At 37.5% G+C, this 266,763-nt stretch overlaps 4 long non-coding RNA genes across 5 annotated transcripts in view; 2 read left to right on the forward strand and 2 right to left on the reverse strand.

Annotated features, from left to right (window-relative positions):
• The first annotated feature begins 44,597 nt into the window (after positions 1 to 44,597).
• On the forward strand, positions 44,598 to 78,614 carry LOC144290614 (uncharacterized). The gene is made up of 3 exons (XR_013358179.1): positions 44,598 to 44,734; positions 56,866 to 56,938; positions 78,275 to 78,614. It is a non-coding gene; the product is annotated as an uncharacterized LOC144290614 (long non-coding RNA).
• Positions 78,615 to 119,723: 41,109 nt separating this feature from the next.
• LOC144297139 (uncharacterized) lies at positions 119,724 to 243,319 on the reverse strand. Of its 2 annotated transcripts, XR_013364226.1 has the most exons (6): positions 242,581 to 243,319; positions 211,651 to 211,770; positions 163,577 to 163,782; positions 153,433 to 153,626; positions 131,533 to 131,580; positions 119,724 to 120,089 (listed from the first exon to the last, which is right to left on the reverse strand). It is a non-coding gene; the product is annotated as an uncharacterized LOC144297139 (long non-coding RNA). The 2 variants fall into 2 exon arrangements; XR_013364227.1 differs by lacking the exons at positions 153,433 to 153,626; positions 163,577 to 163,782.
• A 17,860-nt stretch (positions 243,320 to 261,179) lies between these two features.
• Positions 261,180 to 266,763, forward strand: part of LOC144297133 (uncharacterized) — a 9,109-nt gene continuing 3,525 nt past the window's right edge. The window contains exon 1 of the long non-coding RNA XR_013364223.1: positions 261,180 to 261,646. This is a non-coding gene — a long non-coding RNA (uncharacterized LOC144297133). The remainder of the gene's footprint in view (positions 261,647 to 266,763) is intronic.
• Positions 265,857 to 266,763, reverse strand: part of LOC144297142 (uncharacterized) — a 17,010-nt gene continuing 16,103 nt past the window's right edge. The window contains exon 3 of the long non-coding RNA XR_013364228.1: positions 265,857 to 266,282. This is a non-coding gene — a long non-coding RNA (uncharacterized LOC144297142). The remainder of the gene's footprint in view (positions 266,283 to 266,763) is intronic.

The raw sequence follows: 266,763 nt of genomic DNA on the forward strand, positions 1-266,763 counted from the left end.
GTTGAGTGTCTGTCTTTGGCTCAGGTCGTGATCCCGGGTCCTGGGATCGAGTTCCGCATTGGGTTCTCTGCAGGGAGCCTGCTTCTCCTTCTGCTTTTGTTCTCTGCCTCTCTCTGTGTGTTTCTCATGAATGAATAAATAAAATCTTTTAAAAAATTATGAAAGTATTGACCCACTAACCTTCTTCTGGGAACATGTGCATTTTTTAAACTGAAGCTTAGACTAAGTGCATCAAGAATCCTAGATATAGTCATTTGAATATTTGTGGATGAGGACCTTCTTCTCAGTTTACACAGGAAAAGGCTTTTATACATGAAAGTTTATGTAAAAGTAGTTTAAGAGTGACTGTTTGCCACAGAATCAAATCTTTAGTGTAAAATTGGCCCTTTTGTTATCTACTTGGGGCAAGAGTTAAGGAAATATGGGCCGTTTGGGTGGTGAACTTGACTGTTAAACTTGAAAACAATCCATTGGCCAGTTCCACTTCTTATTAATAAGGCAAATGAAAAATTCTAAAGCAATACAGGCTTCAACTTAAGGTTTTTGTTTTTGCTTTTGTTTTTGTTTCAATGTCCTCTGGTTCTAAAGAGAAAAAAAATGGAAGGAGGTCAAGTTGAACATTTGAGTATCAACCAACAAATCACTGATCTCACTGTTCTTTCCACAAAGAGATATATAATGAGTGTGTATTATACACACACAAGCTCTTCCATCATTTGTCACATTTTAAAATTGCATCCTCTGTGCAGAGTATCTGGGTGAGAGTATAATTACATCATTCATTATAATATATTCTTAAAATATAACAGCTGTGGGACACCAGGGTGGCTCAGCGGTTGAGCATCTGCTTTTGGCTCAGGGCACGATCTCAGGATCTGGGATCGAGTCTCACATCAGGCTTTCTATGAGGAGCCTGCTTCTCCCTCTGCCTATGTCTGTCTGTCTCTGTGTGTCTCTCATGAATAAATAAATCTTTGAAAAAATATTTATATAACAGCAGCAATATTAACAAATAAAACCTAGCTCCTAAACCAATGTGTTTTATAGGATTACTTCACCTGGTAGGCTTTATCTTCTACAACTTTCCTACAACTCAAGTTTACCCTTGTGAGCTAAGAGGATATAATAGTGGGACTCTTCCTGAACCTATTTGAAGACTAAAACAGGAAAAGAGGCAGAAGAGGTCATTTTCAAGAAAATGCATCTGGTCCTTTTCAGTACATATTGAGGGAAGGTATGACTTTGGTTAAAAAGGAATGGAAATATATGTAGATTTAAAAAAACTTATCAAAACTGGCCTGTTTTTTTAAGCTACATTAAAGTACATATTGTATTATTAAAATATATTTTATGGATGCTTTATGTATATTAATATATATTTTAATAATCTTAAATAAATAAGATCTTTATAAAAAAACAATCTTGATCATGATGATGATTTCACATCAAATCGTATACATTAAATAAGCATTGTTATTTGTATAACAACAACAATGAAAGGAACTTACATAAAAATAAATAAGTCACACAGATTTTTAATCTCACTGTTTCTGTGGATCAGGTGCTTGGACACTGCTGAACTGGGGGCCCCTCTCTTTCAGGGTATCTTACTAGGCTGCAATCAAACTGTCAGCTGCGGCTGGCATCTTGTCTGAGAGCCCACCTGAGGGGAATGAATGGTCCCTTTTTTTTTTTTTTTTTTTAGCTCATTCAGGTTACTGACAGAATTCAGTATCTGGAGAGCTTTTGACTTAGGTTTTGGTTTCTTGACTAAGTCTACAGTCCCTACAACATGGCTACTTACTTTCCTAAAGCACACAAATTGAGAAGGCAATAGACTCTGATCTTTTGTAATCTAATTACGGACATGAAAGCCCATCTTATTTGACATATTCAACTGAAGCAATCACTAGTCCAGGCACACTTGAGGGGAGAGAGTTACATAAAGGGGTGAATATCAGGAGGTGGAAATAGTTGGGAACCATCTTAGTGGTAGCCCACCAGGAAAGGATAGGCAAGAAAATGGTAGAAAAAAGTTATGTCTCCTCTCTAATCATGTCTGTAAATCTTATTTTAACTTAATTAAATACCAACAGTTCATCAAAAAATTACTTGGACATATTACCTTGAGATTTGCTTAGCCATCGTTTTACTTTAGAAATAACACAGCCCTTACATCAAAGATTACATCCTCAATCCCATTTCCTGATCCAGCACAAAATGATGATCTTTTTCGGTTTCCCTTGTCACGTGACTGCCAACCAATGGAATGTGGGCAGAGTGATGTCTGACTTTTCCAGCCTGACCATATAAGCCCCTCTGCTCTTTTCCTCCCATGACAGATAACACAAGATGGAAAGAACCAGGTTCCCTGGATGGAACCAGCTCTCCTTTGAGCAAGAGGCCTATCCAGTGTGCATCAACATATGACTAGAGCTAGCAATTAATTTTTATTGTTGTAAGCCACTGATATTTACTCTGATTCAAAAAGGCCCCAGAAACACCAGTAGTGATTATCATCCACAAATACCAGACTGAATAAGGCACCCAGATCTCTATAATAATGATAACCGATACTGAAAATTTATTGAGTACTTATATATAATGGTTTCTGTCCTAAGCATTCATATACCATTGTAGTTCAGCAATATTATCCCAAATTAAAGTGAGGAGAAAGCTTTACATGAGAATTACTACTGGATGAGCAAACCCATACTTTTGGAAAATCTACTTTTATATGCTGTTTGAAGTTAAGGGTAAAACCTCGAGAAAATTATGGTTGCTAGTTTGCTCTGTTTTAAAGAGGACAGAGAATTTGAAACACAGAGAGAAAAGTTCAGAACAGAATAAATAAGAAAGCAGAGACATGAGTGTCCAGTGGGTCAAAAGAGGCAGGAGGTAAGGTGATGTAGGGTCAGTCTATCCTTCACTTTCCTAAGATATCTTTAATAATTTCTGCATTGCTCATCAATGTCATGGATGTATGTGTGTGTGAGTGTTTGTGTGTAAGTAGGTTTTATTAGAAGACCTTTAAGAACATGAAAAAGGTAAATGCTAAAGTCAGGCTCCAAATATATATATATATATTTAAACCAAAACCCAGAAATCCAAACCGATTGATTAGTCCATAGGCACAAAGACATTACACTGCCAAGCCAGATTTCCAATTGCAACCCTTCATCTGTCAGGCTCCAGTACCTTCTTAACAAATATATTACACTACATGTCTCTCTTTCTTTCCAGAAAAAGTGTCCTTTACAATCAGAAGGAAAATGTTAAGAGAGAGAGGCATGAATAAAAATAGAGAGGGAGCCAGGAAATATGATTTGTTTCTGGAACCAGGCTGGACTTTAGGATAATCAGAGATTAAAGTGAGAAAGGTAGGTCACCGTTGAGAGTTGAAGAGCCAAACTAGCAGTCAGGATAAGAGTATAGATTTTGGAAAGAGAGTAAAGATGCCATGAAAGGTTTCAATGGCAATTTGGCTCTTAGTGTTAAGGAATAGGGGAAAATCAAAGATGACCTTGAGGTTTTTAATTCTAGTGCTTAGAAAGATAAAAATGCAAATTAATCAAGGTGAAAAAAAAACAGAAATTAAATTTCCATTCAATTAAAGTCAAACATTTATTGAGTTCTAATACAAATAAATGTGTTTGACATTGTGGACGATGTGATGATGGATAGGACATGGCCTCTAGAAGGAGAGAGTGATGTTGTGTTTCTGTACTTGAGTTTAAGATATTTTGAGAAACTTAAGAAAAAAAAATTACTCAGAGGTACCAGTTTTGTTGTCCTCTATATAGAAGTGCAGATTAAAGTAATGGAAAGATAACATTACCTAAGGACAGATATACCACCTACTGTCATTTCCTCTGAAAATACAGGCTATGTTCTATATAAAGAATTTGGGGCCAGGAATCAAATGTCTGAATTATCACTTTTTTTTTTTTTTTAATTCTCTATCCCTTGAAAATGTTTGTGACCTTGAAAAACTGGTAACATGTATAAAAGGATGATGAACCAAGTAAATTTTAAAGCCAATTTTGGTAGTTAAATTAACCATGAAAGAAGAGACTGAGCTTTTCATATGTGTAAAAGATATGATATCTTGGGATGTGTCTCCATCAGGAAAAGGCTACATCACACTGTGGTAATGTGATTTATATGTCAACTTGATTTGGCTAAGGGATGCCCAGATAGTTTATAAAATATTATTTCTGGGTGTGTCTATGAGGGTGTTTCTAGATGAACATTTGAATCCATAGACTGAGTAAAGCAGATCATTCTCACTAATATGAGTATGTCATCCAATCCATTAAGAGACAGAGTGGAACACAACAGTGGAGGAAGGGACCTCCATCTTCTCCTGCCTTTGACCCCTGACCCTCCTGTGCTTGAGTCTTCAATCTCAGACAGGGATTTGTACTTCTGGACTTGGACTCAATTATACCACTGGCTTTTCTGGTTCTCTAGTTTGTAAATGGGAGATCATGGGAATTCTCAGCCTTCATAATGGCATGAGCCAATTCATATCACAAATATTTTCTTATGGGTTCCATTTCTCTGGAAAATTCTAACTAATACAGATAACAACCTTAACATTTCAGTGCTTCAATATGACAAAAATTTTTCCTTAGGTATGTAACATTATTCCAATAAAATTTGCATTTGAGCACATCTTTGAGGCAATGGATTTTCAAACAATAACTCTGATTCAGACACTGATCTGTATATTGAATGCACTATCTTTCCCAGTTGCCATGATAGAAAAGAGGGAGCTGGTGGTTCAAGTAGTATCAAGTAAATGCTGCAGTTTTCAAGTGACACACATTTCTACTCACTTCTACTCACACTTTATTGGACAGAAGTAGTCACATGGCCACTTAACGTCAAGAGAGCTGTGAAACATTCACTTTCATATACCTGGCCTTAGGGAAAAACCGAATAAGTTTGTGAATATAAATAACACCAGCTGTCATGCTTACTTGACAGTTTAAAAAGTAGAATGAATCCCTTCTCTCTTGTTTAAAAGTTTTTCTGGCTCTAAATGAAGTTTTATTGATATCTCTGAAACAATCCACTTCCCCGTCCCCCAAATCTCACCCTTTCCCCATCTGCTCCATTAGAACATATCGTGGAAAGCAAAGCCTCCATCAGAATATGGTATTACATGACATTGTAACCTTTTTCCCCTCCAGAAAACCACCCTTTATGAATAAAACATGGGTGACCTTTAAAAACTTAGCAGTTGTACTAGGTGATTGCATATTAACAAGCTTTTTGAAGAAATAGGACAGGCACTGTGTGTTTCAGTTAAGGATAGATAATAGAACTATTCAAATAATTTATTATTTTATTCAATACAACAAAATGCAACAACTATTTCACAAAGTCTGCTTACACTTCCTTGAATGTAATTGTATGTGACTTTCCACTTACCTTAATTGTGCGTTTACTATTAAATTGAAGATTCCCATGGAAATACCAGTTCTTCTTATCCATTTGAATTTTTCTATTTTTGGTTAAATATCTCTGACAGTTCTGAGGTTTGTTAAGTAGGAAGTAGAGTAAAGCAGAGTTACATATTATATACAGTGGAATAGAATCTCCTGACTTCTAAACGCAAGCATGCAGATTTCCCAGTAGCTGGTCTATAGAGGAGACTCAATAAATACTCATTGAATGGGAAGAGTTTTTTTGAAGGTTGAACTACAATAAAGGTAAAAGAAGCATGCCAGGGAATTCTGTCAATGTTATGAGGGAATGTTTAATCAAATCACAAGAAAAAGAGCTTTAAGCTGGGCTCAAGGGGAGAAACTATCTAAGGGAAGTAAGTTGAGGAAGATTGAATCCGCTCCTAATCACTAGGAACAGGCCTCTGCTCAAGGCAGGGATTTTATTCAATTGTTTGGGAGAATTGTTTTTGAAACAAGGCTCTCTAGATGTCTAGTTTTTTTTTTTTTTTTTTTCTAATATTTTATTTGTTTATTTGAGAGAGCGAAAGAAAATGAGCTGGGGTGGAGGTAGGGGAAGAAGAGGGAGAGAGAGAAGCAGACTTCCCACTGAGCAGGGAGCCCAGTGTGGGGCTTGACCCTAGGACCATGAAATCATGACCTGAGCCAAAGACAGATACCTAGCCAACTGAGCCACCCAGGCACCCCAGAGTTCTTGGGTTTTCAAAGATATCTCATGGCTAAATAGGAGGCAAAAAGTCTTCATTAAGGGAAGTTCAGCATTTGTCTGTTTATAAGAAAAAAAAGCTCAACATAAAATTTTTATGAAAAGTTTCTATTGCTAAAAAAAAAGTCTGATAGCTATTGCTTCAGAACATGATGGGTCTCTTAGGCAAAACAGGAGGCTCTGGACCCAGTCAACAAAATGAGGTTGTTTTCCCTCAAGAATCTTCAGATGTGTATTTTGTTAGCAGAAATGACATCCTGGGAGCCAGAGGCTTGGGGCCTTATTCTGGTTCTAGGAAGACTCCAAGGGGCTTGAAGGGTCCATGTGACACTCAACCGAACATAGGGAGCAAAGCGTAGAACTTTAGAAAGTTCCCAAGAATCATCAGTGTTACTTGTAGACAGCTCTGTGTAAAATGTTTTCCATAGGTCACAGGTGTATTTGTTCTGCCACAGTGGGAAAATGTGTAGGGTTGTAAAGCTCCTTTGGAGACACTGGTTCCACCACAGCCAAATGTCCTTCCTCCCCATTCCTTATACTGTAATCTGGCTGTACCTGGCCAAGCTCATTTACCAGTCAGTTTGGGCCCATTCTTCCAGTCCTTGGCATTTTCACTATCTCCACGGGCCAAATGTACTAGTATATTTGCCTTGAGACCAACTGAGATCATATCTGAGGAACTATTTGAAAAGCAAAAGAGATAATACTAACCATGTTATTGGTGGTTTTATTATGCTAATCATGTCTTTTTGGTATATAAACTCAGACAAAACTATCCTTTAACATTTTGGGAGACTTTTGGGGGATGTTCAAGGAGGGCTTTTAAACCTGCAAACCCTGTATTTGAAGCCATTAACAATGTAGTTTTAAGAAGTTACAAACTTGCGCAGGGATTCCTTTAATTAATGAGACTACAGGTAGGAAAGATTTCAAAGGTACTTTACCTAAAAGACACTACCTCTACTTTGCAAGCAATCTGTGTTTTTGTCAACATATGCTTTAAGACTTTCTTTGGGAAATGTATACATTTCTAGTTATCTTGCATGTGTGGGCATCTTTAGGCTAAATACTATATCACGTTTGTAGTCACAAGACTAAGGCATGCCTGCAGTCTAGCTGTGCTAGAAGAATGTGTCATCAGGATACTGACCTTTATTTTACTTAGTCTCACACTCAAGAATGTTCTGAGGAGTGTGTCTTGTAGCAGGTAAGCAGGAAGGGACATATCTAGGCTCAGAATATTTGGAGAAGGGGCCAGGAGAGGAAAGGGCCTTTCAGAGAGTGAGAGCATTGAGTGTCTCCAGGAAAATGATAGAATCCTGTTGGATTGTAGGTGCTGTCTTGGCAGGAAAGCACTTTGATAGAGGCTATTGTATTCCTTTAGGAATGTCTTATTCCTTAGGTAGTAAGTTACCTAAGCTAAAGCATAGTAAGTTATATGCTTTATCTGTATCTGTATAAAGAGAAACTTGTACCATTGCTTTTATCTATTGGCCACTAAAGTGTCCCATATTGACTTTTGTCTTTCAAATCACTATTACTCTTGTGACAATTGTTCAATGTCCAAGAACACCAAATGGGAATTCTAAGCGTTTAAGGTTTAGATTCTATGGAATAGTAAGAAGTAGTTAATACAGATTCATAGTAATTAAGGATATAGAATTATGAAGCACATAGATATAGACGGTTAAGCCTATGGATAATATTGTATAAACATCTTACAGATTATTTGACCAATCTTTGTAGGGCTAAATAGTTTGTTACACATTTACATAAACATTGAAAACTGTGTCTTCCTTCAAAGCTATAAGATCCTCAAGTGGCAAAACATTATTTAAAAATTTTCTCTGGAAAAAAAAATTTTTTTTCTCTGGGTGTGCCTGGGTGGCTCAGTTGGTTAATTAAGTGTCTGACTCCTGATTTTGGCTCAGGTCATGATCTCAGGGTCGTGAAATCTATCCTTGTGCCTGGCTCTGCACTCAGCTCGGAGTCTGCTGGAGATTTTCTCTCTCCCTCTCCCTCTGCCCTTCCCCCTGCTCATGCTCTCTAAACTAATTAATTAATCTTATACTTACAAAATTTGTTGTACTAATTGAGAATTTAATATTAATGAGAAGTCTGAAATCTGTACATATTTAGATTTCTGAATATCTTTGACATTTCTCAGATCATCACCTATTGCCACAATTGCAAAGGACTGGGATTGATTACATTTTAGCCAGTTATCAATCTCACTAGGGAGATTTTTTAAATTGTTTAAAACCAGGGGCCTGACAGAGATGGGGCCATCTTGTGTAGTACTCCTTTAATTCAAGTATACTGGGAATTTGCTGCTTTTAATCTCTGCAAGTAAACTAGGCAGTTTCATTTAGTCCACAATTATGGCAATAAGCCATAATTTTGCTTTGCTTTGCTTTGTCAGGCAGGCTTGGATAAGATTGCCTCTAGGTGGCTCGATGCTGCTTTATCTTTTTGCTATATATGCCACCTCTCCAGAGAGCCAGGGATAGATATATCCAAGCATTCAAAAGACAAAATCACTTACATTTGTCATTTTAGCATTTAGGCTCCTAAGATTGTCTACAGGATTTCTGATATAAAATGAAGACATCTCTGTACAGGAGGGAGTAGAGGGATGTTTGCATGGCGCTTCTCCTAATGTATGCAGCATACACAGCAGTTCCCTCTTGGAGCCAATGGGGGGAGGAAGCGAGAGAACCCTGCACGAGACCCACTTGAGAAGTTTTCTCCAATGTGTCATTAAGGTGTTTCAGAGCATCTGTGTGGCTGCCATATGAACTGGATGGGAACACAAAGTAATCAATTTCAGTTGAGAGCACTAATTTATCACCTTGCCATCTTTTATTGCAGGGTAGAGAATCTCAATCTCTCATTCTCTTGCTCTCTCTCTCTCTCATGAACATGTGCGCGCACACACACACACCTCACACACACACCTACTTCCCATACACAATCACAAACTTTACATTCACTCAACACCACCCCCACCTTTTATATCTTATTTTTATTTTTTTTTAGTATTAAACTGCAGAGATTTATTATCTTTGTTGGCTTTTTGTAGGTTTGGATTAGGGTTGGAGATATAGCTGCTCACTCAACACTTCCCTTTCAAATTTTGAACATGTTTCACATTATCTTCCTTTGACTCCTAAAATAAGCTTGAGTATGATTACAATATTAATATAAAACTGCTTCCCAAATGTGCTGTCAGTAAGCAAAGTATTTGGCTTGTAGAGCTGAAAATCCCAAACTGAGGGAACAATTCGATACAGTGGTTGGAATCTTAATTCTTTGGGTCAATATGGCAACAAAAGTCAAACTTTCAAAATGGAAACTCAAACCTTATGAGTACATATAAGGAAGCACAGCCTGAGAGCCTGCAGGACGATAGCCTTGTTGGGCCTTCATTAAAGCCAGAGAGCATCACCATGCCCCACACCTGCAAATCCTGAGGAGTGCCTGGCAAGGCAAGTTGAAGGCAAGCTCCCTATCAGACACAGAACAGGGGAAAGAAAGGAACAGCACCGGAATGAGCATGACGAGATGGCACTCACCTTCCAAAAATAAATTTTGCATGTCTTAATGAGTCCTCAAGGCTCAAAGCAAATGTTGAATACTTTTTCTCAGCATTGGAAGTTCAGATTTCTAAAAAGCCTAAGAAAGCAGCTGGGGTATTTTATTGAGCCCCTACTTTTAACCCTTTTTTTTTTTTTTTTTATTTAGATTTTCTAGATTCAGCTTTGCATCTTGGCCCACTGAACTTATTCATTACACCGTAATGGAAGAGCTCTCATTATTCACCATAAATATCTTCAGAGTGTGCTTTTTCTGGAAGTCTGGCAATTGTGTGTGTTATTTATATTATGATATGTGGCACATTCCCCCCACCACCAAAAATAAATAAATAAATAAATAAATCTCTTCTGGCCAGTAGGGCCAAAGTTCACCTGTCCACCCCAGATGTGTTTTCTTTCACAATCCCTACAAGATCTTGGTGTTTTTTTTTTTTTTTCCCCATAAAATCTAAAATCCCACCACAAACATTTTTTTTTTCCCTTTTAACTCCTAATATATTTTTTTTTTCTGCAAGGCCTGATGTTCTCTGTTACTCCCAATATTTCTCCCTAGACCCCAATTTCCTAACCAAAGCACATTACTGATCTGATGCTTTCAACAGCCTGGTAGCACATCAATAAACTAAAGATTATTGTGCTTTGTCAGGTTTTATTTTGTAACATTATGGGAAATTCTCCGCTGTCTTGGATGAGTGCATAAACTCTGATTGCTTGACAATTAACAGAGCTAGTAATAGAAAAGGCAATGTAATTTACCTTCGTACAAGGGATCTCAGTTAACAAAAATTAAACTATTGAACTCTCTCTCCAAGAAAAGGGATGTCGCCTCATTATATTAAAAAGAAAAACAGATTCCAGTTGCAAGTGGGCCCTCAGTCTGGCTGGCTGAATTTATTGTTCAGATTATGTGTTTTTCTGACATGCATACAAAATTATGGCTTTTAAACTGGACCAAACTCTCTCTTCATTAAATGAGTATTTCCCCCTCTTTGGTACTATAACTCAAAGAGAGCATTCTAGATAAATAATGTTGAAGGGAGTATCTAAGTGTGTTTCGTGGTTTGGATGTTGAGGGTTCCCTTATCTACAGGGCTGAAGTGAACCTCTTGCTCTATCTCTTCCACTCTCTGTCTCTGTCTTTCTGTATTACAGCACTAAAGAAGAAAATATACAGTGTAATTAAATACAGAGCCATCACGCTAAAAGTGAAGAACTCCCACAGAGCAGAGCGCTGGGTTTTACAGACTCCCACGGAGACCATATGAAGCTTGCATTCAAAATGGCATCTGCAGCTTTGAGCCTGCCTTCTGCCCTTTCTGAGATTCTGCTTAGTTCAAAGAAATACTGTGTTTGCACATAGATATCCACATAACTTAGCAAAGTTACAAGGGAAGTTGAGATTTTGCTTCCCTCTTCCTTGGGAACTTCCACCTCTAAAATCTCCATCTCTCTGTCTCTCTCTGACTCTTTAAAAGTTCCTACATGCCCTCCTAATGTTCTCAATTTGGACAGCTAAAATTGTTATGTGAATTATGAGTAACTGAAGCTTTAAACTATGTGAATGATGAACAACTGTTGGACTCTAAAAGAAGATTGTTACAGTTCTGGTTACCATGGAAGACACAAAAAATAATAAGACAAGTTTCTGCCTTCGAGAAGTTTATAATCTTGGGGTCATTGAACTATGGCCCAGGGGTCAGATCCAGCCTGCCATCTGTTTTTCTATCGTCTGCGAACTAACAATGGTCTTTACATTTTTTGATGGTTGAAAATCAAAAGAATAATGTTTCATGTCATGTGAAAATGACATAAAATTCAAATTTCATTGCCAATGAATAAAGTTTTATTGGAACACACCCATTTCCACTCATGTGCATGTATGTGGTCTATGGCTGCTTTCACCCTTTAGTAGAGGAGTTCAGTAACAGCTGTGACAGACTGAATGACCTGCAACATCTAAAGTATTTACTATCTGGCCCTTTCCAGAAAGGATTTGCAACCTCTGTTATGAGCTCATTGGACAGCCACTTATAATAATCATAAAATAATGAATGAGTGAAGAAATATAACACATTACCAACTGGTAAATGGGAATCTTGTGGAAAATCACTGTATTAACCCAGGAAGATATGTATCATTGATAATTGTTCTGTTTGAAGAAGCCCTCAAGGTAAAAAAAAAGGACAGAAGCAGAGTTTTAAGTTCTGACTGGAGACAGAGTAGAAGGAAGGACATTTCAAGTTGGCCATTCAAAGAGCAATCTGACATGGCAAGAGTGAGGCTCCAAGAAGAGATGTTTGTGATCTACAATGTGAGTAAAAAGTCTAGGTTATGTAAAATATCAAGGGTAAATGAATTCTCATCTATCCTGATTTTGATATTTAGGAATAGAAAAAGAGTCGCTGAGAAGAGAAAATGTGAACTTTAAAAGTAAAATCAAGTTCCAGTAAGCTGGGCTGGGGAATGAAGGATCTGTGCTCAATGTCACCGAAACAGTTAATCTTGCTTCAAAAAGTGAAAAAATGACTGCTGAAAAAGAAGTATCATGAGCAATAAGGATCTTACTTATTGACAATACACACTAAGAAGATGATGGTGTCCTAAGGTTAAAAAAAAAAAAAAACACAGAAGCATATCTAGCATTTTTCATATTGCATTTGGATCCTTTTTTTCTGTGACCATTTTGTAAAGGGTTGAGATGACTACTGTAATTTTAATTACACAGTTAATTCTAAGCAATTATCTAATGAAATCATGGTGTATGAGAAAAATTCAATGTGTAGTATTTCATATGGTCACTTCAACTTTAGAATAAAACACAGGATGCAGAGGGTTAAGAACATGATGAGCTGTTTGCTGGTGGAGGCCTTCATATTATGGAACATTGATGGAGGATCATTTAAAATGTGATAGGCTTTGGGATTTAATTAGAAAGTAATGTAAAATAAAATGCTTAATTATGAAATTATAATACAGTTGCATTAAAGTTGACTTGTCATGTCATTTAAACATATTTGTCTTGTTTCCCTTGTCTTGGGGTTTGGACAACTTCAAGGGCTATCTTGCTTTTTATTTACTCTCTGTTCACAGGATGCCACTTGACCTTATTTATGATATTATTGCATTATTTGGAAATAGTTTCCTCCTTCATTTATGGCTCTGGTATGAAGGGTGCAAAAAGCATATAAAGCTTTTATTGCCAGGTGTTTAAGATGCCTTGAATAATTCAGGAGCCGTAACAGAGAAGTTGTGAAAGCAGGCCTGGGCGGTGCTCAACCGTGACATAGTTGAAGGACAGAAAAGTTGTTCCTGAAAGACAACACAACTAGTTAAATATGTGGGCTTGAGCAGTATAGACACTGAATGTTATATATACAAGGGTGTGTGTAGTGAGGTGAGGTCACCTCTCTTTACATCAAATAGGCATGACTTGGGTATTCTCTGACTCACTTGTGAAACATTTATTGAGCACATACTCTGTTCTCAGAATTGTGTCAAGCTCTAGGGTCATAGAGGTAAATGAGGCAGAAGTAGACCATTAAATTAATAGTCTAGATTAAATGTAGAGTGATAGATGAGTGAACTGTTTGAAATATGCAAAGGACATTCAGAAAAAAAGTCCCTTAACCAAGACCCAAAGGCAGGAGTAGAGGTTAATGCAAAGGTTTGGAGGTGAGGGTAAGGGAGCATCGTCCTGCCCTCCTCCCCATTTCTCAATGTTCTTGGAGTGTAGCAAGTGGTTTTGCTTGGCCTTCATTCACGGTGTGAACTTTGGGGTGTGAGGCAGGGGTCAGCCATCCTGTATTTTACTTTTCTTATTTTATTTTCAAGATTTATTTATTTATTTGAGAGAAAGAGAGAGCCTGGGAGTGGGGCAGGAAGAGGGGGCAGAGGGAAAGAATCTCAAGTAGGCTCCCCTAACAACATGGGATTTGATCTCAAGAAACCTGAGACCTGAGTCGAAATCAAGAGCCAGAGCCTCAACCAAAGGAGCCACCCCAGGCGACCCTACTTTTCTTACTTTTTATTCTCCCTGTCTTTCTAGGTCTCTGCCTGCATCTCTCTCTGTGTTAAAATATAATTTTGAAAAACAGTGATGTCATTGAGGTAAGGGGAATCTTTAGTACCATTCTTAGAGATTTGTAATAAAAGTGCTTGAGAATGGAATCTACCCCCCATAGACAAACAGTAATATGCTTAAAGCATGAATAGGCATCTGTCAAGAAAAAAAAAGATCGCCATAGACATTTTTCTTAAAAAGTAGAGAGTAAGTGTCCCATTTCAATATGTAAGAATACTCTCTTATTTTGCTGTCGCAAATATTTAGCTGTGACAATTTCTGCTAAACTAAAAAGATCTTCAATTGGTTCTTAATTCACTAATGCAATCCAGTGTGACCTGGTCAAGCTAATGCAGCAGCCATATTTGAACAGCAAGCTTTGAGGCTGTATAATGGTTCTCAAAGATAATGATGAATGTTATGGATTTGTGTATTGGGGTTTAAGATCGCCCTGTGCTGCCCTGAGCCTCCTTACACATACACATAGTACAAAGAGTTTAAGATGGTGGGGGAGGGGCACTGGGCTGACTGGTGAAAAGCTTTCCTCTTCTCACGAAGAACAAACCTCTATCAGATGTGTTGAAATCTCCTACTTGACCCTTGTTTGACCTTCAGCCCAAAACGCACAAAGTAAGATAGAGCTAATCCCAGAAAGCAGGTTTAAACAAACAGGCCAATAGTCTACAATGTCTTTGAGGAGTCTGATTTTCCCACTTTCCTCACACACGAGCTGTTTGGGAGACAGGAAGCCTGCAACTCTGAGGTAGGTAATGATGCCCTTGTTGGGAGGTTGTAAAACTCACCACAGCTACTTGACCACTGGTTTCTAGAATACCTGGTTTCCTGCTGCCTGGCTTTTCCTCAGGGAGGCTGTATGGTTCTGCCATCTCTTTGTGGATTTTCATAATATATAAGAGTTTTAGAATTCCTGGCAACAGTATCTTAATTAACTTAAAGCATCCTCATTTATTTACTGGGGAACTTCTTTTAATAGATTGGTATTTTTAAAAATTAGCATGGTTGTTTTTCTGTAGAGCTAACTGATAGCTCTTCCTTTTTTAAGCTCCTTTTGGGTTAAAGCTGGTGATTTCTAGTGTTGGTAAGGAAAAAGATTGTGAGCCATTTCCTACTCAGGATGAGCTCTTCATTAATACTAAAATTTAGTTGTTGTTTTTGCTGTAACAAATTATGTAGGAAACTGAATATTCTGATTATGTATGGAAGATATTAAGTAGGAATTATAAAAATTAATTTCAGGGCACCTGGGTGGCTTGGTGGTTGAGCATCTGCCTTTGGCTCAGGGTGTGACCCCAGGGTCCTGGGATCAATTCCTCCGCATTAGGCTCCCTACAGGGAGCCTGTTTCTCCCTCTGCCCATGTCTCTGCCTCTCTCGCTCTGTGTCTCTCATGAACAAATAATTAAAATCTTAAAAAAAATAATTACAAAATTACTCATTAGTTGTAAAAATAGAGAAACTTTGGATATTATACATGTTTGAATATAACCAATATACTGACTTGACTGGCTAATGAAATCTATAGATGCTTTCACCAAAAAAATCCATAGACTAACATTCCTCCTTACACAGTTATGCCAAGTATTGCACACATCAAATCCTTTTGACTTTATAGTGAATTTTAACTACATGGATTTATCCACATACGAATGTGTATTTATTTTTAGTCCTTTTCATAATAGGTACCTGAAACCTCAAATTCTGAAGTCTGCATTTGCTGTGTAAGTCCAATCTGTGAAAGAATTCTTGTTTATGAAAGGCTAACTGCTCTTATTTTGTCAATGATGATAGGGCAGGGATACAAACACTTCGGAATTGATTTAAAGACCAATACTTATTCTGGGATATGAAAGCTTCATTTACTTCTCCTATGGCCCAGACACAGAAAAGGCACAGAAAAGAGCCTGGAGTTCTTTGAGGATATGAACAGAAGACACAAGACTAGCAAGATGCCATTGAGTAGGATCTAGGAGATTGAGAGTGTGAACTGAGAAGGATACATATCATGAGAAAATCCAGGAAACCACCACATTTTGGTATTCTTAACTTCCAACCTCTCATTTTTATCTGTAGAAAACAAACACAAAAACAGTACTGGAAAGTACTGATCTCAAATAGAGACAGAACTAAGTAGACCACAGGATTTCTAATTTCCAATATAGTCCTTCTAGAGCATGAAGCTGCAATTCCATTTTTTTTTTTTTTTTAATCTGATACCTGATGATGTTAGGACACCATAACAAGCAGGGATGTGTCTGAAGTCTGCTGTTGAGCCCATGGGCTTTTATAAGTAATCTCCCTTTCTCTTCATTCTTGAAGTCAGTACAAAATATCTGTGTGTAGACTTAATTAAGTGTAGCCTAATTAGTATTTAGTAGAATTTTTAATAACTTCAGTACTTTCTCCTTTCTAAAAATTTTTCATCTTGTATTTCTGTAAACACTGACTTTCCATTCTTTTCTCTGGTCTCCACTGCCACAACTCCTTTCAAATGCAGAATACACTTCCTCTTCCTATCCCCAAAGTTTCTTAGTTCATCATCCACAATTTTTATCACCTTATGACTCTGTGATATTTTTGTTTTCCAATCTTTAATTTTCTTTTCTACAGTATCTAATCTACTGTTCTATTTTCTGAGATTTCTTCTCTTTTAAGGGCTTGGTCAGAACATCAAATCTTGTTAAGAATGCTTGAGAGTGCATGTGTGTATTTAATCATATGCTCAGCATTTGGAACAGTTTTTGTGGTGTATTAGATTTCCTTGGTTTGTATTCTCTTCACCTTTGCACATTCATGTTGATTATTTCCTCTTTGTACTTATATCATATAGCACTTCAACATAATTTTAAGTAAAAATAACATATAAATTGACTCCAATTAAGATAACCAATATGCTTTTTATAATTTTTTTAAAAGATTTTATTTTTAAGTCATCTCTATACCCACCATGGGGCTCAAATTCACAACCCTGAGATCAAGAATTGCTTGTTTTACCAACTGAACCAGCCAGGTTCCCCATTAATTAGTACCTTTGTTGAAGTATTCTAATGAATTACATTTTTTTTTTTTTTTGATTCTGAAAGGAACAGGTGTCATCATCCTATCTGATTTTCAGGCAAAGATCTGTATATTGGTGAAGCAAATTCATACTCCTCTATGGTTATTTTCTCATCTGACTACTCCTCTTTGAAATTTACAGGTCAGCCATTCTAATTCTGTGTTTCTTCCCTTCTGCTTCCAGTACTGGGATTTTGGTAGTGCCTAGCTTATAGACATGCAGTAGAGTTGGTTTTCTCACGGCATCTAAAGATACCACGTTTCAAAATATTTTGTTGATGTCACTAAGTTCATGCTGGTAGTGGTTTGGCATGTGACTAAAACCTGGTTATCTGTCTTCCAGATAGTTGTCTTCCATCAACTGCTCTCAATCATGTGTGATAGCCACATGTTATGCTACATAGCATTTCAAGCCCTTGGGGGGAAATGTCAGAGAAAGTTCAAAGTTAACAATGATTTTTTTTTTTTTTCTGTGTAACTTACCAATGGATACAACACTGTACTTAGCTGTATAGTACTCCCTTATTATATTTAATTCAAACCATTAAGATTCTGAACTAGTAGAAAATACATGAGACGGTATGTCTTTAACATTAGGACCCTAAAAATTCTTATAAATTTAACTAATAACTACTAAACAACACTATGTAGTTGTTACTGTCTGCCTTACTCTGAGTTTCCTAGGAGGCAAAGTCTTAGACAGTAATTAATATGCTAGTGTCTCATTTGTGAGTACAATCCTAGAAAGAAAACGGTAAAGGGAAAAGCCTATATGAGGGTCTCTTACTAAGCTGGCTACTACACTCTTAACAGATTTCGCATAGCTGTTTCCCAAGAGATCATTTAAGTGGATTGTGCCTTGTGACAGTCCATTCTGGAGGAGGAATCAAGAAAACTTTATCCACTTGGTCTGGTTCCCTATTGGTCTAAGGTTTGCCACACACAATGTGAATTTCTCTGCATTTCTGTATTACACATGCCTCAGCCTCAACAGTGAAGCCTTGGAAAAGGATGGGTTAAGGAGTGAAGTGTGCTCTAGGATTGTGCCTCTAGACACTGGGTGGAGTCCTTGCAGAGCTGGTTTTTCTGGTGTTCGGGAAATCAGAAAAAAGAGCCAAAGGTCCTGGATAACAGTGAAGCTGATAGGATCTGATAGATAAGCTAAGAAAACCACAATAGAGGTTTTCTCCTTCCAAGGAGGGTAATGATTCCATATGAGTACCACATCACCACCACCACCACCAACAACAAAAATCACAATGTCTCCGGGCACCTGGGTAGCTCAGTGGTTGAGTCTCTCCCTTTGGCTCAAGTCATGATCCTGAGGTCCTGGGATAAAGTTCTGCATCAGGCTTCCCTCAGGAAGCCTGCTTCTCCCTCTGCCTGTATCTCTTTCTCTCTCTGTGTGTCTCTCATGAGTGAATAAATAAAATCTTAAAAAAAAAATCACAATTGCTATATAAGTTCCACCACAGTGATGCCATGAGGTGAAATATGAGGGCAAATTAATGCTGTTTATTGAAAGGAGAGAAAGTGTAGCTAAGGGAAGTTATGTAGTCAAAAAGAGATTAGATAGAAGATAGAGGGAAGGGTATTTTAGGGCAGAACAGAGGAAACAGAATGTACAAAATTACAGATAAGAGTGGTCCTAAGGGGGGAGAGATGTAGACTACAATAGCTCCATCCAAAGTGTATGGGCTGTATGTGTAGCAATAAAAAATCTTTCTACTTGTAAGCAAAAATTTTTATTGCAAAAGAGGTATACCAAAAGCACTTCGTAGATATAACCTGTATGTATGTTATCTATGGGATAAAGAAAAGAGCTGTATTTGAATGAGGGGGAGAGGGTAGCTCACTGTTTAACCATCCATCCTCCATCAAATATTCTTATTGTAATATAATAACAATAATTAATAAGGATGATAGACAACCATTTGTATTTGCAGCAAAAGAGTAATTGTTGCTCATTTTCCTCTGGTAGTGCCACTATTGAATTAATCACATCCTTGATGAATTACTGAAATAGTGTTATGCTATTGTAGGTATCCCTGGTCTTTGCAGCTGTTTCAGATTATTTTAATCATGAAGTTTTATAGCCTGGTAGCAACCAAATTAAAGAACTGATAGAGATGGGGAAAAGCTAACTCTTGTGGCTATTTCTTTAAAAATGTGTCTTTTCTTTTGCATGTGTGAGTTTAAAATATGTATACATGTATTATTGTTATTCTTGATTGAGGACCAATTGCTTTTGAAAGAAATCCCTATGCAAGAAGGGCAGAGAAAAAAAGAATAGAATTTCTTCTCCCTGATTTTGGTGGATTGAAGCCAGGAACATAATGACAATTTAATGTGCTTCATCGTGTCACGTAGAAATATAAAACCCATTAATGTGAAGAGAGAAGGAAGCTCCTGTGTAAGGGTAAGGAATTAGAAAATGCATGTTCCTGAGTCATTGAAATCTTACTGGTTGGTTTGGTAGTTTGCTGTTTAGCATAGAAATCCAATGTGACAACTTCAAATAGTTTAGGAATTTGGTATAAGTATCCTGTTCTAGAAGTGATTTGTTCAGTCCATTTATTCCTACAATGCTGTTAAACTAATTCTACAGAACAAACTCCCTTCAGTGATTTCTAATTCTCTAAATGACCCCCAAATTCCTTATTATGAAGATTACAACATAACTTTGTTAAATGGTCATCGTCTTTCCACATGGGTGAAATGCCATGTGGTTGAAAAAATATTAAGAACTAATGTCATGCTTTGCTGATCAACTTTGGTGACGATCTCAAAATAGTGGTAACTTTGTCATTGTTGATTATGAATTTGGCAACGTAATTTGATCTTTTGTTCATCCACTGGGTATTAATGCATAGCAAATAGCATAATTATATTAGTGAAAATTCCATAAGCCCCAGCATGTCTTTCCACAGTAGCAAACACACTGTGGCCATTATGGCCAAAATTGCTAGATTCCTTAGCTGACGCTAGCATAATGTCTGATGACATCAGGGGCTTTTAGCAGTCCTGTTGTTACAAATTGACAGCATTTTAATGGCACGCAAGAACAAGATAGCTCTGCCCAGTAGTATTTTCTGTATTCAGAAAAACTGTATGTTAGCACAGCTCATCATTACATGGATTTAGATGGGAAAGAATCCTATCTTGTCCCTTGAAATATAATTACATGACCGCACTGCAATATGTCTACCATATGACATATGTTATATGTTAGTCCCTCCTTAACCAGTATTATAAAGCTGTTCTACTCTACTGGCTAAATATTTTCGTTCTGTGTTGAGTACCTCAAAAACTGAAGCTGCTGATAACAGAGTTTGCTCCTAGAACTATCTTTGGGACTTGTTGGGCAGCTCATTCTGAGCTAGCTGAGAAAAACAGATCCGTGTACATGGAGATCAGAATATGATGTCTATTTAAGTTGGGTGGGAGAGCATTGATTTAGGTTTAGTGTCCAAGTGGTGTTGCTCATAGTGCACTCTTGAATTTAATTCTAATTTACTACCCTATGGCAGACAGCACTGGAAACCAGGGAGCAGGTTCAGGGAAAAGACCATCACTGCTAAGCCAACTCCAAGATCAAGAGATCTTGATCCCCCTACTGGTAGACAGGGAAGTAAGTAGCTGAGAGCCAGAGGGAGTCAGTCCCTTCTTCCAAATTCAGCCATCATATAAATCTGCTTCATCCTGTGGAAGGAGGGAGCTAGGGAGAGAAGTGATAAGTTTTCACTGGACCTTTCTCCAGGAGGACACGGGATCCTTTGCCCCTGTTGCCAACATCCAGGGGCTCAGAGAAAGCTGCCTTAAAGACTTTCCATACCTTTTATAAACTATGTCATGCTACACAAACATGATTGAGGTTACGATGCATAAGTTATTGGCCAATTAGGCAGGACAATTTTTAACACCCTGTCTTGTAATTCCAGGAATGCTTGAAAAGCATGTTCCTTTCCACTCTGTCCAGTCAATGGCTCCCCATTGCCCTCTGGATAAAAATAAAAACCTGTGGGCATTAAATCCAGAGTCCTGTGGTATCTGGCCTGCCTAACCTCACCTATTTGTCTCTTCTGTTCCCACCTGTACCCTAACTTCCTGTCTTACTGGATGATAGCCAGGTCCAGGGACAGGCCATGCTGTGTTTCCGGGGAAGCTTTGCACACACCACTTCACCGGCTTTTGTTTGACTCAAATGAAATTACTGCCATTAATATGCCCATTTTGTAGATAAGAAATCTGATGTTTGATTACAAGAATTGCTCAAGGTCACACAGTAGGTGCTAGAGTTGAGAATTAAACCCATTTGTATCAATCCAGAGACCAAGCTCTTTATCTCTGGGCTACAGCCTCTGAATTTAAAGCAGCTTTAACATGTTTTGAAACAGCAAACACTTAAAAGATATTTGTCGCCCCCATCACAGAAATATAAATTTTAGCGAATAGGTGATTAATCTATTCCCATTGTCCATATTTCAAATTTTATATAAAAATAAGTTGAATAATAGTTTGTTTTAAGTTTCTACTATTGGAATTTGGGAAACTTTGGTAATTTTCCAGATTCTCTGAAATTTGTGAACAATAATGATAGAAACGTCCTACAGTTTCTGAGAATCAGATGACAGGTCTGAGAAACTGATATTAGCTTGAATAATCACAAAGTTTTAAATAATATTTGATCTACTTTCTCCTACCATAGAGACTTTTTTCAGCAAATATGTTTTTAGTGAACCAAGAGCACCTGCATTGTCTCTAAGAATTCTATTCCATACATGATATCACTTTAATAATACAACTACTGGGAAATATAAACTGATAAAGCTAACTCAATAGAGCTAATCAGTGCTATTGTATTTTTTAAATAGAGCTTATTCAATTAATTTTATTATAAAAATGTTTTATTGTAAAAAAAAATTGGAAAATACTTAAAAATATCAAAGAAAAAAAACCCTCAACCATATTACCTACAGATGACTTTGACTGATATTTGGTATCAATCTTTAAAATTTTATTTATTTGGTTAGCTTTTGTTTTATCATAATGCTATTCTGTATATAGAGCTTTGAATCCTGCTCTATCGCTTAGCAATTTATCATTTCCCTATTACCACAAACAATACATAAACAGAAATTGAATTCATTGTTCCACTTTGAGGATGCTTCCCAATTTATTAACCATTTCCCTGTTGGATATTTTCTTATACCCTGATTTTTGCCACTATCAGTAACATGATGTTGATCACTATGGGGCATCAGGCATAAAACTTTATTTCTTTGCCTCGGATAATTTCTTTGGTCTGTATTCTAAAAACTGAAATTGTTAGATCAGTGAGCACCCTATTTTAAAGGCTCCTGACACAGATTGTCAATTTGCTTTAGGAAAAAAAAAAAAAAAAAAAACCATAAAAGCATGTGTCAATTTACAATCATACTAGTTATTGTCTCCTTCAGCCTCTAAGTTCTGTTTTCTAAGTCTAGAATTAACAACAACAACAAAACCACTTATTAAGGAAGTTGCAGTGTGCCATCTTGTAGAGAAGCTGCAATTAAACCAGTTTCTACACATGGTCCTCAGTCCATGCTTTGTGTTCTTTCATCTTCATGTTGTCTTTGCTTGAGATTTGAGGCTGAGGTATAGGAGTACTTAGCATGAACCTCTCTTATTGCTATGCTCTTCAGTAAGACCAGCCTTTGTTGGCTTACATGAAATTTTCAAGCACAGAGGGAGGAAGGAGAGTTAAATGGGCACCTCTTGTTAATCATTTTATTCTATTTTTCTCTTCTATTTTATTCTTTGTATTATTCTCTATTTCTCTCTCTCTCTCTCTCATGGTTTTCTGCTTCACACAGTCTCCCATTGGTGACAATCATTGCCAGAATCCTCTAGAAGCAGGGTAAAAAAATAAAAAAAATAGATCAAAAGTTGAGTGTACACATACTGAGGAGTGGTGTGTATATGTGTGTGGAATGGAGTGTGTGTGTGTGTGTGTCTATGTCTGTGTCTGTGTGTATGAGAGAAAGATAGGGTGTCACTAAGAGGTAGAATGGGTGATAAGGTAATAAAAAGATTGATATAACAAATATGGCACAGAAATTATTTAACCTGAGGCTAAGTATATGATCACTTGGAAACTAGTTAAAATATAGATTTAGACTGTGGGTCTAATGAAATAATATTAGTTACTACATTTGCCTTTCCATAAAGTCTTTTCCCAAAATAGATTTTGTTTTTGAGATGGGTCACTTACGTAAGTTTGAATAATTATCTGTGCAGTAAAAACAGAAAAGGCTGTTTGAAGATCTGGGTGAACAAGTTACAAAAGTACAGTTGGCACTGTGTACATGTTCCTTGGTAAAGAAAAATGATGAACTTACACGTTAGGAGATTTTTGGCTCATTGACCTTGAGCTATGAAATAAACTTAAGTTCCCCTTATATTTAACATCTAAATTTAGTACCTACAATCTGTCACTGCTGACTTTTTGTTGTATGATATTAAAATAATTATACTTATAGTACTCTGTAGTTTTATTTTTCTTCATCTCTCTCAGAATAATAATACTCTACCCAGTTAGCTGCATTCATAATGCATCTAAAAAACTTCTTGTCATTGAGGCATTTCTGTGACTTTTAGGCATGGGTGAAGTCTATTTGACATTTTCACACCTTGGCTGTTTTTCTTAGGTGTCTCCATCTCTTGTATTGTATTGTACATTGTTTTCTTCTGTCTTCAGGTGTGCTTAAATACCATCTAAAAGCTACATTTTATTTTTAATCCCTAAAATAAATATAATTTGAATGTGGGTCCACATATAGTTTCAGAGGAAAGTGACAGCTATATAAGAGAAAAACAAACAAAAACATATATTATAGATCACACACACATACACAGCAATTTATATGGCAATGTGTTTCTTTCTTTTTTTTTTTTTTCTTGTGTGAGAGAGAGGCAGGGGGAGGGGCAGAGAGAGAGGGATTCTTAAGACAGAATCTTAAGAAGTCAAGACTCCCAGTGTTGAGCCTGATGTGGGACTTAAGCTCATGATCCTGAGATAGTAACCTGAACCAAAATCAAGAGTCAGATGCTTAGCCGACTGAGCCACCCAGGCACCCCATGGCAATGTGTTTCTTGAACTTTACCACAGGCTAGACAACCTTAAACCTACCACACTTTTTGGAGGGTATGGGTTATATTTCTAGGAACAAGTAAGTATTGTCATATAGCTGTATAATTAGCTTTAGAGACTTCACATATAGATGCATTTCTGAGCCTACTTATGTCTATCCTGCCACTCCTAGATCTCATCTCTGCCAGTAACTCTGAAGTAGAAAATTAGACATTCGTGGTCTGTTGACTATGTCACATTTGTTTTTATTTTTGTTTTATTTTCTGATTTACATAGAATCAATTCGTGTTCCAAAACATGAATATTTTAAAACTTTGCCAGGACATCTTTGTCAGGGGAGTGAGGGTTACATGATTCCCTATACTACAGAAATGGGATACTGACTGTTTTATCCTCATAAGATGGCTGAATAACAATGGTTTAACAAAATAGTCACAGATAAAATGGCTGTCATGTTCCCTGTTACACTTTAAAAAAATATTTAAAAATTAATAAGGCTAATACTCCTTAGTCTAGGGCTAATAAAGCTAAAATACTATTCTTTGTATTGGGCAGGGGACAGAGGATAAGACAAACATCACCAAATCCCTTGTGTGGCCCAGGAGCCCTTCATAAGCAAATCATATTTTAACTATGAATGTCACCTTCTGTCACTACCTCCTATGTATCCCCAGGCCCTGGGAATTGTGCTTTCCCCAGAATGGCTTATTCTATTTTGTATCCCTTGCCTTGCCTAACATCTCTCTGGCTGCACTATATACTTTCCCCCAAATCCCTACTCTTGTCCATGACCTAACTCAGAAGTTGGCTGGGTCTTCTCTCCAGGCAATCATCAACTCTGTCCTTTGAGATACCAATAGCACTATCTACTGTATTGCAAATATCTATTTACATGTCAATTCAAAGGTCCTCAAGTAGAAGCTCATAATAAAAAACAGCCATGTTTACCTCTTCCTTCCCCTAACACCCAATGCTAGGTCTGGAAGGGAATAGCCAATAAATAAATGTTGGCTAAATGAATAAATGAATGAATGGCCTTGGGTCAACCATAGTCTCTCTAAAAGATTACTACCTTGGTACCAAGAAGCAGATAACTAATATTATTTCACTAGTTTTAGAAAGCCTGGGAGCTTAGGGTCCTACCTATGTTTCAATTCATACAGGATCAGCAGTTGTGTGTTACATCCCTCTGAAGACCAGGCTTTTATTCATAATTACATTTTTTTTTTTTCTATAAAGGGTAAATCAATCATGAAGGTTTAAGGGTAAATCAATCGTGAAAGGTTTTTTTTTTTTTTTTTTTTTTCAATCGTGAAGGTTTAAGGCTATAATGATGCTGAAGAAATGAGGGAAATCCTAAATAATTAGAATATCCAAATGATAGAAAATCATACAAGCAAAGTCTGAGAATGTGTTGATCAAGAGAGGGAGTTCCTCAAGTCTGAGTTGAAGTAAGGAAGGAATTGAGAAAAAAAAAAAAAAAGGTTAAGTGGAAATTCATTTGAAAGATTGACCCAAGTCTTCATGATACAATTTCAAACATCTTTCATCACTATTCATTTTTATCTCGAAAACCATGTTAGTAGTCCCAAATTTCCAAGCCTTGGGTTTCTCCTTCAGTGTGATGTTTTCAGCTGGAAGGGAAAGCTGGCCATGAAACTGTAATGTTCAGCACTTTTCCACAGAAACTTATTGCTTTAATAAGTTGGGAAAATGCTCTTAAGGAAAAAAAATACAGTCACTGAAGATTCATTAGAGGGAAAAAAAAGAAACAAAAACCCAAAACACAATACTTGATTCTCCATAAAATCCATACTTCCTTTTCCATGGAATGCTGCACGTAGCCTGAGATCTTAGCAGAGTAGAAGTTAAACACTTACTCTTTACTGGGGGGAGCATTTTATGTTCTCAGGCACAGCACAGGAAGATAAAAGTACATCTACCCATGGTATATACAGTCTGCACTTCTTCCAGTGCCCCAGCAGACTAGGGATTCCAAGATAAACAATGCCTCACACAGGTAAGCACTCAATAAATATTTTTTGAAAGCATGAATGAGTCAGAAAACATGCTAGTGCTCTTTGATGACTATATTCCCCCAGTGTAGATGAAATTCTCACCTTTACATGAGCGTATGGGAAATAAATAGCAACTACTTCATATCCAAGAGGATTTGCATGTCGGTATAATCTGCGCACCCCCCCCCCCAAATCTCTTCAGAAGTTAATGTTTATTCTAATAGTCTTAGAGTCATTAACCAATTTTGAAAGCAATGTGCAACAATACAGTAAGCATGCTTTATGGCCTCAACGGAAAGATAAAGATCTTTTCTCTGACAAGATTCTTTTTCTAGTTAACCTCATTGATGACACCTAGGCTTTTGGAAAAGACTTGTGACTTAGATCAGCTGAGGGTTAAAAAAACAACACTACAGTATTATAAAATAAGAATAATAATCTGAGTCATGTGGATACCTGATGAAAGCAAGAGGTGATGGTCCACTTTCCCAGCAGCGAGCCGCCCTCTGGGCTTCCTGCCTTCCCATCACTTCCCTCCACTGTCGCACAAAACCTCACCCTGAGAGAAGGCCTGGCAATTTTTCCTGCGAGGAGGCTACAAAACTTGGATACTTTTGCGTGAGGTTGTTTTAAAGTTTCTGTCCGGTGTGGTAAGCAAGGTCAGGAGCAGGAGATGGGGTGGGCTCTCTACATCCATATTCTGTCGGTGACTAAAATCCAAAAACGTTCTCAGGTTCAAAGCAATCACCCACTCACCCAATGGTCTCTCTGGATGATTGAAAACGGCTTAAGCCAGTACATATGGGTTTAAAGAGCCACTCAAAATGACTGAAAAGCAGGCCGTCCACAGAGAAGCCATGTCACTCCGTTGACAAATAAGCATGGGCAGAGCAGGCAATGGGCTTCCCGGGGGCTGGCAGGCAGAGAGAGAGAGAGAGAGAGAGAGAGAGGAACCCTCAGTGAGTGTGGGAATCATAAGAGTGCGTAGCATCCTCCCCATTCCTACTATTATATAAATGTTATATTTGTTAGGCTAGCTCCCTCCCTGAGCACCCCCCAAGCAGTTCATAGACAATAAAACACCAGGAATCCCTGAAGAGTGGTAAAATGCTGACATGATTTAAGAAGGAAGACTCTGATAAGAAGATAAAAATCTAATAAACAGAGTCTGGAGAACCTTGGTGCGTCTCAGGCTCTTGCCAGTGTAAGCAAAACCCTCCCAAGGAAAACAAAAGGAGCCTTAATCGTGAGGACATTCCACTCACAGACCATCTGAAGGAGAAAGTTAAGGCCGTGACCTCCACAGGCTGCAGTTATGAGTGCTCTGACAAGAAAATATTTGATTTGGTTCAAGAAGCAAAATCAGTCACCGGATTTTTTAATATCTTTTTTCCTTCGATAAAATAAAATAAATAAATAAAATAAAATAAATAAAATAAATAAAATAAAATAAAATAAAATAAAATAAAATAAAATAAAATAAAAACATATTTTGTTTGTGCCTGAGAGTGAGTTGTGCATATGCGGTAAATGCTTCTCCCACCCAGGTAGTTTTTCTATTTAACTTGTTCCTAATTTCTTCTTGGATTTTAATCAACCCCAGGAAAAAGTGGCTTCATAGGCCCATTGGTTTCCCTTTCTTAATTAACACGAGGCTCCTGAAGGCTAAGCTCAAATTTCTCACATGAATCCGCAAATATGTAAAGATGTACATTCCCTATAAGAACCAGACTGGGAGAGCCTATGAAGCTGTGAAGTTTATTGCTGAAGATTTCAGAAGTACTCAGGGAGTCTATCAGAGTCTCTGAAATCTAGAACAGAGAATTTGATGGCAAAATGTTTACCTGCTGCCAAGACTCTGCCTGCCACCCCCCCAGCTTGAAAGAAAACTTTAAAAAATGGTTGCAGTTCTGATCAATTTTGCTCCAACAGTGATAAACCATGACATAAGAAATCCTACTGGACTTATGTATGAGGAGAAAACTCATGGAGCTTTTGAAGGGCTCTCTGAGTACATTTATAGGCGCTTCAATGCTTGTTGACACTAGTTTATATTCTGATTAGTTTGATTTTAAGATTCAAGGCTTTCTTTTTTTTTTTTTTTCCTCTTATAAGCAAGGACTGCATTTATGCTCATCAGGCACAATTAGTTGATTTTTTAAATATTTATTTCTTTTTTCCCCCAAGAGGAAAAGCAAGGGGACAGAAGTGAAAGTGGGCATGATCTTGAGGAAATAGAGAAGAAATGAGCCTATTAGGGCAGAAGTGAGAGCAGAATGATCTGGAATGAAGGGAAGACTATAAGCAGTGGAAGAAAGACAAAAGAAGAGATTCAGTTCCTGGTACCTTGATCCACTGGGCAGGCAGCAGGAAGCACGACCAGGGGCATAAATGGAAGCAATCCTGGAGAATCATGTAGGGCTCAGAGGCTCTTCCAGGCTATATGATGATCAAAGGTCCACAGGAAGACAAATGAGGGGACAGGTGAGGGGAAGTACTGAGAAGGTGGGGAGCAGGTTCAGAGCACAGCCTTGGGCTAGGCAGCAGGTGAAAGGCTGGCCAGATATTACCCCTGGTTTTATTCCCTTAAAACCTTGGGAGGCAGAGTCAATTTCCTTACGGACATATTTACATTTCAAATTTTAGAGCTCTAAGGGAAATTGCCAAGAGAAAACTTGAGGCATAGGTATAGGCAGGTACTTTCCTATACCATGAGAACTTTTGTTCTTTTAAGGAGGCCCTTTTCCTAGGAACAAACATATTTAAAGATTTTTTTTTTTATGACCATACATATGTCAAATTGAAGTGGAGATTCAGCAACTCTGTAATCAACCTGAGAATATTAGTACAAAATTTTTTCCTTTAGGTTTTTGGAATAGTCTATCCTTACTGATCTCATTACCAGAAGAAAAATCTCTTTATTGGTAACATATAGACATGGCGGCAACATTCCAATCTCTGATGCCATCTGTGACCTTGCACCTGGAAGGTCAAAATTGCCTATGATAAACTTGTTAGCAAAAACTACAACTAGAATAAAGAGAAGTTAATTCTATAAAATTACACAATTCTGAACCCTGACATAAGAAAGATGTTAATGGCTTGTTATTCAGATATAGGCAGCTTTTACTTGGGTTTGCTTGAGCTTATGTTATCCTCCTGGGTAATAACATTTAGTTTTTAAAATTGTGTAATCATAAATATGCTGTTTGGATGACCTGTTTTATTTAGAAAGTATATTAAAAGCATGAACCTTGGAGTCAGGCAACCCGGGTTCAAATCTTGGCATGGTGATGTACCAGCTGTATGACCTTGAGCAAATTTACTTAACCTCTTGAGAATCAATGCCTTCATTTATAAAATGGGATAAAAATAATACTTATCTCATGAGAATTAAATGAGTTAGTTTATGTAAGTACTTAAAACATAGTAACAAATAGCTATTATTGTTTTTTTAATTATAAAACGAATATGTGCATGCCAAAATTTTAGGATACAGAAATGTATTTAAAAAGGAAAATAAAAATGATATCTTCATCCTAACAGCTAGGAATGATTACTGCTTGTCCTAGTTCTTATACTTTGTGGGTACTTGTTTTTTTACAAAATTGGAATTACAGCATATATATGGCTTAATTTATTTCATTTATCTTTTTCTCATTCAAGGTGATAGATACATGGATAAATTAATATTCTCTCATGTGGATGTAACAAAGTTTATTTAAACCCACTAGAGGTTCGGATGCTTTATAAATGTATGCCATGATAAATAATACTGAACTGGACATCTTTCAGTACAATCCTATTCCTGTTTTTCCTATATACTTTGGGTGATTAAAAATAAATATTGAATTACTATGTGGGCAATGCCAAAATACAAGAAAATCATCATTAAATAGTTTCAAATTTGGAAGCAGGGACACAGCAAAAGTTGAACTCCTTGAGGTCCCCATTAAAATTTAAGAGTACCAATATATTTATCCTTTCTTCTTCATCTCTTTCTCCATATTCAATTCTCTGGATTTCTTGAAATTCATCATTTAAAATTTTGAAAACCTAGGGTAGAAATATTCATACACATTAACATACTTAAGCTTAATTAAAAACTAATATGAATGGCTTGATTTGATAACATAGAAATGAAGGAAGTAGACATCTCAATTGAATGAGTTACATTTGGAATCTCTATTAATACTACCTAAAAATGTAAGCTAAAATTGATAGAATCTGCCCCTCAAACAACCTACTTTGATATGCAGTGCAAAATGACATATTCTACTGTGTTGTATAATAACTTCTGGGCTGAGATGTTTTCACACTGTTCAATGTCATAAAATATCATGGGTCATAAAAAATTCTACTACCTCTACTTGAGATTAGGGATATTTGTGATATATAATATCAGTTTGCAGATTTCAACCTCTTAATTGAAGACTTCTTTTTTAAAAAAAATTATTTATTTATTCATGAGAGACACACAGAGAAGAGGCAGAGACATAGGCAGAAGGAGAAGCAGGCTCCTCACAAGGAGCCTGATGCAGGACTTGATCCCCGAACTGGGATCAAGCCCTGAGCCAAAGGCAGATGCCCAACCCCTGAGCCACCCAGGTGTCCCTGAAGACTTCTTCCTAATTCCAAGGATGCAACTTGATTTCTCAAAAGGGATTATTCTCATTATGATTTCAAGGATGCTGAACACTAACATTTAAGGCCATATGAATGAGTTCTAATTTCAAAAATGTCTACAAATATTCATGAATGCATCCCTAGTAGTCATTTTGAGTACAAGAGTCACTTAATGTTAAGTGTATTGAGTATTCTAAGTGCAATTTGAGTTTTTCCAAATTCAGGCAGTATGGATTTTGTCTACAAAATAATAAATTTGAAAAAGAAAATTTTGCATGGAGAAAGATTAAGAATAAAAGTCTAAAATATATTTATAGAGACAAAGTAAAAAGATAAAATGCAACAATAGACGTTAAAACAGCACAATTGAATGTTGGATGGATTATTTAACTCCTTAAGTTTAGGTCAAGTATATTTTGTAAGGTAAATGTGCTCTTATTATCTTTTTAAAGAAACAACCATTAATATTTGATAATCTTTATTATCAAATAAAGATATCACGAAATATCCTAAAAAGAAAAATTTACCAAATGGCATCTGAAAAAGTATTTTTCAAACAACATTTCAAAGATCCTTTTTTATTTATAAACTTATCTAGAGCAATGAGAAGCAAGACATACATATTCTTTTTTACTTCAAAAGTAATAATTGATTTTGTGACATGTCAAAAATTACCAAAAATATCTTTAATGTTTTCCTTATTTCAACTTCTAACAATTCATCTCATTGAAGCAACCAAAGTTAAATACTTGTTCATTCACTTCTTTATAGTGTGACCAACATAACTATAATTATGTCATATATATTATTTTGCAGTTTGTTTTTAAGAATTATCAATATATTGAAAAAATGTGTTCCTTTTCCATACCTGTGGTCTTCTTTATTTTGTTAGTATTTTTATTTATAAGTGAAGACTTTGTTTTTACATCTTGCTGTGATACTGGTTGAAAAGTAAAAATGTCAATGAAATAACGTGGAGGGTTGTTTAGAGGAGGTTAGATATTAGAAGGATACTAAAGAATTATCTGCATGGGATTAATGATATCTTTGTCACGTTCTACATAGGTAGGCAACAGTTGCCAGACATTTGCAATCCAAGATGGTTGTAGGTTCTTCCTGAGTCTACAACTATCTATTTTGCTCTGGCAAAAACCACGTAGAAAAGATTGTACAGTGTCTAGGAGGACCTACTTAGGATTGTGCAAGACAAATTCCTGAGAAACCTACTTGTGCAGAATTTGGACAGAATCTGGGAGAAAGATGAGTTGCCTCAGTTATATACACCATTCCTATGTTGAGCAGCCCAAACACATTTCTCAGGCTGCTAGCCAAATGACTAGGTGGCCCAAAGTGTGGAAGAAATATCTCAAAGGTAATTTTCCTTATTCAAGTGGAAGTTGAAGGCTAGATTCCTTATTCTTCCCTCTCTTCAGATCCCAACGAAGCAGCCTTCTCCAACTACATTATGATTCCCAGGACCCGTCACTTGTAGCATAAGCAGCCCTCCCCAAAACAAAATATAACATCATAACTTGTTGCCCTTTTTCTCTTCCAAAAGGGTAATGCCTCAGTGCTGTTGCTAAACCACTAATCAAAACACCCCTCCTCTCATCTTCTTCCCAGAAACATTCAGAGTCCTACTCCGTGAAAAACTGAGACATGTATTTGCTTTTTTTCTCTCATAATCAGTGAGAGGATGTAGATCTTGATGTAGAGGTGTGGAAGAAAGCAAAACTCTTTTGCTCAAAGAGGAAAAAAAAATGGATGGGGGGGGAAGGAAGAAAGGACAGTATTTTAAATAAATCTAAAGACTGAATGGATTTGATTCTAGCTAAATCATCAGGCTGACCTTTATAACATCTGATGCAAATGAATTTCCACTCAAATTTCTCATGTTCTGTATGCAGTCTTTACATCAGAACCCAATCTAGAATAAATTCACACAAATGCCTTGCCTTCCCTCCACATGGCAGACTTAGAATTCTCTAACCTGCCCCATGCCTTTGCTTGCTTTTCCTCTTCCCCTGCCCTCTAAGGGTGTATTCTTAGGCCCGGGAAGAAGTCAGAGCCAGCAATTGTGCACAAATCATCTCCCGGCTGAAGTTTTTGGTGGCAGCCAAGAGAGGAGAAGGGAAAAAAAAAATTAGAAAAATTTCAATTTCAGGACCATTATTATTTTCATTAATCATAAGAGGCGCTGTCACCCCTGTCCTTATTCTTTAGAAGGAGATCTATTATACGGTCCATTTAGTCCAAGCCATATTACCTCATATGTTTTCCTGGCTGACCAAATAAGACTTAAGAGATAAAACAATTTACTGTTCATTATGATCCGTGTCACTGGAATCAATCTATTAACCTACATTAACTGGATATGTGACGATATCTCACATACACGCTTCCTCAGTTTAAAGAAAAGGCGAGAATCTGGGGAGGGGGCAGGAAGAGCGAGGGGAAAGGAAAGGAAAGGAAATCAGGGCCCATAAAATGCAGCAGACGTATAATTTGCCAAGCGAATACAACTTCATTTTCCAGTGCCCACTGCTGCGCCCTCCACATCTTCACGCAGCCCCTGACCTGTAAAGAAGTCTAACAAATTGGCTTCTATTGTGGAGGCAAAAGGTGCCATCAAAGAAGGGACGGTTCGCTGGTCCTAAAGTATGATGGGAAATCTCAGGCTGGAATAAAGAGCTGCCGTTTTATGAAGTTAACCCATTAAGGTTAAAAGCAGGCAGGAAGCTCCTCGCTGGTGGGGCAGCAGCATCAGGAGAGAATCCCTCCAATCTCCTCATTCAAACAGAGGGAAGGAAGCACCAGGTGAAGGAAGAGCCACACAAAGTTAAATAAAAATCAACATCATCTTGCCATTATAAGCCATGACTATCCCCCCGTGGGGTCTCTGAACAACCCCCTCTGTTTCATTGTCTCTTCTTCTCTCTCCATGGATGAAGGGTCATAAGCATCTTAAGAAAAGGAAAGAAATCGATGGGCTGTCTCGATGTACCTCTACGTGTCAATATAACTGTAGAGTAGACAGTAGAGAGGTTAAGGTGGCACGCTCATTAGAGTGTGAATCTAGCATCTCATTTATCCTACCTTTGCAACTACTTGTTAAGAGCTCATCTGGGTGTTGGCTGGCATGATGTAAATTTCCTTCTGAGACACCAGGGCCTAGGCCATGGCTGCCCAGCCCGCAAGCAGATTCTTGCATTTCCGGTGCATTAATTCAGACCATCCAAGATGTCAATGAACTGAGCATGGTTAACTCACAGCCAGACCATGTTGTGCTCAGCGTGGGTGCAGTGCCTGTTTTCATTGTGGAGTGGAGGGAAAAAATTTCTGATTGTATTCATTTCCATTTCCTAGGTGATTTGTCTCACAATTACCATAGGAACCTGGGCTAAAAGGATAGAAATGCAAAACTCTGTTCCTTATTCAGTCTTCTCAGTTCTAGGAAGAAGGAAAAAAACACCTGTTGCATCATTGACTCTTCCCTAACTCAAGGTACAGTTAGTGTGGGCAAACTTCCAGGCATTGTGGGCCTTTGGGTGAAGGGTGAGGAGTGAGGATGTATTTCTTGACAGCTATACCTGAGTTATTGCTTACTGATCTATCCTGCTCTGGAGAAGAGGAAGTGGAAGGCAGTTGGCATTATTGGGAAGCCATGTTTTTCCTAACTCGCAAAAGGCTAGACATTACTCACAAACATGAAAAATGCTGAAAAAATATAGAGTTACTTTGTGTGCTGGAGACATCACTACACATCCTCATGGGTGTTCATGGTTGCATCCCTGACCAATGAAGTCATATTTCTTTTGGCCCATATCAAGAGAGTCATATTTTAAAAGACCATGAGGTGTCTCTTCCACTTGAAAATATACACGTAGTCCCTTCCTGCTTTCTCCAGAAGTACTGAGAGAAAAAAAAAAGGTAAAGCTAATAGCAGAAATGTCTTTATATCCTTCATTTCTCCACAAAGCTATTGAAATGAGAAAAAATAGCTTGAATTGAACGGTATTTCCACACAAACTTCTAAATCACTTTAAACATGCTGTAGCAACATTTGGGGTGTCTTTCTTTGATCTCTTCATTTTCTCTCTTTATTCTTGCCACACTGAAAAGTAGGGAATATATTTTTTCGTCTCTGTACTTGCAACACCGGAGAGTGTAGGGGACAGAGAAAGAGGGCAGGGGTGGGGGAGGACAGGTATTCCACGAGTGTTATGGAATGAAGGGGAACTGTCAAATCCTTCCAGAAATGAGTCCAGGGAGAGGTTAGTATTCTGCAGTTCCCCTGACAAGAACTCTTCATCAGGATTTGACTTGATTCTGATAATCATCTCCATTTGGGTTTTGTTTGAGCTCTTCAGATTGAATTTCCCTAACTCATTTTCCTTCTAGGACTTTTCCCTTGGAGTCATGTATTAAGACCTTTAGAAAGTGTGCTTCAAGGGGAAGGTGAAGATATTTGGCATTTGGGGCCATTCCAGATGTTGTATCCATAAGAGTCTACAGTCATAAGAGTATGTTAAGTATTTTCAGTGTTTTTTTTTTTTTTTTTTTTAATGGGCTTGTTATACTTAGTAAAAGCAAACTTAGGAAAATAAACTAAATTAAATGAATGAATCCATTCAACACATATTTTTTGAATGTCTACCTTATGATATGTTCCAGGCATGAGAGATATTGTAGTGAATAAGACAAAGTTCCCGCCTTCCCAGAGCCTGGATTCCAGTGGGGTAAGGGGACAATAACAAACAGATGAGCCTACTGTAAGCCAGATGGTGATAAGAGAGCTATGGGAGAAAAATAAAGCAGGGGAAGGAGGATATGGAGCATCACCATGTATGTAAGGGCAAGGGAGGCATGCAATGTGTATTGATTTCTATCTAGATACTTATTGTTGCACAGTGAAGCACCATAAAATGTACTGGCTGAAAAAAAAAATGCTTTATTTCTCATGATTCTGTAACTTGACTGGACTCAGCTGGGAAGTTCTCAGTGGGGGTCCTCATGAAGTTGCAGTCATCTGCCAACCAGAACCAGAGTCATCTGAAAAACTGAATGGGCTGGATGTTTAAGACAGTGTCTTTACTCACCTTGCTGTCAGGTGGAGTCTGCTCAGACACAGTCTGCTTCTGCATAACATTTCCATGTAGCTATCCTGGGCTTCCTCACAGTGTAGGGGGCACAGATAGTCAGGTTTCCTATATGTTACCCACCTTCTTCTAGAGCCAAGGATGACATGCAATCCATGTGAAAGCTGCAAGGCTGCTTATGACCTCACCTTGAAAGTTATAAAGAATCACTTCTTCCACATCCTAGTGGTCAAAAGAAAGTTGTAGGGCCCCTCAGATAAAAAGGGTGCATGAATAACAGGAAGTGTGGTTCCTTTGGAGGGTCATCTTTGCACACTGAGCTGCCATGATTGATAAAGGGTTGGCCTCACTGATAAAGTGACAGGGGTGGAGCTCTAAGGAAGTGAAGGAGCCACCTGTAATATCCATAGAAGAAATTTCCAAGTAGGTTGAACAACATGCCTGAAGCAGGAGTACCTGTGCTGTGTTTGAGGAAGGCAAGGAGGCCAGGGTGGCTCCAGTCAGGTAAACTTAGTGGAGACTTAAGAATTACGTCAGGAAAGGAAGAGAGAGGCAGAAAGTGGATAGCCTTAGTAAGGATTTGGGATTTCATTTTGAGTTATACAAGAAGACAATTGATTTTAAGCAGAACAAGGATGAGATCAGTTAGTTTTCTATCTAAGGAATTACTCATTTGTGAGAGTTTCTAACTGAAGACTTGAACAACCACTTTATTGAAAGTGTCATGGGATAACCAAATGAAAATAGGGTGGATAATGGAAGGTCTGCTTTCAGGTTTAGACTCTCCAAAAACTTACCTCCTAGAAATTATTTAATTTTTCTTGACTTTAGATGCTCCATCTGTAAAATGAAGTGTTGGGTCAGATACAGAGCTTTAAAAGGAGCTCAATAACCAGCCCCAAGAGGGGGAGAATGAATCCTATCCACCTCCCTCCTTTCAATCTGAGCATTGTTTTATTCTGCTTCCTGTATTGGACTTCCATATAAGGTTTTGTTTGATGACAGGTTTTGCCATTAAAATACATGTGAGAACCCACTAGTCTAGACAAACCCTAAGTTTGAAACTTCTAGAGTCTTGCTAAGGTTGTTGGGCACATTGAAGGGAAGATAAAACCGGGAGGCCTGGGTGGCTCAGCGGTTTAGCATTTGCCTTTGGCCCAGGGTGTGATCACAGAGTCCCAGGATCGAGTCCCACATCGGGATCCCTGCATGGAGCCTGTTTCCCCTTCTGCCTATGTCTCTTCCTCTCTCTCTCTCTCTCTCTCTCTCTCTCTCTTTCTTTCTCTTTCTCTCTGACTCATGAATAAATAAATAAAATCTTAAAAAAAAAGGAAGATAAAATAAAACCAAAAATGTGTTTAGGCCTTGACTCATATTCAAGCAGAAGCAATACTTAAACGTTTCTTCTGGGAGCCCCCAGGTAGCCTCACCCTGGGATACTCCCTCTGTGTATTCCTGTTTACTTCTCATTGAGAAATGGAGAAATAAAACAGATGGGAAAGATTGGCAAGTAGGGAGGGCAAAGATAAAATGCTTATATAATGAAGACCCAACCTTAAGTTTTGGAAGCTGGGAGAACTGTACCCTTGAGGGCTTTCAAGCAGTTTCTGTTTTCTAGGTGGGGACTGGAATTTGCCTTGTAGGCAGACCCTCCATTTATAATGGGAGGGTCTGTTTGGTGAGACCTTTTAATTAACCTTTTGTTCTTTGGGGAAGCTTCAGTGCTTCAAAGCTGGTTAATACTGAAAATCAAAGGGTTGGTAAAGCTGTGTCCCAGCAGAAGCCCAGGTGGCTCACTATTTCTAGCAATAGTTGTGGGCTTCTACAGCGTGGTACATCCCATACCCCCAGGGTTTTAGTTGAGTGCTTAGTAAAGTTTGGTTAAGTCTCAAAAGGGGATGTGGGGAATTGGAGAAAGCAGTGTGCCTGCCTTCCCAGGGGCCAGCAAGGAGACCGCTTGTGCCCAGGGAACTCTGGTCTCAAAAGGGTCAATCAGTAAAGAGTATAAGCTCCATCAGAGAAAGGGCTGCCATGTTCATAGCTGCCCCATTAGCCCTCCTAGGTCTCAGAGAGCACCGAGGGACTGCCTGCCTTCCAGAAGCTGGAAGAGCCAAGTAGCAAGCAGAAGAGGGTAGAGTGGGCTTGTCACAGGACACTGTGAGGCAGTCATATGGAATCCCACAGAAGGAGTGGGGACAGAAATTACGCAGGAGGCTTTGTGCAATAAAATAGTAGGCACAAAAGGGAGGGCAGTTTCACTCTGTAGTTACAGGCTGATTGGGACCCGTGTTACATCTATTACGGGAGATTGACTGAGGAGAAGATTCATTCCTGGATGTAAAGCTATAAAAACATCCAGGCAACAGATTCCAAATGGACAACTGAATTGCTCTTAGATTCTGGCACTCCATAGTGTATTCTAATTTTGGAGAGAACGAAAGGCTCTAGAAGCTTTATCTTACTAGTTTCTCTCTCTCGTGCAGTGACATTTTCTTTGTATTCCAACAGTGGTTCTGTTGCTTCAAAGTCAACTCAGTTGCTCATGTAATGTATTTTACTGATGGAGCAAACACCTCTCTCTCTTGCTTCTCTTTACCGTGTCCTTCCTTATTCTCTCACCTCACTAAAGTCCTTGGTAGACTCAGAAACTATAAGTAAGTAATAATTTGGTCATTTGATGTCTCAGCTCAATACCTGAAACATAATAACCAATATATGGGAACTCTTATTTTGACATTATTGTTAATGTTGTCTCCCGTTAGTCCAAAGACTAGATCAGCACTCTCCAATAAAACTTTCTGCAGTGATGGAAATGTTTTGTATCTGTGCTGTCCCTTAGGTGGTCACCAGTTGCCTGTGGCTAATGAGTACTTAAAATGTGGCTAATTCAAATAAGAAACTAAATTTTTAATTTCATTTAATTTAAACTCAATTGCATTGAAATAACCATAGGACAGTATACGCCTAGACTTATTTTTTAGGGTGAGGGTTGGGACATCTCTGTCATTTAAACCTGGCTAGAGAATTTGAATCAGAATGACCTAGAGGAGGGACACCTGAGTGGCTCAACCATTGAGGGTCTGTCTTTGGCTCAGGACAAGATCCTGGGTCCCTGGATTGAGTCCTGCATTGGGGTCCCTAATGAGGAGCCTGCTTCTCCCTCTATTTCCCTGCCTCTCTCTGTGTGTGTCTCTCGTGAATTCATAAATAAAATCTTAAAAAAAAAAATGACCTAGAGGAAATGTTAAAACACAGACTGCCGGGCTCCCATCCCAGAGTTTCTGAGTTGGTGTGTCTAGGGGATGGCTTGTGAATTTGCATTTTAACGAATAATGTGGATGTTATCGCTCTAGGGATGAGACTTTGAGAACCACTCACTGCTTCAGAGCCATCCACGGTTCTCAATTTGAGATGTACGTGGGGACTGGTGCCCAGGCTATGTCCCAGAAAAACTAAACCAGCATTTTTAAAGTTTGAGGTCATTTCCTTGTACAGTCAAGAATTCAATAAAATTCTTAAATCAGAAGGCATGTGGAATTAGGTCAGTGGTTCTCAAATTGGAACGTGCTTATGAATCACCTGGTGATCTTGAGAAAAAGCAAATATGAATGTACTAGGTCTGGGACAAGACCTAGGATCAGCTCAATAACCAGCTTCCAGGCCCTGTTGATGCTGCTGGTTCAAGGCCCACACTTTGAGTAGCAAGAGATTCAATAATCCCTGTGGTTGATTCCAACCTTTACATTCTGCAATTCTGGAATAGAGCAGACCATGTGAATCCTGGCATGCCTGCCAAAGTCTAGCACTGCTGGAGAAGAATGAGAGAGCTGTCAACAGCAGTGACAGGACTGGCCAGTGTTGGGAAGGAGGAAAGAAAAGTGGCTCCCTCCAGATGGCTGGGCCTCGCTGCTGTGAAGCTGCCAAGGATGAATGACGCAGGCAAGCACCTTCCTCCCTCTGAGCAGGAGCGGGGCAGGCAGACTCAGACTATGGCTATGAATATCATGCAAGACCCTGTGTCGTTCAAAGCCTATAAAACAGGTTTTTCTCCATGGTTTCAGCCACGGGAGAAAGGAGCTGGAGGCCAGACTGCCTGATGGTTAAACAGGGCAGTTCCATGCTCATAGCTGTCAAGTTGTCCAGCATTAAGATCCTTTAAATTAAGGAAGAAAACCAAACACTGAGGGCTCCATTACATGATTGGATAATAACCAAGGGGCAGTACAGTACTTGTAATGTCAAATAAAAAGAACACTTATTGTTACTTTTCCTCATTTCAGGTCAGAGGTGAGTTACAATTGAGGCTTCAGAGTTTAAACAGTTGATAGTGAGGTAAAGCGAAAAAGAGGATGTGCCAGTCCACCAAAGGGGGTCCCAGGAAAGATGAGGGGGTGTGGAAAGCCTCTGCATTAGCCTTGGGGTTGTTTTTGGTTTTTATGTTGTTTTTTTTCCCCTCAGGGAGAGGATGAGCATTAAGTTAATTGGAAGTTAATCATCCTATTGAAACTATCCTTTGCAAAGCTGTATATCCCCTTCTGTACAGTCAAACAGAAAGAAAAAAGTTTTATTTCCATACAGTTGTAGCCTATTACCATGAATAGAAATGATATCTAATAATGATGATTGCCTGGTGGTCTGCGTAACTTTCTTTTTCCTTTTATGGAAGGAGGAAGGAGGAGGAGGAGAAGAGGTGGAGGACAGGCAGGAAGAGGAGAAGGAGGCGGAGATGGGGGGTTGGGGGAGGAGGAACAGTTAAACCATCCAAAGCAAAGCACTTGTTTTGAATTTCAAGTACACAACCAGTGAGACCATAGCAAGTTTGTTATAAAGGGCTATTTGACAGTGATTGAAATAAGCCAAGATGAATTTCTTCAACATGTTCATTTAGAAAAGCTTTTAATTCTCTTTTCTTTCTGTCTCTCTTTCTCTCTCTCTTAAACACACACACACACACACACACAGAATTACCTACAGGGTTGATATTATAATATCCCAGGACACCACAGAGAGAGAAAATAGTGCAGGAATGCAGTGTTTTAAACATAGAACTCAAAGAAGTTCCTCTGCAACCTTGTTTTCCGCTGAATTTGGAATTTCATGTGAGAACATTTCTCTCTTGTCTCTAGTAAAAATGACTCTATTTGTTCTTTTTCAGGGACCCCCTCAAGGGTCCTGTCCCAGAACAAAATGAATAATGATGCTTTATTTTTCATAGTACCTTTTCCCAAGAAGCTCACAATGCTTTAGAAAACTGATCTCATAAATTTTTAAAACACCCTTGAGAGGTAGAAAGCAGTCATCTCAAGCCCATTATACAGGTCAGGAAACTGAGAACTGCATGGAGTTTTAATGACAGAGCCTGAAAGAAGCTGATCTTAGCTTTTCTAAATCAGCCTCCTGAGTATATGCATGCCTTCTTCATTAATGTGTCATATATGCTACTATCCACTGGCATAAGGGACTTATTTAAAAAATTCCAGAAAATGTCTATTTTTTTGAAGTAAATTATACTAACTACAACTAAATTGTCTAAATAGTTGGCCAATGATTCAGATTGCACTAAATAAATGCATATGAGTGTCTATGTATGCATGCTGACTCCATATGTATAATTAATATCATTTTGGGTTATGGAACTTTCCTGAACATGTTTTTAATATGTTTTGAAAGACAATAACATACTCCAATCTGTTGGCTTCAAGATTAAGCTGAAATACCTCCTTGTGGAGGTCTCCCTTTTGATACCTTTGCCAGTTGGCATATTCAGAGAAACAGGTGACGGAATCAAGGCCTCAGTGAAAATCAGCGACTCTCTTGCATTTGTCGCTCTTCACATCCCGGAAGGAGGTACAAGGCTCAGCTAAGAGTTCTCAGCATGAATATCACGGGCACGTTACCTGACTTCAGTTGCCCTTTTCTTCTGGTGTCAGCCTTTTAGAAAGTAGAGAACTTAACACTTAGAACTTGGGCTTGTCATGGATATATGCTTAAAGCATGATGATTGTATTGTATTGTATATTAATATAAATAATCAACTTACGACACTCTATGAGTCGACCTGTTCAGGATTTTGAAGCAATGTAATTAAGGACACTCTTCTCACTGCTGGCAGAAGTGCCTCCTGATGGCTTCCTGGTCAGGAGAAAGATAGCTCAGGATTTCTTAGGTTAGGGACATCACAGATGATTAGGAAGAATTTGAAACTGGATAAAAGAGATGAATTCAGCTGGTACAGATTTCTCAGATGACTTGAGCTTTTGAAGATTCACCTTTTCTCCCCCACCCAAGTGCCCAAACAATGAGAAGACACCCACCCAATCAGACAGCAAAATATTTATTCCTTCATGCCTCTTTTTTTCCTCTTTTTGAGCAGTTGGAGACTATCTAATCAATATCAACTCTACTTTTACAGTTTATTAGGGGTAAATCTTTATCCTATTCAAAGAAAGAAACTTACCATTCAGCTCCCCTTTCAGTTTGGGGGTCCCTGACTTCAGAGTGAACACTTCCAGGTCTGGAGCTCACTGCTTCATAAGGAGACGCACTCCACTTCCACTGATAGAAAATTCTTTCTTATTTAAAGCCCAAATCTCCTTCCCTGTCATTTCTACTCATTTGTTCCAGTTTCGTCTCTGGATCAATATAAGTCCCTTCTCTCTTTCAACTATTTAAAAGCAACAATGAGTTCCGCCCCCCCCCCCCCCCCCCCCCCCCGCCCCCAGACCCCAATCTCTTTTCAGATGTTTCAACTGCCATTCTTTTATTACTTTTTCTTGAGTCAATTCTATGGTATGTTAAGCATTAATATAAGGAAAATAAAGGGCAGCGCTTTTTAATTAAATATAGAGTTAACTCACCAACTTAGACTCACGCACTATTCCTCAGGAAGATCACAGAGGAATAACATGGCCATTGGAAAAGGACATCTAAGCTCTTTATAGCTAAGGAAGATGAAAGGAATATTTCCAGCAGGGTGGGGACTCGAAATGGCTCAGGCTTAAAAAGACATTGGGTAACTGAGACTGAATTTAAACAACACTAGAGAATAAAACGATTGAAAAAAAAAAAAAGATAATTATGTCTTACAACAATTACCCTGGCTATGAAGCAAAATTAGCATAGTCCTTTCTAATTTAAATGTGTTGAAAGTGGCTGAGCATGACAGCAGGAAATTACAAGGTTTAAGACACAGGCTTTGGTTAAAGTGATAGCAATCGGATTATTGTAGCTCTTTTCTGCTGATAGTGATGATTACAAAGTTACCTATAAATATTAACTGTTTAATGCTAGGTGAGTTTTTATTTTGTTGGCCAGTACAGAGTCATTTCACACTTCAGGTGGATTTTGTCTAATTTGTTTTTACTTAGTTCAATTTTGGTTGATTTTAACTCATCATTAATAGATTTAATTGCTTTTTTAGTTCCATACAATTCTTTCCTCCTTTCTTCCTTTCCTCCCTTCCTTCTTTCCATTTTTGGCCCCAACAAGAAAATGAAGAAGTCTTAGAGATGGAGTTTCTTCCATGGACTTTTTTTTTTTTTTCAACTTTACCCACTTTCCCATAGTAGACATCTCATTCCAATGTCTCAATTTCCAATTCAACTATGGCTTTATTTCCAAACAAAAGCTTACCAACCTGCATAACCATCTTTAGTTGACACTGCAACATAATTTGTTTAGCTGCTGTGCATAATACATTGACCCATTTAATTACTTGGCACTTTCTCATGCTTCTTCATCCTGCTCTACTTTTATGAGGGAAAAGTCATTGGGCCAATACTTTGTATATTATACACCCTCCCATCTCATCACATACAAAGTAAAATATACTTTTATTTAATACATTTTGCTTCAAGATTTGAAGTGACATGACAATATTTGGTGTAGGCAAAGGCAACAAACAAGCTTACATTGAAAATCAAACATTAATCAATAGTTAAAGGTCAAGTGGGCTGTGTAGGCAACTTAAGTAATAAAAGATTTACCCCAGAGTTTCTTAACCTTGGCAGTATTCACGTTTTGGTCTAGATAACTTTTTCGTTGTAGGGTTCTGTCCTATGCACTGTGAGACAATGAGCAGCATTCATGGCCGCTTCCCATTGGATGCCAGTAGCCACATCCCCAACTCCCAGCTGGGGCAACCAAAATATCTCCTGTGTCTCCCCACATTTTCAGATACCTGAAGGAGGAGTAGAGGAGAAACCCTGACTGGAGAATCACTGATTTAACTCAATCCAAATAAAAGACTCAGTTGTGGTAGAAAGAAGTAACATACTGCTCTCGATGGGATTGGTTTGTAGATTCTATATGTCAAACTTTAGCAATAGGAACTTGTAATGATTTGAATCTATTAGAAAAATTTCTGTTGAGGGGCATCTGGGTGGCTCCATTGGTTAAGCAACTGATCTTGATTTTGGCTCAGCTCATGATCTCTGGATCCTGGGACTGAGACCCACATTGGGCTCTCCACTCAGTGAGGAGTCTGCTTGTCTCCCCTTCTCCACCCCTTGCCTGCTCATGCTCTTTCTCTGTCTCTCTCTCAAAAAATAAATAAATAAATAGACCTTTAAAAAATGCTGTTGAGCTACTACTAGTAGCAGAACAGGAAACAGGAGTTTAAATAGGGTGGAAACTTATTTTTCTATTATGCCAAAGACGTCTGGAAGTAGGCTCTTCATCGCTGGTCTGGGAGGCTTCAACATACTTTCAGGGCCCTGGGCTCCATACATGCTTTTGATGTCATTGGTGGTGATTTTGGTTTGTTTGTTTGTTTTTGCTTTATCATTCCTAAAGCTTGACTTTCATTTTCATAATACAGCTCCCGGATATTGGTGGGTCATCAAGCCAGCTGGGTTGCTCTATTTCTAAACTGGAAGCAAGAAGAGGAACTTTCCAAGAAACCCCCCAACCACTTGGAAGTGGGAAGGAAGGACATGTGCTTTTCAGGTGAACTATTGTCAGTATTTTGATAGTGAGAAAAAACAAAAAAGGGAGAATGTATTTTGTGTTCACAACCAGAAGAGTTTCCTATTTATTCATTCTTTGATATTTTGGCAAGTCCATCTTAAATGTTTATAAGGGCTAGACATTCTGCTCTGCATTGAAGATTACAAATAAGGAATTGACTTTGCTATCTGGGAGCATATAGCCTAGAGAGGTAGAAATGTATTATTACATGATTAATTAAGCAATTAATGCATAAATTGTGACTGTTAAAGTGCTAGAAAAACACAGAGGATTTCCTGAACCTCTTCAAGACAAAATGAGTTTTTATATTTCTTCAGTACCTATAAGTGGTTTTGTATATAGTATATACTCAATAAGCCTTTGGGGACAGTTGTACCATCTGATCTGAGAATCATCAGGCTGATATAAAATATTTATGGCAATTGTCCTTATATGAATTTCTGAAATCAAAATAATAGCATAGCTATACAAGTAAACATCAGTAAACTTACATTATATTTTAGTTTCACAAATTGTAATGCTAAACCCAAATTGCAAAATATACTATCTTCAGTAAAGTCCAACAGAAATTCTATCCCCATGTTAAGGGGGTTTACCTTCAGTGATATTTGTACCAGAAAGTTCAACTGCTGAAATATTTCATTTATTATTTCTGCAGTCAATTAATATGAATTTTGCTGAACAACTTTGCAACTTGGGTGGCTCAAAAAATAAAGCTGAACCCAATTTTCCCCCCAGAATCCTATTTTTATAATCCTTTTTTGCATTTATATCATACTTCCTATATAAATAACTCTCTGTGGTGGGCGAGCAATTTAAAGTTGTTTTATCGGAATCTAGAAATCAACACATTTGGAGAGTAAACAAATTCATTTCAACCATATTAACCTTATGTATTACTCTGATTTGTGCAACACTGAAGCTTACCCACACTCAGACACAAACCCATCCAGAGACACATAAATAAGAGACTGTCAAAAATATCCCCATTATTATCTAGTATCATCCAGTCAGTTCAGAAAACAATAACAATTGAAATATGTCTGTACTAGGAGACACCTTCCTTTTATTGCCTTAAGAGATATTTCTCTATGGTTTTATTTTGCTACAGGAGAGCAATGGGCAAACTCAGGAGTTTTCTGTTTCTCGTGTGAACCTAAACTAACTAGCTCTTTTATAAAAACTATATAGGTGAACTCCTACTCTGAGATTTTGTTTTTCTATTGCTACTTGAACATCATTAAAAAAAAAAAGTCTTAAAGACTCTAAGTTTCTTAACATCAGAGTCATTACATGGTTTAATCTCTAGATGTTAAATTGGCAACAAAGCTCATTTCTCTGAAAAAAACAAAAACAGCCAAATGCATTTTACTTCCAAAACACAATATAAGTTAAAGAACTAATAAAGCTGCTACTATTTAGTGAGAAATACATTTGTCTCTTGAACATTAAAATGTATTCTCCTTTGACCAGTCTTGAGAATCAACAATCTGAAGATACCTAGAAAATTATGTGTGCAGTTCATCAGACATACATACTTAGTAATTAAGCATGTGTAGCAACTGGAAGCACAATTACTATTAATAGAATGAGAAATAATTGGTTGAAGTTTTGCATGAAAGTTATGAATACCCCTGAATGGATAAAGCATTGAAATAACTATTCACAACCGCTGAATCTAATATGTTTCTACTTGCGTTAGTTAATGGTGGAAAAATCAGGTGGAACATTTTATTGGTGTGTTACATGCATGATCTAATTGGTGTCTTGGCATGGTGCTGTCTGTGCTATTAGTGCCAAGCTGGAAAAAGGCAATTAGCCAGTATTTAACAGATTATGTTTCTATTTATATTAACTCTTCCTCATAGAGAAACTCTATTTCTCAGGTTGGCCTTTTAGATTGAAGACCGATATTGGTCCAATATCAGGTCCAAATTCAGAGTGGAGGGGATGAGAAAGAACCAACACATGGGAGCATGGGTCAAGTGGATCAGAAGCAGTCAGAATGGTCATTTTTGAAGAAAAGCATTATTTGGAGTTTAAGAGAGTTTGCCTTAGAAGTTAAGAGTTTAAGTTGATTTTTTAAAAGCATAGTCATAGTTCCTTTGAGCTCTCAAGATCTCTCCTCAATACCCTATTTTTTTCTTTTAAGAACCCTAAGAATTTGTTCCTATCCAATGCAATTTGAGTATTTAAGTGATTTGAGAATACTGAATATATAAATATTTGAGATGATTTGAGTTTATTTTTAAAGATATTAACTTAAATTTCATTTAATACACTTTTTATTTTAGAAACTTCAGATTGTCAGAATTATTTTGAAGGTAGTACAGATTATCCCACATCCAAGTTTTCCTATTATTAACATCTTACATTAATACAATATATTTGTCATAGTTGATAAGCCAATATTGATACACTATTATTAACCAAAGAACTATATTTGATTAGGATATCCCCATTTTCCCCTCTACTGTCCTTGTCCTGGTCTAGGAACTCAATCAAGATACTATCTTACATTTAGTTGCTATGTCTTCACAGGCTTCGTTTGGTTGTGACAGCTTCTCAGACTTTGTTTGCTTTGGATGACCTTGAAAGTTTTGAGGAATACTGGCTGGGTATTTGTAGAATTTTCTGTAATTGAGATGTGTGTGATTTTTGTTGCTGTTGGTTCTCATCATTAGACTCAGGTTGTATGTTTTTGGCAGGAAGAACACCGAGGTAAAGTGCCATTCTCATCACATCATATCAATATACCTTACCACTGTTATTAACCTTGTTCACCCAGCTGAGGCTAAGGTAGTGTTTGTCAGGCTTCCCCACTGCAAAGTTACTCATTTTCCACCCTTTCCTTACCGGGCTGCTGGAAGGAAGTCATGATGCACAGCTCACTCTGAAGGACAAAGTGTTATGCTCCCTCATTTATTTATTTATTTGATAAATTATGCTCCCTCATTTATTTATTTATTTGATAAATTACTCATTTATTTATTTATTTGATAAATTACTTATATTGACATAGGCTCATGGATATTCATTTTATACTTCAGTTATAATTCAATTGTAATTTTTTTATTTTATTTGTCAAATTGTTCCAGTTTTGACCACTGAGCACCCTTTCCACTGACTTCTGTGTTCTTTTGATATATCCCTATCAATGTGAGTATAACCCTACAGATTCATCTTGGATTTTGCCTTAGCCTTCAAATCAGGCATTTCTCCAAGGAGCTCTGGCTCTGGCTCCTTTCATTGGAGAATAAAAACCAAATCTGGGGGCACCTGGGTGGCTCAGTTGGTTAAGCATCTGCCTTTAGTCAGGTCATGATATTGAGGTTCTGGGATCCAGCCCCACATTGGGCTCCCTGCTCAGCAGGGAATCTGTTTCTCTCTCTGCCCCTCCCTCCCTGCTCTTGTGTACTCTCTCTTTCAAATAAATAAATAAAATCTTAAAAAAAAAAAAAAAAAAAAAGCCAAGATCTGTGTGTTCTAGGTCCTGGGGTTTTTGAGATATTGCTTAGAATAGAATAAGAAACATGATGCAGCTTAACCACAGCAGATACTCTTATAAGGAACTAATCATTATTAATGATTGCTTTGTGCCTCTTATTCTAATATTTGTTTAAAGCAACTATATTATGTAAAATTATAGTAAATTTTCCAGATTAAAGAGTTCCTTTTACCTTTTTGTCTTCTTGTTTAAAGTATCTTTCCTTTCATAAGACCAGTTGGGGCAGGGCTGAATTAAAGGAACATAATGAAAACAGGTTTATATTAGTAACAAGGCAAAGGGTTTCCTTACAATGTTCCCATTCAGCTTTTATAACAAATTCTTCAGAAGATGAGTGTTCTAGTGTCTCACACTGATTGCATTATAAAACGGGAAAATAACTACATTTTAAGAGGCATATAGAAGCGCTACCACATATTTCTCCTAAGAACACACACACACTCATATATGAATACATTAAATAATACAGTCCGCAAGTATAGATCTGCCCCCACACACAGATAATTTACAGGATGTGTGTGTGGGTATTCACACACACAAATATGCACACACACACACAGTATCACAAATCCATGATCTTTGTTTTTCTTACTGTTCATTTTGTCACTGATTTTTATGCATGTGCTCATTTACGTTGCTTACGGGGAGAAAGAGCTGTACATAAAAACAGATTATCTTTTAGAGCACTCCAGGGTTAGTTTCATTTTCCCCTCTTCTTTTTATGAAGAAAATGATAGGAAACATAAACCGGTGCCCTTAAAGAAGAAAATGCATGAAATGAAACAAGTAAGCTTTCAAAAATACGCAAAACACGACAGGCAGACCTCCAGCTTAGCGGGAGGGCCGGGGGTAAAATATGCACTGCGTACACGCACCGGTATATCTTCAGCACTTAAAAAAAGATAAAAGTGGTCTTGAAAGTGAATGAAGTTGACTCTCAAAAAGTGGGTTTTAGATGTTGAATATTTAATTCACTGATAAAAGGGACCTGATTTCCTGCACACGGCTGCCATAAATAAAAAAAAGCACATCTTAAAAGAGAAGCAATGAGCAGAAACTGACCTTTCTGTGAGCAAGCAGATGAGAGAAGGTATTTGGCTAATCCCAGCTGTCTCTGATTGGCCAGACAGCACCGTGTTGAAAATGTCTCCATCTGGGCTAATCTGCTCTCAGTTGGATGAGCTGAGGCCTTCAGAGTTAACCTGACATTTAACAATAATTACCCTTTTGAATGACCCCGGCCCAATCGCCTGCTCTCTTAGAAATCTCTTTTTTTGTGCGTGCTCCTAAACCTCTTGACTTTTGTGTTAGAGATGGGGGAAAAAAAAAAAAAAGAGAGAGATGAGATGATATTGCTTGTGTGTGTAAACACGCAGAGGTGGGTGGTTGTGTGTATTTATATATCTATACATTATATACAAATACTTATATAATATCATGCATGATAGCTGAGGATCTCCAACTGGTAATGGGGCCTGATTTCATGACGCTATTTTACAGTCCTTCATTCTGCCTTTTATTAATTCTGCCAGTTTATCAATGCTTTCTGGTATTAAAAAAAAAAAAAGGTGGAGGGAATTATATCACCAATTAAAGTGGGACAGAATTTGTTTACTAGCTATTTTATAAAAGTCAAAGTTCCAATCTGGTCTTGCTGGAGTATTGAGTGTCCCTTATCAGACACCAGGAGAAATGGTGCATGAAAAGAGGTGCAGATAGAAAAACCAGGTTCAGGGGTCATGGAGGCTAACTGTAGATGAAATGTGGCCATTTCTTTTTACCTGAGGCTGGCTTCATCTTTTCTGAGAAAGGTCATTGTGATAAAACAAAAACACATCTTGGAAAGAAAATCCGTTCTGGGGTTTTATTTGCTTAAAAAAAATAAATAAAAAGCCTTTCCCAGTTTAGGCCTGCATTTTTTCCAGTTTCCCTATCAAAGGCCATCCTGAGAAAAGGGAGTTTCTAACACTAATATTTAGTAAGGATCTTCCATAAGGCAGAAGGTTGGAATTGGATAGCCACCCAGAAGTTCAAGTACTTTCTGTTAAGTCCAAAATAACAGGGTTGGTTAGCTTGGTGAAAGTGATGTGGAAATTGCATAAGCAAAATTTCCTTTAAGCTTTGTGTTATTTGCATTTTGTCTTTACTTTAAATACCAAGAGAAAAAAAAATTTTTTTTTTAAATATCTCTCACTACTTCCTCTGTAACAAAGACGGAGAAAGCTAATATGGAAATACGCCTAGGCAGGCGTAATACACCTATGTAAGAAGCTCTGTCGGTGGTCCTACTCCACTGTGGATTTTCTTTTGAGCTGATTCTTCAGGCCCGTGCAAGGAGGTTGGAGAGAATAAGCACTCAGCCTGGTCTACTACATGGTTGCCAGTTTCACACACCCTGCTTCTGAGGGTCTCAGGCACCACTTGTTTAGAATTTGGGAAATTCTTTCCTTGGAATAATCCCCAGACCCTTCTATCACTCCACCCACTTACTTTCTAAGGTTGGAATTGACTTGATGTGTTGTTCCCCTTCAATAGCCCAAATCCTAACTATCGTCACCACTGGCCAACCTCATGGCACTGTTGCCATGGCTTGAGCTCAATGACAGTCATCAGAAACTGGACGAACAGGATTATGTTAGGATTCTGAAGGATAGCAGAATATGTCATCCCAAAATGTGCCACTTGGATATATTGATTATCATGAGCTGTAGGCACTTGAAAACCGGCAAAGGCAGGGAGAGGCTTTCCCTGAACTTCCCTTATGGACCTAAAGATAAATCCTCTAAGAGGAACTTAATTGTAATAAGTCCTTTCCCTGAGAGTTTAATCAATCAGGGAAGACTGATTCTTATCACAGGAGAGGCAACTAGAAGTCAACACCACACCCAGATAAACTTTGTCACAAATTTCTTACCTCCCATCTATTCTTCTAATGCCCTTTCATCTTTCCTAAAAATTATCTTTCCCCAAAATCCTTACTCTCCCTAAGAGGCCAACCTCCCCCTTCCCCTTTCCCTACAAGATGGTATTTAATCCTGAATTCTAAAGTCACTTTTTGAGTTGCTCATTTTTCCTGGGTATCTCCATTATGTAATTGAGATATACATGCTACTCAACTTCTGCTCATTTTTCTCTTGTCAATCTGTTTTTTATTATAGGGGTCTCAGCTAAAAACTCAGAAGGATGGAGCGAAAATTATTCACTCCCACAAGGGAGGGTAAAAGGGAAAGGGAAAGAGAATCATAAGCAGGCTCCATGTCCAGCATAGAGTGTAACTTGGGCCCTAGTCTCACAACTCTGAGATCATACCCTGAGCTGAAATCAAGAGTCTGACACTTAACTGACTGAGCCACCCAGGTGCTTCCACAATTCCATTGTTAATAATAATTAGACTCTGTAGCATTAGATTCAAGAAGATAGAAAGACCTTTCGTCTATGTATATACACTGTCTTTCCTCAAAAATAATCAGTACAACTTCACCTTTTTTCCAGCATCAGCCCCCAAGAACACTGCAAATCCTCAATAAAGTGGCATTATTATTATTATTTTTGAACCATTACCCAATCACTGTTCTTATAAATGAGAATTCTTTTGCATAAGTGGTGCCTAAAAGTGTCTCTTTAGCATGCTCAGAATCTTCATTATCTCCAAGTTTAACTTGAAAATGAATCATCTTAGTTGAGTTCAAGATGCTGGCAAACTTCACTGGCTATATTGTAAGAGTTGGATGATTGTCAAATGAAAAAGATACCTGCTAAGTTGGTCTTACCATACAACTCCTCAAATTCCCCACTTCCTTAATAATAAGAAAAAAATATACCTGTGGTCATTAACTTAGCAACAAAGTCTTTCTTCTTTTAAAAAATGATATTTTTAAGGGACGCCTAGGTAGCTCAGTCGGTTAAGTGTCCAACTTTTGATTTCAGCTCAGGTCATGATCTCAGTCACAGTCATGAACTCAAGCTCTACCTTGGCCTCCTCCCTGTGCGTGGAGCCTGCTTAAGATTCTCTCTCTCCCTCTCCCTCGGCCCCTCCCAGCCTCTCGTGTATGTACACTTTCTCTCTTTCTCTAAAAAAAATAAAAATAAGAACGATATTTTAAATATCTGGTATATAACCAATTATGCTTATGGGAGAAAGTTTGGAAAAAAATTGGAAAATTTGAAGGAAGGAAAAAAGTTTTTTACTTCCTACCATTCCTTTCTGTTTCTAAAAAAAAAAATGATGGGACAGTGATAGATAAATCATATAATTTCACTGTGAATTGACTTAAGCCAGAATAAAGTTTCCTTCAGAGATTATTTCATTTAATTCCACCAAACAATCTAATTTGGTAGGTATTATTGTTTTGTTTTGTTTTTAAGATTTTATTTATTTTATTTTAGAGAGAGAGAGAGCATGAGTGGGGCAAGGGGCAGAGAGAGAGAGAATCTCAAGCAGACTCATCATAGACCACAGAGCCCAACTCAGGGCTCGATATCACAATCCATGGGATCATGACCTGAGCAGAAACCAAGAGTTGTCGCTCAACTGACTGAGCACCCAGGTGCCCTGGTATTATTGTTTTTATTTTTAGATTTTAGCAAACACATTTAGAGAAGTCATGGAATTCATTTGGTGCTGTTTCTCAACGTTAGCCATTCTCACATTTGAGCTAAAAGTCTTGGTTGTGGGGGCTGCTCTGTACATAATAGGATGTTTAGCAGCATCTTTAGCCCACTAAATGCCAGTATCTTTCTCTCCCAAGCTGTGACCATAAAGGTATCCCTATATATTGCCAAATAACCCCTGCACAGCAAAATCGTCACTAGTTGGGAACTAACTACTGTTTCAAGGTCATACTTACTGATGTGGACAAGAAAAAAAACAAAACAAAACGATTATATCCTTCTTCATAGCTGTGATGTTATTCCAAATATATTTTGCTTTTTTTTCCTTTTAACATGGGTTATAATTGGCTTTATCATTTCCCTTTTGTTCTGCTTTCCTTTTTTGTGTGTGTGGATAATACAAATAACTAACGCTTTAATGATTCTAGTTATACATAATCTTTGTTTTCTTCTATCATTACAATTTTCCTCATGGTATGTAATTCAAGCTGAAATTTCTGAGTGATAATGTGTGAAATTTGTAAGATTTTTGGTATACATTCCCCTATTAGTTGAGTCAACTTATATTCCAAACAATCTTACATATGAAAGTATCTTCTCTCTGCCCCTGCCCTACCATGTTTGTTTGAGGTTTGTAAATGGTTAGTTTTAAAATTGTGTGTCCCTTAAACATCCAAGGTGGGTTAAAATGACCCTTGAGAAATAAAAGTACGTGTGTCACTATTAATGTCATTAGTGTAATAACTTTTATATAAATCACAGCAATTAATTCCAACTATAGCTAGCCTATTAATACTTACTGAGGTTCCTTCCCTTTCTGAATCCCACTGGCTATCCACAATATCCCAGGGGAAGTGCTAGACCATGAAACAATTTTTACTAACACTTCTGAGATGAATCATTATCTTCTGTATTGCAACAGAATCCACTAGTATCCATTATCTCCGCTGGACCCCATTTCCTTCCCAAGAGCTAGACATCCGTACCTCAAAGAAAGAAGAGTAAAGGGAGTGTAACTTACATAGTTGCTCGATTCAGGGTTACACTGTTTTATGTATCTCACTTAATCTGTGTAGAAAGTATTATTCTTTTGCATTTTGAGATTTAATATTAATTATACAAATTCACAAGCTAGAAAGCTGTAACACTTAGTATTTTAAACTGAACCTTGGCTGTTTGGACTTCTGTCAGATGAGTAGATGTCAAACATCTTCCCTGACAAAAGCCTTAAAGCTTACAGATACCTTGAAGATAGTTCTAAAACCGGCAGTGCAGGTCACACATGAGAACTTGCTAAAAATGCAAATAGGGATCTCTGGGATCCAGCAATCCCTTATAACAAGTGCTCCAAGTGATTCTGAGGCATGCTCAAGTTCTCTGGCACTACTCTCCCAAAAGACCTCCCCCTCTACCCTGCTGCCCCACCGTGGCCACTAATGTCTGCCACCTGAATATGATTTGTGTAAAGACAAGGTGTCACACACAAAACATCAAATTTTAACAAAGGCTTTTACCCTGACTTTACAAAATAACTACGTTTTTAAATTTCTCCAGTTTTCCTTCTTGCTTACTATCCACCCTACTTGGAGCTTATCTTCTGCCTTTTTACACTTCTTTCTGTATTTTCCTATTAGTAAGCCTGATTTCTACTGGCCTCTTGCCTGGCCAAGGCTGAAGAGAATAATGTGCAATACATTAGGGCCAATGATTCTAATCCTGCTATATTCATTGATGCATTCCATCCTTGTATCAAAATTATGATCAAGAATCGTGGTGACTGGATGTTTCCTTTTTCTATATTGTTTTAGAATCACCATATGGCCTGATCAAACTATCGAGCTTTTTTCCCTTGACTACCTTTCCCAAACTGTACTGAAGTTTCCAAAAACTGTGATCTCTTCAGACCGCTGCATTTTCCACTTTCACAATTAGTGATGGCTACCAGAATTGGTCAGGGCAGAAGAATTGGAGCACTGCCCTTGAGAAAATGCCATGATGAGGTTTTTGCCATTGAAGACATGTCATCAAAGATAATAAGATAACTGAAGCGTTCTCATTTAGGCAAAAACATATGGTCAAACTTATGAAAATTGCTTAGACATTCATATCTTTACCATGGACTTTAGCAACTAGGCTAACACAAATGATATAAATAAAGAAACCTGGAAATATTTGAGATTAGGAAATTAATTCAGCATAGGCCATGAAGTCAGTACTCATATACAAATTCTACCCTCATCATACATTTCAAACAAGGTGTCCTAATCATTCAACGCAAGCCATGTATGGGTTTCATTGACAGGTTTTAAATGTGGCCTTTCTCTCAGAGTATTTTAGGGTCTTGCTTCTCTCCTGGGGGCTACTTGGAGAACCCCAATGGGCCAATAAATGATTCTTTCTGCACAATACCCAGCCACAATCTATATAGCAAAGACACGTGCATTAGTGACTCATCTCCACTGTGCTATTTTCTCTGTGGTATAATAAAAGTAGTTAATTAGATCACACTGGAATGCCTATCAGTAAACTGCAGAAGTAGAAATGGCTGCTTTTAAAGCTATGGAGCAGAGACAAAGCTCCTTGCGAAATTCTTCTGAAATGAACACATGTCTCTTCCCAAGAAACTTACCTCCCTTCCTTCCTTTCATCTACACCACCCTTCCCCCCGCTTTATTTTTTAAGTCACCCAGACCTTGTCTTCTGGTAATGTCATAATCAGCAGGCTGAAAGCAAGGTTGCTGATAATTGTTCTTTATGTTGCTCTTTGTTTAGTATCTGATTCAATACATCTGTGTGGACAGCATTTCATCACCTTCTTAGTAACAGAGGTGAAAAAAATCAATGGCAATCAGATTACCTTGTTAACAGAAAGGCTAAAGGGCCAGTGTGTTAAGTTCACAGTGCATCACCTTTCATTTAAAACATTTCACTTTTTTTATTATTTATCTTTATTATTATTTATAGCACCCAACCCAGAGCGTTGCCTAACGTAGACTATGGCCTTGCATTTGTCTTCTGCAGAACCAAGCTTTTCTGCCATATCCCAGAGCAGGTCAGGGACCCCTAGTGCAGACCCGATTAAAAGCTTGCAGGGAAGCCCACTGTTGCCATCTCTCACAAAGTGCTTTGGGCCAGTCCCGAAGGACTCGGCTTGCAGGGCTGATTCTGTGATCTGAGTGGTCATAGGACATTGTATCTGTTGTCGTGTTTGTTATTTGCTGTTGATCCTTATTAAGATCACTGCTATCATCCACAGCACCAATGTGCCCTGGGCTACATAAGGAATTTTATAATGGGCCCAAAGAACAAAAGGTCTCAACAGGGGTCTTCCAGATGAAAGACATGATGTGAGACTGCAGAGGCTAAAACAATTGGGACAGGTACAGACGCAGGGTAGTCAGACACAGAGGGTTAGGTGATTCCTGTGAGAGGAAGTGCTTTGCAGAACAGGTAGGTATGGAGAAGGTTTTAGAAAGTGGAGAAGGATGTTATGTTATTGCAAACATGTTATTGTTTGAGCTTAATGGATAGTTCAACAACATTTTTTAACAACTAAAGGCAGTTTGAACCTAAAACTGATAACTGGTGAAGTGAAAATACAAGAGGCATGCGGGCAGGCAGACAGTTTCATTCTAAATGATTAACGATCAAGGCAGCCCGGGTGGCTCAGCGGTTTAGCGCTGCCTTCAGCCCAGGGCGTGATCCCGGAGACCCAGGATCAAGTACCATATCAGGCTCCCTGCATAGAGCCTGCTTCTCCCTCTTCCTGTGACTCTGTGTCTCTCATAAGTAAATAAATAAAATCTTTTAAATAAATAAATAAATAAATGGTTAAAGATCAAATGTTATGGAGAGGGACCACCTCTTACCCTTCATCACAATACAATTGGTCAAATGTCAGCTGCCTGTGCTCGATTAGGAGACTCACTAGTGCTCATGTAGGTGGGTTCCATGAGCCTGAGCTCATATCTCTGCATTCTTGGCATTTCAGGGGCTCACAGGAACCTCCAGAGGACATGAACTTGGCCTGAGTATCAGGAGGCAAGGCACTCAAGTGAGCTGCGGTAAGATGGTCCTAGAGGTTGATATAGGTGGCGAGCTGATTCCACTTGTCAAGTTTTTGTTTTGTTTTGGAAAACCAAATCAAACTCTGATTATAGGCTGAGATTATGCTAAATATTCAGATTTTGGATCAAATCCAGCAGGTCATGCCCACTGTAGCTGCAGATCAGCAGCAAGATCAACAGGCAGGTGAAAGTATTATCTTCAGAGATACATGAAATTTAGAAACTTTGTTCCTCTAACTTCATAATGCTCTCAACAGCGTTTCCATCAGAATTCCCTTTGATGCGTGGAAATTGGAAGGTCATCTCATGTCAACTATAGGTGGTGGAGTCTGAGTTTGAAACTCAAGTTCCTTTGACTTAGAATCTATTTTTTTTTTTTTTTTTTTAGATTTTATTTATTTATTAATGAGAGACACACAGATTGAGAGAGAGAGGCAGAGACACAGGCAGAGGGAGAAGCAGGCTCCATGCAGGGATCCTGACGTGGGACTCGATCCCGGGTCTCCGGGATCACACCCCGGGCTTCAGGAGGCACTAAACCGCTGCGCCACCAGGGCTGCCCTTTTTTTTTTTTTTTTTTTTTAGATTTTATTGACTTAGAATCTATTTATACCACCCTATTGTTGGTTCTTAGAGTGTGGTCCCTGGACTGTTAGCATCAGCATCTCCCTAGGAGCTTGTTAGAAATGCACATTCTTATATGGAAACTTTGCACAAGTATGTACAGATGATTAGCCTCATCTTTTCAGAGAACTATGCTCTCCTCAATGGATTTTAGGTCACTGCAGACACCCTGAACCAGAATCTCTGGGCATGGAGTCCAACAGTCTGTGTTTTAATAAGATTCTGATGAGTATCCAAGTTTCTGAACCACACATTCCATCATGCCGGTCCTATTGGTCCTACCATCCTTAGAATCATTCTGATATGCTGGTGGATAAACTAGGACAACACATGGTAGAGGACTTGGCGAGGTCTCCCAACATGTCTTCAATGTCATTAGAAGAAGTCCAGAGCAATTTGGGTTCCTTAGTAGAAGATACTTTGATATTGAACGATTAAGCACAGGTTCTTATTACAAGATGCAACACTATAAAGTCATATGTAGATTAGATTGATTAGATTAACTAGGGGAGGCTAAGATAGGAAACCAATGGTGTTTACCTCAGAGCAATAAAAAGCTATTTTTTTCTCAAGACAGGTATTGCCTTGCCCTACATATCAAATTTGAAAGTGATTTTTAGGTACTAAATTCTCAAGAGACTTTTTAATGCTTTTTTTTTTTTTTAATTTTAAGCATAAGACATGCAATTACAGGTCAGGGCTCTTCAAAATTGTCAGAAGTTTAAAAAAAGATATGATAAAGAAACAGGGTGAGTTTCTTTGATTCCATTCATCCAGGACAAATGTTGCTGAAAAACAAGTGCTGCTCTTGGCTTCAGATTCTGTTCTGTTAGCTAACTAAACTACACATTAGAAAATGAATAATATGGATCAAGATTGTACTTTTCATTTATGCTTGTTAAATATGCACAGATAGAGATAAATATATGGATTGGATACTGGTCCAAGAAAGATCATCAAAACCCATTGCACTTTTCTTAATGCTCAAATTGCCCTACCTTTGGGTTCTTTTGATATAATCTCAACAGTCTTCAATAATTTCCTTGCTTCCTGCTAAACCAACATTTTTTGTTTTATTGGATATAGAATTATTTTCTTCTCTATCTTTGCTACTTACTGTATTTTAGCTTTTTTAAAAATATATTTTATTTATTTATTCATGATAGAGAGAGAGAGAGGCAGAGACATAGGCAGAGTGAAAAGCAGGCTCCATGCAGGGAGCCCGACACGGGACTCGATCCCGGTCCTCCAGGGTCACGCCCTTGGCCAAAGGCAGGCACTAAACTGCTGAGCCACCCAGGGATCCCCTGTATTTTAGCTTTGATAGTGATTTTTGTTTCAATTTTTTTTCGGGGTTTTACTGTAATACATCTGCACTATAAATAAGCAACACATACATATAAAAATACATTCTGAGCCAACAACTCTTTCCAGGTACCATTTTGGCTGGAGATATTAAAGATATTTATATAGTGTTCAGACCCTTTGGCAGAGAACATGTACTTCTGAGAGTCTATCCTGAGTAAATACCCATGATTTGTGTATATAACCTGTGTGTATAGCACAGTGGTGTTATTTTTTCAAAGCAAAAAAAAAAAAAAAAAGAAAGAAAAGGTAATAAATACAAAAACTGAAGCCTATAGTGCTAAACCCAATAAGATGGGATGAATAAGGTGAATATCATACAGTCTTTAAATATTAAATAGGAAAACATTTTGGCATCTTGAAAAGTACTTCCATAATTAAATGTGAAAAAGCACAACATGAAGTAGTATAGACATCATGATCACAACTATCAAAAGACATAAGCCTATGATAGAGATATCTCAGATGATAAAAACAAATGAATAATGATTGTGTATGGCAGATTAATGGTAAAATCAAAATAAATTTTTCTTGGTTTCTTAAAGTTTCCGTGATGCTGTCATATTACTTTTATAATTAAAAAAAATTATTTAAACCATTCAAAACAACCCTGGCATTAACACAGTTGAAATGTATTGATTAGCTCTCTCTTATTTTTGTTCATTGCTTTATATAATCTGTGAATATTGTCTGGAAAAAGAAAACAGAGCATGCTGATCTCTTTTAGAAGCACTTGGCTGTTTTGCCCAGCCAGTTCTCTCCTGGTTTCCTTCCGCTGAACAACTCATCCCCACTGCGTGTACTTAAACTGCCCACAACATGCACTTTTGATTCCATTCATCCAGGACAAATGTTACTGAAAAACAAGTGCTGCTATTGGCTTCAGATTCTGTTTTGCTAGCTAACTAAACTACACATTAGAAAATAAATAACATGGAACAAGATTGTACTTTTCATTTATGCTTGTTAAATATGCACAGATAGAGATAAATATATGGCTAGTTTTAAAATCCATCGAGACAATCAATCTTTATATTCAGGGCAACAGAATCTGTGTCTCAAATCAAGATCACACTATATAAATTCATATGTAAGTGTTATATACATTTCGATGCTAAGTCCCACATGCCTTTTATTTTGCATTTCAAATATGGATGGAACTTAATGCGAATGAAAATACAATCAAGAAATCTTGGAACTCTATACCTGACACTATTCCTTCGAATCTTTCTCCTCACTGCTGTGGATATGACAGAAAAAATAATACATTTTTTATAGGAAGACTGGAATATGAAGCCTATTTGGATACTCACATATAAAGTTGGGTGGCTTTGAACATGTTCCAATTTCTCAATTGCCTCATGTAAAAAAAAAAATGGGTCATGAGGCCTTGCCAATTTTGTGTACTCCTTTGAGATCATTGTGGAAAAAGAAAATCAAAAAGTGTGAGAAAAAGTTGTAAGGAATTGCGTTTCTAATTAAACTCATGAAGGTGGAATTTTGTTCTAATTTGTTTCACTGTCTCTTTTCTCCATTGTTTTTTTTTTTTTTTTTCTCTTTGGTTAATTTCACTACTAGTGTAGTGGTTAGCTACACTACTCTTTTAGAATTTCTAAGGGTGGGAAGGGGGATCCATGGGAATGTCATGACCCCAGCTTACCCTCTAGATTCAACAAAATACTGACCATGAGAAGCGAAAATAAAGAAGTTGTGATTCATGTTTACGAGATTGTAAGCTATGACATCTCCTCCAGACTTGAAGAGTCACATCTGCCTTCAGATCTCAGAGTCTTCACCCATTTTCATTTACTTATTATAACTGCTTTCATTGATCAAGGAAAATTATGAAATCTTATCAGATTTCATCTTACTTCCATGTCTTTTTCCTATAGTAATACAGTAGGCTACACATACACATTACCCACAGAACTTAATCACCCTGTGCTGAACACAATCCACTGTTTTACTTCCCTATCTCTTTCCTTTTAATTCCCTGTAGGCAGCGTGGGCTTCTTCTCTTTCCCCTCCCCTTCCACATCTTCCTCCTCCTCCTCCTTCTCTTATTCTTCTTCCTCCTTCTTTTTTTCAAGTATCTGGTCCCAGATCCCATCAAGGTGTCCAGCTGATTTCAAGCACCTGAGAAATATTTGTGCAAAACCTTTTGAGGAAGCAGTTGACCACATTGATGGGAACAAGAATGGCTGGGTATAAATTACAGATTGAGGGGGATGAGAGAAGGTCTTAAATAGATGGCTACATTCTTCAGACTTTATCTCAAAGCAATAAATATTTATTGAGGATGATGTGAGGAGTGTGAGAAAGACTAATCATGTGGAAAGCAGTATAAGTCCTAGATGAGGAAAGAAGACAGAAGATATTACATAAGTTAAAAGAACCCTCCACTGCAGGTGTGGATGTGGGAATAAATTTAAAAAAAAATCAGAGGAAGAGAAAAGAGACACTATCAAGGTAATGTCAAAATACCAGTTGTTCCATATTTCAATATCAGTCACTTGTTTTTCAGGTACTATCCTAAGATTTCAAAGGCTAAGACTATTTTGTTAATTTTTGGCACACTCAACTTGGTCTAAGTTCTAAAGGTCTTGATGAGCTACACATAAATATGTGGTAAATGGGTATATTCTTCAGTGGGAAAAGCTCTTTAAACAAGATTTTGATGTCAATGATACTGTTGCCTTTCTCAATAGCCATATTTATCAGACTAGTTTGGTGTTAATCCACATGAGAACATTTTGATGAAATGAATTAGACATGTACTTTGGCATTTTTAACTAAAAAAAATTGTAACAATCATCTCATCAACATTTAGTCTTTTCTATATGTCTACTAAGCAAGAGCATTTTGAACATTTATTTAGCAAGAAAAAAATAAATGTATTAAATATCAAAGGAAAAACAAGATATAGGAGAAGAAGAAAAAAGAGGCGAATGATTGATTAAATTTAACTGGGTCTTCATTTTTCATTCATTGATGTATGTTTAAGTATCCTTCAGTTTTAACTGAATTTCAGGTTGAATCACATATAACTACTAGGAATCTCTTTGCCACAGAATCCCACGGCTGGAGTCATTTCAATTAATTAAGTGTTGCAGAGGTTAGTAACGATTTTAGGCTACAGAATGAAATTATTTCATGAAGTGGCAAGTTTCTTGTGTGTTTTCTCTTCCTTCATCTGGATTATAGCAGGCAGAAATTGAATTTTGTCAATAGATTAGAAAAAGCCTTATCCCTGGAATGACTTCAAAAACCAATCCAATGCCTTGTGTGAAAAAAAAAAAGAAGAAAAATAAGTAAATAATCACATATAATCAAAAGTACTTCACTCCCAATTGAGGTTCGTACAACTTTCTATAATGTGGTTAAGTTAAAGAAGAGATATCATTATAAATTCTCCTATCATTCTAAAGTTTATAAAATATTAAAGAAAATCAGTTTCTTGTTCAATCCTTAATATCTAATGTAAAAAAACCCCACATAGACAAAATAAGAAAAAAATACCTCAAACAATCAATAAATATATATTGAATTCATTCTGAATCTCAGCAACTACAGTACTACACTAATTGAAGTTAAAAATAGTAGAAAGACTATGATCTTGTACCCAGGTGCTTTATAATCTTATTCTCTTTTCAAGATGTATACATAAACAACACTTAAAAATAAAGGCAACAGTAATAAAGCAACAATTCACACAGTGGAAGGGAGGAGGGTATGAAAGAGTTTTAAAAAATTAAGATCATTCAAAGCTTACATTGTAACACACCTTATGCTAACAATTTTAACAAAAAAAAGTCATTGTTTTTTCTAGCAAAAAGGTAATAACAAAAACAATTTGTTATATTTGCTAAAGTTGAGAAAGCACATGTGAGAATAAAAGAAATGAAAACCTTCTGTAAATTGACTATCTATTAACCAACATTAAAATTTTGACTTGACATTTCTTCCAGCATTTCCTATGATAATGGCATATCAATATATATTGATCATATCATGTAAGCAATTTAACTGAATTTTTCACTTAACATCATGAGCACTATTCCGTGTCATTAAATTTTTTTTCTGTAACATTATTGTAAATCTCTAAAACATTCCACTTTATGGATATACCATCATTCATTGAATTAATCTTTTAGTTACTCTTAAGTTATCTCACTTAATTTTAGCAATCTCTGATTTTAAAAGAAAGTTTCCCACCTCATTTATCTATGCTATAATACTATATTTACTTGCTATGCTAATTATATATAATAAATATCACATTACATTATATTATATATGTATATATAAGTACTACATTAGTGACTAAAAATTAGCATTGTGCCAGAAATAGGAAGAAACATGAAGTATTGTCATGTGACCCTAAATTCCTGGGAGATGCTATCTGTGCTAGACATTCTCTTTGCTAATGCAATGCCAATGGTAGAATCAATAAATATTTATGGATGATCACAAAACTTTATAATAAGCACATATACAGTCTTCTTTGTTTGTGCCTGTGCATAGGGAAAAAAAGGAAGAAAGGATTGCCTAAATCAATGTACTAACATGCAAGCTGCTTAAGTAATAAGAAAATTAGAGAAGTAGAACTAAGGCAAGGAAGTATTTTACTCTGGAAGCTAAAGAGACAAATGATAAAGAAAGAAGTAAATTGGTTCAAACACATGGAAATTAAGGACAGGACATTGTATTTGATGTAATTCCATAAAAAGAGAGTGGTGATATAATTAAAGCCAGAGAAAAAGAGAGCGGTAACAGGGTAATAGTGTTTAAATAGAAATATTTTTGCAAGTTATGCTAGAGAGAAGGTAACTTCTGTTTTTTAACCAAGAGGCAGTAACAGAAAACAGATTTGCTCTCTTGTCTAAAACAACCAAAAAATCCAGACAAAACAATGATTTCCATGATATTGGATGTCAGGCAGAAAGACAGTAATGCCTAAGAGATAGGAAACAAGTGGTGAATCTTATGACTTCTTCAACTCTCCACCTTGAGGGAGTTCCTGGGCTGTGAAAGAGAGGTGGGATGCCAAGCTGACCATGGCCATCTTCCCAAGCTGAGGGAACAGAGATGAAGGTCTGGAGAGGCTCATTTGGTGAGAAGTCACAGGGTAGAAGTCATGAAGTAGAGAGCTGAACAAAGTAAGAATTGCAAAGATCTGCAAAGGGCTCCTCTTGAGCATTCAGCAGAATACTGAGCAGCACATGTGTGTGATGAATATACCCCAAGCTAGGGGAAGAGCCACTTGAAAAGATTAGCAGGAACAGTATCCAGCATCATACAGGGTTGAAAATAGTATTTTCTCCCTATTGCCAACTGGAGAACTTCATAATTCAGAACTTACTGAGTACTGAGAAGAGTTTTACCTTAGCACTGGGGGAATAACTGGTCCTAGATATTGCCCTGACCTTGCCTGAAAAATACTAAAAGCAAGACAGAAAAACATCAAACTGTGTTCAGGTAACACAACCGCATCCTAGAACAGAATTCAATAATATTTATTGGAATACAAAATTATTCAACACTCAATAAGAAAAAGTTCACAATTGTCTGGTGTCTAATAGAAGATTACTAGGAGGAATGCAAGCAAGCAGGAAACAGGAACCATTATTATGAGAAAAAGCAATCACTTAAACTAATAGAGAGCTGATATAGATCTTAGAATTTTCATTAAATATTAAAACATTCAACATTAAGCATAATAAACATTAAAAGAATTATATTATATTTTATATGTTCTAATGATAAATATTAACATGAAGATATAAAAAAAATGGCCCAAATCTGAATTTTAAAGAAAAATTCCACAGTGTCTGGGATAAAATGCACAGTGGATGGGTGTCTTAGTTAGCTCGAGCTGCTATAACAAATTACCATAGATTGGATGGCATAAACAACACACATTTATTTCTCACTATTCTGGATGTTGGGAAGGCTGAGATCAAGGTGCCAGCAGATTCAGTGCCTGCTGAGCACCCTCTCCCTGGTATGCAGACATTGATCTTATGTTGGGAGAGCTACTGGCTGGTCTCTTCTTATGATGGCACTAGTCTCATAATGAGGAGACCACCCTCATCTAAACCTAATTACTTCCTCAAATTCTCACCTCCAAATATATCACATTGGGGATCAGAGTTTCAACAAATGAATGTGTGACACTCATAGCAGTAGAATTAATAGCAGAGGAAATGATAAGTGAATTTGAATACAAAATAATAAAAACATTCCAAAATTAAACACACATAGAAAAATAATTTTAATTAATTAATTAAGAGTTTAAAAATTTAAAAAAAGGCATCTATTTGACAGAGAGGGAACAATAATTGTATCCTGTTAAGGTTTTCACTACAGATACAAGAGAAAAGTTTCCTGGAGCTTTCTGTCTGAGTATGGCAGTCAAGATTGAATGAAGGAATATAGTAATTACAAAATACAGAGGTGGGGGAAATACTTTCTTGCAACTCAGAAACAAACTTGTAAATAGCAAAGAGCTTGGTTATACCACAAAAGGAATCTAAAATTTGAGATTTTTAAAAGATGGAAAATGGTATGTGAGCTAAATACAACTTCAGGTGGCCCAAAATACATATAATTGGAGTTCTTGAAGAAGATGGGAGATAGACTAAACCATATTTGAGAAATAAGGACCAGAAAATTTTCAAATTTGATGAAAACCATAAACTTCCAGATCTAAGATGTTCAATAAAATCCATAGACAGGAAATGTTAAGAAAAAGCACATGCTAATACTCAAATTTCTCAAAACCGGTAGTATAAAGATAAATTTAAAAGCAACCAGAGTATGTATGTATGTATGTATGTATGTATAAATAAATAATAAATAAATAAGTAAATAAACATAAATAGGGTAAAAATGTTACATACAAAGAAACAAAGACAAGAATGGCAGAGAATTCTTTTTTTTTCAGAGAATTCTTTTTTAACAATGCAAATGAGAAGTCAGTGAAACAATAAGTAAATTACTAAAAGAAAACAAACCTGTTAAACTTGAATTATACACATATAGAAAATATATTGTCAAAACAAAGGTGAAGTAACCATTCAAATAAAAGTAAAGACTCAATTGAAATGATTCATATTAAAGCTGAAAAAATTAAAAGAAGTCCCAAGTTATTTGTGCCAGAGATGAATTTATAAAGTGCTGAGTGATGATGATACAGAAAGATCAATGCCACGCAAAAAGAGGTTCAATGTTGGGCAGCCCAGGTGGTTTAGCAGTTTAGCGCCACCTTCAGTCCAGGGCATGATCCTGGAGACCCCGGATTGAGCCCCACTTTGGGCTGCCTGCATGGAGCCTGCTTCTCCCTCTGCCTGTGTCTCTGCCTCTCTCTCTCTCTCTGTCTCTCATGAATAAATAAAATCTTAAAAAAAAAAGAGGTTCAATGTCACAGTTCCCCTAGAAATGAGAGGCATGACTACAGGAGGTAGCATGTGTGTCAGCCCAGAAGCAGAAAGGAACAAGGAGAAAACCTAGAGTCACACAGCCTTTATTGTGTGTTTTGTGGGAAAGGCAAGGCAAGGAAGGGCAAATAGCTTAGAGTTCACTAGTTAGAATTATTCCAGCAGGCCTTGGGATCTAGGGACTGCTGCTAGTTATCTGGTTCCTGGTTCTGGATCAATTTAAGGTCAGAGACATTAAATTGGTGTGTGAATTAAATAAAGGAGGTGGTCAGAGATATGGACACAGAAATGGTTGGTTGTATAGGAAAAACAGGTAGGTTCTCCTATAAGTTATTTATAGTCTCTAGGAATTAGTATGCTCTGGGAGGGGCAGTCTCTTCCTGCCAGTAGGGCTTCCTTAAAGATGTCAAAACACCATAAAATATATTTTTAAAAAAGAGAAAAATATGATGAACACAATTGGCTTTGTAATATTTAACATAATATGTGAATAGCATATTAAGGAAATTTTGGGGTGTTGATAGCCGAGACTTTAAGAGCATAGCGCTTGTGTTACTCTAAACAGAATAAAAAGCATTTTATTATGAGAGTAGAAAGGCAGAACACAAATAGAAATATAGAGTCCATGCAGGCCCGCCCATAACTTAAGTTTTCCATTTATATGGCATTAGCCAGGAAAGTAGACTTGGAATTTTTGTCCTTAATAATATTTTGGTGGAGTTGTAAAGTATGTTAGAAATATGTTCAGGTCAAGGTGGCTGGTCTGGCAGGCATATTGTTAGAGGATACAAACTGATAAGATTGTGAAGATTAGTGATATTTGCATGTGGCCAAGGGGAAGGAGTGGTCATGGTGAGAGATGCAGGGCAGTAGGTCTCAGCAGAGGATAGCAGTAGGAAAGGAGCTGGGGAGTAAGTGGTCCTTTCCTAGAAGGTTGATGGGGTTGGCTGATATGAGGCAGGCACCTTCTGAGGAAAGCAATAATCTCTATTGGATTTTAGAAAGCACAGATCATAGCAAACACTACCAGATTTCCCTTTAGACATGACAGTGTAAGGACATAGCTGGGAACAGAGAACATACCAGGATCCTGGGATAAGCAGATGGCAAACTCAGAAACATACTAGAATTCTTGAATATTGCAAAGGGAGACAAGCAAAACTACCCGAGGTCCAAGTTGTGTCTTAGGAGAAACAGCCCATGGGTGTTGCTGGGACAGAGAGTGCCCAGGATAATGTTGTCTCTGGTTCAGGGGAAGGTCTTGGGTTGGGGTGATGTCATCTGAGTCAATGTCATTTCCAGGGATGATCTTCTAGGCCAGGAAGATTCCATCTGGAATGTGGAACTGGGAGTATTCTTTCTCAACACCCAGTTGAGATGACATGGATCTCAGCATTTGCCATATTTGGTTGAAATAAACATGAGAGATTGGGCCTTTACACCAAAATCAATGAAAGTACCTATGATGAGGTGTCATATGACCAATAGTCACCTTACCAGTGTGCCACTGCACTTGGAAGGGTTTTGTTTTTGTTTTTTTGGTGGAAGTGTAGGTTCAAATGGGACCCATATCAAATGACTCATGGGTAAACCTAAGATTAATAGGCCCTAGTAGAATATGTGCCCTCAATCTATCTGACCACCAGCCTTTATGGGATGGGGATAGGATTGAAAATCTGTAAAGACAGGGGCAAAATATAGGCTCATCTGTCAGACTAGAATTTGAAAAGGAGTTTTTGAATAGACCACATGTTTCCCAGTAAAACCAGCAGATGGGACCTATTGGGACATCAAAGTTCCATTAAATGCCTTTTCCAAGAGCCCAGAATTATGCATATTGTAAAGTGAAATGTAGGTCTTAGCTGTAACTGGTAATGTTGATAACTCCAAAAGAAATAAAGTGTTTTCACAAGGCCTTGTATTGAAACCTTAGGACATGTAGGGACTTGCAAGATTCTGATTTATATTTGGGGTATCTATAATACAAGAGGTGCCTAGGGTTTTATTTCCTTGAAGGGGCAACTTTTAGGTAATAGCTTAATAGTTTATAATAAATAAGATCATTTATTGGTAGGAGCATCCAGTGTTAAGATGACTGCTTGGCCAAGTGTGTTGCCCTTTGGGTCCTGTCCTTCATATCTTGGCTAAGCAATGGAAAGCAGCAACATTCCAATGAGCTCTATCACATGTAATGGTTAGTAGTGCTGTTCTCATAGTCTACAAACTCCCATTGCTGTTCACTCAGTTAATCCCAAGGGCTCAAGATTGTGGGGTGTTGTTCTCATGACCCAAAGCATAATGGACAGCTGAGTGTGCAGGGTCACTGGCTTAGGATCATTTCCAGGAGACCCTACTGTGAAGCCAATGATTTGATTATTCTTTCAATGATGTAGTCTATCAGACCAAAAGGGGCAGGTTTTCATATCAGAAGACATTGAGTAAGTAATGGCTATCAAGGGTGGTTCAGAAACTCCCAGAGGCATGAGAAAATAAGAGAAAGGAACCCTATGTTTCCTGAGTTTGACAATGATTTCTCAGGAGTGACACCAAAAGCATGATCCATAAAGGGCAAATAAAAATAACTTAATCAAATGTAAAACTGATATTCCTCCAAATTCACTAAGAAATGAAAAGACCAGAACAGACTAGCAAAAACAAACAAAGAAAAAAAAAAAAAAACTTAGCAAAGAACTTATATCTAGAATACATAAAGACCATTCAAGCTGCATAATAAGAAGTTGAACAACTCACTAAAAAATAAAAAAGGTGTGCCAACACTTCAAAGAAAGCCTACAGACCGCAAATAAGCATATACAATATTTGACATAATTAGTTAGAACAAAATTTTAAAAAAGTGAAATACTATTACATACCAATTCAAATGTCTACAATCAGGAGAGGAAAAAAATTGACCTTATGAAGTATTTGCTAGTATGTGAGGAACTAGAACTGGAACTCCCAACCACTTTGGAAAGTCATTTGGCATTTCTTAAAAAAGTTTAATATCATCTACCATAGATCTAGCCATGCCACTTCTAGGTGTTTACCCAAGAAGAATAAAAGTCTATAACCATAAAAAGACCTGCATACAAATATTCACAGGGCTTTATTTGTAATAGCCTAGACCTGGAACCAAACAAAATGCCAATCAAAATGGAGCTGTAGGCATAAATTTTGGTGTCTCTCTAAAATGGTTTAGTACATAGCAACAAGAAGGAATGGAGTATTGATACATGCAAACACCTGGGTAAATCAGACAAGATTGAGCCTGTTCAGGGAGGTATGGCAGTGGACACATCTGGATAAATCAAAGAGTGATTGCACGGAATTAAATAATCTTGAGAAAAGAGGATATATATTAAAGAATTTTGTTTACATAAATCCCTGGAAAATGAAAATTAACATAAAGTGACAGAAAGCAAATCAATGGTTGTTTGAGGATGGAGGATTTACAAGGAGGGGCGGAAGGAAATTTAAAGGGGTACCAGGAAATCTTTACCTTTGCCTTTGGGGGTGATATTTACTACGTTGATTGTGGTGATGGTTTCACAGTTTTGTATGTATGTCAAAGTGTGTCAAAATGTGCACTTTCATCATGTGCCCTATATTTCTGAATTAAGTGTCTTAAAAAAATGACAGCTTAGGAAATATACATGGAATGATACTTACATTGTTGGTGGGATGCAATCCTGATAATCTCTGAAATAAAAATGAACAAAGGTGTGGCAAAACTATCAACTGAGTATTTTAGAAGTCCCTAGCTTCACTGATGATAGATGATAGATAAATGATGGAGAGACGGAGAGACAGAGAGACAGAGAGAAATGGATAGAGAGAAAGACAGAGAGAGAGAGAGGGAAGACTGTCTAGTTAAAACAAATGAGCTGTCTTCTTTCTCAGCTGTTTAGATATCAGAGTAAATTCCATAATATAGGAAGGTCTTCGTTTTACAGAAGGGGCAAGTCAAGGTGGAGAGGGTCAATGGTCCTGCCTGAGGCTGTCAGGCTACAGAGAGGTCAGTACCTGAGCCCTTTTGCATTATCCCCTGTGTCTGATAACAATTGGAAAGGTCTGGAAAGGGCTGAGAGGCAATCCCTTGTGTCCCACCCCCTCGTGCCCAGAGCTTTGTCACTCTCAAAAGACATTGAATAGCAGACCCATATTTCTCACTTAACCCCTGTATAGACTTAACCATGGCTACCCAGGCTGGTAACATGAATTTGTTGAAAGTTCAGAATGTTCTCAGCATATGATGCAGCAACTCTGCAGGGAGATTTTAGTTCATTCTGGGTACTTCTGCTACTCTAACAAGATATACAATAGCACTGAACTACTCATCGGATGATTTCCAGGAACAAAGCACTTTGCAGATCTATTAGGAAGCCATGAGGTCAGTGCCTAATGCTTCTGTACATGGGAGTTTGGGCTTTGCAGTTTCCCATTCTGACCAGGCTCTAAGGGAATGAATAAGGCTTTTAGTTTGGAAAAGAAGTAGGAAGGAACAGTTATCAAATTGCATAGTGGGGAATAGGGTTCCTCTTATCTTATTAAACCCTGAAAACTTTTATCACTGAACATCACTCAGGACTTTGAAAAGCGAGACTAAAATAATTATGTGGTGCTTCTTTTTTTTTTTCAAGTCAAAGATTAAAGAGCCAATCCCCTCTCCCCCCCTCAAAAAAAGTTGTAGCATAGAGAAAAAGCCTTGGAAAATTTAAATGGGGCACTGGTAAAGCCTTCCCAGCAAATGAAAGGAGAACAAAAGTATGAGTTAATTGTGGCGAGTTATATTAGTTTGGTATCTGAACAGAATAGTTAACTGTAAGAAAGACAATTTGGAAGCTCAAGAAATGGCTGAAACTCTCTCTCTCTTTCTCTCTGCTTCCATCTCTCCCTTCCTCCCATCCGTTTTTGTATAAAGAGTAAAGTTCAGAGGCAATCTAATAAAAAAAAGTGATTCTAGAATTCTAGAGGAATGAGATGCACAATAATAAAAAATTTGGAGTATATTTGATTTTTAGCAAGCAGAATATCACTTACTTTATCAAGAAGTTGAAAATATCATAGATTTTACGCAAATACTTCTAATATTATTAAATTGTCAAGTTACAAATCAGACAGAAAGAAGCATTTCTGTAAAATAAGAGAGTTTTGGAGACATTTACCATTCTAAGAACAGAAGTGAGAACAAGGGGTGATGCCTGGGGGGCTCAGTTGGTTAAGTGTCTGACTCTTGATTTTGGCTCAGGTCATGATCTTAGGGTTGTGAAATTGAGCCTAGTGTGGGGCTCTATGATCAGTGTGGAGTCCACTTGTCCCTCCCCCACCACTTGCTCTCTCTCTATCTCTCTCAAATAAATAAATAAATAAATAAATAAATAAATAAAATCTTTTAAAAAAGGAAATGGGAGCAAAAGGGTGTTTTTCACATATACACAAATTATATACTTATTCAATCTGAATGTTAAGTATTTCTATAAGTATCTAAGGTCCTTCTAGATGGGATCAATGAGTATTCAGTTGTGGCACCATGAAGCATTTTCTCAGGGATTCTACTAACTTCCATGATTATATCATTAAAATCTACAAATATATCACATATATCCTTGACTCCATTCTAATAAAACAGTACTTACCATTATCAATGGTTTTACCTAAAATCACTTGAATATTTATATAGTCATCTTACTTCATTAGAATATGAAATAATACAGACAATCTCTAGGGTTCAAAAAGTGTATGTGCTTATAAATGATTAAAGTAATGTGGTAAGCTCTTGAATTTGGGATCTCATTTAATTCTGATAATGACTCTGTGCAGCGAGTACACTTATGGATCTCTTTTTGGCAGATAAACCTGAGGCATTGACCAGATAAGTTAAATTTCCCAGGGTTACAAAACTAGTTGACGTTAGAATTATGTCATGAATTTAGATATGATTTTAATAGCCAACATTTTGCATTTCAGAGATTATCTCTCAGTACCGGTGTTCTGAGATTTGAGGAAAAGTTCTATATTGATCTTATATATCATCCTGATTTTATGGAAAAAAAGATCCTCATGATAAATCATTAAAAATGATTCAAGAATTGGATTTACCACTTAAATATGAATCTGTTGTTTAAATCCAGTTATGTTTTCTATTTTAATCTCCACATAAACATTAATAAATCATCATCATGATTATAATCATTATCATTACCATGATAACTTTGTTTAGAACTTTTGAATTTATTTTTGGTGTATTGTAGAAGGGGCTTCATGGGTCTTTGTTCTGTATGGCACTTAAATTTTAAATAGAACTTTGAGTAGAACAAATTTACACATAACTCCCGTGATGAAATTAACAGAAGTGGACACAAAGACATAGTTGGAAGGTATTATTGGATGGAGTAATTTTGTTGATAAAGATGTTGCAATCATAGCAATAAAAAAAGACTTCTCTTTGTCTCTGGACTTACATAGTGTTTGTTACACAATGATAGCCTATCCTTGGTGGAATGCTGAAACTCAGCACTGCTATGTGTGTGGTTCAACAGCTCCTAAAACTATTTACTTAGAGTAACAATACTTTCCACTGTGCATTGTAAATGAAGAACTGAAATGAATGTAGTACCATTGCATTTAATTGGAAGATTTAGTGAGGCAGGCAAGAAAATCCCCTAACCAGAAATAGCGACATGTGGGCTAGTGTTCTAGCCACTAGTAATTGCTTAATGGTACAGAGAATCCCAGTGAAAAGCCCACGAGATAGTCTTACTATTAGTGTAAACCAAATTCAAAGCTTTGGTTTGCTTGCTTGGGTATTATGTGCACTTATGAGATTAGATTAATAATAGCCCAAACGGGTTCTGTTATGGCAAGTACAATCTTAATGTGTCATGGCTTTAACCATATTATTTCAGCAAGTCCCAGGTCTTAAATGAACCTCATTATTACAATCGAAGTGACTGTGAATGAATTCAATCCCATAATAAAAAAAATGTCTAAGTCTCTCCTTCAATTTCCCTCATTTTGTCTGCAGTCTTATGACACCATTCCCATCCTCAGAGCTTTGAGTTACCTTGTATTCTACTCCCCCATGGAAAGGCCTGGGCTAGTCCATTCTAGTACTTTCCACAGCAACTTCACATCAAATTTTTTCCTATTCATCTTGACAATTACAAACCTTCTTTAAGCCTAGCCATCTTACTCATGATGGAGACTAGAAGCCTGCCATCCAGCATCCATGACGTCAGACTCTGGGCTGCCTAGAGTTTTCAATCACAGTGGTCCTATTTGTTTTCCTTTGGGGTTTAAAAAAATCTTAGAGACTCAATTGCCTCTTCCATCAAATGGTAACATCAATTTTCTGAATAATTAGTTAACTTCATGTTTGTCATTATTTGCTTTCTTAACCCTTCTCCCCTTTCCCCTTATTCATATCTGTCTAGATCATCTTAGAAAGTTACCCAGACCTAAAGTGAGGAGTCCCCTTTGAACCCTTCCTTCATGTTCCATTCTTTATGGGTGATCCAATCGATTTCCACTCCCCATGTGGTGTTCCTTCACACCTATCCCTGCCTTTTCATGCCTCCTATGTTCACCTCACTCCAGGCTTGCACCTCTTGTGACTAGATAACCTTAGTCACTTCTTGAACGGCCTCTCAGATTCCCCTAAAGCATACTCTTGTCAATTCAAATATCCTCAAACAAACACTACTAGGTTAATTGTGAAGTATTCAAATTTTATAGCACTTTATCGTGTTACTTTATAATGCAGATTCTTCCCACCTGCAATGCATAAATAAGAGACTTGGAGTGCCCCAAATGGGACAGGCTTGTTTGGGAGATCAAGGCATATGGATCATAACTTGGGGCCTGCCAGTCCTATCTTCCATCTTACCATATGGCCACCTCCCGCTCCTGATTTCTCTTCTCCAAAGTGGTACAGCCTCATGAAGGAGGCACTATGTATGTAAGGTTTTCATTAAGTAAAGATGTGGGGTAAGCCACAGCTAAAAAAAAAAGTCACATATATGAAAAAATAGAGTTCAAAATGATTGTCTACCAACCATGAGCTGTTCAAATAGTTGTATATTATATCACTGAATCTGCGTTATTATGCTTTCAAAGAAGATTTATCACCATGAGGAAATGTTCATGATATGATTTTTAAAAAATGATATTAATTGTAGTAATCATGTTAGTTCTGAGCCTCACTGAATGCTCAGCCTTTTACCTGAATTCCTTTTGTAATGCTCACTGCGAAAGCAAGACATAAAGCTGTCCAAAATGAGATATTTTTTGACTTGTGTGAATTTTTCTGATTTTTGTATTCATCGGAAAACAATTTTTTTTTCAAAAAAAGTTAAATAATAATTCAAGTCCAAACATGATTAGGCATCTCATTTATATTTTGTCAAAGCAATCTTGCAAGTACCTTTAAAGGATCATTAATCACACCCTGTGATTATCACATGTACAATTTACCAGAACATATATGCCTTACTAAAATGTAAGCTTCTACAAGGAAAGGGGAAAAAAGGGGGGAGGGGCAGACCAAGAAACAGAATCTTCACCATGGAGAACACTCTGATGTCCCCAGAGGGGTGATGAGTGGGGGGATGGGTGAAATAGGTGATGGGGATGAAGGAGTGCACTTGTGACGAGCACTGGGTGGTATATGGAAGTGTTGTATCACTACATTGTGCATCTGACATTAATATTACATTGTATGTCAACTACCTGATTTTAAATAAAAACTTAAAAAAATATGTTACTCGAGGGAAGAGCCACATTCGTCTTTTTAAACACACTGTTGGGCACAGTAGACATTCAGAACACATCCATAGGGACAAAATATCTTGGGCTGTGATGGTAGGAAAAGAATTTTGTTTTCTAAATTTCTACAATGAGTGTATAACTACACAGGTAGCAAGAAAATAACCCTATTCTTAAAAAAGGAATTTTGATGAAGAAGAAAATAGTCAAATAAGCCAGACATCCCTAGAAGTTTATTACTCTCACTCACAAAATCGATATGAATTTATAACATAAAAGAATATAAATGTATGGTTTAAAAACTCAAAACAACCAAAGTAAAAAGTGAAACAAAGACTCCCTTTCAACAAACTCCATCAGATCCTTAAATGCAACTGATGTACCTAATTTCTTATGATTTTTTCCAGAAGACCTGAAGACTCATCAATGTATTAGTTTATGCAGTACGTGAGCACATACACATATGTGTTTATATTTATATGTAATAGAAATAAAAATATATAAAACACATGTGCATACATAAAGGTGTGTATATGCAATAGATAAAAAATATCATGTATTCCTAAGAAATCACATCACATACATCAATGTACATTTTATTTTTTTCACTTAATATATCTAGGATTATTGCTATCCAGTGGAGGATATCATAACTTCGCACTCTTGTATAGACAGATATTTTGTTGTCAAAATTATTTTTAAGAATAGTTTGCAAAAAACCTATATATTTATAACACACACATATGAATTATATATGGGAAATATGGGATCCCTGGGTGGCACAGTGGTTTAGCGCCTGCCTTTGGCTCAGGGCACGATCCTGGAGACCTGGGATCGAATCCCACGTCGGGCTCCTGGTGCATGGAGCCTGCTTCTCCCTCTGCCTATGTCTCTGCCTCTCTCTCTCTCTCTCTCTCTCTGTGTGACTATCATAAATAAATAAACATTAAAAAAAAGATTTATTATATGGGAAATATTTGTGTGTGTGTGTGTGTGTTTAGTATTTATTTTTAGGTTGGAAATGCATCAGTACGTAGCTTCTCAGAAAGTTTGGAGAAGGTGGTAGCCTGCCTGCACACTCACCAGCTCTGGGGAGAAACCAACCTTGGCATTTGTTCTGTCAGTAAGATAAAACACAATAACCTCTTATTATTTTGATGTGCAATTTTAAAAATTGTAAGTAAAACTGAGAAGCTGAGTATATTTATTGGCCACTTGTATTTCTCTGTAAACTGCCAGTTTTCTAATTTTCCTATTCATGTGTTTGAGTTTTTATCAATTAAAAAGTAGACCTTCATGAATCAGTGAACACATCCCCTCACATCCCGCCCCCAGTCTGGGTTTGATTTTTAGACTTTATAAAATTGTGGTATTTGTTCTTGTTGTTATCCAGAATATTTTTACTCAAGTATTTCTACCATTTTCTTATAGTATCCAAATTTTGTTAGGAAGACCTACCCATTCTAAGTCAAAAAAAAAAAAAAAAAAAAATCTACCTCTGGTTTTTCCTAACCTTGATGCATTTGGATTTACATTTTTAAAAAAGAAAATTATTTATATATATTCTTGGGTGTATAGAAAGGTAAGGTCAAGGATCCTGGTTTTGTTTGTTTATTTTTTTGTTTTTGTGTTATCTTACAAAATGTCTTGTTCCCCTATTCATTTCTCACCCCTCCCCCTCCCTGGATGGGCACCCCTGCCCTCAACACTCCATGTGTCCTCTCTCCTAAGAAACAGAGTTTGAGGGCTGGGTTATCTGAAGCCTGAGGATTCAAGATAGGGTCTATATGTAACCCTGGTAGCTAGACCTTTCTTCATGTTTAATGTCCAATGTCAAGGTTGGCCTGTCAGTGGTGTATTTCACTCTAGCAGGAGAGACACAATGTGGGAATGAAGACTTATTCACATCAGATATAGCATGGGCTGTTCCCTCTCCCCTTCATTTTTCACTCCCTATAAACCCAAGAGACAAAAGACTTTTAGCTTCTTCCTTTGCAGTGAAGACAGCTAGATGAAAGAGCCTTTGGGGCTGCCCAGATGCTTTTTTCTACCTCTATCCTCAGCAGACCACAAAACTCGAGCAGGGTCTCTGGGCTCCAGCTTGGGAGGAAGCTTTGGAGCCTCCTGCAATGTCTCCTGCCACCTTTACTTAATGATGTGGATTATTGGAAGCTTCTGGCCACCAGCCCTTTCCACATTTGAGGGCTGCTGATGGAATTTTGTCATTGCTTGTTTGTTTTCATTATGCTTATATAGAGATGCTGGAGGGTGGGAGTAGGAAGCATTGGAGATCTGGTTTTACTCTCTATCTCAAATAACAGGAAGTTCAAACTATTGTAATCATTTCTAAATCATCCACTGCCATGGGAAAATGACTAAAATAAATAGCCCACAGCAATCGCTTCTGGAAAGAAAGTCGTGTCTCTTGAGAAAAGGTTAAAAATCCAAGGAAGAGTTCAAAAGAGAATTTCGATCAATGTTATTAATCGATCCATACTAATATAGGAGAATTATTTCTTATTCAAATCTTCTCTTTGAAAGTAGCAATTCTTATCAAATTCTTCAAAAGGCACTTAAATTGGAAAGGATATAACATTAATCCTTTCTGTTCCTGCTTCTTATCACCATAGAATCGGGCAGAAACAACATTAAAAAATTATGAACCTAGAATACTAATCTAACTATTGAATCTGTGGATTTTTCTTCCCATGGCAATTCAACTGCTATTCTATGGGGACCAAGCACCTTGACTGTTAAAATAATATAGAAAATTAGTAATTCTGAGCACAGTTTAGATCATTGCTTTACTTACTGTTTTCAGGCTCAAGTCAGATTTTAAGTGTATGTGAACAGGCTTTAAACACATGTCAAAAAATTGAATTGCAGCAGGAATGATTTGACAACATTGATTATGCAAGCCTTAAATTTTTCATAACACAGATTCAAATAATCATCATCTATTCTTTCCTCATTTTTCAAAATCCTGATTTTTCTTCACATTTAGAACAGTTGCATTTTCACAAAGCTGGTGGGATTGGACTCTTTAAAAAATAAAACAAAACAAGACAAAACAGATATATGACTCCGAGTCCAATGTTTGGGCTATGACTTTATATAAGCTTCCTGTTTTTCATTCATACAGGGCCCATGGAAGATGCCCTCCAGGACAAATTTTCTCCTGTACCTCCAAAGATGAAAGACTCCTACCAAAAGGATGAAATTTGCCTCAAGCTTTCAAAATATCATATCCAAGTTCATTACTCGTGTGCCATTCCAGTCAACTGGAGTCAAATCCACCAAGCAGAATCATTGCCCGCGACCTTGTCTGCCATTTAGAAAATGACTTCCCAAACCACAGAGGGTTAATTTGGAGCACACCTCTCCACACAGAGGTCTGCTTTTATATCTGATGAAACCAAGGCAATATCTTGTCCCACACTGATATTTCCGTTTTCAAAAAGAAAAGTTTGTAATTGCTGTTATTTATTTATTTATTTATTTTTGAAACCTCCCATATAAGGGTCCCAAACTATAGCCCTGAGCCTGTGGGTTCCTCAGAAGCCACCAGATTGTGCAGTGTACTATCACAGAATGTCATATTAGAGCCCTGCCACAGTCTCATCCAATAAGTAATCTGGCATGAAGAAAAGTTAACTGAATTAGTGGCCGACTGGGACACTTGGTGACCTACTCTTTAGGAACTAAGTCCTCTGAACTTTTCCATTCTGCTTTGCCTTCATACTTTAATAGGGACTGAATCCCCATTAACAATTGAGCGGCGACAATAAGTGCCATCAGGAAAAGGAAATTCAATTTTCGTGGGGGATGACAGCCTTACCTTTTCGCGCTTAATTGGCCGTATTGTCTCCAAAAGTTAATTGGTTACTTAGTCCAGGTAGTTAGTAAAATGTTTAGCTGCGTCAAAAAGCTCAGGCTCCCGCTGTTAATGGGGCATGAAATGGAATGTTTGATACTGCAAATAAAATCAGTGATATTCAAGGATGTTATGGTAGGTAATGCGTTGAAACTGCCATTTAATGGGTCCTGGAAGATTAGGGTAGTGTCAGCCGGAACCGCCCGGTCTCTTTTCTGACATTGTTAGTTGCCTCTTCATTTACTTAACGGCTGTCTGCACTGATTACATAGGCATAAAACTCCCTACAAAAAAACAACAGAGACACGCTCTATTAGCAGTCCAATTAGAACTATTTGCATATTACAGTTCATTTCTGCTTAAGTGAATCCCTAATACAACTTTAGGAAAAAAAAATTCTATTGTGTCATTTGAAAGAAAGAGAAAAGAAAAGACTTAAAGGTGATCCTTCTCTTCCTTTCGCTCACTTCATTTTTTTTTTTTTCCCTCTTCTCTCTCTGTCTCTGTTTCTCTTTCTCCTTTCCTTTCTCTGCTCGACCTCAGATCCAGTATTACCTACTTTGGGGAGAAAAGGAGAAAAGACAAACTCTAAAACTTGAGATAATTTGGTGGATATTTCTGAAGACGAAGGCACCGTTATGATCATTCAGTCCTGCAAATATTCCGAGCTGTGCCGTGTCCTGTTCGGCTTCATTCAGAGAAAGTATATATATTTCTGAGCGGTGGTACTAGCTTGTGTCAGACCAGCTATTGCTTTGAATTTTCGAGCACAGCAGTTAACAACGTCCCCGGTGAGTCAGAGCCCTTTACGTGGCATCGGTGTCACACAATCACCGAGAGCAGAAATGGGGCTCTGGTGTCTGCCTCTGTGTCTCTAAGGACATCTACCATATACATCTGGTGGATGTGCCACCACACATAATATTAACACATATGAAATCAATTCGTTTTCACACAGATGTGGGTAGTGGTGAGTCTGGTTAGAGCAAGACTAGAGATCTTCCCTTGCCAGACGTTTCTCTGTTTTCCAAACCCTAGTGCTTAGAAATGACATCGCTTGATGGCTGTTTATAAAGGCACTAGATATATTTTATTTATATTGTTATTAATATTAATAATGATGATAATATGGAAATCAGAGAGCCTTTTAGTGAGGTTGGAAAGGAGACTTTTCACTAGCACGGGCTGTGATAAATACTAATGAATTAAGAGCAGCGTGCTGTCTTCAGCTGGTGCTTTAAGATGATATGAAGGGTTTTGAGATCGCAAACACAGTTTGCAGTGGATGTTTCCAAGATGAGCCATGGACATTCACACCCTTTCCAAGTCTCTTGGAGCCCTGGGAGTTAATGGGAGACTGCGAGATTGTAGAGGGGCTGCTGGCCAAGAGGGCTGTCTGGTGGGAAAGAGATGCAGGCCCACCGCACAGGTGTCTGTTAGGTCCTGCTGTGGAGGGGAGGGGAGTGTGACCCCCGTGTGGGAAGGTCTCACATAGACAGCGAGAGGCTGAAGATGCCGTGTTAGGAAAGTTCAAAGCACTGAGGTCCACGCAGCAGTCACTGTTGTTGATTCCCACCAGCAGCTTTTCAACCTTATGCTGACCATTTTATTTGGGATGAATAAACAGCTCTTTCAAATAAATAAATGCGTGGAGGGGGCAAGACTGGAAGCTACCCTCAAAGCATCTGGTCTGGACAAGGCAGGAGTGGAGCTTGGGGGGATGCGGACACTTTTATTTCAGGGATCATCATGATAGTGAATCTGGTGGGACTGGCATGCGTCCCTCTGCACAGAGCCCTGGGTCCCAGCCCTGGCTCAAAATCATGCCCTTGAACTTCTTCGGGCCCAAGACTAATGAGAGTCCCCACCTCTGACAATGGATCAGCCCTCTCCTCCTAGATGGATTCTGGGGTGAGGTCTGTGAATGGGGATAAATTGCAGCCTTTGGGTTGGTACTCTGCGCAGTTACCCAGAAAAGCTCGGGGTACCACTGCTGTTCACATGCCTCCGCAAATATCATCGGGGTGTTTCCACAGCTCCTGCCACCCGCTTTCCTTTTCACCTGCAGCCCTAATTTCACGGGTCAGCCCACCCACCTACACAATTACCTGGATTTGTCAATAGACGGAGGAGTTCAGGAGTTGACCACAACAAATAGGGGAACAGAGAAGGAGATATTGAAGGTGACAAAAAACCATTGGAGAAACACCAGTGATTCCTAAGTGGCCGTCTCCCCTTTTCGTGTCTCATCCATTATTTCAAGTGTAACATGTACACAGTTGTAAGAAAATGCACAGAGGGAGAACAAGCGACAGCAATACCAGCCGTGCCACCCCAGAGCAGTGTAAACAAACCAAACAAAAAAGCCAAACAGAGGCAAAGGTAAAATCCTCGATCTGTCATTTTCAATTCTTCTCGCCACATGAGCGGAGCCACAGTGTGAAATGTGTTGGCTCTGCCTGCCATAGGTATTGTTGTGATGCCCTGTTGGGTCCTTCGTGCGCTCTCTCCAGCTTTTATCCAGTGCTCATTAACACCACCACCAGATGAGCACCGTCAGAAGCAGAGGCTGACATGCCAGCCCATTGCCTCAGTGCAGTGGCCCTGCCAGTGGGGGCGAGACAGTGCCAGGGGTGGTGAGCAAGACAGCGCTGAGACACGCACTTCTGCCCCTGAAAGCACTGTTTGCACCCTGCCAGGAAAACAGCTCTCTGGAAAAGCACTGCCTGCTAGTAAAATGGACTAAATCAGTAAACAGTGATTAAGGCTCTTGCTCCGCTGACTGTTGTCACCACCTCAGACACATGGCTTCTCCGCCCTACACACACACACACACACACACATGCATACACATACATGCACACACATATATGCAAAAATAAATCAAAATAAAAACAAGCTAACTAGAGCCAAAGCTAAGATCCAGAGGGAGCAAGGTGAGAAGTTAGGAAGACTCATGTTCCTTGAAGATGAGATGTTCTATTTCCCTGAAAAATAAAATAAATATTTCAGCATATTCATTTCCCTTACTTTTTTATTTTTAGACTTGTGATGAGAATCGGCTTTCTAAATAGAACATACAGTGATGAATGTATGTGGTCATTGTCTAGATCTGTAATATGCATAATATAATCCCAATCCCTTGAATAACGGGGATAAATCCAAAGCATTATAACAAACCTTGATGTACACTGTTTAGTAGGAACATGTCACTTCATCGAATTGCTTTCTTAAGTCAGGAGAATAAACACCACATGCACCAGTCTACATTTATTCATATCCATCCATCTATCTATATACAGATAGATACTATATATACATATGTTTGCACACCCCGTGTTTTACTCTTCTTTATAACACTATAACCAAAATAATTGAAAATAGATTTGGTTTTCACCTCAAATATGTGTTTACATGAAGCATATGCCTTATACCTGTGCTTTGAACCAAACAGAGAAGGATGACTGGAACTCTAGAATACAGGAGTATAAATCAAAAAGACTCTGACAAGTTGGAGAAATGGTCAGAAACAAGCAGAATGAGGTCTTCTGAGTGCAGGGTCACACATCAGAGAAGACAAAAAAAACAATGAACTCCACAAATGTGGAATTCAGGGCTCATAGTCACTGACAGGCTGATCATGAATCAGAAATGAGAAGCTGTGTAGGCTCATGGACTCAGGAGAAGTTATAGCACCTGTCAGGCCCCCAGAGGGGATGTATCTAGCCCTAGAGAACCCAACTTGGGGTGTAACCTTGACCCTGGTTCAGAGTGGGATGGTGCACAGTTGCTTAGGAAGAGTCAAGGAAGTAGGACTTTCTAATCAAAAAGAATTTTTTAAAAATGAAATATTTAACATCCTCACATATGTAAATGATAGTCCTCGAGGGAAATCAGCAAATATTTGCATAGATTCTTTCCCTAATGTCTCTAAAAACAACAGTTTATGAAAAAAACTCAAGTTATTGGTGGAGGAACTATCAAACTCAGAAGTGCATGGCATCTTCATTTGTGATCCTTACTGTGATTCTGACACTATTCAGGGATGGTTCTGAGGGCTGGAAACTACACAGGGTGGGAGGAAGAGGACATAATGAGGTGGGAAAGAAAGCCCAGATTGAGAAGAAAAGAAAAGGAACATAAGTGCACTTACAGACATACAACCACATCATGCTCAGGAGGTGATGTGGCCAGTGGTGGTACAAATGGGTACAGGGAACATTCTTTTCTTTTCTTAAAATATTTATTTATTTATTTATTTATTTATTTATTTATTTATTTGAGAGAGAGGAGGAAGGAGCAGAGGGAGAGGGAGAGAGGGAATCTCGAGCAGATTCCCTGCTAAGCATGGAGCCCAACATGGGGCTCGATCTCACGACCTTGAAACCATGACCTGAACCAAAATCAAGAGTTGGGCACTCAACCAACTGAGCCACCCAGTTGCTCCAGGTTACAGGGATCTTAATTTCTTTATTTGATCCAGAATTGTCAGTGTCAGGCGATAATAATAGTAGTAGTGGCAAGCAGAAGAAGAAAGGAGAAGGAGGAAGAAGGGGAAGAAAAGGAGAAGAAATATTCACAGAAATGTTAAAATTTGTTGATCATTAACAATCATGCTTATCTCCACTTTGGTCACACGGAAACTGAGACCTAGAAGAGGCTCTGAGTAACTTACTAACCCACTATCCCTAGGGATTGTTGAGTAGCATTTAATGGCTTCCTTGTTAACAACAAGTGTACTAGGAAAATTCTGTAAACATAGGAAAACCATTAAACCATTATAAGGCTTTTATTATTTCTCAGTCTAACTTCTGTTTGTGTCTATGTTGGGGGTGGTGGTTGGAGCATCAATAATTATTGAAGTGCTTTGGAGAGGTGAGGCCACTTCATGTTTGAAGGCGACATTCCTTTTTTTTTTTTAATTTATTTTTTATTGGTGTTCAATTTACCAACATACAGAAAAACCCCCAGTGCCCATCACCCATTCACTCCCACCCCCCGCCCTCCTCCCCTTCTACCACCCTTAGTTCGTTTCCCAGAGTTAGCAGTCTTTACGTTCTGTCTCCCTTTCTGATATTTCCCACACATTTCTTCTCTCTTCCCTTCTATTCCCTTTCACTATTATTTATATTCCCCAAATGAATGAGAACATATAATGTTTGTCCTTCTCCGATTGACTTACTTCACTCAGCATAATACCCTCCAGTTCCATCCACGTTGAAGCAAACGGTGGGTATTTGTCATTTATAATGGCTGAGTAATATTCCATTGTATATATAAACCACATCTTCTTTATCCATTCATCTTTCGATGGACACCGAGGCTCCTTCCACAGCTTGGCTATTGTGGCCATTGCTGCTATAAACATCGGGGCATTCCTTTTGAGGCTTTGTGTGAGTGTTTACACATGCAGGATTGACTCTTTAATTTTCAGGGCTGAGTGAAAAATGAAAATATAGGTGAGGCCAAGGACCCAGAAGCTCCCTACCCAAAAGAGTAACCATCTAAGACATGGAGGATATCTTCCTACCTTCACTCACATTCTTCATTTTAAATATTTATTTATTTATTTTAGAGAGAGAGCATGAGTTGGGGGAGGGATAGAGGTAGGCAGAATCTCAACAGACTCCCCACTGAGCATGGAGCCCACCTAGGGCTCAAACTCAAGATCCTGAGATCACCGCCTGTGACAAAACTAAGAGTTAGACATTTAAGCAACTGAGATACCCAGGTACCCCAAATTCACTCCCATTCTCAATGGACTCTAACTTCTGCACTGGGATGTGTTCAGTATCTGGAGTGGCCTCTGCTGGTATGCTTACTGAATGTACCCTAACACTAACAACACAGGTCCTAAACACCGTACACAAAGCTGGTGATGTGTTTGTGTGTGCATGTGTATGTGTATGAGTGTGCAGGACAGAGAGAGAGAAATAATTTTTCTAAATAACTTAAAAATATATTTTTATTACAGTATTATCCAAAGTAAATACTATCCTGAAAATTAGCTCCCTTAAGGCTATGAGGCTATGAATTATTTTCAACACTCAAAATACTTCACTAGCTCTTATCAACATTTGGAGGCCAGTTTATAGTTTCATTACTAAAAGTCATTGCTCTCCTTACATAGAAACATACAATAGCATTATATGTACATATGTTAAAATATGCATATATATAAAGTTATACACAAATATACGTACATTTAATAAAAGATGCAGACCATATTAATTCTGAGGTTTAATTACCAAAACAATTGCCTTTCTAGGAAGTGACCTTTTCATTAATCTCTCTCTCTTTTTTTTGTCTCTATAGTAAGAGGCAAACCCTCTAAATCACTGTTAAGTACAATGTGTCTCATTAAGATTGTTATTTTTGAGAAACTGGCAAATAGGATTGATAATATCATAAGGGGATGAAACAGTGGAATAAAATAGCCTCAAATCCCTCTTATTCCCACTTGATTTCATCTTTACTCAGAGATAATCACTGATATGCAACTCATTGTTTATTAGCTTTTTAAGGCATTCTAGGAATCATTAGGCCTTTGAGAAGTTCACTTGAAGATCTAGAATGCTATTTCAAATTTAGTGAAGCTCCTTTTGCAAGCAGTTTACATCAATATTGATTACAAATGGGCAGGACAATGTCATCCTACAAGTGGTCAATGTAAGTGAATTGAAGCAACTCTTGCCTTCTTGTCAACCTTCCTCCTCTCTCGCAGTGTAGCTATGATCAGGAGTGGGGGTGGCAGGTAGTCTTTCAACCCTGCTAAATAATCACCAATCCAAGTAAATCACCAACATCCAAGGATGTTCACTTGTAAATAAAGCTTCAAAATAAGTTTCCTTCCAATGATGGCTACCCTAATTCCCTCCCATATAAACATTGCCAGTTGCCATTGTTCTTCAACTCTGTCAACAATTGCTGGTATTAAAAAAGTCAAACTTGCCAATACAGAATTGGAAAGGATACCAGGCCACTTACTAAGCTTTCTGAGTAGCACCCACACCCTCCCATTAATATCAAACATCAACCGGGAGAACCAATTGTGATGATCCCTTCTCTAAACCACCCTTTACCCTAAAGATCAATCTTACACATCAATCTATCTGTCCCTCAAATTAATCCAATATAAATTCCTCCTTTGTATTAAGGAGCCATCTTCAAAAAATACCGGATGGCTGTCAATGTTATTACGATACAGCATAGTTTCATGGAAAGAGTGTGGACATCGAAGAGACTCAAATGCTGACTCTACTCCCATTCACTGAGTAAACTAATAGAAGTAGCCTGATCTCTCTGATCCTCAGATTTTTTAACCAAAAAAAAAAAAAAAAAAAAAGTGATAGCAATAAAAGGGATAACCTATGTGTTTGTGCCACATAAATTACAAAGTGACATACATGCTTATTACCTACCTCAGTATGTATGTAACATAAAATGTAATAGTGTTATTTTTTTTTCTGTGATCAAGAACCTAAGGAAATGGAGAAGGCTAGGATATTTTTATAATATAAGATGTGACTTGGAGAGAGAAGAGTAGAGCCAATGGAAACATCCCAGTTTATATAGTTGAAAACCAAGGTGTAATCCAAGGAAGGGCAGCACCATGAGCTTTGAGAAAAGAGAAGGTAATTATAAATCAAAATGGAAAAGAAAAATCAGTTTATTTTCCAATTTTTTTAGCATCAACTTCACCCATATACTCCTCAATTATCCCACTGTGCAGATTGTCATATGGGTGCTCATTGCCCCTGCACCAGCAAAGTTGAGTGCAGTTTGCACACACACTGAATCAGCTCCATTTGGGAAAAGTGATCAGAAATTTTTATTTCCTATATGCACCTCTGTTAATAAGAAATGTAAATCCTGAGAAAAAGCTTGGGTGAAAAAGAATTCCATGGGTGTGGTTACAACCCTTCATCAGAATAACAACTTGAAATTGAAGCAGAGAGTCTTAGAGCAAAATGCAAATCAAATATGTGAATATACCCCCATACATTCACATACTATCTTCATCATTGATTAACCAGCCACATGACCTTTTCAGTAAGAGAAATAATTGGCAGTTTTAACAAACGAAAAATTGATCCCATTACTCAGGATAGAATTTTCCACCTTTTTCAAAAGAGATGCTTATTAAAGAGGTCAGTTCCTTTTTTTTTTTTTTTTCTTTTCCCAGGGTCATGCATATGTAAGTAAGCATGGCTATTATGTGCCATCTATGAGAATGGACGGGTGAGCCATAAACACAAACATTCAGACACAACCAGGTCTCCAGCATTTCTGTTCGCCAATTACAGTAATGCTGATGACATATCTAGTTTAATGCACATGGCATTAAAGTAGTCCCCCCTTTTCTAGGAAAATCTAATTACAACAAACCCAAGCACTCAATCAAACCTGTTATTCTGTGGCTAAACAGCCTGGCGTTAATGCAATTTGAGGAGATCCAGGCCGTGACTGGAAACGTCATGTATTAACAATAGCTAATGGGGGCTCCCGTAGGTAAATGAATATGCTAACAAGCAAGATCACTGCTAAATCTAATATCTTTAAGCTGTTTAATTCCAAACAGTCCCTTAATAAATCAATTGACCGGGAGAGCTGATGCCCCTATCAATTATTCAAGAGAGCAAATAAATATTTCAGATGATTTGATAGGAAGGCTAGTGCTGGTCTTATAGAAAGCTTTGCATTTCATTAGCCTCTTGCTAAAAGTTTTATAATGAGCGGAACACAGGTGGCATCCCCACTGCAGAAATGGGAATGAGAGAAATAAGAGATTGGAGACGAAGACTCCCTTCATCTCCACATTATTCCATTATCCATACTTTTCTTTTGTAATGTGAAAATTGGAGTCAAGTCCCCCAAAGAATTATCATTCTCTGCAATCACAAAGGAAATTAAAATGATCAAAAGTATGTCATATTGTAAGGGTCTTAATTGTAATTCCTATTGGAAATGCAATTATCAGATACCAATATTGTGGATATAATTTATGCAGTTCCACATCCAAATAGCCCTTCACCAAATATTTAATATTATCAATTCCATTTTCCAGAAGAAGAAACTGAGTTCCCCATGTCATTTATAAAGTGCTGACTAGGTCACCTGTGTTTGAAAGAAGCTGCTTTTTTTTTTTTCATTGTTAGAGACCATTATTCATATTGAAAGCATACATTTCTGTTTAACATGATATCTGTCTTATGAATAATCTTCATTCAGGCTCCTGATCTTTTGTACCAGGAGAAGAAAGAAAGAAGAAAGAAGAAAGAGAGAAAAGAAAGAAAGAAAGAAAGAAAGAAAGAAAGAAAGAAAGAAAGAAAGAAGAAAGAAAGAAAGGGAAGGATGGAAGGAAAAAGGTATTAAAGTGATTGACATCATTTTTTAAAAAGATTATTTATTTTAGAAAGAGAGAGAGAGAGGGAGAGAGCACATTTGAGCAGAGGTGGGGGGCAGAGGGAGAGTGAAAAAGAAAAGCAGACTTCCCACTTAGTGCATGGAGCTTGACATAGGGATCAATCTCATGACCCTGAGATCATGACCTGAGCTCAAATCAAGAGTTGAACCCTAACTGACTAGGCCACCCAGATGCCCTGATTGACATCATTTTCCTTAATGTGTATGTGAAAACTTAAATGTTTAAAATGAACCTGGTAGAGAAAGATGAGAGGAGGCAAATGGTTGAAAGCAAAGTCCTTACTCCTGACAGAATGGACAGGAAGAGAGACACCCTATTGCTTTTTTGTTTTACTCTGTGGGTGTAGTGATCCATGTTATTGGAAATGCTTGAAAATTGCTGGTGTCTTAAAGAAGTATTTCCATACTACATGTGAAAGGAGAGGATTCATCTATTTTTTCCTAAGCTTTGAAATTGATCAAACAATAACTTGATCAAATTTTGCATTTGCAGGCCTTGAAACTAAAATGGCATGCCATGTCCTCACAACATTTTATAGTTTACAAATGTAAAATCCTTGTTAAATTACTGTAAGTGTTATTGTTATGAGAAGTACTGTGAAAGAGAAAAAGAATTGAGATTATTTGAAAAATAAAACTTAATTGTCAGAAGGTTTGAATATAAAAACAGTTGACAACTATTTCTCTAAATGGTAAGATCCATATAAAAGTCACTGCATGAGGATTTTCTGTGCAAGCAGTTATACTCTACAAAATACTCAATGAGCTATGAAAGAGACATCTCAGCTACAGAAAATCATAATTTAAATGTTAGGTTTGTTCATTTTCAGCTTCATGAATCAATAGAGTAAATCCTTTCTATTATTCTGTAAGTAAAATCTGGTCATGTTTAAAATCAGATTTTGGTTCTTCCATCCCCCAGAAACATCCTTTCAGGGGAGCCATTTAATTAAGTGTTTTTTGTTTGTTTTGTTTTATTTAATAATCTAACCTCCACAGGAATCATGAAGGATTTGAACAAGTTGGTAGCCTCAACATATGAGGCAATGTCCCCATTCTGTCCTACCCCAAATACTTAGTAATTACTAAAAATAAATATTAAAAAAAATTAACTTCATCTAAAAAAAAAAGAAAGGAAAGTCATATTGCATCAGAAATTAAAAAGAGGGGGATCCCTGGGTGGCTCAGTGGTTTGGCGCCTGCCTTTGGCCCAGGGCGCGATCCTGGAGTCCCTGGATTGAATCCCACGTTGGGCTCCTGGCATGGAGCCTGCTTCTCCCTCCTCCTGTCTCTCTCTCTCTCTCTCTGTCTATCATAAATAAATAAATAAATAAATAAATAAATAAATAAATAAATCTTTTAAAAAAAGAAATTAAAAAGAAATCTCAAAGATGAAAGACATGGGAAATAGGACCTAAGAAAAAGATAAGATCCAGAAATCTATCAAGAAAGAACATATACTATAGCAGGTGCAATTCTTTCCTGAGGAACTCTAAAGAGGAATGGCATAATGCACATCTCATGGAGTTATACCACATCAGAGTGATTCAGGGAACCAAAGTCACTCCAACTCTCAACTTTGTGAAGGCATGGAGAAACCGAATAGTGGTATCTACCCGGAAAGGGACATCTGCATACTCAGAAGACTCAAGCAGGAACATTTCCTCCTCACCAGATGACTCATGCTGTGCATCTACATCATCACTGGAGGAAGGCCTCTGTAATTATATACATACATTTGTGCTCATGTCAAGAAATACACACAATTGAGCAAAAATAAGAACCCCTACCTCCACAAAATATACCTGGGGAAACAAGAAAGTTAATAGAAAAAAAACAGATCAACATGTTAAAATAAGCACCATTAAGCTTATTATTAATTCTACTAATAGCAGTAATATAATTTTGATCCAATGAGCAAATAATATATTAAGCATAACTAAGAGCATATTTAGTGCTCTGGAAAAGTATCTTATATTTATCTAGGTCCCTGTCAGACTATTCAACTGGAAATTGATCTTACACTAATGCTTGCCAAAGACTAGCTTGAGATGTAATATTTCAGAGTAGTGGTTGAAGTGAAGGTACAAATAAGCATCCTTCCCCTCTTCTGGAATCCCCACGTTTCATTCTCAGATTAAAGTAAATCATCAGGGCAGCCCCGGTGGCGCATTGGTTTGGCGCAGCCTGGGGTGTGACCCTGCAGACCCCGGATCGAGTCCCCCATCGGGCTCCCTGCATGGAGCCTGCTTCTCCCTCTGCCTGTGTCTTTGCCTCTCTCTCTGTGTCTATGAATAAATAAATAAAATCTTAAAAAAATAAAGTAAATCATCAGACTACAATTACCAGGGCAGAAACACTTAATTTTTCAGAGCAATGCCTTCTTTGCATTGAGATTTAACATTATGCTCTCAGCTTTCATTAAAAGATAGTGTAGGAAATGCGCTTTTGAAGAATGTTCTGTTCTTTTGGAAGATCAGAATTGAGGATATTGCTCACTACAATACCTAATGTCCCTTAGATGAAGATTTATATGATACTTTTGGTGTGACACGGTTAGCACCGGAAAAAAAAATTTTCCCTAGGTGATTTCCTTTACATGGTGATAAGAAATCTATATTTCAATATGTATCCCTTTTACTTTGTCTGCCAGGAAGCCCCTAGCTAAATTTATCAATGAACTAAATGATTATAGATATGGAAACATACAATTTTAGGTTCTTCATCTTTAACCCTATTTTATTTTTTAAAATTTAACTCTCAGTAATTAAAATGAAAAAAATAATGCTTGATATTTTAAGCTGCCTAAAATTTTGTCAAAGTATACGAAAATATATAATAAATAAATAAGAAGCCATAAATTAAGTAGAGTGCCATAATTCATCCAAAAGCGTGGCCTCTAAGTGATTCAGTAAGGGCCTAGCACACAATATATTGAGTTCTGTCTTATTAGAATCAAAATAACATACCCTAACCTCCAATTACTCTTAACACTGTTCAAAACTTACACCTCATAACTCTTGTAGACATTTTGTCTCTATGCTAGCATCTGTAGCACCCACCTTCTTTCTCATCTGCATCTATGATTTCCCCACCTCCTCAGAAAGAGAAGCTTTAGTGAGAGATTTATTTTTCCTTACTACCAGTTGTGTAAACTCACTGATATCTTCCACTCCTGTCTTTCTAAGAATTGGGTTTGAAGGAAAAGAATCTGAAGGAAGATGCAGCATTTAGAAGGAATTTTTTTTTAAAGATTTTATTTATTTATGCATAAGAGACACAGAGAGAGAGAGATAGAGACAGAGGCAGAGGGAGAAGCAGGCTCCATGCAGGGAGCCCGACATGGGACTCGATCCCGGGACTCCAGGATCACGCCCTGGGCCAAAGGCAGGTGCTAAACCACTGAGCCACCCAGGGATACCATAGAAGTAATTTTTATTTTATTATATTTCTAGTAGGGATCTATAAGGGAATTGAGGTCTTGAACAATATTATAAACCAACTAGACAATATAGATGATAGATGATGATAGATGATAGATGATAGATAGATAGATAGATAGATAGATAGATGATAGATAGAGAACACACCACCCAATGAGAGCAGAATACTTTTTTCTCAAGTGCACATGGAACATTTTATAGAATAGACCATATGTTAGACTGTAACATAGGTCTTAATACATTTTAAAGGATTAACATTACATAAAGTTCTTTTTCAGTCACAGTGCAATGAAACTAAAAAATTAATATCAGAAGGAAAACTAGATAATTTGGAAATACATGATAAGAGGAAAAGGCATTTCTCAATGATAACAAAGAGAAGAGGGCAAATAGGGATGGAAATAAGTGGGCATACACAATGGGCAGTTGGGAAAAGAGAATCATTATTTAAAGTAGGGCATAATATTCCCCAATTATCATTGTAGAACTATTTCTCTCTTCAATTCTGTCAATATTTGCTTCATAAATTTTGCTTCATTGATTAGTGTATATATACTTGAAATTGACATATCTTCATGATGACTTGATCCTTTTGTCAATATGTAATTTTTCTTGTCTGTTAGAATACTTTTTAGTTTAAAGTTTATTTTGTTTAATATTAATATAGCCACCCCTACTCTTATTTTGTTAGTATTTGTATGTAATGTCTTTTTCCATCCTTTCACTTTCAATCTCTTTGTGTCTCTAGATCTAAAGTGAATCTAGATCTAAAGTGACACTAATTTTAATGGATACCAAATTAACTTCAATTGCAAACAAAATTTCTACAATTGTACAGCTCCATGCTGTTACTGATGTCACAAGCATTATGTCTAGTCAAAAACATGGATTTATATTTTATGTATTATGTCCTATTGTAAATACAAAGAGGAGTTACAAACCAACGTTACAATAATACTGGCTTTTACATTTGCCTATGCATTTACCTTTATTAGAGATCTTTTTATCTTCATATGACTTTGAGTTACTGTCTAGCCTCATTTCATTTCAACCTGAAGGAGTCTCTTTAGAATTTCTTATAGGACAAATCTCAGCTTTTGTTTATCATAAAATATCTTAATTTCCGCATCATTTTTGTAAGACTGTTTGGATATACTAATGTGGTGAATCCTTTTTTTCTTGTTTTTCTCAGGATTGTCCTTGTCTCTTGAGTTTAACTATAATGTGTCTCTGCTTAGGTCTATTGAGTTTGTACAACTTAGTGTTCATTAGATTTCTTGAATTTGAGGATTTATGCATGTCATCAAGTTTGGTTAAGTTTTCAGCCATTATTTTTTCAAATCTTTCTGTCCCTACATTTCTCTCTTTTCTGTTTCTGGGACTTGAATAGTGCATATGTTGGTCTGCTTGATAGTATTTCAGAAGTCCCTTAGGTTTTATTAACTTTTTTCATTCTTTCTTTCTGATCTTCATAATCCATATTTTCAATTGTTCTGTCTTCAAGTTTAGTGGTTCTTTCTTCTAATTACTCAAATCAGCTGCCTAGCAAATAATTTTAGTCATTGTACTTTTCACCTTTAGAATTTCTGTTTCATTCTTTTATATTGTTTCTAACTTATGGTATTCTCATTTAGTTTATGTATTGTTTTCTTTATATCCTTTAGTTCTTTTCTGTTTTTCTTTAGCTACTTGAGCATATTTTAGATAGTTTTTTTAAAGTCTTTGTCTAGCAACTCATTGTCTGAATTTCTTTGGGGATTATGTCTGTTGATTAATTTTGTTGTCTTGTATGAATTATGTTTTCTTATTTCTTTGTATGTATTGTTATTTTTTTGTTAAAGATTGGGCATTCAGATTCTCTCTCTTTCTCAGAGTTTGATTCCTTTATCTCTCTGTTTCTGTGTGTGTGTATGTTGCAAACACATGGATACACACACACACGCTTTTGATTGTTGAAGGCTGTAGCAGTAGTCAACTTGTTTGAGACTTTTCCAAATTTCCTTTTAAAGATATTTCTTATCATATATGATCACTAAATTTTTTGTTTCTTTGTCTTATGATCAGCTAGTGTTTTGACAGAGATTTCTTTGAATGCCAGAAGCTCTTCTACTTTACAGATTGATTTTTTCTGGGGTGTGGATCAACACTCATTTAGGCCTGCTCTGGACCTAGGATTCAGCCCAAGGTGAAAGCTTAAGGCCTTCATAAGACTTTTCTGAGCATGCATCTAGCCTGAAAATGTGCTTGACCTTCTAAATTTCCCTTTAAATATAACTGCTTTTGAATGTCCTGGTTTCTCTATTTTCACTCCAGCTTCTTCTCCAGGCCTTAGATGGTTTATTGTATAATCCAATTATATTTCCATGCTCTATGTGTCTGTAAGGGTCTGTAGTCCCCTTGTAGCTTTTACAAAAAGTGCCTGCTGTATTTCTGCCTGAATTTAGAACCAGGAAAAATAGAGATAGCCACCTTTTTTAGTCCTTTGTGTATTCTCAAACAGGTTAGAACAGATGTCTATAATAACTTGCAGATAATGTCTGCTCTGCTTCTTCTGGTTTGGTGGAGGAAACTGGGAGCCAGATTGCTGCCACTTCAAAACCACAACGACTGTTTTGCTAGGGGAAAGTAGGGTTAAGGGTGATTCAGAATACCACAAAATTTTCCTACCTTGTAAAGATGACTTTTTCTTGATTGGTTGCTATGAACCTTGGACTCTTTTCTAGAGCACTAACAAGGTTAGTTCAAATAGTTTGTCTTTAAATAATTCTTTTGGGGGGCACCTGCGTGTCTTGGTGGTTGAGCATTTGCCTTCAGCTCAGGTCATGATCCTGGAGTCCTGGGATCAAGTCCCATATCAGGCTCCCTGTAAGGAGCCTGCTTCTCCCTTTGCCTATGTCTCTACCTCTCTCTCCGTGTTTCTCATGAATAAATAAATAAAATCTTTAAAATATAAATGAAATAAATATTTCTTTTGGGGGAACAAAAGCTTGGGTAGTCCTAGGTCACCAATTTGTCCTCTATATGCATTTTTAAGCTTCCATATTGCCAAAAGTCTTAAACAGTTGGGTGGAGATGCCCCAAGACTCAATTAAATAAACAACAATAACAACAGAACAAGTTTTAATAGTTGTAATAGTTTGAAAATGCTATCAGGTTTGAAAATAAAAGCAAATAAAAGTAAAACAGTGGATTTTACTCAGGATAAAAGTAAACAATGTAAGGACTGACAAGTATTCCACTATGTGGCCTGCAAGTTTTTGTAAAAGGAGATCTTTAAATTTCTGCAATAAAAAAAATAGTAAGAACAAGAAGAGACATGAACAGCTAAGAGTACATGAAATTTGTTGAAAGGTAAAGGTTTATTCAGTTTTGATTTTTTTCAGTGATTTCTAAGATTATACACAGCTAGTTTTGCTTAGAGACTATTTTCAGTAGATGCCAAAGCAGGTTATATGAAAGGTAAGTGAAAATAGTCCATTTTAAGAAGTCAGGTTTATCTTCAGAAAAGACAAGCAAGATTTAAAAGTAGCTGATTCCTCAGCAGAACTTAGAAATAATATCAGTGTCCAAAAACTGTGCTGGTCATGAATATGTTTTGCCATCAAGAGAACCATCCTAGTATGCCTAAACACACCACAATAAATAAATAACTCTTTCAGAAGCAACTGGGCATCCATTCTCTGTAGTCCAGGAGCCACATCAGCTGAGGATCAAAATGTTACATTCATCAACTTCAGCTGAATTAATTTTAATTAAAGAAGACCCTCCATCATTGCTTCTGAGGCACAATAGAATTTCTCACTTGTTATAAGCTCTCAGATCCAAATGTTATTTTTGGATTAACATTTCTTGAATATTTCACCATTTTTTGGGGAGCACTTTTGTGGGCATTATCTCAGACATATAGTATTTCACTCCCATTATAGAGAAGAAGAAATTGGGCTTAAAGATTTAAAATCTGACCCAAATCTCAAGACTAGTAAATGATAATGTTGGAATTTATTGTGGGTCTTTTGATGTTGCTAACACCGAAACTAATATATTTTCTTTAGTTTTGCTGCAGATATGATGCTGAATCTCCCTTATGGAAACTATTTTTCTCTCAGTCACCTATGATCAGCTATTTTATATTTAACAGAAATCCATCAGTGGCTCCATCTCATTGACCTTAACAGACTTTCACTTATTTCATGATGTTTGTTAGTTTTTTTTCCTGCATCTTTTCTATGACAAACCAAGCACCCCCTTGTTCTTTAGCTATCAGAAGAATAGGTGAATGCTATAACATACCATCACATACAACAGGCAGAACAGCTTGGAATCAGATAGCATCAGTTCAGGAGTGAGACATACTAGCTTCAGACCCTGCACCAGCACTTGCTAACTCTATGACTATGAGAATATTATTTACCAAAAAAAAAAAAAAACCTGAGGATATAAGTGATGCCATCCACAGTGGGCTGATATGAGGGACAAATGAAATCATCTATATAAAAGCTTAGCACAGATGTTCCTTTTTATTTGCAGGCTGGGATGATGCCTGATTCATGAATCATTGGATATAACCAATTAGATCTTTATAAACAAACAAACAAATTTAGCACAGATTTGATACATAACTAATGGTAGTTGTTACTAACATTCTTCTTACCCTTTTCTAATATTCCAGTTACCCCTTTTCCTCTAAAACTTGATATCTAGAACACTACAAACTACCCCCAAGTTTATCTGTTTAGTATTGAGTGCCATGAGCCTCGTCCAGATATAAATATTTTATTGTACCCTATCCCCAATCATAGCACTTTGCCACCACATCTTTCTGGTAACTTAAATGATGCTTACTATTAATTTAAGCCCTTAACTATTTTTTTCTTTTAGTCTATAGACAGACAGACAGACAGACAGATACAGATACTACTACTAAGCCACATTTTCTCTAATCTGTTTTTCAGAATTTGGAATTTGAATCCTAAGTGCAAGGCCTCACATTTTTGTAAGTGTCATCTTCTTAATTTGAGTTCATTTTGGGTATCAGTTTTGTTATCTAGTTGTCAATACCCTTATTCTTATACTATTAGTAGCTTCCATTAACATGTCTTTTATCCTCCTACAAGTTGTCAATAAAAACATGACAAAGATAGCTATGTAGAGAGAGTCTTGTGGCAGGCTACAAGTACCTCCTCAAGTGTGTCACTTGACATATATTTACACAATCTCATGGCATAGTAATAAAAGCTAATTTTTTTTTAGAGCTTATTCTTTTTGGAGGGCACTGTGTAGTTTGATTTAAAAAAATAAACTCTTTCAAGCATTAAAAACAGCTTGAAAATTAAATATCGTCGTCTACATTTTGCCAATAAGGAAATTAAATCATAGAGATGTTCACAAATTCTCTTAAGGTCACTTGGAAATCTTCCCCTTCTATAGCCCAACAGGATTTGTTGCCAACAAATGGCACTAATAATTAAAAAGGCTGCATCAGATAACTTACAAAACAAACAAATGATGTTTTGAGCCCTTTTAAGAATTACTTTGCTTTTCTTACATTGGACACTTTTGATTTGTCATCATATTTTGGAAATTGTTTAAAAAATTCAGAGCAGTTTGAACTGATAGTCTAAAATCAAAGTATAAGGATGCCTGGGTGGCTCAGCGGTTTAGTGCCTGCCTTCGGCCCAGGGCATGATCCTGGAGTATTGGGATCGAGTCCCACATCGGGCTCCCTGCATGGAGCCTGCTTCTCCTTCTGCCTATGTCTCTGCCTCTCTCATAAGTAAATAAATAAATAAAATCTTTTAAAAATATATTAAATAAAGTCAAAGTATAGAGAATATACTGATTTAATTAGAAGTATCTATTGTTGTGAGTTCAGATTGCCACCATTTACCAAGATGACATTCTGATACTGGGTGATATGTGCTATAGATTTTGAGAACACTGTACAAAATCATTAGTCTCCTCATCAATATATCAGTGTAGGTGCAGGAGAGACTCACTACATCTCATTGAATTTAAAACCTGATGATAATTTTACTCATAAGTGTTAACAGGTGCCAAACAGATACTATTTTTGTTAACATAGAGTATTTCAGAACTAATTTCCAACTGATATTTGAACAAGCATGGAAAGGAAATGTGTGAAATATTTTAACTGGTGTCTCATCCCAGATATGGATAGAGCCTCACTGGGGATGAGTTAGCTGTTTCTCTACACATGCTTTTCTTCTGTTTTCATTAATTTAATTTAATTCCATTTATATGTAACCTGAGAGTAGCATTCCCCTGCAGTATGCCCACTCCATTTGTAAACTGAATTGAAGTCATCATCCCTGCTTTAATGGCTGTGAAGGGCTGAGAAATTAATAGCTCTCTCTTGAATTAGTAAATTATATTTTTCCAAAGAGAGAAAAGTACCTCATAAAAATAAGTGACTAGAGTCACTTTTATTTTATTTTTATAACAAGTCTTTTTATGCTATAGTTTTAAACCTCCTTTTACAATAACATCTTATGTTTATATAGTGCTTTATACTTTTCGAGGCACTAGCTTGCACATTATCCTATTTTATCTTCCCAACAACCTTCAGACTTACGTAGAGTAGAACTAAGAGGAGGTCTCTGCCTCGGACTGAAGCATGAGAATATTAAAAGACTTTTCACGAAGTGAGCTGATGGGCCAGGGCTTGGCCTCCTGGCTGCCAGTCTGGAATGTTCTGTGATGTTCCTGACTGCCAGGAATTGGCATATAGAGAAAGCACTAGTGGAAAAAGAGTTTCTTGCTAGGATATGCATCCAATGATTAAAACAAGTCACAAAACCAAAAAAATCAAAAAAACTAACATACTGCCAAATGCCATGTGTTCATAATAATAAAGTAAGTAAAAGTCCTTAAGAACCTTCTTACCTAAACTTCAGAAAATAACATATATTCCAGTTTAAAACCTTAATACCCACATGCACACACAAATATGAAAATTTAATATTATGAAGGGTAAAGTCATCTTCTGATTTGAATACATAAGGGTAGTTCTAAAAGATATTTTTTTATGCTGTGTATTTTATTTTTTTTAAAAAAATTTCATTTATTTTTTGACCAAGATATAGAGCCAGAGAGCACAAGCAGGAGGAGTGGCAGAGGGAAAGGGAGAAGCAGACTCCCCACTGAGTAGGGAGCCTAACCTGGGTTCAATCCCAGGACCCTGAGATCATGACTTGAGATGATGGCAGACACTTAACTGAGTTACCCGGGTGCCTCTAAGCTGAGTATTTTAAAGTAATAATTTAGTTCTATAAGAAAAAATGAAGGAAAATATTAGTGTATCCTTTAAAAACTTCATTTTAATGTATTCCTTCATTATTACTAACCTGTATTTGTTACATAGCCTATATTAAGTCTATGTGTTGATTTATCCTAAATATCATATGCAGTTTAGAGTTTTCACACTATTTCAGAGTATAAAACTGTAGAGTTTTACACTACTTCACACTTTGTTTCCAGAGTTCACAAAATCTCACAAATACCTAATAAATTTCCAGGGATGTTTGCTTAGTTCAATCATACAGAAACACATTTAGTTTTTTTCTGAGCACCTACTATGCCCCAGACTCCATCCTAAGTGATGAAGTTAAAAAGGTAAATAAGGGGTATGTGGATGGCTCAGTCTGTTAAGCACCAGATTCCTGGTTTTGGCTCAGGTCATGATCTCATGAGTCATGAGAGAGGCTAGAAAATGTTAAGCTTACATCATATACAATGGGAAACCACTAAAAAGGGTAAATAGTGTTTCAATTAAAATGACAAAGTATGACCAATGTATTTGAAAACATTTTATGTGTATAAAGCATAGAAACTCACTCAACCTGGCTTAAATGTCATGAGCTTTTCCAAACACAGGCACCACACACTCACACACACACACACAAGCCCTGAGGTCACAGGTTTTTCCTACTAACCAAGGGCATGGCATGCAGCCAGGAAAACTCACAAACATCAAAGAAGAAAGTCAGGAAGGCACTCAGGAACCGTGGAAACTCATCCCATTCTCTCTTCAGGGCCTTGTGGGTCTCTATATTTGCTGATCTTTCTATGTGCTTTCCTATCTTTCTCCACAGATTGCCTCATTGACTATGACAGATGAGTGATCCACATTCTTGAGTTTGCAAGTTCCCTTAATTTGAGTTCTGCACCATCCAGTGTGTGATGAGACACTTTGACTGAGCTAGGTTGGACCAACTGAATAGAATCATATTAGGGTAGCAACACATGGAACAAGGTTGCCTTTGGAGGTTCCTTGACTGTAGTTGAAGGGATTTGAGGCCATGCTAGATCTTGGCTAGGAGCACAGATGCTGAATCTGAATGGTCTGTTTTCCAATCCCAGGATCAACCTCCTTGTGTGACTTTGGGCAATTTCCTTAACACAAGATATCATACACTACATTACCACCCTTCTACTAGCTAGGACCATGGAGGCCAGAGAAATTAAGTAAATAGTTTAGTGCACGCATGGGTCAGTGCAACGATTTGTAGTCTTGTCTTAGAGAACACTCTCTTAATCACTAAGTAATTCTAATTGTAAGGAAACTCATTGACGTGCCTTCTTTCTTTGCTAAGACATTTAAAAATATTTCTTTGCTTAATCAGGGCAGTAGCTATTAATAATCAAGCAGTCAAGGGAGATAAAGACTTGGAAAAGATGATACTTAGTATTTACCTGTAAAAATATCCTCTCTTTTAAAGGAAATATAATGAGATTTTTTTTCCATTGCTTACTGTTTAAAAGTGGAAGGTTTTTTTTCAATACATGTATTGTGGTTCCAGATGTATCTTTCTGTGAAAAATAGCCTTTAATATATTTCTAGCAAACAATGTGGATGGCAAATTCTTGCTAATTCTTTTACTCTTTTCCACTCTGGAAGATTAGCTTGCTGTCAAGTTCTGGATAATTGTGAAAATATCTAAGTTAGTTTTTGTAATATTATTTATCTTTATTGCTGAAAACCCAGCAGGTGAAGAAAAATGAAGACAATTTGGTAAATAATGAATGCAGAGATGACTTATTGTTTTTCGGCAATGAGAAATAAGCACAGTTTATTATGTGACCTTTCTTCAAATACCTGTCAAGAACCCAGAAGTAATAAAGCTTTACTTGCAAAGAGTGACTGATTAAAAAAAAAAAAAAGATATACACTTAAAATGTTGTATCTCTTTATTAAAACCTAATCTTCCATTTGTGTATCTACAGAAATAACAGTAGATATAATTCCTGCCCCCTCCAAAAAAAAAAAAAATACTCATGATTGTCCTCCACGTAATTCACATCAATGCGTCTACCCTAGAGGATCACATTTTTGGATGCACTTCGATTTACAATGAACTAGAAAAGAGGATCTTCTGCAACATATGTGTGTTTTTTCTTCTTTACGAAAGGTCATCTTGGATGCTGATCATTTTTCTCCTGGTGGGGCTTGAAGGTAGAAAGCTATTTTGACTTTCAGAGTTCTTTAGCATCCAGCTGCAGGTTTTATTTCTATTAATAGGCAAAGGCTTGCAGTTTCTTTTCAAGCATCAATTCTAGAACATCACCTAATTAGAACATTTTGGAACTACATGTGCATCACACGACATTTCAGAATGACCATGCCTATCATAAAATATTGTGGTAGAGCAGCTTCAGGAATGCTGCATTCAACAATCTGGTGTATTGGAAAGATTTTGTTTCATTTAACCCTGTTGGTATTCTAAAGTTTTAAGATTACTCACAAACTAGACAAGATGATTTTGTAAAGGCATAAACATTTAACACATGTTCCTTTTGTCAGGCCAAGTTTTTATGGAGATCTTAAATAAAAGCTCTTTTTACATGGAAAGTTCTTATAAAAATAAAATGGGAAATGCCCTCCGAAATAAATGCAAAATTAATAAAACAAATGAAACACAGCAATTGTAAATCAACTCACAGCAACAGAGTTTACTTATGATGGCATATGGGAATAACGATTTTCAATTTCTATTTGGTTTTCTGTAAAGAACACAAGAACCTATTTTTTTAGAATACACTATTTAAAAAATGTGTCTTTTCTGGTCTAGGCTCTGTAATTAGCAAGATGTTGAATTATCTTCCCACACAAGAAAGAATGCACTGGGATTCTGTGCATCAAAATGATTGCTTGACCAAACATACACACACACACACACACACACACACACACTGAACACAGAATAATAGTAGAATCTTTTTGTTGCTAAATGTTTGTAATTAGTTTTAAAATGTCAGAAAGGAGAGAAGGGTTTGCTGCAAATTTCACAAACAGTAATCTCGTAAGCTTTTAATTTTACCTATAAAAGCTCATAACCCAAAAAGGAAGAAAACTCAGAAAATATGAGTAATCCTTTAATAAAATATATTCTAGGCCAGGTGCAGTTTTGTTTTGTTCTCATATTTTGATGCAACTGTTTGGCCTTGGGCTTTGAAAGGTTTTTCAAGAAAATGTATTTTACTTCTATTTGCTTGTAGCTGATGGAGAAAAAAAAAAAAGAAAAAAATTTAACAAAGGAAAAAAATTCACAAATAATGAAAACTCCTTTTTTATTTATATTTTTTAAAGAAAATATATCCTATAGGGTTTTTTTTCTTCCTTGAAATTATCAGGCTTTGAAAATCCTAATCAGTTTCTTAAATATGAGATTAATTTGCCTTATTTTCACTCAGAAGAAAGGTTAGGTTGCACTTTATTTGTAAACTGACTCAAAACATTTGAAATAAATAATTCTTCTAAGACATCCTAGAGCAACTGAAAGACAAAACAACAACAAACATTTTGTGTGGTGTGCTCATTTGTATTACCAATTCTAAACACAGTGCTCAGATTTTTTTGTTTTTTATTGTTTCCAGAAGAGAACCAAAAACTGTGTGTGTGAATGTGTGAAAGGGAGAGAAAGAAAGGATGTATGGATGTTCTCTTTTTGTACTGGTATCTTAGCCTGATGACTGATATGGTAGAAAAATCATATCAAGCATAACAGGAGAATAAAGGAATTTGTCAAAGCAAGCTGGGAATCAGGCTTAAGAAGTCTTGCATTCTACCTTCATCTAATCAAAGTAGATGGCTTTGCGATACTTTTTTTAGATCAGATATTTTGGAATATTAGAGGCTCAAAGATTGATAAAAATTATGAGTTTGTTTTTGTAAGTCTTTTAAACCATGTCAATAATTAAGTCTATCACTTTTTTTTTTTTTGGAGCATTTTCCCCAGCATGGGTGGAGAATTATATGAAATTTTAAAAATGTATTTCCCAGTCATACTCTACCTGTCTGTATTTTCCTCTTTAGTGTATTTCTCCATACTGCTTTCTTAAGACATGCACACGCGCAAACTCACACACACAAACACATATGCTAATCCCATATAAATATGAGCAACTCATAGCCATAAAATTATCCCTGTCTACCTTATTTCATTCTTCATGAGAGTGAATGAGATGGAGGTGTAATTGTATCTGTGCTCTCCTTTGGACACTAAGAACCGATTTTTAAAATACAGAACTTAAAATTTAGAAACTTATAAGTTCAATGTCAGAACATAGGAAATGTGCCCTGTACCTTTAATATGTAAATCTATTGAAATCCAGCCCTCCACATGGTTAGGGTCTCCCTGCTTATTACTTTATGACATTTCCAGACTAAAGGTGCAGGAGGGGCTCACATTAATTTGCTTTATGTTTGACTAGAGATGCTTCCCATAACTATTAGAGCCCACTTCGGGCCCACTTCATTTCAGAGTTGTTGTCAGTCATTTGAGAGTGATATGGCCGGCGGCCTGGGAAGAATAAACACATCATATATTAGGTAAAGCTGTGATGTATGGGGGTTGCTGAAAGCCAACACCTCTTTCTGAGGATAGAGAAGATCACAAAGTGGGGATGAGATTAGGGTAGGAAAATGTATTACAGGCAGAGGTGCAGCTAGTTTTTCCAGAGCATTCCAGCTCAGGATAAACTGAGTGGGCAAAGCTGGATTCATTTTATTTATGCTTTAGTGTGTTTTGTGGTGATTGTTTTGAAAAAAAAAGGGGGGGGGGCGGATAGGCAAGGTAGGTAGTATGTTATTTGTTTCTCTTTCCTTTAGCCAACACTGAAATAAAACAACATTGAAGAACTGATACCACAGTTCAATCTGCAATACTTCGATCTCAACCATGGTTAACAAGTGCTCAGGAGTTGATGGATTTCTCTAAGTCATCATTGGAATCCACACATTTTGCTTTTATTATGCTCTTAAGTGCTTCATTTTGCATATTTTTGAAAGGAGATTTAAAAAAATTAAAAAGTTAGCTTTTAGGGAATAGGAAAATAATTTTTTCATTCTAGAGATGACAAATATTTTTTCCAGCCCTTGAGCTACAGAATGCATTAGTGACTATCATAATTTCAAGTTGGGGAAGTCAATGAATGACAGCATTATTGAGTGAGAAGTTTCAAAATTTTAGAAAAAGAAAGTTTCACCCAGAGGGATAGGTTTTATCTTTCCATATGTTCAACATCAATTTGTTCTAGCTTCTCTATACTTCATCTTGAAGTGATTGTCTGTTAGTCTGATTTGAGCACAGGCATTTGCACTTATGGTGTAGCTGGTTTTGTTGTGAGGCCATATAATTCCTATTGAAAACTAATTATGTCATCCAGCTTTGATACTGCCCGATCTTGATGATGGTGGGCATATATTATTATCTCACAGAGTGTATTAAGCAACCATATCTCACATCTCCATTGTATCACCACTCTGCATGCCTACCTTGCCTTGAGTTTCATTTTCTAGGACTGATCTCTTGGCCTATGCACTGTCATCTGAGTTAAGAGAATATCCCATTGCCTGCTTTTTTTCCTTGTGAATGAATCAAGGGAGCTCCATTTGTTGAAAGGAAGAACCTGTTTATGAAATTACAAGTTGGAAATTAAAATCTAATAATACTCTCCCTACGGCCACAAATCTGAGCCTTTGGGAGGGAGTCCAGTCATACTACAATGTTATCCCTCCTCTGTGTGGTTTACCTTAAACAGCCCAACAGCACATTTTTTACGTAGTTAAAAGAAGTGGGGAAAGCAGGGTGAACCAAACTTAATGTAAGTGGTTTTATGACATATATGTAGGTACCAAAAATTATATGTATGTGTATACCAGGCAAGTGTATACATGCATATACAGATCTGAAACCAGAATATATGCAAATGTTTCTATATACCTTTAAAAATACACAAATAATAGTGAGCCACAATGGTGAAAACTATTCAGCAGTTACAATAAGTAAAGAGTAAAACAAATACAGTTTTTTTCCTAGGAGAATGGGAAAAATAACATAGTAGAGAGCCCATATTTTTACCTAAGTTCTAATTTTCTTGAAGATGAACGAAGAGTAATGGTTTCTTTTCCAGAAGCCTAGAATCTTGATTCATCATGATGAATAAATAAACATGATTCTTAATTTCTTTTTATGGACCTTTTAATATTGGTTGGTTAGGAATACTTGAACTCTCTAAATGGGATGGGATGAAATTACTTAAAATAATGCACACTCACATGTTCGTAGCATTTATAGCAATGGTTAACATTTGCCTATTGTGCCTAAGGACTTTTCCTGAATATCGTGGTCCCAACCACCTAGACGTAGTCACTTTTAGCAATACCCATTGAGCCATTTAGTTTTGGAAAATTAGAAAAAAATAAAATAAAATAAAGATGTCCATGAGTGGCTCTCCATACTGACATAGTCTTATCAACATTGCCAATAAGGTTTTATCAGCTTCAGGCATGAGGCAAATCTATCTTATTAGTGTGAAAACTAATGAAAGATCATCCTGACAATGATAATTAATTGCAGTTGTTGACAAGGACTCCGTCCCTTTGCACTCCCTTTTCTGTTGCTCTTTCTCAGTCTTTCAGCTCTCCTCTCAATTAGACATATGAAAAGTGCGGCCCTCCCCTTTGAGAAAGAAGCTTTTAGATTAATCATATTATCTTAAGGTTCCAAATCTCCATGCCTGCGTGACCTTTCTTCCGTTAGAATCCATTATCTTAAACTATCACAATAATCCTGGCTTTAGGGAGGGAGAGAGGGAAGAGGAATCAAACCTAATAGATGGCAAATAAGATTAATCTATGATCTAAGTGCCGATTACACTTGGCCCTGCCCTTGAACACCCAGGTGTAACCTTGAAATTCACATCCACTAAGACACGGCAATTGGATTGAGTGTCCCTGAAGGCCTTAAGGGCAGCTGGCCAAGCTTTACCCATTACTCCCCAGCGAGATCCTGAGCTGTCTCAACCTCCAACTCTCTTTACTTGTGGAATTTGGCAGCTGTGCTTTTTCATGTTTGTTTTGGGATAGTTCACATTTTTTAGATAAAATACTTATTTTGGGTCCTTGGTTTTTGTTTGTCAGAAGCACCCGGCCATGGAGGGAATGAACTTTTACCTGGACCTCACAAGAGGAAAACAAATGATCCAGCTCCTCAAAATCTGATAGCTGCACCAAAATAAATTCAAGTCTTTGCTCCTTTCCAAACACTGACACACTGATCCCTAAAACTACATGTGTTTAAGAACAATCAAGAGGAGGGGGGAAAATCCCCTTTGCAACATTTGTCTTCTGAACTTTGAGCTGATTATTTTTCTTCTGCATGGCCTGAGGTCTTCGAAAGGACACTCTCTTGGTAAAATGGAACGTGACATAGGGAAGTTCAGGCTACTGGTGATATGGACAGGAAAAAGAATCGGGCTTAATGAAAATGGTTTCAGCCTAAGAGAAAGATCACTGGCTCAAAGAGAGGAGGGAAATGAAATCATAATGCATTCTCATTAAGAGTGAGCCCTGTCAATGAAAATTCAAAGTTGACCAGGTAGCATGTCCTCTTATCATGAATCTGGGCAGTCCAGATCTCAGGGTGTCCTGTGACTGGGGAAGCTAGCAAATAACTAACCCAAAATGAGAGTGAGAAGGAAAAGTGAGGTGTAAACGAGGAAAAACGAGTAGGTTTTAAAAATAAATAAATAAAGATAATATGTAAAACGTGGTGGGCAGAAGTGATGACCATTTCTTCTGAAAAAAAAAAAAAAGGCAAAATAAAAAGTGTATGGGATACCAGGTAGATAGCCCTTCCTGAGACATTCTTATGAGTATTGAGCTTTTCTCAGTATTCTCTCTTGGGCATGTTCTCAACCACAGCTTCTCTCTCAACCCAGAGCCACTCTGGCAGGCTTTGTTTTGTAAAGGCTTTCTTAAGTGTTTTAATAAAAAATTAACACTTGTTTCCTCTTCTTTTTTTGTGAAGGCTGTGGGACAAGGGCCTCCTCTTCTTAGCCAGTGAGTGGTTATTTTCAAATTTTCTTGTAATTCTATAACTTGATAAGATATTAAAAATAAATTCACACTTACACTTTCAATCTGTTTCCTTCTTTTTCTTTCAAAGGTAAATTACAACTTTTTTTTCCTTAATAGGTTTAATACATCAGGTCTACAAATGGAGATGAGTTACATGATCTTGGGCTTGTTGCATGACATCTCTGAGTCACAAATGTGAGGAAGGACATGGAACCAGCTCTGTTTCCATCCAGGGTGGAGGACTCAACCACTGTATGGATAAAAGTGTGTGAGAATGGCTGGCTGATTGAGTTGAATCCTGGCTCTGCAGCGTTTCAGCTGTGTGGCCCTGGGTAGACTGCTGAACCACTCTGTACTTTAATTTCCTCATCTTACAGTGGGCATATTCATGCTATTCACCTTAATGCATTTTCGTGAGGACTTAAGTGAGTTAAAAGAGTGTTAAACTGCTTGGAAGATATTTAATAAGTGCTGCATGCCTGTTAACCGTTGTTGTGCTTATTGGGCCATCATTAGTGTCTCAGTCAACACTATTTCTCTTTTTTTTCTTTTCGCTGTGAACTTAAGAACACTGGAAAACAACAACGCTGTTGGCTTCTTAGGTGTTTGAAAGGATCGCAGCTGAAAAAACATCAAAGAAACGAAGGATTCTGGGCACGATGGGAAAAACACAAAGGATTCTTCGGGGCCTCCTTTCTCTTGTGTGTTAGGACGGTGACATTTTGACTGAATATAGGAGCCCTCGTCAGCTGTCCGAGGAGGGTTAACTCACACCTCAGCGGGAGCCTCTTGCCATTAAGTCAGGGAGAGTAATGAAATTTCATTTAATTTGTCAGGAAGAAAGTGCTAATGTTAAAAGGCATTTAATAAAAAAGGGAGAGATTCTTTGAAAGGGAGGCCTTAAGTAATTACTTCAAGTGTCTTAGGCCTACTCACCAGAATATTTACATTAGTGTCTTACAGAGCCAGTGTGTAATTAAATTAGTGCAGCATTTACATGCCCTGTCTTTTTTTTTTTTTTAAAGAAAGTGTGATTTTATTAATAATCCTTCTTAAGAAAGAGAGAAAAGAACTTGATCTAATCAAATTAGATATTAGTGTTTTTTGAAACATTCTTAGTGAAAGAATTGCTGAGTGAAAGGGGTGTGTGTGTGTGTGTGTGTGTGTGCGTGTGTGTGACAGGAAGGACTGGTTCCAGGGTGCAGCGGCTGTGCTCCTTCCTCATTTCCACTTGGAAGGACAGCATCTTTTATCTTCTCAAACCTGACGTGGAAAGTCAGGTCAGCAACCACGGACTGTCAGCATATTGCCGTGGATATCCTTGTCTAGCTCGGGCTCTCTTTTCAACGTGCCTGGGAGGACAGGATGGATACAGATGTGTGAGTGAAAGGAAGTCCTGCAAATCTGGGGGAGGCAGGCTCACCCCTCTTGCTCATCCGCTCGTGTGTGGAGAAGCTCAGCGCTATCACCACCCTTGGCAAGGGGTGATAACTAACGTGCCAGCAGCGGCGGGGGGCTCTTGGGGCTACCACCAGCTGGGTTTGGGTCTCCAGAGGCAGGGCCACATTTAGGAGATTCTGGAACATCTCTCTGGAAGTAACCAGCTGCTGCTTTCCACATTGACTTATAAAACATCCTCGTGTGTGAATCTGCACAAATACGTGGGCATGTTTGAGTTGTATCAGGTTCGTCTTCTGAGAGAGTGTATGGTGTGGACATAGGTTGCTGAGGTGAAGACAAAGTAAGCAAAGACATGTAAAAGGCGATACCGGTATATCTCACATAGATGAATGCAAGATTAAATGAGGTCAGAAAAGTTTGTCAACAATAAATTGCCGATAATTCAGGCTGTTTTTCTAATTACCGCTAGAGTGATTTTACGAAAATACAAATCCTTCTCCTGGATTTCCATAGCCCTCCGTAGAAGTCTGAATTTTTCAGGAAGCCATGCATTGCTCTGCTAATTTCCAAAAGGATCATCCTTCATGAATCTGTTCCTCAAAATGTCAGGTCTTCGGTATTTAGAAACTCCCTCATCTCTGAAACTTCACACATGTTTTTCCCTCTGTCCAGAGCTGTGTTGCCTAGCAGAGTGGTCACTAGGTGCATGTGGCTATTTAAATTTAAATTAGAAATTAAATAACACTAAAAATCGTGTTCCTCACATGCACTAGCACACATGTCAAGCCTTCAGTCACTTATATGTAGTTAGTGGCCACAATGTCAGACAGTACAGCCATAGACCATCACTGCAGAGAGTTCTCTTGGACACTACATGTCTACAACATTCAGGAGATCACTACCTTCTGATTCCATTAACTTTCAAGCTTAGATGTCACTTTCACAAGGAACTGTTTCCTACCCCCACCCCATGCCTTAAAGAAGAGTTAGATTGTCTTAAATATCCCACCACAGAGAAGTTGTCTATATGCTCATCCAAATGTATTTTTTTTGTTTATCTATTTATTTTTTAATCAGAGTACGGTTGCCACATAATGTTCCATTAGTTTCAGCTGTATAACGTAGTGATTCAACAAGTCTATACGTTAGTTCTCTGATCAACAGTGAACTCAGTGACCTCAGGGACTCCTTGTCAGTATTGATTAGCCTTGTATTATCTTCTTAGAGAGTAAACCATAGCAAAAGCATTCACTGAGGGTTAACTAGGTGCCATTCTATGTACTCTATATGTATAATCTCAATACCTAAGCAAGTACTATCTACCTCACTTAGTACATAAATAGGTACTACTTATTATCTTAATACTCCAAATGGAGAGCCTGACACACAGAGAGGTGCATCACTAGCTCAGGTCTGATGGATATTAAAATGGAGGTTAAGTGCAAACCAGGGCAGCCTAACACCAGCGCTTCTACTCTGAATGTCCCTGTGGTTAGCACTCACTCAATTTTGTTGCAAGAATGAGGAGTACCCAGCAACAGGCATTAAAGTAGACCATTTCTCTTCCCTTCATCGCTGTGTTTTAAAATTGTACCAATTTTCCCACCAGCCCTACTGCAGAAAGTATTTCTCTTTCCATAAGTGTTTTCTGCTCACTCCTTTCAGCTCTCAACTGGAGTGTGAAGAAAAAAAGGCACAGCATACCTGCTCTACAGTTAAGAAATCTGAAGTCCAGAGGGGGAAGCAAGATGAAAGACCAGTGGGCAAACACCATGAGGTCACAGGAAGGCAATCCTGGCAAGGATTCAAGTGACATGGAGCATTTGAGCAAGGAATCAGTCGTGGAGTTTGAGTTTTCTTGGCTCTCATGTTTTTGTTTTCTGACCACCTAGTCATATTAATTAGCAGTATTGTTTCTTTTTTCATAGCAGCATGTGCTGCTGATGTTAATTGTTAGATAATGAAATAACTCGACATCATTTGCAACAAATTAAGACGATGTCTAGAAATAGGTCCCCATTCAGATATTAAGCATCATGACTACTGTATCACTACAGCTAATAATAACACAATACAGTGGTTGTCTTCATAGACTATTATTATTATTATTATTATTATTATTGTTATTATTATTATTATTATTGCTATTATTTCAGATGGGATGCTGGTACTAAAAAAAAAAGAATTTTTTTTTCTTAAAAAAGTAACTTTGTTAATTCACAATTTTGGTTAAGTGAGGTTCTTATTATGACTGAAACTTTAAGACTGCATGTCTTTCTACAGTGTCCATATAAATGAGTCAATATGACTAATTGAATCCCCAGTGAGATTAGACTCTATTTTGTAAAAAACAAAACAAAAAAGGGGGCACCAGGTGGCTCAGTGGTTGAGCATCTGCCTTTGGTTCAGGGCATGATCCTGGAGTCCCAAGATCAAGTCCCACATTGGGCTCCCCACAGGGAGCCTGCTCCTCCCTCTGCCTGTGTCTCTGCCCCTCTCTCTGTGTCTTTCATGAATAAATAAAATCTTTAAGAAAACAAACAAATCAAAACAAAAAATCCTAACGTGTCAAAATGGGGAACTTTATGACTTTATGTTCTGGATTTTGTACATTCAGAGGACTTAATATCAGCCAAGGAATTGTCTGTGAACTTTACCTATATTGACCCTTTTACTCCAGGTAAGAAATCTGTAAGATTATTATCCTCATTATACAGATGAGAAAATTAGAATGTAAGACTATAATAACTTGCCTAAATCATACAGATGGTGAATGGGAGTGGGGATTTGAATTTAGGCCACCTCGTTCCATAGCCCATTGCTTAACCACTACCCTTTATCATTTCCTCCTCAACAGGTGCACACACACATAAATACATACAGAAGTACATATTTTGTATAGGAGTTTAGAATGACTTTTCTAAAGAAATAGGGAAAATAGAAAGAGTCTCCCAAGTTTTTATCTGAGAATAGCATCTATGTGTCATATACAATTTGGAGTGTCCACACATTTAAAAAGCACCAGAAAAAAAAGGAAAACACAACTGGTGTCCATGCCTAAGCAGGAAAATAAAAGAAGTGGTTTATAGTCAAAGTGAGCTTTTCAATCTGACAAATGTATTTGGTTCAATAAAGAGGGGTATCAGGGAATAAATATTGTATAATCCATTTTATGCTTCTATTTTCTTACTCTGCAATGTAATGTCACTTTTGTTCGATGGAAACAAAAAGCTTTAGCTGATAGTTGCTTAGAATCTTTCTAAATTGATGCCACTTGGTGAATTTTAATCTTTAAATAAACCTGTGTATCTGGTTATTGTCTGATACTGGCGAAATTTACAATCTCTTATTCCAAACATTAAAAAAAAAAAAAAAAAAGCAGAAATAAGGTAGCTAAAAATACGTTCACAGTTTCCTATTAGCAACAGCTTTAATCAAAACCCAGACCTAATGTTTTCTTCTCCCATGTCCATAATGACATTTTACAAATATACGGAATGTATTTTTTCTTAAGAGCTATTTATAAGGAGTGTAAAATGAATGGTTCATCCCGGCGTTTGGCCATCTTAGTTACTTAGCAGACTGACTGAAGAACCAATGTGATCGGGTCTTGCTGTAATCAATCTGTCCTTTAAATAAGAGAGGGCCTCACAAAATCAGAAGCTAGGGAAAGAGTCGATCCAAGTGAAAGGAAAACACACCCACGCTGTTGAAAACCCTAAAGTAGTTGAAAAAACAAGAACCAGTAGATTTGACCCAGTAGATTTAAGGCTCATTCTAAGCCAGGGGAAGAAAAGAACAACAAGAGCAGACCACTTCGCTTTCCGAAAGAATGCTTTTTGGAAAAAGTAGCATTCCGCAGAAGGACATAAATGCAATTAAAACAATTGCTGACATTATTTAGAGTTAACTCCTGACAAAAGAAAACACTCAATGTCCAAAAACCATGTTTGTGGCACTAAATATATATGTATATATTTAATATATATATAAATATATATATTTAATATATATTTCAGAAGAAATGATTTGTAAGGATGTGGTTAAAACTATTTATATACCGGGTTCTATTTGTTTTACAGCTAGTGGTGCACGGACAGCATGAAAGGTTATCTTTGACAAGGTTTTAGCTATTATTTTCTTCCAGTGAAATGGTATTTCTTGAGAAAAAAAGGTCTTTGGAACAAAATAACAATAAATCCTGATTTAGATACATAAACCTGCCACTGATATCACATAATATCAGTGTTCTTTCTCACTCGATACAGGCGTTTTAAAGATAAATGGTAAAACTGAACTGGAAATCCATCTGGCCGGCTGCCTGCTCTAATGAATAACCCCACTTTGGCTCGTGCAATGTAAGCAGAAAGTTCTCTCCCGGCCTCTTTCGTCTGTCATGAATCTACGAGACAGCCGACATAATATCTGGGCGACAACGGTGCGCTAACAGTGCGGTGACTTCCATTTTCTTTGCTTTCTATTGATTTTCACTTAATAACTGGCGAAATACTAAACGTCCGCCCTGAGTACCTAATAAATCCTGCCTGAGCTTTTTATTGAGGAGAATTTAATAAAAACAACCATTGCGGCTGAGGGATTTTTCTTCTGGATAGAACATAGGGGTAGGGGACAGTGGGGTTGGGGCAAGAGGAAGCCATTTGATTTTTTTCTTTCTTTCTCTTCTTCTTTCTTCTTCTTCTTCTTCTTCTTCTTCTTCTTCCTTCTTCTTCTTCTTCTTCTTCTTCTTCTTCTTCTTCTTCTTCTTCTTCTTCTTCTTCTTCTTTTCTCCCTCTTCTTTTTTTCCAAAGGGACTTTCACCCCTTTGGAAAAGCAGCACCATGTCAAGGATGCCTGGTGTTTGAAGGGGGTTCCTTCGAGAAGCCACCATAAGTTCTGCATGCAGGTGGTCTGGCCAACGTCAGGAAAGAATGCAAAGGTTTGGCAGAGACTAACTTTTCAGTCCTCTGGTGTGTCCTCTGACATCTGATTTCCAGCTTTGGCCAAGGACTTCCTCAGCATTACCAGCGGCTGCCAAAAATCTGTAGGAATATGTATTTTACTATTCAAACAGTCCCCTACATATGATGGCAACTTGTGTGTGTTTTTTTTTTTGTTTTTTGTTTTTTGTTTTTTGTTTTGTTTTGTTTTGTTTTGTTTTGTTGATATACACTCAGTGGAAACTGTTCCTTGAATTTTGAATCTGGATCTTTTCTAGGATTAGTGACACACAGTATGATACTCTCTCTGAGATGCCAGGGGGTAGGTGGCAGCTCCCAGCAGCTCCCAGTCAACCACATGATCAGAAAGGTGAACAACGGATGTACTTACAACCTTTCTGTTTTTCACATTCAGTACAGTATCCAATCAATTCCATGAAATATGTAACATTTCATTATAAAATGGGCTTCATGTTAGATGATTTTGCCCAAATGTAGGCTAACATAAGTGCTCTGAGTACATTTAAGGTAAGCGAGGCTAAACCATACTTTAGGTTAGCTTTATTAAATGTATTTTTGACATACGATATTTTCAATTTACTGTGGGCTTATCAGAACATAGCCTCATCTTATGCTGAGAGAGATCCATATTATTTGATCCTTGTTTTGGATCTGCTATTAGAGATGAAAGCATGACATGGCTGTTGGAGTCCTTTTATACTTTACCAGAATTCTAGAAATTAAAGGAAGTGGTAAACATAATCTGAGGGGTGAGAGCACATACACATTATTCCATTTAAAGCTAATTTAGACTCACAAATTCACTTTTTGCTCAACAAGTTTTATTTGTGGCTATTTAAAACCCAAAGAAAAATGGAAAGCACAGGCTTTACACACCACGCCGTTTTCTTCTGCATAAACTTCTAGAACAATTTCCATTGTTGATACTTAAGAAAACCCTTTATTCTGCTACGTAGTCTTTTAGGAACATTTCACAGCTGATGGTTCTCACCCCCTTACATTTTAATTGCTCCTGAAGTTATTTTCAATTCACTGGGTTTAGTGACCAAGTATTTTAGAATTTCCTCCTGTATATACACCCATTCCACTCCATTCTTGGTAAAATGTTTAAAAAGGAATCCACATAGTTATAAAAATAAAAATAGAAATCTTTTGTTAAAATGAAGTGCTTTGTTTTGTTTCACAAAATCCATGGGTGTTAGGTTTGAGTATCAATGTTATAAAAACCAGTAACTCAAGCAAAGCTATGTATGACTCAGTTACTCATTTACAACTCCATGGCTGCCTTTCCTAAATGGGGACAGAGGCGGTATAATGTAGGGCAGGTTTCATGTCACGGGACCTTTATGGAAATCTTGGCTTACTCCCCCTTTGCTATTTGGTTACTTTGTCGATGCAATAGGGATATTGTTGCCAAACAAGCATGGTGACACCATCTTGGCAAAAATCAATACATGTGGTGAATGCTCAACAAATGATGTTGATTAATTTCACTGAGATACCTCAATAATGAGTAATGGTTAATTAACCAGCTTAGGGTTTGAAATTAGACAAATCCTAGAAATCACCCATTCTCCTCCTCTTAAATCTTTTAAGTGGTTAAAAGATTTACTGATGTGAACTACACATTCTGGGTGGTCGTGATGTGTTGATGTAGGTTCATCAATGATAATAAATGGGCCATTCTGACGAGACATGCTGGTAACTGGAGAGACTATCTTTGGCAGGGGTGTGGGTGGGGAGAGGGTAAGGAGGAATCTTTTTCTCAACTTTTCTAGGAGCCTAAAATTGCTCCAAATAATAATAACAATAATAATAATAATAATAATAATAATAAATAATAGTAACTCAATCAAAAAAAAAAAAAAAAGAAAGAATACAGGCAAAAAATAACCCAAAAAACAAACAAAGCAAAACAAAACAAAAAACAAAACTAACACAAGAGTTAGTTTCTTTCTGTGCCTAGAAACACTCAATAATGTTTGCTTTTATTATTTAAAAGTATTGTTTATGAGTAACTGAATTCAAGTCGTGAATCTTTACAAAGGAGAGCCTGAGCACTATTCTGATGATGAGACTTTCACTTACTTTAGGTATTGATGCTTTTTTGTTAATCCCAGTTCTTTTTTTGGGTATCCTATCCTTTCTCTGTCCAGTCTTATGAAAAATAAAGAGGATTTAGTAAAACCTTTAACACTTTCCTTTTTCTGATCATTTTGTTTCACCACCACCCTTTTCTGAGAAGGTCTTGTTTTGTTTTGTTTTAGGTTTCTGTGAAACTCAGTCCATTCTCTCTTCAGCAGAACATATTGGTTCCATATCATCAGAGAGGCTAACACCGCAAAATATACAGCAAGGTTCAGTGCGCATCCCTGAGCTGAGATTTGGGGGAGGACATGTCAGACTGGGAATTCTCAGGTTTTTGCTGGGCCGCTGGGTGTAAGCACCCTCTAATCAGCTCACATAAGGTGTATTGCTATTCAGATAATGTCTTCCACTGCTCAACAAAGGTTGTTGTACTGAGCTGTGATTGTGACAAATGATTTACTATTAGGAACATTCTGTAATTATTGTTCGGTGGGACCGCAGACCGATACATCATTAACATGATAGACGGCCTTTTATATCAGCAAAAATAACTAAATTAATAAAAATGGCTTCATTCCAAACCCTGTCAGAAAGCCAATACTCAGAACAATCAAGTAGCAGTGATACCTGAGAAAGCCATAGTTTATATCCCCCAACAAACCATATTTTATGCATAAGTAATAAAATATTTGTATATATAATCTCTATAATATGGATCTGTGTAACATAACAGATTTTTATAGATATCAGCTCTAAACAAAAATATAGGATATTTAAATGTTTTCTACCAAATGATTTAGATTTAAATTTACGCTTTAATGCAATTGGATTGCACATTTGGAATATTAGAATCTGCCTTATGACAACTTTTCTTTCCATTCTCAAGCCCTGGGGAAGGTTTTAATGACCATCCTGCAGACCAGAATCTTTCCTTCAACTTCCTCTCTTCCCTCCTTACTTTTTTCCTTTCCTTCTTCCTTCTCGTCAATAAACTCCTCATTTATGCTTTCAATTCTTAGCCTCACATTTCTTACTTTTTCACAGAGAATTCAATAATTGAACATTTTATGATGAAAGCAGTTTTTGGGTGCTTAGCAGTTGAGTGTCTGCCTTTGGTTCAGGGTGTGATCGTGGGGTCCCGGGATTGAGTCCCACATCAGGCTCCCTGCATGGAGTCTGCTTCTCCCTCTGCCTCTGAGAGTCTCTGCCTCTCTCTCTGTGTCTCTCATGCATTAAAAAAAAAAAAAAAAAAGGAAAAAAAAAAGCAGTTTTCTTGCCCTGAAAACACGGCAAAGCCTCCAATACTTTAGTCAAAACTGCCTCACTGGTATCTGATTTAGAACCTCTGAAAGGATTGATGACCAAGTAATGATATTTGTAAAGAAAATTAACATGACAGCATTAGTTGAAATTAGCAGATTGTCGAAATTTTTAGCCTCTGCTAACCTTGGAATTTCTGTTGTGCTGTGAGGCTAACATAGATGAAATTCTCTAGAAACTGACTAATTTAGGTAACTGTTGTTGCTGCCACCTTACAGAAAAGGAAACTGAGGTTTAGGATGGTTGGAAACTTGCCAAAGTTCTGTTTCTTTAAGATCTTCACCCATATACTTGGGGTCTATGTTGAAAATCAGGACACACAGGATTTATCATTGAAGAATAGGGCAAGCACTCAATTTTGCCATCTCAAACAAATATTACTCCACAGAAGTAAAATCTACCACTGTGTTTTTCATTTTGCTCATATTGCTGTGATCCTTACACTTAAAAAAAAAGAAACTATTAACCACAATAATTAGTATGATTAACCACAATAATTAGTATGATTAAGCAAGCAAAATATCTTTTAAAATCTAGATTATCTGCTAAAAATTCTAGTATCCTTAAAAATTATGTGCTTTTTTCCAGGGACACCTGGGTGGTCAGTCAGTTAAGCATCTGCCTTAGGCTCAGATCATGATTCCAGGGCCCTGGGATCAGGCCAGGTGTCAGGCTCCCCACTCAGCGGGAGAACCAGCTTCCTTGTCTCCCTTTGCCCCTTCGCCTGCTTGTGCGCTCATGCTCTCTCTCTCTCTCTCTCTCCAATAAATAAATAAAATCTTTAAAAAATATATGTATTTTTCCAGTATGCTTTTAAATGCAAAATACCCTTTGCCTTGCCCTTGCCCTGAATAATCATTGGAGGATGATTACGATGTCTGCCTCACCCTTCATGCATTAGTCAAGTTGCATAAAGTATATACAAGCATGTAGAATGCAGTAATTTGGCAGATAGAGTACAGGAACTATGTAAGTTAATGACTGGGATTAAGAAAGCAAGAGGAAAGAAAAAATATTTCTGAAAATGAAATGAATATAGTCACACTTTATGTTTCAGTGAATATGTATCTAGAATATCATTTTAGATTTAAAGGTGTAACTAAGTTACTTGGACCTACCAGCTGGCCCACGGTTTGAAACTTACAACAGCAGCAAGTGCCTTACTATTCATTTTAATGGAATTTTAACATGTTGAGTTAAAATTAATTAATTAAAAAAAAACTTTTTAAAATCAATCAATTACTTTTTAAAAACACACTAAGGTAAATGCCTAGGAACATAACTATAATGTTTAAAAAAATAAACCCAAAAAATGTGATTAGTTAGACTATTTTCTTGGACCTAAGTTTGCTGAAATTAAAAGTACACTGGCGTTCAAACACACGCATTGTCTCATTATCCTAAAGCAATGAGTCATCCAATCATAGTTCATTGATGGTTTAGAGGAAAGAAAGCCATGTTTCTGGGTACTCTTTTGGAATAGACTTATAGATACAGAATGTGCACTGTAAGTATTCATACAAAAATCTTTAAGATATATCTGAGCAGAAATCACAATTATTTTAGTAGGTTTTAACACTTTACTGCTGATAGTAAATTTCAGTAAAGAGCGACCATTATAATAATGAGGATCTAAAAAGACACCTAAGAAATCAGAAAAGCGATAAAATAGAACTCAGTGGTTTCCTATTCTATTCTGTTCTTTCTTTCCTGCTTTCTGTAGTTCAGTGTATTTGGTCCAAAATCTCTTGTCTAAGATTCTTGAGGTAAATGTATTTTATAATTTAGAACGGTTTGGGTTTGGGAAAGTTACATGGCACATATATCCATATATTATCCATATCACCAGTGATGTTTGGGGTGGCATCATTAACATGACTGCAACAACACACATGAGCACCCACACTCAGTGGGATAAAGACTATGAATACCCCATATCAGTTTGGGTCATATTTTGCTACATATGATTTAAAGTCAATTTATATTGGCTGATATAGTGATCCCTCTGCCAAAAAAAAATATAAACACATGTTGATATCTTAGATTAAGACTCAGATTTGCAAATGAGGGATTGTGGATCTATACACCCCAACTCTGAGCCTCGTGTTAATTTAAATACATTCTAAATTAACTTTTGCACATTTTTTAAAGATCTTATATTTTAGAGCTGTTTTTTTGGGGGGTTCACAGCAAGATTGAGTGGAAGGTACAGAGATTTTCCATCAGGACCCTAGACCCCCACATATGCCTGGCCTCCCTCATTACCTGAATGTTTACCAGAATGGTACAAGTTGTCACAAGTGATGAACATAAGTTGACAAGTCATTATTACCCCTACTCAAAGTGCATAGTTTACATTCGAGTTCAGATGAGTATTTGTTGTCATTATACATTTGTCCTTCTGCATCTTTTTGCAGGGCTTTTCCACTCTTGATTGTAGCTTAAGAAAATATGTATCACCATTTAGTAGATGCTCCATAAAATCCCCTTTATTCATTGAGTAATAAATATTCAAGAAAATAAACCTTTTAGAAGGACACTCTTGTTACTTCGTTCTTTTTTTCTTAAGATTATATTTATTTATTCATGAGAGACACAGAGAGAGAGGCAGAGACATAGGCAGAGGGAGAAGTAGGCTCCCCATAGGGAGCCTGATGTGGGACTGGATCCCAGGATCCTGGGATCACATCCTGAGCCAAAGGCAGACGCTCAACCACTGAGCTACCCAGATGCTACCCTGTTATGTCATTCTTGTATGGAAACTTTGAATGATCTAATGCTTCAAACTGTCACTCCCATAACTATTTTCAGAAGCATTCATGCCTTGTGGAAAAGGTGCAAACATAGTCCATAATTTCCTATAAACAAGACATTTTATTAAATAAACACACAGTTTTAAAGCAAGATCCAAATCTAAAAAGATTTGGAAAAATCTTGTTATGGTAGGCTCTGTTCTTCAAATTCTTACTGTGTAAGTGAAAGCAGAGTCCGAGGCTGGTTGTAATGGGAAACATGGTCCAGAACTGTAGCTCAAAGACACTTAGGTGATATTAGAAGTCATCTTAATTCTGAAAGCAAAGAAAAAAATAATAATCCAGTCAAGTATCGGGCAAGGTGAGGGGAGGCATGCGGGCAAAGGACCCAGAGCGACCTTCTCCAGGTCCACAGGGAGAGAATCCGTAATTGTTTTTATGGCTAAAGCTTGATTGAGACCTATTTTAAACCTCGTCTTTTCTGCTTTGGCCTTCTCTTCAAGGAAGACAAATGTCCTTGAAAAGGAGTCTTAAAAATATGATTCACAGACTTGGGAAGAATGACAGGATGCAGACAGCCTAGAGCAGTGTCTTTCCCCAGAGGAGTTCACATTTCCTTCCTCTTAATCTGAGTGAACCATTAAAAAGTTAGTTAGTTCCCTGGAGGCCCTTCCCAAGGAATCTCCTAAAAGGAAAATACCCTGCACTGGTAAGGTAATTTACCTAGGCAGGCTTTAAAAAGTGAAGTTCCAGTTCAGAGATAACCAATGACTTCACAGGGGCTGTTGTCTTGCATCTTTTCAGGATTCTCCCCGAAGTTAGGTAGCAGACCAGAGGTGGGCAGAACAAATACACAACTACTCTTGTGAACACTTTCTTTCTTTATTCTCATAAGCAGTGAAGTCCCAAATAGGACACTTTCGTTGCTGTTAAGATGTCAAAGTGGAAACACGCGATCAATTGATTATTCCTGAAAATAGGCTTCTGGTGAAGCCAACCACATAGGGTTTCTATTCTGAGAATGTTTTTAATTATTTTATCTAGTGGGAAAACTCTTTGCTCAGGGAGAGGGATGTGGGAGGGGAGCAGAATTCTGTGTTCAGGACCTTAGGGAGTTCTGTGGTAACTCAGTGTCTAAGGTCTTCGGGAAGCCGGATTTAAGAGTTGATTCCCTTTTATGGCAAAATCCCTTATGAATTTGCCTTTTTAAAGTCCACTGGAAAGGGAGCATGGCTATGGGGAGCTGTGAATATTTGCAAAGCAGCTTGGTTTCCCATCCCTGGCAATTCTGTCTCCTCTCCCCCACCCTGTCAAGGCTCTTACCCCCTTTTTGAGTAAATGATAGAGCAGGAAAGAATGAATGAGGACTTTGGAGCATATCAATTCCTAGCAACCAACTAATTTCTTTGCTAACGTTTTGTAGGTGACAGATACGGAGTTGACCACTGCGTGACATTTATTAGGCATTTCTGTAAGTCGTAGATCCAGACTCACATAAGAAGGAATTTTACTGATGGCCGTGAGAACTCAGTCCCTGTGGTATTGCTCAAATAGTATCAGGACACGCATTCAACGTTTACACACTCTTTCGGCTGATTACTTTAAAGTTCTCTCTGCAGAAAATGGAGAGGAACTATAAACAGTAATGTAAAGAAATTAAAACACTGATGCTGGCCCATGTAAGTCAGATTTTCTGACATACCAAAAACACAGACTAATCAGGGAGGAGGCTGGGCAAGAGAAGAAAGCATGTTCTCATACTTCCATTTTCTGAAACTAGGAAGGACTGGAGTCTGAAACGCTGTCGGATTAAAACAACAACCACAACAAACAGGATCTTGTTTTCCTCAAGGTGCTTAAAGTTTCTGAGCTATAGGCCTGGGTTCTGCTACTCTACTTTATTAAAAACCAAATCAGGCAAGTAAAATGTTTTGGGAATGCTGAGATTTGCATCTTTCTAATTGAAGCAAACCCTTTAGTAGGTGAAACAGAAGGAAAATGGTGGGAAAATGGAAGTTTCTATTTATCAAATAGTCACATCTAAATTATCTGATTATAACCCAAAATTAGGAGCGATATTTTAAAGCTACCCTTGTATTGCCTAATTTGACATTAAAAAAAATAGGAAAACCACCCCCTTTTGATAACTAATTTGTCCCATTATTTCTTGTTCTATGAACTATGAAAAAGAGCTAAGAAAAATCTCTCTCCTTTTGTTTTTTTCTTTTCATAAAACTCAATTTGCAGGCCTGCATATATTATTCACATTTTTCTTGTGTGCTTCCTTCTGTATTTTTTGGCTGCACTGGTGGAATTTCTGTGATAAGAGGACCACCAATCCAGTGTGCATGGTGTGGGGTTGGCCACAGTTGAGTGGGCCCCACTGGGGCTCTGAGGGAGAGGGCCAGGAATTCACAGGGCTTGATTACTGCGAGAGCTTATTCTGCTTTTAAGTTAACTATGCTCTTCCTGGTAAATCAGCCCCTAAACCTTGGAGTCTTAACACCAACTCAATGATTGAGCAGACTTTCTGTAAAAAAAAGAAGCCCTGGCCATTTGTACATGACATTTCTCTAAGCTCGCTTGCAAGTGAAATGACAAAGATTCAAGGGGAAGCAAGGTTCATTATGTGAACTACATTTAGGGCTTTGACAAATTTCAAATCAGCTATAGTGAAACACGCAAACACAAGTAAAAGTGTCTTCATTCATAAAGGATGACCACTTTGAGTTTAAAGCTTTTCATTTTGTGCTAATGTCTGTCCACCATGAATATTTTCTTAAAAAAAAAAAAAGAAAAAAAAAAGACGTCAGGATTCTTTCAATTCTGATTTTTAAAATGTCCTATCTGTGATCCAACTTAATTTAGTAACTATTTATGGACCACATAAGCCATTAAATTGTTGGGTACAATTACATAGTAGTGGTACTATGAGGATAAAAAAGATAATATTGGTGTTTAGTCAAATGGCTCTAAAAGTTAGTAACCGATATTGTATTCTTCCTTTAATATAGTTATAAGTATTTCCTTCTTGGTAGATTTCATTTCATTACTGTGACTGGTTTTTTATCTCTCATTTCCTTGCCCTTGGATATGTGAGTTTGTCATATGACTAAAGCCAAAGAGTCTATTTGCTTGTCCTTTGACTTAGGGTTACTCATGCGGGGCTCAATCTCAAGACCATGAATTCATGACCTGAGCCAAAACCAAAAGTACAACGCAACTGCCTGAGCCACCCAGGACCCCCAAAGCCACAGCATTGTAGAGTAGTTTGTTGTACAGCAGTAGTTATCTGATACAATACAATTCAATTGTTCATTCACTAATTCATCCTCAAACATCAGTTGGATACCTAACAGGCTAATATTCTGTGGCCACAGCCTGAGATACACAGTACAAACTTCCAGTGGAGAGAGATAAATGGAGCAGTAAATGAAATAGACATGCAAAGTGCTGACATAAAAGCATGCATGATGTGCTGTGGTGAATCCTTAATAGAGTGCCATACCAAAAGCATTCTGGAAGAGAAAGGATAGAGCCTAGAAAAATTGTAAAGAGTATGGAGGGATTAAGAAGACTAACTAATGTTGGATTTTGAAAGGGAGAAGTACAGAAAGGCTTTCTAGGCACAGAAAGCCAAACAGCATTTGCGAATGTCCCATTGAAGATAAAAGAGCCGGGTGCCTTGAGAGCAAAGCAAGAAATTAACCATAGGCAGGAAATGTGCCTCACATTTTCTTAAATTCCACATGGTTCTAGCATAGGGAAGTCAGCTATGCTTCAAGAATGGCTTGGCAGTATTATTGGTCACTGTCTTGAGTGGAACCTAGAGATAATGTTTAAAGAGAGTCCCTTAACATTGCTCAGCTCTATCTAAATTCAGACCTAACTTCTTGAGAATGTCAGACTAACACAGGAAGCCTTTTGATTACTTGTGGTGTTTTTCTCTTCACTTCCTGCTTTAATCTTATAGCACAGGGACCAAACTATTCTAAAGGGAACTACATCCTTGGTATTTTTGGCATGTCTCTTACCAGGAAACTGGTGGAAGTGTCAGAGCTACCCTTTTCAAGAGATTTCCACTTCAACCAAGGGGGGTTGCATCCACTTCCTAACCATTCAAAGCTTTAGCCATTTGTGGTTTACTCATGTTCTCTAGCATGAAGACTTGTTGAGAAAAAAGTCAGGAAGTCCTTAAAGATCCCACAATCATGTTTTCCTAACTGTCAAGTTATGACCCTGCCATTTGTATGAAAGGGTTGTAGAAGTAGAGAGATATAGAAAATTAGTATATCCTGATTGGAAGGATACTTTGAGGTCATTTATGCCTAGTGCTCCCCATTTACCAAGTTAGAAGGGGCTGGAAAAAAATTGGGTCAAGGTCTTATTAATTAAAGACAAAATTAGTTCTCAGGCTACTTACTTGGTACCACACCCCGTTGCATTCTTGACTTATATACTGCTCATATTTTCTAGAATTCTAAACTTGAACTAGAGACCACGCTTCTAAAGAGAGAAACAAAAATGTTTCCAGTGTCTTGAAACAAGAAAGAACAAGTCAAAAGAGAAAATGGTATCAAGAATTTGAAACAGAGCTGAAAGAAAGTGCTTGGCAGGTATGGTGACTATTTTATAGTGCTAAAACTATTCGTAAACTTAAGAGGCATGTGTAGGCAGTAAGAAAAGGGCCAAGAAAGGAAGAGGAGGAAAGAAGACACTACATCTTTAAATTAAATTGAATGTTCTGTGACTTTAAATGAAAGCTCTTCTGTTGTTGGGCAAATAAATTTAAACCACTTAACATGGCAGAGAAGGTCAGGCAAGCTTATTATAGTGATCATAGCGTTACAGCTATTGCGATTGACCGCTGCTCTCTGGAATCACCAATAATCAGAGACCGCAAGCTGTGTTTGCAGAGAAAGGTCATCATTCATTTTTTTCAAAGCATTAATATCTTTTGTTTGTTTGGCTCAACATGAAACAGGAATCGATAGAGGTAATTCACAGAGCAATTAGCCCCTCATCTGTCAAACGGCATCTGGGTGTATTTAACAAAAAGACCTTTGGAAAGGTTTAAAAAGGAAGAAAGTGCCTGTACGATCAACAATTTATATTTTCTACATGACATGTTGTGTATGTATCTGTGAAAAGGGGGGCCTTGGGACTAAGAAAATATACATAAAGCATGCTATAAATCTACACTTCAATGTTATGGTGTCTCAGTGTAGAGATACACCAAAAAAAAAAAAAAAAAAAAAAAAAAGCTCGGATTACATTCTTGCCTGGTTCCCATGAAGACAGTACATAGCGTTTGGGGTCTTTCTATCATGGACGGTCACAGTCCTAGAACGTAGATTTCTCATAAAAGAAGACCTCAAGGAAAAACTTATTATGGGCAATGTAACAAATTGGAGAGGTTCGACCATCAGGAACAAATGCCCACTTTTTGGTATCAGAGCCTACTTTTGTGCTGGGCTAGAGGTCTCCTTCTCCTGAGACTGTCCAAGGCCATGCTGTGTGACTCACTGCATGGACACATCTCCCACCCAGCCCAACACTAGCCACACCACTCTTAAGTTGCCCCTGTCTTCACATCTAGTTTATTTGTATTAAAATAAGAAGTGAAAAAGTGAAATGCAAGATTAATATAAAAGAGTCTAGAACTTAAAAAAAAATGAATTCTGTTCTGGATCTATATTTCTTTACTGAATTTCAAATGTATGTACTATGAGATTTGTAGAGTTAGTATCAAAGAGGTATAGGCTTTAAAAAAATCATCTTAGGGACTTGTCTACACATTTACATATATGCTATTACTCTCAGCAGGACCAGATGTATTTCAGGAATGTGGTATTTTCTTTTAAATTTTCTGGCTCAAAAAAAAATTTCTGGCTCTTCTTATTTTTTCTTGACTTTTCTTTCTGTCTTTTTCTTTTCTTTTTTTTTTTTCCTGCCCTCACTCCACTTTTTAAAAAATTTTGGTCTTTACTCAGTCCATAAGATCATGGCCAAAAAAGAAGTCATGAGGTAAAAAAGGAAGTCACAAAAATTTTGCTTATTTTGTGACTTGAGATAACACATTTTTCGGTTTAGATTTTAGCTTCATTCTGAATATCCAAACATTTTAACAGGTTGCCTGTCCATCTCTAAGGCTTTTTCAGATTAATTATGAATGTCTTATCTGGAAATTATGTTATATAGTTAAGTGAAAAGCAAGAGACTCCACTGAACTCTGAGTATAATAATGACTGTAAAAAAATACCATAGCAAAGATAGAAAGGAAGCAATTCTTAACTAATGCTTTTGGGTGGAGGTCATTTTTATTTAACTTGAAATTTCGATATTTTCAAAATTTTGTATCATAAACACAATACTATTTTAATCGGAAAAAGTAAAGCATTACTTACATTTAATACAGTAACACAAACAAGGCAATCATGTCTTTGCAAAGCCGTTATGTTCCATACTGACCTCAGATAACCAGAATTTTACTTTTTGTAAACACTGTCAAGCACTCTTATAGAATTTGTTTCATGGCTAGAACTAATATGAGTTCTTAGAGCCTCAAGAAATTGTACAGAGCATGTACAAGTCCAATCACTACAAGATTGAAGTTGAGGGCAGTGTAGCTCGTGGCACATCTACATTTCTCAAATAATGAAATCCTGTTATAAAAGAATTTCATTGTCAAGTACTTGAGTACATCTTATTTTCCTGGCTGTGGAATTTAATTCTGGAGGCATTGTGACACAGTGTTTCCTTCCTCCTACCTCCCAACTTTTTGTTATTTTTTCTGTTCATGTGAGCTATGTTAGAAGTTTCCATACATTCAATACACGGCTTCCTTTAATTAGAAAGGTTCTCTGTAACTCATAGATACTGGCTAATAATCATTTTCCACACTTCCAGTTACTAAAACAAACATCACAGTCAGCAGTTGCCTAGGGTCTATTTTGCTCTCATGTAAATACTATATTACACTTCAACAATAATCCAAATCATTCCACTGTCCAAATGGTTATTCACAAGCAGAGGTCATTATTTCCTTGTTAGACTATGTTAAGGGTGGGTCTGGCTTCCATGGGCTTTGCACATTCTTCTGATTTGTAAATCAAACCTGAGTTAGAAAGATGGACTGCCACCTCCTCCTGGCTCTGCTTAGTGTCACAGGGGTACAGTTCATCAGACAAACACCTCATAAGCATCAGTTCTGGCTGCCTTCCAGGGAAAACCATGTCATGCCATTGAATAACACTTAGGACCCAATCTTTCATCCTCCTCCTCCATAACTAAATAAATTGGGTAAAGGTCTTGCCCTGTCTCAAGATAACAAGAAGTTTAAAGAACTTACTAGTGTTTCATGTTGCAGACACTAAGCTTTAGAGAAGTGAACAAAAACAAGATGGCGGCTTTCCTGAAGTTCAAAGGCAGCTCTGATAGCAAATGAATACTGATGGGCACAAATAATATTGCTAAAAGAAACAGGGAAGGGGATCTGGACTGAGGGAGAAAAGAGAATGAGCCTGGACTTTTCTAATGCTCTCCTACTCAAAACCTAATCATCTAGGGCCAGAGCTGCAAACTTTTTCTCTAGAAGACCAGATGGTAAATAGGGGTTTGCTTTAGGGGTTATATCATGTCTGTAGCAGTTACTCGGTTGGCTTTTGTTGTGTGGAACCGCCACTGAGATATGCAAACAGATGAGTATTGTCCATGTTTCAATAAAACTTTATTATGGGGACACCTGGGTGGCTCAGCAGTTGAGCGTCTGTCTTGGGCTCAGGTCGTGATCCCAGGATCCAGGATCAATTCCCACATCCAACTCCCTGTGGGGAGCCTGCTTTTCCTTCTGCCTATGTCTCTTCTCTCTCTGTGTGTCTCTCATGAATAAATAAATAAATCTTTAAAAAATTAAACTTTATTATGGACAGTGAAATATGAATTTCCTATAATTTTTATGTGCCAGAAAATATCATTCTTCTTTAGATTTTTTTCCAACTACTTCAAATGCAAAAATTAAACCAAATTAAGCATTCTTGGCTCACAAGGGATAGAAAAGCAGCTATTGGATTGGAATTGGCCTTTGGGTCATAGTTTGCCTACACCTTGTTCTAGAATTCAAACTCCTACTACACGTTAGTGAATCGAAACTTACAAAATGACAGGTCAACTGCCTACCCTCTGTTCTAGAGTTCAAAGTTTTAGTTCAAGTTTGTGAGTCAGCTCTTACAGAATGATAGGTAGACTTGTTTACCATTTAACTATCATCTCCTGTGAGGAAGGGTGTTTTTCTTTAACTTGAATCTTATTTTTTGTTATTTCAGAAAAAGCTCATTAAACTTTTAAAAATCACTGAATTTAGAAGAGGATCTTAATTATTATTGGGGTTGGAGTGGGATGGGGGATAGGTAGAACCAAACCAAGCTGTGTAAAATCATGTCTTTCTTTGGTGACAAAGGAAAATGTTCCCCTTCTGATATAAGTGAAAGCAAATCAGAGTGCAAAAGTCTACATTTATCTGTATATGTATTTTATATAACAGAAAGATATAAATTAAAATGTCAGCATTATGGGGCAGTGGGGCTAATACTTCATGTTTTTTTTTTCTACTTTCTAAATATTTCGCAAAGTGTATACTGCTTTTATAAATAGAAAATACTACAACATTATAAGAATATCCTTTACTTCCAACTTTTAAAGTATTTCTATGGACAGATCTCTGCCCCACTACAGCAATCTTGGATGAAGAATCATGAAATATGTTGCATGATCCATTGACTGCTGTACAGCTTTGTGATAGCATCGAAGATAACCTCCAAGGAGCTCATAAAAATAATTACCTGAAAGTTAGACAAATTCAGCATTTTTGTGACATGCAAATAAAGAAAAAGAAGGAAGAAACATGAGATAACACAAGAAAGATTTCATAAAAGGGACAGAGATAACTATATGTAAGAAGGAATAATGGATGTTACTAAGTTCTGTAAAATTTTGGCAGGTCAATAGAACTGAATGAGAGAGAGCCAACAAACCTCCCTCACTTGTTATTCAAAAGAGGAACAAAGCACTAATTACTCTCTGGCATTAAAATCTTATTTATATTTATGACCAAAACTTTCTTAAAAGCTTGTCTTCCTTTTCATTTGTAAGTTTCCTGAAAAAAAAAAAAAAAAAAGTGGCCAAGGCCAATTAAACTCTCATTCATGGGGACAATGAAATAGAGATTCTTCCTGGCATCATTTAGAGCAGTTTTATTTCAACTTTTTGAATAAAGTGGATCTCAATCCACAGCTCAACACATGACTCCTACCTCTGTATTTATTCCTATTACATTCTAGACACCACCAGAAAGAGGTTAATGTAGTTTGATTTCTCTTTATTTTTTTTATTTTATTTTTTATATTTTTTTCCTTTTATTTTTTAATTTTTATTTATTTATGATAATCACAGAGAGAGAGAGAAAGAGAGAGAGAGAGGCAGAGACACAGGCAGAGGGAGAAGCAGGCTCCATGCACCGAGAGCCCGACGTGGGATTCGATCCCAGGTCTCCAGGATCACGCCCTGGGCCAAAGGCAAGCGCCAAACTGCTGCGCCACCCAGGGATCCCTGATTTCTCTTTATTAAAAAAAAATTAAAGAGACTGTGAAAGCATCTCTGAAAAAAGTATTATTTTAAAGGTTTATTATTAGTGACTGATTTTAAATGACCAAGTTTTTTGTTTTTTAATTCATGAGAGACACAAAGAGAGAGTCAGAGACATAGGCAGAAGGAGAAGCAGGCTCTCTGTGGGGAGCCTGATGCAGGACTCCATCCCAGGACCCCGGGATCCTGACCTGAGCTGAAGGCAGATGCTCAACTACTGAACCATCCAGGCATCCCAATGGCCAAGCTTCAAAACAGCTTTATTTATGTCCTCAATGATTGGAGGACAAGCAGGAATATGAGAATAAAAGAACTAGTGGCTTCTCACACCTAAAATAAAGGCATTTTGGCCAAAAAGCTTGAGATTTAATTGTTAGATTTGACATCAAAAATTTTTGACTGAAAATACCAATAGAAATATATCTGAGAGAGATATTGAGTGTCTCTGCTTCTCTCTCTTTTTCTGCTTCTGTCCCATAGAAACCTAGTTCCCAAGTAATCTACTTGACTGACGGAATTGCAAGGGAGAAGAAATTATAGCTGTAGGACCCAACTACTTTACTTCACCTTATCAAATGCACTCACCAATTTATGTTCTTAGCACTTTTCCACAGTCTGACAAGAGTCAGGACTATTCTGGGGCTCTTGTCTCTGGGGATGGTGAGGACATTCTATCTTGACAACTCCAATCCAGCCACCAGGCACCACCCACAGGCCACTGATAGCTTTTCAACTTGTTCTAGGTGAGGAGGAAGCATGCAGACTTCAGTTGTCACCACTCCGTATTATAACTCATAAATTTACCTTCACATTCAAAACTCAACTCAAAAAGATTCAGCTTTTCATTATAAACTGCTGATTGAACGCTTGTAATAAATTATTGTCATGGATTCTATGGGTGTGGGGGTGCTGCTCTGATTTTTGATGGGGACTTCACTAAGTGCAGGAAGTTGCCTGTAAGTGGAGACTTGTACAGAAAACGTACTTAAGAGATTGGTATCATAGCTGCTCAGAAAGAGTCACAGAAGGCTTTGGGAAGGACTCAAATGGAGATTGAGATTTAAAGGATTGGTAAATCTGAGTGGGTACAGAGAGGAGGAGGGGCAAAAGAAAGTAATGACTCATGTTACTAACCCATGTATGGTGCCCCAGAGCCTGTGTTGGTTGCTGTACACACACTCCCTCTTGCTTCTCATCAGGAAACTGAGGCTCAGAGAAAGTAGAGTTCTCCTAAGATTGGACAGCTAAGAAATATGGAGGAATTGATTTAAGCTCAGATCTGCCTCTTTCTGAAGCTTATGTCTTTTTCAATGCAGTGAACTCTATCAAGGATGTTTTTTGGAAAACAGATTGAGAGGAGCAAGAGTAAGGAGGATGAATACACAAGAGCTTCAGGATAGGTAGATCTTCCTTCCTAGAAACAGTGGTTGGGATGAAGCAACCAATCAAAAAAAAATTTTTTTTTTCTTTCTAGGAAGAGCAGAATTGAAATGACAAGGAGATGAGATTTACTTCCTGATATCAAAAGTATTCCATGTTAGTAGTAGAAAATTAGGCAATTATGTAAAGAATCATTAGTATAAAATCAACCAGGGCTAGCTAACTGTTTCTGTTCTAACATATTGTTTTCCGGTCTTTTTTTTCCTTCAAATACATACATGCATTTATATATTAGAGTTTTTATAAAGTTAGAATTTGGTTTTCATATTTTTATAATCTGATATCTGAGTTAATAACATACCACAACCATATTGCATCTCATGTTCTCTTTGAAAACATATTTTTAATATATTGAAATATCTCATATGCATGGATTGCCATATTTTATTAAACTCCTATCATTAAACATTGAAGTTATTTCTAGTTTTTCTAGCTTTTTAATTCAAAATGATGTCAAAATTTTCATGTCAATCATTTTGTTCATTTCTGATTTTTCTTTTAGAAATAATTTCTAAACAAAAAATTCAGCTTATCTGATTTCTAAGGTTATAGAAAACTGAAATCTATACTTAAATCTTATACCATTTTAGAAACTGAAGTTCAAGGCAGACTCTTGATAGAATAAACCAAAACCCTAGCAGAAGCTTGACCCAATCATCACTATCATTATCATTACCATCCTCCTCCTCCTTCTCTTCTTTTTCTTCCTTCTCCTTGTTAGCATCTGGAAGAGAGAGAGATTGAAGAGATTAAGGAAGGAGGCAGAGGGGAAAAAGAATACAGAAAAAGAAAATTAGTTTTCCTTTCTTTGGGGCAGATGCATTTTTTCCAAGTAAATGACATTTTTTTTTTTTTTTTTAAGAGTAAACTCTCTAGTGTTCTTGGGAGTGGAGGGAAGCACGCATTTCAGTCTTTGTCAAAGTAGATATTGGCTTTTTAATATCCAGTAACATTCAGAGGTGGTGCATCTACATCACTGCTGATGCATTTCCTCATTCGGACACCACCCAGTGGATAAAATCACCAGGTTTTGATTCTCGCTGCTCAATTTAACAGTTCTGAGACTTTGAACAAGGCCTTTAATTTCTCTGAACCTCAACTTCCACAGGAATAGAGGATAATAAAGGGAATGTTTGGATCACGATGGTTAAATTAGATCCTGTATCATCAGCCAACCACATATACTAGCTCCTTTCTCCCTTTCCTCTACACTTTTCCTTTCCCAGAGGGCAAGAAAGCTCTTATTATTCTAAGAGATTTTTTTCAGTTTCAAAAGCTGTGTTCAATCATTCCACAAAGTTCTGAGTCTCTGGGCACTGAGGATTCAAAGGCATTACCCATTCCCTTACGGGGACAGTCCAGCAAACAAGACAGGGAGGGTGACATAGAAATGAGCTAAGATTTCCAAGGGAGAGAATTTGGCACAGAGTTGTGTGTGTCCTCAAATAAGGAAGGGTCAAATCTATGTGAGGAGAGGGGTGCCAGACAAATTATCATTGAGATGAGTCTTACAAGATAAGTGTATGCTTGCCTGGCAAGGGAAGGAAAGAGAACATCCCTGGCATGGTTAATGCTTGATCCAGGGGTGGCGGGGAGGGATTGGAGGTTGGCATAAGAGTCCTTAACAGAAGCTAAAAGTTATTCAAATGGCACTTCCTCTGTAGAGCCCTGTCTGGTCTCTTATACAGGAAACCCTCCCTACCTCCTTAGCACTTTATTTGTACCACATCTGTGGATTTCTTTGACATTTACTACTTCCTGCTTTGCATTAGAGCTATTTGTGGACTTATTTTACTTTCATACACACTAGAGAAACAGGGAACTGTTTTATCCTGGTATTCCCTACAGTGCCTTCAACTTAAAATTATATATACATATACATGTATGTGTACATACATATACATATATAAAATATATACATATACTATATATAAATATATGTAATATTATATAGAGACTGGTCTTTCTGTTGCTTATATTAAATTATTAGTCAAGTCAGAAGGCAAATATATATATAAATATATATAAATATATAATATAAATATAAATATGTATTATATGTAATATATATTATAATTATAAATATATATATAATATATTATATATATATTATATATATATATAATATATATATATATATATATATATTTAAAGGATGAAGGCCAAGCTACTATCTTTCACATTCATTCACTTTATCATGGTGGGGTTCTTGAGCTTTTTATTTATGGACTTACTATCAGTGAAAAGAGTTTTGTCTTTTACAACACTTTCTACTTGACCAATGAAAACAACTGAACAGGTTTTGCTCTGATGCCATTGATTCTTCTAGAATAGAGAAATAGTGCCATCTCCTTTCTTATTGCCCACCCAACTTGGAATATCTCAGGCAGAGATGGGGACTTGACAAGGAACGCCCAGAAAACTGATTTGCTAAGTTCCCAGTAAAGATGGAGAGTTGCTGGGATCCTGGGCCAGATGGGGGTGGGGGGCCAATTCAGGGACTTTTTTTCCTTCAATATTCCAGGTTTAGAACTCTTTTAATCAACTAATGGACTATTCTAGTTGGCTCCAAGTCAAACCTGCCAAGAAGACTGTTAATATTCACCTCATTAACTTGATTATTATGGGTAGTAATAGAAGTAATACTATATTACAATAATATCATTCATAATGGCTTCTGTTTATCGAGCATTAGGCCAGGCACTTTCTAAACACTTTGTCAATACTAACTAGATTCATATCTGAAGCCATACAATGACTTGGTTGCTATTAGCATCCTCATTGAGTAGATGATGAAACTGAGTCATAGAAAGCATAAGTATTTGTAACTTGCCCAAGAATCATCTGGTAAGTGGCAACCTTGAATTTGAGCCAAGAGCAATTTGCTAAGGAGTCTGAGCTTTTATCCTCTGTTCAGTTTCATCGACCCACCTGCTGGAGGAAATATTTTCTGTATCTTACAAATAAGGTGTAGAGACTTTAAGCTACTTCCCCAAGTCCACATGTTGGAAATGGTAGAGCCAGGATTTGGAGTCCAGTCCAGCCAACTCCAAAGCCTGAATCTGGGACTCTACGCTTTCCATTCAAGGTTTGTAATACATCTGCTTATAACTGCATGGTATCTTCTTTTACCTATAGGCTTTATCAGGCGATGGTTTCCTATGATGAAAGAGAAATGAAAATAGGATGGATCATGACCCTAGTATAGTAGTCATTGAGGTCAATTGAAATCATATTTGATATCCCTGTGAGTAAATTAATTTCAGGATATTTAAGGTCCTATGAGTGTTTCCTGTATGATCTGTCATCTGAAGATGACTTACCCTCTTTGTTTTGCAGTGAAAACTGTAGTCACTTTACTACATTTTGTTATAGGCCAGGCTTCAGGCTATGGTTTAAGACAAAAGGTGTCAAGAATCCAGGTCAAAGAGGGGTACTTGGGTGGCTCAGTCAGATAAGCATGGGACTCTTGAGCTCAGGTCATGATCTCAGGGCTGTGAGATGGAGCCCACCCCCTCTTCATGGCTCTGTGCTGAGCATGGGGCCTGCTTGAGATTTTCATTCTCTCTCTCTCTCTGCCTCTCCTCCTCCCCCACATGTGCATTCTCTCTTTCTCTCTTTAAAAAAAGAAAGAAGGAAAGAAAGAAAGAGAGAAAGAAAGAAACCATATCAAAGAGTCAAAAGGAAGTATTTCAGAGGGATAAAAGATACAAGGCACAGTACCTCAAGATCAAGTTCACCCTTTGAAATACTGAACTGATATAAACCAAAGATTAGGGAAGACAAAAATGTTTTCATGCCCAGAATCAAGGTCTGTCTGGGTGCCTGAACGCAAAGGCCGAAGCAAGTAAACCCTTCATGTGGGTTTGGTGGACAAGTGGGGATGAAGGCTGCTCTAGATTGAGTTAAGTAGGAAATATATATAATAAATAAAAGTAGTTGGCTGATTGATATTAGTGTAATTTGTTGTTTGTGAAGTCTTAAATGGGAAACCCCCTGTTCTTTCTCATTGGGGTTGTGTTTATACCCCATCAAATCTGTGGGGTCAGAAGATGGACTAATAAATTTGATCACCACAACAAAATCATGCTAATTAACCTGAAATATCTATCTTATGTGTTTCTTTCTTCTGATAATATACAATAAAATTGCCAGCTTGGGATTTGATTCCCTGAAGTACCAAAAGAGACCTCATAGAAAGCATAAAGCAAGCTGTGATTTCTTATCTATTCTGAGGGTGAAATCGGTGATATGTGTTTATTTATAGTTGGTGCCTACAATTGTCCCCCTTAAATGAAATCTGACAATTGGAAGTGGCTACAAGAAATGGCAGTGAGTGCTTCTAAATAAATAAGATAGTATGGAAGCGAGGGACTTTCTTCCCACTCCTGTAACTAAATTTGACAAAGCCATCACAGTTTGCTTTGTAATCATCAACAACTAGTTATATGACACATAATCCCTTAACAATCTACTTAGGCCTTCCTGTTGCTTAAATTATTAAACAGGTCAGAAGGTGATTGTTTTGGTCAAATTGGCAGCTAGAATAATTAACTTCTTAGCATTATAAATGATTTATTAAGGAAACTTAACAAATTGGGTCAGAAACAAAACAGGCTCTTTTTGTGATTTTAGTTTAGTTTTTTTTTTTTTTTTCTTTTTCTGATCCTGATCTTCATGTTATGTCATAATCTTACTTTCCCACTCTTTAAAAATATCTTGGCAAGGTCCTACTATAACTTTTCAGTCCTTCGCAGATATTAAAACTCGGGTTAGACCATTTAAATTTGAGTCTCACATGAGATTCAAATTTCTTCTCCTTCCTCCCAACCGTCCCCAAAGCAGACTGGACTCTGGTTGCTTGAATTATGCTACTCTATCCTCTTGGTCAAGCTCTCCAGGCCTTCCTGATCTGACTCTGAGCAGGAAGAATTAAAGGCACAGGAGATTTCTATGTCCTTGGTTGACCTGGTGTTGCAAGGAGGATGTCAGGGAAGAAGGTAAAAGAAGAAGGATCTCTCTAAATTGCTAGGAAGTCAGGTGGGGGTGGGGTTCTTGGCTTCACTTGTTCTCTTTGCAGCTGGTAACCAACACTCATGGTATACTGTTTCTCTCTCAGGTGGTATAATAGTTTAACACCCAAGACATCTTTCTCAAGATCATGTCTATTCCCTTGATATGTCCAGAAGTTCTCAGCCTACCTCTCCACTGGCCAACTGGTCTCGTGGGCAGCCATAAGTCTCCTGGCTCCCCTTTAGTCTCATTGCTTCCTCAATTGAAGATGGAACCAATGGGCCATCTTTGCACACTCTGAGGGTCAGGGAGGCCACTTAGATTGAGGAAGGGGCTCTGTCTTCTTCCCAGGAATACTGTATCGTAGTCCCAGCAGGCCTCACTCTCACAGGCTACTTTGATCTACTTCCTTAGTAGACTTCCCGCTTCTGAGGACCTCTCTTGACCAAACCTAGGCAAAGTCTCTGTGAGCATTTTGCCCCAAAACACAAGTAGGCCTTTGTTAAAGCCACACAAAATCTCTTTCAACCCTGGTCTCCTCTCTTATGGCAGCACTGGGACATGCTACAGTTTGTGGGTTCTAGCAAGACCATAGCTAGAGAATGAAAAGTAAGTTCCCCTTTCTCACAGGCACCTTCAGGATCTACCAGTAATTCTTTTGAATCCTTGATTGTGCAACTGGTTATCTTTGAAATGAGGAGGAAGTATCCTCTCCCCATGAACCTGCACTCCCCAAATAGCTGAAAGATGTTCTCCTCATCTTTCACATGGGTACTGTGCCCTTCTCTATGATGCTCTCTGTAAGTAGACCAGCAATAAGTTGTGAAGTTGAGTTGAATGAGCTATGGTAGGTGGTAGCAGACTCCATTCACATCACCTGGGAAAAGCGTCTGGCCCCTACTATACTTGGCTTAGTGGTGACTTGACAGTGTGGGGATCCTTATTTTGCAGTTGTAGATTCTGATTGTTGATTTCAGAAAAATATAAAAACAAGTCCCACTACACACACACACACACACACACACGAGTTTTTGTTTGCAAGGGTCAAATAGATTTCATGTAAATTCTACTTCTCTTTTCCACAGCATCCTTTACTATCCCAAAAGCCAATACATGGAGAATCCCTGAAATTCTAATGCTAGCACTAGAAAGGAGTTGCCAAGTGCTGCTCTCTCACAAATTAACAGTACAACTGGAACACTTGTCCTTCTCTTGGTTGGAGTTCTTTCCAGAAGCAGTCATGCTTTTGACCACAATGTTCACTTATGATCCTTGATTCATCCTTGTTCCTATTGTGCTGGGGAGCAGAGGCATGGGAAGAAGCACATGTGGTAACTAGGGCGAATTTTGTTTGCAAAAGTCAAATGGGTACTGTGCCCTTCTCCTGCCCACTGCATCCCCTACTTCCGGAAGAGCCAGAGCATTTCCTCCTCCTTTCCCTCAAGTGTCCTTTAGAGTTGTCCATGCTGCTTCTTAATAAGCATAACCCTGCTCCTTGTGCCTTACTGGAAATAAGCTCAGTGCTGACGGGATCTGATCTCTTGGGGGGTGGAGGGGAATGAGGGGTCAAAGCTACATTTGACCTTTTGTTCCACAGACTTACTTCATAGCTGAGCAGTCAAATTTTGATTTAAAGTTCTTTTTTTCCTAGGCCCTAGATCAGTTCCTTACCTTGGAGCATGTCCCCTCTGCTGATCTCATACATTTTTATTTTATTTGATACTTGATGTTATGCTTGGATTATAGAACTTCCATTCAGTAAAGGTTCTGTAACAAATTGTTCTTTTGTACAATTGCCAACTATCTCAGACTAAAAACATATTGGGGGAAAAAGCCAGATAAAAAATTAAATGGAGTCAAAATTAGGGACTGGCTAATAAAATCAGATTTTCCTGACACTTTTAGTCAATGCAAAAATAATTGTGGGAATATAAAAGGTTTTTTATGGTCAATTATTCTTGTCTTAGTAAGTATCTATAATCATAGCCCCTTTGGAATAGGTAATAATCCTCCTAGAAAAAAGTGAGACTTCCCTACAGATCCATAAGAAAGGTAAAACGTTATCACATGCATGCATAAAATATATTAATATTGAAATGTGCTAGCTTTAAGGTCAGCTGGGTAGATATCTTCTTTTCTACTCTGAAAAAAATATATATATATATACGTATACTATCTGACGTTATTGGGTTGCTGACATCCAATTGATCTGCATTATTCTTAGCTGGCAAGAGCCTATATACCTAAATGCCTCAGATAATAGGTATTACAGTATTAGGTAAAAAGCCTCCATGCAGTCTATAGCAATATCAAAAAGGTAGAAAGTGTAAAATAAGGGAGATTAAGATGACACCAGAAAGCTTTGAATGAGGTGTCATTTTGCATTTACAGAGACAACCAGGGAAGTTAAGACAGAAGAAAAAAAATGCCCCTTTCTCACCAGCTGCCCTTAAAGGTTTACAAATGATCTGTTAACAGAAATGAGTTTCTCTTGGGCTTCAGACACCATTTATTACGCTGGGAGAGAGACAAAAAAAAAAAAAAAAAAAAAGAGAGAGAGAGAGAGAGAGAGAGATGGAAAAGACCGGAAAATTATGCTTATTTGAAGGCAAAATGCTTCCCATCAGCAACATGATGAAAATGTAGCAAAGGTGTCAGCCAGATGTTGACATGTTAATATTTTTCATGAGGTCTTTCAGTGAGGAATGAGTACAAAGAACTTTTTGGGTGTTCTTTAGAATATGAATTGAAATGCATTGTTAGGCTAGATGCCTGGTCCAGGAAATCACGATTGTAGTTGATGATGAAGAGGAAGAGGAAGTGTGTCCCAAATAGGGGGCTTGAACCTCGATTCCCTGGCTGCCTCCCAGATGTCTTGTGCTACGAATGGGCTCATCTGATCTCTCCTAGTCAATTTCATTCTGGAAAGTAGCCAGTGGGCCTAGTTCATGACCCAGTGATGTCATTATAATTCATTCTCCCTACCACAAAGACTTCGAAACTTTCCAATTTACAATGGGTCTTTTTAATAAAGAAGAATGTCATGCCCAGAATTTTTAAGTGTTTCTAATGATTCATCTTTTTTTTTTCTGTTTTAGCCTCAAAATGGCCTATCTTATTCTACTAAAGATCGGACTACCAAAATCATTCAAGGATTTTATGTCTTTGTTAAGTTTTACAGGCTGAACAAGGGTAACTGAAGCTCATTATGAGAGCATCTTGTCTCAACAGCAGTAACAAAAACAACTTTATATCTTATGCATTAATCAGAATAGGGCACCTCAAATGTAATATGATTCAACTGATGCTTCATCTAGAAGGCTCACGTAGTAACTCTAAGTGGGATAAGTGGCATAAGTGCCATTTTTAGTGATGTTCTGTCTTTTGAGCCAGGCTTTACAAGGGAGGGGAGGGGCGAGGGGCTGAGAGAGACACATGTAAGTCATTTAAGAGCAGGGGCTAAGGTATCATCTGTGTGTTCTCTCAACACCTCTCATAAGCTTTGTAAGGAAATATTCACTGATGAAGGTCATGCATAAATTGAGCTTAACGCTGGAGAGTTGGGACCCTCTCCCTGAACCTCACCTCTTTGAACTTGGTTAACCCTCCCTGCTAAAAAAAACTTTGCTGAGATGACTTCACTTATCCTTGGCCTGGATCTTTAAAATCCTGGGTAGTACAAGCTGAGTGGATGATCAATGCATCTGTGGCTTGCGCTGTAATTTAACTTGCTCTGTCTGACAGGAGATGTGGAATAGCTAAAGAGAGGCTTTACTTGTAATCTGCTTATCACCTTATCCTGGAGTGTTTGTGAAGAGCGAGACCTTTCCCGTACTCAGTCCCAGTTGAGGGTTAATGCTAAGAAAGAGAAATTGCCCTTTGGTGTGTCTGACGGAGCCACCAGATAAAGCCTCCTCCAGACACCTTGGGAACCCCCACCTTTCTAGAAGGAACAGACACTGGCTTTCCTGAGCTAGCATCACTTGCTTCTCTTTATACACTCATTAACAGAAATAACTTACCGTAATCAAGATGCGCCAGGAGTTGAGGTGTGTGTGTGTGTGTGTGTGTGTGTGTAAATCCATATATTTTTTTCTACTGCTTTTCTCATGGATAGATTCTAAGTCAGATCTTCACTGCTGGATCATGATTAGCAAGAGACTTTGAGGAATAAGAGAGGCGGCCAGACCACCAGTGCAGGATGGAGAAGAGATATTGCTCATCTGAGTGTTGATGGACAACAGTGGCTAGGCCAAAGGGACAGGAGTGAAGGTGGAGGGAATTTAGTAGGAAAAAAGAAAAGAGAGAGAGAGTGAAAAAAGGCAAGGAGAGAGGTTTTTAATAAGAAATCACAGTGTGGAGGAGGAGTGCAGAAGGCAGGCAGCTGAGGATAAGACAAAATCAAGGAGGGTTGGATGCAGAAGAATGGCTGTACCTAGAAAGGCATCAACCATTTCAGGAAGCAGTTTTTCTGTTTTTACTGAAAGCTGAACCATAGCAGAGAGTCTGACAGTCTTAGGGTCTCAGCGTCAGGGAATTGAGTCTCTTCCTGTTGACTTGCAGGTACATACAATTATTTGAAGTGAGTCGTCTATGAATCTGATAGAGGAAACATTGTCTTTCAAGGGAGCAGATCTTGGATTATATGTGCTCTCAAAATGATCATGTTAGTAGGACTGCTAGTTACACAAGCCAGTGATCACAGCCAAGGGGAAAAGTGTTATGGCCATGGGTATGAAGGCCTAGAAGGACCTTTACAGAGAGTAAGTAGGAGGGGACACAGGACAAGCTTAACAGAAGGGATACAATAATGACGATGGTAATGTGGTAATAAAAAAAAATAATTGCAACGATAAAATTAAGAGCAGCTACTGCTGTTTTTTTAAGTTTCTGTTATGGGCATGTCTCTTCTGTAAACATGTCTGAATATGCATGGATCTGTAAACATGTATGTATGTATGTATGTATGCAAATATGTGTGGATCTGTAAATTTGTCTAATGCTCACAGAATCTCACAATTTTATATCTGAGGATATTAAAGCCTAGAGAGCTTGTAAAACTCACTCAAAGAAGCATGCCCACATATTGATAAAATTTGACTATAGTATATTGGTATAAACATGCAATGATATCTACAGGATCCATAATGTACATATCAGAGCAAGGAAGAAGGGGGAAGATGTTAATGAAGGAAGGCACCATTAGAGGATTTGTTGGAAACCAGCTCAGTGAATAGTTTATATGCTGCCCATAGGAAACCACATTGTATCTAACAGGCACTAGGAAGGTTGGGGAGGTTTTCAGCAGGGGAGTCATATGGTTAGACTTGTATTTGTGATAGATAATTGATTAGAAAAGAGAAGAGAATTCAGATAGGGTACCAATGAGAGGTTATGGCAATAGGCCAAGAAAACCATAATATGGACCAATAACCCATAGAAACAAACATGGCAATTTATTTGATCCCAACACTGACAGCTACCACTCCTAGTGCCATCCCCATTTTATGGCAAAGAGGATATAAATAATCTTCCCATGGTAGCAACATTAGTCATGGCAGAATGGGAACTGACACCCAGGTTCCAGAACTTGTTCTTATATTGACCACACCATATGTTTGAGAATGATAGTAAGAGGAGAGATGGAAAGTAAAACTTTGAGCCAAGGGATCCCTGGATGGCTTAGCAGTTCAGCATCTGCCTTCAGCCCAGGGCATAGTCCTGGAGTCCCGAGATCGAGTCCCACATCAGGCTCCCTGCATGGAGCCTGCTTCTCTCTCTGCCTATGTCTCTGCCTCTCTCTGTGTGTGTCTCTCATGAATAAATAAATAAAATCTTAAAAAAAAAAACTTTGAGACAGATTTTAAAATCTTTAGTGAGTTAGAGCAAAATGAAGACATGTATAGATAAAGGAGAAGAGGGTGGAGAGTTGGTGCAGGTATTTTTATAGGAGCGTGGGGGAATTGTGGTCAAGGTGATATGAGACATCAAGATAGTGACCACAGTTCTGACCCTGAAGAATTTGGAAATAAGCAATAATCATCCTTTTCTTTTGGGGGATGCAGAGGGAGCAGTGTCCTGCAGGTCCGGCCCCTATCTACAAAAGTGGATTCAATTGGACTGATGTGTACTCTGGGCATCTATTTTTTTTCCCCAAGCTCCCCCTAGGAGTCTAACATAAACCCTCAATTGAAAGCCATTGATTAAAGTCAAGGAAGGGAGAACATTTTCTGACAAGTAGAAGACAGGCAAAAATTTGCGGCTCACAGAGTGGGAATCCTAGTAGGATAAGTGGAAGTGTTTGAAAGAGAAGGAAAAGCAGCCATTCATGTTATTAATGCCATTGTACATGGATCTTTGAGTAACTTCCCCCTCTATTGCTTGATTTTATATTTATTCCATGACAATGATTCAGTCTGATTGCATTATTCTTTTACTGTAAGCTTCTAAAGTATTTTTGATAAGAGAGAAGTGGGATGTGAATACTAAAAAATAATAATGATAATAAGATGTAGAGATGTGTGACTGACTATTGGCTTGCCAATACGTAGAAGCTACAATTCATTAACTGCTGCCAGGAGGGTGTATTTTTAACTATTCAGACAGTGAGGGGTGATGGCTTGGGTTGAATCATCTATAACGCTGTATGCTGGCACCTCCTCTGCATTTCCCTTTCTCAGATATTCATCACCCCATATAACAACAACAACAATAACAGCAAAGCCTGTGACCTCATTTAAACCAGGTTTATAATTAACAGAGAGAGAGAGGAAGGAAGGAAAGGAGGGAGGAAGAGAGAGGAAAGAAAAATGAAGGTGGGAGGAAAGGAAAGAAGAAGAAAAAAGGAAGAAGGAAAAAGGAAGGAGGGAGAGAGAAAAGGAAGGAGGGAGAAAGGAAGAAAAGCGGGTGGAATGAGGGAGGGAGGAAGGAAAGAAAATAACCAGAAGAAGGAATTACACAGCAAGAACAAATAAAATGAATTTGATGGCAAGCCTAAGAGTGGAAGGAATGTCTGGAGGACAGGTTCATGACTAGCTATTGGGCTAATAAGAAGAAATAAGAGATGTGATCAAACTATTCCCTGAACTATGGCATGTGTGGACAGAGTCACAGAATGTTGCAGTTTCACCTGTAGTTTGTGCCCAGTTGATGCTCCTAAAGAAGCAGGTGGAATTAATTAAAACCCTTTTTAAAAAAAAAGATTATTGGGCAGCCCTGGTGGCTCAGCGGTTTAGCGCTGCCTTATAGCCCTGGGCATGATCCTGGAGACCAGGATCAAGTCCCACATCGGGCTCCCTGCATGGAGACTGCTTCTCCCTCTGCCTGTGTCTCTGCCTCTCTCTCTCTCTTTCTGTGCATCTCATGAATAAATAAAATAAAATCTTTAAAAAAAAGATTATTAAGGAATAGTTTCTTTTAGTATTACATGTCAGTTCAAAAACTTCATTTTGATTATATTTGAGAAATACATTATACTGTAAGAATAAGGAAACCATACTATCTTGGAAACCACTTAATTGCAGGTACTTGAGTTTGTCAGCTAAATACAAACTCTATCTTTGCGTCTAAGCCCCTCATTTGCATAAGGACAGTGTGATTTGACTTATAAGTGGCATATGTGTCAGCTGTACAACATGGCTGCATAAGAAGCAAAGTGGCGTGGTTGTGGCATAGATGACCCAGAGCAGGGAGGAACCTCATCTTGCTTACCTATGGGCTGTACCATCACACCTATACAAGAGGCTCTGTTCAGAACTTTAAGAGGGACACTGATGAGCTTAGGTACAGAGAAGATAACCATCATATATATTTTTTTCTTGGCTAGAAGACAACTTCCAGTGACGTAATAATCTTCAAAATGTTGTTTGTCTTTTAAATGCCATCCTAGAAAGTCTGTTAAAAATAATTTTGAGAAGGTCGATTGTCAGCTGGCTATAAGGAAGAACATTCTAATAACTAGAATTTTACTGGAGTTAGAATGGACCTCTCTAGGAGATAGTAAGTTCACTTTAGCAAGAGGGATTCATCTCAATTCTAGGTAATCACTTACTGGATCCATTGACAAAAGAGATTTGGGTATCGGGTGGGGAGAAAAAGTAGTAGAAATAATAATAGTAATAGTAATAATGAGTTCTAGTTATTAAGTACTTACTATATACCAAACACTGCTTTATATGTATCCTCATATGTATCCCAAAGACTGTTCTGTGAGATTAGTGATACACTCCCTATCATACAGATAAGAAAAATGAAGCCCATAAAATTGCTTCTAAATGGTGTAGCCCAAATTCAGCTCCACACTTTTAACAACCACCCTCACCTGCCTTTTAAGGTAGTTGCAATAAGAGATCTTCAAGGTCAGTTTAAACTCTAATGATCATTGATTTTAAAAGTTACACTTCAGGAGTTTAGATTAGTGGTTTGGAGTCAACCCAGGGTTCAAATCTGGATTCTTTCCTGTTATTAATGTGTAACCTTGGGTGAAGTACTTAAACCCTTTGAAGCTCATTTTCTTCATCGGTGTAACATAGATTACAATATTTAATTCACAACATTGTGAGGATGAAATAATGTCATGCATATAGCTGTTCAGCAATGCCTAGTATTAGTTATTACCTTAACAAAAAGGGTGGCTATTACTTAAACAATGCACAATAATAATAATATGTTCTAAGAATAAGATATTAAGATGATGTCTTGCACTACATGTGACACTCCTAAGTTTTAGTATGTAATATTTAAAAAAAAAAGAGAGAGAGACCCGACTGATTACTAGACCAGGTTTAAATCCTTCAAGAGAACAACCATTTGATTTCCTTCCTGAACCTCTTTTTTGCAGGTGGAGGAACTGACAGTTTGAGGAAAATATTTGCAATATGTATAGAAAAAGACATAGTATCAAGAATATATGAAGACAACCCAATAAAGTAGGCAAAGAACAGGTACTTCACAGAAAAAGATGCATGGGGTGAGTGAACATAGGAAAATAGGAAAACCTGATCAAACAAGTTATTCTGAGCTCAACTCTTTGGAAAAATAATCATCGCCAGTATAATAATTATAACATCCCACTCATTGTCTTACTTCTCCTTCATCCATATCATCATATCATCACTCCATGTCTCTGCTCCCTTTATAGGAAACTTTAAAGGTTGGTCCATACTCACTTTTCCCACTTCCTAACTCCTCTCTTGCATTTGAATCAATTCAAACCCAGGTTTTTCTCCCTTTCTTTCTCATTGTAAAAGAAAATATGTTTCTCCTTGACTTGTCAACTGCCATTTTGAAATCGTGAAGGAAGTTAATTCTACATAAATCATAGCAGAAAAGTAGGAGGAAACCAGGTCTTTAGTGAAATTACCAAGAATTCTAACTGGCTTTTTGGGGGGCACAGGCAGAGGGGGAGGGAGAGAGGGAAGCTCAAGCAGATTCCATGCCAAACATGGAGCCTGATGTAGAGGCTTGATTCCACAACCTGGAGACCACCACCTGAGATAAAACCAGGAGTTGGATGCTTAACTGAATGAGCCACTCAGGTGCCCTAAGAGGGAGAATCTTAAGCAGGTTCCATGCCTAGCACAGAACCCAAGGCAGGGCTTGATCTCACACGCCTGAGATCATGATCTACACCGAAATCAAGGGTGGGATGCTTAACTGAAATGAGCCGCCCAGGCACCCCTGGAACTAACTTTGAAGCTTACTCTACTTTGGGACATTTTTCTTGTTATTTAACCAGTTCAAATGGGGTTTCTGTTTCCTGGAATAAACATGGATGAGAAGAGACACTACTCTAGGACAGTCTCAGGATGAAGATGGATTCCCTGAGACAGAATATGTGGGGAGGCAATTACTGGCAGCTTTTAAGGAGAAAATTTTTAGAGAATTTGGCCTATAAAAATGCCAGTCAGCATTCAATCTATGTAATTCCTGCAGATTTGTATCTAAATTGCACAGGACAATTCACATATGAGCCAAGACAATCAGTGAGAGATTCAACCAAGGTCTGAAAAGGTTTGTGCAAGGATGAGTCATAGGCTTCGAAAAAAAAAAAAATCAAGACACTTTGACTTAAAATATACGACTTTTTGCTCTAGGATTCAGACTAAAGCAATTGTAAAGTACGAGCTGTTTATCATTGAATTATAGAAGCTTTGTCTCCTTCTCTCCTCACGCTTTTTTTTTTTTTTTTTTCCAGTTACTTTTGCCAATATTTAGCTCTGACTTGGTAAGGTGTTAGAGACACAATTATAAAGAAGATATTCCTTATGTCCCTATGTAATATCACACAGTATAATGGGGCGGAAGATATATATGAAAATTATTGTTTATTTTCAGTATGGTGAGTGAATTTCTTGGGTTTGATTTTTTTCTTTCAAGATTTTATTTAAATTCAAAAATTTTTTTAAAGTCTTTTTTTTTTTTAAGATTTTATTTATTTATTCCTGAGAGACAGAGGGGTGGGGGGAGAAACAGGCTCCATGCAGGGAGCCTGATGTGGGACTCGATTCCTGGTCTCCAGGATTAGGCCCTGGGCCAAAAGCAGGCTCTAAACCGCTGAGCCACTGAGGGATCCCCTAAATTCAAATTTGTTCACATACAGTGTAGTGTTAATTTCAGCGGTTGGATTTCATGATTCTTCAATTCCTCATTACATCAAGAGCTCTCCTTAATGCCCATCACTCAGTTACCCCATCCCCCCACCCCACCCAACCCCTTCCAACAATCCTCTGTTTCCTATGTTTAAGAATCTTATGGCTTGGGTTTGATTTTTAAAAGCATAATTGAAGTTCTTTAACCTTCTTTAGAAATACTCTTTTTTGTTTGTTTGTTTGTTTGTTTGTTTGTTTTAAGATTTTATTTACTTACTGACAGAGAGATAGAAAGCAAGAGCAGGCGCAGAGGTAGTGGAGAAGCAGACTCTCTGCTGACCAGGAAGCCCGATGTGGGGCTCGATCTTAGGACCCTGGGATCCTGACCTGAGCTGAAGGAAAACACTGACTGAGCGACACAGGCACCCCAGAAGTACACTATTTAAGTTCAATATTAACCAAGAAATATGGCTTCCTTAAGTCCTTTGTCAGTCCCACTTCTTTCTGTGGTTTTTGACCTTAAAGAACCAAAGAGGGGGATGTGGGAGAGGGAAGATGGCAATGTAAGACCTTCTCTATGGGGAACCAAACAGATCTTGGGAAGCTCAGGAGTATGAGGAATTGAACAAAAAGTAAGGTCTGGAAATCTTTGACGTGAAAGGGAATTGAGAAGTTATTCCATCTTCAGGTGATTTATTTCAAAGTTTTAATCATGACATGGAAAGTGATCCTCAAAAGTCTGGATTGTAAATCTCGACTGTCAGAGAGTTGCAAGGATGCAAATTGTAGTCCATGACCTTTACCCATGGGTCCATTCAAACCATTTTCTCTGTTATGCCTGCTCTGTTGTGCTAAATAATTTTTATAGAGCATTTGTAGATGATTTTTTTTCTCCAGAAAATAGTCTCTACTCAAGCTATACATTTTCCAAGTAATCCCTATATAGCTATATATTTTAGAAATGTAAATTATGTTCTAGTTTATGGCATTCATGAACATCCATTCCATAATTAATATTTGTATATGACTCCTGAACCTGAGGAAGAATCATTACAAGTACGATGGATACTAAAAGGAAGGTCATCTGAGAAGTAGAGATTTGCTTTCAGGGAAAGGCACATTGAACTGTGCTTTGAATTAAAGAAAGAAAATATTTCCTTCACAGAGAATTTCTTTAGTGTGTTTTATAATAATGATTAAGTCCCCTGAATTGAATTCAGTTGTTTTCCCATAATAATATGTTTTTGCTTATCATAATCTATAAATTCTTAAAGCCTATATTAAACACTATATCCAACACAGAATAAAATAAATGGTCACAGCACATCAGGTTATCAATACATTCGAGTATATTTATGTTTGGCAGAGTAAGACATCCTGACTCTGTGTTTATAGATACTCATGTTTATGTTATAATAATGTATACACAGTAAGTACATGTGTATTTGGAGAGTGCTTCATTACATCTTCTATTGTACCAAAGAAGATTTATTATGTGGAAAAACAACCTCATATCTCGTATTTCCTACTATTTCAACCAAAAGAATTGTCATCATTATGTTCACTGTTATCTTCAAACAACCTCATGGTCATTCTGCTGGTTTGTGAGTGCCAATAAATTCAATAAAATAAAATAACAACATTAAACAAACAAAAAACATGGTCCCTACATTTGAGGGGATGGAACTCTTCTTGGACAGGAACTGTTAATGTGCATGTGATGTGTACATTAAAGAAAAGCTAAAAAAAAAAAAAAAAAGAAAAGAAAAGCTAAGCATGAAAAGCAATCCGTGTGAATACCTACATCTATGTAGAAAGCAGTGATAGAGGTGGTAAATAAGACCCTGTTGGAAAAGGGAGAAGGCTTTCTGAATTGTATATGCATAGGTATATTTGGGAAAGAGTTTTCATGGAAGGAACATCCCTAAGCTTTAGAGGACTAGTAGATGTCAGATTGTAGAAGGATAGGATGAGGGAGAAATCTATTTCATATATTAAGAAAGGAAGGAAAGAAGGAAGGAGGAATGAAGAAAGGAGGAAGGGAGGGGAGGGAGGGAGGGAGGGAGGGAGGGAGGGAGGGAGGGAGGGAGGGAGGGAGGAAAGAAAGAAGAAACTCTAGAGGCTTCCATTTTTGTTTTGTGTGGAATACAGAACAATGAAAGATTTTAGCTCTCAGGAAATAGCAAGAAATCATCAGTTAACAATAATAGAAATAATTTAAAAACAAAACGTTTTTCTAATTAATATCAGTTAATCAAGTAACTGATTAAGTTAATCAGTTTTCTAGTTAATATCAAAAAGCTGTGGATAAAAAGAAATTTAAACCCACACATACAAACACACACACACAAATGAAAAACAATGAATGATAACAGCAACAAAAATCCCTAAATTCTAGAAAGATAATTTTTTTCTAAGTGAAAAATATAAGACACATTCAAACCTAGAGTCAATCCTGAAGCTAGAGGCAGGTAGTCTGAGGAGCAAACCTGTAAGAAAGTTTAGTCAGTGCTTAGAAAAAGAAATAAATAGACTTTTTGATGAATCTATAGGCTGCCATTTCAGACTGCATCTGGAGGAGCCCTGAATGCAAAGTATCCTTTCAGCCAAGATGCTTACAAAAAAATTTAGATGATTGAGCAGAGGCTGGGAATGGAGGCTGGAAGATTTCGCAGACTTCCAGTTGTCAGAATCTCAGTTTCTTCCATCTCCCTGGGGTTCCAACATCATGCAGCCTCACAGTCTTCTGGGCCTTGGTTGAATGGTACATATAGAGACTACTTTCTTAAATTCTTTAAAAGTCAAACATTCTTTAAAAGACTAGGTAAAGGGAAAAAAAATCACAACAGTATATTATGGGGTTTATAGCATGTAAAAGCATAAAGATAGCACACAAGATAGGATGAAGTATAAATGAAATTATGCTGTTATAAGGTTATTTCATTACATACAGAAATGATATAAAGCTAATTCAAGATTGTGATAAGAATGCATGCTGTAATCTCTAGTGTAACCTCAAAAATGACAACAGAAAGAGGTATAACAAAAAGCCAACAAAAGAGGGGAGCCTGGGTAGCTCAGTCAGTTAAGCATCCACCTCTTGATTTTGGCTCAGGTGGTGATCTCGGGGTCATGAGATTGAGTCTTGAGTCTGCCTCTGCACTGTTCTTGGAGCCTCTCTGAGATTCTGTCTCTCCCTCTTCATCTGCCCCTCCCCCACAACTCGTGTGCTCTCTCTCCAAAGAAAACAAAACAAAAGCCAGTAGAAGAATTAGAATGGAATATTGAAAATTTCTAAATTTGGGGCCCCTGGGTGTCTCAGTCAGTTAAGTGTCTGCCTTTGGTTCCCATCATGATCCCAGTGTCCTGGGATGGAGCTCTGCCTCGGGCTCCCTGCTCAGTGGGGAGTCTGCTGTTCTCTCTGCTCCCCCTTACCCCGCTCATGCTCTCTCTCTCTATCAAATAAATAAATAAATAAAATCTTTTTTAAAAATCTAAAATTAATCCAAAAAGAGGACTAGAAATGTGAAACAAGGAAACAACCACAAAATAGAACAAGTAGAATGTGAAACTTAAACTCAGACATATAGATAAGCACAATAAATGTATATGGGTGGAAAAAATTCCATATAAAACATTAGACATTTCAGAATGAATAGAAAATAAGACTACACATACGCTTTTTATAAACGTGTGCTTTAAATAATAAACTCACAGATAAGTTGAAAGTAAAAGAATGGGAGAAAATATGCCATGGGAACAGTAAGTAAGAGAAAGCTTGCATTGCTATATTAATATCAGACAGACTAGACTTGAAAACGAGGAATATTATTTCCAGAAATAAATTGGGTCACTTCATAATGAAAAAAGGATCAATTCATCACAAAGATAAAACAATCCTAAATGTATATTCATCTAAACACAGAGTTTCAAAATAAATTAAGCAAAAACTAATAGACCTAAAGGGAAAATTAGATAAATCCAGAGTCATATTTGAAGCTTGCTTTCTTTCTTCCTTTCTTTCTTTCTTTTTCCTTCTTTTTCCTTCCTTCCTTCCTTCCTTCCTTCCTTCCTTCCTTCCTTCCTTCCTTCTCCCTTCCTCTCTATCAGGAATTAATAGAACTAAAGAAAAAATTATTATAAATATATAAGATTTGAACAACACTCAAGAACTTCACCTAATGGACACAGATCATTATACAACTATGAACACATATTCTTTTCAGTTACACAAGAGACAGTTCAAGATACACCACATTTCAATAAATTTAAAAGGTTGAAATCTTATAAACTATTTCCTCTGACATCAGTGAAATTACATTAGAAGCCAGAAACAATAAAATATATAGGAAAGCCTAAAACATATCAAAGTTAAACAATAGACTTCTAAATAACACAGGGTCAAATAAAATATCACAAGGGAAATTAGAAATTATTCTAACTGAATGATAATGAAAGTACAACATATCAAAATGTGTGGAATGTAGCTAAAACTGCTCTTAGGGGAAATTTATATATTTAGGTACTTAAAAGGGAAAAGAGTCAAGGTTAAAAAGTAGTCTATAATCTAAATTTCCACTCTAAGAAGCTAGTAAAAGAAGCACAAAGTAAATCCCAAGAAATTAGAAGTAAAGAAATAAAAAGATCAAGGCAGAAATCAATGATAAAAAATAGGCAAGCAGTAAAGAAAATCATCAAAATGATAAATAGCTTTAAAAAAATGAATACAATTAATAGAAAAAATAGACAATACAAATTACTAATATCAAGAAAGAAAAGAAGGGTATCATTATAGGTTCTATGGAAGTTAAAGGGATAATAATCAGATATTCTGAACAACTGTTTCCAATAAGTTCAACAGCCTAGACAAAATTGACAAAATGGCTGTCTTCCTGCTATGGTATCACATAGTCTTTTCTTGCCACTTTGGAGTCCCTTGACAGGACACTAGTACTATCAGATCAGAGGCCAATCCTTATGACCTAATTTAACCTTAAATACTTTTTAGAGGCCCCATTTCCAAATAGCCACAATGGGAGTTAGGGCTTCAACATACACATTTTGGGGAACAGAAACATTTAGTCTCTAGAACTCTATATCTATTAAAATGTTAAATATAAAATTTTAAAAGTTTCTTATTCCCCCCACTCCAAGAAAAAAAAACAAAGAAGAAGACAAAAAAGAATGTTTCCAGGCCCAGATGCCTCAATGGTGACGACTTTCTAAAATTTAAGGAAGAATTAATACCAATGTCACACAATGTTCATAAAATTGGAAGGAGGGAAGATACACTAATTTGGTTTATGAGTTCAGGATAACATTGATTCCAAAATGTTAAGAAATTGAATACATCAGTCTATAAAAACAATAATATATACTGCCTAGACATGGTTTGTCCCAGGAAGGCAAGGTTAGTTCAACATATAAAAGTTAATTTAAATTCACCACATTATTAGCATAAGGGAGAAAAAATCACATGTTATCTCAATAAATGCAGAAAAAATTATTTAATAGAATTCATTAGTCATTCATGATAAAAACTCAGAGAAAATTAGGCATATTTTCAATCTAATTAAGGGATATCTATATAAAAATTAACTTAATTGTGATACATTCAATATTTTCATCTAAGATCAGAAAGCTAGTAAGGAAGTCCATTCTATAACTTTTATTTCATTTTTCTTAAAAGTTGAGACAGTGTAATAAAGAAATGGCACAAAGATTTAAAAGGAAAATGGAAAGTTTTTGTTATTTACAGGAAACAAAACTATTGCAAAGAAAATCCTAAGGAAACTACCAACAAAAGTCCAAAACTCAGAATTTATGAGAGAGGGAATGCAGCAATATTGCAGAATTCCAGGTCAATAAAAAAAAAATCAGTGGCATTTCTCTTATATATTAATATTTTACAAATAATAAGAAAATAAAATTTTAAGAGACGCTGCTATGTAAAAAAAAGTCAGAATAAAACAAATCATTTACAAATAGATTTGACAAAAGATGTACACTGAAAACTAATTAATAAATTTAAAGATAAATAAATTAAGAAAACTAAAGAAAGAGGACTGAAAGTTTTTAATATGACAAATTTCTCTCAACTTAAAGTATAAATTCAAAGCAATAGGAATCAAAATCCCAGCAGGCTATTTTTAGTGTCAATTATCAGTCTGATTCTAAAATTAATATTAAAATGCAAAGCTGAAACTGTTTTAAAAATAAAAAATATTGGCAAATTTTCTTACTTGATTTTAAGAATTTTTATGAAGGTATAATAAAAATCAAGACAACATAGGCTGGTTAGGCAAAATAGAGAGTCTAGAAATAGAACCACACATATATGACCCAGTAATTTTCAACCAAGGTGCTAATACAACTCAAGGTGGAAAAGGATAATAGTCAAATTTAGTGTTTTTAAGTTGTTGAATGTTCAGGGAAAATATTTTAAAACTCAGAACTCTCATAATTGGCAAATTCAGGTAAAAGTTTTAATTACTGTCAAATGGGAATACCTTTTGAGGGAGAACCTTTTTCAAGTCTTTTCACATGATTTCAGGCCATTTCAGTTGCTCTTGAGGAGTAAAATACTCTGACATCACTCATTAACTAAATTGACTCCTTCTAGTGAAATACTATTTGTAATTTCTCAATGTGAATGTTTTACATCAAATCATCTCATATTGATTTTTTCCCCCAATGTATTGATGTGATTCACTACTTTTGATTATTTATAAGAGCATATTTGAGGTCATTTCTACATAGGATTGCCAACAACAAACTAACTACATGTAGAAGTGACAGTAAGTCATGTAAATGAATTCTCATAGATCCAGACTGAGCAGCTTCCCAACTCATCCCCTAATAACTAAAGGGAGTCCCTCAAATAACTGGGGCCACTCCAGTGATTTACCCAACACAAGGGAAAAATGTGAACAAGTCAAAGTCAAAGAAGAAAGAGAAGTTGTAGCTCATTATACCTAAAATATCTTTTGCAGGGGTACTTGGGTGGCTCGGTTGGTTGGGTGACCAACTCTTGATTTCAGCTGGGGTTATGATTTCAGGGTCGTGAGGTCCATCTCCATGTAGGCTCCATGTTCAGGTGGGGATTCTGCTGGGTATTCTCTCTCCCTCTCCCTCTGCTCCTCCATCTCTCCACATTCTCTTTCTCTCTCTAAAATAAATAAATAAATCTTCAAAATATCTTTTGCAAATGGTACAAAACCAAATGACCCAGTGTTGGGTTCCCTACTTGGATCTTTGAAAGCTCAAGCAAGTAAAGGGTCTTGAGGCTAATGCTTCCATACCTTCCCCATGATTTTGCCTGTATCTATTTTGCCTGTATCTCTGTTTCCATCGCCATTGCCATCTATAGATATACTAAAAAGAAATAACATATCTATATTTTCATCCATATTTATGTTCCATAAATCCTCTCCTAGCCAGCACAATGCCCTATGCCTAAAATAGTTTCTTACTTATGGTAAGCACAAGATATGAGCTTTTAGAATTAGTTGAATTGAACTAAATTTAATTGACAGAGTGTAAAAAATTTAATTGGATCAGTTCTTATTCTTTTTATGCCTTATGGCAAAATGAGAAGAATGCAGACTTTGAAATTGCTTACTAGCTTTTTTTTTTTAATTTAGGAAAAATTATTTTACCTCTCTTAGATTCTGTTTCCTAACCTGCAAAACGGGAAATATAATATCATGCCAGAGATAGCTAATAGTCTTCCAATATACCTTCTTGCGTTCTTCTACAGTTAGACAGTAAGACAAGGCCTGGTTTTAGCTGGCACATGGCTGCCCAGAATAAAAGCTATAAATCTCAGACTCTTTTGCAGTTAACTTTGGATGGATAAGATGTAAATGTCATGTAACTACTTTCCAGAAACTTTCTGGAAAAAAAAAAAAAAAGAACTGAGGCAGGTCCTTGCTTTTCTGCTTTGTCTGTTCCTCATCTTGACACTCAGAATGCACATGAGAAAGCTAGAGTTCTAAACACTATCTTGGTCCATGAGGGACAGGACCACACCCTCCGGGGAACCAAAAAATGTGGTAAAAGGCTAATCATCTGGTGCAACATTAGGGGCAGAGTCACAATGTCAATACCAAACTGCTCACCTCGACATAGTTTTGTTTCAAAGAAATACCACTTGTCTTATCAAAATCACTATTATTTTGAGCTTCTGTTGCTTGAACTCAATTTAATATAGACAAGTGCTATGCAGTGTTTGTGAAGATCTAATATGCAAGGTGCCTAGTACAGTGTCAGGCAAAGAATTGATGTCTAATACTAACAGCTACTCACCCTTTTCTTATCTAGGTAATTTTGCTTGCCCAATGAGGTGGCCCTCTAAAGTATTATTTATATTTCTGATCCTAGCTAGTAAATATCTTCATTCCTTAATTATCTAAAAATAAGTCTTCTTAACGATATCTATTACTTAAAGTCTCTAGTCTGATCTATTTTATCAACTGTTAGGAGGAGAACATTCCAGGATGGGATTACTATTTTGCTACTGTGTAGACTTTTCAGAATGTACTGGGGTATAATTTTGCCCAGCATATAATTTTCATCCTATTTTCTATTTTTCATCTTGCTGTTGTCAGCTATAACTTAGAAAACAGCTTTAAATAGATATCTGGAGGAAAAAAAAAGCACTGCATTTTCTTTTAATTTACAGCACAAGCATCTGTGTACTGTTTACAAAATGACCAAATTTTATCCTTATAATAGAGATCTCTGAAGCTGGGTTGGAGAGGGCCTATGCCTGAATCTCCATGAAACTGAAACAGAAGAAAAAGATGGCATTATTCTTTACCCCCAAGATGTGAATTGAATTCTTTTTTTAGCAGAGATTACACATGTTCAGTCTTACTTTTCCAGATCCTCATTTTTCATGAAAGTTTTCTTCTTCTACCACGCAGTAGATGATTTCTTTCCTTTCCGATACCTTGTATGGCTTCATTATCCTGCTGAGTTCTTTGGATCATGACTTATAGCTCTTTTCCACCGTGCACATACAAAAAAAATGCAAAATGCAAATAGAGTCTAAAGGCAAAAGAGTGATTTTCCAAGAGCAGGAAAAAGCTATAGGACTGAGCTCCCTGCCTTTCAGGAGTTAGCTGCTTCTTCAATTACAGCTGCACCACTCCCCTGCTATGGAGCCCTGCGAGGTATACTTGTTAGAGAACACACAACATCCTAGTGGTGCAGGAAAGGCCCCCAAAATTAATCTCGCCTGGTACATTAGGAAACACTTCGCTGACATTTGCTGTCCCTGTCAGCCCTAATAAAGAGATTTTTACCTGTATTTGCCTATTCAACACTTCAGCCCCTCAGCCAATTTTGGAAATTATTTCTGATTTATGGCTCTCTCTCAGGCGGGTGTCACCCTGCCTGTCAATTATGCCTCAAAGCAAATGCTAAGTGAATGCTGGCTGGTAAAATTAATAAGGGAAACCTTTACTCAAAAACCTGGAAAGAAGCTTGTAAAGCGGATCATTCAACCAGGCAGGAACTCGGTGGCTGCCTGTGATATTTATAAGCAGGACCGAGGTACCTGGAGAATTCCGTCATACACACAGAAGGGAGAAGTGTTTCTTCTTCACTATTGGGAGCTCAGTCAGCCTGGAGATCATAAAGACCATGGTGATGGAAGTTCAGCGATTCAGCTTCAGGGCCTGAGTTGATGCCCATGCATCGAAAAAGGAAAATAATTTTTCCCCAGTTTGTTTTCTTTGTTTGTTTGTTTGTTTGTTTGTTCATGAAAGACACAGAGAGAAAACAGAAACATAGGCAGAGGGAGAAGCAGGCTCCATGCTTCAGGGAGCTTGATGCAGGACTCCATCCCAGGACCACAGGATCAGGACCTGAGCCAAAGGCAGATGCTCAACTACAAAGCCACCCTGGTGCCCCTTTATTATTATTTTAAATATTGCTAATGTAAGCAATATACCCCCCTGGTTTAGATGGTTTTCAGATAGACACTAGAGAAATTACTGCTGTCACCTACATTCATGAGTGAGTGTGAAGCAAGTCTGCTGAAGGGCTGAGATGCCTTATTTCTGCCCACCTGTATGGTACCCAGGATCTCTGGCCTCAACTCTTGATAAGTTCCAGTTTCTGAGCCTCTCTGATCCTCAAAGCTGTCTAGTTCTTTTCCATCCAGAGTTTTTTCCCCTCTATGCTGTTCCCACTGGTGATGGTCTCTCCCCACTGTTTCTTCTCCTGGAGAGTTGAGCTCATTTTCAGGCCCTAGCGCTGGTGGTACTCACTTAGATAAACTTTCTCCCCCACCCAGAGGAGTTTTCATTTGTATCTCCTCCCCCATCCTTTCCTTTTGCTTCATGGCACATATTAGTTAGTAATTGTGCATTTATCTGTGATGTTATTGGCTCCGTGTAAACTTTAAGCAAGAGGAAGGCAGACCTTGTGGTTCTTGTCCACTTCTGCCCAAACTCTCAGAATATAGCATAGTCCTGGCCCATTGTAGACTCAGCAGATACATCCAATACATGGCTGATGAATGAAGGATGATGTCTTAAATCTTATCCTGGGTCCATTTGATGCTGAGTCATTTGGAATCTGCATGTAGGTACTACCCTATATTCTTGCTTTGCTTTTCTTCATTAGTAATTTGAATACAAAATACATTCTAATATTATTGCTTAAAATAATTCTTGCCATTTAAAAATGTTGATGTCAGTAGGCTCATTATCATATATACCTCCAGTGCTTTTTCTTCTGCTTCATGGTTAGATTAGTTGTTAAATGTTTAATCTGTCCAGGAAAGCATAATGTCCTCAAGGTTAGAGAACCACATCAGACTCACACATGGTTCCTCCCTGAATGTGTTTGTCCAGAGGTATTCAATATTTTCTGAAGCCCAGCATCATTTTTCTTCTGCAGAGCTGAATTGCAGTGTTTTTTAGTTGTTCACTTGACAAAGCATCCATCAAGCATGCACGAGGTGCTAAGCATTTAGCATGACCATGGAATACCAGAGATGAAAAGTATTCTGTGTATCCTTGGGGAGCTCATAATAGGCATGACTACCATGAGAACACATCCCAGTACTTCACTGATTTTTTCTTATTTCACATTTATTTTTGTGACTAAGATAGAGATATCACTGTGGAAAAAAGTTTCCAGTTTATGATAGAAATCTAGAGTGAGCTCAGATCCTTTATTCAGTCTCTAAATAGATCAATAATACCAGAATCTTACTGGTAATACCAGAATTCTTACAGATTCTTTGCATAGTCCACAGTCCCACTGCCTCCTAAACTTGGAGATGACCTTCTAGAGACAAATTTCCATGTCCAGGAAAGCTTATCATCTAGGAGGCGTTGAAGCAATATCTCTTGAATGATTGAATGAGTGATTGGGATGCATTGAATTACCAAGCTTTACTCTAGGCTGAACCAGAAGAATTTTAGAGGTTCATGGTTTCAGTGTTTTCTCTAAAGGAAAGAAAACTTCTCATTGATCTTTATTTCCAGAATTTAACTTCTCTCCCTTTGGCTGGCTCCTACAGAACATTTTTCAGCACTGTGCAATTGTTCAATGTCAGCTTTGGAATATATTTCTTTAGCATTCTAAGGGGAAGGCTCTGTTAACTTTCCTCCTCATAGAGAGGCAGAAGAATGCAGTGAAAGACGGTATTGTATTTGAACCTGTGACATCTGCCACTTCCTAACTCAATAAGGCACTATGCCTGATACATCTTAATTTCCTCATCTTTAAAATCATGGGTGATTATGAAAATCAAGTGACTTTTAAAAAGTATAAACCACTATAGCAATATAAGACATTGTTAATATGAATAAAGTTTAGTGATTTCAAGTATTATATTCACTACTCTAAACAGGATGCACAGTACTGTCTATGACTTTAATCCTTTCGCTCTCTCTCTTTCATCCATTAGAACACTTTCAAAGGATTGTTTCAATATTCCCTAGGAGTTAAGGAAAAAACAAAAAAGAACTAAAGGAGAGAAAAAAATTTTTATATATACATTTATTTTTTATTGGTGTCCAATTTGCCAACATATAGATTAACACCCAGTGCTCATCCCATCAAGTGCCCCTCTCAGTGCCCGTCACCCAGTCACCCCCATCCCCCGCCCACCTTCCCTTCCACCCCCCCGCCCAGTTCATTTAAAGGAGAGAAATTTTAGTTGATGTAATAAAGGAGAAAGTAGAAGGGGGAAATAATACTTTATTAATTCACCCATCAGATTCTTAGTTTAGTCACTGATTACCTACTATATACAAGGGATTGTTATAGATACTGAGGATATGAAGGAAAGCCATTGGGATCTTTTGCTGTACCTATGAAGGTTAGGAGTTGCTGCAGAAATGCAAGTTTGGAATCAATTTGTTTCCTCATGCCCCTTGATTTTCTCCTGGCCCACCTAATCACATTGTTAGGTTAAAAATGCATCCCCTACCATGGAGAAAATTACTACCATTGGCCAGGCCAGGATTAAACTAAAACAATGATATTCATGTAGATTAATGAAATATGAGTTCTGAAAGGTAATCTACAGTCATTTTTTCCATTTTTATTTTTATTCCAACTCCTCATAGTAGAAGTGAGGTCTTTGTACACTAATGCTGTTTCATCCATATGAACAGTTAGGGAACATCTATTTGTTAATGATTACTACTATTCAGCACCTTGGCCTTTCATAAAATGTCTTAGACAATACAAAATGTTAAATTTATTTTTCCCATGAAATCAAATTATTGTAATTCTAATCTCTCAGAGTTAATAAATAGATTTGTAATGTGTATGAGTATCTATAGGATTCCCAAACATGTGATTTATATTGGTTCTAATCAAAAGGATTTATTTTATTCTTTTCTCTACAATGGATTATTACTCATCCATAAAAAGGAACAAAATCTTGCCATTTGCAATGACATGGCTGGAGCTAAAGAGTATTATGCTAAGTGAATAAGTTAGTCAGAGAAAGACAAGTATCATCTGGTGTCACTCATGTGTGGAATTTAAGAAACAAAACAAACAAACATGGAGGTGGAAGGAAGAGAGGCAAACCAAGAAACAGACTCTTAACACTAGAGAACAAGCGGATGGTTACCAGAGGGGAGATGGGTAGGAACATGGGTTAAATAGATGATGGGTATTAAGGAGGGCACTGGTTGTGATGAGCACCGGGTAATGTATGGAAGTGCTGAATCACTAAATTCTACACCTGAAACTAGTATCACACTGTATGTTGAATAACTTTCTCCCATAGTCATTGTTTCACTCCAAGCTGATGTAGATTTATATAGTTTGCCTATGGCAGATGCATTTTTCAAGGGAAAGTGTTTGGGGTATAGAAATATACAAATAGATAAAGATATATCAATAGCTATCTAATTTGTATGAATAACAACGGGAAGTTGGTACAAGCAAGAACAAAAGTACTAGTTCAAAGTAAGAGACTTCATACCCACTTCTGAATTCCTATATCACAACCTCCTCATACTGGGTTAATGAGGTTCTAAAGATAGGTTTCAAACCTTGGAACAGGTTCCTTTGCCTAATGTGAATGCTAATCTCTTCCCTCTCTAGCAAAGGATTTTTGTCCCAAGCTCCTGTGGGTCAACAGATCTGTCTCTGGAATCGATCTCTGTCATGGGTGCACCTTCTAATTCCAGAGCAATTATGATTGAGGGTGAAACCATGTAGTTAATAAGCAAAAGTTTTTGAATGTCAATGAGTAACAGAACGCCCAATGTTTGCATATTCCTGGAATCCCAAATTTATTCTACTTTAGATTGCCTTATTTTTCTATAAAATCCAAAGCTCTGGGAACACATATCTTAGGAGAACAACTTCTCAATTTCCTGGCATTGGAAAGCTTCAAAATCTCAACAGTTACATGGATCTCAGATTCTGAGGACAATGGAAAAGGGAGGATGAAATCCAAAATTTATGTAAAGTTTCAGATTAGACATCTCCTTTAATTGTCATATTAAACACTATCACCGGGATCCCTGGGTGGCGCAGCGGTTTGGCGCCTGCATTTGATCCAGGGCGCGATCCTGGAGACCCGGGATTGAATCCCACGTCGGGCTCCCGGTGCATGGAGCCTGCTTCTCCCTCTGCCTGTGTCTCTGCCTCTCTCTCTCTCTCTCTCTCCCTCTATCTCTCTCTGTGTGTGTGTGTGTGACTATCATAAATAAAAATTAAAAAAAAAAAAACACTATCACCAAAGCCTTAAAATACCTTGCCTTGTTGAGTTTTGATTCATGTAAATTCCTTTAAACAGATAATTTCTTTGCTCACCAAAAAGCTCTGGAAAAAGTATTATTTTCATCACTTACTTTAGAGGAAACTGGAAGTTAGAAAACTCAAGAGTCACCCCAGTTCTAATATTTATAATGTTTCTGGGCCCAGATTCCCATCTTTTTCTCTAATGCCAAATTCTATGTGCATGGGTGCGCAAACATGTGGGCACATATGTACATATGAAGCAAGAACAGGGCCATTTAGAATTTCAAGGTCTTATTTCTCTTTACAAATAATTTATAGAGGGAGAATCAAAGGAATGGAGAAAGGAAAAGGGAACAGATCAGCTACTAATGGCAAACTCATAAGAGGTTAGGGGAAGAAGCAGAATTTGGTGTGGAGGGGGACAATATTCCATTGAATTGCACATGTGAAATGTATCATTCAGGGATGATGTTTTCTCACCATGAACATTTTAAACTATTTCTACATGTCCCATGTTGCTTGTCAGCAGAGATATGAAAGGGATAAATATAACCCCGGGGTTTCACAGCTTTGCACTTTGAAGAAATCAGCAATCTTTCTTGAGTTATCAAAACCCAGCATTTCTTGTAGTGATGGATGCAGCATCCTTTGGAATTACTCAAGTGGAGGTAGCACATGCTGGAATAAATTGGGGGCTTTTAAAAATTGAAAGCCTGATTTCATGTGGTTCAAAAGCTGCTAACACAGAATTTTCCTTTCTCTTTCCCCTTATTCATCAGAGCACCTTCACTAGCACATTCACCTTCAGCCACTAGGCTTATTTTGCCCTTAAGTTGGCAGCCTGCTGTCATTGGATTTGTTCTCTATGGGAAAGGATGGTTTCTAAACACTCTTGTTGTGACTTCTACCCTTTCAAAGTAGACATGATGTCCGTGCTAAACAGGATGGTGTTCCTACTCATCAGAACTTCCAGTTTGGGATGTTTTGCTAGCCTGTCTAACTCTCCCATGGTAAAACCAGTTGACCTACCACCAATAAGGGTTCCATTTTCCACTCATAGACCAGTCATACCTCTGGTTCCCAGGAACTGATGTAACCTGAGGCTGGTGGCTAGAGTTCTGTTGGCATTGATGTCAGTACCTCCCTGACCTTTTGCCCTTCCTCCAAACACAGGAAAGAAAGAGTAGAAGCAGGGGAAACCAATGTTACTGAGAAGGAATGGATGGAGATTCTTAGATACCTATTCTTCAAGCTAACGTTATTTCTACCTTAGAGATGTTATAGTCACTTGCTGTTGCTGTGCTCAGAACCTTTTTTCCCTAATCCTTTGGCACTTTAGTCCTTCTAATCTCTTGGGTCACAAGTCAGTTGGGACTTCCTTAGAAGGATCCTCCTGAATCACACAGTTCAAAGTACCCTTGGACTTTTCAGATCCAATCACCAACATCACCCTGTTTTAGGTTCTTTAGGGCACATATCACAATTGAGAACCCTATTGTGTCATTTGCTTCTTGTCTATCTCATTCAAAATAAGCTTCCTGAGAAAAGGAACTATATCTATTTTTTTTCAGGGCTGAAATATGTTCAATTTGCTGAATAAATAATCAATGTTGGGTTCTTCTAAATAGTTCTTGTGATCTTTCTTATTTTTATTTCTACCTTCTCACACACATATGCAAAACTATGTTTATTAGTTAATCACAACCTATATGGTACCATGAATTAGGGTCACAATTTTCTATGGCTAGTGTCATGTTATTTTAAAATTCCAGGATATTGAAATGATGATGCAGCATAACACCTCAACATCTATTTCCCAGCATAAAATTATGGGATAGTTTCCTTTATTCTATGCCCTTATGGAATTAGATCACTTCCTTCTGTTTATCAGCATGAATATTTTATTAATTCCTGACTTCCCTCTACAAGGTAAACTCTGATATAAGAGGGACTGTGTTCACCACCTTTGCACACCATTGTGTCCATACCTAGTTTAGCTCCTGGAACAAGGAATCTCTCCACATTCCTCAACATGAAAAAACTAAGGAGAAAGTAATAACCCTCATGTTTAATCTGTGTCCCATTTTCAGCTGGGTTTCCACTTTTGACCAGAACCCCTGCCTCAGTATTGTAGATTCTCACTCCTTCCAAAACAGGCTTTTGACTTTCTAGCCTTGCCATCAAAGAAGTTCTGTTGCTTGGGTGTATCCCCAGGATCTACAGCCCAAGCTCCATGCATGTCTCCTTGTTTTCAGGAGCTCAACTTCCAGACTGTAGAGATGATAAGCTTCACTCAATTCCTTGGGCATCCAAGGTTGTGGGGACTCCCTAAAGCAGACAATTAGCATGCTTGGTAAGAATAATGCTACTACTGCTCACTGCTGTGCTCTGTTCCATTAGCTTTCCCCCTAAAGAAATGGGTCCTCACCCAGCAGTTATAAGCAGTGCTTCCTCTAAGAAAAGACAATCTGAGGCTCCTACCTTATTCCAGTCATAATACTGTTTCTTAGCTTGACATAGGAAGAAGAAATTCTTGTTGAAAATATTTAGTTACAAAGTAAGAGATATAATTGCCTGACATTATATATGAGATGTATAAGAGATATTATATAAGAGATATATTCCTGACAATAAATATGAATTGAGATAGTCAAATAAAACGGTTGAAAATTCATAGGCAGTATTACCTAAACTTTTCTTATTGAGACCCCATCAGTAAACATTTTTTCAAACATTACCCACATGTGTTTATTTGTATGTTATACACACATATATTAATATATATACACATATATGAACATGAACTTACCTAAATCTATACATTTTAAAAGGGAAAGATGAAAATAAATAGAAAAAATAATTTTGTTCAGGAAAAAATTATCTTACCCACTCCTTGTCCAGGCCCAGAGATACACTGGCCATCCTGCATCACTTTTGCCTTGGAGGGACGATCACTCAGGAAAGTTCAAGATGCATTTCCTCTGCTGCTCCTTGAAGTCACTATTCACACTTGGATCACACTGCAGTTCCTGATCTGGCTTGCCTACTTAATAATGCAGGATTACTCAGGCATTCAGAGAAACTGACAAACCCTGTGAATACATATTTTTAATGGAGTAAAATGGGGTGAAGTTTTATGGTTGTTTCCATCTGACACATAGAGCAACCCAAACAAAACCTGGCTGAGAGAGAAAGAAACAGTTCTCTTGATCTGTAAGATAGTTGTCAGAAAGGCCGCAGGGAGTCAAGGGAGTGATCTGGTCTGTGTGTGTATGTGTATATGTGTATGAATATACATATAAATATATATAAAACACGGCTGCCTGATCATGAGTAAGCCAGGCATGTTTCACTGGCAATGTATGTTCAATAAAACCTTTGTACACATGCCAAAATCCAGCTTACCAGTGGTGTTTGTGGATTGTGTCATCCAACATTATTAGCAAAGTGTATAGTTAACCTAGTGCAAGAATTTATTACCACCATATATTTGGTACTCATCTATCAGAAAGTTTTTTTTTTTTTTTAATATTCAACCCCTACAAGCTTTTTGAACAAAGAAATTAGAGTTTTTAAAGATTTTATTTATTTATTCATGAGAGACACAGAGAGAGTCAGAGACATAGGCAGGGGTAGAATCAGGCTTCCTGCAGGGAGCCTGATGTAGGATTCAATCCCAGGTCCCCAGGATCACAACCTGAGTCAAAGGCAGATGCTCAATCACTGAGCCACCCAGGCATCTCGAGAAATTAGATTTTTTAACAGAATGTTTATAGTTAACCGGAATTATCATAACTGTAAATTCAATGTAGGGGAACAGCCCATCGGCTTTATTTTTAGTTAATTGTGGCAATTGGTTGGTATTTCTTTTCTTTCTTTCTTTTCTTTCTTTCTTTTTCTTTCTTTCTTTCTTTCTTTCTTTCTTTCTTTCTTTCTTTCTTTTCTTTCTTTTCTTTCTTTCTTTCTTTCTTTTCTTTTTTATTTCCCAGAAAGGAAAAATGAACACAGATCAGCAGGCTTCCAAATCTATCATTCCAGTTCAGAAATGTGTCATTTTTCTCCTTGACCAAAATGCTTCCCAGCTGTCCACTCCTGTCCTAAGCCCAAACAAATCTCAGATAGTTTTGTTCAGTGATAGGAAGACATCCTTAGTCTGACATTCTGGTATTGGTGTTCTGCTAAATGCTCAGGATGGCATGAAATAGCCAGTGAGAAATGAAAATGCCTCAGTGACAACACAAGGGAATATTCTATTATCTGGGGTACCAATTGCAAAGAAATAAAATACTAGATCCACAGAATGTGTGCTTTGTCAGGCTGCATGTCTTTGCAATTGCCCTCTATGGTACAATCACAAAGGCAGGATTTCATTTCCCCCTAAACACTGTGCATATAATAATGGCTTTCAAAATTTCACAGCATGAGTCTATGATGTTGAAAGACCAGTAAGTTACTATTGATAATTCAAGAGAGATGGATTTAGTAAGTGCAACTTTAAAGGATTTTGAGTTTGAACATGGCTCAAAGGAGGCTACAGTTTTGACTATGGCCTTCCTTTCTCTACCCTACTACTGCTATCCCACAAGGCTGCAAAATTTGACCAGGGGTATTTGTGGACATTGGTCAATCATAACATTTTTTAACCTCCCAGGTATCCCATGATGAGGTTAAGTAAATGTATTTGGTTTTCCATCCTCAAAGATGTACACTTAAAATCATTTGGAATAATGGCAGTCTACATGAGCAAAATAAGCAGTGTTAGAACTGTATTTTGTCTAAGAAACAGAAAAGAAAAGAAAAGAAAAGAAAAGAAAGAAAGAAAGAAAGAAAGAAAGAAAGAAAGAAAGAAAGAAAGAGTAGCATCATCAAATAAGCTTGGAACTTCGCCAGAGCAACCAATTATAAACTTACTTGAAAATGTATATTTCATTTCAAAACCCTTTAAACATGTAGAAACATGGAACATCAGAGTTGCTGAAATGAATATTTTTATCTACTTATTTCTGTATTTATGCACAGATCGACATAATAATATATATAATATTACATGATCATTGTAGAATGATGTATTAGCATTGTAAAAGTGCAAGAAAAACTTCTAAATATATTGACAATAATATATTGTCATTGTGAAAATGTATAGAAAATAGAAAAATATTTTCTAAAATAGAAAATTGTTAGGAAGACAATAAATTATCCTTTATTTCAGTACCTGACAATAACCACTATTAATAGCTTTTTTTATACAGAATATAAACTTTTGGGTCTTAAGTTTTTTCATTATCACAATATAAGTCCTTGAATATGCTTCACTGTAATTGGTGTATGATGTAGCATTGTACGAAAACACCATAATTTATTTAATTCAATACCTTATAGCCCCATATGTTCATTATTTGATTTCATAAATTATATAAAAGGAAAAGTTTTAAAAATAACATCATCTCTTCTATCTATATTTTAGATAATCCCCTAGGATAGACACCTAGAAATGTAATTACTTGGCCAGGGGATATGGGGATTTTTAAGGCTGTTGATTAATAATGCTAAATTGCTTTCAACAAAAACAAAGTAATTTTCATTATAAGAATAATTATTTCAGGGAGAGAGACTATACAAAATGTTCAAAATATTTTAATCAATGACCTTACTCTCCAGAGCTTTGGCTAATGGAGAAGGGAAGATAAGGAGGTTTTAAATGAAAGAAGGAAGAAAACGAAATATTTGAATTTCTAAAGTGTTTACATTTATCAACTTACCTTAAAATGAATGGCTCTGTTTCTAACATACCACATATATGCCTACCAATTAAAATAGTTAGTCAAGTAGCATTGTCCAAATGACTTGTCTTCATGTTACTTGATCATTTATTTTTAGTGAAAATATTTTGGGCCAATTCTAATCACTAAATCAGTATTCTTAATCTCTTAATGATTAAGAATATAAGAATTTGGGGGTGCCAGGGTGACTCAGTCAGTTTAGTGTCCAACTCTTGATTTTTAGCTCAGGTCATGATCCTGGGGTCCTGAGATGGAACTCCATGCTCAGCGAGGAGTCTGGTTGAGATTCTCTCTCTCTCCCTCTCCCTGTACTCCTCCCCATACCACCATGCTTTTGTGTACACTCTTACTGTCTCTCTAAAATAAATAAATAAATTTTTTGAAAAAGAAAAACAATCTGAGAATTTGATGAAAGCTCTTGATTCTCCTAGAAAATACACCTATACACAAAACTTTGCATTTATTATCAGGGATTCACTGATCCCCAAGACACTGCATAGTCCCTTTAGGTGTGTAGTGACTTTTGATTAAGAAACCCTAAAAAGGAAACATCAGCCTATCCTCACAACATTTGAGAAGGAAACTGATAGTGACAACATTTAAATGCTGTATCTGAATATATTACTACTCACAGAATCATCAAATGCTACTAATGAAAAAAAAAAACTATAGAAATATTTAGTTAAGTGGGTCCCCACATTTTGGGGGACACAAATTTCTTCGAGAACTTGATGAAAGCAATGGACCTTTCTTCCAGAGAGAAATGCTTAGAGACACATTTAGCCGCAATTTTAAAATAGCATGCGGAATTCAGATGATGAGTTCAAGGATCTTCTGAATTCTTTCCTCAGGGTCCAAGAAGTCCAGGCTGAAGGCCTTGAGTTCCAATCCCAACTTCACCCCAACTGTACAGATGAGGAAAGTAGAGTATAGAGTAGTTAAAAGATCTGTCCTTATTCAAAAGAGGGGTTGCTAGAAATGCTGGAATTATAATCTACGTTTTATGATCCCCTCATTTGGTACAATATTAGACCCATTTTACAGATGAGAAAGTTGAAATTCAAAGGGGAGAAATTACTTACCATAATTATGTACTATATATGATAAACAGAAAACAAGGGAGTGATTCCATCTCTAGGCTTTCAAGCTTATAGATGGCTCCCTTTCCTCACCAAGATGATAAATTTGTGTTTGGTATATAAATTTGGAAATAGATCAGTTAACTGTAGGTGATCAAGTTATTTAACTTGATCAAATAATGCATTTGCACTGAAATACATTGTGGTTAACCATACAAACTCCACATTTAAGAACTAAACAGGTATATTTGCATACTTAGGCAATTTCTGGTACAGATGTTAGCTTCTCAGTATGCCTACCGAATTTGCATTGGCAAATATGAACACACTTGTCATTGAAAGCTTTCCCTTCTGCATTTTAAAATTTGACCCTTCCAGTTCTGAAACTGAGAATAGTAACCTTGTTTAATTTTAGAGTGTGCATTGTCTACAACCAGCAAAGTTCTTTAAGCAAACTGAATATTTCTGTTGGTCATCCTCGCAGGCCCACTAATTTGAAAAGAACATGTAAAATGGAGATGTAAAAATGTTCTGTTTTTGATGATGTCTTTTACTTATCCTAGCTTCCAATTTGGTGACGCTGCAGTGAGATACCACAGATCATCAGAAATCCACCCTCTTGAAGCCAATATATCAATAAATATATAGACATACAGGTCCCAAGACCATCCCCTGCTAGCTGTCTAATCATACCATTGCTCTCAGAATCATAGGAGGCAATTTAATCGAATGGTGGTTAGCCATTGGGTAATTATTTTCCAGGCCTTTAGAAAACTACAGGTCAGTGCTTGTTAAAGGAGTATCTTCTTGTATGTTGCTTGCTCTGCTGATTTCTTATTCATAATCCCTGGTTCTATCTTTCAAGAGAAGGCTAACTTCCAGCCTAGTGAATGAGTACACAGAGGGACAAATTAAAACTTGGAACCATGTCAAGAGTTGAGACTCCGGTAAAGTCAGGGCATGGAGTAGAAAGGTTGTCCATAACTGAGCTAGATTCCTTTAACTTTCTTGCTAGATATATTTAAGGGGTCCCTTTTTCTTAAATGGCCACTTTCTGTCACTCATGTTATGGAATCTGTGACACTTTATACACCAAAGATGACTTTTGTGTCCATTTCTGAACTTGACATAAAATGGAGAAGCACTTGTCAGGACTATATCTATATAGTCTGCTGCTGGTGAAAAAAAACGAAGTAAAGGCTTGAGAATAGGAAATTACTCTTTAGTTCAGTTTAAAATCAGTTCATCTTGCTATGAGTTAACTAAACTGGCCACTAGTATGTTTCAGTAACTGTACGATTCTTTCTACAGAGCTCATCCAACCTTACCTCCAATTGCCCCTAATTAAGCGAGTAGATCATCAGACTAGGAATTAAGAGGAATACAATTTGGCTATCATTTCTTATTTGACCAGATTGTGTGATCTTTGGTGAAACTTGTATTGTATACAGAAAGGAGAGAAGGAAGATAATCTTTCCTCTTTCATATAGATGTTCTTACCACGTACACCATGTATCCGGTTATCAGCACTTAAACAGATAATGGAAAGGGAAGAATTAGGGAGGCAAAGTAGCCAAGGTTTGAATCTTAGCAAAGTGATGATCCTGAATAAATTCTTTTTCCTCAATGAGTGTAAGCTAACTCATTTGTAAAATGGAGACAGTAAGAGTTGTCTCATATCTTGTGAGATATCATTGAGAAAACACATGGAACACTTAGTATGAGCCCCTCTACCCAGTATTATACACATATTCAGTAGGTGATAGCCATTATCATTTAACATCATGAGACTTTTCTATTTTCATGTGAACTTATGGTACATTACAGTTTGGCAGAACTGAGATATGAGAGAACCTAAGTATTTGTAAAAAGACTCAAGAATTGCTATTACTATGTATCCCCATCAGCATCCATTTAACACTGAAAGCGGCACTCCAGAGAACTTCCTATGAAGATGTTTGGAAAAAGCAATCATAGAAGGTCCCTCTCCACTTTATTTCCAGAAGTTCTGAAAAGACACAAAATTCATTTTTGGTATAGGGAAGTCACAGGTTTTATGACATGGGTGACAGAGTTTGGAATAGTGAGAAAGAAATGCTATGTAGTTCCTCTGTGGCAAAAAGCAAATATTTCATTTATTTTGTCTCTGAAAAAAAATCACTCATTAATTTTTTGACTTCAAAAAAACACCTAAAATGTAAGTTTTTAAAGAGAATATTTTCCAGCAGGTAGCAGAAAAACAGCACAGGCTAGTTCAAGCCCACCTTCAAGTACAATGATTTATTTGAGTTGAATAACTTTCCATATAATCATGCTTTCATATACAGTTTTAGTTGTTGATATACTACTGTATGAACATGTGTATGTTTCCAAATTCAGATAGAAAAACTATAAAATATGATTCAAGCCATATGTTTTCTCTCTTTCCGTTAAAAGAATTATGTACATAAAATAAATTGGGGCACGGATTCATAGGGGCCTGCATACATTTTATTCAAAAATATTTTTAAATAGCCAGGTGACACCTGAAACAAGGGCTCTGTAACACCCCCAAGAGATCCAAGTTGCCTTAATATTCTACTTCACCAGCCCCGAGGCTGGAAACCTTGGGCTTTCCGGCTGGTAGACCCAATTAGATAAATTTTTCCATCTGCTGGTGAGATTGCTGGTCTAGTTATCATGAACCGCAATGTACATGGTATACATGTGAAGTGGAGACTAGACACAGTGATCTGAGTAATTCAACAGAAAACTGATGAAAATCTTGCCTGCTCTACCATACAGTCTTAATTGGTCAATTCAATATGTAAAGCACATCAAAAGGTTGAGTCAGAATTATCAACCCCCTCCTATACAAACACGTGTTTATGCCATCATCATCATCATCATCATCATCATCATTGTCAACATCATTATTCTTATTGCTGTCTATTGTATGCCAGGAATTGCCAGGTCTTGCCACATATTACACCAGGTAGGTCTCCAACCCATATTGTGAATGAAGTATCCCCATTACAACCAAGAAGAAACTGACATCCAGAAAGAGCCTTCTGTATTTGACAGTCCTGAGTAAGATAGAGACACTTTTTTTTTGTTTCATTTATCATTATTTTATACATTATTTGATAATCATACATTGTTTTATAAACATCCATGTGGTGCCATACACATCCGTCATGGCATGGCCAGGTAGGGAAGTGTCTTTCTACTTTCTACGTAATCCACTGATTTGAGTTGAAATCTCAGCTCTGTTACCTACTTATGGCCTGATTGATTTGGGGCATGTACTGTTAACCTCTCTGAGTTTCGTATCTCCCATTTCAAGATGAGAAAAATTTACACGGACTTAATAATAAACACACAGCATCATAAACAGGATAGGTATCAGTAAAACAGCTTTTTTGTTATTTGGCTTTCTTGTGATTGAGGGTACTCAGTTATTTCTAAAGAGAAAGAGAAATAGTCCTTGAACAGCTTAAGAACTTTTACAAATACAGCTTATTTTTATTCACTTGCTTAAGAACAATAGACAGGCCTCCTATGATAACTCTGAAGGGGCTTGAGGAAAAGCAGTCAACCCTGTGCTGTTAGGATGTCTCTTTTCACAAGAGGCCAGAAGGCATGGCTCTAGCTCATCCTCTGGGTTAGAGGGGAGCTGGACTTCATGTCCCACTTGTTCCCCAGGGCCTGTTTATAAAGCCCTAGGCTGGTCCATGCTGCTGCCCCAGGAATCTTCCCATTTCTGCCAAATAAGGATGGATATCATAAAAATTCATCTCCCCAGAGGGAAGAAGTCCAGTTGTAGGTCTTTTAAAAGCCTTTTAAAGTGCAAACAAACAAACAAATAAAACAAAACATATTTTTACTATTTGTTAATATGTTTTTGCCAATGTGCACTTAGAAAGGCATAAATACATAAATAGGGAATTTCCTTTTCTCTGAATAATTAGGAGAAAAACATGTAGCCTTCCATTAGGGCATGTCTGCTTCAGTTTTTCAGCTGTGTATTTAAAGGGAAAGGGTATCAAAAGGAGCCGATCTTTTTGTGCAGCCGCTATATGCCAGAGTCCTCATTCACTGTGATATACGTATAAACTTGGCACACAATCCTCTGTAAAAGGCATTATTATCATTTCCATATGGTAACAACAGCAATTGTATTGGTAATGCATTTATAATAATTTTATTTGTAAAACAGTGTATTTACAGTTTTAATTCAGACTTGCACTCAAAGAGAATTTGATATGACTCATCTCTTATTTTAAAGATGACAAAAGCTCAAAGATGATAAATGTTTTGCCTTGTCTGATGGTAAATGTCCAGGGACACATAGTGCTAAGTGTTACAGCCAGGATTTTTTGGGTCCAAGGCCCATGTTCCTTCCCACTGTGTAACACGTCCTTACCAATGGATGTCTAGCTTGTTCCTATTTCTGTTTCTTTAAATCAGAAAGCACACAGGGTGCTAAATAAATTCTGGTTGATTTGCTATAAGTGTTATTTGCACATTAATATTAGATCTTGCAAGCAGGATTTATTTTGATCACTGGACTCACTAGGACATTTGAAGAATGGAATGTTGGGTTGTGTGGGTTAAGGAGACCAGAATAGAACCTGGTACTTCAGCTCTGGATGGGGCTTTGAGGATGGAGGGGGCAAGTGCATTTAACCTTTGGTGGTTTCTTTTCTTTTCTTTTTTAATATTTTATTTATTTATTCATGAGAGACACAGACAGAGAGAGAGGCAGAGACACAGGCAGAGGAAGAAGCAGGCTCCATGAGGGAGCCTGACATGGGACTCGATTCCCGAGTCTCCAGGATCAGCCCTGGGCTGAAGGCGGCGCTAAACCGCTCAGCCACCTGGGCTGCCCCTTTTGGTGGTTTCTAATGGCCATAGGACGCCTTTGCAGGTAAGCAGGCTAAGCAGAAGCAGGGCGTTGAAATGTGTTTGGTGTCATTGGGCTTGCCTGCCTGCAATGCACCATGAGAAGTTTCTCCCCCTTCCACCTGGGCCCCAGAAGAATTCTATACGGAGCAGAACAGAGCCCAAGCCATTATAAGGCGGGAAGCAGAGCCCAACTGGATCCGTTGCTTAAAGCAGAGTGGTCCAGCTGACCTCAAACTGATCCTCAGCAGAACTGCAGACACAAAAGAAATGAATGCTTTATTGCATCCTCCACGAATTTGTGGCCATTGTTCTGCGATGGTAGATGAATGACATAGCCTCTGAATATATTTTTTTATGCTAAAGTAGTCAACCTATAAAATGTATAGCCATAGCATGTAATGTTTATAAATTTAAGGATTAAAAAATGATTTCCAGAATATTTCCTTGTTACTATTCTGTAGAAATTAAACCCTATTTAAAATAAGGCTTAGAAAATGAGACTACATGAAGAGGTGGACAGAGAGAGCTAGGAATCACTGTCCTCTATTATTATCATGTCGTTCATCCAAGTACTGAAAAAAAAAAATCTCTCATTTGTTCATTAATTTATTCAACAAACTGCCATTAAGCATAATATGCAGCAGGTAGTGGGTTTTTCAGGATGAGCAGCCCAGGTGCCAAAGTGAGTTCTCAGCTCAAAAGAGAGACGGGTTCAAACAAACAATGGGTAGACAATGTGATAAGAGGCTAGAATGGATGTGTGATTGGTGTAGATTCTGAGAAGGTTTTTAAATAAAAATAGCTAAAATGGACTGTGCACTTACTGCAAATTCAGTGCTGATCTGTATGTTTTACATCAATGGTCTCATTTAATCTTTGAAACCCTCTGAAATGAAATTGAAATCACTAATACTGTTTCCATTCCACAGATGAGAAAATAGAGTTCCACGAAGTTTAAATAATTTGTCCTGGTATCATGTAACGTCAGGTATCATGTAATGATAGTGCACATTATCTGAACTGGTGCAGTGTGATTCCACACCTCACACTTTTCACCAGTATACTACAGCTAGAGATTAGGTTATACCTGAGCCAATTCTTTTTTAAAAAAGAGTTTATTTAGAGAGAGAGAGAGAGAGAGAGAGAGAAAGAGAGAGAGAGAGAAAGGGCAAGCATGATGAGGGGCAGAAGGAGAGGAAGAGAGAATCTCATGCGGGCTCTAAGTTTAGGAGGGGCTCAATCTCATGATCCCGAGATAATGACCTGAGGTAAAATCAAGAATTGAGGGCTTAAGTGACTGAGCCACTGAGGATCCCCTACCTGAGCCAATTCTTAAATGACAAATGTAGAGGACTGCAGTAATTAGCCAGCGTCTTGGCATAAGCCCTTGTGGATACATCTGGTTGGCCAAATTTCACATCCAGAGGGCTATGTCAAACTCTGACTTAATTCATGTTGATGTTGATATTTAGAGGAACCCAAAGCCCTCCTTTCACATGGATCGCGCTAAATGAACTACCAACCTGTCTCTCCTTCCTATTCATAGATAACTGACTCACACACTTTCCATCCCTCACTCCATTTTTATCCCAGAAACCTTCAATGTCCTTGTGAATGACACAGTCAATACCCTGACTCATAGCTTTTGACTTCAACTCCAATAGCCTTCATCTCTATTCCATCAGTACCATGGGATGAACTTAATTTTGACTTTCTCACTCTCAGGAAGTGTGCTACCCATTTAAACCTGACATCTCATTCTCTGACCACAAACTCTGGTCTTAATAGCTTTCTAGGTCTTCAGGTTCCATTTAATCTGCACACAATTTCTGAGTTTCTTCCCTCAGCACTTTAATTTCTTAGTTTCTTCCCATCTACCCCATATTTCTTTACTTGTTTTCATATAGTCATACACCTGACTAGGAATATGTAGTTCCTCAGTTCCTGGGCCATTCCAGCACCTTGTCTCCCCACAACATGTACTCAACATATCCAAGTCTGTAGATCACTTAATGGACCCTTGTGTCCCACTACAAATTTGTGACTCTTAAACCCAACTAGACTTTATACCATTCAAGTATCTATATATGCATACTGGGTCATCTCTCCCTTCTTGACAGTAGTTATTCCAACATTTTATATCTGTGCCATGGGCCACATTGTGACCCCTCAAATTTCACAGGTTGAAGTCCTAACCTCCAGAACCTCAGAATGCAACATAAGATTTAAAATGATGTGATGAAGTCAAAATGAGATCATGACAGTGGGCCCTAACCAAATATGACCAGCATCCTTCTAAGAAGATAAAATTTGGGTACAAACCCACACAGAGGGAAGAGCATTTGGAGGTACAATGAGAAGATATCTACCTATAAGCCAAAGAGAGGCTTCAGGAGAAACCAATGTTTCCAATGTCTCTATCTCAGACTTGTAGCTTCCAGAAGTATAAGAAAATAAGTTTCTGTTGTTTATATTGCCCAGTCTGTGGTACTTTGTTAGACAAGCCCAAGAAAATGTGTACAATTAGCTTCTTTATATTTCCCCTTCTTCTTACTTTTCTTGTAGCAAATAATCTCATCTTCTAATCCTTGGGGGAAAATAGAGGATTTCAGGCTTGAACTCTTAACTGCCTAATCTTATATCTACAAAACTCATTCCTCTCATTTTCCATCCCAAACAAAGAAAACTTCTCCCTCTGTCCAAAGCTCATCTTCTATTTTCACTTTAGAGTCTACATCTTCTGGTCTTCTTGAAAACTCATTCCATAAACAACTTTTCCTCTCCTTTATCCTGAACATGTTTTTCTCTTTGTTGAGTCTTTTCTTTCCAATCTAGATATACGCTAATGTTATGACTATACTTTAAACCATATTGTAAATAAAACTTTATTCCACTGCATGAAATCCTAAAGAAAAATTATGCATTCTCTTCCCCTCCATAGTCAAACTTCTCAAAGAATAAGTCAACATTTGCTCTGTTCTTTGGCCCATGACCCATTAAATCTAGGCAAGAATCACATCACAACACTGAAACTTCTCTGATGAAGTCACCCAAGACTTCTGAATGCAAATATACAGAGTACTTTTCAATTTCAATCTTTTTTGATTGCTCTCAAACTGTCTTCCATTTATTCTCCTAGGCTACCATTGTTTTCCCTCCGAACTTCCTGACTGTTCTTTCTCTTTCAAGTTCTTAGATTCCTCATCTTTATTCTCATTTTAAAAAAATCTGTTGATGTTCCTGTGTATTCTGTCCTCCTCTTCCCCTTCCCTCTCCCTCTCTCCCTTTTCTTCTCTTCCTCTTCCTCCTCCTCCTTCTCTACTAATGTCTACTATATTCTACCATAATCTCAACTCCTTGGGGTTATCAGCATGACTTTTTTTTCTTCTAGGATCTATAGTATAGTAGTTAAGAATGCAGACTCAGGAGCCAAATTATTGGATTTACAAAATGACTCAACTTCTTCCTAGCCATGCAACCATGGGGAGGTTATTTAACCTCTCTATTTTACTTTTTAATCATTTTAAATGGATTTAATGTTTTTGTTTCAAGAATTAAATGAGTTAAAATATGTAAAGCACTTAGAAATTTCTTGAACATAATCAACATCAAGTACATTTCAGCCATTATTAAATAATGGTGCAGAAATCCAATTCTATATTTAAAACTACCTGCTGCCCCCAGATATCCCATAAGTACCTCAAAATCTTATCCAAAGCTGATCTCATCACATCTTTTTTTTTTTTTTTTTTTTAGATTTTATTTATTTATTCATGAGAGACACAGAGAAAGATGCAGAGACATAGAGAGAGAAGAAGGCTCCATGCAGGGAGCATGTGGGACTCGATCTCAGGACTCCAGGATCACACCCTGGGTGAAAGGCAGACAGACGCTCAACAGCTGAGCCACCCAGGCATCCCTTATCACATCTTTTTATCACAAAATCTTTCCCCCTAGCTGCCTTGTCTGAATGATTTGTATCACTATTTTCTAATTTGAAGTGACCCTGATTGTTTGCTGAGACTTTTTTCTCACCTTCTTTTCCATCTTCCAATAGTTACCAAGTCCTATTATTTCTACTACTACATTTCTCTCCACCCTGCCTCCTACCTTGCATCCCATCACTATTGTAATGCAGGTCCACATCTTTGATGTCTGTGTTGCTTATTTTGGAGGAGTAGAGGTCTAGACCATTAGAAATAATCTCCTTGGACTGAATCCATTCTTCCAGTACTCTATTTACCACCCAAGGTATTCTTTTAAAAACAAACATATTCATGTTACTCCTCAGCTCTTCATCACTGTCAGTATGATATCCATACTTTAGAAGCACCCCCCTGCCTTGATTTAAATACTCATGTCTACCTTTCCAATTTAAACTCCACCAAATCCCTTCTGTGCTCCACAATTAAGTAAAATCTCACCTCTTGCCTTTGATCATTCATGTTATCTCTTTTTCCCCACCTACAATATAGACTGTAATCAGAGGCTTTTAAGTACAGATCTCAAATAAATAGTTCTAAACATGCCAGCAAAAATAAATTCAGATAAAAGGAAAGCCTAGATGTATGTATTAACACTATCATAAGGGGTTAAATAATCTAATTACATAAAGCTAAAATTCTTTCTGTCTTCTTATAGTCTTTTCCCCAATTTCCTTATTTAACAGATAACTTCTTTTGAAAATGTGTTCTCTCTCCCCTCATTTTAGAGTTTGATTCACATTCATTGCTCTATTTGACAATTCCTTTCTCAAAACCATGCTTAAAATACTTTGAGTATGGATGTAGCAATCAATGGTAGTCCTATTTTTTTTTTAAAAAGTCACAAACAGATTGATAAGAAAACAATGAGTGTTATTATTTGTGTAATCTTCATAGTTTCCTCTGTGGATGCATGTGTGCATTTGCATTTACTCCATTTAAACCTATACATTTATCACATTTGTAATAAGAAAAAAAATGTCTAAAAAATGAAACAATTACTGAGCACTCAACAGCTTAGAATATGTAATGGAATCTATATGCATGTTCTCTTAGCATAAAACATTTGGAGTTAAGTGTTAACTGAATGTAAATGTGGAGACACCTGCTAGTTAAATGGTACCTTACTACAGACGTCCTGGGGATTTGCTATATTCTTGCCAGATGTAACTTTCAGATTTTCACTCCAGCCTAGATAGCACAACCATTGATGAAACACATAGTAGAATCAGCCGTATAACTCTGGAACTCTCTCAGTATCAATGTTGATAGACTTATGTTTGAACTTAACTCTCCGTAACAAGATTTGAGGAATCTTCCCACATCTCAGTGTGCATGATGGTTTAAGGTTTTCATTTTTGGCTTCAAACACACAGGCTTTCTGTCTTTTCTTTTTTCCAACAAGTTCCCTGGCTTTGTCACCACGCACCTCTCTATTTATCTCTGTGAATGCTACTGCTTTGTTTATAGTATAGGTGACAAGATACAAACCAGGATTTGGGAAGAGTGAGTGGGATGGGGCTGACTTGAAGTTGCCTTTGAGGAAATGTGCTATAACTAACATTTGCATCTGGCATTTTGTAGCCTCCTCATCTTATGCTATGTGTGAATTCCAGTTGGGTGATTCATCCTGACATGGGAGTTCTTTGCTTCTTCTACTGTGCAAAAATGTGAGAGAATGAGGGGAGAAGTTTTTCATTCCTTCTGATTTCTCTAAGCAATCTTTATTTTTTTTTCCCATAGCCATGAAAGAGATTTTCCGATGAGAAATGTTGCAGTTATGACATAACAATTCTATGTTTCACAACCCAACTGCTCTTCTTGTTGTGTTTCCCACTCCCATTTCTCACAATTCAAAGTAACTTGTGAGATTACTAGGACAATTAAGGCTTGGGAAAAAGGAAAACTGTGTATTATGGCCCTGATAACCCTTCATGGAGAACAAGTCACAACTCTGCCCCAAATTCCAATTTTAGAGTTGGATTCAACAATAGTAATGAGTAGAAGAAACACAGGAAAGCAGATACGTGTTTTAAAAATCATCTTGGCCAGAAATGTTTATCTAGACACATTAGGCTCCGGCAAGATGTCTATCATCTCCTCCTTCCATAATATTCCAGTTTGGTCAGAGTAGCCTTTATCTATTATCTGAGTACTATTACAACTTATTTTGGAAAGGTCTCCCTGGTCACACGTACCTTGAGCTAGAGAGGAAGGCAACTGATTGCATTTTTTTTAACTGAAATGTTTCAGTGGAACAATACAAATTATATTTATACCATTGCTTGCAAAGATTAAGTTCAATTAGAATCATCACATCCACTGGGATTAGGATTGAGAAATTCTTTGTTTCATGGACAATGTGTGTGTTTCATTATCCAGGTAAAGCAATGTGCAAAAGGGAAAACAAAAATTGCTAAATTAAGTAATCTATCCAGAGGTTAAGTATTTTGAATTAAGATACTAGTATTTGTACAGTCTAATTTCAAGCAAATACGTGGAAGTCATAAGAATGTGTTGTCCTTTACTTATAGAGCTGCTATAATAGATAAAACATTACTAGGTAGTTTTCATGTCCTACATTTAATCTTTCTATTCTTACGAGGATAGTCTCTGCAATCCATACCCCTTTTCCATTTTCATTTCCATTCTCATTAGTTTAGAATTTCATCATCTTTTTAAAAAATATTACTAGCCCTCTATCATATCTTCTTGCCTTGAGTCAAACTCTCCACCTCTTTGTACAACCACTGAAATTACTCTTTGCCTTTATTAATTCAACAAATAAGGAGAATATTTTAATTGAAAATGACAGAAACCCAATTTAAAAGTATCTAAAATAAAAAGGAAATTCTTTGAGCTATGAAAACAGGAACTGTAAATGGTTAATACAGGTATGGCTCTCAAGCTATTGTTTGACAAGATAGAATCAGGAATATATTACTTTCTTAACTTTGATCTTAATTAAATATGTTTGCCTTATTTCTCAGATAGATTCTCTTGGTGTGGTAAGATGGCTTCTTCAAGAACCATGACACAAAATTTCACTCTGCTAAACACCTCATTAGAAAAATGGGAGGTCTTCCTTAATATATTTGAGGAAAAACAAACAAGCAAATTCTTGGGAAATATTATGGTTAGCTCTGCTGGGGTTATGTTTCATCTTGGAAAAACAACTGTAATATCCAGGGGACAGAGACCCTTCAAATGAATTAATCTGGGTTGAGAGTCCAAACTCTATCAAATATCCAGTGTACAATAATAAATTAGCAGATACATAAAAAAAAACGATTCAATGTGAGGGAGGAAAAAAGTAAACAAACAAAGAAGCCCAAAATTGGCAATAAAACTGTGTTCCAGGTATTCCAGGAATTGGCATTATAAAGCATACAATTTAAAATAATCATATTTACTATGTTCAAAGAGATAAAAGATATAATGAAAAAGAAGGAGCTGAACATTATAAAAATAGTCCAATAGGGATCCCTGGGTGGCGCAGCAGTTTAGCGCCTGCCTTTGGCCCAGGGCGCGATCCTGGAGACCTGGGATCGAGTCCCACGTCGGGCTCCCGGTGCATGGAGTCTGCTTATGTCTCTGCCTCTCTCTCTCTCTCTCTCTCTCTCTCTCTCTGTGACGATCATAAATAAATAAAAATTAAAAAAAAAAAACTTTAAAAAAAATAGTCCAATAAAAAATGTAATTAGATTAATAACTTGATTGGTTTAACAGGTAATTGGGCACAGCTGAAAAGAGAATTAGTGCACTGGATATTATTGTAGAAGGACATATACAGAATTAAGAAGACAGAAACATAAAATGAGAGAGAGTTATGTATTTATAGGATACAGTAACAAAGGTAAAGATATGTGGGTGAGTTAAAACCTGAAAGGGAGAGAATGGGCCATAAAAAGTAGCTGAAGAAATAATGAATGTGAATTTTCAATATTCAGGAGAGATAATGTAGTATAGGATTTATTATGTTACTTTCATACTGTAGAGTGGGATAAAATGCATAGGATAAGTAGTGTAGGTAGTCTTCATGTGGAAAAAAAAAGAGAATACAGATGGAATCTCAGAAATGCAGAAAGAAACAAAAAGCAGCAAGATTATGAGTGTGGGCAAACAAAAATAATAGTACATATTTAACAATATTGGTAACAATATCTTATAGATTTTAAAATACAAGTTATTAAGATACACAAAAGCAGAGATGTGTATATTAGGAAGTAACAGAAACAAAGGAAAAAAGTGTTCTAGGTTTCTTGAATGGCTCTGTAGAAAGGTAAAAAGAACTAACATTTGATTTTGAAAACTCAAATAGTCATAGTGTAATTTCTATGGCAACTACCAAAAAAAAGTAAAAGGTACAATTTCCAAGCTTAGAAAGAAAAGTTGGATTAATAAAAAAACCAAACTAAAATAAAGACACAAGTGTAGAGAAATGAAATTTGTAAAATGATATATTCAATCCCAAATATATAGAAATTATATTAAATATAAATTGACTACATTATTTGATTAAAATGCAAACTGGCTTCCCAGAAAAACATGTCAAAACCCAATTTTGTGCTATATACAGCAAAATCTAATTTATAAGAATGCAGAATTATTTAAAATAAGAGTAGAAAAAGGATGTGCAATGCAAACACTAACTAAAAAGAAAACTGCCCTGCTATGTTAATATCAGAGAAAGTAGACTTTAAAGGAAAGTATTAACAGAGATTGAGTAGGATAATCCATAATCATAAAATTGTCACTTAAATGGGCCAATATAACAGTCTAATTCAAAATTGTCAGAACCACAATGAGAAATAGAAAGACAAAATGGCAATTAGAAAATGTGAATCGAGTAATAATGAAAATTCTACGTATAACAGATGTAGTATTATGTGTGTTAATACAACAAATTGCTTCAATCTCAGCCATTAGGGGCTCTTTCACGTTGGCTTTTGTGTCCCTGTGACATTTCGCAGTCCCATCCTTTTGTTGATTAAGTATTTCCTTATTTTCTGGCACTGTATGATACTCCAGGCTCCCCTGTGTTTTTCCTGTTCCTGTTCTAGAAACATCAATCTCAACAAGGTCCTCTATATCTATGTTTTTTATTTTTATTTTTATTGAGAAAAATGATCAAATCTTAATTGTACACTTCAGTGAATTTTTTACCTAGACATACACTTGTAACTTTTTCTAGTTCAAGATACAGACAGATTTCATCACCCTGGGAAGTGCCTTCAGACTTTTTCTCAAGCACAAACTCCCATTATCCTGACTCCCATTATCCATTATCCTGACACCCAATTTAGTTTTGCTAGTTCTTGAATTTCATCTAAATGGAATCATAACAGTTTGTACTCTTTTGTTTCTGGTTTCTTTAATTTAATGTAATGTCTTTAATACTCATCTATATCAATAGTTTTACTGAAAGGTTATATTTCCTCATGTTAATTTGTTATCCTTTCTCTTATTGACAGACATTTAAGCTCCTTCCTTTGTTTTGTTTTTTTCTTCCTTTTTTTTTATTTTTTTATTTTTTGGTTTGGTTTAGTTTTTTTGGGGGGGGTTGTTTTGTTTTTTGCCAATATGAATTAATATGACTAGGGTGTCTTCTGGTAAGACATAGCCTCTCACTTAGTATAATGTTTTTGAGATTCATCCATATTGTTGAATATAACAGCAGTTTATTCCTTATTATTACTGACTACTTTTGTATTCTGAGTATATCAGAATTTGCATATTCATTCACCAGTAAACAAATTGTGTCAGTTTTGAGCAATTAAATTAAAAGTGTTAAAAACATTCAGGTACAGCCACTTGTGTGGATAAGTTTTAGTTTCACATGGGCGAGGGGGATTCCTGGATCACATGATAAGAAATTGTCAGTGTTTTCGAAAGTGGCTGATTCATTTTGCATTCCCTCCAATAATGTATGAGAGTCCCAAATTGCCCCACATTCTTTCCAGTACTTAGTATCATCATTCTTTTAACCATTATAAGTGATTTGTAGCAATATCTTATTGTGGACTTTTATATTTATAATTTCTATTTTCCTAATGACTAATGATATTGAACAGTTTTTCTTGTGCTTATTGCTATCTTTAGCTCTCATTTCTTAAGTGTTGCTTAAATCATTACCAATTTTTGTATTCAATTGTTTTCTTATTGTGATTGTTTTCATTTTTATTGTGAACATTCCTTATAAATTTTGAATACTAGTTATTTATCACATTTGTGTTTTGTAGATGTTTTATCCTCCAGTGTTACCTAACTTTTCATTTTAGTAACAGTGTCTTTATCAAAGCAAATGATTTTAATTTTGAAATACAATGTATCAATATTGTGTTTGTTTCCTGCTTTTTTCGTGTTCTAAAAATGCTTTGCCTGACACAAAGTCACGAAAGATTATCTACTACTTCTCCAGATTACTGGTCAGGAGTGTGGGAGCCTTCAAGAATAATTTCAAATTTTCTTATTTCTCCATCGGGACTATTAGTATTTGCTTCATGTATTTTGCAGCTCTATTAGCATCCTACAGGGAATGAAAGGAAAAACTAATGACCCAACCAACAATAATATAGTATAACAGGATACATAGTACAGAATTTGGCCTTGTTCAAGAAAAGGTCTGGCCTCTGTCCAAGCTCCTGAGAGATGACTTCTAAACAGTTGGAATTTCTCAAGAAGTAGTTATTCATGGTAAGCTCCTCAGATTGTTTAGTGTTTATCAGTCAATCAATTATGCTACCATAAAACCCCACTAAAACCCCTGGACCTTGGGACGCCTGTGTTGCTCAGTGGTTGAGCATCTGCCTTCAGCTCAGGGCATGATCCCAGGTCCCAGCATCAAGTCCCACATCAGGCTCCCTGCAGGGAGCCTGCTTCCCCCTCTGCCTGTGTCTCTGCCTCTCTGTTTGTCTCTCATGAAAAAACAAATAAAATCATTTAAAAAAAGGACCTACCCTAAATAAAACAATGAAAAAAATAAACCCAATATTTATGTGCCAAAATGATTGTCACAATGTTTTTTTTTTTTTTTTTATTTGGAAGCAACCTAAATGCCCTCATACAGGATAATACTAAATAAAGTATTCTCAAAAGTCTCAAATGGAATATTAATTATCTTTTAAAAAATTATGTTGTGGAAATTATGTTGTTAAAAATGTAATGTTAGGTGGAGAAAAATAGCATGATTTGAAACTGTAAAAGTCTAGAGGAAAGTCTAAAAGGCAAATAAATAAATATATTTATATAAATACAATTGTAAATAAAAATCCAGAAGCAAATACATCAACATATTGACTGGTTTCTCTACGCCCTAAGATTATGAGTAGTTTCTTGGCTTAAGTTTACTTTATGATTTTTTTTTTCACTTTTCCCCATAAAAATGAACAGTACTTCAAATGTGAAAAGTAGGCCAAGAAATAGAAGCCCAGGACATAGTATTAGATATAATTCAGTAAAATTACTTCTACGTGGTGACAAAAGTAATTTAAATTTGTACTAAGTATTGCAGTTAATCAGAATAACAGCAAAGAAAGATGTCTATGCCCTAATCCCTATAATCTGTGTGTATGTTAACTTACATGGCACAAATAACTTTGTAGATGGAATTATATTTCTGGAATTTAAAAATGAGAAAGGATATCCTGAATTGCCCACATGGGCCCAATATAATCACATGGGTCCTTAAAGTGGAAGAAGAAGGCAGAAGAGTCAGTCAGAGAGAGGGTATTATAAAAAGAAGATGAGAGATTCTAAACTGGAAAGGATTTCACCTCTCTGCTGGCTTTAAAGATGGATCTGGGCCAAGGATTATAGAGTCTGTGCTGATGGCCAGAAGGAAAGAGGGACTTCAGTCCTTTGAAGACAAAAGGCTGAATTGTGCCCATAATTTAAATAAGAAAGGAAATGCTGTCTTCTCTAGACCCTAAGGTAAGGAATGAAGTCCTGCTGACATCTTAGGTTACTCCAGTGAGACCCATGTCAGTCTTTAGACCTATAGAACTATGAATAACAAATTTTGTTGTTTTCAGCCTCTAATTTTGTGGTGATTAGTTCGGGTGCATGAATAGAAATATTTACTAAGTGCCAAGTTGAGGATTCAAATTAGAAAAATGCTGTGGTCTAAGGCCTCAAGAGAAAGATGGATGCAAAAATAACCATATATACTCTGCTCAACTATATATGTAAAATTTTATGAAAACACAGGTAAAAAGTTATCCTGCCTAGGAGATTCATGAAAGGTATCAGAGGGAGTTGATACCTACATGTCATCATCATTGTCAAACCCCAAGAATTAGGTCTCTTGTTTAAAGCATGCTCAATAATGTTTGCTGATCTGTAGACTGATAATGTAATCCAAGTTCAAGACCACAAAGAGTAGACTTGGTCAAAGCTACAAATACTAGAGACCTTCTCTGAGCCCCCAGGTTCAAAAATTGCTTCCAATTTGATAGTCCTTGATTTTAGATAGGACATCTGGAGAGATTAAGCAATTTTCTTAATGCAAATATATATTTTCTATGCAATATATTATTATTATTATAATTATTTTAAAAATGATAAGAAAGTACAGAGAATCTGAGAATCACAGTGGTTTTCCCTCATAGTTTTCCCTATTATTTATATCTTATGTTAGTGTAGTACATTTGTTATCACTAATGAACCAATATTGATACAATATTATTAACTAAAGTTCATATTTTACTTTAGAGTTTGCCCTTTGTGTTTTACAGCTTATGGGTTTGACAAATGTATAATGACATGTGTCCATAGTCTTGGTATCATACAGAGTATTTTCACTGACCTAAAAACTGTCTGTACTCCACCTAATCATCCATCCCTACCTCCTCCTGAACTCTAGGCAACTGCCTGCACAGTTTTGCCTTTTCCATAATGTCCTTGGAATCATACAGTATATAGCCTTTTCAGATTGGCTTCTTCCACTTAACAATATGCTTGCAATGTTGTTCCATGTCTTTTGAATGACTTGATAGCTCATTATTTTAATAATTGAATAATAATATTTTATGGATATACCACAGCTTATTTATCCATTCACATACTGAAGGGAATCTCAGTTGCTCCCAAGTTTTGTAAAATATGAATAAACCTCATTTAAATATATGTGTGCTGGTTTTTTCATGGACCCAAGTTTTCATGTCATTTGGGCACATACCAAGGAGGATGATTGCTGGATTGTATGGTAAAAACATATTTAATTTTTTTTTGTTTTGTTTTTTTTTCATATTTAATTTTGTATGAGACTACCATACTGTCTTCCAAAGTGGTTGCATAATTTTGCATTATCACTAGCAGTGAATGGAGGTTTATGTTGCTCCACATCCTTACAGCATCTAATGTCAGTATTTTGGATTTTATTAATTCTAATACACAATAATATCTTACTGTTTTTAGCTGAGAATTTCCTGATGACATTTGATATGCATCATTTTTTCATATGTGTATTTGTCAATTGCCATTTGTATATCTTCTTTGATGAGGTATCTGTTTAGCCCTTTTGCACATTTTAAAATTGGGTTCCATATTTTCTTACTGCTGAATTTTAAGGGTTGCCTATTTTGATACCAGTCCTTTATCAGATATGAGTCTTGCAAAGATGTTCTCTCAGTCTGTGGTTTGCCTTTCCATTTCCTTGAGAGTGTCCTTTGCTGAGAAGTTTATAATATTAACAATATACAACGTATCCGTTTTTCTTTCATGGATTGTTCTTTTGGTGTTGTACCCTAAAAAATCATCATAAAGCCCAAAGTCACCTACAGGTTCTCTTTTGTGTTATCTTCTATGAATTTTATAATTTTGCATTTTACATTTAGGTCTATGATCCATTATAAGTTAATCTGGGGGAAAGACGAAAGGTGTGTGTCTTATTTCTTGTTTCTCTATTTTCTTTTTTTTCCTTTTTTCTTTTTTTTCTCTTTCTTTGTTTCTTTCTTTGTTTCTTTGTTTCTTTATTTGCTTGTTTGTTTCTTTCTTTCTTTCTGGCATGTAGAAATTGTTTCAGCACTGTTTGCTGAAACAACAATCTTTCTTTGAATTTCCATTGCCTCTTTGTCAAAGATCAGTTGAGTATATTTATGTGGGTCTGTTCTGGGTTCTCCATTCTGTTGCATTGAACTATGTGTCTATTTTTTTTTAATGCCATACAGTCTTGATTTATAGTAAGTGCTAGAGTCAAGTAGCATCAGTCCTCCAGCTATTCTTCTCTTGCGATACTCTGTTGGGTATTCTGGGTCTTTGCCCCTTAATATAAAATTTAGAATCATTTTATTAATATTTACCAGAAAAGTTGCTGGGATTTTTATTTGGACTGTCCTGAATCTAAAGAATATGTTGGAAGGAATTGACATCTCAACCATATGATTCTTCCCATTCATGAACATGAAATATTTCTCTATTATTTCATCTGAGGCTTATAGTTTTCCTCATATAGATCTTGTACATAGTGTGTTTTATTTGTCCCTAAGTATTTAATGGTTTTTAATGTTAATATAAATAGTATTGAATTTTAAATTTCCAATTCTAATTGTTCATTGCCAGTACAGAGGAAAGCAATTGGCTTTTTAATAAATTTATTTTTAATTTGCCTATAGTATACTTTGAGGGATAAATGAGAAATGGCCATTTCTATTTGTATCACCAAAGAGTGCCAGTGAAAGATTTGACCAGACATGATTTCTCGCCCTGTTTGCCAGTGGTTGTCACTTTAGGCAGTGTACAGCTCATCAATGTATTAACACTTAATATCAAGACTCGACCATAAATTTTTGACAGCTATCATCAGACCCCATCAGGAAAATATTTGCCTCATCTAGTAAGATGCAATTTCGTCTAAGGAAACATCTTTTCATACAACAAGAGATTTTTCTGGGATAAGATGAAGTCTATGGTCTCATGTTTCCTTTCTTTGTCACTATAAAATCAATGATGTCTAAACTTGTAGTCTTCAGAGATACCTGGGATTAGAGTCAATAATCTGGCAGCACATAAAGAATGCAGTCTCATCATTGGCATATTTAGCCAAAGTGAGATATATTTCTCTAATCCATGGGTGTCTGCATTAAGAAGTATGTTCATTCTTCTTACCAGTGTTCTTTCACTAGAGAGAGTAACAGAGACTCCGTCAATAATAAGCTGAGGCTTCTCACTAACTGGCAACCATTTACTTTTTGGCACACATATGTCAGTGAATGTGATCTGTAAAGTTAGAGAACAGATTCCTTAAACACTTGACAATGTAAGCCCTCCTCATATATCATATGCACATCATGACGTGTTGTTTGAGGAGGAACAAAAAACACAGTAAAATACAATAAAAAATACAATCAAAATTGATATGCAATAAAAACACCTTTTTATGTATGCTTCGTGTCCACAGCATGATTCCTGGAATAAATGGTAAAATCTAGATATTTTAAAAAAGGCCATAATGAAGTTGTTTCCTGAGGTTTTATCATAAGCCTGAGCATCTTCTGTTTACTCTCACTCATTCTAATTCTCACTGATGGAATTTCCTTGCGTTTTGGAACACCAGAGATACCTCCCCAATGATAAATCAAGAATTTCTAGGGAATTGGGTAAGACTCCAAGATTTGTTTTATTTTTGTTTATTTACTTGTTTTACTGGCGAGAATGAGTATTGTGGCTCTGGTCTAATTTTATGCCTAGCCTATACCAAATGTCAGTTGTCTCTGTTCACATCAGAACATTCAATATTCAATATGTAGTTAGAATTATGCTAAGAACTTGGAGATACAAAGATGAATAAAATAATTTCTCTTGTAGAGTTCATAAGCCTAAGACTCATTCAAGGATATATATAGCTACTCAGCTCACCAATATAATTCTTCCATTCTCACCCTCCAATCTAATTTTAGGAGCAAGAAGAATAACAAAAAGGCCCTAATGTTCTCTGCAAATATTCACTTATAAGAAAAAACAAAACAAACAAACAAAAAAAAAACAAAAAACAAAACACCCACAAAAACCCAAATCTACTTTTTCTCTGTTATCAGTGCCCATTCAACACAAGATTAAAGTGAAATTTACTAATTTGACAAATTTACAATTTTTAAAATAATGTGTTCCTCAAAGTAACATGTTTTCTGTTAGATTCATTTTAAAAGTCATTGAATTTAAACCAAAAATCTTACCAATTATTTGTAAATTGCCAACAGGATAATTTTTTTTTAAACCAGGAAGAACTTTAAATTTCTTTTCATAGTTTTATAAATAGAATTAAATTTTTACACAGAGATATTCTTCCTTAATCAAAAAAATTAAACTGGTCATATATATGCTGTGACCGAATCTGTGACTGAATATGTATTTTTTTTTAAATTTATTTATTTATTTATTCATGAGAAACACAGAGAGAGGCAGAGACATAGGCAGAGGGAGAAGCAGGTTCCTTGTAGGGAGCCTGATGCAGGATTCGATCCCGGGCGGCCGGGATCACGCCCTGAACCGAAGGCAGATGCTCAACCACAGAGCCACCCAGGCATCCCTAAATGTGTATTTTTATTAAATGGTAGATATATTCACAATGGACTGAAAGGGGATTCTCCACATCTCTCAGTTTTGCTTAATGTTGATTTTGCTTAATGTTGATCCAGAGTTTAACCCAAATATCTCATGCCTGACTATGCTTCAGACACACCTCCGTATATCTAATTCAATCAAATATCCATGCCCATGCAGTCAGCTATATCCAGGATGTAATCATGCTATAAAGATATTGTTTCCAGAGACCCATCTCCATAATGAGTGAACAGAAGGAAGGAATGCGGTAAGCTACATACACAACTAGAAAGACATCAGTGTCATTTCCCTATGTGGAGTGAGCAAATCTTCCAGTTATCCCAGAAGATTCTTAAGCACAATGTTTTCATGCAGTTATTAGCAGTCTCCTCTTTTACTCTTAAAGACAATGTGTTGGCTAGGACAAAGAATTATTTGATAGGCTTAGACTTTCCTGGTATGGTATGAATTAACTTTGTTAAAATCATACTTCCTTTTGGCTATAATTATTGTTTCTGGCCATAAAATGAGATTGCTAAGATTTTAGTTTATCAAGTGCATAAGGAATGCCTGGAAGCATGGGCAAGCAGGTTAAAATGTAGATGATTAGCAAAAATGTAAATCCATGTCATCCCAAAATAGCTACATGTAAATTGAGATAAGAGATAATATATCCAGTTCTTTGCAGCATTTAGAACTTATGGTCAGTTAGATAAGACACTGGGATTTTATATGGTACTTGTCATTGATTTTTTTTTAGACTTCAGGGGGCCATGTTGACTTTCTAAGATGCATTTTCAAGATTTTTTTTTCACAGCTACTGCAAATTTTAAGGTAGCTTTCATTTGAATATGGAGAATGACCATGATATTCAGAGAAATGGGGAGTGAAGGTGAAGCTTTCCAGGGAAGGATGAGTTAATTTTAGCAATAAATAGAATTTTAGCTAACTAGAAATTTAGCTTGTTACTGTTCTTCATGTCCAGCACACTCTGATAAAACAGTGGAAGATTTAGTATTATTCATATGAAATAATCAAATTTGGTACATGTGTTAAACACAAGGAAGAGAAAAGAATCCAGATATGATGTCTTCCTAGCAGGTATTTTTTAGAAAAGTGTTTTGCCAACTTTGAAAGAGGTGTTGGCAGCTTTTTAATGGGTGCTAAAGATAGAAGTCTGAATACTCCTCTCCTGGGCTCTGAACGTTATTATCTACAAATACTTGGACTAAGATTATGAAACTCATAGAGAAAAATTTGTCTCCTTCACCATAGAACTGTGTACATTCCACTCTGGTTTCATTTCATTTCCATACTCTCTCTCCAGAGAGAACCAGATATGCAAATTGGAGCCAAAACATAAACAAAGATTCAGTCTCATGGTACAATCCTCAGAGTAATGAAAATGCTAGGAAAAAAAGAGAAGTTTATGAACTCCATGTTCAGTGGAAGCAGGCTACAAAAGAGTTTAGCTGTCCTTCTAGAAAACAAAAATTAATTTGCTCTGGCCAAATTAAAATTAATTAAAATTATGCAATGTTGCCCTTGTGTTAATTTTAACAGTGAGGTTGTTGTGATTTAAGGCTACAATTAGTTCTAGTGTTTGAAAGAGAAGCTCTGTAATCGAGACAGGACATTTTAATAATCCTGGTTATAAACATTTAATACATCATCTTTAGGGACTCACAAACACATTGTAATTAACTTTTACAACTGAAATAAATCAGATTGCATTAGCATATTGCAAAGGAAAAAATCATTTGCATGATTGAAAACAGCTTCAGAAAATTATGTATAACAGGCTTCGTGCAAACACCAGCACAACTTTTACCAGGTTTCTTGAATGAGGATTATTTTTAACAAGTACAGTTTAGGATTCCTCAGCTAATTATAGCTTTTACCATAAAAGGAAATATCCTGGTCCTCAAGAGGTAGCAAAAGTCATTCTGTGGTCAGTAGGACTATGTCTAAACTTATTGAAAACTAATTGGGGAATATATAAACAAAATTATAGTAGGTTCTGGCTCTTATCTATATCTATGCTGTGAGCAAGTAATGTGGTCAGGAGAAGATACTTTTTATTTATGTGTTACTCATGTTTCTAGTGTGAAAATCATTAGCAGGAAGAGGGGTATTGGACTTATAACTGTTCCTCTGACCAGCACCTACTCTGCTTCATAGAATGCCAACTTCTTCTTGCCTATGTGAACATTCATTGGTAAAATGGCAGTTTGCACATTCACTTTGAGAAGAATAAAATGAATTAAGTTCTTATTAAATAAAGGCTATTATTTTTGTCAAAGAGTTCTCAAGTCAAGTGGACCAGTTTGATGCGCTATTGATCCTTTGGCTCTGGTCACTCATTTGGTCTATGAGTGATCACTGGTAGCTGGGTAGTTGTCAAAAGCACAGAATTTGTAGTTATATTTCCCAGGTTTGAAACCTAGTTCGACCACTTAATTACTCTGTGACATTGGGTTCTATGTCTCAGTTTTCTCCAACGGTAAAGTGAAGATAATAAAGTAGGCATTAAAAAGTCTTCTTTTAGGAGTAAATCAGATAAGGCATGCTATTTATCTTAGGATAATGTCTGGAGCATAGTAAGCACTCATCAAATTTTAATGATTATCACTGTAAGTTTTATTTTTGTGAATTATCTATCCCTGGGTCAGTGCCTAAGAGAAGAAAAGAATCAGTTCATTGCTGTCTGGAACCTAGTGACTTTCCAGTATAGAATATACCCAGGGCTTTTCGCAAATAACACAATGTGGCTCCCACCCTTCAGTTCATTTACTAGATTAATATTGTGCCTCTATTATGTGCAAAATATTATCAGATTTACAAGAGAGGACATGTGTGAGACTTTGGCACTGAAGCCGAGGTAGACAAAGCAAAATCTGGAGTCAATCAAAGGGTCAGAAGCCTTACCAAGTTATGAAATCAGAGTGAGGCAAGTTCAGATTCCAGGTGTGAGGCAAAGCAACTACAGTTCCCATCTCCCATCTCCTTGTGACAAAAGCCCCCACAAAAGAGAAGAGAAAACAGTCAATTCCCAAGTACAGCGGGACAAAAGCCAACATCAATGGATCAGTCTTTGATCCAATGTAAGGAACAGGGCGAGGCATGTGGGTAAGGATACTCTGAGTTGCATTTAGGCTCTGTTCCCAGGACAATTCTAAAAATAGTCTTTTCTCTCTGCTAGATCATGTGAGTGATTTAACGCCTAAATGAGGACGACACCATTTTGGAAGGAGTTGAATCCTGGGTAGAGATTCCTGAGAGGTAGGTTAGAGCAGGTCTTTGTGAGACCAAACGAAACAGAAATAGTTTAATTTCTCTTAGAGTTTTCCAAATGACAGGTTAGTTGTTTCCCTTCAAGTTAAGAATTTCTATTCAGATATCTATTTAATCTGGATTCTAGAAATAGGCACGGGATGAACTGGAAATACAATTCACTTGTAAAACTTCTTCTTCATTTGGGTCTCTGTTGTGAAGGAAAAAGAAGGGTTCCCTATTCTGCCCCATTTTGGGGGAAGTAACTGGACTCTTCAAATGGGAAACTTTTCATTTCTCCTGAGGCTACAGCTTATTGACTTAAAAGAGCAGTAGCTTAATTAACAGAAGAAATGAAGCTTATTGCATAATTAACTAGACATTTACCTAAAATCAATAATCTAATTGCCACACCTACAAAGGGGATAATTTTCATCCTATTGAAAACGATTTATTTATATCTATGTGTTAACAAGGTGATTGGTGGTTTGTTTAAGACACTAACCCCATCTGTAAAGTGATAATTTATTGAACAATCAATTAATCTTTTCCGTATTGCAAATGTAAACAAGCAAGGAAGACCCACACGGTGTCTGCTTTTGAAAGGTCAAATTTAGGGGATTTCTATCCTGTGTTCTTTCTCAAACACCACTAAGATGTGTGAGCAATGAATAAGATTTTATTTTAACTGTCCCTTTGGACATGTTTCTTTCATGGGGATCCCATAACATGCAAAATATTTGTAATACATGAATCACCAATCCAGGCTTGTATCCTGTCTTTACAATGGATTCCTAATCTAAATTGTGTTTCCTTTTTTAGAGATACACATCACTCTGTCCCACTGTCCCAATATACTCGGATTTTTTTAATATTCTGGGCTTTTAATCCAACAGTGTGAAGAATTGTTTCATATCTAGGAGAATGGATTATAACCTATATCTAGGAATATGGTTCAGTGTCAAAAAGCTATATAGTTTAGTATCCCAGTCTACATGTTTGTCCAAAGTTTATTTTAATCTTTCCCCTTTGCACAACTGGGTATGAGGTTTCCCAAGACTTAAGGCACTTCCTGTTTTATAATTGTTCTCAAAGTGTTTCATTTCTTAAAATATTGTCATAGCTTAGTATGAATTCTCTTGCATCTACCTTCAAACTTGGCTCATTTAAATTCTAACATTTTTACCAATTTACTCCATTCCGCTAGAAACATAATCATAATAATTATGATGGTAAACTGTGTGTAGGTAGGAGGAACAATTTAAAGTATCCACAGAAGTTTCTAAGACTTAGTTTCTGAAGGTCTTTACAAACTTCATAAGATGGTAAAATATGTGCTGAAGGGTGAACAGGGTGGTGGTCATGGAAAAGTATGGTATACCAAGCTGATTAAATGAAAATAAACTTCTAGGCCTTAGGCCAGGGTTTTAAGTTGGGATTCTAGCACAGTGATTCTTCATCTAGGGTTCTAGAGCAGGAGATTCATGAAATCAGATGGATATAAGTTGCATCTTTATTTTCACTTGATTTCTACTGAATTGTAGCATCCCCTTTTATTATGAATGTGGAGAAAACATAGCAACAGTATGAACAATACTTACTATTTCTCACCAAGAAATGGATACAATTCTATCATGTTAAGCATGTCATAGATACTTCACAACATCATGTATGCTCAATACACCTTTGACAGGATGCTAGGTATGAGACCTGCCACTAGATCTTGTTACTTGTTAATAAAGAAGCACATACATATTTTGATATTATGAGTTTGTCTTATGAACATTTTAATGATTGTATTTTAAAATGCATTTTATATTATTCACTTAAAGTCATTTTTTTCTAAGACAGATTCATAGGCTTCATTAGATCTCCAAACACATCTATGCGCTCATATCTTTGAAAAGACTCTTGCCTTAGAGTCTACATGGAAAAGACATAGCACAGTGCTGGCCCCTCCTGTACAGTTGCACAAGGCAGACTCATTCACAAATGACAGACTCATTCCCTTGAGTGTGGGCTCAGACTGAATCCTTTTTACCAAAGCACTATTCCAAACTATTAATGCAACTATTACCAAATGATGTTTGTTCTAAGTTTTTCATGCCTAAGAGAACCCTCTGAGGTGAAATTTTCTGCAAATAATGATTATAACAATAGCCATCATTTATTGAGTACCAGGTATTTCACATAGATATCTCACCAAGACTGGTCACAATTCCATGAGGGGGAATTTAGAATTCTCTTTCCCCATAAAGGCTAGCTTCCTGCAGATGGAACAAAATCCTAGTCTGGGGGCACCTGAGTGCCTCAGTGGTTGAGCATCTGCCTTCGGCTCAGTTCTGATCCTGGGGTCCTGGGATCAAGTCCCACATTGGGCGCCACACAGGGAGCCTGCTTCTCCCTCTGCTTATGTCTCTGCCTCTCTCTCTCTCTCTCTCTCTCTCTCTGCATGTGTCTCATGAATAAATAAATAAAATATTTTTAAAAAGTAAAAGAAGATTAAGAGGAAAAACCAAAGCACTAAGTTGAGAAGGAAAGAAATGTTGTAGTCAGAGTTGTTTCACTGACTGCTACCTGCATGAAAACATCAGCCTGTCTTGAGTCCTTCTTTTTAGGCAGGGCTTTCATGCTAGGTACAGATGTACCATGGTATTGAATAAGACTCTTCCTGTCTTCAAGGGGTTCACAAGTTGGGGAGAGACCGCAACAAAAACTGTACTGAAAGTAAAATTAAAATGATATTATAGCTGATTTTTATCAAGCACTGCAATATGCCAAATACTTTCCTAAATGATTTACAGGTATTAAGTCATTTAATTCCCAAAATAACTCCACGAGCTAAGCACTACCATTATTTTCCCCACTGTACAAAAGAGGAAACTAAACCAAAGAGAGATTCAGTTAGTTGCCCAGAGACATGTAGTGATAGAGCTGGGATTTTGACCAGAGGACATGCTCTAAACCCCTGTTGTTCAGAATAAACCAAATGTTCTTAGGGCAGTGACATCAGTGATGAAAGAAGGATGGATTCTGATTGAAAACCACGGGTCACTTTCCCAAGCTGTGTGTGATATGCATTTGAACACTTATTTGACTTATTTGACTCAACAGATATTCCCTGAGTCTCTACTATGATAGTATTAGCTGCTTCTGGGTGATGCATCATCTCCTCTGTTACAGAGATTTTTAACCACTTTTCACCTGAACTGTGGAAGCAAAGAGCCGTTTGGACAGATCAAGGGGACATTTGAGTTTTATGTAAATATTAACAATTTTGTGTACATTTTCTATCAAAAAAGTGGCCATACTGACCAAAGCAAATTTTAAATAAAGAGAGTGTCACCCAGGAGGTAAAATCCCAGTGATTTGGAAGGTATTTAAATGTGTTCATGGGGCCGCCCAGGTGGCTCATCGGTTTAGCGCTGCCTTCAGCCCAGGGTGTGATCCTAGAGACCGGATGAGTCCCACGTCAGGCCCCCTGCTTTGAGCCTGCTTCTCCCTCTCCCTCTACCTCTCTCTCTCTGTGTGTCTCTCATGAAAAAATAAATAAAATCTTTAAAAGAAAAACGTGTTCATGGTGGGATTTCCTCCCGCATTCATATACACTGATTTTTACATAAAATTTTAAAACTTTCGAGATGCGTTTAGCATAAAGAGACGGAATTGCATGATTTTTTTTTCACATTTTTGCGAGTCCTACAATATGTTAAACCTGGAGGTAAGAGAACACTTAAATCTAACACAATGCTCTGTCTTTTCTTTTATTTCCAATAAGAGGTTTTTTTCTTTGAGAAGTCATTACTCAACCAGAGAGGGGGGTACTTCTTATTATTTGACTTTCTTAAACTTATTTTATACTTGCATCAAACATAATTTAAAACATCCAAATAATTTTGGCCATGGAAATGCCTGCTCGAATTAAATGTCCTTCATTTTTCCATTGGTTTTCTGAAATGACCTATTTTGACAATATTGCTCTTATTATCCAATTTATGATTTTTTTCTAGTAAAAGTATACTCGACAGGATGCTTTACTCATGGTAAAAGGCTAATTTTCTTTAAGTTTTTATTTTAATTCCAGTTAGTGAACATACAGTGTTATATTAGTTTCAGGTGTGTAATATAGCATGTCAGCACTTCCATGCATCACCCGGTGCTAATCAGGACAGGTGCACTCCTTAATCCCCATCACCCATCCGCAGACTCATCTTCCTGCTGGTAACCATCAGTGTGTTCTCTATAGTTAAGAGTCTGTTTCTTGCTTTGTATCTCTCTCCCTTATTTTTTCCCTTTGCTTGTTTGTTTTGTTTCTTAGAAAAGGCTAATTTTCTTACTTGGAGTCGATTAAGCACTCTGAGGGGCTCTTTAGGAGTCTATGTTCAGGATATTTAACAGACTAAGAACTATCATGATCAATTTTAACTATTGGAATGGAGTTTACTCATGACTAAATAAAAAACCTATTTCTAGAACTGTAGTGGAACAGGAGGCCCTCCAAGTCTCAGTGTTAAGTTCACATCTGAGAAGCCAGGCATAAGCCAGGTAAGGATTGGAGCCATTGTCGGGAGATGCCAAGTCAGGCCAGAACAGCTGGAATGAGTTTAGAAAAACTGATGATTTAAAAGCAAGTGAGGAAAAGTAGAATTCATACATCAGAGGCCCAAGCATATTTGTCTACACAGGATTTTGGAATAATGGAACTTCTTTTCAAAATCCATAGACCAGCCCATGAGAATGTCCCCCTGGAAGGACCTAGAAGTCTTTGTATTAAAAATTCCCAGCATACCTACTTCCTTTCACTTTGAATTCTCCGTAACTTGTCAGGACTCACCGCATCTTTGCCAGAAATAAACCCTGTAATTTTCTTTGACTCCGTGAAAGTAGATGAAAGCTGGGTTCCTGATGTCAGAGGGGCCAGGGTGGGAAGGTTCAAGGTATGGGGAAGCCTACACAGGTGGACCTTACTGCTTTTTATTATTATAAAAAAGTCCAGCTACATTGATGTTTTCTTTTAGAATAGAATTTTCACTTCACCCCTCAAACTGCCCTCGATAGTTTGTTTCTAATAGTTTGTCCATTATCAATTCTTTCTGGCCTTGAGAGAGTTGTCTTAATGTCTTTAACCCTTTCCTGGTGTTGCTTCCTCTTCTCTGTGCTTTCCTTTTATTTCATTGGACTTTAACCAGCCATACACAAACATCCCAGCTAATCTTTCCAAATTAGCACAGCACCAGCTCTGGAGGTTCTCATTAGATGTGCAGCTGAGATTTATCAGATCTCATTTGCCTAATATGGGGCCTAACTTTGGGCACCTGGCCCTTGCAGTAGGGGGTAAGAGAGAATAGGAACGGGTCTTTTGTCACTGCTATGCAGACTCGCTAATTTGCTCCGCCTAATAAAATTACAAATGAATACAGCTTTATTCACATTGCCTTTATAGGTTATAATAACCTTGGTCCCCCATAACCTCCTGCTAGCTGAATTAATCAGATCATATTAATATTTCTTCTTACTTTCTTTTAACTGGTTCTTCTCTTAATTAAAGGGGCCAAAGACGTAAACAGGGTAGGTGACTAGAAACATGGCGTCAGGTTATAAACAAGGCTCATTAAAAAGATGGATGTGCAGGCCGACTGCAAAAATTGCTTACTTCGCAAGTGTACATTTTGTAATTTCCTGACGACTAAAAGAACTAATGCCAGATCCCACCCCCTCCCTTTTGCACATGTATAAAAGATGATAATTTTTGAATGCTGGGGTGGGAATGGCAAAACCGAGGAACCTATTCATCAACTAGAATAAGGTCTTTCACATTACAGGACTCTGTGCTCCTTCCCCACAAGCCTGCAAATGTGAAATATATTCGGAAGTGGAGGGGGGGAGAAAAACAACAGGAAATGGTTTGAAAAGAAAAAAAAAAAAAAGATGAACTTTGAAGAGAGAACATTAAATGTATTACACCACAGTTAAATTTGAAAGACAAAATGAGGGTCTTCTTAAAAGATGAATAAATCTTTTGAACTTGGCCCTGGTCATGTGTGCACTGGATATGCACACACGTGTTTGCTTGCACACACAGGGCAATGAGGAGCTTCAGTTTTTTTATTCATGAGTGCAAGAATCATGAAAGTGGACAGCCTACACTATCAAGCTCGAGGAAGTTGTAACTACAAAACCCAGCAGAGCTAGAAAGAGCATGGAGTAGGAAATTTAATTCAGGTGTATTTTCCATTGTTGGAAATACTTTATATCCACTTGTACATGTGCCTACACCAGTAATGATCAATTCGGTTTAGAGAGATGGAATCGACCTGTGTATTACCTGTGTATTCTTGTAATGTACACACATTGATATTTCTGATACGGGATTTTGTCTGTACCTTCACACACATAGAGATGCTACCTCAGTTCTGGCTCATTTTCGAAACTGTTGCTCACATTCACTTGGCCAGGCAAGAAGGCACCTGCATTTTTATCCTCACAGCAATTACAAGCAAAGCCCAGGCTCCGATTTCCTGTCCTTCCATCTCCCTTCTCAACACGAGAGAAAGTCATTCTGACAGGATGATGCACAGCACGACCAGGCAAGACCTCACTCCTTCATGAATAAATTAGAGATGAAAGTTTAACTGATCCCCTTGCATTTTTATGGAGGGACCTCATCCTAATTTACCTAAATGCTTTGACTAAAAGGAAAGAAAATGTAAGAGGCTAAGGTGGAAAGGTTAAAATCTGTGTTTAAATGGAGGGTTCTTTTTTTTTTTTTTTTAAACACACCACACCGCACAGATGCCTGCGACTGTTCTAATGATTCCTTACTCAAACATTTAAGGGAAAATCGAGGAAGGAAGAATTTTTCCCCCTCTGCCGATATTGCTTTTTATATGAACTGCTGCAGGTGTGACCAATGATTCTTAGTTCAAGAAATTCTTTACAGATAGATTTTTATATAGCTAGATTTTATATATATATATATATATATATATATATATATATAGTAAACACAGGAGTGGAGACTCCCAACAATCTGTATTTAAGATATTATTTTTCTCAATGGAGCTCAAACTCTGCAGAAATGGCATTCCCCCCCCCCCCCAAAAAAACCACTTCTCAGATATGCTTCAGTGAGTGATCTGTTTCAATATTTTCCCCACCGATGCGCTTTTAGTACCAGACAGGCATGCCATGAGGTGGGGTATGTATGTGGTCCAAAAATGAAGTCTGCCCATGTAGGATCAGACCAGTGGGCTAATGGTTTTGGAATCCCGCCTCTGGCATTGGCTATTACCTGCTGCTTCAAAAGTCAGGATTGAATTTGCATGACCCCAGCCCTTAAGATGTCCCCTGTGGAAAAATAGGAAATTGGCAAGTAGGATCATTTCGCGGATGTGCTGAGGTTGTCATTCCTAGATATCTTTGGCTTCAGCTCTGTGCCTGGTAAGTTCACCTGCAAACGCAGATGCCACCCTTCCCATCTGCAAATTGCTCCTTTTTATAGGGAGAGGATGAGCCCTCAGCCCATTCTTAGTATTTCTTGCCTTTGGCTATTGAAAAGGTTGCTAAATACCATATCCGGATAATATTGGGGTTGAATGTGCAAACTGAAAGAGTGAGAAATCATACTTTTTAAAAAGGGTCAAAGAAGAAAATTAAATCATTTTGAGCCACTGGTTGTTTTTGTTTGTGTTTTTTTAAATGGCAGCTTTATATGTGGCTGTAAAAATGGCAAAAGAAAAAAATTAAAATGAAAAATAGAAGCAAATCTATTCATTTTGTGATGAAATAACAAACTTAAAACTTGAAATATGCTGAAGGATTTGTATGAATGCGTTTTATGTTTGAAATGACGTTTCCTGAGCATCAAATCATCGTGAAACTCATTGCACTTTGTCCTAATAAGGTAAATTTTCAAATCTAGTCTACGGCCTGTCACGTACACATTTTTATAGAAAGCCTTTTAATTGCAAGTTTTTCATAATTGTTATATCTGCTTCAAAAGGAAACAAACCTCAAGGTTAGGACAGGCTATTTGCAACCCAGTTCCATGTGATTTCATATTTTAACAACCATTTTAATTTAGTATTAACTGAAAACTCTCTGTGTGGCTGGAGATCCTTATCCTACATTGTTTTTTTGTTTTTGTTTTTGTTTTGTTTTTGCTAAAATGACTAAATCTCCTGAAATAGTCACCAAGATCCACCATTAAAAACTTTGACAACATCTTAATTAGCCTGTGGGGGCGCCCTAGACTATTTCTACCAAACAAGCAGAGCCTTTTCAAAGGGTCCCGCAGGCTAGCTGTGTGTATTTTTTGAATGTTAAAAGTCTTTTTTCTTCCCCCTTCCCTTTTGATCGTTTTTTTCTGAAGTGAATGTCTGTTTCCCTCTCACCATTTGGCATTAGAGGAGTATAATTTCATGACCCGTTTCTTCTACTTGCAACTTCCTCTAAACAAAAGGACACAATAAATAAACACAGGAGATAAGGCAGTTCCCCCCTTCCCCCCCCAATCTCTTGAGCAGCCAGAACCACTTTAGTCCTTCAGATATTGTCCTGAATTAGTCTCCACGCGGATGCAGTGAGGCTAGAGTGTCTGATAATAATAAACACCAAATGGGGTCCCAACTGTAATCCGTGTATTGATATATATTTTTTCTAGTTCTTTTGGCAAACCTATCTTGCTGACTATACTGATGAAGGTTGCAAGTAATTGTGTACGCGTTTCTGTGAAAGATAAATGACCTTCCCTCCCAAGGACACTTGGCCAGGCCTTAATCCTGAGCAGGCGGGCGCGTGTCTGTGTGTGTGCGTGCGTGTGTGTGTGCGTGTGTGTGTGTGTGTGAGTGAGTGCATGTGCGACTGTTTTTTGAAGGCCTGACAAGGCATCTTGATCATTTCCTCATTTTGAGGCCTACCCACAGCCTCCTCTATGGCCCCCCTCTCTGAAATGTTATTATTCTGTCGTGAGGCCTTCTTTGGCCAGGATGTTACTTCATTTCCACCTTTTGTCTCAGCCTGAATGTGAATGATGCTCTTTCAGCAATATACAGCCGCTTAAACTCCCTGCTGCTGCCTTACATAAATATACAACACCCGTCTCGCCCTATAACTCACTTTAGGCCTGGAAAAATAGTGACTTCCTTTATTGGTCAGATTCTCTCCCAATTCCCAAAAGCTGTATGTTCTCACCTCTGAGGATCCGAATCTTCAAGTTTCCATTTGTCTCAGCACTATTCCAGTGGATTGCCAATAAAAATGATTCCCATTTTTATAACCCCTGAGAACACAGGAGTGAGCTTTCCAGAGAAACCAATCCTCCCCACCCCCCACTGCCCCACCAAAAAAACAAACAAACACGACCTCTCTACAGCTTACCAAAAAGCGGTATTTTGTTTTTAGGGGAGATGGCCTTCACACTGAGCGAGTCGGGGATTCAGTAAACATGAAGCATGGTCTCTGAACACATCCATTATATTCAAGATAATCTGTATTTATTTTCTTCCTTAAGTGAACAAATTGGGAGACATGGCATATCATCCTTAAAAATAATACATGTTTGCAGGTATATTTGATATCCATATGTGGGAGAGACTATGTCTAAAAGGAATACCAAATTCACATTACATTAGTTACTTTACCTCTGTTAATAAATCCAGTTACTTCCCTGTGCCTGTGAACTGAGAATGATTTTTAAGTCGGTGGGTTCTATTGGATTTATTTATTAAAGGAGACAGTGCAGGAAAGAAAAGTGCTTTTGAAATTAAAATTGCTCCCCGGGATCCCTGGGTGGCGCAGCGGTTTGGCACCTGCCTTTGGCCCAGGGCGCGATCCTGGAGACCCGGGATCGAATCCCACATCGGGCTCCTGGTGCATGGAGCCTGCTTCTCCCTCGGCCTGTGTCTCTGTCTCTCTCTCTCACTCTCTCTCTGTGACTATCATAAATAAATAAAAATTGAAAAAAAATACTTAAAAAAAAAAAATAAAAATAAAATTGCTCCCCCATCGAAAGGTGGTCGTGTACTGCCTAAAGGCACCCCATGTAGTTACAGATGCTCATAGGTTTGGAGTTGAGCTCAGGTTCTGCTTAAGAGCTATAGAATTTGGAATAACTTCCTACATATATCTGAGCCTCAGTTCTACATCTGTCAAATGGGGGCTAACTACCTCCTAGTCATTCTTTTTAATTAAAAAAGAAAATATACCTTAATGAGTAAAATCCATAATGCTTTAGAAATGGGGATCTTACTTTTTTTGTGTTCTTCCATAATAACGTTGTGGCCACTATATGCAACTTTGAAATAAAAATGTTCTGGAAGGGCAGTGGCATGAGATAGAGAAGATGAGCATCTTGGGTATATGCATTTGTGCCACAAAACCACAAGCTGAGGGAAAAGGGCAAGAATATGAAATACTAATGCATCAAAGCTATACTTTACAAAGATGTAAACTCAAGAAACAGGGAAATTTGCCAGATTAAGGTCAATGATACCCCTCTCTTTTATGACCCCGCAACTCTCCGTAGGGGGAAGAAAGATGATTGCTGACATATAGCATGTGTTAGCAGAAGGGACTGCCTACAAGCTTTTTGCCAAGCACAGCCAACAGTTGTTCCTGTCTTCTGCACAACTCTGGCTTTGGGAGGGATTTTCCTTTTGTGCGCCCAGCACCACCCCAAAGCATGACTGATTATTTTGGAAAGTCACCTAGCTGCATTGAATATGTTAAACTGCCCCTAAAGAAAGCTCCCAAATTAACTCAAATTATCTGTTCAGGTTTGACGCTGGATATGTCCTAGAAATGTGCCATCTCTTCATTCCGACGCCTTCTCCTTGGATATATGGGCAGAAGGAGCTGTTTATATATTCTCTGCTACTCTCAAATCGGACCCAAAACTGTCCCTCTGAATGGGAGGTGATTGTAATCGTATAGCCTACATCATTGAAGGCAGCCCGGAGTCTTCTATTGCCTATTTCCTCAAACAGCTGTGGGTGGAACTTAACATTTTCTTAGGGTCAAATGTTCCCTTGTCAGTGGGGAAATTTTCCTGCTCTAAATGAAATGTTACAAAATACATTTCCCCCCACAAAGCTCTGGACTTGGAGCTGTTTTATTTATCTGACCGTTCTGAGGACTGTAAAACATGCTGTTTCACATTGTAACATAAGCCTTTTTTTTTTTAAGTGTGCCCTGAGTATTTGCAATTGTTATCAGGCCCAGATGTATCTGAGTGTCAGCATGAAGCTCTGCTAGCTGGCTCAGATATACAGAATGTAATTAGCTCAAAGCCCTCTGTGCTAAGTTTGTAGTAGAAGCAGCGCCTGAGAATAACCATTTGGTCCTCTCTCCCCTCCTTCCCCACCCTCCCCCATGGTAGCAAAGGTTAGAATCTATTGCTCATGATGCTGAAATCCTGAAAAGAGCAAAATCATGTTCTGATGGAGATTTTTTTAAAACCAGAGAGAGCCAATGGCAAAAGTTAGCTAGGGAAAAGAGGCAAGATTAATCGAAGCCAAGGCTGAAGTGTATGGGTGGAGAGAGCCTGAGAGGTTAAAGGTGGTCCTCACTGAGTTTTAAGACTGGGTGCTTGAAATCTCACATCCTATAGTTTTGCTTTTTTCTCCATTCCATTTTCCCCTTGTAGACTTTCAACTTTTAAAAATGTATCCAAGAAGGGACATTTGCATTTTCTAGGCATTGCTTGCCAACCTATGCTCCATCCTGTGGCTTGTTCTAGAAAAAGCAAATCTGGTATGATGGCCCTAGAGTGACCTGAGCTGCATTCTAGAATTTTCTTTCTTTCTTTCTTTCTTTTTTTTTTTTTAGATTTTGTTTATTTATTAGAGAGAGAGAGGCAGAGACACAGGCAGAGGGAGAAGCAAGCTCCATGCTGGGAACAGGACATGGGACTCAATCCTGGGTCTCCAGGATCACACCCTGGGCTGAAGGCAGCGCTAAACCGCTAAGCCACCCGGGCTGCCCCTGAGCTGCATTCTAAAGAAAACTGATCTGTATATTAGTTCCTGAAAAAAGAAAAAAAAAAAAAAAAAAGAGCAAAACCAAACAAAAATAGGTGGGTCATTTACCCGATGCAGTACACATTGGTGAAGGCAACGTGATTCCTTCCTGACCCTTGGAGGAAATCAGTTTATGCCCTGAAGCATGAAATTTGATTGTAATTATTTTAGCTTGCTCGGCTACATATGTTATTGATGATCTTTCCTAAAAATCACCAGCCTTTTAGAAATCCTGCCACAGTACTTGACTCAATGACCTGTAAGGTATACATAATAGAAAATAAACCATGCAGGGTTTCTCTATTGATTGTTCCATAGAAACTCTCTCTTCCTAAAGAGCCAAGCACCAGTGTTATTACAATGGCCGTGTGGAAAACAAGATCATATTTACAATTGCCTATGTATTTATAAAAGGTGCAAAGTCCACATGAGTTAACCAACTGCCTAGAAATCTTATGTATCTTAGAAAATCTAAAGTTCAATAGACATTTTGCCATTATCTTATAAAAAAGCTGTGTTATAGGGTTTTAAAAAAATTTGGGGGGGGGGGATGTTAGGGTTTTTTCCTGCAAATAGAGTGAAGTGACAACCTGAGACAACTGTCCAGATGACAGAGGTCTCTGAGCATGCTGTTGAGAATACATATTGACATGAAGATCCCATGCAGTCATTTATATTTATTAAAGTTTTTAAATAGCTTTCCAATTCTTCACTTTGCCTTCCTGCTCAACAAGTGAGTAAAAAGACGCTAGATAGGTAAATAAATAATCAATAAATTAATCAGATCAGCCAGGTAATATAAGATTATAACTTCCTGAATTCCAAATTGGAGGCTTGTGGCATTTATGGGTTGGGTTGCAGACCTTCTTTCCTTTCCCAGATGCTTTTCTTATCTTAAGAAAATCAAAGACTTTTCCTGGAAAGCAGAGAAAGTTCTTTTTCATGATACAGGAAATACATGCCAGTATCAATACACTTTCTGTTATTTTGCTCTTTGGAGAAGGCTGCCATCCAGTCTGAGCAAGAAAACTTAATTGAAGCAGAATTAAATCTTGACTACATCTTGAATCTCCATCCAAATGCCCTGCTAGACCAAGTTTTACTCAGAATTTTGAATGGCTTCAGGTACATGTCCCTCCCTCATGTCTTTAATTCTTTATGCTCTGCTTCCAAATAATTAATGCAAACCTACTATGTGCTTTGTGTTTGATCACAACCCTATGATCAGAAATGACCATGGAGTCCCGTGGAACTTCGACCTTACCAAGTAAGAGGAATATTACAGAAATGAATAATACAATTAATTCTTGATTAGCCCTGCAATAAGTATGAAGAGGGAACAATGAATAGTGTGAAAGCCCAGAGAAACAGGACCTCAGATGGTGGCTGGGAGGGAGGAAGGGAAGGGTTCCCTGAGGAAGGATGCTGAAATGAGACTTGAAGCTCCAATAGGAACTAAATAGTCAGGCAGGAGGTGAAACACATTTCACATGAAGAAACATCTCTCTTTCTCAGTGGAATGCACTTGACTGCTTGGAGGTCTGAACTCTTCATTTAGAGCAAAAGTTGATGTCAGCACATTCAGGACGAGGTATGTATAAGAAACCTGTTCCGTGAGTTGCCACAGGGACAGTTCTAATCTCAGGGCATCTCTGAGACTCTTTTAAACTCCACTCTGATTTTTCTTCAGACTTTGCTCCCATGGCCCCTGATTTGGCTCTAGTGAGGCATCAAAAAGCCTCTTGTGCAAAGGCAGTGGTACCCTGAAGTGAAATTCAAACCACCCTAATTTCAGGGAGAAAGAGGTTAAGACATAAAGAGCAGAAGAAAGACTTTACAAGACATCAGAATATTCGAGAAGAGGACAAAAGAGAAATGGCAGATAATGAAAGAAAGAGGAAATCTCATCTTCTCTAAAGATGATTCCTATATTGTTTATAAGATAAAGAGGCACCCAGATGCTTCTAGGAGCACCAGCAGGTAAATAACAGAGAGGAAATGGGAGAAAAAGCACGTCTTTATATGTGAAGATGCTCTACTTTTTTCCCTCCCTCATCGTCCCCACCTGGTTAGATTTTGCAGGCTCTCTCACACCTCCTTTTATGAGATAATTTCCCCCTGAAGCCTTAGTTCTGCAAAGTCAACATGGCTTATGAAAATCAAGTTGTAGTCTGTATATTTAATACATCATCTCTAAGGATAATCATTCTGGAATCTGAACTTGTTTCTGTTATCTAGCTCCGCTTGACAATGATTTATGAACCAGAAAACAAGACAGCTTCATTTTCATAAAGCAAACGGAACCTTCTGGACCAGGAGGAGCTGTGAAACTCGTTTTGACTAGTAAACTGAAACAAACATGACATAAAAGTCAATACAATCGCACCACTGGGCTCTCATTTTACAGAGTAACTTTTTCCCCCAATCCAGCAGGATGACAGTTGAAATGTTGCATTATCCAATAGCAATTTTTATCTTACTAATTACCAGCCTGGTGTGATCAGGAAGGGCGCTGAGAAATGGAAATAAGCACATGACAATCATCTCCTAGAAATGTCAGTCTCACTCAGAGAGTGAGAGTGAAAAAAAAACTGCTTTAAAGGAAGTATTTTACAGTTTCTATTAAAAACCCTTTGATGTCTTTAACTTAAAGGGATGGTGATATTATGTGCCTGATGAGGACATAACTTACCAATAGTAAATGTTACTCATAATGAGAATTTCAAAATAATTTAATGATGCACGTGAACTACACTAAACATTTGAAGATGGTCTTTTGCCTATATACATACATAACATATGCATAATTATAGTAATAAACTCTTTGCTTATTCACACGGGAGGGAGGGTCATTTATTAGAGTAGTTGAGAGAACAAAGCATCAGAGTTCATACCTGAGGGTAACCACTTATTTGGGGCAAGTCTTTACATTCACTGGGTATCATTTTTCTCCTCTGTTAGAAGGAGATAATTAATAACAGTATGAACCTTACAGAGTTGTTGAGAGAGGATAAAATGACTCATTTTGCTTTGTGTGCCTTCTTTCATTGTTCTTGTTGGGCTGTTCAGCAAGCATTATGGAGTATCTGCCACCTTCTCCCAGTCTCTTTTGGAAAATAAAACAAAGGTAAAAAACTATTCAAATGGTATCCACTAGTTTGAAATGCAAGAATATGATTTATCAATATCTTCTAAAACTAGGCAACAATGGTGACTTTAAAGTTACATCATGAACACATCTGGGGAAAATGAGATGATGGTGCCTTAAGTGCCTGATTTAGTCTTTGAAAATTGTCTTAAAAGGAGACAGGAACATAAAACAATGGGCATTTTAATGGACTGCATTTGGCTAACTTCGATGTCTGAATAATTGATTTGAAATCATAATCTTCATACATACTGCTAACTATCAAGGGTATATAAAAAGTATTAGATAGAACATATAAGATCTCATAGAGTTCTCATGTATATTAAATAATCTCTGTCTAGCTTTGATTTAAGTCTGATATACTACAGAAAAACATTTCTTTGTGAAGTAAAATGCACAATTTAGAGGGGTTCCTACTTTTGCCTACATCAGAGACTACTCTGTGGTTGTGTCAGAGGTATTTTTAAAAGTGTAAAGTGATAGAAAGGAACAGAGATGTGTCTTTGGAGTCATCTCCACCTTTTATCTATCGTTACTTTTTTATCTATTGTGTTTTTTTTTATTTTGAAAGATATATTCAAAACATGGATACATTATACATGTTCATTTTATTTAAAAGAAAAAACCTTACACCTACCTTCTAAGGTAACCAGTGCATTAATCTCTTGACCCCTCCCATCGCATTCCCATTCCTTAACCCACCTGCTCATCATACCACTCTCCAGAATTCTGGGTTAATAATTCTCTCCTTTTTTTTTTAGGATTATTTTTCACTTTCATATGGATTTCTAATCAGTATGAGATTTAGATTTGCTTTTGAAAATTTTTATGGAAATGGAATCATCTGTGTGTATCTTTCATCATCTCGTGCTTTTGTTTAACATTAAGTTTTTGTGATTCACTGTTGGCTATACAGGTTTCCCAGCCTATAGTTTCCATTGTATAAACATGCCATCAATTTTTTTTTCTTCTATTGTTGGTGGACATTCAGATTATTTCCAATTTTAGACTATGTTGAACAATGTTGAGCACATTTCTAAGAATTCCTGCAGGTGTACATCCAGAAGCCAGATTACTATGTTGGAAGGTACATACATTGCCAAGTAACCTGATCATGTCAAACTATTGTCCAAGATGATCACATCGATTTATTCTCCATTCAGCAGTGGACAGAACTCCCATTGCCCTACATCCTCACTAAGTCAAAATAACGAAAATATTCATTGAAACACAATTCAATTTTGGGACAAATCATCAAGGTGATATTTTGATTTTACCCTTAGTTGTTTCAGGATCTCATAAATATAGTAACATTGAACTGACATGTTCTTAGCTAATTAACTCAACATTGGTGTTTTCCGTAAAGCACTAAAAACTGGGTGGCTCAGTGGTTGAGCATCTGCCTTGGGCTCAGGTCATGATCCTGGGGTCTGGGATCGAGTCCTGCATCAGGCTCCTTCCAGGGAGCCTGCTTCTCCCTTTGTTTGTGTCTCTGCCTCTCTCTCTCTCTCTTTCTCTGTCTCTCATGAATAAATCAATAAAATCTTAAAAAAAAAAAAAAAAAAAACAGAGTCAAGATGACCATCCAGGATTGTGTCCAAAACTATCTGACCAGTTGAAATGCTATACAGACTCTGGAATCTCAAAGTTGAAGGTGAGGAGATAAATTATACCATGAGATAAGGACTGATAAGGACACCACTTTTTCTCCATGTATGCCTTATTTGGATATAGAGGGGGAGGAGGAATCCAACAACTCTTGCTCAGGTGGCATGTCAAAGAAGAGTTATATTTTGCTTAGGGAAGACCAGCCAGGTGCTTCTAAATTTCCTTTTAGCTCTACATATTACAATATTGTCTTTGGATGCCAATGCAACAGTGTGGAAAAATTACATGGCTGTTTAGATACATGAATGTCCATAAATCCTCAGTCAATGATTTTGACTAATTACTCTGGCATTTTACACAGAAAGACTTCATCAAAAAATATTTTCTCAATGGGATCAAATGTTGGAAACTTGGTAAATTTACAGGCTTAAATAAGTCTAATTCTTAATGATTTCTAGCAATAAATAGACTAAATGATTTTATAACTAATGATGTGACTGATGAGGAACCGTTGCCTATCGACAGGTATTAAAAATGTATTTATGTTAACTAGATTGTGTGAATGGTAGCGTTTTCAGAAGACAGTTTCTCTGTACATCAAATTAATGGTTTTCCTTCAGATGAAGAGACATAAAGTACTCAAAAAAGGTTAGGTTAGGTTCTCATGTGATGACCAGATCCCACTGAAAAATACACGATTTAATCATTTCCTTTCTAAGAAAAATCAGCCGTAGTTACTATATAATTAATCCATCAGAAGCAATTATTGTATTGACTATAAAATAGACAAAAATATGAGTTTGACCCTGCCCTGTCTCCTTGTTCAGGTGGGAAGAGAGATGGTCTAAAGTATGAATCATCATTTTCTCACCTAAATTAGGCAAATGCAGTGGGGATACAGAATTTAGGAGGGCATTGTTAAGCAAACTGAAACAAAGCTACGAAATCAACAAAATTTAACCTGACAGTTGCACTTTGTGAACTGCATCTTGAAATATTTGCACAACCAAGAAATAGAAAGACCATGTGTGGAGATGGAGATAAAGATATACATTCTTCTTATGTTATTTTCAAAATACAATCCATCCAAATAATTCAAATAATTTGCCAATAGACAGTGTGGATTGCCTAGTGGTGTCTATTTGTCATTATATAGTGCTATTGCCTTGAGTGGATCTGTATAGTCTGCTTTAATGTGGAAGCACATATGCAAGTTAATGAAGAAAAGCATGAAATGAATTAATCTCAGATTGAGAGATGCCATAACTCCTCTTAGGGCAGCTCCTGATGTGTTTGTTGCTTGCAAGTAACCTGTTTTGATGGCTATTGACAACTGGGAACAGAAATCCCAATGCAAGATGGAGGAAATTATAAATGCATTTACTCACTCTTCCAACCAACGTTTATTGACTATCTCCTATATACTAGACCCCATTCTAGGTGCAGTGATTTTGACTAAAAAGAAAACACTCCCTAGACCCTTTGATTTCTCACTGAGTTAGTGGTGGTGGTGGGAGTTAGCACATATATCCAATAACTAGTTGAATACACATCTGGGGCAATGTATAGCCAATAACATAATATTGATAGTGTCTACATGTGGCTCATATTTTGTTCTGATTCTAGTACCAAAATGAACATTATTTTTTTTACTTTAATCTTCTTTTAAGTCACAAATGAGGGGATCCCTGGCTCAGCGGTTTAGCGCCTGCCTTTGGCCCAGAGCATAATCCTGGAGTCCCGCGTCGGACTCCCGGCATGGAGCCTGCTTCTCCCTCCTCCTGTGTCTCTGCCTCTCTCTCTCTCTCTCTTTCTCTCTATCATAAATAAATAAATAAATAAATAAATAAATAAATAAATAAATCTTTAAGTCGCAAACTATTTGAATTTTACAGAATATGGTAAAATTCCCTTGATGTTGTGTGTGTGTGTGTGTGTGTGTGTGTGTGTCTCCTCATTTTTGGTAGAGATATAATGCTATTGCTGACAATAATTTAATGTTTTTTTAAGATTTTATTTATTTATTCACAAGAGACAGCGAGAGAGAGAGGCAGAGACATAGGCAGAGGGAAAAGTGGGCTGCCTCTGAAGAGCCCGATGCGGGACTTGCTCCCAGGACCCTGAGATCATGACCTGAACCAAAGGCAGCTGCTCAACCACTGAGTCAGCCAGGTGCCCCAATAACTAAAAGTTTTTGATCCAGGTCACATAACATCAAGAATATGAAGATATATGTTCCTACGAAGATATATGTTCTGTTTAAAAAGGACACATAAGCGGAGTTTATAATTCTATTATACTTACAAAGCAACACCTGTTTATTTTTGAAATTTAAAACATGTATAAAACTCTCACATTGTTGGGTCTCTGGGTTTACACCAGCATCGCAGATCAACATTCGTAAGCCTATGTGCTTATCACTTAAAGGGGGAAAAACCCTCACAGGATTTCTGTACTTTGAAATAAATGTTGGCCCTTTTGAAATGCACCATGAACCACAGGATGTATTGTCATTTATGACAGCTCACAAAAAAAAAAAAAAAAAAAAAAAAGAAAGAAAGAAAGAAAGAAAGAAAGAAAGAAAAGAAAGGATATGTGTCCGGGCAGGAAAAATTTCAAAGGCATCCGACGTAGGCCTTGCCTACCTGGAACGTGCTTCCAGAATTTCACTTCTGGCCAGTGATGCCCTTCGCTGCACATGGACTCCACAGACGTCTGGGCCAGAAGAGCCAAAGGGAAGGAACTCCTCCCGGCGAACCGCACAACTGAAGTGAGCGGGCAACAAGATTAGCCCCAGAAAGCCATTCATTATGTGTTTTCAATATCCTCTAAAAGGGTTGCCCACCCCTAACTACATATTTATACATATTTACTTGATAATCAATAAAGGAAAATGGCTGCATTATTTTGATTAAAATATCAACTCAGCGTGTGACTATAAAATCACGTTGAAGAAACCAGAAAAGCAGGAGAGAGGAGTTCATGGTCCCCTCCAGCCTATGATATATGATATTTTCAGGCCGTGAGGAGAGCAGACACATTAAGAAAATAGTGCTAATGATATTAAAGTACTTTACAAGGCTTGTTACTAAGAGCTGACAAACCTGTCAAGTGTATAATGTAGGAGGCTATCGTAACGTTCTCAGAAAACCATACCTCTACCCCATTTCACTGCAATCTCCTAATAATGGAGCTGCTATAAATTCTAGCCAGCAATGGGACAGAGCCATGGCTTCTCACCCCAATGTGAGGACATGATAAATATAAAAGAAAATGGCTGTCACTCTTGGCGCCTCCACCTTATTACAAAGTCTTAATCTTACTGGCCTCAGCACCTTTTATCACCGCCTTGTTATGAGCTGATGGCTTTTTTATTTGCTGGGAGATGGAGGATGTGTCATTTGATGTCCTTTTATGTAGCCACTGCTCTGTCCTCTCATGAAACACACACACACACACACACACACACACACATTTTATATGTTTATTACAGTAACCGATTAAATGCGAGACTCATGCTGTTGGCTCAGGTACCATGTGTGCCTGGGATTTCACGGAGTCTGGATTTAAATACATCATTAGAAGTATTTCTGTGAATGGGACCCAAATAGGAAATTAATTTCTCTCCGCACTGGAGGTACATAGAGCGTTTGCAGTATCCGTGACTGTTTATTCTCGCTATTATTGGTACCGGGGATTGGTCATTCTCGGCTCCAAGGTCAGCCGGAAATCCTAGCTCTCGCCTTAAACATCCAGCTCTGAGGAAGGAGGCCCTTGTAAACACCGTGGAGCTCAGACTGGCTCAGGTTCAATCAGCTTGATCCTTAAGAGGAGATAAATTGCAATTATCTAAATATTAGTCTAAAAATCTCACAGCTCACTTCCCATCTTCTTCATTTATGGCAAATGAAGAGTCTGAACTTCGCCTGAAACACTGACCCTGCCAGAACCTTTATCCACCGGAACTGCTGCAAAGTGCTGGCATCAGGTACTTAACAGAACCTGACATTGATGGGCTGGTTTCAAGCTGTGGCTGGAGACTCCATCACTAGATCTTATCTTCAATTTGTGTCCATAAAACGCGATGGCCCTGAGTGTCTACGCACAGAGAGCTTTATCCTGTCTGTTGTGCCTGCCAGCTGAAAATCAGACTCCCGTGTTGGGAAATTGCCAATTTCATGCAGGGGTGGGACTTGCTTGGTGTCTGTCTGCGTTGGAGCGGGTGCTCAGCATATGTTTCTCTTCATCCAAGGCTTCTGCATTCCAGAGTCAAAGGCCAAGGGTCCCCCGGAGATTTATTTCTCTATATCTTGTAGGAAATGGCCAAGTTGGTTGTTCCAGTCACTGAGCCTATGTATCTCCCATCTCAGAGGCAGCGTCTGCTGGAAGCTGGCAAAACTGGTTTACAAATAAAAATGCAGTTCCATGGCCAAGGCCTCTGTTCACTATGTTCCATCAAATAACCAATTTGACTAAGTTTTTGACATAATGGATTTTTCGTTTTGCTAAAGAGACATAACTGATAGCTGGTACCTTGAGCATTGTAGAGGTGAAATTCACATTCTCTCCTTATTTATTGCGTCATGAGAAATTGATTTCACGGGAGCCCATTTTGTTCTGGTATCTAGTGTGGGGCCATGAGAAGAGATGGAAAATACTTTATGTTTTTTTCTTCAAAAAGGAAAGTGTTGGAGTACTTCTGTTTCCTGGATGCATTTGCCATGTGAGAGCTAAAATCTCCTTGAGCTTCCTTAGCACCCTGACTTTTCACTTGTAATTCTGCATTTATGCTTGAAATGCAGCTTTGGCGTGAGTGCACACCACCACTGGCCCTTCCTGTGATTGTCCCTGAAATAAGCCATTCGTGATTTGCCACTACAGGACCTGATGAAAAACCTAATACGTTGGAAAAGGCAAATTGCATGTCTAGAAATTTATTTTAAAGAGAAATAACTCGAGATGCCTGGGTAGCTCAGTGGTTGAGCATCTGCCTTTGGCTCAGGGTGTGATCCTGGGGTCTTGGGATTGAGTCCTGCATCGGGCTCCCTGCAGGGAGCCTGCTTCTCCTCTGCCTATGTCTCTGCCTCTCTCATGAATAAAAAAAAAAAAAATCTTAAAAAGAAAGAAAGAAAGAAAGAAAGAAAGAAAGAGAAAGAAAGAGAAAGAGAAGAAAGAAAGAAAGAAAGAAAGAAAGAAAGAAAGAAAGAAAGAAAGAAGAAAGAAAGAAAGAAAGAACCCTCCCTGTATAAGGGTTGGCAGTCCCCCTCACAATCCTCCTCTTGCTCCTCTTCTTCCTTCTCTCCCCAAGTACAAAAAGTAACACACAGTGAAATCCACACATGCACAGTGATGAGAAAAAGCAGTCTGTTTTGAGGAACCCAGAGATTCTTGGCCCCTCAAAATAAGTGAGCAGATTAACCAGTCTATAATTTAACAGTATCTCCTCTCATTGACTTTCACTGTGCATCCCTCAGCCTGCTTGGAACAGATGATGAGGAGTACACTCTTCATGCTGGTAATAAGAGCATTCCTTCATGTCTGAACCGCATGTTACAATTTACAAAACTTTTGCCAGTATATTTCTTTCATGTCATGCTCTGGTATAAGATAGGGTAAATCTAACTATATGCATTCATCTGACAAGGAGGAATCAATGCCAGGGTAGCCAGGTAACACCCAGGATTCCCAGTTAAATTTCCAGTTCAAACAAACAATGAATACTTTTTAGTATATTGTAGACCAAATATCTCATGGAACATTTTTCAACTTAAAAAATTATTATTTTTTATCTGAAATTCAAGGTTAACTGGACATCCTGAATTTTTTGCTTACTAAGTAAATAAGCCCTGATGGAAGGTCAAAGAAGAATTTTCCAGTCGTGCAAGTAATAAATGGCAAGAGTTGCTAAACTCGACATTATAAAAATTGCCAACTATATGATTTACATATATTATCTCATTAATCCTGACAGTAGGAAATTATTCTCCCCATTTTCCAGACAAGAAAACTGAGACACCCAGGGAGTAAGTAGCTTGCTCAAGGTCAAAAAGCTGGCAGAGTAAGGAGGGCTATAGATCCAGACCGACGCTTCTAAGCCCCCTAATGTCTTCACCACTCTACGATGTTCAGGGAGCTGGGATGCTGGCTCTGCCTTGCTGAGTCTCATTCGATTGCATGTTTCAGGCAACTGCTTTGTGGCTTGCAGGCCAGACACTGGAGACTCCATAAAGATACTGGAAGATTGTCATCCACAGGTGTCCACTGTGCCCCGGAGTGCCAGCTTCCCTTTGCAGAACCATTTAGATGAGATTTTGCACTAAGGGCATCTTCACTAAACTGCTTTTGTTCTGTGCTGAGAAAGTCAACATCACCAAGTGGAGTCTGACTTGCATCAAATGAGATCTAAGGCACAGATATATATTGATATATTTTATACATATATAAATATAAAATATATATCAAATATATAAAATATATATTTTTTATATAAAAGAGATTACATTGTCTAAAGATGCTGTATATATGTATATATATACATATATACATATATATACACATATATACATATATATACACATATAGGAATATATATATATATATATATATATATATATATATATATATATATTCCTCCAAATAGAGAAAAAGGTGAGAGAAAAAAATATTTGAGAAGGAAGAAAATGTGTTGCAATTTTTACATCTGTTCCACATCTGCATGCAAAGGTGGACCTTAGAGCTTTTATTTTTTTCCTTCTGAGCTTTAGATCCTGTTCTCTATAAATTGCCAACAATAAACGTTATAGGATCTCTGGATGCCCAGACAACGTGGACACATGAATCATACCATTACTTAGCTCTCCTGTGCTTTTATTTATCTGTCAATAAGTCAGTGAGTGTTTGGTGCCTCAGTTGTGGTTTTAGAGGGTCTGGCATGCTTCCCGACACTTAGCAAACCACCAATGCATTTTCTTTTTCTACTTCCTATGTAGCTCCCTTTCAAAAATGTCACTGCCTTGATTCACTTGCTGCTTCCTCTCATGTTCCAATGACATTTGGGAAACAATTTTCCTGGTAGAACTGACTTCCCATATTCCCCACCACTACATGGGACTGTGAGTCAAGATGCAAATTAGCATCCCCCTTGGAATCTCCACCCGAGGAAAGTGTAAGATGCACTAATTACTTTGTTGTGACTGCTTTGTAATCACACGTGGTCATGCATTAGCAAAGTGAGAGAGCACTGACAACAATGCTAAGTGGTACGCGTTATGGCTATTTTCGTGAAGGAGGATCACTCTCTTTCCCAATACTGTGTGCAGTAGAAGTGAAAGCAATTTCTTCTTTGAATTTGAAAGGAAAACCCACTGTAAATATGCAGAGCTGGTGAAACATTTTTAAAATTTCACAAGTCCCATTTTGTTTCCAACCCCACCCTCTCAAGGTTACAATTCAGCCCTCAGGCTGAAATCAGGACACAGGAGGAAATGGCATCAGAGAAGTGAAAGACAAGCCAGGCAAGGGGGGAAAAGATGGGAAAGAAGTTGGAAAAAAAGGATATCAGACATGGATTTTTTTTTAAGATTTTATGTATTTTTTCACGAGAGACACAGAGAGAGGCAGAGACATAGGCAGAGGGAGAAGCGCTCCACAGGGAGCCCCATGCAGGGTTTGATTCCAGGACCCCAGGATCACGCCCTGAGCCAAAGGTAGATGCTCAACCACTGAGCCACCCAGGCATCCCCAGATATGGATTTCTTAATCTTCTTCTTCTAAGTTTTAGCCCAAAGATGGCATTTAGAACCTGGTAAGGGGTCAGTTCAGAGCCTTCACACATGCTACATGGGGGGTCTGCCCTGTCACAATAAATCTGGGGTGGCAGCAGAGTTAGAGAAGAAGACATCGTTTACTTTTTCCCAAGCTTCACTTCAGTTAACCTGGAATGGGTCCAGTTTAGAGAAGCGCCCATGTGCACCCTAGATAGGTAACTGGATGAGGGACAGTCAACCTGCCATGGGGCACACAGGGACCAGGAGGCAACATGACTCCAAAGCAGAGGCCGTCAGATGCACAGCTCAGACCCAGGGACATGTGAGCCATTTGACTGTGACTCTAGAGGAGGCAGTGGGAGATGCCATGAGGCTGATTCAGGAGCACTGGTGGGCCCCGGTGAGGCTGAACAAGGAAGATCATCAATGCAAATAGATACAGGGTGCAGCCAAAGGATGTGGCCTTCACACCAGGTGTCACCTATCCTGGAAGCCACTCAGAGCAGCAACCTCACCCTTGGTGGGAGAAGCCAGGGATTCTTTGTGGACTCAGAGACCCCATCTTTCCTTGAGGCTTGAGAATAAAGTATTCATACAACAATTCAGAGAAAAGAAAGGAAGGCAGGGGAGTCCCTGCCTAACCAGACATTCTATCTAAAGAAGATTACAAAAAATAAATAAATAAATAAATAAATAAATAAATAAATAAATAAAATAAAGAAGATTACATTGTCTAAAGATGCTGTCCAAATTAAACTGTTAAATTGAGATGACTAGATTGTTCTCTTCCATGAAGCAAAGGAGCAAGGAACCATGAGAAAGATCATTAGAGAGAGAGAGAGAGAGAGAGAGAGAGAGATTACATGGGAGTAATTGTGAGTAATTGTCAGTAATTGTGTGATTGTTTTACACATGCTTACATAATATATAAATGTGAGTCTCAAAGATGTTTAATTCTTTATGAGCCAAGAGTTGACCTACTCAAGGAACACTGGAGAGGCTTGGGCTTGGAGACCACGAGGAGCCTCACACATATTTCCATCTGTAAACAATGTTGTGATCATGGATAGGGGATGTTTGGCTTAAAGGTACTCTGAGTTGGTCTCATATCTGGGGCTGTGCTCATTGGGAATCTCTCTTATATAAATATTTAGCCCCGTGTTCCTCACGACTTTTCAAGGGACATATTACAAGGGACAAAATATCCCAGTTCAATGTAGACTAAAGAGAAGGGGAACATGTTGTCCTGCAGAACCCAGAAATGGGCAGGGAGATTTGAGGAGGATTTTCCAGCCTTTATCTCTGCCCTTCTCAGTTCATTCTCATGACCCATCTTTCTCATATGGACTCTTGGCAGTTCTAGGCTAATGCCTCCCTGGCCTTGTACTTTATCCACTAGCTATGTCTTAAAAATGTATTTGCATAAACACCCTTGTACTAGTTCCCCATTGCTGCTATTACAAATTACCACCACCTAAGTGGCTTTAAACAATAGAAAATTATTATCTTACCGTTCTGGAAGTTATAAATCTGAATTGGGTCTTCTTGGGGGGCACCAAATGCAAGGTGACTCAACAAGGGTTGGCAGAGTTGAGTTGAGTGGAGAATCCTTTTTTTTTTTTTTTTAAAGCCTATTCTAGCTAGTAGAAATCATGGTTCTTCCTCTTTACTCCCTGAGCCAGCAATGCTGGGATGAGTTCCCATAAATTATCCCTCTGACCTCTCTGCCTCTCTCTTCCACATTTAACTACCCTGGTGATTGTACTGAGACCATGCAGATAATCCAAGGTATTCTATTTTAAGGTCAGCTAACTTGCATTCTTAATTCTATCTGGCATCTTAATTGCCCTTTGCTATGTAACATCTTGTATACATAGGCTCTATTATCAAGATGTGATCGTATTTGGGAGACCATAGTTTTGCCTACCACCCTTGAGCCAGTTGTTTTGGCAAGAGAAGTCAGGTGCTCTGATTGGCTCAGCTTGGATCGGAGTTTATATTCCTCTGGCCAGGGAAGTAGTTTATCTTACCAGCAGCATCTTCTGGAATCACACAATTAGGACAGAGAAACAAAGAATAAGGTGATTCTTTTAAAGAAAAAGAGACGGAACAGTGGCTATACCTTTCCTATACTTCTGATATTTGAATCTTAGAACAATTGCAAACCGCATCAAGGAACTGATACCTCCAAAGGGAGCGAAGGTACAAAGCAACTGAATGTCCCCAGAAGGTCCCAGTAAATCAGATTACAGATCAAAAAGAAGAATTTGTTTTAATACCTTGGAGACTTTGATCGGTCAGCCCTCTGAATATGTTATCTAAAGTCTATATTCTATTACCTCTTTATAGTCATGTCTCCAAAATAGCAACTGTCAAATTGTGCGTCTTAATATGAGGGAAAGACTTGTGAATGGAGGCTGAGAAGTGGATGTCCTTCAGTGTGCATGGGTTAGAAGCAGAATGATTGGGGCGTTCTGCAAACCACACAACCTCCAAATTCTGAAAATGCCCTCCAAGGAGATGCTGTTCCTTTGTGTGAGACTTAAGGCCCCAGAGGCTGATACTACCATGTGACCCTGAGGTATTCCTGAGTGGTGCCGTCAGGAACAGAAGATTGAGCACAACCTAGCTGGGAGTTGTCTTGAAGAAGATCCCTTGAGGAAAAGGGTAGTTAGGCAATTGCGCTACAAATAGAAGTATTCAGTATTTCATAGCAGAGAAAATTATTTCAGAGCATAGCGTTCAATAGAGGAAGAGCAATCCGAGTGTTACAGTAGGCACAAATTAAGTATGAATTTCCTGGATGACATTTTAAAAAGTATGTGACACAATTAGAAATGAAGCTGGCATTGAGAATGGCAGCATTCCTGATTGCATGTGGAAATCTAGGATTTATCCCACCCACCTGACCTATTGTACTTAATCTTTCTGTACTGGTTTCCCAAATGCTTTCTCATACATTAATTCATTTGTTTCTTACAACAATCCTCTGAGGTAAGCAGAGCAATTATTATTGTCCGTCAGTTAGAGATTTGTCATTTCAGAGTACCTTGTGCATATGGTTAGTGAGTCTTTATTTCACACTAACCAACCTTCCTTCCTTCCTTCTTCCTTCTTTCTTTCCCTCCCTTCTTGCTGAACTTTCTTGACTGTTTTCTTTCATTCTGCCTTTTCAAAATCTGCTTCCTTACCAAATTATGAATAGGTAGTATCTCCAATGCCTTCCATATTTCTTAAAAAACAATTCCAATCTACCTCTTTTTAAAGATTTTATTTATTTATTCATGAGAGACACAGAGGGAGAGTGTCTCTCATGAATAATGAGAGGGAGAGAGGCAGAGAGAGAAGCAGGCTCCATGCAGGGAGCCCGAGGTGGGACTCGATCCTCGCTCCCCAGGATCATGGAAGGCAGCACTAAACCACTAAGCTACTGGGGCTACCCTCAATCTACCTTTAGTGGGAACTTAATTCATGCTCATGGAATGCAACTTCAGCAATACTCATGAGTGACTGGGGAAATGAGGAAATGTGGAAACAGGAAAGCTTAAACATATATAACCTAAGCATATTATTCAGTAGCTATAAACAATAGCTTTAACCTAAATCCAAAGAATTAAATCCATAATAATAGAAGCATACATTTGGTTAAATTAAGAAATAAAATTGATGAGACTACATCCTCATGCTAGTCTAAAAAGACACCAAGAAAATAGACAAACTACTGGCATAGTCCAACCAAGAATTTAAAAATGAGTAAATAAATAAAATAAAATAAAATATATTAAAAATTAAAAAAAACTGTAGGAATGGGGAATACTTTAAAAGAATGATATGAGAATATTCTGTACTCCTTCATGCAAAATATAGAAATCATAGAAAAATATTTTCTGGAAAAATATAGAGTATCAAGTTTCTATCAAAAAAAAAACCCTGAATACGCAAATAATCACAAAAGAAACTAAACCTTTGTTAGAGCTCTGTTCCTAAAAGTGACTCCAAACTTTGAAGATAAGTTTTATAGAAACTTTGTATAAGCATCTATGTGATAGAAAGTGTCCCAAGGCACAAAGAAAAAAAAAGGACATCTTTCTAATTCATTAGATGATGGTAGTATAATCTTGAAAATAAAATTGTGTAAAATCACAAACACACATAAACACACACACAAACCCATTCATCCAAAAGAAAACAGTAGACCAAAATGTGTATTACAAACAGATGCAAATACTAGTGAATTCAATCCAGCAATGGGCTAAATGAATCATGACCAAATAGGGTAAATCTCAGAAATGTTAAGATGGTGCAGCATTGAGAAATATGTTAATATATGTCACTATATTAAACAAACGTGAAAATCAAATGTATATTTCTATAATAGTAACAATAATGATAAATAATAACTCCTATTGAGTGCTATGTACTAGACACTATTTTAAACTTTTTAACATTCATGAATCCACTTAATTTTTAAAATAACTTTGTGGAGTAGATCCTATTATTTCTCCCTCTTTTCAGATTAAAAAAATGAGGCACAGGGAAATTAAGTGGTGGAATGACACAGGATATGCAGAATTTGGACTCTCCAACTTGCTCTCTGAACCAATGTGTTATGATGCCTTTGTACAGAGAGTATTAATGATTTAACTGAAAAAAAAGTAAGTGATGACAACAACAACACAACTTATGCTAACATAGAAAAAAAATGCTTCTATTTGAAATATGGAATCTACCAGAAATGTATAGTCCAAATCATACTTATTTCTAGAATGTTACAATCATTCCTATCAAAGCTCACACACAAAAAAGACAGGAGAACTGACTCTCATTGCTGCTATTTAGCACTGTATTAGAGATTCTGATTAATGTATTAAAATGAGAAAGACATGAGAGATAATGCTAAAATGGAAAAAGAGAGAGGGTCATAATTTACAGACACTATCTAGGAGTTTTAAGAAAAGAATGGACATACTTATTGTGAGAATCACACAATTCAGAGGATGCTGATCAGATCCAAGATCAATATTGTAAAAGCAATATGCTTTCTTAAGACAAGAATAATCAACTGGAGACTATAATAGAAATAAAACAGGTCTTTCATAACAGTAATAAACACCATCATTTACCTAGAAATAACAGTAATTAGAAATAAGAAATGCCTGTGTGAACAAAATAATTAAATGAAAATTAACCACAAAACATAAAAGAATACATAATTAAATGGTGAGTGAAGATGTATGTTAGAAAAATTCAATATTATAACGATATAAATTTTCCTAAATATATCTATAAGTTAAAAATGATTCAAATAAAAATTGCAGTATGATAGTTAGTGGCACTTCACAAGCTGACTCCTCTGTAAAGAGAGTCTAGAAAGTTTGGAAAACAATGATGCTAAGAGAAACTTCATTAGATTATAGAACAAACTGCAAGCTTATAATAATTAAAACTCTGGTATTTGCAAAGGGACAGAAAAAATGTATGAGTGGAAAAGAAAATAGAGAAACAGGTCTTTGTGTATCTAGGAATTGATAAAATTTATATTTTAAATTAGTAGGAAAGGAAAAACATTTAAGATATGTCAAATTGGATATCAAACTTTAGGGAAAAAGTTCAAGGTAAACTACTTCACAGAAAAGAAAAACTTTGGGGCATCTGGGTGACTCAGATGGTTAAGTGGCTAACTCTTCATTTCCCCTCAGGTCAGGATCTTAGTGCCCAGCATGAAGCCTACTTAAGATTCTCTCTCTCCCTCTCCTTCTACCCCTGCTTCCCTACTTGCTCATGTGAGTGTGCTTGTGCTCTCTCTCTCAAAACAAATAGTAAGTAAGTAAGTAAGTAAGTAAGTAAATAAATAAATAAATAAATAAATAAAATTTAAAAAAAGAAAACCATTTTAGGTGTACCACAGAGATACATGCATTTGAAAACCATAAAAAAAAAAAAAAAAAACAGAATAAAATTTCTGGATGAGGGATGCTGGGTGGCTCATTAAGTGTCTGCCATCGGCTCAGGTCATAATCCCTCGGTCTGAGGATCGAGTCCTGCATTGGACTCCCTGCATGGAGCCTGCTTCTCTCTCTGGCTGTGTCTCTGCCTCTCTCTCTCTGTGTGTGTCTCTAATGAATAAATAAAATCTTAAAAAAAAATTCTGGATGGTATTTTTATAATCTTGACATGTGCATAACCTAAAACCTTAGAAGACTATTATATCATCTATGATGTCATAGTATAACACATTTTTTTGAGTAAGAAAAGACTTCATAAACCAAGAACAAGTACCAGTTTAGAAGAATTTAATGTTTCTAGTCAATTATTACTATCCAGAATTTACAAAGAACTACTATAAATCATTAAGAAAATAATGTAATTCTTTGTTAAGATTCGTTACATTGAATTAAAAGAACTCTAAAAAAATTTAAATTGCAAAATATTTGAATATACTCTATTTTTTAAAAAAGATGAAAACAACCAGAATAACACAACTGTGAGAGCCTCCTTTCACCATTCCTAGACTCTGAATTCCCTCTCCTTCTTCTCTGTCCCCCAGAAACAACAACATTTTTGGTTTTTTTTTTCCACTTGACATATCTTAAAAGGTTTTCCATTCTAGGCATTTATAAGGGCTGTCTAGAATCCTATGGCACAGCTGAACCAAGGTTTAGATAATCACTTACCTACTTGGTGGACATTGAGATCATTTCTAGTGTTCCACTGTTAATAATAAGTCCTTTCTGCACCCATGATGTAAAATTAGTTTTCAGAATAAATTTCTATTACTGAGATAGCTAGGTCAATCTATATTTGAGTAAAAAACTTCCTGCCAACTCCTATCAACCATATATGAGTATGTATCATTTCCAACATTTGTTTGTTAATATTTTGTTAATTGTTGTCAATATGAAGGACAAAAATTGGTAATAGTTTCTCTGTTTGCTTTTGTTTGGTGACTAGTATTCCATAAACATGTTGTTTTATAAATTATTATTTAGTTGTTTCCTACATTTATTGTGTCTTTTTTTTCTTCCATGAATTCACTGTTCATGTTTTGCCCATTCTATAGGACTTCTTACTGATGTGTAAGAACACTTTATAGTTGAATATTAGAGTTTTAGCTCAAATCATTACAAACATTTTCTTATGGTAAACTTCCAAAGATAAGTAGCAGTTTATTAAATTATGATGAAGCATATTTTAGGCCTAAAGAAATTTTGACTACTTTATTTAATGATATTTAGGTAACCAATCTTATTCTCATCTATTCAGGTAGAGGACTTAATATGTATAGACAACCTTACCCAAATTAGAGTTACCCCACAATAGAGTTCTTGGGGTACCTGAGTATCACAGTCAGTTAAGCATCTGACTCTTGGTTTCAGCTCAAGTCTTGATCTCAGGGTCATGCATCAGGCTCTCCTCTGAGCATAAAGCCTGTTTGGGATTATCTCCCTCCGCCCATTCCTCTGTCACATATGTTCTCTCTGTCTCTCTCTCGCCAATAAATAAATAAATCTTTAAAAAAAATTTCAAGAGATTTCCTTTAAGCGATTTAAACTAAGGTTCCAAGTCTTATAAAGTAGAAGAACATGGCATATGACTGCCCACACTCTACAATGAAAGGTCAGAATAATTTGACCTACTCAAAAATAATAAACACTATCTGCTTGCCATGTTCTCTATAATTTCCTTAAATAACATTGTGTGTGTATGGTTTGAGGGAGGCAGTTTTTCTTGAACTGAAAGTGGAAAGAGAACACAGAAAGAGGTCTAGCATTGAGAGTTGCCCAAATGTTTCCATTTATGTCATTACTCTCAAAGGTGACATTTTGAGAGTTATAAAGTTAGTATATTTTCTTAGAGGACATTGAATGACTTGCCCAAGTCTATGGGTTGGTGAGATGGATGCTTCTTCCCTTTCCCATTCCTTTTTTCTGTCTCATAAGCCTATACATGTAACCATTTAAGAAATTTTAGTTAATCAGATTAGTTAAGTGATAACCAATAGTGATCAGGTAAGTGTATGAATGTGACACAGTTTCATTTGTTCACCCATTCAAAAGATGTTTCTTTCTCACTTACTGTGTATGAGGCTTACTATAGAGGAGAAAGAAAAAAAATATAGAGACTGTCTTGCCTTCATGGAGCTGACCCACACGGGCAGGGGCTGTGTCCTAATTTGACATACCCAGCTCAGAACATGGCACCCACCATTTAGCAAGATGGTAATAAATATGTAGTTAGTCAGTGGGTCTCAGACTTGGACTTTTAATAGACCAGTAATAATAATAAGAAAGATAAAAATAGTGATTGACACACAGCTGATTGTCAACATTGTAGTTTTACCAATAAGGTTATTTAAAAACTACTAACCATTTAATGATTGAAAATATATATGCACTCCACATGGGAGTACCTAAATATTTAAAGCAAATATTAACAGAACTATAGGAAAAAATAGACAGCAATACAATAATAGGGGATTTTAATACCCCACTTTCAACAGTGACTAGATCATCCATGAGAAAGTAAGAAAACAGAGAATCTGAACAATACTATCGACCAAATAAAACTAACAGACACATATAGTACATTCCATTCAACAGCATTAAATACTCTTTCTTCTTGAGCTTTGACAGAACATTTTGCAGGATAGATCTTATGTTAAGTTACAAGGCAAGTCTTAAAAAATTTAAGGTTGGAATCAAACCTAGTGTGATCTGATCACAGTGGTATGGAAACTAGAAATCAATAATAGAAGGAAAATTGAAAAAAATCACAAAAATGTGTAAATTAGACAATACTCCTGAGCAACTGACAGGTCAGTTCAGGGGTGGCTGAATCACTCTGATGGTTAAGCATCTGCCTTCAGCTCAGGTCATGATCCCAGGGTCCTGGGATCGAGCCTTGCATGGGGCTTTCTGCTCAATGGATAGTCTGCTTCTTCCTCTTTCTCTGCCACTCCTCCCTCTTATTCTTTCTCTTTCTCTCTCAGATAAATAAGTAAATAAAATCTTTAAAGAATGAAAGAAATCAAAAGCAAAGTCAGTAAGTATTTTCGACAAATGAAAATGAATACCAATACATATGATGTGCAACAAAAGCAGTTCTAAAAGGGAATTTTATAAAATACTTACATTAAGAAAATTTTATTAACAATGTCATAAATATCTATGTTAAAATAAATACCGACATTAAGAAAAAAGGTATCAAATAAACAACCTAACTTTACATCTCAGGAAAGTAGAAAAATAAGAACAAATGGAGCTCAAAAGTGAGCTAAAAAAAAGGACATAATAAAGGCTAGAGCATAAATAGATGAAATCGAGACTAGGAAGACAGTAGGAAAAAAGTCAATGAAACTCAAATTTAGTTTTGAAAAGATAAAACTGACAAACCTTCACCTAGACCAACCAAAAAAGGAGAGAGAGAGAGAGAGAGAGAGGACTCAAATAAGCAGAATTATAGGTGGAACAAGAGACATTATAACTGACACCACAGAAACACAATGGATCGTTAAGAGGTTACTATGAATGATTATATGATGCCAACAAATCAGATAACCTAAAGAAATGGATAAATTCTTACCAATATGCAAACTACCAGAACTGAACCATGAAGAAATAGAAAATCTAAGCAGATCAGTAAAGACTAAGGATAGTAAAGCAGTAATCAAAAACTTCTCAAAGGGGCACCTGGGTGGCTCAGTGGTTGAGCAGCTGCCTTTGTCTCAGGGTGTGATCCTGGGGTCCTGGGATAGAGTCCTGTTTTAGGCTCCCCACAGGAAGCCTGATTCTCCTCTGCCTATGTCTCTGCCTCTCTCTGTGTCTGTCATGAATAAATAAATAAAATCTTAAAACAAAACAAAACAAACAAAAACAAAATCAAAAAACAAAATCAAAAAACAAAAACTTCCTAAAAAAGGAAACCCCAGATCAGGTGGTTTCTCTGGTGAATTGTACTAAACATTTAAAGAAGAATTAACATAATTTATTCTCACACTCTCCCAAAATACTGAAAAGAGAGCATTCCCAAACTCATTTTATAAAGCCAGCATTATCCAGATGCCAAAGTCAGATAAGGACATTATAAGAAGAGAAACCTATAGGCCGGTATCCTTGATGAATATGGATGCAAAAATTCTGAACAAAATCCTAGTAAAACTGAAATCCACAGCACATTATAAGGACCATACATCATAATCAAGTGGGACTGATTCCTGGGATACAAGGATGGTTCAACATATGCAAATCAATGAATGCAATGCACCACATTAATGAAATGAGGGATAAAAATGATACGATTTTCTCAACAAATGCAGAAAAAAAGCATTTGACAAAATTCAACACCTTTAAAAAAATTTTATTTATTCATGAGTGACACTGGGAGAGGCAGAGACATAGGCAGAGGGAGAAGCAGGCTCCTCGGGGAACCTGATGTGGGACTCGATCCTAGGACCCTGGGATCAGGACCTGAGCCAAAGGCAGATGGTCAAGCACTGAGCCACCTAGGCATCCCTTGACACCCTTTCATGATAAAAATTCCTAGCAAATTGGGTACGGAAGGAATATAACTCAAAATACTAAGGACATAGATGACAAACCCATAGCTAACACATTCATGGTGAAAAGTTGAAAGCTTTTCCTCTAAAGTCAGGAATAAGACATGGAAGCCCATTCTCAACTCTCCATTTGAACCTAGTACTGCAATTCCAAGTCAGAGCACTTAGGTAGGAAAAAAAATAAAATAAAGAAAGACATCTAAATGAGAAAGGAAGAAGAAAGGGGTGCCTGGTGGCTCAGTTGGTTAAGCATCAAGAATCTCTTGATTTCAGCTCAAGTCATGATCTCAGGGTTGTGTGATCACGCCCTGTGTCGAGTTCTGTGCTGAGCAAAGAGCCTGCCTGAAATTTTCTCTCTCTCCACTTGCCCCTCCCCCAGCTTGTTCTCTCTCTCTCTCTTATTTATTTATATAATAAGTAAATAGAGTCTTTAAAAAGAAAAAAGAAAGGAAGAAATAAAATTGTCTCTTTTTGCAGATGCATGATCTTACATGTAGAAAACCTAAAGGAGTCCACCAAAAAACTGCTAGAATCAATAAGCAAATTCAGCTAAGTTGAAGAATATAAAATCAAAATGGGAAAGTCAGTTTTATTTCTATGCACTAACAAGAAAATATCTGAAAACAAAAAGAAATAAAGAAAATAATTCCACTCACAATAGCACCATAAAAATAAAATATTTTGTAATAAACTTAACAAAGGAGGTGGAGGACCTGAATACTAGAAATTGTAAAGACACTGATGAGGGGATCCCTGGGTGGCTCAGTGGTTTAACACCTGCCTTCAGCCCAGGGCATGATCCTGGAGTTCTGGGATCAAGTCCCTCATCAGACTCCCTGCATGGAGCCTGCTTCTCTCTCTGCCTATGTCTCTGACTCTCTCTCTCTCTCTCTGTGTCTCTCATGAATAAATAAATAAAATCTTTAAAAAAAAATTAAGACACTGATGAAAGAAATAAGACACAGATAAATGGAAAGGTATTGTTTGCTTGTGGATGGGAATGATTAATATTTTTAAAATGCCCATACTACTCAAATCCATTTACCATTCAATGCAATTCCTGTCAAAATTCCAATGGCATTTTTTTACAGAAGAAATAGAAGAGAAAAATTCAATCCTGAAATTCATGTGAAACCACAAAAGAACTCGAATATGCAAAGCAATCTTGAGAAAGAAGGAAAAAGCCAGAGGCATCACAATTCCTGATTTCAAAGTATACTACTGAGCAATAGTAGCCAAAAAGTAAGCAACTGTCATAACACATATATACACACACATACGCACACACACCAGTGGAGTAGAATAGATAGTACCAAAATAAACCCACAAATACATGATCGATTAATTTTTGACAAGAGTCAATAAATGAGTTTAGAAAACTGAGTATTCACATGGAAAGAATGAAATTGGACCTCTATTTTACACCACTCACAAAAATTAACTTGAAATGGGTTAAATACTTAAATGTAAAACCTGAAACTATAAAACTCCTAGAAGAAAATATGAGGAAAAAGCTCCTCAATAATGGTGTTAGAAATGAATTTTTTTGATATGACACCAAAAGCACAAGCAACAAATAAATAGGACTACATCAAATTAAAATTTTTCTGCCCATCAAAAGAAACGATCAACAGAATGAAATGGCAACCTACAGAACGGAAGGAAATATTTGCAAACCAAATATAAGGTAAGAGGCTAACAACTCAAACATAGGAGAAACTCATGCAACTCACTAGCAAAGAAGGAAAAAAATCTGACTAGAAAATGAGCAGAGGACTTGAATAGATGTGTTTCCAAAGAAGACATACATATGGCCAACAGATACATGAAAATATACTCAACATAGCTAACTATCATGGAAATGCAAATCAAAACCACAAGGAGTTATCACCCCCTGCCTGTTAGAATGGCTATTATCAAAAAGATAAGAGGTAACAAATGTTAATGAGGATGTGGAGAAAAGGGGATTCCAATGCATTGTTGGTGGGAATATAAATTGATGCAGCCATTATGGAAAACAGCATGGAAGTTACACAAAAAATTAAAAATAAAATACCCTATAATCTGGTAATTCTATTTTTGAATATATATCTGAAAGAAATGATCACTATCACAAAGAGATTACCTGCATCCCCAGATTCATTGCAGTGTATTTCACAATAGTCAAGACATGGAAAGAACCTAAGTGCCCATCAACAGATGAATAGATTAAGAAAATGTACACACATATACAGAGAGAGAAAGAGAGATGGGGGGGGGTGGGGAAGGAGAGAATGAGAGAGAAAGAGAGAGATTATTCAGCCATAAAAAGGAAGAAAATCTTGTCATTTGTAATACCATGGGTGAGCTTTGAGCACATTATGCTCAGTGAAATAAATCAGAGAAATAGAAATTCTGTATAATCTCTCTTATACATGAAATCTGAGGGAAAAAGTCCAAACTCATAGAAACAGAAAATCAAATGGGAGAGGAGGATGGGGAGATGTCAAAAGTCAAACTTAGAATTATAAGATCAATAAATTCTGAGTATCAAACGTACAGTGTGATGACTCTAGTTAACAATACTGTTATATGTGATGAAAGCTGTTAAGAGAGTAGATCTTAAGGGTTCTCCCTACACACAAAATTCACAAAATTTGTATTATGTGAGGTAATACATGTGTTAACTAATCTAATTGTAGTAATCATTTTTATACACATATAATCATCACTTTGTACATCTTAAACTTACATAATGTTATATGTCAATTTTATTTCAAGAAAATTGGAAAGAAAAATAAAGTGCTGTGATAGCTTTAAAAATTTTTAAATAAAGACTATTAATCACATCAGTAAGGCAAAAAAGAAAAATCATGTGATCAAATGTTGTTACATGTAGAAAATCCATTTGGCAAAATCCAACACTCATTCATGATCAAAAACTGTCAGTAAACTAAAAATAGAGGGTATTTTCTCAACTTCATAAGGACTACCTGCAAAAAACCTATAGCCAACATCCATCATGCTTGAAAGAGATGACACACATACACACATGCACACATTCACCAAACCTTCTACAACTATTGCAAATGACTATAGCAAGGTTGCAGGATACAAGGTTAACATATAAAAGTCAATAGCTTTCCTATGTATCCAAAATGAACAAGTGGAATTTGAAGTTAAAAACAGAGTACCATTTACATTATCACCCAAAAATTAAACACTTACGTATAAATATTTTAAAAATGTGCAACATTTGTTTTTATAGGAAAACTACAAACTTTGATAATAAAATCAAAGATGAATTATATAAATGAAGAGATATTCCATGTTCATAGATGGGAAGACTCAATATTGTCAAAATGTCAAGTTCTTTTGAACTTGATCTATAGATTCAATGTAATTCCAATCAAAATCCAGCAAGTTGGATGGATATTTGGTGGATATTGACAAATTGATTCTGAAGTTTATACGGATAAGCAAAGGATCCAGAATACCTATGACAGTATTGAAGGAGAAAAACAAAGTTGGAGGACTGACACCTCCCAACTTCAAGACTTCATATAAAGTGACAGTAATCAAGACAGTGTGGTATTGACAAAAGAACAGACAATGGAACAAAATAGAGCATCCAGAAATAGACTCACACATATATACTTAACTGATCTTTGACAAAGGAGCAAAGGGAACACAATGGAACAAAGGTAGTCTCTTCAACAAATGGTGTTTAACACTTGGATATCCACAGGTGAAATCATTAATCTAGACACAGACCTTATCTCTTTACAAAAATGAACTCAAAATAGATCATAGACCTAAACATAAAATCCAAAACTATAAAACTCCTAGAAGGTAACACAGGAGAAAACCTAGATGACCCCAGATATTGTGATGTGCTTTAGATACAACATAGAGGATAGGAGCCATGAAAGAATAAATTGGACTTTATTAAAATTAAAAACTTCTGGTCTGTGAAAGGCAATATTAAGAGATTTAGAAAACAAGCCATGGATTTGGAGAAAATATTTGCAAAAGACACATCTGACAGAGGGCTATTAACTAAAATATATGTGGAATTCTTAAAACTCAATACGAAGACAAACAATCCAATCAAAAACTTGGCCAAAGTTCTTAACAGACATCTCACCAAAGATGTGCGGGTGGCATACATTTTTTTTTTCTATACCATATGTCATTAGAAGTACAAATGAAAACACCAATGAGATAATACTATACACATTAAAATGATCAATATCTGGAACACTGACAAAACAAAATTCATTACAAATGCTATCAAAGATGTGGATCAACAGGGCATCTCATACATTTCTCATGTGAATGCAGTATGGCACAGCCACCTTGGAAGACAGTTGGACGTTTCTCATAAAACTACACATATTCTGGTAAGTATGATCCAGTAGTTATAGTCCTTGATGTTTATCCAAAGAAGCTGAAAACTTATGTCCACACAAAAGCCTGTACATGAATGTTTAGGGAAGATTTACTCGTAATTTCCAAAACCAGAAGCAACCAAAGTATCCTTCAGGCGATGTGTCGACAAATAAACTGGCACATCCAGACAATGGAATATTATTCAGCACAGAAAGGAAATGAGCTATCAAGCCATGAAATGACATAAGGAACTTTATTTTTTAATTTTTTAATTTTTTTAACCAAAACCTAGTTGTATTTTAACACACTTGGAATGAACAATTTAAAAGTGAAAATATTAGAAACATTCCCATATATAATAGGATCACAAAATGAAACATAAGAAAGCATTCCTATATATAATAGCATCACAAAGAGTAAGATACTTATGAGTAAATGTAACCAAGGAAGTACAAAACTATTCATTGAAAAACATAATATATTCTTGAAATCAGTTAAAGATTTAAATAAATTGAAAGACATCCATGTTTATGGATTGGAAAATATAATATTATTAAATGGCAATATTTTCCAAAATGACCTACACTTTCAATACAATCCTATCAAAATTCCATCTTCCTTTTCCTTCCAAAAATAGATAAGTTCACTCCAAAATGTGGAGTGTCATATGTCAAAATGACTGATGTCATATTTAAGAAAACCCTACCCAATCCAATTCATAGATGTGTCTCCTTTATAGAATCATAGATTCATAGATGTGTCTCCTTCTCAATATATATATATTTGCAAGTAATTCAAAATAGCCAAAACAATATCAAAAAAGAAAAAGTTGGAGACTTCACGGTTCCTGATTTCAAGACTAACTCCCAAACTGCTGAGATGGCCATATAGTGTTTTTTCATCTCCTATATTTTAGACATAAGGACCTTTCAATGCGTATTACTAAGTCAAAGAAGTCAATCTGAAAAGGTTATTTACTGTATTATTCCGAGCATATGACTTTCTGGAAAAGTAAAACTATGGAGAGAGTAAAAGTATCTGTCGTTGCCAGGGGTGGGAACAAACACAAGAGATGAAAAGGTAGAGCATAGAAATTTGGGGGCAGTGAAAATACTGTGTATTGTATTATATGATTGATATATGTTCCTACGAATTTGTTCAAACCCATGCAATGTATAATCACCTATTACCTAAATCTTAAGGTAAACTATGGACTTTGGATGATTATATGCCAGTGTATTTTCATCCTTGGCAAAAAAATGTATCATTCTGTGAGTGATGTGGATAATGGGAGAGACCATGCATGTGTGGGGATAGGGGATAAATGGAAAAATCTCTGTAGCTTCCTCTCAATTTCTTTATAAACCTAAATTTGCTCTAAAAAATAAAGTCTTCAAAATAATAGTAATATAATAATGTAATTATCATCTACTATTACAATTATTTTGAAATCTTCTTTAGAACTTGAGAGGAGAGGGAAAGTTGGCTCCCACCTTTGGCCTATGGCTGGTTCAGCTTCCTTTCCAACCTCTTCTTCCTGTAGCCACGTGGATAGATAGGCCCGCACTGAATGGACAACTGCGTGCTCTGCCCAGCTCTGCCTACCTCCACTCCTTGAGGTGTTCAGATTATGAAGATACACTCAAATATCTGAAGGTTTGGAGGTCTAATATCTAGTTTTTTGTTCTTCACGAATAAATGTAAATGAAACTCTTGTTACATTTCTTGGATGAGGGGCCTGTGGAAACCATTGGGATGCTTGGCAAAGTTATATACAAAAGCATGTGTGCCTCAAAATGCATAAATGTACAATTGATAGGGAGGAAGGAGAGCACTTGTCATGATGGGTACCGCATGATGTATGGTCTTATTGAATCACTATATTGTATACTCAGAACTGATATAACACTGTATCTTAACTATACTGGAATTTATTTTTTTTAAAGATTGTATTTATTTATTCATGACACACACACACACACACACAGAGGCAGAGACATAGGCAGAGGAGAAGCAAGCCCCACGCAGGGAGCCCGATGTGGGACTCGATCCCGGACCTTCAAGATCACGCCCTGGGCCAAAGGCAGGCACTAAACCACCAAGCCATCAGGGATCCCCTATACTGGAATTTAAAATAAATTTTAAAAATTTCATGGTATTCAAAAAAAAATAAAAAATAACAACAAAATAAAGAAGAAAAAAAGATGTGCATTTGTTCTATGCATTTTACCTGTTACGCTTAGTGACGAGAATGGGGTTGTTTTTAATAAAATGATAATTGGATTAAAACATCAAATAGATAGAAGTCTCAAAGTCCAAGGTGGTACTTAAGAAAACCTTAAAAAGAAGATATCTCATTGGTCATCGTTGGCTATTGCTAGGGAACAATTTATTTATTCTCAACACCAATAAAGTAAAAAAAGGGTTTCATAAAATGTGGCCAAAATTTCTCTTTACTTTGTGCTTAATAAGCATTGATCCGGCATGAAGAAGTGTGGCTGAAATAGACAGGACTGATCAATTTGATTCAGCCCATCTATCTCATTATGACTCTTGTAATGACAGGACATATGACAGGGACCCTGAGAGTATGAGGGGGAATGCCTTAAGGAGCCATAGTGACCAAATAGGTCTGTACTACATGTCTGGTTGGCTTCTCGTTGATAGTAATGATGGCAGATCCTATAAAGGAAAAGGGAAGAAATAAGAAAAAAAAAAAAAAAAAAAACAAGGGTCAAAGGTAAGGACCTTCTCAAAATCAAATTCATCCAGAGAAAGCTCAGAGAAGTGAGATTTGCAGAAGTTTCCACCATCCACCCATGAGGGCCTGAAAATGAGCAGAGTCTTAGTGACTCAGGCACAGAAAACGTTTGATCTGATTACAAATTATGTCATTTGAGGATCTTCATCTCCGGCATTATCAGTATACAAAGCCAAGAGCGCTAAAATTATACTATTAGTTGATAGGAAAGTTAATAATTAAAAACAAAAATAATGAAATTACAGACCAATGATAAAATCATTGACAGCAGCAATGTCTCCTCCCTCTGAGCCAGGCACTGTGCTATATGCCTTGCTGGATTCTGATAAACACTAGTTATTTTCCCCACTTCATACGTGAAGTAACCAGTTACTGCAGATAGGTTAAATAGTTTTCTAATAAGTGACAGACATGGGATTTGAACCCAACTGTGTCTGGCTCAAATCGTGTATTCCTAAACACTAGGACATACTCCCTCTATCAATTACAGCCTCAGGAAGACGTTGCAAATTATGAGGGGAAAACCCTTGGCATTTTATTTCCAATGATAAAAAAAAAATCATTTCTTCAAGAAACAGAGCCAGCACTTAATCAGTATTTGCCACATGCTATCAAACTCATTTTCACAATGGTAATATCTATTTGACAACCGGGGATAAAAGTGATATTCTTTGAAAACGAGGCCACAATCCAGTTAAAATAAAAACGTCTCAAGCAAGGTATGCTTTAATTTAATTTAAGTCCTGGAAAACAGCTTGCCCAAAAATGACTTTTGCAAGTCACGTACAGTATTTCAATCTGTCATTTTGTATTGACCTTCACAGGCCTGAATATATTGCACCAGACTTGGGAAGCTTATGAGAATGATATTAAACTTGGTAATATTTTTTAAATCTTATTTTATATCCACTCTGCTTTTTACTTCACTGTGTATAATTCTTGAAAGCATTGATATTACAGAGCATTCTTAGATGTATACTGATTTTCTTGCTAATTAGAATTTTTCGAGGTTAATTCAATAAATCACTGTAAAAGTGGAATGTTAACTCAAATACAATGTGGAGGAATCACGTATTCAGAATAGTCATCTCAATATTTTGATGATGAGTAGCAGATTTTACTTGAAGGTTTTAGGAAAGTGTGTTTAAGATCTAGCACTCAGTTTATTAGCGTTTGCATCTGCAAATAGAGTTTGGAATAACTTACTTTAATTAAATCTTACATTGCTGAGTATGTCTTCGATAATCTATCTCTCCTATTTTAATTTTCACCCTTCAATAATCTCATAATAGAAATTAATCTTCTTTAATGTGGGGTGCCTTTCACTTTGTTGGCCAGAACAGAACTCAGTTCTGCAGCATACATTCTGCCTATTTCCATTCCATACTCAGCATTCTTCACTAACATCAGGAATAATCAATTGATGAAATACTTAACAATATTACTTCAAAATAGCATTTTTTGAAGACTTATTTATTTATTTATTTGAGAAAGAGAGTGTGTGTGAGTGAGGAGAGGGGCAAAGGGAGAGGGAGAAAGAGAATCCTCAAACTGACTCCCCACTGAGCGTGGAGCCCAAAGTGGGGCTCCATCCCAGGACTCTGATGATATGATCTGAGCTGAGATTAAGAGTTGGCCACTTAACCAACTGAGCCACCCAGGCATCCCTCAAAATAGCATTTAAACAATATAAGTTGTTGATATAATCTTAAGAAAACAATAAGACATGTAGTAGGCACAATTATCATCTTCTAGAAAGGTAGAAACTTACGCATTATACTTCAGTCCAAGCCAGACTACTAGTAAACAGGTTGTATAAAATAAGAACATTTTTAGATTGTGAAATCTTCCTCATATTTTTATAGCCAGTCATAGGAGAATGGGGACCACATATATGAGAAAATAAATCAAGAAAGGGAAAGAAAGGGGATATAGAAAGGAGGATACCCAGCACAAGAGATAATTGAAGCATCTTCCAAACTGTTGGGAATGGAGAACCCAGAAAACAGTTGTGCCTAGATACAAGGGCATCCAGTCTACGGGGAAGTAGACCAGATAGTCCTGGAAAGATTTTTTTTTTAATTATATGTATTTTTTAAAGTAGGCTCCACACCCCAGATGGTGATCAAACTCACCATCCTAAGGTCAAAAGTCACATGCTCTATGTACCAAGCCAGCCAGGTGCCCCCTGGAAAGATTTTTTTTTTTTTAAGAAGGCCTTGGTAGAGGAACTGAAATATATGAATATTTTGAGAGAGATTGGGAGACGATTTGATGATCATGCTATAGTGCCAATTACTAGAAAATTAAGTAAAAGAACACAGAAGCAAACAAAAAAGCAATTATTAACACCAGGGGAAAAAGAAATTGTGAAAAAAAAATGTTCACAGCCCTCAGTAGAATTTATTAGTGATAATGCACACTGAATATTAATTTAAAAAGTATAATGTAACTATTAAGAAAATAAGGAGTAGAGATAGAAAAGACAGACAAATCTTGATCTTCTTTAGGGAAAGTCAATAGATAATTTCCCACACTAAAATAGCACTAATACTGAGAAGGAAAAGATAGAGAAGAAGAAGTTTTTAAGAAGTAGCCACACAAACATGTTAGGAAAGCAAGTTCTAATAGAAATGTTAGAAATACATATCTTTATGAAAAGGGAAATGGGATGAAGGACAGAATCAGGGATGAATATTCTTTTTAACATTTCGGAAGTCAATGTTTGAAACTGTGATTGGTGTAAACTGACTACATAGAATCTGCATTATACATAAATATATTTTATTTAGGAGGACAAGGTAGAAAATCCAAAGTTTAGTCTGTGGATAACCACTGAAAGTTCAAGTCATTCAGAATTTTTAATAAGCAATGCTCTCATTCTATCAAGACCAAAACACATGCTTTCCACCAAATAATATAGCTTTCCTTTGCAACTGTATAAAATATGCATCTAACATCATTCACAGCTTTAGTTCACATGTGCCTTTTAGCAATCAGTTCAGAAGATGGGGGAAAAAACAACAACAACAACAACAACAACAAAAAAAAAAAAAAAACATATGACCAGGTTCTTCAAACTTGGTTTTATTTTTTTCTTCATTTTTTTTTTTTTAAAGTAAGCTCTATGTCCAACATGGGTGTTGAACCCACGTCAAGATCAATAGTCCCATTCTCTACCGACTGAGACAGCCAGGCACCCCCAAACATGGTTTTACTAGCACAATGGAACCATAATTTTCTGAATGAAATACAGAAAGCAAAACATTGTGATGTTTTAGGATGAGGAAACCATAAACAAGATCTAGTTTAATTAAAATTACTTAATATTATAAAGCCCATAGTTTCATTACATTTCAGTTACATGATATGCAACAATAAACATTCAACTGTGTTTATTTATGCATTTAATTCAATAACGAGATTGAGGGCGTTCATCAGGCATTCCTTTCATGGGGATTCAGATTTAATGATGTAACCAAGGTGTCTGCCTCAAGAGCTAGCTCATCCAGTAAATAGGAGATTCTAAAATTCTCACACACAAAAAAAATCAAAATTCCCTTATCAGTACTTTTATCTTCCTTAGCCAAACCATGCACTCAAATTAAGATCGCTCAGAAGAGTCTCTTTACTTAAATGTGAAAAACTCCTTTAATTTAAGTATAGTTGATTAGAGAGACTAGGAAGAAAATGGACAGCTCCATAGTCATGAAAAGACTGTTTTCCAAACTATTCTTAATATATGTTACTTGGAACCTAGAATCCATTTTCCTCCGGAAATAATACTGAAATGAGGGCAGCTAATATTTTACAGATGTGCTTGGTGTTCTTGGGAAGCTATAGCTTATTTGTTTTCCATTGGCAACATTCACGTGTGTATTTACAGATGTAAATGTACTTAAATCATCTTTTGTGCATTAATAGTGTAGTCAATCGGAGTAGTGAAAGTGTTTTTTTCTTTCTAAAGGCACACAGTGAGTACTAAGACTTATGCCCTGAGGTTTCAAGGCAGCTTATGTTCCAGCATAAAATTTGATATTTGATGGTATATTATTTTCTCATTCCCATCAACATTTTTTTTGTAGGAAATGCATTATGCATAGCCAAGAATTTTTTGGAGGAGGTGTACCAATTAAATCTCATTGCCATGAACAATTTGCTTAAGGGTAAAATGCTGCCCCCCCCCCCCAAAAAATAAAAAACAGAAAACTTTTTTGGAAGGTCATTTCAATATGAATCTACTAAAACTTGTTCAAATAACAAGCTTTGAAAAAATAAACTTTTTAAAGATATTATTTTGAAACAAATACAACATTTCAAAATAGGCTGACCTGGGCAGGCTCTTTCTTCCACCATGTTATCCTCTACGTAGGACTTCCTCATTTTAAAAGAAAGGGGCTTTTTTGTAAATGTCCTTTTCTAAAATGTGGGAGAACAATTTCCGTTCCAAACGAGGTTTCACACAGTCTCTGCGATCATACCTAAATTATTAATTTGGTTAATCAGTACATTCCCTCCACAGAAATTGTAGAGGCAGTCTGGTCCTATTTCCTCTCCAAAACTTCACACAATATTAATCAGTGCATTTTTTTTTCTATTTTAAAATGAAAACAGTATTAAGCCCAGTTAATGCTTAGCAGTCTTAAGACATAGGATGCAAACTACTTAAAGCAAACAACAACCACAACAAAAATGGGTGCATTCCATTACAGTTTACACAAAGGAATTCGATCTATGGTTCTACTACCTATACAATCTGTGGTTTATAACTGAGCAAAAATCCCACCCGCACCCCCAGACTGACCACAAATAATTTTTTTTAAGATGTATAATCGGGACACCTGTCTCAAATCCTTTGATGGGTTTTTAGTTCATTTCTTGGGAGAAGTGTTCTGGCTGCCTCCTTTTTAATCAAAGCTACTTTGCAAAATTGCTTCCCAAGTCAGACCTCAGAATATTAGCAAAAGTCTGGCGCTGGCCTTGTTGCAATTTGAATATTCACAGCCAGAGTTTTACAGCCGCTCCATCGTGAGTAATGTGCTGAAACTCCCACAATTCAGTCATCATTTCTTCCGTTCCTCAGCTGGCCCTGGCCCTTGGAATGTTTGCGTGGTGTCACCGTGAATGTGCTGGGAGCAGAGTTATATGGCATCATTTGGAGAAACATTGCGTTAATAACCAGAGTTCAAGGGCAAAGGATATAAACGGAGCAAATTACAAGTCTGAACAGATATATAGCTTTTGCTAAAAGGGACATGGGCTGCTACTTTATTTACTGGGCACTGGTGCACTTGTGAAGGTGCGGAAACGCACGAAGGCATTTTTAAACGACCACATCGCAGCCTAAGAAAACAACACAAATTTTCAGGCGAGAAAGAAAGCTAGTGCAAGGATCAACGATCCTGAGTTTCCTAATGAGAGAATACGATTTGCTATAAAGTACCTTAAGTTTCCAGGGTAATTTCACAGAGGATAATATCATTTTATGTGTCACGATGGAGGGGAAGCAGAAGCTTGCTGGAAATCTAAATTCAATAGATCATCTCAAACTGCAGGTTAGCCCAATTTTGTCAGGGATTTCTTGCTATGGTCTTTTTAACCAGGGGGTGCAACCCTAGTTGAAAATGGACACCATGAAAGAGAAATTTGTAGAAATGTAGTATTTCGTTTTCATATGTTGACCAGAGGTATCTCAATAATTAAATAAAAGGGGAACCAAAAATTGAAAAGAGGGAAAGCAAAGAGGGAAATCCTTTTTTTAAAAGGATCAATAGGATACCATCATTAATAATCAAGGAAAACAAAAGAAATGAGCACACCTGCTACATTACCAAATATTTTTTTTCCAAATATTTTTTTATTAATATTCTCAATAACGCTGAGCATACTGTAAAATAAAGTGACCAGATATTTTCCTGTTAGATAGGATGGAAAGCTACAAGTTTTTTGTTTTTCTTTCCTTTTCTTCTTCTTCTTCTTCTTCTTCTTCTTCTTCTTCTTCTTCTTCTTCTTCTTCTTCTTTTGTAAAGCAATTTGGAAATTATTGTATAAAATTATCAAGATGTTCGTTAAACATGGCCTATGTGTCCCATTTAAATGGTTTCTTTGAAATCAATAATTTAAAAGACGGAAAGATGTTCCTTACTGTATTATTTACTTTATTGAAAGCTAGAAGCTACCTAATAACCAACAATAAGGAAATGGTTAATCAAATTATATATACACTCAAGGAAATCTTAGGGTGTTACTAAAATTGATTAACATGGCTATCTTCTACTAATATTAAAAAGTTCTTTTGATATCATATATAAAAAAAACCCCACAGGATTCAAATGAACTCTTTTATAAATATTTAAGCATACATAAAAACAATTCTAGGAAGAAACGTACATGAATTTAATTCATGTGTGCTTTACTGTGGGGGGAGGGCCAATACACTATCTGTGCTAGCTCGATGGGATTAAGTTTCTTTAATTTTTTTGACTTACTGTTGTACTGTTAAAATATGGTATTTCAAAGAGAAATTGCGTGGAGCTACGTTCTTGCTCCCTTGACTCATTTCCAACCACAATGGGATAAAATACACCTCTGTGACATGATTCAATTTCACTTATTGCTATTTTAAGTATGGCTTTTATTTTCTTAGGGGTGGTGGTTGCTAGGACAGAAGTCGGATGGATGGTGGGTATTCTAAAGCACAATGAGGTGGAATAACATCCCCCCCCCAAAAAAAAAATCCTACTGTTTTCTCTAAACTATTTTGCTCTCAGAGGTAAAAGAATCAGCTTATAGGCAGGACTGCCTTATTTCTTGACATGAGATGTATTAGCTTCAGTGCCGCAGCTTGTACAGGAGGAAACACTCATGGTGAATGCACCTGCCCTTCAGTTGCCAAAGAAGAGCCCGGATGATACAATAGCTCTCTACCAACCCAATTTCTCTGGTGGTTCATGACATATTTTTTTCCTGTTATCCTCTGTCTGCTTCAATCCCTACTCTCAATCTAATGAGTTTGTAAAAGGACACTTCCTAAATCGAATTGCCTAAAACCATGTGCTGTCATCTTTTTGCAAGGATAAACAAAACATTCAAATTGCTCATGACTTTTAAGCACGTAAAAGCTAGACAAATTATGAAAATTTTACATTCTAGAGTGCAAAATGATCTCTGGAACACACTCTTCTATTTTATTTTATTCTTTTGGAGCTAAGGTTTTTCTTTTTTTAAGCACTTAATATCCAATTGTGTTTTGTTTTTGTTTTTGTTTTATCCTGCACAGACCATCTAAAGTGCATCGTGTCCTCCTACACCCCCCACCCCCCAATTTTTTGAAACCTATTTCCAATGATTTTAATGTTGCCGAGACGAGAGCCTGCACCTAACTGTTGAGGTCTGTTTCGTATAACCAACGGGGCATCGGCCACACGACCGGCAAACAGGACGTCAAAACTGTTTGCAGTTTGGGAAGGGGAGGCTCGGGGATTGTTCCGATGGCGAGACGATTTGTCAAACAGCGGTCCCAAATTGCGCGGGGCTCTTCGCCCTCCACTTTCCCATCGTGCGTTTTCCTTCCTCCCACGGAGATATAATAGAAACTAATCTTCAAGACCCAAACGCGGCGAGCCGGGTCCCTTTGTGCAGGCGTCTCGCTCTCCGCGCCCAGTGCCCGCGCCGCGCCGCGCCGCGCGCTGCCGTGGACACTCGGGGCCCCCCGCGGCTCGGACCCCGGCGGCCAGACAGGCCATCCATCACCCGCCCCGCTCCCGCCGAGCGCCGCCGCCGCGGCCAATCGGGCGGCAGGTGGGGCGCACCTGCGGGGCGGCCGCCGCCCCCGCGCCCCCCGCGCTCCCCGCGCCCCCCGCGCTCGCCGCGCTCTCCAGGTGGGCCGTGCCCTGGCAGCCCGCGCGCTCTCCGAGGCCAGGACCGGGCAGGTAGGTCCGGGTGACGGGGCCCGGCGTGGGGCGGGGGCAGGCTGCGGGGGCCTGGGTGGGGTGAGCGGGGCGGGATCGCCTTCTCCCTTCAGGCACGCGCCCCTCGGATTGGTCTGCCGTCCGCGTGTGCGGACACGCGCGCCCGCGCTGGGGTCCGTCTCTGAACCAAGTGGAAGGCTGACGACGCTTACCTTAGCAAGGGAGGAGTGAGTGAGAACACATCTGAGCGCTAGGATTCCTTGCCTCCGGTCTGCTCCCTTTGGACAGCACGGACTCGTGGTGGGTCTGGCAGCCAAGTCTGAATTCGGCATTGGCCCACGCAGACTTCAAGCAGAATTCCCCCCCACCGCACCCCAACACCTACCTAACCCCCCACCCCAGACCGAAGTGCACAATGCTAGCACAACGCTGATAACCTGTCTCCATAGGATGCACGAACTACTCCAAGCAAAAGCCTCACCTGGATCTCAAGGGTGGTAAAAACAAAACAAAAACAGAAGCTTGTAAGAATTCAAAAAAAAAAAAAAAAAAAAAAAAGAAAAGAAAAAGAAAGGAGCAGAACCTCAAACCACAGGGAAGCTTTAATTTTCCAGATAGGTCAACTAATTGTAGTGCAATCACCTTGCCTTTAAGGGTGTGGCTGAGTTCCTTGGCTCTTCTGAGGAGGAGGCTACAATGAGTCCTGCTAACATGTTATGCATTCCTATAACTGGACTCCACAACGCCTTTTGGTGTAAAGGATCCACTACATCTACTTTATCATGTAATTTGAGAACAACTGAGGCCACACCGAATCCCCACCCCTCCCCCTTGTGTTCCACGAGTGTGGCTGTCTATGTAGATGTCAGTTGTGTCCAGGCAAGGCCTTGGGAGGACTGGAGGAGGGGTCCAGACAGCCCTGCCAATGGCTTCCAGGTTTTCCAGAAAAGCAGGTGTCTAACAAAATAAAAATAAAAATAAATAATGGCAAGCACAGCAGTAAGCATCACCCCAGCCCTCCACCCCTGGCTTCCTTCTGAATCATAAATCACAAAAGAGAGATCAATGACCCCAGTTTTCCTGCCTTTAACAACTGGAACTGATAATGCCAAAAAGGAAGAGAAACAAACATGTGAGCCATATTGCTGCCAGAGGAGGGGTACATATGGGAAGGTCCAGGTTTCTCATCTGTTTGAGAACCGCCCTGGCTAAGAAGGGTCTCAGATCCTCAAAGCTGGTGGTTCTCAAACCTGGCTTCACATGAGACCCACACCTGGGTTGGTGTTTTTTGTTTTTTTTTTTTCCTCTTTTTCTCTTTTCTTTTCTTTTTTTTTTTTAAAGAAAATACCAATGCCTAGAGCCACATTCTGATTCTCTTGGTCTGGGGTGTGGTCGGACTAGAAGTGCTTTAGCAAACCACCCTTGTCGTTGGCATGCACGGCCCTCCAGCTGCACATTCCATTTCTGTTCTCTTTCATGGGATCCATGGATAGGATTCACGGGATAGGATTCAGTTCTGTTTCATGGGATCCAACCGCCCCCTGTTCCTCTCCTCCATCAAATACACGCAGTCCACTCTGAGGTGACAGTCTCTCTTTCTGTGCCATCCATCACTTACTCTTATTAACATTCTGGTCTGTTTATTCCAGGTGTTAGAAATTGATCACTTCTTATTTTAACACCTTGATAGCAAGGGTTTGTTTGTTTGTTTTTGTATTAATGCATCTATGTTTTCATTATTATTTAAAGTACCGGCTGGGGAGGGGCAGGTGGAGAGCAAGTGATAGGAGGAATTTTGCTTGCTGGGGAATTCTGAAGTCTCAAATATTTTTTTTTTCTCAGAACTTGGAGAAGTTCCCCCCTCCTCGGTGGCTTTTGTTCATCAGCTCCAGGCCCACCTGAGCCACCTCACAGTAGCCTACGCAGGTCTGGCTACACATTTGGTATGAGCGGAGCATTCTTACTGTTCACCAAAGTGGAACCGGAGTCCCTCTTTCCCTGGGTTTTTTCTCGCTCTCCGTGGCCAGCAGTGCCGCATTTCTGGATTATGTTGTACACTTTTCCTTGAGAGATAGATGATCTGTTCTTTGATTAGACATCCTGACCTTTTACGGGTGTTGATCATTGATCTTGATCTGGGCTGGGTAGAAAGCTCTTGACTCTGAAAAGTTACTCTGTTGCCAACACCATGGGGAAATTCAATTTCTGCCTGCGCCCAGCCAGGGACTCCTCCTCAATTAGGATTTCTCTTGTTATGATTTTACTTTTATTAAGCAAGCTGCAGCCTCTGTTTTTCCAGCCCTAGCTTTTAGTTACAGTAATCAATTTTTTTTTTTTTCAGTGTAACTGGCTGTAATTGTTGGCTTGGATATTGAGCTTTCATAGGCTCAGACATAGTGTGTTCCCATGAAGGGTCTTCTCCATACCTCGCAGACAGATGGGTAATAATAGCATACATTAATACCTCCACATTGGTTTATGTGTGTTTGACCACAGTGCAAGCATAATTATTTTTGCCCAGTAAAAGCTATTAGAGATCTATTTGGTAGGTTTTACGATCAATAGCTCCTGTGATATTTGTGTAGCAGCCACAGAATAATCAATTGAAGGTCATATAAAGTAAATTACCATCCTCCTATAATGATTCTTTTTTCTAGATGAGAATTGGGTTTTATTATTTCATCAGGAGCCTCTCGGCGACGCATGCTCTGTCTGTTGGAGAAAGAGAGATATAAAAGTTGCGAGCGTGTTTTGAACATAGTATTAATATCCATTACTTGAATTTATGTTATTGGATTATTGAATTAGTGGATTCACACTGGAATTCCTTCAAAACCCTTTCTTATGTACTCAGTGACACAGTTAATAACAGTCGGGAGCAAATGGACGTCTTTTGCTGCATGGTGGAGTGAGTCACTTTGCAAAAGTCAATCTTTGTAGCTGTCTCTTTAAAGCAAATTTAGAGTTGGTTAAATGTGTTATATTGACAGTGTGACCGAGCTTCTCTCTTCAAACCCTTTTGGAGAGTGACTGGTGAACTAAGCAGGAGACCAAGTCGGGAGTGCTGCATACTAATGCACTGTCCACCAGTAGCTCAAGGTGAAACTGGGGGTGAGGTGGAGTTGAGGAGGGGCTATACCCCTGCTTTCCAGAGGCGGTGGGGGAGGTGTGTGGACAGGGGGTTCTCCCCACCCGAGATGCCTAACCTGGATTTCAGACTTGCAGGGCGAGCCAGAGCGATGCCTATGTCTCTATAAAAGATTGCAATTTGCCAATGGGAGGCATGCAATCCCCCAACTGTCTTAAAGGGACCCATTTTCAGAGTTTAGCCTTTCTTTTTGTGGGTGCAATCAGTTGTGCACTGAAAAACTGCAGCCACAGTTGGATAACTGCAGGCACAACGGGCCACGAGAGGCCTCTTTGCTCCAAATTTTGTACCTGCAACTAATTGCACTTACAGAAAATGGGAGTGTGGTAGGAGCTTTTTTAAAAATTGGGGCCAGTAAATTCTCCATGGAGGAAAGAGGCAAGGAGGGAGACAATTACTCACTTTCTTAAAGACAAAGGCAAATAGAGCTATCCTTTGCCTCGCATGTTCCATTGAGTCTTTGGGGCATGGCTTGGGAGCCAAATGCCAGGTACCACAAGTACCCTGATCATCTGAGATGCCGCCTGGCAATCGGTAACACTTTGCAAATGAACAGGAAACAATATGTTGAAAAGTACAATAGAAAAGATATGGGTGAGTTTCAGACTACAAGTTGGGTGATGTTGCATTAATGAAGAGTTTTAGAGTCAATGGCAAAAGGCATTTTCTTTCCTTTAAAGCAGTGGCTGTTATAGTTGTAACTTCTTTGTTTTGGGAGGTCAGTTAATGTGGAAGTTAAGATGGTGGTGCCTCTAGAGAGTAATAAAATGGAAAATCAGGGAATTATATATATATATATTTATATTTATATATTTTTATTTATATATATATATTTATATATGTATTTCAACATATATATATGCTTATGTATTTATACATATAGAAATACATTTCTACAAATTATATGTCTGCTTTATATACACACACACTTATACATGTATTATACATGAATGTATGCATGCATATACATTTTATTTACTTTTTTATGAGCTTAAGGAAAGAACAGTCTGGGGTCACCTGGCTGGCTCAGACAGTAGTACATGTGGCTCTTAATCTCAGGGTCCTGAGTTCAAGGCCCACATTGGGTGTGGAGCCTAGTTAAAAAAAAAAAAAAATAGAAAGGACAATCTGTGGCCTCAGTCATCCCCTAGTCCCTATGACTGAACCTCTGTCTAGAGGGGCTTGTGGAGCTATGTCACATTCATTCTTTTTTTTATTTTAAGATTTATTTTTTTAAGATTTATTTATTTATTTATTCATGAGAGTGGGAGGGACATAGGCAGAGGGAGAAGCAGGCTCCCTGTGGGGAGCCTGATGCTGAACTCAATCCCAGGACCCCAGGCCCATGACCTGAACCGAAGGCAGGCGCTCAACCACTGAGCCACCCAGTGCCCCTGTCATACTCATTCTATCATCTGATTGAGTACACTATGGTGACAAGCAAGCTGAATTTGAAACCAAGAACTGGTTTTCCAGCTTTTGCAGATGACCATTAATTCAGCCCCTGTACTGGAAATTAGAAATCAAATGCAAAATGAGACTGGAAATTTGAGATATTGTTCTTGCAGAAGTAATGATGACATATGATTATATTCAGTGATACATTTAATAACCCAACAAAACAGGAGCATGTCTTGGTTCCTGGGAAACTGATGAGGACTCGGGAGAGTAGGAGGAGTTAAAAAAAGGAAAAAAAGTCCAAGATACCATGGTAGACTGAACTCTGGAATAAGACAGTTAAGGGCCAGGGAAAATAAAATTAGGAGCCAAGAACTGGCCCCTGCCCTTCCAATTTCCTTGCTGTCTCCATATCACAACTCATGTAAAGCAAGTTTTGAGTTGTGGGTAATTTCTCCCACAGAATACTGCTAAAGGAATGATTCAATGCTTCCACAAGTTTACTTTAAAAATTGGCTTGTAACAGAATGGAAATATAAATGTAAAATTCGACAATGTATTGGCATTTGGTTTCATCTAGATCTATAGGCCTGGGAATCTAGTCTCCAGGGAAAATGCTTTCAAGAGGAAAAGTGTCCCTGGAAATACAAATGAACCCTCAACCAACTTCTTAAGGACTGCCTCCTCCAACCCTGCTACAGGTTGGGGACATTCGAGATTGTGGCGATGCCTCTTCATTTTCCCCATCTTTCTTTTCATGGTACATTAAAACATAAAGCTTCCCCCATGGTCCCTTGAAGGGACAAACCTTTGGTTCCACATTTCAAAAGGGGACAGAGAACTTGGCAAAAAATCAGGCAGGGAGGACACAGTGCAGGACCTTTCTTGTTCAAAGGTAACAAGTAATAATTTGAAAAATGGACTCTAATGATGAACAATTTCATGTATATAGGAAAACGTCTTGCGAACTCTGAAAGTTAAAAAAATTTTAAGAACCAACAAAGAGAAGCTACACAGTAACAGTTATTTTGAGCAAGAGGTACTCTAGGCAAATGAGGTATTACATAAATAAAGAGCTGTGATTGAAACTTATTGATGATCATTATGGCCATGAACATTGTGATTACTTCCTTCCAAGTTTTTGTAACACCTTTGCATTCTTTAGCCTCTAGAGAGGTTGCCTTGGCCAAACCCGGACGTTGGATTAATTCAACCATCTTCCTTCCCCATTTCTGTCCCAGTAGCTTCACTTTGCTAGTATGGTCTGACCTTGGCTAACCTTGGTTCCTTTTAAGAATAATATCCCAAGCTTCCCATGGGCTCTTACCACTGCTCTGTAGCTCCACCCAGTTTCCCCACTATGTTGGATCTCCATGACAATAAAACATCCCACACTTTACTTCTCTACTGGAACTTCCACTTTAAGCTAACTTTGCTACAAATGTCACCTGGACAATAAATGCCATTAGTTGGGAATCCCTCATCTTTTATATAATTCAAATATTAAAATTTCCCTGCAATGGCCCTGGCTTACCTTTTTCCTTCAAAACTACAACTGGTGAAAGAAGTCTTCTGCCTTCAAAAGGCCAGTTCTTTTGCTTAGGCTCTGAATCCTGTCTTCTCATCCTTCTCAAGGATTTTGTGGGCTTTGGTCCATTGCCCTCCTGTAGCCAAGACTCCTTTACTGGATCAGTTCACAGACTAAACAGTACAAACACCAAACAAAAAGAAGATACACAAACAAAACTCGACCCTATTTCTGGTAAAGGATGATAATTGATCTCCAATGACCATCATTTCTTTCTCCCTTGATTTTTAGCTGAGTCCATCAACACCCAGAAGAGACAATGTTGTCTAGCTTCTCTTGCACTTAGCTGTGGCCATGTGACTGAGTTAGCAGATGCAGTACCTCAACATCTTGGAAGTATCCTCAAAATGGGAGGACCTGAGCTTGTCATCATTCCCTCTCATGTTTGTGTTGACATAGCTGTAAGGTCAAAGGATCTGGGGGGCCCTTGTGTTTGGGGAGCCACCACAACAGCCCAAAACTTCTTTCTGCTTAACATAATGGGGAGAAAAATAGACATCTATCAAGTTGTTGTTGGGTTTTCTATCATTTGGAGCCCAAACAAATCCTAGCTGATCTGCTGGAATTCCCTTGATCCCTCATTTCCGTAAAAGTATTGCCACGTCTTCATCTTCCTTCCATGTCCAAGTGTTTTGAGTCATCCACATACACAGCCTCTATATCCTCACTCCTTTCAGCTGATTCCAGTGTGGCTCCTATCATCATACCTATAAGACATTGCTTTAGTTGAGCTCAGGGTGTCCATTGTGCCAATCCACATTATAACCGATGGTGTCCTCTCTCACTGTCTCAAGTCTCTTTTTTCTAAGATTCTGTGACATCACGCTCTTTTGTGTTTTCTTTGGCCTCACAGGTCACTACCCTTGGGCCTCTTTTGCGAACCTACATTTCATTTGCCTTCTCCAGCACTACTCCTTTGGTTTCAGAGACATTTTAACTCAACGTGTCCAGAATGGAACTCCTGATTCTCCTACTGCCCAAACCTGTTCCTACTTCAATCTTCCTCATCTAAGCAAATTGTAAATTAGTAAATTTTCTGACTGGAATATGGAAGTCCTCTTTGATTCCTCTTTCTACCTCACTCTTCAAAACCCAAACCTCAAAGCCATTGTGGTGGAGTCTGTCTCATGTATCAATACCATATGCATCTACTTCTGTCTATCCTTCTGTCTGTCCTTCTGCCGCCCTCATCTAAGACATCATCATCTCTCTCCTGAGCTATGGAACAGCATCTGATCTGATTTTCCCCACCTTCACTAATGCCCTGATTCAAGCTCTGCAGTGGATTGATACTATGTTGAGAGTAGAATCTCAGATAGTTACTATGGAGCATATGACCCTATACAACATTGTTCCCTCCCACATGGGCTTCTCCTCAGTTCCTCAGTAAGGCCGAAGGTTTCCCATCCCAGGACCTTTGTGCACACTAATCCTTCTCATTCATAGTCTCTTTCATCTGAGTTTCTTGTGGTTGGCTCTTTCTTACCTTTCTGATTTCTCCTTAAGTGTTATTGCCTGAGCAAAATATTCATCTGCCACCTGATTTAAGGCGACACATACATAGACACACTGATCCTTTATCACACACACCCCCCCTTTAATTCCTTTAGAGCAATAATTTTTCATTATCAAGTAAGAATTTCTGGGATTTATTGGCCCAATTAGTTCTTAAAGATTTTTTAAAATTGTGCTGTGAGGTATAACTTATATACCATGAAATTTCTCTGTTTTAAGTGTACATTCAATATTTTATACTTTAAGCCTAAAGAGTTGTACAGCCATTGCCACAGTTTAATTTCAGAACATTTCTTTCTTGCCTTTTGAGAGTCACTCCTCATTTCCATCCCAGGCCCAAGCAACCATTAATGTATTTTCCATCTCTGTAGACTTGCCTTTTGAGGACATTTCATATAAATGAATACATTTAAAATGTGGTCTATATACAAAAGACCATTTAGCATTATGTTTTCAAGATCCATCTTTATGTGTTATAACACACACTAGTATTTCATTCCTTTTTATTGCCAAATAATATTTCATTGTGTGGGAATGCCATAGTTTGTTTTCCTATTCACCAGTTGTTATTTACTTACATTGTTACCATTTTGACTATTGCTTATTATTTTTAATGAAACATTTAAAAACTTGTTAACTTTGTCTCCTCCTAAGGCTTCAAGATTGACATCAGTGAGCGACTGCCTGCTTTTTTATCAGTATGTGCCTCCTACCTAGCAAATTCCTGCTACAGAGTAGATGCTCAGAATGTATTTGTTAAAAAAAAAAATGTATTTGTTAAATGAATGAATGAGAATGAACTCCATATTAATTTCCAAGGCTCTTAAGGATTATAGACCAGAGGTGCCAGGGTGGCTCAGTTGGTTAAGCATCTACCTCTTGCTTTTATCTCAGGTCATAATCTCAGGGCCATGGGTTCGAGCCCGTGTCAGGCTCCACACTTAGCACAGAGTCGGCTTGTCCCTCTCCCCCTTCTCCTCCCTCTGCTCTCCTTCTATCTCAAAATAAATAAATAAAATCCTTAAAAAAAGAAGATCACAGACGATTCAGATGATTGTAGAAGAGAGGAGAAAGGTGATATTCCAATTTTTGGATGACATCACCTCTGGGTGACATAATCTCCCAAATCTTCCTCTGTTTCTCCTTGTTGTACTTCTTCAGGATATAATAATCTGGGATGGATGGAGCTCACCTGCCCTCAGGGTAGTTTGCAGTATGTCCATCTCTGACTCTGGAAAGTCTTGGAGCCTTGCAAAAAAATATGTAACGTTACTGTACATTTATCTGGAGCTCAGGAAGTGAATCTTGGAGGCTGTCAGGAAATGTCTCCCATATAGTGAAATCAGACTGCATGACTGGGAAAATGCACCTGAATAGAAAATTCAGGAACAGGTTTTAAATAGAGGTGTGTGTGAATCTCGCCAGACCTAGAATCCTGTTTTAGGCTTGAGTCCAAGTAGCTTACTTCAGCATGTAGCAGACAGGATCAAGCGGACTCTGTTTCCTGCCACAACTAGGGAGACTTAACTCCCAGAAACAAGCAGAGTTCCCAGCAAAGTGGTTCCGTACCATCCCACAAAGAGGTGAAAACTAGCCAAGATTGTGAAGATGCTATGTATCTGTTTCATTGAAACAAGGATAGTCTAAACCTCCTGCAAGCAGTGACCTGGGTGTCAACTTTTGTAAAGAATTGCAATCTCCATTGCTTCTTTATGAAACCATTAAATAAAATTAGAGAATCTGTGAACTTACCATCAGGAGCTGCGGATCCACTGAGAGAGCTGTGGTGATTGTATCCTGCTCCTCAGGGAAGAAGAGAGTCAAGGAAAAAAGAGGCTGAGCAAAGCAGGCGAAATACATGGGCCTTTGAGAAGCCAAAATGAGGCACATGAGGCCAATCTAGCAAAGGCCTGGAAGGGTCTAGGGTCTCAATAGCCAAGAGGCTCAAAGAGGGAGGGCTGAGCAATTTTCTTCCCATGTGGACGGAACAGACTCAATTTTACTCAATAATTTAAGCCAAACTCTAAAAAGATTGTGGCAAATAAATAACCCTCCCCCAAACATTCTATGTTTGTTGGAGGAAAGCAAAACAAAGTGACCTCAAACCATGCAAATGAACTGAGTTTTGCAAGTGCGATTAGAAAAGCTTTTGATGAGTGGGTCTTATAATAAGGTGTTGGCTGGGAACCTGCCTGTTTCAACAGAGCAGAAACAGGAATGGAGAACAACAGAGAAGGTTTTCCTAGAGCCAAAGGTGCCAGCAGGATGATTTTCCATGGGTTGCACGGTTCAGGCAACTAGAAGGGCATGAAGTGTCCCAGGATGAGCTGGTGAGAAATTCCTGAGAAATAAGGAGGGGCCACTTAGCATTTATCACAGCAGACACACACACACAGAGAGAGAGAGAGAGAGAGAGAGAGGGAGAGAGAGGGAGAGAGAGGAACTTTGAAAAAGAGGTCCAGGGAAGAATACAGTTGAAGGAGTAACTAGAATTACCAGGATCATTAAAAAAAAAAAAAAAAAAAGAATTACCGGGATCAGGTGAGTTTAGTTGTGGAGAAAAGAATTCTGACCTGGAAACCAAGAGGGGTTATTGACCAGAAAGCTGTGAGCAAACCCAAAGGCTATGGCTAAATAAATATTACCACATTTTGCAAATAAATTTGAGGATGCAGAACCCAATGTGCCTTTTTTTTTTTTTTTTTAAGGTATGGTCTCACACTAGTTCACAGAATAAGACTCAGAACCCATAACCCATCCCTCACATATGCTCACTGCCTGCCATCTCCCAGCTACTGTTGCATAGATCTTTTTCCTCTACATTTCCCAACTCTCCTTCCCTTCCAGTCCTTTCTGGTTTTCTTCTAGAAGAGAAAGAAAGTATAAGAACTTTGATTCAAAATGTCATGTGTATAGTAACCCTCACTCGTATGAAGTCATGGAAAAAGATAAAAAATAACACTATTGAGACTCCTGGGTGGCTCAGCGGTTAAGCATCTGCCTTTGGTTCAGGGCGTGATCCTGGAGTTCCGGGATCGAGTCCCACATTGGGTTCCTTGCAGGAAGCCTGCTTCTCCCTCTGCTTGTGTCTCTGCCATTCTCTCTCCACCCCGCCCCCCATGTCTCTCATGAATAAATAAATAAAATCTTTAAAAAAAAATTAACACTATCATTGACAGACAACTTTTAGCAAAATTGAGAACAATTCTCACTAATTGGAGGTTGGCCAGAAAAGGTAAATCGATCCATCATCACCCATGCAATGCCATCAGGATGAATGTAAGCTTAAAGATTCTTTCTTTGCACTTCCCTTCCTCCTCACCCACCCCCCCACACACACACCCACTGCCTCCCATGAGAACCATCATTTAGGTTCTCTAGCAATACGATATGTAGCTACAGATTTTTTTGAGGATCTCAGAATTCAGTTTCTCCCTGCTCTCTCCTGTTGATGAATACGTAACTTTTTAACATTGGTAGGCATTCTCTAATTTCCAGAAAAATATAAAGAGACACCAGTGTTGTGTATGTGTAATGGAGAGCTACGGATCCTAAGGTGGTGAAGGGCCATAGCAAGTGTCATCGTCGGATGTGTGGGATATACCAGAGGAGTCTTTTAAGGGATGGCAGATTCTAGAGTTTTTTGATAAACCACATATACAGGCAGTAGGATTTGGATCAGATATAATTTTTGCCTAGCATAGTCACTGGAATTAAATACTGGGAATTGGGGTAGGTCAGGTGGCATGGAACAGGCAACAGCTGAAGCTCTCAGAAGAGATTTTCAAGCAGCACCCAAGTGGACTGTGAGTGGTGTTCAGAGGGCTCCACTTAACACAAGTTCTGGATGGAGGGCACGTTGGTTCAACATTGGCACGGAGAGGAAACAGCACCAACAATGACTTGAAGAACCAAGATAATTTCACCACAGAAGCAATAAATAAACAGCATGTAGTCTCCTGCCAGAACCATAAAAAAAAAAAAAAAAAATCCAAGGAACAGTTTGATTTCATTGGCAAAATGCAAAAGAATGGGTGTAGGAACACTCACTCTTCTCCAGCATGCTTCTTATTTAGTTTGTTTCATCCTGGTACCACACTTTGATACCAGCTATGTAGGCTTTTCCTCACCCCAAGCAATTCTCTGTGGCACCTGTTATGTGTCCTACAATGTAACTCAATTTCAACACTGTCTACCTGGAGATAGTGTCAGATCCCACAGGTGAAAGGCTATGAGACTGCCCCACCCCCACTTCAGATGCCATTCGAAGGCCAGGTTAGCACCTGTGCTTCTCAGCAATCAGCTATAAGTCACAGGTTCCCATGAACCCCTCCTTGGATTCAAATCATTGGCTAGCATGGGCCACAGAACTCAGGAAAGCAGTTTACTTACTGTCTGTTTATTCTGAAAAGATATGAGATAGCATACAGGCTTACCTTCTGGCAACCATCCTCATGGACTTCCAGCAACCTGGAAGGGAGGATTACAAGAAAAAGGCCTAGTGGGCATTTGTACACTTGCCAGTGACTGGGATAATCAATCACATATGAACTTTTCTGTAGTAGACTGAATAATGGCCCCCCAAAAGATGTCCATGTCCTAAATCTACAAACTTGTAAATATGGCTTTGTTACGTGGCAAAAGGCAACCTTGAAAATGTGATTCAGGTTTTTTAGATGAGGAGATTATCCTAGATATCCAATGTAATCACAAGGGTCCTTATATGAGGAGGCAGGAGGGTCGGGCTTAGAGAAAGGGGTGAGGTTGCAGTATTGGGGGCGGTCATGAGTCAATGAATATAAGTGGTGTCTAGAAGCTGTAGAAAGCAAGGAAACATATATTCTCCATAAAGCCTCTAGAAGCAACCTAGCCCAGCCAATTGGTATTAGACTTCTGGCCTCCAAAACTATAAGATAATAAATGTATTTTTATAAAGGTTTCATCTATCCATTTGACAGATAGTGAGCACAAGCAGGCAGAGCAGAAGGCAAGGGAGAAGGAGAAGCAGGCTCCCTACTGAGCAGAGAGCCCCATGGGGCTCAATCCCAGGACCCTAGGATCATGACCTGAGCCGAACATAGATGCTTAAGTGACTAAGCCACTCAAGCGCCCCAATAAATGTGTTGTTTTAAGCCACTAAATTTGTTATAGCAGCAATAGGAAACTAATACATATCTTAAGGAATGTTCCTGGAGATGATAACAACACGTATTTTGGCATCTGTGGAGTTAGAAACTGTGTGAGAGAAATTAAGCCAACTTACAAAGATATTTCCAACTTGGAGTCCTGCATAATATCAGAACTGTGATGTATCATACCAGTGATACAAAATAAACCTAGAATATAATTGTTTCACTAGAGCAAGTATGGACAGTAGTAAGGGGCAGAAATCATGTTGAAAAATGGAAAACCCACAAAAAATATCAAGAACAAACTACAGACACTGCAATAAATACTCAAGGGAAAATGAAGTAAAAATGTGGAAGAAATTGATAGTAAAACAGAAATTCATAAGAGTTTTGGAGGAAGAAGACAGAACAGCTGGAACAGAAACAATTTTCAAAGACAAAATTAAAGAAAACTGTACTGTGTTACAAAAACTGAAATAGACACAGCAAATAGTCTCAAAGCAGAATAAGCAACTTCCATGAAAAAAATAACAGGCTGGCATGATAATTAAATTATGGAAGTCTGTATCATATCGGCATATGGTAATAAAAAGAAAAAAAATTTTTAAAAAGACCGATAAAATAATACAAAACAGGCTGACCTCAGACTTTTCTGCTGAAAACAATAAAGGTAGTAAAAAAGCATCTCCTCAGTCTGAAGGGGATTCGACTGTGACTCACAGTATCGTCACTAGCCAATATTTCTCTGCTATGGAAAGGCTTCATAGGTACATTTTCAAATAATATGAAAATTGATCATCCATGTATCATGATTTTTGAAAACAAATTCACACTTAGATACTGGCCAACTGAGAGACGAATCAAAATGATAAAATCAGGAATGAGAATTTTGTGGCATCATACAGCCCCATCTTCACTTTCGCAAATTGTATTCTGATTTTAGAAATACAAATTAGGAAGCCAGTTTAGAGGATGATTATGTGTTGAGAAGCATATCCTGCCACCAGAGGCAAGTACGGTCCTGTGTTGCTGTCTTCAGCTATTCCTCTCCAAGACTCCTTCCTGGAACTGGGGAATGATGTGTGACATAACTCAGTTGCTTGTGTTTGATTGTGACTTCGAATAATAACTAATGACCTTATGTTTCACCCCTTGTTACAGGTGACCCTACTCTTACATTTTGAGTACGTGATGCTGCGCCATGAACTACCCCCTCCTCACTATTTTGCTTCCTAGAACCAGAGATACACAGAACAGCAAAAATGATAATCAGTTAATTCCCAAGGCTATCGCCAAACGAATTTTTTGCATCATCAAAACTCATATTGAATGACCTGAGTCACTGATTTTTCTTTCTAACTGAGCAAAGTATCACAGTAATCATAAGAGTAGCAGGTAGTATCTTTCATGAAGCCTCATTTTTTCAGGTTTTTAGTTATTAAAAGCTACTATAATTTCTGTTTTTTAATATGGATTTCTTTGTGTGTATGCCCACATATAAGAAATATGCAATGTGGAAAATATATTTCATTTTTGGTACCATTATATAGTGTTTTTCTTTTTCTTTTCAGCTCGTGAATTCACTTCCCCCCTCTCTCTGCTCACATCAGCCTACTTCTCCACAGGGAAATAATATGAATTACCCAGTAATAATCTTTCCATATGTCTTCAAGCACATACATTCTTATACAAATATAATCCTATGATCCTCAATCAGTGGATCTAGAGGCATGTCTGTGTGTGTGCACACGCACGCACACGTGCCTGCATGTGATTACTTGTTTCTCCAAAATGAACTATACTTCCTACACGAGGATTTTCCTACTCAACAATTTTTCATGGAATTCCATCTGAGTCATCTGCTATGGCTCTATTTCTTTTTCTTTTTAGTGGTTGCATTATAGCCCATGCAATGGGGTTACTGAGCTTGAATCTTTATTCTTGTTTCCTTTACTTATGTTTTTCCTTCTGTTGCCTTCTTTCCTTCCTTCTTTCTTTCTAGCTATGAAGAACACTATAGCCAACATTCTTATATACATCCCACATACTGCCTGAAAGAGGACAGCTATGATTCTGGGGGGTGTATTCCTGAGAGTGGGGCTGCTGAATGGAAAGATATAGATACTTTTAACCTAAGATTTGTTATCAGATTGCTTTCCTAAAATGCAAAAAGGCTTGACGTTTTTACAAACTGTATATAAATTGTACTCTTTGACACATGTTCTTGGCATCAGTAGGTGATAGAGACTTTTCTTTCAATTTTGTCAGCTTGGTGAACATAAAATGATACCTTCACTATTTTGTTGTTTTCATTTTCCTGCCACCAAGCCACTTTGACCGTTTTTTACTTTCCCCGGGGGCTTTGTGGACTGGCTGCTCCACTACCTTCTCAGAGCTCAAGCTTATTCTTCTGTGGGGCTGTTTGTCTCTGTCTTGACAGTTTGTACAGAGTTGTTAGTATGTATTAGCTATTAACTCTTTTATTACCTTTGTAACACAAGGATGCTTCATTTTAGAAAAAGAGGCAGAAGATGAAAGGATCTGAAGTTTATTCAAAGATGAAAATACTTGAAATATTCTCTCTTGGAAAGACTTGCATTTTAATTGGTATCAAGCCTGAAAAGAAAGAAGATCCTAGGGATACTTCTAATCATCAAGGAAAGGGTATAAATCAAACCTCTCTGTGCTTGATTTGCACTTCTCCCATGGATATTTAATTGGTTCGCACTATAGTATATGGATATGCAATGATGCTGAAGTGCTCAGTATGTGTTACATTCAGAACATATATGGAGAAGGGGCAAGAGCAAGATGCTAACAGGAGCAGTGTGTGGAGATTGAAACTTTCAGGTTCTAGGTGACCATGGGAAGGAACTTTTGTGGGTTTTGTTGTTGCTGTTGTTGGTTTCTGTTTTTTTCTTTTTAAACTCTGATTTCTTTGTATTGTGGTAAAATCCATATAAAATAAAATTTTTAATGTATAGTTCAGTTCAGTGGCATTAAGTATAGTCATATTGTGGTACAATCATCACCAACACCCATTTCCAGAAATTTTTCATCATCCCAAACTGAAATTCTGTGCCTATTAAACAGACTCCCCATTTTCTCTTCCCCAAACCCTGGCTACCACATTCTGCTTGTGTTCCATTTTACTTCTCTAAGTACTTTGCTTGATTGGATTCATACAGTATCTGTCTTCTTCTTGTGACTCACTTATTTCACTCAGCATCATGACCCCAAATTTCATCCGTGTTGCAGCATGTGACAAAATTTCCTTCCTCTTGAGGCTGAATAATATTGCATTTTATGTGTAGAGCGCATTTTGTGTATCCATTCATCCACTGGTAGATACTTGGGTTACTCCTACTTTCTAGTGCTTGTTGTTGTTGTTTTTTAAGATTTTATTTATTTATTCATGAGAGACACACATACACAGAGATATATAGAGATAGAGATAGAGATAGAGATAGAGATAGAGATAGAGAGGCAGAGACACAGGCAGAGGGAGAAGCAGGCTCCATGCAGGAAGCCCGATGTGGGACTCGATCCTGGGACGAAGGCAGACGCTTAACTGCTGAGCCACCCAGGCGTCCTCCCTTTTTAGCTCTTGTGATCAAGGTTACCATGAACATGAGTTTACAAATATGTTTTCCAGACCCTGTTTTTATTTTTTTAAAGATTTTTATTTATTTATTTATTCATGAGAGACACAGAGAGAGAGAAAGAGAGAGAGAGAGAGAGAGGCAGAGACACAGGCAGAGGGAGAAGCAGGCTCCATGCAGGGAGCCTGACGTGGAACTCGATCCTGGGCCTCCAGGATCAGGCCCTGGGCCGAAGGTAGCACTAAACCGCTGAGCCACCTGGGCTGCCCTGTTTTTATTTTTTTTAAGTATATATCTAGAAGTAGAATCGCTGGATCATACAGTAATTCCACTCTTCATTTTTGAAGAACTGCCATACTGTATGACTCACTGGCTAGGCCATTTTACATTAACAGTGTCTAGGATCTTGATTTCTCCAAATCCTCGTCAACACCTTTTTCCCCTTTATAGCCATCCTAATGGGTGGAAGTAATGTCCTACTGTAGTTTTGGTTTGCATTTCCCTAATGATGAGGGATATTGAGCACCTTTTTCATGTACTTATTAGTTGTTTGTATATCTTCTTTGGAAGGATCTTTGTCTTGATGTTGGCACAGGCTTGATTCCACAAAGGAAGTTGATATTCAGTTCTAGGCTCAAATTCCTAGAGCATCTAGATAGTCTGGAATAAGTGCTGATGTTTGCTCTTGTATTGTAGAGGCAACAGAGGTAACACTGAGGTAGTGTGGCTTCATCCCACTAACTCACCTAATGAGAAAGGACAAAGACAACAGCAGTGGTCCCTGGGGCAAATGCTCTACTCAATTCCCTTTATCACGTGGCCATAGATCCCTGATTTGGGAACCACTGTGGGCTCTGCCACTTGTTGCTTTATAAATTTGGGCAACTTCCATGTGGTGCTCAGCCTATAAAATGGGTCTTGTCTTGCTTTTCTGTAAGATTTGAAAATATTTCTAGAAGCTGTTCATAGGATCAAGCATTGAATGCATATGAGGTCACCTTTAAATGTATTGATAACATTATAGAAATGTGACTGCTTTGACAACTTATCAGAGGAGGTCTAATTTCACTCTGTGAGCTGAAGAGCCCCAAGGAGTAATCATTAAACCCTTTTATTTGAGAGAGAATAAGAGGTGTTTTAAGTTTGGTTCCTTAAGTGTGTGCATATGTTATTAAAACCTCCTCTTTAGTAGTAAAGATGTTCTTGGGAGAGACTTGGCCATGGTAAGATGTCCAATTCAAAGGTATGATTCATAAGAAAAAAGTGTTAAGCGGTGGAAAGCCACTCCCTCTGTTCCCCATCCAAAATTACAAAAAGCAGATGAGCTACCAGCCGGCGATTGTGTAGCTGTTTGCCTGATGAGCAGCCTTTTCAACATGAGGACCAAGGTCCTGGGGAGTGGCAGGAATGAGCAACCAGCACCCACGCCTGACCTGCTAAGTATGGACCACATTACTCTCCCTGTCTCCTCCTCAAGGCAGCCAGGTGCTTTTTGAACCCAGAAACATTATTTCTGCCATTTACATCAGATCAAAAAAATTGGAAAACATCAGTAATAAAAGTGAAATCTTCTGGTTGGCAAAGTGGGTTATGAATCATGGCCATTCTCTGAAGAATTTGAGTCAAGAGGATATTTTGGTTTAAACAAGTAATATAATTCAGGCCAAAATGGCTTCCAGATTTGAACTTGCAAAAAATAGTGGCAGCTCGCTATGTCACTTGGCTGACATAGATAGGGCGATCCCCACTCCTAGGATGAAATACAATTTCTAGGAGAAAATCAAAATCCACTCGGGTATTTTATCTCTGGAGGGCATGGGAAGAAAAGAGACGGAATGGGGATCATTACGAGGTTGTAAGCTGTTAGTCATCAAAAAGCCTTTCTCTATGTTCTATAAATTCTATTCCAGCTGCATAAACTGCCCAGGACCCAAGGACAGCCTCCACAAGGCAGGGGGTGGGGTGGGGTCGGGGTGGGGGGTGGGGTGGGGGTGGAACACAGCCACATAATAGAACTGGGGACCACTTTCATGGCAAAGTGGTCATAAACCAGTGTGTTGGAATTTCATCAATGTGACATCATTCCCGATGTGACATCGGAGAACCCACCCTCCATTTCCCCTCCGTCTCTGCCTCACACTCGCCTCCTTCCCTCTTAAAGAGATGATGAAGCTGCCCGTGCAGCACAGAAGGATAATAAAAACCTGTATCCCTTAAGCTGAATTCAGCCCATTGAACTGCACAAACAGCAATAACCAAAACAAAGCTAGCAGGAAACGTTTGCACACAGCATCTGTTATGATCACATAACCACGAGACAGCTGTTTAATCCCAACTGTTAACATAAGATCATTTGTGTGTTTGAAGAGCAATCCCATTTGGATTTCCCCCTTTATTTATTTATTTTCTAGCTTTTCCAAGAGAGAGGCTTTCTCAGCTGTAGGATGCAATTTGTGTTTGCTGGCTTTTTCCACTTTCACCCTTAGCTTCCGAATGAGAGGGGTGGTGTGGTTTTTCTGACTATAAATACTCAGAGGGGAAAGAGGACGGCTGTGTGGTCTCCTAGCTGGGAGCAGGGCACGGCCCTTTCTCGGCCTCTGGGACCTGCTTTTTGCTCCCCAGAACATTCATAAACCATTTTGGTCAGATTATGGGAAAAGGCCCTCACATGAAACGCGTCTGGTGGTCTCTGCCAGATTCTGGTTGAGACTTCAGTTTTTCTCAGCACCACCCAGGATTGGAATCGGTCCCTGTAAAGTTCAGTTCCAAAACCTAAAAACAAAGTCATTAGGCTCACGATCGCTCTGAAAGAGTCAATGAAGGATATCAGCAGTTTGGGTGGCCTGTCTCAATGCCCACTTTGGAAGCCTGAGCAGGACACCTAGATGGCTTCCAGTGGTGAGTTTTAAGATCATACTTTTCCTTTTATTTTATTATTTTATTATTATTTTTTTTTGCCATCTATATCATACCTCGGTGCCTGCAGGCCCCCAAATGCTCAGTAGAGGATATGCATGCTTTACTGTTGAACTGCAGCCAGCGTGTCACAGAAGTGGTTGATGTCTGTGGCAAGCCCCGCAGAACTGACCACATGTCCTGGGGTGGGGGGAGTTGGCCGTGCAAATTTGGACAAGCACTGCCCTAGAAGCTGCCTGAAGTGAGCATTACACTAATCTTTCTTCATCTCTTCCTTTAAATATTTCATCCCAGAGAATCCTCCATCTTGATCCCAACATCCTAACCATGTGTGATACTCAGTTTCTCTTTCTGGGAAAGTGGAAAGCCGAAGCCCTTCTAAACATCGAATCGATGTCTTAAACCTGATTTTTAGGACAAGTTCATTTCTCAGTCATACGAACCTTGGGAATGTAATAGACTTTCCCTTCCTTTCCTTCTTACCTTCCTTCCTTCCTTTCTTTGCCTGATGTTTCATTTAATTTAATTTTCAGCTTTTCTGAGGCAAACCTGACAAATACAAATTGTGTATATTTCAGGTATACCACTCAATGCTTTGATACAGGAACACATGATGAAGGGATCACTACTATCAAACTAACCTTTTCAGATTTTTAAAAATGATTTTATGTATTTTTCACCGAGACACAGAGAGAGAGGTGGAGACACAGGCAGTGGGAGAAGCAGGTTCCCTGCTGGGGAGCTGGATATTGGACTCGATCCCAGGATCCCGGGATCACATCCTGAACTGAAGGCAGATGCTTAACCACTGAACTCCCCAGCATCCCTAACCTTTTCAGTTTCAGCTTGTGAAAAATATAAGCTGTTTACAGGCAATTTGCAACTTTCTGAAGTGAACACCCCTGCAATGATTTTTGAATGACCTCTGAATTTCTCCTGAATTTAAGAGCTTCTCTTCTCTCTTGTGGGCTCCACACTGACTGTTACTGCTTTCACGACTCCATCCCTGTCCCCTCAAAGAAGTTAGAAGAGACTAGATGTCACTTTCTGAGATGTAGTAAGAAAAAGGCAAGTCGTCAGGTATGGCAGCAGTCAAAAGAGAAGTCAAAAGACTAATCAGTGTTGGAAAAATTAAATATTTAGGTCAGCCTGTGGCGTGATGTATTATCATACTTAGATAAAATGCTTCTGCTCTTGATGTTCTTTATCACACACAGAAAAGTTTGCATCCCCCTGCGGGGCGTAAAGAGGAGGTGGTGCTGTGGCGTCCACAGATTGTGAACATCTATCTTAATGTTTAACTTCCCCTGCATGGGACAAAATCACTGACATCTTTAATGGGAGAAAATCCTTTATCGACTGATTCATTTCCATGTTTTGTTTCTGCAGCTAGACGGGATATCCTGTAAGGTGGTGAAAAGGGAGGGAAATTTAGTACTATCCGTTTCTGATTTGCCATTTATTATTATTATTGTTCCTTTTTACTCTTGAGATGATATTAGAGTCATCCACTGATTTTTCATACAGAACACCTATTTTTGGTGATTTTTTGTTTCTTCCCTCCCTTCCCATTCCACCCTAGTTAAGAAATTGCTCTTGGCAAGAATTGGAAAAGAGTTTATCTTTACTCTATGAAGAAGTCATATCATTTAAATACTTGCTACTTTTCTTAAAAATAGGTAATAGACCAGTTATTATGTACCCTAAGTGATGGAATAAAAACCTCAGTTTATTTATTTATTTTTAAGATTTTATTTATTTATTCATGAGAGACACAGAGAGATGCAGAGACATAGGCAGAGGGGGAAGCAGGCTCCCTGCAGGGAGCCCAATGAGGGACTCTATCTTAGGACTCTGGGATGACAACCTGAGCCCAAGGTAGACACTTAACCACTGAGCCACCCAGGTATTCCCTTGGTTTATTTTATTTTAGTTAAATATAGGACCAGTTGAGGATATCATTTGGATTGATTTTAGAGGAAAAGGAGCTGCCTCAGTGGAAAGAACCCCACTGTCTGAGCAGGCACACAAAGGTTACAAGGTACCTCTTAGATTCTCTTTAATCAGCTAAACCCAGAAAATAAATATCCTACTGCTTTTGATTACCTCCAGTTACCACTGTAACAGGAAATGTGAATTAGGGAGAGATGATCTGAGGAACAGCGGAGTCCCAGTTGGACAGTGACTGATTCCCACACCACACACACCTCACCAGGACACCCACCTCCTGTGAGAAGAACCAGATATATCAATCGTTGCCCCAGTAAGTTCGAAACCAGCCACATTTATTTATGAATCTTTAGAATAGCAACTAGAAGTTTCAGAAAAGTATCTGTCTGGGTTATTAGGCTTTGTTGCATTTTGCCAAGTACAAAGTACTACATTTCAAGGCAGTAGAGGGCTTTGAACAAAGCCTGCAGATTTTCCCATTCGGTGCATTTTAGCATTCTACAAAACATAAGATACATCTTGGCAAACAACTATTCATCAAGAAATCGTGATTTTACACATAGGCATCTTCAAAATGACGACAGGTAGAAAGTTAAATTGTTTGATATCATGGGTGACAGCTGAGAAATTAACCAAGTCTGAATTAACCAGACACTTTTTTTGCAAGGCAGAGCCTCCCTGTGCTTATACTGTCTTCCTTTTGGCATGATATGACTCAAAGTGACAGTCCCTTCTCAAGCTGGCCATCTTGAATGTAAGAAATAAAACACTCAGCAACCCGACAATGGAAGTGAGGTTTCAAAAGGTGGACAGTGTGCTGGTGGGAAGACGTAAACTGGCAGCTTTGCATGACATCCATCAGAAGTCCAGTCTAGTTCCCTCCGCTGCTGACCCAAGCCCTAATCTCCCTCCCTCACAAATGGTTTTTCCATGGTATGTGCCCCGGGCCTGCTGAGTTCCAGCTTTGCTTTTTCTTTTTTTCTTTTTTAAGATTTTATTTATTTATTTGACAGAGAGAGAGAGAGAGAGAGAGAGCACAAGAAGGGGGAGTGGCAGGTAGAGGGAGAAGCAGGATCCCTGCTGAACAGAGAGCCTGACATGGAGCTAGGATGGATCCCAGACCCTGAAATCATGACCTGGGTCAAAGGCAGACATTCAACCAACTGAGCCACCCAGGTACCCCCACCCCAGCTTTGCTTTTCAAGGTCTACATTTCCTTTCCCGGTGAGATCAAAGGCCACAGGGAGACCTTGCATGCCTCTTATCTACTCCTCTGATTATTTCATTTTATATCAATTTTCCTCATGATTCTTGATAGTAAGCTGTACCTGACAACTTATTCAGCATCCTTTAATATAAGACACAGAGGACAAGATGGGAAGCACTCCTAAAATGTACCTTCTGAACATCTTTTAGAAAGCTAATATTTTAGGTTAGTCTTATAAAAGACAATATTTGCAATCTGATCTAAGTTGTTGGACTGTAGCCCCCCCCCTTTTCTCCCTCCTCAGATCATCTCATTACCTAACACCCCACAATATGCACATGCTATGGAGGCAAATGGAAACTCTGTCCAAGTGCGGCTCACCCCCTATTTGTTTTTATAAATCTGATAGGGCATAACTCAGTACAATGTGGAGGGTACATTTTATTTTGCTTGTTACAAATATTCCAGGGAAGGTTTTATACCTAGAAATATATGTTTTGAAATTGTTAAATGGCTTGGTTGCTTTTTGGTTTTCTTTTCTTTCTTTCTTTTTCTTTTTCTTTTTTTTTAACTAAATTGATAGAATTGATTGGTAATTTGGGCATTGAAAATAGGAAGATTCTTTTGACAATTCAATCAAAGTATGTTTAATATTTCGTTAAAGGCTTTTCATTGAGCAAAAAAATACTTTGAGAAAAATGGTCTGATTAAGCATTTTATACAATCAGAAAAGAAAACTTATGCCAGCCAATTCCTGATACCTCATTCCCTCAACCAACTGAAGTGGTAAATTGAGGCAATTATCCCAAACACCTTTCCTTAATTATAGGGATTGTCTAGGTAAGCAAGTTCTAGGCCTAAATTTTTGCAATAATTATCTTAATTTGCACTTTGTTTTGCATGTGAAGACACAGCCTTAGCATCATGGTCACTTATAATTTTGTATCTGAACTATGTAGCTAAACACTTGAAAACAGAAATTCATCCAAAAGATATTTTAATACCAGTGCTAACTTGTTTTTTTTTAAGCTCACACTCTTTTATTGTATTTTCCAAATTTCTCATAATGAGCTTGTATTACATTGATAATTTGAAACAAATGAGCATATCAAAAGTTATATTGAAATATAAATACATTGCATTAATTTCCAGCATTTCTCAATGTGTGGTCTGTGATGGGAAACTATCGCAGACATCTTTGTAAAATACAATCTGTCACAGAGCTCTTCTTGGTAATATGCGGTACCTGACCACTTCCTCTCTTTAAAAACCACACGCGGAGTATTAGGAGCCTTTTTACTTCCAATATGCTCAAGGATCTGATTCAAAAGTGTAGGGTTGGTTTCTGTGAACAGGATGTTCACTCAAGGCGAGCTTTCTTCCTTCATCTCTCCCATGAGACTTGGGCTGTCCACCCTGAAGGCTAAGCTTGGTCTCTTCCTTTTGGCCAACCTCTCATCTCTTTAATGAAACAAGAAAAATAAAAACAAGAACTGTTACTTCAGATTATTGCAGTTAAGGCAGCACTGTCTAGCTTGGTGTTGGCTCTGTTTGTTTATATTACTTAGAGCTCAAAATTAAATCTGGAAAATAAAAACTGTGATTCTCATTTGGCCAATAAGGAACACTAAGGTTTACTCAAAGACTATCTTGTACCCAAGGTCGCAGAGCCAAGAAATGCAGACAGAAAATTTGAATCTAGGTCTATCTGACTCCAAACCTATCTGTTTCCTGAGGATATCACACAAAATCTATGAAGCCATTGGAACCGTGACCAGAAAGATCCCAATTGGGATCTAAGAGCTTTTCTGCAGTCTCTCAAACCAAAAGGACACATTCTCTTCAATTCCATAAAGTCAATCTGGAACTTACTATCTAAAAACCAGTAATAAAACCTTAAGAGGGCAGCCCAGGTGGCTCAGCGGTTTAGCACCTGTCTTCA

The sequence above is a fragment of the Canis aureus genome, chromosome 2 (genome assembly GCF_053574225.1).
Source record: "Canis aureus isolate CA01 chromosome 2, VMU_Caureus_v.1.0, whole genome shotgun sequence".
NCBI classification, from domain to species: Eukaryota; Metazoa; Chordata; class Mammalia; order Carnivora; family Canidae; genus Canis; species Canis aureus.